Source organism: Cololabis saira, chromosome 11 (genome assembly GCF_033807715.1).
Source record: "Cololabis saira isolate AMF1-May2022 chromosome 11, fColSai1.1, whole genome shotgun sequence".
Lineage (NCBI taxonomy): Eukaryota > Metazoa > Chordata > Actinopteri > Beloniformes > Belonidae > Cololabis > Cololabis saira.
Genome location: NC_084597.1, coordinates 5,830,642 through 6,088,987, shown reverse-complemented (window position 1 = coordinate 6,088,987; position 258,346 = coordinate 5,830,642). Strand labels below are relative to the sequence as shown.

At 39.1% G+C, this 258,346-nt stretch overlaps 2 protein-coding genes across 2 annotated transcripts in view; both read left to right on the top strand.

The window, feature by feature from the left end:
* ak1 (adenylate kinase 1) overlaps positions 1-18,431 on the top strand; it is a 20,626-nt gene extending 2,195 nt beyond the window's left edge. The window contains 8 exon segments of the mRNA XM_061733247.1: positions 9,313-9,350; positions 10,883-10,918; positions 14,487-14,500; positions 14,502-14,652; positions 15,498-15,634; positions 16,998-17,084; positions 17,086-17,190; positions 18,347-18,431. Of these exon segments, the coding sequence (XP_061589231.1) occupies positions 9,344-9,350; positions 10,883-10,918; positions 14,487-14,500; positions 14,502-14,652; positions 15,498-15,634; positions 16,998-17,084; positions 17,086-17,190; positions 18,347-18,415 (606 nt within the window). The 5' untranslated portion in view covers positions 9,313-9,343 and the 3' untranslated portion in view covers positions 18,416-18,431.
* Positions 18,432-72,773: 54,342 nt separating this feature from the next.
* eng (endoglin) lies at positions 72,774-190,423 on the top strand. Its single transcript, XM_061733575.1, has 14 exons — positions 72,774-72,876; positions 116,373-116,512; positions 134,067-134,186; positions 149,857-150,034; positions 157,935-158,100; positions 158,193-158,295; positions 160,553-160,760; positions 162,598-162,746; positions 170,939-171,169; positions 173,762-173,813; positions 188,695-188,706; positions 189,067-189,177; positions 189,273-189,320; positions 189,797-190,423. The coding sequence occupies exons 1-14, from the start codon at positions 72,819-72,821 to the stop codon at positions 189,916-189,918; spliced, it is 1,698 nt and encodes a 565-aa protein (XP_061589559.1). The 5' UTR covers positions 72,774-72,818; the 3' UTR covers positions 189,919-190,423.
* The last annotated feature ends 67,923 nt before the right edge of the window (positions 190,424-258,346 follow it).

Here is a 258,346-nt window from a genome sequence, read left to right as displayed (position 1 = left end):
TCCCCTGTTCTCCCTTAAAGGGACAGTACTTTCACGTAAATAACCATAGCAACCAAGTGATATATACAAATTAAATGCACTCATTTGCCTTTCACCCCAGTTACTTTCCAACGCGCTCAGATACAGTAGGGCTTCATTTCCATGAACAACATGATACGCCTTGACAGCTGCAGACGAGCCGGGTCTTTTTTTAGCAGGACAGCATGTTAAAAAACGGCAGTAAGACCCGGTGGGACATTGGAGACGGGTTAACGTTTCACTGCTTCGTTGGGGGCGGCATATTTCGTGTCAAGGGGTAGAATTACAAATTTACAAGCTCACACATGTGACTGTTTTGCATCTACTTTACATTCTACAATATATGTATTTTAGGAAGATATTCATCTCGAATTATATACGGGAGAAAGTCCAGTTAAAACCCCTACATTTGATTCAGACGAGGGCTGGGCGGTATGGACTAAAAAATTATCACGATAATTTCTGGCATTTATCCCGATAACGATAAAAAAAATGCAAAAAACGTCATCAACGGGAATCTATCTTTCTTTCTTTCTTTCTTTCTTTCTTCTTTCTTTCTTTCTTTCTTTCTTTCTTTCTTTCTTTTCTTTCTTTCTTTCTTTCTTCTTTCTTTCTTTTCTTTCTTTCTTTTCTTTCTTCTTTCTTTCTTTCTTTCTTTCTTTCTTTCTTTCTTTATTTCTTTCTTTCTTTCTTTATTTCTTTTCTTTCTTTCAGGCTCATTTCTTTCTTTCTTTCTTTCTTTCTTTCTTTCTTTCAGGCTCATTTCTTTCTTTCTTTCTTTTCTTTCTTTCTTTCAGGCTCATTTCTTTCTTTCTTTCTTTCTTTCTTTCTTTTCTTTCTTTCTTTCAGGCTCATTTCTTTCTTTCTTTCTTTCTTTCTTTCTTTCTTTCTTTCTTTCTTTCTTTCTTTCTTTCTTTCTTTCTTTTCTTTCTTTCTTTCTTTCTTTCTTTCTTTCTTTCTTTCTTTCTTTCTTTCTTTCTTTCTTTTCTTTCTTTCTTTCAGGCTCATTTCTTTCTTTCTTTCAGGCTCATTTCTTTCTTTCTTTTCCTTCAGGCTAATTTCTTTCTTTCTTTTTTTCTTTCTTTCTTTCTTTCTTTCTTTCTTTCTTTCTTCTTCAGGCTCATTTCTTTCTTTCTTTCTTTTCTTTCAGGCTAATTTCTTTCTTTCTTTCTTTCTTTCTTTCTTTCTTTCTTTCTTTCAGGCTCATATCTTTCTTTCTTTCTTTCTTTCTTTTCTTTCAGGCTCATTTCTTTCTTTCTTTATTTCAGGCTCATTTCCTTCCTTCCTTCCTTCCTTCCTTCCTTCCTTCCTTCCTTCCTTCCCGTACGTTGTGCGTGGATTTAACACAGAACCATAAATCATCTTTACACAAAAACGTCATCAACAGGAATGTATCGTTTTTACCGCGAGATGACAAATTCTTACTGTGGGGAATTCTTGACGGTTTATCGTGAACTAATTCAGACTCACTTAAAAAACATCTAAAAACCTAAATGAATAAAACAAAAGTTCTGCTGCAGGAATGTCACACCTAACTCTATGGGGCATTAACTTTAATTAACCAACAAAGAGCCATGTTAGGTTGCCGCGCTGCACATGTCGGACATGCCAAAGGCGCTGGGGGACCCTGCAGAAGCACCATAATAGGTCAGGGTGGGATTCCCAAAGAGGCTCTGTGCTGACTCAGATACCCGCCTCCAAGTGACATTTACAGCCACATCGGTGTTAATGTCTGCAGACATAAAACCGGACACCCAGGGCACGGCCCCACTGTGTCAGAGAGCGTGTTTCAAGTGAGAATCAGAGAACACGGTATCAGTATTTCTATGGTTACTTGAGTGAATTTGGACCCCCCACCCCATCCTCCCAAAAAATAAAATAAATCTTTGTTAAATGTAATATAAACAATTTCTATAAATATGGCCTGCGCTATAAAAACTAAGACCAAACACCAAAAGAGCAGAGGTGTCAAGTAACGAAGTACAAATACTTCGTTACCTTACTTAAGTAGAAATTTTGGTTATCTATACTTCACTGGAGTAATTATTTTTCAGACGACTTTTTACTTTTACTCCTTACATTTTCACGCAATTATCTGTACTTTTTACTCCTTACATTTTAAAAACAGCCTCGTTACTCTATTTCATTTGGGCCTTTAAAAAAAAACTATCCAGTTAAATTGCTCCATCCGGATTAGAGTGAATTTGGTTGTGGTTGTTTCAGATGTTCTTGTCCAGTTTTGTTCTTATATCCGTTCCCTCAGATTCCTGCAACTAAACTTGGATGTACATTCCAATAAAGGTTAGGATAAATGATAACATGCCTCTGAAGTTTGACTTTTTGCACCATTACAATACTTATAGACAACTAGTCATCATATCTCCTGCTCTCTGAAACACATGTTAATGCTCATTAGTACACATATATGCTTCTTTAATATATTTGCATTATACTAAGATGCATTCATTTTCAATGGCTTTTGTCCTTAATGGCTTTTTCCCCCCCTTACATTACTTTTACTTTTATACTTTAAGTAGTTTTGAAACCAGTACTTTTATACTTTTACTTGAGTAAAAAAATTGAGTTGATACTTCAACTTTTTCTGAGTATTAGGGCCAGGCAGGAGAAAAATAATTTTAGAGGAGGAAGATTTTTTTTTTTCATTATGCACTTCAAGAAAAAAGTCGAAATGTCCGAGAAAAAATTTGAAATGTTTAGAAAAGTTGAAATGTTGAGAAAAAAGTCGAAATGTTTAGAAAAGTCTAAATGTCGAGAAAAAAGTCTAAATGTCGAGAAAAAAGTCAAAATTTCGTGAATAAAGTCGAAATGTTGAGAAAAAAAGTAGAAATTTTGTGAATAAAGTCGAAATGTTGAGAAAAAAAGTCGAAATGTCGAAAAAAAAAAAGTCGAAATGTTGAGAAAAAAGGCGAAATTTCGACTTTTTTCTCGAAATTGTATTTCAACAATCTCCACATTACGTCTTTTTTCTCGAATTGCACAATAAAAAAAAATCCACTCTCAAATTGTTTTTCTCTTGCCTGGCCCTAATGCTCTTCCGTACTTTTGACACTTGGGCCCGGTTTCACAGACAAGGCTTATATCAAGCCAGGAGTAGGCCTAAATCAGACTAGTAAAAGCTAGGTCATTTAAGTGGCTTGCAATGAGCGTGGCTTATATTTGTCTTAGTTAGTCCCAGACTGTGGAGTCCTGGAGTAAGCTTAAATGAGAACGCCTCATTAGCCTAAGTGGGAGCACAGTCTGTTAGCCTAATGGTGTTCATAAAAACCTGGAACGGAATTGAGGACAGTTTTGCTGGAGGGAATTTTGACACCAAACATGGTTGAAGCTAAAAGAACACGCTCAAAGAACTATACTATGTATGAAAAAAAACTCTACTTAAACAAATTTGGGGAAATCATGCTGTTATTGAAAGTAAAGGGCATAGTGCTGCTGTTGAACATAATAAGAACAATGCTTGGGCTGCCATTTGCAGTGAATTCAATGCAAATGAAAATGTAACCACACTTTTGTATCCAAAAGTGTTCTTTTCCCAGAGGAAATTATTCTAACCCTGGTGGAAGAGCCAGTACACAGTGACTGTGCACCCTCCACATCTGGCATGGCATCCCAGAGAAAAGATGCTGCCACCACCTTCCAGCAGAGACCAAAAATGTCAATGCATGAAAAGTTAGCCTTAGAAGTTCATGAGCAGAAAATGAAATATCTGAAAGAAGAGCATGACATGAAAATGAGAATTCTACAGGTCGAATTGGATATGAAATTTAGAAGAGAGAGTTGACAAAGAAAGATGCATGAGATAGCTATGTAATGTAATGAAAATACACTTGACAAGAGTGTGAGTATTGTAGTCACCACAACCACCTAAATTTTAGGACAGCCTTGGTTGAGTTTCTCATTTAATTCTTCAGCACACTATTGCACTGCAATGTGAAAGCAGCTCTGAGTGCAAGTCCTCGTTGGACTGGCATGGGGCACATCTGAATCATTCTGGTCTTCCATTGGAGGGTTAGGACAGATATACTGCTTTAGGTAGTTGTGCAGCTTCAGGTAGTTGTGCAGAGCAGTTGTAGCAATGATCACCTTGCAGCATCTTCTTGACTCAAAACGAAGTCTAGTACATAAACACTGGAATTGATTTTTCCACACTCCAAACATACGCTCGACCATCCCTCTAGTGCGAATATGAGCTCTGTTGTATCTTTACTGCTCAGTTGTTGTGGGATGTGGCCAAGGTGTGAATAAATAGGAACACTGAGCATATCCACTGTCACCAATTAGTATTCCGCTATGTTGCCCTCTCTCAAACTGAGCACACAATGAAGAGTTGTGAAAAATCCTTGAGTCATGTGTTGCTCCCTTCAAACGGGGCAACAATGTTTGAAAACTCTAAATTGGGAGTGCATACAGCCTGAACATTGATGGAAAACCAGTTCTTACGGTTCCTGTACTCCTCAGCATCAGGAGTTGATGGACACTTGATTTCAACATGACATCCATCAATACAGCCAATCACTCCTGGGAAGTTCCCATATTCGTAGAATCGCGATTTATAGTTGGCTTGCTCAGCAGCATCAGGGAACTTAATGTACAGATTTCTCAGTTCACAAATGGCACTGCAGACATTCGTGAACTATTCTACACACTGTTGCTTCACTGACACCACACAAATCACCAGTTTCACGATGAAAGGTTCCAGATGCCAAGAATCTCAAAGTGATCAGAACTTGGAGAGAACTGGGTACAGGCCTTCCTCTTTGAGACATGGAGGAAAGTCTAGGCTCAAGCAAAGTAATTATCTCCAGTACATCTTCTTTGTACATACGAAAGCGGTCTCGGAAAGTTATTTCATCAAACTGATTCAATGGATTACTCCTATCCACAAGTATTTGTCTGGCTGGCCTCTGTAGCGAATATTGGTCTTCATTTAGATATTCCAAATACTCCATGCTCCCAAACCATCTGTGCTCCCTTTCACAAACAGTACTAAGCTGAAGTTAAACCTGCCTCTTTGCAGGATTAATATAAACTTCAACTTAGTCCTAGAGTAGCTCTAATCCACCCTCTTGCAAATTGGCTTTGTTTAATCCAGAACAGACTAAATCTATGACTATTTTAAGATATGTCTGTGCAAGTGACTTAAAGTTAAGCAGCTCAAACAGCTTTTTAGTCTGAGACTAGGCTTAAGCCTTGTCTGTGAAACCGGGCCTTGGTGTGTAAATAGAAAAAGGAAAAACTTTTCTTGAAGATATAATTGCACATTTACTTCATCTCGACTACGTGAGAACTTGCACTACAACACAAAATCTGCAAGTCCATGTCGAGTTTTTTATATAAACAGTTGAGTTGATACTTCAACTTCTACAGGAGTATTTTTAAACTCTAGTATCTATACTTCTACCTGAGTAATGAATGTGAATACTTTTGACACCTCTGCAAAAGAGGGTTATGCTGTAAGGGTGACACTAGCAGATAAAGGCTGATACTTGAACATCAGCCTCTTAATTAACCGCTGGAACCGCAGCTGCATAGTGTGAAGCTGAGTGAGAATTCATTTTCATTTTTTATACACGCATGAAATGACAGCAGCTAAATGTGCTAAACTTCAAGCGTTTGGCACGCACAACACGTTACATGGAAATATGTCTTTAGACGACACCAGTGACTCACACGTCCAGTCTGCTTCCTCATTCTTCCGCTTTTTCAAGTAAGATAAAAAGCAAGCGTAAACAGGAAACGTCCTCTCATTATTATTATTAAAACAAAATACCTTTTATAATACTAGCAAGAGAAAAAATGGTTTACGGGCGTGGAGACACACGGGCATGTCTGCTCAGGTTCATGTTCAGGCTACTTTATATTTACCCACTGGTAGGTTTGGCAACAAGCTGGGACTTGACTCAAATTTCAACGATGACAGATAACATTGTGCTGGTCGCTGTTGCCTTAGTGTGCTGGAAATAATAGCATAGCAACTGATAAAAGAAAAAAAACCATGATAAAAGGCTTTTCTAAGAAGAACGAGAACTTTTAGCAGCACGTACAAGAGTTTGACCTCCGGTTTTAACCCGTCTGCAAGTTGCTAACAGTAATTTAGACACAGTGGAGAGAGTGAACACACACACCCTTTCTAAGGTGGACACCTCCTCCTAAACTGTTTTTTCTAGTATAAGTTTGGATGGTTAGACACCAAAATTAACATTATTCGAATTATTCAGTGTATAACACCAAATAAAATGTCAGTTTTCAGATTTTAGTTTTTACTTTTTATTTTGGTTAAATACCTTTTGATAAATGTATTTATTGAATTTCATTTGAATCGTTTCTTTTTTTATGACATTAAGAAAAGTAATAAATTCACTTGATGGGGAAAAACACATTTGGACATTATCACTGATTTGTGTAAGGGACACAGGGGGACCTTGCTTGAAATTATGAATGAATTGGGTAAAATGTACACAACTTTAGAAGTAAACTATTGTATCTGAAGAAAAAAAAAAGCACTGTTTTATAATAACTCATGCATGAAAGGGATATGGTGTGATGAGGAATATCTGAAAGACAGGAATAAAAGAATGTCTTTCAGCTAACCAATCCAAAGATCATGTCACTAAAGAGTTATACATACTGTATATGACCTCCAACAAAACATGTTTGTATTTTTATTTTTGTATTCATATGTGAAGTGGATAGGGCTGGGCGATATGGACCAAAAGTCATATCTCGATATTTTCTAGCTGAATGTTGATACTTGATATATATCGATATTTTTTCTGTGCCATTAATTGGGGTTTCCCCCAAAGCATTATAGCATAGCATCTCTGTTAGCATCTCTGTTAGCATCTCTGTTAGCTTCATTTTTTCTGAGGCAAACCCTTAAAAAAAACAGTCAGTTTTAATACAAAGCCTCGTGCCAAATGGTCACACAGGTTCCTTTATTAACAGAGGTCTGCACAATATCAACATGTATAAAACAAATGAAATAAAAATAAACTGCCTGCATATATAGAATAAAAATGCTTCTTGAATAAAATAAAACAAATATCCCTTTCCTGCATAACAATTTAATTAAAATACACTGTGCAATTAATACAATGTAGACAGTAACAGGCAGACTTTTCCACTGAGGTTGACAGTTGTGCAAATAACAAAACATTTGTGCAAATCTCAAATAAAACATTCAAGTCAATTTGTCAAAAAATAAGCTATATCAAAATCATTAAAAAAAATTAAAAAAAATAATATTTTTTTTTTAAATCGATATAAACGATATTGTCTCATACCATATCGCGTTTGAAAATATATCGATATATATTAAAATCTCGATATATCGCCCAGCCCTAACCTAAACCGTTGTAACCTAACACCTAGTTTCAAAGGTTCAAGTTTTGTGAAACATCAGAATGTCAGTTTTAATAAAGATGAGCAAGATATGTACTGTGGCAAATAATAATAAATAAAAAAAAACAATGACAAAAAACTGCTCTCGGGTTCCCACTAATGATCACGGGCCATAAGTAGCTGCTGTCACACGCCTTGGACCAGCTCTGTATTCAGATCCTACAAACACTAAAAATGAAATGAAAAGAAAAGAAAAAGAGCTGAGAATCATTGAAACCAAAAAAGCGTAATAAAACAACTGCATGATCCTTATTGTCTTTGAATGAAACAGTCTTGTAAGGATGCTAAACTATTTTAATCATCCAAAGTTTGTTATATTTTGTCTTACTTATTTTTGTCTTCTTTATGTATTGTTTGTTTCCACGGAGTAAAAGCTAATGTCTCATATTTTTTTGCTACGGCTTCAGCCTAAACCTTTTCGGCAAAAGAAATGTTTTTTTTTTCTTTCCTTTTCATCTCGTTCTGCAAAAAGTGTGTACAAGCCGAAATAAAGATTCATAACATAACATAGCTTGTTCACCTTGAATACGTTATGAAGGCCCAATAAGAACTTTGGTGGAAGAAGAATTTATCTATTTAATTAAGCAGTGCAGCAACGTAAAAATATATTTTTTTAAATGTTGAAAAACATAATTTAAAAAAGAAGTATTTTGTTTTGGCTCCCTTGGATAATAGACAGGGTCAATTTTCACAAAATCAGAACCCCGAAGGCATTTTGCGAATATTTATAACATGACAACATTTCTAGGGGTATTAAGGGGTGCTGGATCCAAATCTGCTGTATATGAAGCTCAAAAATGTCCCAAAATTCCTCAAAATTGAGAAATCCAACATGGCCGCCAGGCTGAAATCTATTTTTCAGTATATCTTTTTGGCTAAACAAGGTACAAACATGAATTAAATGTACTTTTGTAAGTTTTCCTACATGGGCAATTCGATGCCATATTCAGAATTGAGATGTAATGTGAAGAAAACTGCTTAGATATTGCAAAAAAAAGTTGTTTTTTAAACTATGAATAATTACTCAGTTATTATTATTGTTATTAGGCTACCTTTTACTTACTTTGTATTTTGTTTTGAGGTCAAATGTACAAACAAATGGTACAAAAAGTTACAAACTTGAATTAAATGTTCACAGGTTTTCACACATGGGAGATTTAACATCCTGTCCTGATTTAGATCAAGTGTCAATAATCAGCACAAGTATAGAGAAAAAAGGTGGTCATTAGTGATAAAGAGGTTGTCATGTAGGAAAACTTACAAAAGTACATTTAATTCATGGTTTGTACCTTGTTTAGTCAAAACGATATACTGAAAAATAGATTTCAGCCCTGGCGGCCATGTTGGATTTCTCAATTTTGAGGCATTTTGGGACATTTTTGAGCTTCATATACAGCAGATTTGGATTCAGCACCCCTTAATACCCCTAAATGTTGTATATTGTAAATATTCACAAAATGCCTAAAGCACTTTAAATAAGCACATTTTCAGAAATTCTGCCTAGACTATAAGCCCCCTTTCAGGAAATAGCAGATGACTTTCAAAAGGGACTCATGGTTGCAAACTTTTCAAGTTACAAATATCAATATGTGCAAAAATACACGTGCATCATTAAAATCAGTAACAGATTTCAAAATTACCATTTTGCTGTAACTATACATATATAAATATGATATATATTCAGATGACCAACTTATAAAACCAACGTGAGGAAAAGTAGTTGTGGGGTGAAACTCCATCCATCCTCCATCTGTTCCCTTTTTCCCCCGTTCAGGGTCACGGCGTGTCCACAAACTCACTGTCAGTTACACATGACTTAAAACTGAGTGGCTTTTATTCACCGTGTCCTTTTCTGTGTCCTTTTCTGTCCTGCAGTTGAAGGAAAACCCTCCACAGACGAAACACAATGGCAGGTAATTAAAACATGAACTTCAGTCATTAATGTGTTATTATTGATGATTACTGAGGGGAAACGTGGTCATTTATAGTTTAATTACCGGGCTGCTAACTCTCAATTTAATTCCTACTCAACTCGGCAGGCCCTAGCCCTACATCCGCCTAAATGTCTGGAATCTAGAAGACCATTTTTGTTTAGGTTTAGAGGTGTCAAAGTCTGGAATAGTTCGGTACCAGATTGCAAACAATTGTAGGTCCCTATCCATTTTCAAAAGTCGCTCAAGAGAGCATTTAATTCAACAATGTAGTCAAGAAAACTCTTGCTTTTCCCACTGTTAATGTTCTTTTGCACTTCATATTCTGTGTTGCCACTTGTTCAGCATAATACTTATATTTTCATGATTATTTTTTTTATTTTTTTATTTTTTTTTCTTTTATTTTCATTCATGTTCTACATGCAATTTTTATGATATATTATTTATTTTATTTTTATGATTTTGTATCCTCATAACTATTTTGTTAAATGTTATTAGGTGGTGGCTCCTCATAAGCCTACTGGATTGCTCGCTCCTCCCTGCACAGTTTCTTTTAGCTGCACTTATTTGTGTAATGTTATTTTTTTTATGTTATGTGCTAAATAAAACTAAACTAAACTAAAACTAAGCTGCTGTGGTGAGAGTGAAACCAGGACAGACTTTTGATTTAACATGGACTCTGCTGCCCTCTTTTGGTATTTTTTGGAAAGTAAAAAGAAGGTCTCTGACTCTGATACATAACATTTCATTATAAAGAGGAAATATTTCAGTATGACACTATTTCACAAATTATATAATGCAATTACAGTGGATAATAGTTGGTTTGGTATTGAAAATACCATTTTTTTTTTTTACCATTTTTTAAAAGAAACTTAAAAACGTTACTTTTTAAGAAAGCCTATCCCTGATGTCCTGGTCTTTTAGAATGTCCTTGTGCTTTTTTGCTAATTTAGCTTTTTTATTTTATTTTATTTTTTTTATTTTTATTTTCTATTTTTTTTTTTCTAATCTTTATTGTAAGCGCTTTGAGACTTGTTCTTCAGGTGAAAATGCGCTCTATAAATACGATTTTTTATTATTATTATTATTATTACCATTGAAAATAGGCTATTTCTGTAAAAAATACTTTTTGTTTCTTACACATTGCTTTAGTTTTAGTAAGCCGTATTTTGCGAACCATTGGGCACACTGGATTAGTAAAAATTAAGGATTTTATAATGTGGAAAATACGGTATATAACTTTTCCTTAGTTCCCTCCTAAACCTCTTGACGCTTGACGATGATTTTTTGTATGGCAACAGTTGCCATGACAACTGTGTTTGAGTAATTGCACGAACGTAAACCAAAAATAAACCCAGTTGAAGGATCGGCTGGACCGGGTGACTCTCTGCAGCTAAATATGGAAAACACCCCCACGTTTAACTCTCAAGGTTTTTTTGTTACACAACTCTCTTCTTGCTGATGCAACGTCCACGTTGAGAAGGGATTTCTAATCGTTATTTTCCTCTTTTCAGACAAAATTAAAGACGCCAAAATCATCTTTGTTGTTGGTGAGTAAACCGAACCACTATTAATACATTCATTACTCAGGTAGAAGTATAGATACTAGAGTTTAAAAATACTCCTGTAGAAGTTGAAGTATCAACTCAAGTTTTTTACTCAAGTAAAAGTATAAAAGTACTGGTTTCAAAACTACTTAAAGCAGGGGTGTCAAATGTGCGAGAAGTTTCCAACGCAAAAAAACAAAATATTAATTTCCTTTTTTATATTTCTTCTACAAATCCATCGTTATTCCACAAAGAAGCAGTTTTTGACATTTTTGTTTGTTTTCTAGAATGCATTTGCCGATTTTATTTCTTTGTAGACGGTCGTTTATTTTCATTAACTGACTACTATTATATATTTCCGCAGGAAAAATATCACTGCTAAAAAAGATGATAGAAGATATTTATTAGGAGAATTTCAGTTTTGAATACGAGGACAGTGACAAAGTAAAACAGTTAAAAAAGAAGTGCTGACTTTTTCAGCACACTGGCGTAAATATCCGCGCCAATTTTTAAAAATAAATACACTTAATTTTACTGGAAAAATCTCTAAATCACAAAGAAACACTCTCGGATGTAATAAAAAAGATTTTGCTTTTAATTAAATTTCCTATAAAAAAGCGAAATATAGAAAAAACAAACTTGTTTCTGTTTATCTTTGTAAAATGGTAGGGGGCAACGGTGGCGCAGCTGGTAGCGCAGCGGTCTCACAGCAAGAAGGTCCTGGGTTCGATTCCTGCCGGGGGACACTGTGGGCGCTGAAGTGCGTGTTAGTTCCCCCATGACTTCAGTGCCCACACCCTGGGTGTTTCTGTGTGGAGTTTGCATGTTCTCCCCCGTGTTCCCTTGGGTAGCTCCCATTAGCTACCCTCACAAAAACATGCACACAGTCCTGGGCTACACATGCCCCCTCTGGCCAGCCGGGGCGCCAGATCGGGTGGGGAGGATCCGGCCGGAATAACGTGATCCGGTCCGGTCAGAGAAACCCCACCCTGTCTGGTGAAAAGAAGCGGCCGGCTCACTCCTCAGGTTAAGGAGGAGACCTGAGCTCAGTGCAGGAACTCCCGGGGTTGGTAGAGGATGGCAATGCACAGGATGTCACTTAGGTAGGAGCACTGGGTGGTAAAAATGGGAAAAAAAAACCGGGATAAAAATATTAAAAAAAAAAAAAAAAATCTTTGTAAAATGATATTAAAAGTATCTTACATAATTTGATAAAAACGGAGAAATTTCAAGAAAAGATCCTGAAGAAATATATTTTACATAATTAGAGTGTAAACAAAGTGCATATTTCCTTTAAAATTAACTAAACTGATATTGGATTAGATAACAATAGTAAAAAAAAAAATTCGCACTGTTTTTGTTATTTTGAGCCCACGAGAAAAAAAATTGGTCAAATCCGGCCCGCCAAGCAAAATGAGTTTGACACCCCTGACTTAAAGTATAAAAGTAAAAGTAATGTAAGAGGGAAAAAAAGCCATTGAAAATGAATGCATCTTAGTATAATGCAAATATATTAAAGGTGACCTATTATGGGCATTTAATGTATATTTTAAACAGGCCTTGAATGTCTTAAAAACAATCTAAAGCTTGTTTTTTCTACATAAATCATAAATCCAGCCTGTGGGCCCTGTCACTAGTTTTACCGCTTCTAACCTCTTTTTCTGCGCCTCATTTTTAGAGAAGGGGGGGGTATGATAATGAGGCTCTGTGCTGATTGGCTCCCTGAATGACGTGTAGCAGGGAGGAGAGCATAAACCTGCTCCGCCAGAGCAGCCCGAGCCTGTAAATTATCACTGAATTTTCACAAATGGAAACTTTATTGTTAAAAAAATAAAATATGAGTTGTATATAAATAACATTTATGCACTATTTAAGCCGGATCTACCCGGAGGATGCTGAACGCTGCCCCGGAGCAACGCCGGGCGCCCGGGGAGCAGCGATGCTTGAGCAGCGCGCATCACCGCGGCTTTAACGGGGGAATCTGACCGGTTCCAACCGGCCGGGACCGCAGGAACCGGCCTGGACTGGTAGCAGGGACTCCCGGGGACCGACCAGCGGAATTTCAGCCGGATCTGCCCGGCGGATTCTGCGCGACGGGCACCGCAACCGCACGGCGGGGCGCACAGATCGGCTCCGGAGCGCATCCGCGGCACATCTCCCGTTACCGGTGATCAAACCGACAGATTTGCCTGAAAATCTCGGGAGGGTGAAGCTGGTCCAGCCTGGGACAGATCCCCGAGGACCCCAGCTCCCAAACCACCCGGGAACCTGGATGATTCAACCCGGATCCGCTCTGGAAATCTGCTCCTGTCGTTACGTAACGACAGGAGCAGATTCTAATCGGCTCAAAAAAAAACCACGTGACACTGGGGGACTCTGTCCGGCGGGGGTCAGAGACCTTGCAGAAAATTCATGGTATTTTGTCTCCCCTGTGCTGGCAGGGTGAGGGGAGACCACTTTTTATATGTTAAAACAAGAAAAAACGTGTTTTTCATAATAGGTCCCCTTTTAAAGAAGCATATATGTGTACTATTGAGCATTAACATGTGTTTCAGAGAGCAGAAGATATGATAACTAGTTGCCTATAAGTATTGTAATGGTGCAAAAAGTCAAACTTCAGAGGCATGTTATCATTTATCCTAACCTTTATTGAATGTACATCCAAGTTTAGTTGCAGGAATCTGAGGGAACGGATGTATTTTTTATATATATATAATATATATTTTTTGCCTTTTTCTTTACCCACTATCGTTTAGTAATTTTTTTACATATTATTCTCAAATACATTCATACAATACTAGACAGGTTAATCATCTTCATCTTCCTTTTTATAAAACTAAACAGGGTCTTCTCTAGAGATTTTTAAAAGAAATTTATCATCTCATTTAATTAACGTTTAAAAAATGTCTTAAGTTTTCTTTGTTGATTTTTTTTTTCTTTGTTTGTTTTTGTTGATTTTTTTGTGTGTTGATGATTTGTAATTATGTAGTCTAACCTTCTTTGTTTTTTGTTTATAGTCTTCGTCTTGTTGTATTTTTGTTTTTGATTTTTTGTAATTACTGTTTTACTTCCTAAATTGAGGGGAGGTTTCGCTGCATAAGTCTGTTGGGCTTTTTTCACCTCTCCTGTCACATTTGTTTTACTATTTTGATTGCAAAGTGTTACTTTTTATTATGTGCAAACTAATAAAATAAAAATAAATAAAAAATAAATGTAAGAACAAAATTGGACAAGAACATCTGAAAACAACCCCAACCAAATTCACTCTATCCGGATGGAGCAATTTAACTGGATAGTTTTTATTAAAGGCCGAAATGAAATAGAGTAACGAGGCTGTTTTTAAAATGTAAGGAGTAAAAAGTACAGATAATTGCGTGAAAATGTAAGGAGTAAAAGTAAAAAGTCGTCTGAAAAATAATTACTCCAGTGAAGTATAGACAACCAAAATTTCTACTTAAGTAAGGTAACGAAGTATTTGTACTTTGTTACTTGACACCTCTGTTTGATCACTAATTCCCAATTCATTTTTTTATACAATTATGTTTATTTTTTCTCTCTTTTTTTTAATAAGGTGGTCCTGGTTCTGGGAAAAGGCACTCAGTGTGAGAAGATCGTTGCCAAGTATGGCTACACCCACCTGTCTTCAGGTGACCTGCTCCGTGCAGAGGTGTCGTCTGGCTCTGAGAGGGGCAAGACGCTGCAGGCCATCATGCAGAAGGGGAGAGCTCGTCCCGCTGGTGAGATTTAATGAAAAAAAAAGAACATTTGCAAGGATCAGGACCGTTTTTCATTCACACACCAAGGGGAAATTTAAAGTCAAGTACTCTCTTTTTGTGAGAGCTGCTGTATCACATCTTTCTGGCTCATTTATCTTTCTTTTTCAAAAAATTAAACCTAAAAAAACAAGGAAGGAAGGAAAGAGAAAAAAGAAAGAAAGAAAGAAATGAGCCTGAAAGAAAGAAAGACAGAAAGAAAGAAAGAAAGAAAGAAAGAAAGAAGAAAGAAAGAAAGAAAGAAAGAAAAGAAAGAAAGAAAGAAAGAAAGAAAGAAAGAAAGAAAGAAAGAAAGAAAGAAGAGAAAGAAAGAAAGAAAAGAAAGAAGAAAGAAAGAAAGAAAGAAAAGAAAGAAAGAGAAAGAAAGAAAGAAAGAAAGAAAGAAAGAAAGAAAGAAAGAAAGAAAGAAAGAAGAAAAGAAAGAAAGAAATTAGAATAGAGAAAGATATGAGCCTGAAAGGATGAATGAAGAGGAGGAAGGAAGGAGGAAGGAAGGAAAGAAGGAAGGAAGGACGGAAGGAGAGAGCAGGAGGAAGGAAGGAAGGAAGGAAGGAAGGAAGGAAGGAAGGAAGGAAGGAAGGAAGGAAGGAAGGAAGGAAGGAAGGAAGGAAGGAAGGAAGGAAGGAAGGAAGGAAGGAAGGAAGGAAGGAAGGAAGGAAAATCAGCCTCTTGTTCGTGATTGATCAGAAGAACATTTTAAGGATCAGGACTGTTTTTCATTCAGGGGGAAATTTAAAGTCAAGTCCTCTCTCTTTTTGTGAGAGCTGCTGTTTCACAGTGAATGCTGTTTCACAGTGAAGGCTGATCAGAACGTTTGGCTGCTTGCAGGGACACAGTCCTGGACATGATTAAGGATGCCATGATTGCCAAGGCTGGCGTCTCCAAGGGCTTCCTGATTGATGGCTACCCCCGCGAGGTGAAGCAAGGAGAGGAGTTTGAGAAGAAGGTGAGAGCCTCCATGACACGCTGGCGTACAATTCTTCCTTTTGCAGCACTGAAAGAGAAAAAGCTTAAATCAGGGGTGTCAGGCCGTGTCAGGGGCGGGCCGGATTCGACCAATTTTTTTCTCGGGGGCCGCACGCTCAAAATAACAAAAACGGTGCGAAAATTTTTTTTTCTAATTCTTTTTTTTTTACTTTTTGTTATCTAATCTAATATCAGTTTAGTTAATTTTAAAGGTAATATGCTCTTTGTTTACACTCTAATTATGTAAAATATGTTTTCCTAAGGATCTTTTCTTGAAATTTCTCGTTTTTTTTTTTCAAATTATGTAAGATACTTTTAATATCATTTTACAAAGATAAACAGAAACAAGTATGTTTTTTTTTATATTTCGCTTTTTTATAGGAAATTTAATTAAAAGCAAAATCTTTCTTATTACATCCGACAGTGTTTCTTGATTTAGAAATTTTTCCAGTACAATTAAGTGTATTTATTTATTTATATTTTTTTTACCTTGTCTGCACACATATTAATGATTGATACCATGACGGTAGAAACCAAAGGTATATATATGTGCATTATTACTATATTATATATATACGCATACATATGCGTACACATACATAAATATACACATACAAACCCAGTGATTTTTTTTTATTTTTCTTTTTTGGGGGGGGGGTGACGACATCCACTGGCAATCCAGAAAGCAGGAACACACGGAAACACATGTCAAGCACTGGAAATCTGCAACAAAAAACCACAAACAAAACACGAAACCGGCACGGAGCCAACCAAAACAATAACAGCAATCGACCTAAATCTTAAGATCTGATCGCAGTCTGAGCTAAGCTACCGCTACCGCTACCTAAACCCAAAAACTAGAGAGCCAGCATGCAGGTGAACAAGCCAGTGTGTATGTCTATGGGTCGGTGGGTGGATGTGCGTGCGTGCGTGCGTGCGTGCGTGCGTGCGTGCGTGCGTGCGTGCGTGCGTGCGTGCGTGCGTGCGTGCGTGCGTGCGTGTGTAATAAACCAAACAAAGCTCTACCTGAAGTGTATTTATAGTGGGGAGGGGGGGGGAGCAACCCCGCCACCCGCGAGACCAGAGGCCGACCAGGAAGAACCCGGAACCCAGGCCACCAGCAACCCCACAGAGGGGAGAAGTAGGAGGGAGGCAACCCACCGCCTGCTATGCTATGCTGCGATTCATGGCAATTATTTATGCCTTCCTTTTTAGTAAATTAACATTTTGTTTTGCGTTGGAAACTTCTCGCGGGCCGCATGAAAATCGACATTTGACATTTGACACCCCTGGCTTAAATGATCAAACTCCTTTTCCTTTTTCTTCCTTTTTTAAAATCTCAGATCGGAAAACCCTGCCTGCTGCTGTACGTGGATGCCAAAGGAGAGACGATGGTGAAGAGGCTGATGAAACGCGGAGAGACGAGCGGCCCGCGCTGACGATAACGAAGAGACCATCAAGAAGCGCCTGGACTTGTATTACAAAGCTACCGAGCCGGTCATCGCCTTCTACGAGGGCCGTGGCATCGTGAGGAAGGTGAGCGTGGCTGCTTTTGACAAATGAAACTACCAAGTAGGGATGGGCGGTATGGACTAAAAAATGTATCACGATAATTTCTGGCATTTATCCCGATAACGATAAAAAAAATACCAATTCAACTCCATCTTTTCAACTATAAATCTATCTCGCTCTCAGATCCGCCATGTTTGTTACACAAAAACGTATCAACGGGAATTTATCCTTTTTCTTTCTTTCTTTCTTTCTTTCTTTCTTTCTTTCTTTCTTTCTTTCTTTCTTTCTTTCTTTCTTTCTTTCTTTCTTTCTTTCTTTCTTTCTTTCTTTCTTTCTTTCTTTCTTTCTGGCTCATTTCCTTCCTTCTTTCCTTCCTTCCTCTTTTCTCCCTTCCTTCCACCTTTCCTTGTTTTCTCCCTTCCTTCCTTCCTTCCTTCCTTCCTTCCTTCCTTCCTTCCTTCCTTCCTTCCTTCCTTCCTTCCTTCCTTCCTTCCTTCCTTCCTTCCTTCCTTCCTTCCTTCCTTCCATCCTTCTTTTCTCCTTTCCTTCTTTTCTCCTTCCCTTCCTCTTTCCTTCCTTCCTTCCTTCTTTACTTGTTTTCTCCCTTCCTTCCTTCCTTCCTTCCTTCTTTTTTCCCTTCCTTCCTTCCATCCTTCTTTTCTCCTTTCCTTCTTTTCTCCTTCCCTTCCTCTTTTCTCCCTTCCTTCCTCCTTTCCTTGTTTTCTCCCTTCCTTCTCCCCTTTCCTTCTTTCCTTCCTTCCTTCCTTCCTTCCTTCCTTCCTTCCTTCCTTCCTTCCTTCCTTCCTTCCTTCCTTCCTTCTTTTTTCCCTTCCTTCCTCCTTTCCTTGTTCTCTTCCTTCCTTCCTTCCTTCCTTCCTTCCTTCCTTCCTTCCTTCCTTCCTTCCTTCCTTCCTTCCTTCCTTCCTTCCTTCCTTCCTTCCTTCCTTCCTTCCTTCCTTCCTTCCTTCCTTCCTTCCGTTGTGCGTGGATTTAACACAGAACCATAAATCAGTTTTACACAAAAACGTCATCAACAGGAATTTATCGTTTTTACCGTGAGATACAAATTCTTATCGTGAGGAATTTTTTTGTCGGTTTATCGTGAACGGTAAAATATCGCCCATTCCTACCAAGATGTGTTTTAAATCCACCGCCCACTGCCATATTCTCTCTCCCACAGGTGGATTCTGAGCTCCCAGTGGACGACGTCTTCGCCCAAGTCGCCAAGGCCATCGACGCTCTCCACTAAAACAACGTTACATACATCTGTGTCTGGCTGGTGTTTTTATTTTTGGAAGTTCAACGTGGACATTTTTAAAGGACTAAAAGTTACTAACAAGAGAGAGAATGAATCTACCTGATGCCCCGGTTAAAAAAAGGAGGACAGTTTAAGATGAAAGTCTGATTGAAATGCAGTATAAGAATAAAATCACAAATATTAAATATTTATTTATACATATATATATATATATATATATATATATATATATATATATATATATATATATATATATATACATATATATATATACACACACCTATACATATATATAATTTATTCTATGTATATAGGCTAAATTTGTAGCATAAAAGCCCTCCTTTAATCCTGCTGAAAATGTTTGTGGATGTTTCTTTAGCTCAAAGGTGTGAGCTAAATAAACTGTGTAAAACTAAAAAAAAAAAGAGAGAAAAAACTAAAAGGCTTGTGATTTTTTCAAAGAGTTCATATAACCAACATTTCCACTCATGGACAGGGTCAATTTTCACAAAATCAGAACCCCGAAGGCATTTTGTGAATATTTATAACTGACAACATTTCTAGGGGTATTAAGGGGTGCTGGATCCAAATCTGCTGGATATGAAGCTCAAAAATGTCCCAAAATTCCTCAAAATTGAGAAATCCAACATGGCCGCCACTGCCAGGCTGAAATCTATTTTTCAGTATATCTTTTTGACTAAACAACGTACAAACATGAATTAAATGTACTTTTGTAAGTTTTCCTACATGGGCAATTCAATGCCATATTCAGAATTGAGATGTAATGTGAAGAAACTGCTTAGATATTGCAAAAAAAGTTGTTTTTAACTATGAATAATTACTCAGTTATTATTATTGTTATTAGGCTACTTTTACTTACTTTGTATTTTGTTTTGAGGTCAAATGTACAAACAAATGTACAAAAAGTTACGAACTTGAATTAAATGTTCACAGGTTTTCACACATGGGAATTTAACATCCTGTCCTGATTTAGATCAAGTGTCAATAATCAGCACAAGTATAGAGAAAAAGGTGGTCATTAGTGATAAAGAGGTTGTCATGTAGGAAAACTTACAAAAGTACATTTAATTCATGTTTGTACCTTGTTTAGTCAAAAAGATATACTGAAAAATAGATTTCAGCCTGGCGGCCATGTTGGATTTCTCAATTTTGAGGCATTTGGGACATTTTTGAGCTTCATATACAGCAGATTTGGATTCAGCACCCCTTAATACCCCTAGAAATGTTGTATATTGTAAATATTCACAAAATGCCTTCAGCACTTTAAATAAGCAGTCTACATTGCAGCCTCTCTTTGCCCCGTTTAGTTTTTGATCTAAAACATGATGGGGGGAGTGACGTCATATTTTCACCTTTGTATTTGGTGAAGGTGATGTGATATTGGAGGGACGGGCGATCCATCGCTGCGTCTACTTTTAGAACATGACATTAGGAGAAAGCAAAAGAAGGACAAAGGAGCAGTTTCTTCTTGGGTGGAAATGGGAAAGACAATAAAGCAAAGAAAGGAGGCTCTACCAAGAGAGGCTGAATAAGAACTGCTGCAGATCAATAACATGGATTGGTATGACTCAACACTGTTGAATCAACAGTATCAAGAGGTTATTGGAATATTGAAGATAAATCCACCAAACCTGACCTCAGAACAGCAACGAGGCGTCATCAAAACTGCAGCGGTGGATGCGTGACGTCATCGGTGGATAAATGACATCAGCCTCTTGTTCGTGATTGATCACAAGTGCAGAAGTGTGCAGAGATTACTGCTTTCTTTGTGTTAGATTAGCCCAGGGGTCGGCAACCCAAAATGTTTTAGAGCCATATTGGACCAAAAACACAAAAAACAAATATGTCTGGAGCCGCAAAAAATGAAAAGTGCTGTATGTTTCTATATTAGTTATAACTGGGTCCTTGGCTGCAAATGTAGTACACTAATGTCTTTCCACATGACTCTTTTTGTTACGCGAATTTATGGAAGATTGTTAGGGCCAGGCAGGAGAAAAATAAAAATAATATTTTAGATGAGGAAGATTTTTTTTTTCATTATGCACTTCGAGGAAAAAGTCAAAATGTCGAGAAAAAAGTCAAAATTTCGAGAAAAAAGTCAAAATGTCAAGATTAATGTTGAAATACAATCTTGATAAGAAAATCAAAAGTTCGAGAAAAAAGTGGAAATGTCGAGAAAAAAGTCAAAATGTCGAGAAAAAAGTCAAAATTTCAATAAAGAAGTCGAAATGTTGAGATTAAAAAGGAACGGAAAAAGGAAGAAAAAAAGGAAAAAAAGAAGAAAAAAAAGAAAAAAGAAGAAAAAAAGGAAAAAAGGAAAAAAAAGGTCAAACATTTGTGAAAAAGCTCCAGGAGCCACTAGGGCGGCGCTAAAGAGCCGCATGCGGCTCTAGAGCCGCGGGTTGCCGACCCCTGGATTAGCCAAATCATCCATAAAGTGGACATTACATTAAATATGTTCTTAATTTATAAAAAAAAAACACTTATTAATCCCAGAAGGGAAATTTACAGAAGAGTATTAGGGCCAGGCAGGAGAAAAACAAAAATAATATTTTAGAGGAGGAAGATTTTTTTTTCATTATGTACTTCGAGAAAAAAGTTGAAATGTTGACAAAAAAGGGGAAATTTTGACTTTATTCTTGAAATTGTATTTCAACATTAATCTTGACATTTCGACTCGAATAAAAAAAATCTTCCCCTCTCAAATATTTTTCTCCTGCATGCCCCTAAAGCCTGAATTATGGTTCTGTGTCAATTCGACGCCGTGCACACGCCGTCACCGTGACGCCGTCGTGAACCCTTCGGACTTCTCCGTCTCTCCATTTCGTCGCGGTGCAGTACCCCCCATGACCGCTAGGTCGCAATCTTTTCCTGAATGGTTTATCCGACTTTTCACTTTTCACTTTTCACAGTGAATCAAAGCGATAAGGACAACTCCATCCATCCATCCATTATCTATACCCGCTTTATCCTTTGCGGGGTCACGGGGGTCTGCTGGAGCCTATCCCAGCTATTTTCAGGCGAGAGGCAGGTGTTACACCCTGGACAGGTCGCCAGTCCATCGCAGGGCCTATAAGGGCAACTATTGTGCAAAAAACCAAAACAAAAAAAAATCACACATACACGAAGAAAAGAGCACTGAAAGTCCACGACTGCTTAGAACCGGAAACCGGAAATGCGTTGCTACCAAGCAAACCAATCACAGCCCTCTCCGTCTGCGTTTGGTCTGCGTCGCCTCGATGCGTAGTTACAATTTGTGGGAGGTGCACGTCAGCGATGGCGTGGGTTGCGCGACACGGCGCAACCTACGGCGTAGGCAAGGCGTCGATTTGACGCAGAACCATAATTCAGCCTTAATACTCTTCCGTAGAAATTAATTTAATTAATTACAAAAAATTATTCTTATAATTAGCCTAGTGGCTCCTACAGCTTTTTCAAAAATGTTTGACTTTTTTTTCCTCTTTTTCTCTTTTTTTCTTATTTTTTCTTTTTTTTCTTCTTTTTTCCTTTTTTTCTCCTTTTTTCTTCCTTTTTCCTTTTCTTTTTAATCTCGATATTTCAACTTTTTTCTCGAAATTTTGACTTTTTTCTCGACATTTCGACCTTTTTCTCAACATTTCGACTTTTTTCTCGACATTTCAACTTTTTTCTCAACATTTTGACTATTTTCTCGAGATTGTACTTCAACATTAATCTCGACATTTCGACCTTTTTCTCTAAATTTTGACTTTTTTCTCGACATTTCGACCTTTTTCTCTAAATTTTGACTTTTTTCTCAACATTTCGACCTTTTCTCGACATTTTGACTTTTTTTTTGAGAGGTGCACGTCAGCGACGGCATGGGTTGCGTGACACGGCGCAACCTACGGCATAGGAACGGCGTCGATTTGACGTAGAACCATAATTCAGCCTTAATACTCTTCCGTAGAAATTAATTTAATTAATTAGAAAAAATTATTCTTATAATCATTGAAAAACTTTACAGACATGAGCGAAAAAAAAATACCAACAAAAAAAGTAAAGTACAACCAAGGCTTTTCACATCAGTTTGTCAGTCTGAATAGCTGGGAATTCATACGTCCCACAGAGGTGTTTCTTTTTTCCTTTGGTTAGGACCTTCACAACTTTGCAGAGCTTTTATATGCAAACAAAAAAGAGCGTTTTGAATCCACTGAAGGTGAGGGACAAACTCAAAATTGCACAGTACAGCATGAGCTCTTTGATACGCCTGCACATCTCCAGCTTCTTCCACCAATGTGCCCTTGAACACAGACATCAGCCCCGGTGGACAACGTGGGGAAAAGTGCTTATGCCAATCAAAACTTTACAAGAACTTACTGTACATGCATCTGTGCCTATATTTGAGGCACAAACATATTCCAGTAACAGAGGTGTTTAAAAAACAATATATATTATGTAAAGCAAAAAGAATATTAAACATGTATGCTGAGTGATTCATGTTGGTAATACATTTAGCAGTAAAATGTTATGTACTTTATGTACTGTATAGCATTTTAAAACAGCCTTTCTGTGTGTCAAAGGGCTTTATACCAAGTAATAGATAAAAAGGAGAATCAAAAACAACAATAAAATACTAAAGAATGCGTGTAACTATTTTAACATCAATTCCTTTTTTTTTTTTTTTTTTTACCTTGTCTGCACACTATGCTACTATACTACTATACACATTAATGGTTAATACCCTGCTGGTAAAAACCTAAGACATATATATGTGCATTGTTGCTATATTTAATATATATACATATATATATATATGCATACACAAGGGGGGGCGACACCCGCGGGGGCCCGACAACGGAGGGCCCCAGACCCAGGCATCCCATTCATCCATCCGATTCCTATAATAATAATAATAATAATAATAATAACCATCTTTGTATAGTAATAATATTAATAAATTATAAAATTTTGCTGTCCTACCAATGGAGGCCCAAATCCTCCATGGCAGGACCCTTTCATACCGCATGCTCACCGACAACGACGCACATTCACACACCAGGAGGAGGGGGAGCGGAGGCTGAAGCCAGGAGGCAGGGCCAGCAGAGCCGGCCCTGGAAAGGCGCCCACGCTCCCCCGCCGGCCATCCAAGTCGACGGGGGCCAGCCCTCCGAGCCAGGCCAGGGCCCCACCGTACCCCTCCATGGGCGCCCCCGGCGTCGACGGAGCCCCCAGGCGGAGGGGGGAGTGGCCCAACATCCCTCCATTCATACTGACGACATAAGACATAGACACCTGAGAATGACTCCACCCCGCCGCCGCGCCCGCCCTGGCCACCCCCGGCCAGGGGACACCCCAAAGGCCCCGGAGTCCCCGCAGACACAGGGGCCTCCACCCAGCGATGGCGGACCAAGGCAGCGATGCCCCCCCCAGCTCAGACAGCCACCCCCCACCCAGGCAGAGCCGAGCCCTCCGAGTGGGACCCCCACATCCACAGCCCACCCCCCCCGGAATGGACCGGAGATGCCCGGGCCACAGCCCCCCACCCGGGCCCCCCCTGGTTTTGGTTTTGGTCTTGGTCTTGGTCTTGATACACTCTGGCCTTGGTCTTGGTCTTGGGCAGGGGTCGGCAACCCGTGGCTCTAGAGCCACATGCGGCTCTTTAGCGCCGCCCTAGTGGCTCCTAGAGCTTTTTCAAAAATGTTTGACCTTTTTTTTCCTTTTTTTCTCTTTTTTTTCTTCTTTTTTCTTTTTTTTCTTCTCTTTTTTCCTTTTTTCCTTTTTTTCTCCTTTTTTCTTCCTTTTTCCTTTCCTTTTTAATCTCGACATTTAGACTTTTTTCTCAAAATTTTGACTTTTTTCTCGACATTTTGACTTTCTTCTCGACATTTCGCCTTTTGCCATTTGCCTTCATTCTAAGGCTTATACAAGACTTTTCATTTTTTGCGGCTCCAGACATATTTGTTTTTTGTGTTTTTGGTCCAATATGGCTCTTTCAACATTTTGGGTTGCCGACCCCTGGTCTTGGTCTTGTTCTTGATCCTCTCTGGTCTTGGTAGTGTCTTGGTCTCGGTTCAGGTGGTCTTCACTACAAGTCTAATGTACTTTATTCATATATCATTTTAAAACAGCCTTTTGGTGTGTCAAAGTGCTTTACACCAAGTAATAGATAAAAAGGAGGATAAAAAACAACAATAAAATACCAAAAAATGCGTGTAACTATTTTAACACCCTTTCCAATCACATGCAAGTTATTTTTGTACATTAACTGCACACAGACTGACTGTTCTTAATCCAAAACACACACAAGAACACACACACACACACACACACACACACACACACACACACACACACACACACACACACACACACACACACACACACACACACACACACACACACACACACACAACAAGGGAAATGCTTTTCTGCTCATAAATCACGGTGAAGACGCTGGAGCATGCAGACACAACAGGATGCAGGACAACCTGCAGCAGCCGTAGTTCAAGAATGTTTTTACATTATTTTTTTTTAGTCCTTTGAGGCCTTGATGACCAAGCGGCCTTCCTCTACCTCTCACCTTCCTCTTGTTTCTCCAGCACAAACGCTTGTGTTTCCAGGTGGCCGAACAAACGTTGCAGCAGGTATCCGGACAACTCTCCAAGGATAGCTGTGATCATGACTCTGCTCGGTCGGGACAAGGAAGGGGAAAAGGCCTCCGAGAGGGGGGACAGGATGTGTCCATCGGAAAGTCAATTAAGCAAAGGCGTCTCTAAGCACTTTCAGAGAGTCATTGAGGATGCTGCTTGAATGCTAGGAATGCTGCTCTGACTTAATAAAGGTATGAAACAAAGGGGATATGCGGAGGCTGCGGTGAAATTCATCACGTACAGCACTGGAAAAAAAACAAAGCAGCCGTCTGTGGATCTGGAGTGCAACAGGGAACTATTATCCCTTGTTTGTCACTGTGTGTGTGTGTGTGGATTTACCTGCAGCCCTGCAGCTCAGGAATGTAAGCCCACTACGAAATAAGTCTGAGCACTACTAGATAAACCCCCTAAGTCAAAAACATTTTAGCAATCCAGACATTTAATCACCTTATAGCCGCAGCATGTAGGATTTGTTAAGGGTTATCTGATTTATATCTTGCTCAAAACTAATGGAAAATAATTTTCCACTGCCACCAGACGGCTTACTACCAGGATACAACTTTGAGGATGTTCTAAATATCATATCTATGCATTTTGTACGGTGGCCGAGACCCGCCATTGCGGAAAATTAAAGAAACGCTGCACATAAAAAGAAACGCTGCTGCAAATAAAATAAACGCTTTGCAAATAAAATAAACGCTGAAAATAAAAACAAACGCTGCTGAAAAAAAAGAAACGCTGCAAATATAAATAAACGCAGCTGTAAATTAAAAAAAAAAACGACGCAAATAAAATAGCCCAACCTGATCTCACAAAAATCCGTGAAATGCCCACAACCTCTCACCACTATTTTCCGTGGTACCAACACGGAAAGTGGTATAATTCCGTGTGGGCACCACGGATATTGTACCATGCAAAGTCAAGGGGATCCGTGGTCGTGATATATACACGGATTATGACATTATTATTATTTATATATTATTCTTTGTTAAAGTGGCTAAATTATGCATTTTTGTCGCGCAAGGTACTGTTTGTTACTGTTAGTTTGTAAAAGCACGTTTTTAACGCTGTTTTAGCAGTGTTTTATTGAGGTTTTAATGGGAGCACCACGGATATAGTACTATGCAAAGTCAATGGGAGGCGTGGTCGTGATATATACACGGATTATTACATTATTATTATGCATATATTATTATTTTTTATAATGGCTAAGTTATACGTTTTTGATGCGCAAGGTACTGTTTGTTACTGTCAGTTTGTAAAAGCATGTTTTTAACGCTGTTTTAGCAGTGTTTTATTGAGGTTTTAATGGGAGCACCGCGGATATAGTACTATGCAAAGTCAATGGGATCCGTGGTCGTGATATATACACGGATTATGACATTATTATTATTATTTACATATTATTCTTTGTTATAGTGGCTGAATTTTGAGTTTTTGTCGCACAAGGTACTGTTTTTCACTGTCAGTTTGTAAAAGCATGTTTTTAACGCTGTTTTAAACTTAAACTTAAACTTTATTTATTTATATAGCACTTTTCATGCAACTGGAGTGCAACACAAAGTGCTTTACAAAGATACATAAAAAAACAATCTCCCTTGACCCACCCAGTGTTTTATTGAGGTTTTCAGACTCCTAGCTAAAAGCGTTAGTGAACTATGCAAAAGAAGACACAAAATAGGCCCCATTCCATTAGTCAGAATTCTCTGAGACCTATACGTTTCTACACCCTCCTAACCAGCCAGGACATTTTGGAGGAAACACTGTTGCAGAAGTCATAGAAGTCAGACGTTAGTTTGGTGCAGATCGGACCTGTACTTTTCGATGGGCGGGGCTTTGAAACTTCACCTTTTCCAACATTCGAACGGACGCCGTTGCCACAACATTTGACCAAACCAAGTAAAACTTGACCTGTGGCCACCATATGGGGCCTTCATTGAGCTTGCCAAGTCTCAACTCAGTGAACCCTCTGCAACGCCAACTAGCTCTGTGGAAGTCATACAGCCACGGGACCAAAAAACACACAAAAAAGGCCCAAAAAAGTCACCCCACACGGTGACCTTTGGCACTTCCGAAGGTCGCACGGGTCTGGACCTTAGCACAGTGGATGAGAGTCACCTCCTGATACAGAGTCTAGAATTTCAGCCTCCTAGCTCAAAGCGTTAGTGAACTATGCAAAAAAAGACACGAAATAGGCTTTGCAGGGCCGAAACGCAAAACACGCGGTGACCTTTGACACTTCAGAAGGTCACACAGATCTGAAACTTGGCACAGTGGATGAGAGTCACCTCCTGATACAGAGTATAGAATCTCAGCCTCCTAGCTCAAAGCGTTAGTGAACTGTGCAAAAAAAGACACAAAATAGGCCCCATACCATTAGTCAGGAGGCTCTCAGACCTATAAGTTTCTACACCCTGAGGATTAATAACTTGTCATAATCGAAGGAGAACTAATTAAAACGGATGTCCTTAACATGAACCTATTGTATTTTTGAATTATGAAGGACACTTTTGTGTTTTTGTGTTTAGAAATGTTAAAGATATTAAAAGAAAACCATAACACAATGAGGAAAATACTGTGGCGAACAAGTCGTGCCCAGAGCGTGTCTCGAACCACAGTCTCCCAGACCACAGTCAACTGCACTAACAAGTCGGCCAAATGCTGATGTGTTGCCCAGGCGGGCAAGGCCTTATCTATCTGTGGTCGTTACACTATGTTCCAAAACGTATTGTTTTTAATGGACAAGATCCTGCATTTTACGTTGAATTCTATTGTTCAGGTTTTAAAATTCTAGCTAAATACATAATAAAGGGAGGTGAGGTGTGAGCTTCATAACAAAACTTCTGTGCCTACTGAGCATTAATAACATGGGGTTAGCCATAGAAAAGGGCGATAATGAGGTGTGAGCTCCATAGCAAGCATTAATAACATGGGGTTAGCCATAGAAAGGGGCGATAACAGCCTCCTGCGCCTACTAGTAGGTAGAGTAGGGCCCTACTGGCCCATATCTATGGGATGATTGTTATTGTTTTGTCCTTTATTCAATGGTATGACAGCAGTCAAATCGGGTGACGGATCCCATTGACTTTGCATAGTACTATATCGGTGGTGCTCCCATTAAAACCTCAATAAAACACTGCTAAAACAGCGTTAAAAACGTGCTTTTACAAACGGACAGTAAAAAACAGTACCTTGCGCGACAAAAACGCATATTTTAGCCACTATAACAAATAATAATATATAAATAATAATAATGTCATAATCCGTGTATATATCACGACCACGGATCCCCTTGACTTTGCATGGTACAATATCCGTGGTGCCCACACGGAATTATACCACTTTCCGTGTTGGTACCACGGAAAATAGTGGTGAGAGGTCGTGGGCATTTCACGGATTTTTGTGAGATCAGGTTGAAATAGCCACAACGAAAGTGAATTACCGGGGACCATTTTTGCTGATGCACCGGTGTTTTTATGTGAGAGGAGAAGAAGAAGACGAAGAGGACGTAAGCGAAAAGGAAGAAATAAGAAGAGCTAGGAATAAGAAGAACAACGAACGAGAAAATAAGTGAAAAGGTTAGTGTTCAACGTCGCTATGTGTAATTTTTAATAAGCGACACCGGTGCATCAGCAAAAATAGTAATTCACTTCCGTTGTGGCTTTTTTATTTCCGTCGTTTTTTTATTTTATTTGCAGCTGGGTTTCTTTATTTTTGCAGCATTTATTTTATTTGCAGCAGCGTTTCTTTTTGTTTGCAGTGTTTATTTTATTTGCTAAGCGTTTATTTAATTTGCAGCAGTGTTTTTTTCTGTTTGCAGCGTTACTTTTATTTTCAGCAATGGTGGGTCTCGGCCACCGTAATTTTGAGCTTTAATATGTCATTTACTTGCACATTTTACACCATTTAATGAATGTTGCAAAAAGCAAAGCATATTGTGGGTATTATACAAGGCATTGTGGAGCAGACTTTGCTTTAAGAGGATGATGCAGCCGTTCAAGGCAACAAGTGATACGATTAGCCATTTATATATGTTATACTGTTTATATACTAAAAGGAAATGGATGGGAACAGGGCTGAAAAATGGACCCGATGTGTTAGTAAGAAGCTGCAGCTCCTTGAGCAGCCACTTGAAGGAAACTCCAAACACTCATTCATTTTCCACTGTGCTTCATCCTAGTCGGTCCGTTGGCTGTGCATCTGTGTGTGGGGAAGGTTGAGTGGTATTTACCCGATGGATGTGCCGAGTGTCCTTGGGCTCCCACTCAGATCCATTCTTTGCACATTATTTCTGACTGCAAAGACCTGAAATGCTCCAGTTTCCAAATAATGATTGACGTCACGCTGTTAGCTAAAGCCATCCTTCATGCACATCCGCTGGTTTTTTGCATAAGGATAGAAGGTGTAAAAGTTCATAGAGCTTTTTCAAAAATGTTTGACCTTTTTTAGGGCCCGAGCACCTTCAGTGCGAAGGCCCTATTGTATCTGTAGGAATTCTTCGCGTTATTAGGGCCCGAGCACCTTCAGTGCGAAGGCCCTATTGTATCTGTAGGAATTCTTCGCGTTATTATTAGGGCCCGAGCACTTGCAGTGCGAAGGCCCTATTGTAATTGCAGGAATTCTTCTTCTTCTTCTTCTTCTTCTTCTTATTGTTCTGACAAAAGGAAGGCCTTTTTGCCCCCCTAAACGTGCCCAAAAAGTCACCAAATTTTGCATGCAAGCCAGGTCTGGCGAAAAATTTGATATTTAATGGTTTGCATTAATGGGCGTGGCAAAATGGCTCAACAGCGCCCCCTTGAAAACTTTGTGCCTCAAGCCCCACAATGCGGTTTGTCGTACATGCACGAAAATCGGTACACACCTGTATCAGTACACAACTTAAAGAAAAGTCTCTGGGCGTCATGTCGAGAAACCGAACAGGAAGTCGGCCATTTTGAATTAATCGCGTCATTTTGGCGAAATTTATGCCTTCCTTCGGCAGTTAATACGGCCCGAACCGTAACGTGCACCCAGGTGTGTTATACATCAAAATGTGCGTCTCCATCCTGCGACTACGCGCATTACTTTTCTCTTTCAAAAGCGCTACCGTGGCGACGCTAGACGCCAAAAAGTGCGCCCACCCTTCATCTGATCGGTTCAGATAGAAAAAACTTTGCGCCTCAAGCCCCACAATACGGTTTGACGTACATGAACAAAAATTGGTACACACCTGTATCATGTCGCAACTTAAAGAAAAGTCTCTTGGCGCCATGGCCGAAACCGAACAGGAAGTCGGCCATTTTGAACATTCTGAATTAATCGCGTAATTTTGGAGCAATATATGCCATTCCTTCGAGAATTAATACGGCCCGAACCGTATCGTGAACCCAGATGTGTTATACATCAAAATGTGCGTCTCCATCCTGCGACTACATGCATTACTTTTCTCTTTCAAAAGTGTTACCGTGGCGACGCTAGACGCCAAAAGGCGCGGCCCCCCTTCATCTGATTGGTCCATTTTTGATAGTTCCCCAAAAGTCACCAAATTTTGCATGCAAGGCAGGCCTGGCGATAAATTTGATATTTCATGGTTTGCATTAATGTGCGTGGCAAAGTGGCTCAACAGCGCCCCCCGGAAAACTTTGTGCCTCAAGCCCCACAATACGGTTTGACGTACATGCACGAAAATCGCTACACACATGTATCATGGCACAACTAAAAGAAAAGTCTCTTGGAGCCATGGCCGAAACCGAACAGGAAGTCGGCCATTTTGAAATCTGATTGGTCCATATTTGATAGTTCTCCAAAAGTCACCAAATTTTGCATGCAAGACAGACTTGGCGATAAATTTGATATTTCATGGTTTGCATTAATGGGCGTGGCCTAACGGCTCAACAGCGCCCCCTAGAATACTTTTTTCTGCCATAACTTTTGAATGGTTTGACATAGGAAGTTGTGGGTGGTGTCATGGGACTCTGTAATGAGTCCTTAAGCTTCGTTGGCCTTAATTAGCCCCGCCCCTTCTTCTGATTGGTTGTCCCGATTTTCTGCTATAACTTTTTAATGGTTTGACATAGGACGTCGTGGGTGGTGTCATCAGATTCTTTATGGAGTCCTTGACCTTCATTGGCCTGAATTAGCCCCGCCCCTCCTTCTGATTGGTTGTCCCGATTTTCTGCTATAACTTTTGAATGGTTTGACATAGAGAGTCGTGGGTGGTGTCATCAGACTCTGTATGGAGTCCTTGACCTTCATTGGCCTGAATTTGCCCTGCCCCTTCTTCTGATTGGTTGTTCCTTTTTTCTGCTATAACTTTTGAATGGTTTGACATAGAGAGTCGTGGGTGGTGTCATTTCTGATATGCTTATGGGGGGCGGTGGACGTGAGTGCGAGGGCCCGTTCATCGCTGCTTGCAGCTTTAATTATTATTATTTTTCTGACGAAAGGAAGGCCTTTTTGCCCCCCTAAACATGCCCAAAAAGTCACCAAATTTTGCACGCAAGTCAGGCCTGGCGAAAAATTTGATATTTTATGGTTCGCATTAATAGGCGTGGCAAAATGGCTCAACAGCGCCCCCTTGAAAACTTTGTGCCTCAAGCCCCACGATACGGTTTGACGTACATGCACAAAATTCGGTACACACCTGTATCATGGCGCAACTTAAAGAAAAGTCTCTTGGTGCCGTGGCCGAAACCGAACAGGAAGTCTGCCATTTTGAATTAATCGTGTCATTTTGGCGAAATTTATGCCATTCCTTCGGCAGTTAATACGGCCCGAACCGTAACGTGCCCCCAAGTGTGTTATACATCAAAATGTGCGTCTCCATCCTCCGACACCACGCATTACTTTTCTCTTTCAAAAGCGTTACCGTGACGACGCTAGACACCAAAAAGCGCGCCCACCCTTCATCTGATTGGTTCTGACAGAAAAAACTTTGCGCCTCAAGCCCCATAATACGGTTTGACGTACATGAACGAAAATCGGTACACACCTGTATCATGTCGCAACTAAAAGAAAAGTCTCTTGGCGCCATGGCCGAAACCGAACAGGAAGTCGGCCATTTTGAACAATCTGAATTAATTGCGTAATTTTGGAGCAATATATGCCATTCCTTCGAGAATTAATACGGCCCGAACCGTAACGTGCACCCAGATGTGTTATACATCAAAATGTGTGTCTTCATCCTGCGACTACACGCATTACTTTTCTCTTTCAAAAGTGTTACCGTGGCGACGCTAGACGCCATAAGGCGCGCCCCCCTTCATCTGATTGGTCCATATTTGATAGTTCCCCAAAAGTCACCAAATTTGGCACGCAAGCCAGGCCTGGCGATAAATTTGATATTTCATGGTTTGCATTAATGGGCGTGGCAAAACGGCTCAACAGCGCCCCCCGGAAAACTTTGTGCCTCAAGCCCAACAATACAGTTCGACGTACATGCACGAAAATCGCTACACATCTGTATCATGTCACAACTTAAAGAAAAGTCTCTTGGAGCCATGGCCGAAACCGAACAGGAAGTCGGCCATTTTGAAATCTGATTGGTCCATATTTGATAGTTCTCCAAAAGTCACCAAATTTTGCATGCAAGACAGACTTGGCGATAAATTTGATATTTCATGGTTTGCATTAATGGGCGTTGCCTAACGGCTCAACAGCGCCCCCTAGAATACTTTTATCTGCCATAACTTTTGAATGGTTTGACATAGGAAGTTGTGGGTGGTGTCATGGGACTCTGTAATGAGTCCTTAAGCTTCGTTGGCCTTAATTAGCCCCGCCCCTTCTTCTGATTGGTTGTCCCGATTTTCTGCTGTAACTTTGGAATGGTTTGACATAGAGAGTCGTGGGTGGTGTCATCAGATTATTTATGGAGCCCTTGGCCTTCATTGGCCTGAATTAGCCCCGCCTCTTCTTCTGATTGGTTGTCCCTTTTTTCTGCTATAACTTTTGAATGGTTTGACATAGGAAGTCGTGGGTGGTGTCATTTCTGATATGCTTATGGGGGGCGGTGGCCGTGAGTGCGAGGGCCCGTTCATTGCTGCTTGCAGCTTTAATTATTATTATTATTAGGGCCCGAGCACTTGCAGTGCGAAGGCCCTATTGTATTTGCAGGAATTTTTATTAATATTATTATTATTTTTCTTCTGACAAAGTGATGGCCTTTTTGCCCCCCTTAACATGCCTAAAAAGTCACCAAATTTTGCACCTAAGTCAGGCCTGGCGAAAAATTTGATATTTAAAGGTTTGCATTAATGGGCGTGGCAAAATGGCTCAACAGCGCCCCCTTGAAAACTTTGTGCCTCAAGCCCCACGATACGGTTTGACGTACATGCACGAAAATCGGTACACACCTGTATCATGGGACAACTTAAACAAAAGTCTCTTGGGGTCATGCCCGAAACCGAACAGGATGTCGGCCATTTTGAATTAGTCGTGTCATTTTGGCGAAATTTATGCCATTCCTTCGAAAGTTAATTCAGCCCGAACCGTAATGTGCCCCCAAGTGTGTTATACATCAAAATGTGCGTCTCCCTCCTGCGACCACACGCATTACTTTTCTCTTTCAAAAGCGTTACCGTGGCGACGCTAGACGCCAAAAAGCGCGCCCACCCTTCATCTCGTTGCTTCAGACAGAAAAAACTTTGCACCTCAAGCCCCATAATACGGTTTGACGTACCTGAACGAAAATCGGTACACTCCTGTATCATGTCACAACTAAAAGAAAAGTCTCTTGGCGCCATGGCCGAAACCGAACAGGAAGTTGGCCATTTTGAACATTCTGAATTAATCGCGTAATTTTGGAGCAATATATGCCATTCCTTCGAGAATTAATTCAGCCCGAACCGTATCGTGAACCCAGAAGTGTTATACATCAAAATGTGCGACTCCATCCTGCGACTACACGCATTACTTTTCTCTTTGAAAAGTGTTACCGTGGCGACGCTAGACGCCAACAAGCGCACCCCCCCTTCATCTGATTGGTCCATATTTGATAGTTCCCCAAAAGGCACCAAATTTGGCATGCAAGCCAGGCCTGGCGATAAATTTGATATTTCATGGTTTGCATTAATGGGCGTGGCAAAATGGCTCAACAGCGCCCCCCGGAAAACTTTGTGCCTCAAGCCCCACAATACGGTTTGACGTACATGCACGAAAATCGCTACACACCTGTATCATGGCACAACTTAAAGAAAAGTCTCTTGGAGCCATGGCCGAAACCGAACAGGATGTCGGCCATTTTGAATAAATTGTGTCATTTTGGCGAAATTTATGCCATTCCTTCGGCAGTTAATTCAGCCCGAACCGTAACGTGCACCCAGGTGTGTTATACATCAAAATGTGCGTCTACATCCTGCGACTACACGCATTACTTTTCTCTTTCAAAAGTGTTACCGTGGCGACGCTAGACGCCAAAAGGCGCGCCCCCCCTCATGTGATTGGTCCATATTTGATAGTTCTCCAAAAGTCACCAAATTTTGCATGCAAGCCAGGCCTGGTGATAAATTTGATATTTCATGGTTTGCATTAATGGGCGTGGCCTAACGGCTCAACAGCGCCCCCTAGAATACTTTTATCTGCCATAACTTTTGAATGGTTTGACATAGGAAGTCGTGGTTGGTGTCATGGGACTCTGTAATGAGTCCTTAAGCTTCGTTGGCCTTAATTAGCCCCGCCCCTTCTTCTGATTGGTTGTCCCGATTTTCTGCTATAACTTTGGAATGGTTTGACATAGAGAGTCGTGGGTGGTGTCATCAGATTCTTTATGGAGTCCTTGACCTTCATTGGCCTGAATTAGCCCCGCCCCTTCTTCTGATTTGGTTGTCCCTTTTTTCTGCTATAACTTTTGAATGGTTTGAAATAGGAAGTCGTGACTGGTGTCATTTCTGATATGCTTATGGGGGCGGTGGCCGTGAGTGCGAGGGCCCGTTCATCGCTGCTTGCAGCTTTAATTATTAGGGCCCGAGCACCTTCAGTGCGAAGGCCCTATTGTATCTGTAGGAATTCTTCGCGTTATTATTAGGGCCCGAGCACCTTCAGTGCGAAGGCCCTATTGTATCTGTAGGAATTATTTGTATTTTTTTTATTATTATTATTAGGGCCCGAGCACTTGCAGTGCGAAGGCCCTATTGTATTTGCAGGAATTTTTATTATTATTATTATTATTAGGGCCCGAGCACCTTCAGTGCGAAGGCCCTATTGTATTTGCAGGAATTTTTATTATTATTATTAGGGCCCGAGCACTTGCAGTGCGAAGGCCCTATTGTATTTGCAGGAATTTTTATTATTATTATTATTATTATTATTATTATTTTCCTGACAAAGTGAAGGCCTTTTTGCCCCCCTTAACATGCCCAAAAAGTCACCAAATTTTGCACCCTAGTCAGGCCTGGCGAAAAATTTGATATTTAATGGTTTCCATTAATGGGCGTGGCAAATTGGCTCAACAGCGCCCCCTTGAAAACTTTGTGCCTCAAGCCCCACGATACGGTTTGACGTACATGCACGAAAATCGGTACACACCTGTATCATGGCGCAACTGAAAGAAAAGTCTCTTGGCGTCATGCCCGAAACCGAACAGGAAGTCAGCCATTTTGAATTAGTCGTGTCATTTTGGCGAAATTTATGCCATTCCTTCGAAAGTTAATTCAGCCCGAACCGTAACATGCCCCCAAGTGTGTTATACATCAAAATGTGCGTCTCCATCCTGCGACAACACGCATTACTTTTCTCTTTCAAAAGCGTTACCGTGGCGGCGCTAGACGCCAAAAAGCGCGCCCACCCTTCATCTGATTGGTTCAACAGAAAAAACTTTGTGCCTCAAGCCCCATAATACGGTTTGACGTACATGAACGAAAATCGGTACACACCTGTATCATGTCGCAACTAAAAGAAAAGTCTCTTGGCGCCATGGCCGAAACCGAACAGGAAGTCGGCCATTTTGAACATTCTGAATTAATTGCGTAATTTTGGAGCAATATATGCCATTCCTTCGAGAGTTAATTCAGCCCGAACCGTATCGTGAACCCAGATGTGTTATACATCAAAATGTGCGTCTCCATCCTGCGACTACACGCATTACTTTTCTCTTTCGAAAGTGTTACCGTGGCGATGCTAGACGCCAACAAGCGCACCCCCCCTTCATCTGATTGGTCCATATTTGATAGTTCCCCAAAAGGCACCAAATTTGGCATGCAAGCCAGGCCTGGCGATAAATTTGATATTTCATGGTTTGCATTAATGGGCGTGGCAAAATGGCTCAACAGCGCCCCCCGGAAAACTTTGTGCCTCAAGCCCCACAATACGGTTTGACGTACATGCACGAAAAACGGTACACACCTGTATCATGTCGCAACTTAAAGAAAAGTCTCTTGGAGCCATGGCCGAAACCGAACAGGAAGTCAGCCATTTTGAATTAATTGTGTAATTTTGGCACAATTTATGCCATTCCTTCGGCAGTTAATTCAGCCCGAACCGTAACGTGCACCCAGGTGTGTTATACACCAAAATGTGCGTCTCCATCGTGCGACACCACGCATTACTTTTCTCTTTCAAAAGTGTTACCGTGGCGATGCTAGACGCGAAAAAGCGCACCCACCCTTCATCTGATTGGTCCATATTTGATAGTTCTCCAAAAGTCACCAAAATTTGCATGCAAGCCAGGCCTGGCGATAAATGTGATATTTCATGGTTTGCATTAATGGGCGTGGCCTAACGGCTCAACAGCGCCCCCTAGAATACTTTTCTCTGCCATAACTTTTGAATGGTTTGACATAGAGAGTCGTGGGTGGTGTCATGGGACTCTGTAATGAGTCCTTAAGCTTCGTTGGCCTTAATTAGCCCCGCCCCTTCTTCTGATTGGTTGTCCCGATTTTCTGCTATAACTTTTGAATGGTTTGACATAGAGAGTCGTGGGTGGTGTCATCAGATTCTTTATGGAGTCCTTGAACTTCATTGGCCTGAATTAGCCCCGCCCCTTCTTCTGATTGGTTGTCCTTTTTTTATAATAAAATTGCCGCGAGCCGCCAGTCGCTCTCGCGCTGACTCCCGCTTCCTTATTCAAACGTCTGCCGGCCCCGCCCCCTGACCAATCAGTGGCGAGTAGGGTGATGGCGGCCCCGCCCCCGACCAATCAGTGGCGAGTAGGGTGATGACGGCCCCGCCCCCCGACCAATCAGTGGCGAGTAGGGTGATGACGGCCCCGCCCCCCGACCAATCAGCTCCCTGTAATGTGGTGACTTCAGAAATATTCCCGGCTCAGCCCGGTTACAACCTTGGCAGAATGGTTACAGAAAAAGTAATAATTTAAATAGTAGGGTTTTACTAATATTTATAACTTACAAATATTTAAAAAATTAGGAAAAAAAAGTTCCAGACATTTTATCGCTATGTTGGTCTGTCCTAAGCCAGTAGGTCAGATGAAAGGAATAGCTGAGACTTAGCTCAGCCACATTATTGCGGTCTTTGCTGCCAGAGGTCGAGAGTTCAAGCCTGGCTTGAAATGCCAAAATTTTTGTCAGCAATTTTTGTGTTTTTTTTACATCAAAATGTTCGTCTCTGTCCTGTGACGACGCACATTACTTTTCTCTTTCCCCTTCTTCTGATTGGTTGTCCCGATTTTCTGCCATAACTTTTGAATTTGAGTGGAGTTTGCGCGCGCAGCTCCCGCGGGGGGAGGGGCTGATGTTCAGCGCGGCCGCCATCTTGGTCGAGGCGCCGCATTGACTGCCTGAGAACGTCGGGCGTTGCCGCCATCTTGGATCGGTATCGCTTTAACTCTAAAGCGTTCACTTCTATTGTGGAAGGAGGTGTCTGCATAAGTAAAATAACTATAACTCACTTGATTTTCAACCGATTTTCACGCGGTTTGCTTTGTTACAAACGGCAGACATGTAGCTATGATACAGGATGCTTGATGTACGTTAAATATGCAAGCTTTCATGCTAAAATACGTTCTGCAGGTAGTCACACTTCAGGTATACACACACACACACACATATATATATATATATATATATATATATATATATATATATATATATATACACACACACACACACACACACACACACACACACAATATACACAATACAAAATACAGTATAGCATATTAATGAATGTATTAATATATTTGAATAACAGACATAACAAGCTTAAAAACAAAAAACATAACGGATGACAGCATACAATTGTCATAATGGAGAAAAAAAAGAAACATTTGGAAGGAGTGTGTGTGTGAGGAATTGTATATTAGTGTTATAAATTGAAATTATATAATAATGCAATCGCTATGATATATAATTTTACAATATAATACAGTCAAAAATATATGAAATGAAGCAACATACAATGCAATAATACAATATGCTATATTACTGGGTACGCTAATATGAAATAACAACATGTAATATAATATGGTATAATAGATTAATATAATATCATACATTCTGGACCATGAGATACAGCTGTACTGTATGATCGTCGTTCATTTGAGTGATCTGATTTTTTTTTTCATGGTTTGCATTAATGGGCGTGTCCTCACGGCTCAACAGCGCCCCCTAGAATACTTTTTTCTGCCATAACTTTTGAAAGGTTTGACATAGAGAGTCGTGGGTGGTGTCATGGGACTCGGCATTGAGTCCTTGACCATAATTGGTGACAATTAGCCCAGTCCCTTTTTCTGATTGGTTGTCCCTATTTTCTGCTATAACTTTTAAAAGTTTTGACATAGAGAGTCGTGGGTGGTGTCATGGGACTCTGTAATGAGTCCTTGATCTTCTTTGCCCTGAATTAGCCCCGCCCCTTCTTCTGACTGGTCGTCCCTTTTTTCTGCTATAACTTTTGAATGGTTTGACATAGGAAGTCGTGGGTGGTGTCATTTCTGATATGCTTATGGGGGGCGGTTGACGTGAGTGCGAGGGCCCGTTCATCGCTGCTTGCAGCTTTAATTATTATTATTATTATTATTTTCCTGACAAAGTGAAGGCCTTTTTGCCCCCCTTAACATGCCCAAAAAGTCACCAAATTTTGCACCCTAGTCAGGCCTGGCGAAAAATTTGATATTTAAAGGTTTGCATTAATGGGCGTGGCAAAATGGCTCAACAGCGCCCCCTTGAAAACTTTGTGCCTCAAGCCCCACGATACGGTTTGACGTACATGCACGAAAATCGGTACACACCTGTATCATGGGACAACTTAAAGAAAAGTCTCTTGGGGTCATGCCCGAAACCGAACAGGATGTCGGCCATTTTGAATCAGTTGTGTCATTTTGGCGAAATTTATGCCATTCCTTCGAAAGTTAATTCAGCCCGAACCGTAACGTGCCCCCAAGTGTGTTATACATCAAAATGTGCGTCTCCATCCTCCGACCCCACGCATTACTTTTCTCTTTCGAAAGTGTTACCGTGGCGACGCTAGACGCCAAAAAGCGTGCCCACCCTTCATCTGGTTGGTTCAGACAGAAAAAACTTTGCGCCTCAAGCCCCATAATACGCTTTGACGTACATGAACGAAAATCGGTACACACCTGTATCATGTCACAACTTAAAGAAAAGTCTCTTGGCGCCATGGCCAAAACCGAACAGGAAGTCAGCCATTTTGAACATTCTGCATTAATCGTGTAATTTTGGAGCAATATATGCCATTCCTTCGAGAATTAATTCAGCCCGAACCGTATCGTGAACCCAGATGTGTTATACATCAAAATGTGCGTCTCCATCCTGCGACTACACGCATTACTTTTCTCTTTCCAAAGTGTTACCGTGGCGACGCTAGACGCCAACAAGCGCACCCCCCCTTCATCTGATTGGTCCATATTTGATAGTTCCCCAAAAGGCACCAAATTTGGCATGCAAGCCAGGCCTGGTGATAAATTTGATATTTCATGGTTTGCATTAATGGGCGTGGCAAAATGGCTCAACAGCGCCCCCCGGAAAACTTTGTGCCTCAAGCCCCACAATACGGTTTGACGTACATGCACGAAAATCGCTACACACCTGTATCATGGCACAACTTAAAGAAAAGTCTCTTGGAGCCATGGCCAAAACCGAACAGGATGTCGGCCATTTTGAATAAATTGTGTCATTTTGGCGAAATTTATGCCATTCCTTCGAGAGTTAATTCAGCCCGAACCGTATCGTGCACCCAGGTGTGTTATACATCAAAATGTGCGTCTACATCCTGCGACACCACGCATTACTTTTCTCTTTCAAAAGTGTTACCGTGGCGACGCTAGACGCCAAAAGGCGCGCCCCCCCTTCATGTGATTGGTCCATATTTGATAGTTCTCCAAAAGTCACCAAATTTTGCATGCAAGCCAGGCCTGGTGATAAATTTTATATTTCATGGTTTGCATTAATGGGCGTGGCCTAACGGCTCAACAGCGCCACCTTGAATACTTTTCTCTGCCATAACTTTTGAATGGTTTGACATAGAGAGTCGTGGGTGGTGTCATCAGATTCTGTATGGAGTCCTTGACCTTCACTGGCCTGAATTAGCCCCGCCCCTTCTTCTGATTGGTTGTCCCTTTTTTCTGCTATAAACTTTGAATGGTTTGACATAGGAAGTCGTAGGTGGTGTCAAGGGACTCTGCAATGAGTCCTTGAGCTTCTTTGGCCTGAATTAGCCCCGCCCCTTCTTCTGATTGGTTGTCCCTTTTTTATAATAAAATCGCCACGAGCCGCCAGTCGCTCTCGCGCTGACTCCCGCTTCCTGATTCAAACGTCTGCCGGCCCCGCCCCCCGACCAATCGGTGGCGAGTAGGGTGATGACGGCCCCGCCCCCCGACCAATCGGTGGCGAGTAGGGTGATGACGGCCCCGCCCCCCGACCAATCAGTGGAGTCATTCTATAATTAGGGGTACATTTCATATCAACCAAAAGTGACAAAATCACTTTTCTTTTTTGATAAATAATCTAGTTGTTTCCATAATATACCCCCTAAATGTGCTAAATTCATTAATTGCCAAGCTTAAACTCTAATTACATATTAAATATTTTAATGAAAATAAACATTGGACTCATTATTTTGTCAACCGTGTTACGGACAAATGTCGTGTCATATACAACAAGAACTAGGTACTACACATTTGATAATACAGTTGTTTGAAAGGTTTTGAGTCTGTTCACCAGGGGTTTTAAGGTTGCCTGTCTAACTGATTTAAAAATATGAATTTTGAGCTTCATAATGGACATTCTATGGGATGTTATCAAGAGGGATTCATATTTTTTTCAAAATAAATGCATATTACACTGAATTTAGAGTTATTCACCAATCTTATGTAATACCTCCCTCTCTACAGATATCCCCCATCTTTTTTGTTACAGTTTAGTCAATATTTAAAAGATATATGACACAAAAACCATTCATAACACAGTTGACAGGCAAAAATTACTATGTAATTAGGCAACTCCTATGTAATTACTATGTAATGTCTGTGTTATAACAATAGTTCATGAATGTTTTTTTATCAACAACACTCAATATAAACATAAAAAATTACAATAAACTGCCAACATTGTCAACCGTGTTAATCCCCTGTCAACTGTGTTACAGTTGGGTAACACAGGTGGGTAACACAGTTGACAGGTAACACAGTTGACATTTCGGCCATTTTAGGGCCTTGTGCTAACTGCAGACCTTGGACCTGTCACTACATGGCCTTGATCAACTCATGTTTTTATACAGTTTCTCTGTATTTTTGTAAAAATAACATGTAAAGCAAGTTCACAAGAACATGTTGATAACACAGTTGACGATCAATTAACCCACTCTATGTGCACACAATAATATTGATGAAATATTGAAGAGGAGGAGTAGAAATTTACCACACTGTCTTCAAATCTCCCTCCCTGAAGGAAGGGACATCATATAATTTTGGACATGTGACTTTGGAGCAAACCATTGCTGATTAATAGGGGTTTTTTCAATGGGTAACACAGTTGACAGAGATTTCTCGGACACACACAAAGTGGATGATTTAATGTACATGCATGAACCAAATAGTTTTTAAAACACCTTTCTCATATTTTGATGATTATTTTGAACAAATAATTATGGAAATTAAATACAAAAAAATTTATTTTAGTGTTAATCTGAAGAGCCAAACCTGATATTTAGCAAATCGGACAGCACAAAAACAACAAAATCCAGTATGGAATAAGCATTTTTTTTTAAATAAATGATGGAATCTGTTGACATTTTTGTATTAAATGAAAGAGAAATGTGCCCTGATATAAAGTTGATCATTGCTTTAAGTGAATATTTAGTAAAATTGATAAATACAGCCCATGGACATGACATGTACCCCTAATTATAGAATGACTCAGTGGCGAGTAGGGTGATGACGGCCCCGCCCCCCGACCAATCAGCTCCCTGTAATGTGGTGACGTCAGAAATATTCCCAGCTCAGCCCGGTTACAACTTTGGCAGAATGGTTACAGAAAAAGTAATAATTAAAATAGTAGGGTTTTACTAATATTTATAACTTACAAATATTTAAAAAAATTAGAAAAAACAGCTCCAGACTTACATTACTAAATATCGATATGTTGGTCTCTCCTAAGTCAGTAGGTCAAATAGAAATGAGAAGCTGAGTCTTAGCTCAGCCAGAGCGTTCCCGTCTTTGGAGTCAGAGATCAGAGTTCGATTCCCGCAGTATCCAGACTTTTTTGTCAGCTATTTTTTTTTTTCTACATCAATATGTGCGTCCCTGTCCTGCAACGACGCACATTACTTTTCTCATTTAAAAGCGTTACTGCGGCAACGCTAGACACCAAAAAGTGCGCCCACCCTTCATCTGATTGGTTCAGAGGGAAAAAACTTTGAGCCTCAAGCCCCATAATACGGTTTGACGTACATGAATGAAAATCGGTACACACCTGTATCATGTCGCAACTTAAAGAAAAGTCTCTTGGCGCCATGGCCGAAATTGAACAGGAAGTCGGCCATTTTGAATTAATTGTGTAATTTTGCCGCAATTAATGCCATTCCTTCGGCAATTAATACGGCCCGAACCGTAACGTGCATCCAGGTGACTTATACCTCAAAATGTGCGTCTCCATCTTGCGACTACGCGCATTACTTTTCTCTTTCAAAAGTGTTACCGTGGCGATGCTAGACGCCAAAAAGCGTGCCCCCTTAATCTGATTGGTCCATATTTGATAGTTCTCCAAAAGTCACCAAATTTTGCATGCAAGCCAGGCCTGGTGATAAATTTGATATTTCATGGTTTGCATTAATGGGCGTGGCAAAATGGCTCAACAGCACCCCCCGGAAAACTTTTCTCTGCCATAACTTTTGAATGGTTTGACATAAAGAGTCATGGGTGGTGTCATGGGACTCGGTATTGAGTCCTTGACCATAATTGGTGAAAATTAGCCCCGCCCCTTCTTTTGATTGGTTGTCCCTATTTCCTGCTATAACTTTTGAATGGTTTGACATGGAGAGTCGTGGGTGGTGTCATCAGACTCTGTATGGAGTCCTTGACCTTCATTGGCCTGAATTAGCCCCGCCCCTTCTTCTGATTGGTTGTCCCTTTTTTCTGCTATAACTTTTCAATGGTTTGACATAGGAAGTCGTGGGTGGTGTCATTTCTGATACTTATGGGGGGCGGTGGTCGTGAGTGCGAGGGCCCGTTCATCGCTGCTTGCAGCTTTAATTATTATTATTATTTTCCTGACAAAGTGAAGGCCTTTTTGCCCCCCTTAACATGCCCAAAAAGTCACCAAATTTTGCACCCTAGTCAGGCCTGGCGAAAAATTTGATATTTAATGGTTTCCATTAATGGGCGTGGCAAAATGGCTCAACAGCGCCCCCTTGAAAACTTTGTGCCTCAAGCCCCACGATACGGTTTGACGTACATGCACGAAAATCGGTACACACCTGTATCATGGCGCAACTGAAAGAAAAGTCTCTTGGCGTCATGCCCGAAACCGAACAGGAAGTAGGCCATTTTGAATTAGTCGTGTCATTTTGGCGAAATTTATGCCATTCCTTCGAAAGTTAATTCAGCCCGAACCGTAACGTGCCCCCAAGTGTGTTATACATCAAAATGTGCGTTTCCATCCTGCGACAACACGCATTACTTTTCTCTTTCAAAAGCGTTACCGTGGCGACGCTAGACGCCAAAAAGCGCGCCCACCCTTCATCTGATTGGTTCGACAGAAAAAACTTTGTGCCTCAAGCCCCATAATACGGTTTGACGTACATGAACGAAAATCGGTACACTCCTGTATTATGTCGCAACTAAAAGAAAAGTCTCTTGGCGCCATGGCCGAAACCGAACAGGAAGTCGGCCATTTTGAACATTCTGAATTAATTGCGTAATTTTGGAGCAATATATGCCATTCTTCGAGAGTTAATTCAGCCCGAACCGTATCGTGAACCCAGATGTGTTATACATCAAAATGTGCGTCTCCATCCTGCGACTACACGCATTACTTTTCTCTTTCGAAAGTGTTACCGTGGCGACGCTAGACGCCAACAAGCGCACCCCCCATTCATCTGATTGGTCCATATTTGATAGTTCCCCAAAAGGCACCAAATTTGGCACGCAAGCCAGGCCTGGAGATAAATTTGATATTTCATGGTTTGCATTAATGGGCGTGGCAAAATGGCTCAACAGCGCCCCCCGGAAAACTTTGTGCCTCAAGCCCCACAATACGGTTTGACGTACATGCACGAAAATCGCTACACACCTGTATCATGGCACAACTTAAAGAAAAGTCTCTTGGAGCCATGGCCAAAACCGAACAGGATGTCGGCCATTTTGAATAAATTGTGTCATTTTGGCGAAATTTATGCCATTCCTTCGAGAGTTAATTCAGCCCGAACCGTATCGTGCACCCAGGTGTGTTATACATCAAAATGTGCGTCTACATCCTGCGACACCACGCATTACTTTTCTCTTTCAAAAGTGTTACCGTGGCGACGCTAGACGCCAAAAGGCGCGCCCCCCCTTCATGTGATTGGTCCATATTTGATAGTTCTCCAAAAGTCACCAAATTTTGCATGCAAGCCAGGCCTGGTGATAAATTTTATATTTCATGGTTTGCATTAATGGGCGTGGCCTAACGGCTCAACAGCGCCACCTTGAATACTTTTCTCTGCCATAACTTTTGAATGGTTTGACATAGAGAGTCGTGGGTGGTGTCATCAGATTCTGTATGGAGTCCTTGACCTTCATTGGCCTGAATTAGCCCCGCCCCTTCTTCTGATTGGTTGTCCCTTTTTTCTGCTATAAACTTTGAATGGTTTGACATAGGAAGTCGTAGGTGGTGTCAAGGGACTCTGCAATGAGTCCTTGAGCTTCTTTGGCCTGAATTAGGCCCGCCCCTTCTTCTGATTGGTTGTCCCTTTTTTATAATAAAATCGCCACGAGCCGCCAGTCGCTCTCGCGCTGACTCCCGCTTCCTGATTCAAACGTCTGCCGGCCCCGCCCCCCGACCAATCGATGGCGAGTAGGGTGATGACGGCCCCGCCTCCCGACCAATCAGTGGCGCGGAGGGTGATGACGGCCCCGCCCCCCGACCAATCGGTGGCGAGTAGGGTGATGACGGCCCCGCCCCCCGACCAATCAGCTCCCTGTAATGTGGTGACGTCAGAAATATTCCCAGCTCAGCCCGGTTACAACCTTGGCAGAATGGTTACAGAAAAAGTAATAATTAAAATAGTAGGGTTTTACTAATATTTATAACTTACAAATATTTAAAAAAATTAGAAAAAACAGCTCCAGACTTACATTACTAAATATCGATATGTTGGTCTCTCCTAAGTGAGTAGGTCAAATAGAAATGAGAAGCTGAGTCTTAGCTCAGCCAGAGCGTTCCCGTCTTTGGAGTCAGAGATCAGAGTTCGATTCCCGCAGTATCCAGACTTTTTGGTCAGCAATTTTTTTTTTCTACATCAATATGTGCGTCCCTGTCCTGCAACGACGCACATTACTTTTCTCATTTAAAAGCGTTACCGCGGCAACGCTAGACAACAAAAAGTGCGCCCACCCTTCATCTGATTGGTTCAGAGGGAAAAAACATTGAGCCTCAAGCCCCATAATACGGTTTGACGTACATGAACGAAAATCGGTACACACCTGTATCATGTCGCAACTTAAAGAAAAGTCTCTTGGCGCCATGGCCGAAATTGAACAGGAAGTCGGCCATTTTGAATTAATTGTGTAATTTTGGCGCAATTAATGCCATTCCTTCGGCAATTAATATGGCCCGAACCGTAACGTGCATCCAGGTGACTTATACCTCAAAATGTGCGTCTCCATCTTGCGACTACGCGCATTACTTTTCTCTTTCAAAAGTGTTATTGTGGCGATGCTAGACGCCAAAAAGCGTGCCCCCTTAATCTGATTGGTCCATATTTGATAGTTCTCCAAAAGTCACCAAATTTTGCATGCAAGCCAGGCCTGGTGATAAATTTGATATTTCATGGTTTGCATTAATGGGCGTGGCCTAATGGCTCAACAGCGCCCCCTAGAATACTTTTCTCTGCCATAAATTTTGAATGGTTTGACATAAAGAGTCATGGGTGGTGTCATGGGACTCAGTATTGAGTCCTTGACCATAATTGGTGAAAATTAGCCCCGCCCCTTCTTTTGATTGGTTGTCCCTATTTCCTGCTATAACTTTTGAATGGTTTGACATGGAGAGTCGTGGGTGGTGTCATCAGACTCTGTATGGAGTCCTTGACCTTCATTGGCCTGAATTAGCCCCGCCCCTTCTTGTGATTGGTTGTCCCTTTTTTCTGCTAGAACTTTTGAATGGTTTGACATAGGAAGTCGTGGGTGGTGTCATTTCTGATATGCTTATGGGGGGCGGTGGCCGTGAGTGCGAGGGCCCGTTCATCGCTGCTTGCAGCTTTAATTATTCTTATTATTTTTCTGACGAAAGGAGGGCCTTTTTGCCCCCCTAAACGTGCCCAAAAAGTCACCAAATTTTGCACCCAAGCCAGGCCTGGCGAAAAATTTGATATTTAATGGTTTGCATTAATGGGCGTGGCAAAATGGCTCAACAGCGCCCCCCGGAAAACTTTGTGCCTCAAGCCCCACGATACGGTTTGACGTACATGCACGAAAATCGCTACACACCTGTATCATGGCACAACTTCAAGAAAAGTCTCTTGGAGCCATGGCCGAAACCGAACAGGAAGTCGGCCATTTTGAATTAATTGTGTAATTTTGGCGCAATTTATGCCATTCCTTTGGCAATTAATACGGCCCGAACCGTAATGTGCACCCAGGTGTGTTACACATCAAAATGTGCGTCTCCATCCTGCGACACCACGCCTTACTTTTCTCTTTCAAAAGTGTTACCACGGCGACGCTAGACGCCAAAAGGCGCGCCCCCCCTTCATCTGATTGGTCCATATTTGATAGTTCTCCAAAAGTAATCAAATTTTGCATGCAAGTCAGACTTGGCGATACATTTGATATTTCATGGTTTGCATTAATGGGCGTGGCCTAACGGCTCAACAGCGCCCCCTAGAATACTTTTATCTGCCATAACTTTTGAATGGTTTGACATAGGAAGTTGTGGGTGGTGTCATGGGACTCAGTAATGAGTCCTTAAGCTTCGTTGGCCTTAATTAGCCCCGCCCCTTCTTCTGATTGGTTGTCCCTTTTTTCTGCTATAACTTTTTAATGGTTTGACTCCCGCTTCCTGATTCAAACGTCTGCCGGCCCCGCCCCCCGACCAATCAGTGGCGAGTAGGGTGATGACGGCCCGCCCCCCGACACATCAGTGGCGAGTAGGGTGATGACGGCCCCGCCCCCCGACCAATCAGCTGCCTGTAATGTGGTGACGTTAGAAATAGTCCCGTGCTCAGCCCGGTTAGAACCGCGGTAGAATGGTTACAGAAAAAGTAATAATAAAATAGTAGTGTTTTACTAATATTTATATCTTACAAACATTTAAAAAATTAGGAAAAAAAAGTTCCAGAGATTATATCGCTGTCTTGGTCTGTCCTAAGCCAGTAAGTCAAAATGAGGTATCAGCTGAGATATAGCTCAACCAGATCATTGCGGTCTTTGGTGCCGGTGGTTGGGAGTTCGAGCCTGGCAGGATGCTGATATTTTTGTAAGCAAATTTTGTGTTTTTTTTACATCAAGATGTGCGTCTCTTTCCTGCGACGACGCACATTACTTTTCTCTTTCAAAAGTGTTACCGTGGCGACGCTAGACGTGAAAAAGCGCTCGTCCCCTTCATCTGATTGGTCCATATTTGATAGTTCTCCAAAAGTAATCAAATTTTGCATGCAAGTCAGACTTGGCGATACATTTGATATTTCATGGTTTGCATTAATGGGCGTGGCCTAACGGCTCAACAGCGCCCCCTAGAATACTTTTATCTGCCATAACTTTTGAATGGTTTGACATAGGAAGTTGTGGGTGGTGTCATGGGACTCAGTAATGAGTCCTTAAGCTTCGTTGGCCTTAATTAGCCCCGCCCCTTCTTCTGATTGGTTGTCCCTTTTTTCTGCTATAACTTTTTAATGGTTTGACTCCCGCTTCCTGATTCAAACGTCTGCCGGCCCCGCCCCCCGACCAATCAGTGGCGAGTAGGGTGATGACGGCCCCGCCCCCCGACCAATCAGTGGCGAGTAGGGTGATGACGGCCCCGCCCCCCGACCAATCAGTGGCGAGTAGGGTGATGACGGCCCCGCCCCCCGACCAATCAGCTGTTGTAATGTGGTGACGTTAGAAATAGTCCCGTGCTCAGCCCGGTTAGAACCGCGGTAGAATGGTTACAGAAAAAGTAATAATAAAATAGTAGTGTTTTACTAATATTTATACCTTACAAATATTTAAAAAATTAGGAATAAAAAGTCCAGACATTATATCGCTATCTTGGTCTCTCCTAAGGCAGTAAGTCAATGTGTGGTATCAGCTGAGATATAGCTCAACCAGATCATTGCGATCTTTGGTGCCGGTGGTTGGGAGTTCGAGCCTGGCAGGATGCCGATATATTTGTAAGCAAATTTTGTGTTTTTTTTACATCAAGATGTGCGTCTCTTTCCTGCGACAACGCACATTACTTTTCTCTTTCAAAAGTGTTACCGTGGCGACGCTAGACGTGAAAAAGCGCTCGTCCCCTTCATCTGATTGGTCCATATTTGATAGTTCTCCAAAAGTCACCAAATTTTGCATGCAAGCCAGGCCTGGTGATACATTTGATATTTAATGGTTTGCATTAATGGGCGTGGCCTAACGGCTCAACAGCGCCCCCTAGAATACTTTTCTCTGCCATAACTTTTGAATGGTTTGACATAGGAAGTTGTGGGTGGTGTCATGGGACTCTGTAATGAGTCCTTGACCTTCATTGGCCTGAATTAGCCCCGCCCCTTCCTCTGATTGGTTGTTCCTTTTTTCTGCTATAACTTTTGAATGGGTTGACATAGAGAGTCGTGGGTGGTGTCATTTCTGATATGCTTATGGGGGGCGGTGGACGTGAGCGCGAGGGCCCGTTCATCGCTGCTTGCAGCTTTAATTATTATTATTTTTCTGACGAAAGGAAGGCCTTTTTGCCCCCCTAAACATGCCCAAAAAGTCACCAAATTTTGCACGCAAGTCAGGCCTGGCGAAAAATTTGATATTTTATGGTTCGCATTAATAGGCGTGGCAAAATGGCTCAACAGCGCCCCCTTGAAAACTTTGTGCCTCAAGCCCCACGATACGGTTTGACGTACATGCACAAAATTCGGTACACACCTGTATCATGGCGCAACTTAAAGAAAAGTCTCTTGGTGCCGTGGCCGAAACCGAACAGGAAGTCTGCCATTTTGAATTAATCGTGTCATTTTGGCGAAATTTATGCCATTCCTTCGGCAGTTAATACGGCCCGAACCGTAACGTGCCCCCAAGTGTGTTATACATCAAAATGTGCGTCTCCATCCTCCGACACCACGCATTACTTTTCTCTTTCAAAAGCGTTACCGTGACGACGCTAGACACCAAAAAGCGCGCCCACCCTTCATCTGATTGGTTCTGACAGAAAAAACTTTGCGCCTCAAGCCCCATAATACGGTTTGACGTACATGAACGAAAATCGGTACACACCTGTATCATGTCGCAACTAAAAGAAAAGTCTCTTGGCGCCATGGCCGAAACCGAACAGGAAGTCGGCCATTTTGAACAATCTGAATTAATTGCGTAATTTTGGAGCAATATATGCCATTCCTTCGAGAATTAATACGGCCCGAACCGTAACGTGCACCCAGATGTGTTATACATCAAAATGTGTGTCTTCATCCTGCGACTACACGCATTACTTTTCTCTTTCAAAAGTGTTACCGTGGCGACGCTAGACGCCATAAGGCGCGCCCCCCTTCATCTGATTGGTCCATATTTGATAGTTCCCCAAAAGTCACCAAATTTGGCACGCAAGCCAGGCCTGGCGATAAATTTGATATTTCATGGTTTGCATTAATGGGCGTGGCAAAACGGCTCAACAGCGCCCCCCGGAAAACTTTGTGCCTCAAGCCCAACAATACAGTTCGACGTACATGCACGAAAATCGCTACACATCTGTATCATGTCACAACTTAAAGAAAAGTCTCTTGGAGCCATGGCCGAAACCGAACAGGAAGTCGGCCATTTTGAAATCTGATTGGTCCATATTTGATAGTTCTCCAAAAGTCACCAAATTTTGCATGCAAGACAGACTTGGCGATAAATTTGATATTTCATGGTTTGCATTAATGGGCGTTGCCTAACGGCTCAACAGCGCCCCCTAGAATACTTTTATCTGCCATAACTTTTGAATGGTTTGACATAGGAAGTTGTGGGTGGTGTCATGGGACTCTGTAATGAGTCCTTAAGCTTCGTTGGCCTTAATTAGCCCCGCCCCTTCTTCTGATTGGTTGTCCCGATTTTCTGCTATAACTTTGGAATGGTTTGACATAGAGAGTCGTGGGTGGTGTCATCAGATTATTTATGGAGCCCTTGGCCTTCATTGGCCTGAATTAGCCCCGCCTCTTCTTCTGATTGGTTGTCCCTTTTTTCTGCTATAACTTTTGAATGGTTTGACATAGGAAGTCGTGGGTGGTGTCATTTCTGATATGCTTATGGGGGGCGGTGGCCGTGAGTGCGAGGGCCCGTTCATTGCTGCTTGCAGCTTTAATTATTATTATTATTTTTCTGACGAAAGGAGGGCCTGTTTGCCCCCCTAAACGTGCCCAAAAAGTCACCAAATTTTGCATGCAAGGCAGGCCTGGCGAAAAATTTGATATTTAATGGTTTGCATTAATGGGCGTGGCAAAATGGCTCAACAGCGCCCCCTTGAAAACTTTGTGCCTCAAGCCCCACGATACGGTTTGACGTACATGCACGAAAATCGCTACACACCTGTATCATGGCACAACTTCAAGAAAAGTCTCTTGGAGCCATGCCCGAAACCGAACAGGAAGTCGGCCATTTTGAATTAATTGTGTAATTTTGGCGCAATTTATGCCCTTCCTTCGGCAGTTAATACGGCCCGAACCGTAACGTGCCCCCAAGTGTGTTATACATCAAAATGTGCGACTCCATCCTCCGACACCACGCATTACTTTTCTCTTTCAAAAGCGTTACCGTGGCGACGCTAGACGACAAAAAGCGCGCCCACCCTTCATCTGATTGGTTCAGACCGAAAAAACTTTGCGCCTCAAGCCCCATAATACGCTTTGACGTACATGAACGAAAATCGGTACACACCTGTATCATGTCGCAACTTAAAGAAAAGTCTCTTGGCGCCATGGCCGAAACCGAACAGGAAGTCGGCCATTTTGAACATTCTGAATTAATCGCGTAATTTTGGAGCAATATATGCCATTCCTTCGAGAATTAATACGGCCCGAACCGTATCGTGCACCCAGATGTGTTATACATCAAAATGTGCGTCTCCATCCTGCGACTACACGCATTACTTTTCTCTTTCAAAAGTGTTACCGTGGCGACGCTAGACGCCAACAAGCGCACCCCCCCTTCATCTGATTGGTCCATATTTGATAGTTCCCCAAAAGGCACCAAATTTGGCATGCAAGCCAGGCCTGGCGGTAAATTTGATATTTTATGGTTTACATTAATGGGCGTGGCAAAATGGCTCAACAGCGCCCCCCGGAAAACTTTGTGCCTCAAGCCCCACGATACGGTTTGACGTAAATGCACGAAAATCGCTACACACCTGTATCATGGCACAACTTCAAGAAAAGTCTCTTGGAGCCATGGCCGAAACCGAACAGGAAGTCGGCCATTTTGAATTAATTGTGTAATTTTGGCGCAATTTATGCCATTCCTTCGGCAATTAATACGGCCCGAACCGTAATGTGCACCCAGGTGTGTTATACATCAAAATGTGCGTCTCCATCCTGGGACTACACGCATTACTTTTCTCTTTCAAAAGTGTTACCGTGGCGACGCTAGACGCCAAAAGGCGCGCCCCCCCTTCATCTGATTGGTCCATATTTGATAGTTCTCCAAAAGTAATCAAATTTTGCATGCAAGTCAGACTTGGCGATACATTTGATATTTCATGGTTTGCATTAATGGGCGTGGCCTAACGGCTCAACAGCGCCCCCTAGAATACTTTTATCTGCCATAACTTTTGAATGGTTTGACATAGGAAGTTGTGGGTGGTGTCATGGGACTCAGTAATGAGTCCTTAAGCTTCGTTGGCCTTAATTAGCCCCGCCCCTTCTTCTGATTGGTTGTCCCTTTTTTCTGCTATAACTTTTTAATGGTTTTGGTTCCCGCTTCCTGATTCAAACGTCTGCCGGCCCCGCCCCCCGACCAATCAGTGGCGAGTAAGGTGATGACGGCCCCGCCCCCCGACCAATCAGCGAGTAGGGTGATGACGGCCCCGCCCCCCGACCAATCAGTGGCGAGTAGGGTGATGACGGCCCCGCCCCCCGACCAATCAGCTGTTGTAATGTGGTGACGTTAGAAATAGTCCCGTGCTCAGCCCGCTTAGAACCGCGGTAGAATGGTTACAGAAAAAGTAATAATAAAATAGTAGTGTTTTACTAATATTTATACCTTACAAATATTTAAAAAATTAGGAAAAAAAAGTTCCAGACATTATATCGCTATCTTGGTCTAGCCTAAGCCAGTAAGTCAATATGAGGTATTAGCAGAGATATAGCTCAACCAGATCATTGCGATCTTTGGTGCCGGTGGTTGGGAGTTCGAGCCTGGCAGGATGCTGAAATTTTGTGTTTTTTTTACATCAAGATGTGCGTCTCTTTCCTGCGACGACGCACATTACTTTTCTCTTTCAAAAGTGTTACCGTGGCGACGCTAGACGTGAAAAAGCGCTCGTCCCCTTCATCTGATTGGTCCATATTTGATAGTTCTCCAAAAGTCACCAAATTTTGCATGCAAGCCAGGCCTGGTGATACATTTGATATTTAATGGTTTGCATTAATGGGCGTGGCCTAACGGCTCAACAGCGCCCCCTAGAATACTTTTCTCTGCCATAACTTTTGAATGGTTTGACATAGGAAGTTGTGGGTGGTGTCATTAGACTCTGTATGGAGTCCTTGACCTTCATTGGCCTGAATTAGCCCCGCCCCTTCCTCTGATTGGTTGTTCCTTTTTTCTGCTATAACTTTTGAATGGGTTGACATAGAGAGTCGTGGGTGGTGTCATTTCTGATATGCTTATGGGGGGCGGTGGACGTGAGTGCGAGGGCCCGTTCATCGCTGCTTGCAGCTTTAATTTTCCTTTTTTTCTTCTCTTTTTTTCTTCTTTTTTCTTTTTTTTAGGGCCCGAGCACCTTCAGTGCGAAGGCCCTATTGTATCAGTAGGAATTTTTAGGGCCCGAGCACTTGCAGTGCGAAGGCCCTATTGTATTTGCAGGAATTTTTATTATTATTTTCCTGACAAAAGGAAGGCCTTTTTGCCCCCCTAAACGTGCCCAAAAAGTCACCAAATTTTGCACCCAAGTCAGGCCTGGCGAAAAATTTGATATTTAATGGTTTGCATTAATGGGCGTGGCAAAATGGCTCAACAGCGCCCCCATGAAAACTTTGTGCCTCAAGCCCCACGATACGGTTTGACGTACATGCACGAAAATCGGTACACACCTGTATCATGGCCCAACTTAAAGAAAAGTCTCTTGGAGCCATGGCCGAAACCGAACAGGATGTCGGCCATTTTGAATTAATCGTGTCATTTTGGCGAAATTTATGCCATTCCTTCGGCAGTTAATTCAGCCCGAACCGTAACGTGCACCCAGGTGTGTTATACATCAAAATGTGCATCTCCATCCTGCGACTACACGCATTACTTTTGTCTTTCAGAAGTGTTACCGTGGCGACGCTAGACGCCAAAAAGCGTGCCCACCCTTCATCTGATTGGTTCAGACAGAAAAAACTTTGCGCCTCAAGCCCCATAATACGCTTTGACGTACATGAACGGAAATCTGTACACACCTGTATCATGTCGCAACTAAAAGAAAAGTCTCTTGGCGCCATGGCCGAAACCGAACAGGAAGTCGGCCATTTTGAACATTCTGAATTAATCGCGTAATTTTGGAGCAATATCTGCCATTCCTTCGAGAGTTAATTCAGCCCGAACCGTATCGTGAACCCAGATGTGTTATACATCAAAATATGCGTCTCTATCCTGCGACTACACGCATTACTTTTCTCTTTCAAAAGTGTTACCGTGGCGACGCTAGACGCCAACAAGCGCACCCCCCCTTCATCTGATTGGTCCATATTTGATAGTTCCCCAAAAGGCACCAAATTTGGCATGCAAGCCAGGCCTGGCGATAAATTTGATATTTCATGGTTTGCATTAATGGGCGTGGCAAAATGGCTCAACAGCGCCACCCGGAAAACTTTGTGCCTCAAGCCCCACAATATGGTTTGACGTACATGCACGAAAATCGCTACACACCTGTATCATGGCACAACTTAAAGAAAAGTCTCTTGGAGCCATGGCCGAAACCGAACAGGATGTCGGCCATTTTGAATAAATTGTGTCATTTTGGCGAAATTTATGCCATTCCTTCGGCAGTTAATTCAGCCCGAACCGTAACGTGCACCCAGGTGTGTTATACATCAAAATGTGCGTCTACATCCTGCGACACCACGCATTACTTTTCTCTTTCAGAAGTGTTACCGTGGCGACGCTAGACGCCAAAAGGCGCGCCCGCCCTTCATGTGATTGGTCCATATTTGATAGTTCTCCAAAAGTCACCAAATTTTGCACGCAAGCCAGACTTGGCGATAAATTTGATATTTCATGGTTTGCATTAATGGGCGTGGCCTAACGGCTCAACAGCGCCCCCTAGAATACTTTTATCTGCCATAACTTTTGAATGGTTTGACATAGGAAGTTGTGGGTGGTGTCATGGGACTCTGTAATGAGTCCTTAAGCTTCGTTGGCCTTAATTAGCCCCGCTCCTTCTTCTGATTGGTTGTCCCGATTTTCTGCTATAACTTTGGAATGGTTTGACATAGAGAGTCGTGGGTGGTCTCATCAGATTCTTTATGGAGTCCTTGACCTTCATTGGCCTGAATTAGCCCCGCCCCTTCTTCTGATTGGTTGTCCCTTTTTTCTGCTATAACTTTTTAATGGTTTGACATAGGAAGTTGTGGGTGGTGTCATGGGACTCTGTAATGAGTCCTTAAGCTTCGTTGGCCTTAATTAGCCCCGCCCCTTCTTCTGATTGGTTGTCCCGATTTTCTGCTATAACTTTGGAATGGTTTGACATAGAGAGTCGTGGGTGGTGTCATCAGATTCTTTATGGAGTCCTTGACCTTCATTGGCCTGAATTAGCCCCGCCCCTTCTTCTGATTGGTTGTCCCTTTTTTCTGCTATAACTTTTGAATGGTTTGACATAGGAAGTCGTGGGTGGTGTCATTTCTGATATGCTTATGGGGGGCGGTGGCCGTGAGTGCGAGGGCCCGTTCATCGCTGCTTGCAGCTTTAATTTTTCTTTTTTCTTCTGACGAAATGAGGGACTTTTTGCCACCCTAAACGTGCCCAAAAAGTCACCAAATTTTGCATGCAAGTCAGGCTTGGCGAAAAATTTGATATTTAATGGTTTACATTAATGGGCGTGGCAAAATGGCTCAACAGCGCCCCCCGGAAAACTTTGTGCCTCAAGCCCCACAATACGGTTTGACGTACATGCACGAAAATCGCTACTCACCTGTATCATGGCACAACTTAAAGAAAAGTCTCTTGGCGACATGGCCGAAACCGAACAGGAAGTCAGTCATTTTGAATTAATCGTGTCACTTTGGCGCAATTTATGCCATTCCTTCGGCAGTTAATACGGCCCAAACCGTAACGTGCCCCCAAGTGTGTTATACATCAAAATGTGCGTCTCCAATCCTGCGACAACACGCATTACTTTTCTCTTTCAAAAGCGTTACCGTGGCGACGCTAGACGCCAAAAAGCGCGCCCACCCTTCATCTGGTTGGTTCAGACAGAAAAAACTTTGCGCCTCAAGCCCCAGAATACGGTGTGACGTACGTGAACGAAAATCGGTACACACCTGTATCATGTCGCAACTTAAAGAAAAGCTCTTGGCACCATGGCCGAAACCGAACAGGAAGTCGGCCATTTTGAACATTCTGAATTAATTGCGTAATTTTGGAGCAATATGAGCCATTCCTTCGAGAATTAATACGGCCCGAACTGTAACGTGCACCCAGGTGTGTTATACATCAAAACGTGCGTCTCTATCCTGCGACTACGCGCATTACTTTTCTCTTTCAAAAGTGTTACCGTGGCGACGCTAGACGCCAAAAAGCGCACCCCCCCTTCCTCTGATTGGTCCATATTTGATAGTTCCCTAAAAGTCACCAAATTTTGCATGCAAGGCAGGCCTGGTGATAAATTTGATATTTCATGGTTTGCATTAATGGGCGTGGCCTTACGGCTCAACAGCGCCCCCCGGAAAACTTTGTGCCTCAAGCCCCACAATACGGTTTGACGTACATGCACGAAAATCGGTACACACCTGCATCATGTTGCAACTTAAAGAAAAGTCTCTTGGCACCATGGCCAAAACCGAACAGGAAGTCAGCCATTTTGAATTAATTGTGTAATTTTGGCGCAATTTATGCCATTCCTTCGGCAATTAATATGGCCCAACCATAACGTGGCCCCAAGTGTGTTATACATCAAAATGTGCGTCTTCATCTTGCAACTATGCGCATTACTTTTCTCTTTCAAAAGTGTTACCGTGGCGACGCTAGACGCCAAAAAGCGCGCCCCCCTTCATCTGATTGGTCCATATTTGATAGTTCTCCAAAAGTCACCAAATTGTGCACCAAGCCAGGCCTGGCGATACATTTGATATTTCATGGTTTACATTAATGGGCGTGGCCTAACGGCTTAACAGCGCCCCCTAGAATACTTTTCTGTGCCATAACTTTTGAATAGTTTGACATAAAGAGTCGTGGGTGGTGTCATGGGACTTGGTATTGAGTCCTTGACCATAATTGGTGAAAATTAGCCCCGCCCCTTCTTCTGATTGGTTGTCCCGATTTTCTGCTATAACTTTTGAATGTTTTGACATAGAGAGTCGTGGGTGGTGTCATCAGATTCTGTATGGAGTCGTTGACCTTCATTGGCCTGAATTAGCCCCGCCCCTTCTTCTGATTGGTTGTCCCTTTTTTCTGCTATAACTTTTGAATGGTTTGACATAGGAAGTCGTAAGTGTCATTTCTGATATTCTTATGGGGGGCGGTGGCTGTGAGTGCGAGGGCCCGTTCATCGCTGCTTGCAGCTTTAATTCTTCTTTTTTTCCCTTTTTTTCTCCTTTTTCCTTTCCTTTTTAATCTCGACATTTAGACTTTTTTCTCGAAATTTTGACTTTTTCTCGACATTCCAACTTTTTTCTCTAAATTGTATTTCAACATTAATCTCAAATTTCTACTTTTTTTTTTCGACATTTCCACTTTTTTCTCGAAGTGCATAATGAAAAAAAAATCTTTCTCCTCTAAAATATTATTTTTATTTTTCTCCTGCCTGGCCCTAATATTCTCCCATACTTTCAAGCTGTATGTAAATAAAAAATAAAAATAAAAAAAAGAAACCACACACATTCATACGCTCAGTTAATCAAATATTCTGTTATCCGGTGAAACCCATCCACTAAAAGCTCACATACATTTTGCAGATGAGGCATATGTCACTTTTGGCATCCCCCTCTTTGCCGGCCGGAGGACACCTCTCCAGTCCTTTCTGCCACCAACCCTCTGCCCCCCCGCCAGCAGGACTACTTTTTCAATAACAGGAAACAATCGTCCACCGTCTTTAATCACAGGTTGACGTGGGTTCCCGCGCGGTGCCACTCGGTCTCTGTGCTGCCAGCAGCACCGCTGCAGACTGTGACGGAGGAGACAGAGAGAGAGAATAAAGGCTGTGCCGGCTTCCTCATTTGCTTATCGCCCTCCGAGGGCGGGGGGTTCGGGGGATATGACTGTTGGCCTCGCGCTGCTAATATCACAGAATGATTCACAATGAGCAGAAGCCTATCATCATTACCGAGCCATTTAATGTACTTCTCCAATTCTCTAAGGGAGTTACATGACAAAGTCCTCATTAAAGGAAAAAACCCAAACTCATTTGCAGATTCATGTCTTGGTTTGTATGGATTTCAGTTTTTTTTTTTTGCTACAAGTGATGTTAGGTTTTGCTTAAGTAAGTTGTTGCAGTTAATTTGAGCCATAAAAAGACTCTCGTCGGCTCAGGCCCCGCGGACTCTCCTCGGAGACTGAGGTCACATTTGCCTCCAGTAAGAAATCATTGACTGGTCAGGTGGTTTATAAATTAAAAAAAAAAAAAAGGATTAGAAATATAGTTTCCAGTCAGTCATAACTTATGGGACAAACTTTGACTTGTCCCTTATCTGCTTTCTTAGTCTTGCATAAAGAGGGTTTGAGTTCTTGTTTACAGAGCTCCACCGCGGGCCCCCAAGGGCCGTGATCAGATTGTGTATCCACACGCCAATTTCTCCAGTCAAAACTGTGTCAGATTAAGCACATGCAACCGGACATTCCTTGCTGAAAGGGTCAATTTTCTTTGTGCTAATTGATGAACTGATGTCAGACATGAACTGTGCTGAGGCATTATTGCAGGCTATTGTCATGTAGAGCCAGTACATTCTGTGTTTAGATTGCATGTGGCATACAATTGTCAAATTGGTTTAATTCACCGTACGAATTGTTACAGATTACTTTTGTAATACTGTATTTGACTCGGTCTTTGTACATTTTGACCGTGTAGAAACGTAATTCTTGCCATTGTAAGAATGAGATGTACCTGCCGCCCTTACTTTTTAACAACTTGTGCATTTTATTATTTTACCTCTTTATTTACTGTTTAATTGTGTCGTGCCACTTTTAATGTTGATGTAAAGCACTTTGAATTACCTTGTGTTGAATTGTGCTATATCAGGGGTCGGCAACCCAAAATGTTGAGAGAGCCGTTTTGGACCAAAAACACAAAAAACAAATATGTCTGGAGCCGCAAAAAATGAAAAGTCTTGTATCAGCCTTAGAATGAATGCAAATGGCGAAAGTAGAAATGTCGAGAAAAAAGACCAAGACCAAAACCGACCGAGACCGAGTCATGGGTCTCGATCTCGGTCTCGGTCTTAGTTTTGGTCTTGGTCTTGGTCTTGGTCTCGGTTTCGGTCTTGGTCTTGGTCTTTGTGTAGCAGTAGGTCAGCGGAGAGACCAATCAGAGGAACAGGAACGCTGATTAACAGCAGGTGTGACGCAGGGTGTCACTCTCTATATGTCCTTTGTGTGAGTTGGCTGTTCTTGACTCTCTGCCCCGTGGTAAGGAACATTTAGGGGTTTTTAGCATTGTTTGATTTTATGTCAAGTAGTTTTAGGCCCCGTTTACACATAGCCGGGTATTTACAAAAACGGATATTTCCCCCTCTACGTTTTGAAAAATTCCATCGTTTACACAAGATCGTTTTCAAACTCTCTTCGTTTACACGAATCTGCATAAATAAGCTGTTAACGTCATGCCAGCCAATCAGAATGCTGGAAAAAACATCAACAAATGACACATGTAACTTCCAGTTAAGGCTGATTTATGTTTCCGCGTTACACCAACGCAGAGCCTACGGCGTAGGGTACGCGGCGACGCACAGCGTACGGCGCGCATCGCCGCGTACCCTACGCCGTAGACTCTGCCTCGATTTAACGCGGGACCATAATTCAGGCTTTACTTCCAAGACGGAACGAGAGTCTTTCGTTTGGAGTGACAGAGAAGTGGAGTTACTTTTAAGGGTGACTTTAGAATATAAAACAGGTAAAATACAAGAAAATATTGACGGTGGCCAAACTAATTGTAAACACAGGTCGCACAAATGATGCTGGTGACGTTTCTGTTGCATAATGTGACGTTCTGAGCCTAAATATCCGTTTTCCTCTGTTTAGACGCAAACGTGAAAACTGAGTTTAGGTTGGTCTCTGTCTGCTCGTTCAAGTTATTTACTCATATCTGGAAAATAAAGGTAGAGCATCTTCCTGAATCACAATTTTAAGTACAGGAAAGGAGATCCTTTATGATATATTTAAACAAAAGAAACACACTGATAGTAATTAGCTTGAAGTGAACTATGACTGTTTATAAAGTAAATAAAGATTTACCAGGAAAATAATTGGATGGTGGAGCTTGTTTTCTCTCTCCTCCCGACTAACTGAGCTGAGTTTACTTTTATTTCAGTCGGTTGTCACCGTTGGGACCTGAAAAACACCACACCAGCGGAACCAAAACATAGGAAGAGGTTAACAGAAAAACAGGCATATTTTCTCCATGCTGTAGTCGCTGAGAATTCTCTTGAAGCATTGTTGAAGTGTGTCTGTTTATCTTTTCTTCAGTTTTTTTGTGTTTTTTTTAACTCTGCCAATAGGCTTTGTGTGTTGAGTTGATTCAGTGGGAGGACGACAGCTCAGAGTCTGTTCCAGTAGGAAAGGATGTTTTGTCTACTCATGCAGTTCTGTCTTTGAAGTGGTGTGGTAGTTAAAGTAAAAACGCCGTTCCATGAACACCTTTAAAGGGAAAGTTCGGTTTTTTACAACCTGGACCTTATTTCTGGCATTTTTTATGGTTGTATACTCACCCAGAAAAGTTTGGTGTCATTTGGAGTCCTTCGGAAGATATTAGGAGTTTTTTGCGAGCCGCTTCTCCATATAACGGTAGTGAACGGGGCACAGCGGGACACAGACGATGCAGCGTCTAAATAACACATGATTGCCGCGAAACTCTTCATTTCTTTTATGAATCACTAGATCTGCTTCCAGGACCTGTTGTAACATTGTGGCGCTGTCTGTGTAATAAATAAAATAAATAAATCAGTTTGTAAACAAGACCTCTGAACTCATGACGTCATCTCTGTGCGCGCACTCTGTCCTCCGTTCAGTGAGCTCTTCAGCCGTTTACTCTGGCTCAAAACGGTAAGGACGTCCATCATATTCAAAGTCGTCGTCCACAACCTCAGAATTTGACAAATATTCAGACATGTTTCAAATAACTAACAGTAAACTAACAGTAAACTAACAGTAGCGAACTCCAGCTGTACACAGAGCTGTGTCCGGGATGCGCGCACAGAGATGACGTCATGAGTTCAGAGGTCTTGTTTACAAACTGATTTATTTGTTACACACACAGCCCCGGATGAAGACAACAGGTCCTGGAAGCAGATCTAGTGATTCATAAAATAAATGAACGAGTTTCGCGGCAATCATGTGTTATTTAGACGCTGCATCGTCTGTGTCCCGCTGTGCCCCGTTCACTACCGTTATATGGAGAAGCGGCTCGCACAAAATTCCTAATATCTTCCAAAGGACTCCAAACACCTCTTGGTGAGTATACAACCATTAAAAAATGCCAGAAATAAGGTCCAGGTTGTAAAAAAACGAACTTTCCCTTTAACTTCATTTTTAATATTCTCTTCATCACGAGGGAACACAGGAAGGAAGGAAGGAAGGAAGGAAGGAAGGAAGGAAGGAAGGAAGGAAGGAAGGAAGGAAGGAAGGAAGGAAGGAAGGAAGGAAGGAAGGAAGGAAGGAAGGAAGGAAGGAAGGAAGGAAGGGAGAAAAGAAGGATGGAAGGAAGGAATGAAGGAAGGAAGGAAAGAAGGAAGGGAGAAAGGAAGGAAGGAATGAAGGAAGGGAGAAAACAAGGAAGGAAGGAAGGAAGGAAGGAAGGAAGGAATGAAGGAAGAAAAGAAGGATGGAAGGAAGGAATGAAGGAAGGGAGAAAAGAGGAAGGAAGGAAGGAAGAATGAAAAGAAGGAAAGAAAGAGGGAAGGAATGGAGAAAGGAAGGAAGGAAGGAAGGAAGGAAGGAAGGAAGGAAGGAAGGAAGGAAGGAAGGAAGGAAGGAAGGAAGGAAGGAAGGAAGGAAGGAAGGAAGGAAGGAAGAAAAGAAGGATGGAAGGAAGGAAGGATGAAAAGAAAGAAGGGAGAAAAGAAGGAAAGAAGGAAGGAAGGGAGAAAAGAAGGAAGGAAGGAAAGGAGAAAACAAGGAAGGAAGGAAGGAAGGAAGGGAGGAAGGAAGGAAGGAAGGAAGGAAGGAAGGAAGGAAGGAAGGAAGGAAGGAAGGAAGGAAGGAAGGAAGGAAGGAAGGAAGGAAGGAAGGAAGGAAGGAAGGAAGGAAGGGAAGAAAAAAAACTATCCAGTTAAATTGCTCCATCCGGATAGAGTGAATTTGGTTGTGGTTGTTTCAGATGTTCTTGTCCAGTTTTGTTCTTACATCCGTTCCCTCAGATTCCTGCAACTAAACTTGGATGTACATTCCAATAAAGATTAGGATAAATGATAACATGAACATGAAGTTTGACTTTTTGCACCATTACAATACTTATAGGCAATTAGTCATCATATCTCCTGCTCTCTGAAACACATGTTAATGCTCAATAGTACACATATATGCTTCTTTAATATATTTGCATTATACTAATATACATTCATTTTCAATGGCTTTTGTCCTTAATGGCTTTTTTCCCCCTAACATTACTTTTACTTTTATACTTTAAGTAGTTTTGAAACCAGTACTTTTATACTTTTACTTGAGTAAAAAACTTGAGTTGATACTTCAACTTCTACAGGAGTATTTTTAAACTCTAGTATCTTTACTTCTACCTGAGTAATGAATGTGCATACTTTTGACACCTCTGAAATTAGGTAAGAGTTGATAAAGACCAAAACGTGCATGACGTTAACTGGCTGATTGAATATGAAGTAACATTTTTAATGAAGTTTGTTACATATCTGTTGACATTTACTGTCATTTTTAACAGCATGAAAGCATAAAGTCCATTAATTAATGCCGTTGACAAGATGTGTAAGCACAATTACTATGGCATTTTTATTCAGTTCAGCTAAATACTGCTTAATTAATTAATCCCCAAAGGGAAATTCATGTGATGTGTATGTTATCTGTGCTCTGTGGTGCCAGTTCACTCAACAAACTTCATTTTAGTACACTTTATAGAGAAAACATGTCAAATTCAAGCCAAATTTAACACTAACTCAGTCTTAATCCATCCGGTTAAATCACCCCTACCCACTTCAGTCCAATTACAATCCATCTTAAAGCTGTTTCAGTATGATCTATACAATGTCCATTCATAAAAATAGTCAAGCAAAAAAAAGTCAAGGAATTGTTTTAAATCTTTTTTATTTTATTTTTTTTATTTATTTTTTTTCCCTTGTCTGCACACATATTAATGATTGATACCATGACGGTAGAAACCAAAGGTATATATATGCGCATTATCACTATATTTAATATATATACATATATATACGCATACATTTGCGTACACATACATAAGTATACACATACAAACCCAGTGATTTTTTTTTTTTTTGGGGGGGTGGGGGGTGCTGACGACATCCACTGACACGGAGACACAGGTCAAGCACTGGAAATCTGCAACAAAAAACCACAAACAAAACACGAAACCGACACAGAGCTGACCAAAACATGAACAGCAATCGACCCAAATCTTGAGATCTGATCGCAGTCTGAGCTAAGCTACCGCTACCGCTACCTAAACCCAAAAACTAGACAGCCAGCATGCAGGTGAACAAGCCAGTGTGTATGTCTATGTGTGTGTGTGTGTGTATGTATATGATCATGCGTGTGTGTGTGTGTGTGTGTGTGTGTGTGTGTGTGTGTGTGTGTGTGTGTGTGTGTGTGTGTGTGTGTGTGTGTGTGTGTGTGTGTGTGTGTGTGTGTGTGTGTGTGTGTGTGTAATAAACCAAACAAAGCTCCACCTGAAGTGTATCTATAGTGGGGGAGGGGGGGGAGCAACCCCGCCACCCGCGAGACCAGAGGCCGACACGGAAGAACCCGGAACCCAGGCCACCAGCAACCCCACAGAGGGGAGAAGTAGGAGGGAGGCAACCCACCGCCTGCGAGGCCCCCCCCCCCCCGGCGGCGGCCGAGGGGGCCCGCGGGCGGGGCCCCCACGGCGCGGGAAGAAGCAGCCAGAGATCCCGCGGCGGCGGACCGCGACCCAGGCAATCCCCGGCCACCCGGTCCGGGCCGGACACGCGGCCAGGAGGCCCTCACCCTTCAGGCCAACGACCTCCACTCGGCAGGGGGCCAGCCTGCCCGGAGAGACAGAGCCGCCCCGGCCGCCGACGCGTGCAGGTGCACCCGCCCCCACGAAAGTGGCCCTCCAAGACCAGAGGGGCGCCCCGCCGCAGAGGCAGCGGGGGGGACCGGAGACGGGCCCGGAGAGAGGGAACCCCCCAACAGGGCGACACCCGCGCAGGCCCGACAACGGAGGGCCCCAGACCCAGGCATCCCATTCATTCATTGTTTTAAATCTTCACTTTGATTTAGTTCGTATCCTTCCAGCCATGCAGCCATTTACTTTTACCTTTTTTCCACCGGTACAGAACATACCAGACCAATCGCAGCAGGTTTTGTGACTATAGCCTCGAATGTTTCATCTCTTAAAAAATCTGAGTCAAATCTACAGAAACTAGACAAACTCTTTGTCCTGAAGAGGATAGATAGTTAAGTTAAATTAAATATCTGTCACCAGAAAGAAATGTACTCTTTATCTTTCAGTTTGTATCCACATAAGTTAAAAGATCCACTTCAAAAATCACACTCGTCCTCCTTTCATTTTAATTTTTTTTTGTCCATCTTCATCCTCTGAGAAATTTACCAGCATGTACTTTTTCTCGTCTTTTTCCAGATTCCCGACCCCCGCACAGTTAAATCCATGACAATGTGGAGCTGTCAGTAGAAAATGTATCTGTATCTGAGAATAGCACCTGCAAAACTTGCTAACACATTTTTCGCTAATGGACTTGCTAATATCTTTTAATTATGCCTCAATTTCCGAAGTATAAACTATAAATATTCCAGCGACCTTTAACTGATAATAGGTGTGTAATTTTTCTGTAATAGCACAGTAATGACAGTGAAAATGCTTCCCCGAGGGATAGAAAAACTCACTTCTGAATTTCAAAATGACACACTGGTCTAGGGACAACGCCTGTACATCAGAGTTGCAGCTTTGCAGAGCAGCTAAGATGGCAAAAAATCCTCAAAATGTAAAAATAGGAGGAAATAAGTAAATGATGACATCAACTCAGGGCTGCATGGACTTCCTTTGAAGACCTGCCTGGATGAATTGTGCATAGACAAGAAGACTACAGGAAGCAAAATTAATGCATGGATTACACTCATTTAGATGACTCAATTTTTGGCAAACAAACAAAATTTTTGGCAAACATAAATGTTGGCTTGCTGACACATTTTTTTATATGGATAAAAAAAAAAGTAGCAAGATGCTGATGCATTTATTGTCACTACTGGTGTAAAATATTAAAGGGGACCTATTATGAAAAACAGGTTTTCTCTTGCTTTAACATATATAAAGTGGTCTCCCCTCAGCCTGCCAACTCAGAGAAGGAGGAAAGCAACCAAATTCTGGGACGGGAGCCTGAAATGGCACTGCCAGTCTCACCCACGGGCACCACTCTCCTCCCACCACCACGCGCCACACGCGGCTAACCGGACTGTAAGAATGATTTATGTTTATGTTCATGTTCTTCTTCTTCTTCTTCTCTGTTTTATTGGCGAATCGCAACCAGGCAAGATAGTGACAATTAATGCAAGCGGGATGTCAGCAGGGTGGACATATTTCAAAATAAGGGACGACGACAAAAGCAAGACAGACTGCGGGCTGTCGGCGCGGCTAACCGGCTAACGCTGGCTACAGCCACAGAGCAGCAGCTCCGCTGCTGCTGCTCAGCCAGGCTGCAGACTGGGGTGGGGCGACTCAACATCTCCCCCTAGCGGCGCTAACCGCTACTACAACAACAATGAAGTATCAGTGTGTGGTATTGGAGAATTTTTGCGAGTACGAGTATATGAGAGCAGTATTGGCCCCGATACCGATACCAGTATCGGTATCGGGGCATCCCTACTTTGAACAATTTGACGTAGAAGGGGACGAGCCACAAAAGAAGCACATCTCCTTGAAATGCCAATAGCTCTACCCATTTTTGATACAATATAATTCATGTGGTGAGACCAGGATAGAGTCTTATCCAACATCACTCCAAGTAGTTTAACACTTTGTACTTGTTGAATTGTAGAATTACATAATTTTAAATCAAGCTCCGGGTTGCTAGATAATCTGTGCCTCGTTCCATCACAATACTCTTTGTCTTTGAGATGTGAAGGACAAGTTTGTTACATACTATCCAGTCATGAACAACCTGTAGTCAGTTATGGCAGGTTGGCCAGATGTGGCCCAGAGGTGGGTAGAGTAGCCAAAAATTGTACCGGTACTCAAGTAAAAGTACTGTTACTTTAAAATAATATGACTCAAGTAGAAGTAAAAAGTAGTCATCCAAATAATTACTTGAGTAAAAGTAAAAAAGTAAAGTAAACTTGGTGAAAAAACTACTCAAGTACTGAGTAACTGTTGAGTAACGTCTGATTTATTTTTTTAACACAACAATTCAAACAGATAAAAGTACAAAATAATCATCTTCAGGCAAATTAAATCAATAAAATAATTAAATAATTAAAATTAATACAAAAATAGCTTAAATTAACATAAGTTTAAAGTAAATTCAAGTACTTTAATAAATGATAAAATAAATAAAATAACAGAATAAAACAAACAAAAAACAAAATTTCAAGCCTTTGTACTTTTCTTTTTTAACCAGAACTAGAACAAACATGAACTCATAGAAACTCTGTGTGTGTTTGAGTCTGTGTAAATGTGACAAAACATGCAAAAACAAACATTTTTCCCAAAGAATCACCCAGTGATGTCATGAGATTGACGCGTACGCGGATAAAAGGGATAAAAGAAAAGTAACAGCTCAACGTAGCCTAATGTAGCGGAGTAAGAGGAACAGTTTCTTCTTCACAAATCTACTCAAGTAAAAGTAAAAAGTATAGTGATTCAAAACTACTCCTAAAAGTACAACATTTCCCAAAACTTACTCAAGTAAATGAAACAGAGTAAATGTAACTCGTTACTCCCCTCCTCTGGTTGGACCGTACATGTGCATAGTTTGTGCTGAACAGGCCAGATGTGGTCCACCCTCACATGGGTTAAAGTAAGTGTTCAGAAGAGTTCAGACAGCCACACTCACTCTTAGTCAACACCTTCATTCAAGGCTAAATGTGGACTGACTGAAGAAAAAGTGAAGATTTTTATTCTCTGAAATAAAAACTCCTGTTTTGCACATTTTTTTGATTTTGATTTGATTTGATTTTTATTTTGCACATGTAAAAGAGAAAATTAAAAGAGAAGATAAGAAAACAAAACAAAGCAAACACAAAAAAAAAAAAAAATTTAAAAATTTCATACTTTAACAATTGATATCTTAATTTACATAAGCAAAAAGGAGTAGGAAGAAGTGTAAACGTATTTAATCCTATCTCCATTCACTAATCATTTATTAACAAGTATTTATACTCACACACTTACCTATACTTACATACACATAGTTGAGTATTTCTATATATTTGTACACACATGCCCATATAAATATTTATGATAATATACTTATTTACATCATACTATCTCTATATTAACTCCATCTGCTCTATATCTATATACATATCTACATATATATACATACACATACACATATAATGAACATGAAAACTATTCCACGAAAACAAACAAATATTTATTATTATTATTATTATTATTATTATTATTATTAATAATAATAATAATAATAATAATAATAATAATAATAATAATAATAATAATAATTATTATTATTATTGTACATAATAATAATAATAATAATAATAATAATAATAATAATAATTATTATTATTATTATTTTTATTATTATTATTACTGTACACAATAATAATAATAGTAATAATATTATTATTATTATTATTATTATTATTATTATTATTATTATTATTATTATTATTATTATTATTATTATTATTATCACCATTCTGCAAGATTTTAACATTAACGTGAAATGGATGAGACTTTTCTCTGCTCAGCTGCATGGGGGGACAGAACTTGAGTCGACATTTTTTTTTTACGGATTGACTGTGCTGTGTCAGGAGCAGGAATTAAAAAAGAAAAGGAAAAAAAAGAGAAGTGTATCCTGTGGGAGGGGTACAAAAAGTGGACGTGCGCCGCCCAGGCGGCACAAACATTTGGAAAGTCCACGCACAATCAGCAGCTGAATGCAGCCACATCCTCGCCCGTGGATTATACAGCGCAGCTCCCACACTCAACACCACCGACCTAAAAAGTAAGTTTGGATTCTGATTTCCTTTTCTGTTTGTGTTTTTCCTCGGGAGATGCGCGGTTTCCTTGAACTGAAAGCGCAGTTTTCATTAACTCTCAACCGGTCCGCTTTTATGTAGAGTTCAATAAGTTTAACCCAGGTCAAATCATGGCCGATTATGCGTCGATATTGCCAAATACTGGACTTTTTTTTTTTTTTTTTTGCAAACAAATAAGTATTGACTAAAAGGTCGGTTATGTATTCATGGCTCACTTATTCTCCTCATCACCACTTGGCAAGAAAAAAAATGAGATTTTCAACAGTCCCACTCCCATCAAACCAGGGGCGAAAATCCCGTTTCATAGTTGGGGGGGACAATAAACAGTAACATTTTAGAGAATAAATCCAGGGGGGGGCAAGGAATAAAAGTTTTAGCCTTCCTTTAATACAGCATTTTGACATTTTCATCTCTATCTCGCAAACAGGCAGAAGACCTTTCTTAGAGTAATACAAAACAATGGTATTAGCTGGAAGGTGGCAATAATACAGCACATCTGACATAATACACTGCAAAAACCAAAAATCTTAACAAGAATATTTGTCTTATTTCTAGTTAAAATGTCTCATTTTTAGTTAAAAAAAATCTCATTACACTTAAAACAAGACTCATCACTGGAAAAAAACAACCATTTTCACCTGTTTCAAGTAGATTTTAACTTAAAATAAGTAGAAAAATCTGCCAGTGGAACAAGATTGTTTTATTTATAAGATAAATCTTGTTCCACTGGCAGATTTTTCTACTTATTTCAAGTGAAAATTTACTTAAAACAGGTGAAAATTGTCAAATAACAAGTTATTTTTCTGGTGATGACTCTTGTTTTAAGTGTAATGAGATTTTTTTGACTAAAAATGAGACATTTTAACTAGAAATAAGACAAATATTCCTGGTAAGATTTTGAGTTTTTGCAGTGAGCGAGACTGCATTTGAAAAAGTTCCAATTTTTTGTAATGAGATTTTACTGTTTTTTATTTCGGTTTCGGCCACAAATTTTCATTTTGGTGCATCACTACTAAATATTTACTGCATTGTTCCAAAATTATTAATTCTGTCTCAAATTATTCTAGGGGGGGACAGCTTTACTAATGGGGGGGACTTGTCCCCCCTGTCCCCCCCGGGATTTTCGCCCCTGCACCAAACTATGCCTTTTAAATCTTATTTCTTGAGGTCCTGCTTGTATTTAAATGGTTCCAATGGAAACTGAAAGACATTTTGCTTCACAATGTAATGCATAAAAAAAGGGAAAAAACAAGAAAAAACGAGACTAACTGTTTTCCTTTGGAATTTGATAAACAGTTTACACTGGCTCTTCCTTTGCCCCCTATATGAATTATATAACTAGAGCAGTCTGCCGCTTATCTGATCCAGCATTGTGGTATTATTTAAAGAAAGGGATGCAGTGGTGCTTCCCGAGCGGTCCAGCAGAAGTCCAGTGACCACCAGATAACCTCTGGGTTCAGACCCCGATTGTGCATCAGGAAGAGGATCAGAAATATGGCAGGATCGCCTCGCGACTCACTTCCTGTTGGGACAGAAATGACCAAAAACCTGCACCGTTGAATGGAAAGGAGATATTTTATTTTATTTATTTATTTTTTTTCTTCCAAAGGAGATAAATCCTACGACGGATTATTAGGGCCAAACTAAGAAAAAGAAAAATGGAAATTACGAAAATAAAGTCATAATAATATGAGAATAAAGTCGTACAATTACGAGAATAAAGTCGTAATATTTTGAGAATAAAGTCGTAATATTTTGAGAATAAAGTCGTAATATTTTGAGAATAAAGTCGTAATATTTTGAGAATAAAGTCGTAATATTTTGAGAATAAAGTCGTAATGTTATTATAAATATATAAATATAACTCCACAAGATCCTCAATATTCAACATTTTAACACAGGGAGAAGATGCTCTTCCTGTTAGAGTTCTCGTAAATTAACACTTTATTCTTGTAATATTACGACTTTATTCTCGTAATATTACGACTTTATTCTCGTAAAGTTACGACTTTATTCTCGTAATATAACGACTTTATTCTCATAATATTACGACTTTATTCTATTTCGACTTTATTCTCGCAACATTACGACTTTATTCTCATAATATTACGACTTTATTCTCATAATATTACGACTTTATTCTCGTAATGTTACGACTTTATTCTCGTAATGTTACGACTTTATTCTCGTAATATTACGACTTTATTCTCGTAATATTACGACTTTATTCTCATAATATTACGACTTTATTCTATTTCGACTTTATTCTCGCAACATTACGACTTTATTCTCATTATATTATGACTTTATTCTCGTAATTTCACTTTTTTTTTTTTGTCTTAGTATGGCCCTAATACTCGGTCGTAAAATCCAGTTTCATTGTTAATATGAATAATCTGCTATAGCTAATCGGCATTAGAGAGTATATTTGTGTTACAACCTTTTTTTTTTTTTTTTTTTTTTTTTAATTTTTAAATTCTCTTTTTATTTAGAACAGCAGTATTCCATCTTACACATTTATACATTCAATCTTTAAACTTAAATTATTCTGTCCCTACTGTCCTCCAGGCATTTTTATGCACAGTTTTTGGAAACACTAACAGAAAGATAAAAAAAAACAAAAAAAAAACAGGGAGTGCACCCATGTTTACAGTCATTACATCACATAAAAAAATAGTTCACATGAAATCAGATGTGATTGGTTTCACATACTCAGTCCATTTGGACCAGATCTTATAAAAGTTTTATTTCTCAACCTTGAGGGAGGAAGAGATCTTCTCCATAACATAGATCTCGTAGATCAGGGATATTCAACTGGCGGCCCGCGGGCCACTTGCAGCCCGCCAGGAGCTTTTATGTGGCCCCTGGTCATATTTAAAAAAAGGGGGGGAAGTAGTTAGTGTTGTCCCGATTGATCGGCCGCCCGATCGATTGTTTTGCTGATATAATGCACAGATGAGTCATAAATAAAGGAGCTTATGGTTAATATTTTGGTTGCTTATTTATAACATCAAACTGGCTACTATGGACTGAAATGCTTAATATAATATTTAAATAAGGAAATCTTGGTGGAAAGTGGTGCTTTGTCATTATGGCGTGTTTTATTAAAAGTAGGTCAATATCAACTTCATTAAGTTTGCACAATACATGGTTTCAAAATGAACTTGCATTTAAAATAATATTTCTTTATCTGAATATTATATTTAACATTCACAATGACTAAATCTGGAAACAATTAATACATAATGAATATATAAACTAGACAGATATATTCTCCTGCTCATTCCTGTGCACAAATTTATTATATATACATAAATCTTCGTCTTTGAATGCAAAATACATTTTGAAACCCCCAAATTTTCCGCCTGCGCGTTTTGTGCGCACACGCAGTGTGGCCCCCTCCATACAGTCCTTTTGCAGATGTGGCCCCCTGAATAATCTAGTTGAAGACCCCTGTCGTAGATGATCCCAATCCAGTCGTTGATAGTGGGGGGTTCTACTTTTAACCATTTCCTTGTAACACATTTCTTACTGACTGCCAACAGTATAATCAGCAGTTTTTTGTCTTTTACATTCCACGTTTCGAACATTATGTCTCCCAAAAATAACGTTTCACAATTCAATGGCATGTTCACATTAAATATATTTTCCACATCAATCTGTATCTCCTTCCAAAAAGGTCTTATAGCTGCACTCCCAAAAAATATGGAAGTGGTTTTAGACTTTAGACCCACATAGTCTCCAACAGGCATCCCCGATATCTGCCCGATATCTTTGTGCTACAACCTTTTCATGACACAATTGGTTTGAGATATATGGAAACAAAACAAATCCTTATCAGCTGTCATTTCCTCACCGGTTCTTCTGACCAACTTTTAAAGAGTGGATTTCATCTGCTTCTCTCTCGCTGCTGCAGAGATTGCTGTTCTCCTGCCACACGAGGACACTTCACCTGCTGCCCGAGCATCTTCATCCCGGCTCGTACCGGAACCGACATTCAGAGATGGAGGGTCACATGACGCTCTTCTCCGTGCTTCTCTACATCACCGTTGCAGCCTCAGGTAAGTCCAGCAGATTATACTCATTTTTTGTTTTTCTTTTAGCTTTTTTTTTTATCTGAAGTTACAGACTTTTCTGCTTATAGTCTATGCAGAATTTCTGAAAATGTGCTTATTTAAAGTGTGAATATTTACAATATACAACATTTCTAGGGGTATTAAGGGGTGCTGGATCCAAATCTGCTGTATATGAAGCTCAAAAATGTCCCAAAATGCCTCAAAATTGAGAAATCCAACATGGCCGCCAGGCTGAAATCTATTTTTCAGTATATCTTTTTGACTAAACAAGGTACAAACATGAATTAAATGTACTTTTGTAAGTTTTCCTACATGACAACCTCTTTATCACTAATGACCACCTTTTTCTCTAGACTTGTGCTAATTATTGACACTTGATCTAAATCAGGACAGGATGTTAAATTCCCATGTGTGAAAACCTGTGAACATTTAATTCAAGTTCGTAACTTTTTGTACATTTGTTTGTACATTTGACCTCAAAACAAAATACAAAGTAAGTAAAAGTACCTAATAACAATAATAATAACTGAGTAATTATTCATAGTTAAAAACAACTTTTTTTGCAATATCTAAGCAGTTTCTTCACATTACATCTCAATTCTGAATATGGCATCGAATTGCCCATGTAGGAAAACTTACAAAAATACATTTAATTCATGTTTGTACCTTGTTTAGTCAAAAAGATGAAAAATAGATTTCAGCCTGGCAGTGCAACATGCATCCATGTTGGATTTCTCAATTTCGAGGAATTTTGGGACATTTTTGAGCTTCATATACAGCAGCAGTGGCGATTTTGGTCTGTAAATTTTGGTGGGGCCATGCTGGAAAATCTTATGCAATCAGTATCAAGTGAGAGAAGGGACCACAGCACCTTTGACCACAAAATTGAAGCTGAATAATGCCATCATCACACAAACAGTGCCAATCTAACGACATATATTATCATATCAATAGCGCTACCAAATGGGCACTGTTCAAGAGCTCATATCAAATACTTAAGATCGAAACAGCAACGTGACAACAATAAAAACACAATGCACAAGCACGACCGTGCACGAGCATGGCGTGTACGGCGCACATGCAATACACAGCAATTAATAAAGCCACCACAGAGAGTATACCACAGCCAAACAGCCATTTCAGCACCACAAACAGCTCCATCAGCGTCGGGGAGCCCACGTGAGGTTGTGTCCCCCCACACCCACACCCACACATGTATCACCAGTTGCGCATTACACAAAGTCCACTATAATTCAAAGAATATAAGTACATGGTCAGTTCCACTATAAAAATCTGTTAGACTCACCGGAACTCACAAGGAAAGCAGTAGAGCGCCTTTTTTGACGAGCTCCCGGTTAACCAGAGTTTCCTTTGAACCATTCCTTATTAAATGTCCTCGTTTTGTCTTTTCCGGCTTGACAAATGGTTAAATCATCCGGTCGATGTGGTCCCAAACGTTTTATTTCCAACTTCTGCTCAATTGATAAAGTGCTAAATCGCACACTCACCAAATAATCAACTTCATTCAAATAGAAAGAATGAAACGTCACCTATCAATCAAAGTACGTAGCCGGCGTAAGGCGCGCGTCGCCGCGTAACCTACGGCGTAGGTTACGTAACCCTCGGCGTAGGCTCTGCGTTGGTGTAACGCAGAACCATAAATCAGCCTTTATTCTGGCGCGGTTTGAAAAAGACAAGCGGGTGATTATGTACATTCACTGAGTGAATATTATGAAAGTAAAATATATATTTCTCGCTAGAAATAGTTTTTTTTTTATTCAGTCCGCAAATGACGGCGAAAAGCATTCTGGGAAATTCTGGGAACAGCCAATCACAGAGTGAGCTGTTTGACCGCCGTCTGCTTCAATTCAGAGCAGCCAATGAGAGGCGCTCTGGGGCCCTGAGCTCGCGGCCCCACTGTCCAAGCTAGTGTGTGCGCTGTACACGCGCACGCGCGCGCAGCAGTTCACCAGTAACAACATTACAGGCAGAGGGGCCAGCTCCGCTGAGCCCCACCGAGCGGAAACAGAGGAGGCTGGATCAGGCAGGGCGAACTATTTACACACAGTTACACTACAAAAAGTGTCAGCAGATCAAATTAAGTTGCATCAAATGAAAACTGCGGACATTTCATTGGAGACAAATTTATTATGAACTTATGTTTAATGACACATAATCTTCCCCTGCGCAGCTGCGCACTCTGGTGGGGCCGTGCCCCACCGGCCCCTAATGCAAAGACGCCACTGTACAGCAGATTTGGATCCAGCACCCCTTAATACCCCTAGAAATGTTGTCAGTTATAAATATTTGCAAAATGCCATCGGGTTCTGATTTTGTGAAAATTGACCCTGTCTATTAAGCCTTGCTTTTATTGAAAGACAGCAGGTTTCAGGGCCTGTATATTTAGAAGATTTCCTACCTCGGGGGGATAGTTCTGTCAAACCGCAGTCGGAGCCAGATAAGGATCTTTCCCTGTCTTGAGCTCTGACGTCATTTCACATTATCTAGGAATGAAAGAGCACGTTACGCTCTAGTGGGTTTCTCTTTTGTCTGCAGAGAGAAGTTATGCACATATATCCCTGCAGAAAGTGAAATATTGTTCCACTGGAGTTGAAAGATGAGGATGATATCACACAAAAAGACTCTTGAACCCACCTGGGAAGCATTTGTGTATTTATATTTTGAGCCCTAATAGTTAAAGTAGTGCTGGGCGGTATAGCGGTTCATACCGAATACCGAGTGTTTATTTTTCTTATGATATGAATTTTTCATATACCGAAATACCGGTGAGTATGTACAGTAGCGTACACAACGTTGGGAACGCCGCATGGCGCTACGTTCTGCCCACGCGGCGGAACGTAGCGCCGCTGGACACTGTTTGTGAGGGGACTGTTTAGCAGTAGTGATGCACCGATTGTTCGGTAACCGAAATTGTTCGGCCGAAAATGGCAAAAAAAACACTTTCGGTGTTTGTTGGAATAAGTGGGGAAAAAAACCGAACAATTAATAACGGCGTTGTAATATAAGGAAATAAACTGGCCGCTCCCGTACCGGTTGCACCACAAACATAAATCATTAGCCAACCAAAAAGTAACCACATAAGAATTTTACCAACATTCACCAGGAGGTGGAACCAAAACAACATAATGCTGGAAATTAAAACATGTTCAGTTTTTTATGTTCAATAAATATTTTCTACCTTGTAATTTTGTAAAAGATCAGTCAGACAACACTTAAAGTCTTTAAGTGTTGTCTGACTGATTCTCTCACTTCATTAGAATCAGAAGTGCCGGCCATGCAAACCTGTATTTATACTAGTTTGGACATTAATGTTTTTCTACAATATTTCCTCCTCATCACAGTAAAATAGGCCATTCTAAGCCAATTTACTGCAGCAATTCCTTTCCAAATCATTAGAAAATGTGGTTAACACCCAGTTGTGCATGAAAAAAAAAAATACCGTGATATACCGTGAAACCGATATAATTTTGAAAAATACTGTGATATAAATTTTTGGTCATACCGCCCAGCACTAAGTTAAAGGATCTTTTCTTTAAATTGGGGGCACACGACACAAGAAAACATGTGGATGCTGATAGATTTTTATGTCATCCCGTGTGGCCACTGCAGACGGCCGGTCGCCCGTAACAAATTAAAACCTGTAATCCCTACAAGGTGGTAAACGGATCAGAACCTGTCGCCGTCCCCTCAAGCCGTAATCCAGCTGCATGCTCTTAACGGTGCTCTGCAGTGCTGCTGCTGGGCGTTTGTGCTTCTCCTCCCTAAAATACATTGATGAAAAGTACGTGAACGATTATATTTCTTAGAAAAAACACAAAGTTTCATGTCAGAAGTGCATTAGGCAAAAAAAATAAAAAATGTCACAAATAAATTATTCAGTGTTTTCAACTCTGTCAGTGTTACATTTGACACTTTTAGGCAAACTGCATTTGGTTAGACTAATTCTGTGCATGTTTAAAGTTTAAAAATAAGCACTTTTTCTGTGACAAGTGCTCTTAAAAGTTAACTTCTGAATGTGAGGCACAATTTCTCTCAATCTGCAAATGTTATAAGTAGAAACAGAATTCACCCTGCTGCTATTTAATGCAGTTTTTGCCATTAAGCTTTAATTTATCAACCTCTGCTCGGAGGCGAAGCAAACACTTTAGTTAAAATAACATTTCTACACCCTCCAAGTCTACAAATATACGACAGAAAATAAATAATACACTTTTCAATAAGGGAAAATGGCCCTGCCAAGCATATGTTAAGATTATGTGCAACAATAAGAAACTAAAGAACAAGCCCATTACTGATTCAGGCTTCAGAACTGACCTGCTGTATGACCAATCACAATAAGTACTAAGCATCCTCTCATCAGGAGGGGTATTTTGGCCAACTGGCGGACCACGGACTGTCTGCTAGTGGAGTCTTTAAGAAGCTCTTTAGCTTAACTTTAAATGTTGTATAATGATTATCAGTAGGCCTGTGTTGAAAAAATTGATTTTCCAATTCTAAATCGATTCTCATAATAATTCCTAAAAATCGATTTGTATGTCTAAATATCGATTTTTTTTTTCATCATTACATTACAACTTTTTTCTATTTTTTAGTTTATGCCCAGAAAATTATGCCCCTGTCTCTTTAAAAGTGCAATAACCACTAATACTTCACGTATTTTTGGAAATATTTGTAAATATTTTGTAAATATTATCCGTTTATTTGGTGTTTAATACTTTTTTTTTCTCTCTTGTACATACTCTTTTTCTACTACTTTTTATATTGCTCTTTTTTATTATTTAACTATTTATGGTTATTTCTATTTTACATTTTTTGTATAAAGCATGTGTGTGTTTTGGCCGCTGCACGACTGAATTTCTCCTCTGGGAGATCAATAAAGTCTATTCTATTCTAAAAAGGAATGTTTTGTTGGACACGAGAATAACTGGTGCCATGTTTTTGCCTTTAAATATGTTTAAAGGTATAAAAACATTAAAGTTTTCAGTTATAATTGCATAAATTGTCTATATTTCATTACTTTATATACTGTCTTGGGGTTACATTTGCATAAAATGCTAAAAACCAAATTCTCAAAAATAAAAAAACTAAATAGACCGAAAATGGGAAAAATTAAAACGGAATGTGGGAAAAAAATATAAGCGATTTCATGCGTTTGCTGCCCTGGATCTGTTTGATAATTCTGACCCACACGATGTTTCTGAAAGCAGTTCTATCAGCATTCTGGGAGCTGATTGGTCCTTACAGCATCATTAGCTGCAATACTTGCTGTTTAATCTCAATATAATACTAGTATTTGCCATGTTGTGCCATGTTTTTTGCCTTTAAATATGTTTAAAGGTATAAAGGTTTTCAGTTATAATTGCATAAATTGTCCATATTTCATTATCATCATTTCTTTATATACTGTCTTGGGATTAAATTAGCATAAAATGCTAAAAACTGCCAATACTTACTGTTGAATCTCAATATAATACTAGTATTAATGTATTAAAGTATTAAATGTTGCAGAACTACAGTCATATAATTCATGCAACAGCTCAAAAAACTGTTTTAATAACACTAACCCAAATTGATATCAGGATCGAATCAAATCGTGATAATGGATTCTGAATCTTAAGAATCGGAATCGAATCGATTCTTGACATTTGAATGGATGCCCAGCCCTAATTATCAGTATTTGTTTTCATTTCTCTCTCCTGCAGCAGCTTGAGCAGAAAGCCCAGAGGGAGCTGTGTTACTGCTCTCTGCAGCTTCTCTGACCCCGTGCACTCAATATTTCAAGCATTATTTAAAACATCGCCGCGACATGCACGACTTCCTGTGTCTCGCATATTGTGTATTCGTCATTTTTTATATTTGTCCAATATTGTCATATGAATTAGTCATATTCTCTGACATTGTCTCCTGGGCTTTGGACTGCATTTCTGTTGAACAAATCAGGCACAAACATGAGGTGTGACACAGACTCCGGCACACAGAACGCTCCAACGAGACGGCGGATTCCCAGACTGGTGCTGAATATAGAGATGTGAGGAAGAAGAAAAAAGAGAAAGAGAAGTGTCAGAAGCATGTTTTTTGAGCTCTGTTTATTTGATGGGATGCTGGTCAGCTTCCAGCGGCTCCTGGAGCAGATATGATGGGAAATCAACTCAGGAGAAGAAGTAAACACAGAAAAGGTGAAAGTAAATCAAAAATAGCCTGCAGCCCACCACAAATCCCATGACATGCTCGGCCAGAAACCGGTGCTATATTGCGTTGTGCTTGAGCCGAGTGGCACTTTAGCTTTATTTAATCTTTTTGTTTGACCGCCCGGTCAGATTCTTCTCATGAGATTTCTGCAATCTCCCAATAATAGTAAAGCACATATATAGTCTAATAGTCTAAAGCACAGTTGAACAGGCCTTTTTGGTTTTGCTTTAGCAGGTTGGCTGAACTGCACTGTTGCACAATTAAAATGTGGAAATTATAATCAAATATTATAATATCGACCGACCTGGTTAAATAAAGGCAAAATAAAAAAAAATAAAAAATCTCTTGTGCACAGGTGACTATGAACTCACAGTAATTTTTAAGATCTCCCAAGCTGTTAACGGACATAATATGTTACTAGGGCTGGGCGATATGGACCAAAAGTCATATCTCGATATTTTCTAGCTAAATGGTGATACTCGATATATATCGATATTTTTTCTGTGCCATAATTGGGGTTTCCCCCAAAGCATTATAGCATAGCATCTCTGTTAGCATCTCTGTTAGCATATCTGTTAGCATCTCTGTTAGCTTCATTTTTTTCTGAGGCAAACCCTTAAAAAAACAGTCAGTTTTAATACAAAGCCTCGTGCCAAATGTCACACAGGTTCCTTTATTAACAGAGGTCTGCACAATATCGAAATGTATAAAACAAATGAAATAAAAATAAACTGCCTGCATATATAGAATAAAAATGGTTCTTGAATAAAATAAAACAAATATCTTTCCTGCATAACAATTACATTAAAATACACTGTGCAATTAATACAATGTAGACAGTAACAGGCAGACTTTTCCACTGAGGTTGACAGTTGTGCAAATAACAAAACATTTGTGCAAATCTCAAATAAAACATTCAAGTCAATTTGTCACAAAATAAGCTATATCAAAATAATTTTTTTTTTTATTTTTTTTTTAATAATTGATATAAAGGATATTGTCTCGTACCATATCGCGTTTGAAAATATATCGATATATATTAAAATCTCGATATATCGCCCAGTCCGATCTCTTGTGCAGGGTGACTATGAACTCACAGTAATATTTAAGATCTCCCAAGCGGTTAACGGACATATGTTACTAGGGCTGGGCGATTTTGGACAAAAATAAAATCCCGATTTTTTTTTCTTTCTCTGAAAACCCGATTTCCGATTTCGATTTCGATTTCGATTTTTTTGGTAAAACTACAAAAGACAATGGAATAAATAGTTTCAAATATTTTATCTTTATTTTTAAAGAAAAATAGCAAACAAATTTCCCTATTGGGAATGAATGAGCTGTTATAACATGATTTTACACATATAGACATGTAGCTGAGTAGCTGTGCGGGCAGATAGTGCAGATTTCATTTCATGTCATTTATTTATTTAGCACAAATCTTTTTTACAAACAGTGCATGGAGGGAACGAAGCCCAAAGGGCTTGTACAGAGTTCCACTCCCATCAACAACTGTGATGAAGTAATAAAGATAATGTACAACAAATTTAAAAAAATTATAAATAGAGAACATGGATACAATGTCTGGATTACATTAACGATTAAAGAAGGTTAAGACAGAATAAGATGTTTTTTTAATAACTTTCTGAAGGAGGTAAAAGTTAACGTTGACTTCAGCGACACATTCAAGTCATTCCAGAGTTTTGGATCTAAATGTTAATATTAAATTGATGACCAGATGTTCGACAGAAGGGTAAATCAAGATCGCCACTGTGTCTAGTTGGATATGAATTAAAATCAGATGAAAAAGTAAAAAAACTGCTGGAAAGTGACAGAAAGATGTTGTTTTCTATTGATAAACTTATGCACAAACAAGCATGAGTGAAAAACATTAAGTTTATGAATGGAGAATGACATTCATTAGACTGACCTTCCACATCCACAGAACTGTCAAAGGAGACCACTAAACTTACTATAAATTAACATTGAAGTTACACTCATATGTGTATTATCAAGCAATTATTTCAATATTCCTTTGACCACATTATCTTTTAATGGCCGTACTTATGAAGTAACCGATCATACTGATCGCATCGCCCACTGATCACTTATGCACTTTTCCCGTGTTTAAACATCACGAAATCCCACTTAAGCAGGTAATAAACACTATTTATTACCTATTGCAGCACACATAATGTATTAAATCAGTCAGACCCAATGATTAATTAATGTAAATAGCAGTTGCTTGGTTTGAAAAAGATCTAAGGAGTTATCGTAAAACTGTGTTGCATTAAAACAGTTTAACATTAAAAGTGGACATACTTCTGGACATTGACCCCTGAATCAAATAAAACACGTGTCGCTGCAGGTCTTAAGTTAGTGTCGATGGTTTTTCTTGTAAATAATTATTAGTAACATATTATGTCCGTTAAGAGCTTGGGAGATCTTAAACATTACTGTGAGTTCATAGTCACCTGTGCACAAGAGATATTATAATATTTTATTATAATTTCCACATTTTAATTGTGCAACAGTGAAGTTCAGCCAACTTGCTAAAGCAAAACCAAAAAGGCCTGTTCAACTGCGCTTTAGACTTTATTGGGAGATTGCAGAAATCTCATGAGAAGAATCTGACCGATATGTGAAACCTTTAACAATATATATATATATATATATATATATATATATATATATATATATATATATTGCTAAACAATGAGCTAGGACAATAAGAACGTGGTGTAAAAGGCCTAAATGGCTGAAACTCACTTTGTGTGTGTTTTGGGGTGGGGAGGATTTGAAAAATCATTGAATAATCCCCCTGCGGTTTCAAATTTTTCCTTCAAATGCTGATCTCTGGTCGTAACGAATGCCCCACACGTACTGAAGACGGTGCAGATCAGAGCTTGATGCCTCACGTTCCCGGGGCTTATCAATGGACTGATGCACTGTTGCATTGTTCTAATAATATTACCCATTTTCAGTACTCGAGTTGTAAAAAACAATCAGGGGGGATGGTGGATTTTATCATATGGAGACAGATAATTTGTGCTGATTACAATTAATATAATATATTACAAATAATAGCAGTGACCAAAACACCTGCAGAAATACTGCAGGAATGACATAGCAGCAGTTAAATGCAGCCTTCTGTAAGCTTTAAATATCCACTGGGCTTACATCAAATACATCAAAACACAACAATAAAAAACACTTTTCTGAACTTATCAATATGACTCTGTCCTTCACAGGATAAGTAACATGGATCACTGCAAAAACTCACAATCTTAACAAGAATATTTGTCTTATTTCTAGTTAAAATGTCTCATTTTAGTAAAAAAAATCTCATTGCACTTAAAACAAGACTCATCACTGGAAAAAACTACAATTTTCACCTGTTTCAAGTAGATTTTCACTTGAAATAAGTCGAAATGTCGAGAAAAAAAAGTTGAAATGTTGAGAAAAAAGTCGAAATGTCGAGATTAAAAAAGAAAGGAAAAGGGAAGAAAAAAAGAAAAAAAGAGAAAAATCAGAAAAATAACACCAGAAAAATAACTTATTTGACCATTTTCACCTGTTTCAAGTAGATTTTCACTTGAAATAAGTAGAAAAATCTGCCAGTGGAACAAGATTTTTTTGCTTGTAATGAGAAGATAAATCTTTTCCCACTGGCAGATTTTCCTACTTATTTCAAGTGAAAATTTACTTGAAACAGGTATGTTACAACCAAAAACGTAATAATGGCCAATAACGTAATAACTGCCAATAACGTAATAATTTTGGCCATTTCAAATGTAATTAGGCCAATAGTGTAATAATGTGCCAATAATGTAATAAAACTTTTGAGCCAATAACGTAATAACTTTTTGCCGATAATGTAATAAGGCATTACATTATTGGCTGGTTATTACGTTATTGGCCTGGTATTAAAAAATTATTACAAAATTATTACATTATCGGCAAAAAGTGATTACATTATTGACTCAAAAGTTTTATTACATTATTGGCAGTTATTACGTTATTGGCCGTTATTACGTTTTTGGTTGTAACAAGGTGAAAATTGTCAAATAAGTTATTTTTCTGGTGTTATTTTTCTGGTGATGACTCTAAATGTTGAAATAGCAGTAAAACCACATTCATTGATGAAATGACATAAGGGATGGAAAGGGGGGATGGCAGTTTTACAGGGGGGATGATTTGGACCGTTTTTATTTCAGGGGGGGATGCCATCCCCCCTCAACTCCAGTACTGCCCATTTTGCTGCAGCAGAGGCAGAGTCTTAAATGAAACTGTTCAATTTATAGATCTTATACTGGATGTGCTTCACTGATTGGCTCACACGTATTTCTGGGTAAATCGCAGTAAGGCAGCGAGACCAGACTTCTCTCATTTCAGTGCTGGCTGAAAAGGCAAAAGGACCACAATGCAATTAGAAAAACACGGATACATTTAATTGTGAGGTAATTTCTTTATTAGTTCTACTAAATCCATCCCAGACTACACATTTCAAAGCCAGAAATGTCACCCTTTTTTCACGGTTGGCCATGATTGTTAAGTCTTTGTGTCTGAATCACTCGGGCCTCTCCTGCTTGTTTGCGGTTCATCTATATTCTCGGAGCAGACCTCTGCCGGGCTGCAGCAAAACAAACACCAGGCAGGTCTTAGTTTCACCACGCAGCCTCCCCGGGAGGTTAATTGTGGTAAAAAGGTTTCGGGTTTGTTGTGAACATCTTACACGATCCAGCCTTCTGGTTCATCTCTGGGCATCTGTGGTGGAAATTATCCGATTCCCTTTCTGTCTTACTAGAGCATCATTTTGTTAAGGGGATTTACTAAGAATAAGTTTATATGCTTTCATTGCAGAAAAAAAAATATTAAAAATACTATTTTCCCCATACTAAATATTGCTGCAGTGCTTTTATTACATACTGAGCCAGATGTTTTTACATCCTCCACCTAGGGCTGGGCGATATGGACCAAAAGTCGTATCTCGATATTTTCTAGCTGAATGGCGATACTCGATATATATCGATATTTTTTCTGTGCCATAATTGGGGTTTCCCCCAAAGCATTATAGCATAGCATCTCTGTTAGCTTCATTTTTTTCTGAAAAAACTGCCTGCATATATAGAATAAAAATGCTTCTTGAATAAAATAAAACAAATATCCCTTTCCTGCATAACAATTAAATTAAAATACACTGTACAATTAATACAATGTAGACAGTAAAAGGCAGACTTTTCCACTGAGGTTGACAGTTGTGCAAATAACAAAACATTTGTGCAAATCTCAAATGAAACATTCAAGTCAATTTGTCACAATATAAGCTACATCAAAATCATAAAAAAAAAAATAAATAAATAAAAAATAATATTTTTTTTTTAAATCGATATAAACGATATTGTCTCGTACCATATCGCGTTTGAAAATATATCGATATATATTAAAATCTCGATATATCGCCCAGCCCTACCTCCACCCCTCCAAAGGTCCAGTAAAATCAGACTGATGTGCCGTTTCTGACCAGTGGACGGCGTTTGTTTCTTCCTTTGAAGTGTGTTAAAGCGACCAGGGAGATATGATGCATCTGCGCCGGTCTTAAGCCACGTTTACACATAGCCGGGTATTTATATAAACGGATATTTCCCCCTCTACGTTTTGAAAAATATCTTCGTTTACACGAACCGCATAAATATGCTGTTAAGGTGCTATGAGCAGCCAAACCTGCAGGGGGCAGTGTAACGAGAAGCGTAAAGTCATGCTAGCCAATCAGAATCCTGGAAAAAAACGTCAACAAATGACACGTGTGAAGCCTGAATAATATGGTTCCGCGTTAAATCGACGGCGTAGCCTACGTACGGTGCGCTTCGCCGCGTACCCTACGCCGTAGCTCTGCGTTGATGTAACGCAGAACCATAAATCAGCCTTGACTGCAGTTACTTCCAAGATGAACCAGAGTCTTTCGTATGGAGTGACAGAGAAGTGGAGTTACTTTTAAGTGTGACTTTAGAATATAAAACAGGTAAAATACAAGAAAATATTGACGGTGGCCAAACAAATTGTAAACACAGGTCGCACACATGACGCTGGTGACGTTTCTGTTGCATAATGTGACGTTCTGAAGCCTAAATCAACGTTTTCCTCTGTTTAGACGCAAACGTGAAAACGGAGTTTTTGAAAATCTCCACTTTGGCCGGAGTTTTCAGAAATGATCGTTTTTGGTGACTTTGAGCTCCGTTTTCGTGTAAACGAACGGCCAAAACGCATGAAAATGCATCTCTTAGCACATGCATTGAATCAGGAAAGGCTCATTGTAAATTAAAAGAAAACAAACAAACCCCCCCCGCCCCACTGATAAATTGGAAATAATTTTAAAAAGAAGGGCTAGACCAGGGGTTCCCAAACTTTTTTTGCCAGGCCCCCCTTTTGTACATAACAGAATTTTCGAGCCCCCCCCCGACCCCAACACAGACACATCTTTTGCATTCAAATGCGACTGCAATTTATTTCATATTTTGAACATATGTGCGAAAAAACTGTCCATCTCTGTAAAAATAGATTTTCAACCTGACCAGCTCCCAGAGATTGAAACAATAACAATACAAACAGGAGCCAAAATCTGAACATTTGCTCTACAAAAATTACACCTTTAATTCCCACATGTTTTCAGTGATGTGAGTGGGCTTGCTTCATGTGTGCAACACATTTCTTTTTTTTTCCTTGTTACTGTACAATACAGTATGCATAACTTTCAACATATTTTTTTCCAAAAATAACCAGCTCCCTGAGGAAAAAAACCCAGCAGCAACAGCTCAACAAATAATCAAAATTTCAACAATTGCTCTGCAAAAATGTCAGCTTTAATCTCCACACCTTTTCAGTGAGGGAGGTGGGCTTGCTTCATGTTACAGATCCCCCCTATTTCCTGTCTCTCTCTCACTGCACATATGTATTGAAGGCAAAATCTTAAAGAAATAAAAAATCAAAAAACATTTCTTTTGAAAACTACCTTCCAACCTCGCCGCGCCCCCCCTGCAATAGCGCCGTGCCCCCCCTAGGGGGCGCGCCCCCCAGTTTGGGAACCACTGGGCTAGACCTAAATGTGTTTCTGGCCACAAGCAGACAGTGCTGTCACTGACTGACTCCGTGAACATAAACCTACGGTTCAGTTCACTCTGGTTGCTTGAAGGGATTGGACACGCTGAAGTCGTCACCCGTCACATGAGCGGAGGGTGATGGAAAGGTTTTGCTGTATTCAGTTACTAACGAGTGGGTGGTTGCTGGAACACTTCACTATTGCTGCTGCGCTTTCTGGACTAAACACTCAGTAACAACAGACATGACAGAAACCTAGGGCTGGGCCATATATCCAGATTGTTTCAGGCTTAGACACACACACACTTTGAGAATATGGTGATGGTCAAAGGCAAAAATGGGCCGAAAAAAGAAAACGGCAAATATGATCCAATTTTGGGCCAACCATTCCTCGCTCTTTGGATATAAGTTGATAGAAAATAGATCTCATGTAAAAATTTTAGCTGTAGTAAACTGAATATTCATAGCAGTCATCTTTTGAAGCTCTGGAGTTCAGTTAGTTTAACATAGTTTTATGATGAATGTATGACGTGTTATTTGAATTTATAGGTTTTGCTTGTAGAGAGTCTTCACTATCTGTGTCCTAATTTTAAGTGCTTGTGTGGTTTTTGCTTGTGTGGTTTTTGCTTGTGCAAGCTCTATCTGCATCCAGGAATTCACCATGGCACTTCATCAAAGGAATTCACAGATGTTTTAACTTCATTTACTGGATTCTCAGCAGATTTCCTTCTTTGGAAATCTAAAAGTAATTCCAGATGTTGATGCAAGTTTCTACTTCTCCAGCACTGATGGTGTAAAGCAGGTGTTAATGACTCCCCTTTTCAAGATCCCAGCAGGCTATCTGTGTGGCTGATACTCGATTTAAATGTGTGCAGACTTTGCCCTCTCGTGAAACTGGTCTACACGCCTCCTGTTCACAAGCATTTCCACCAAACCAACTGCAACAGGCCGGGGGCAGGTTTTATACGACCCACTAGCCCTTGGATCAACAAGTTTGCACTAAAAAATCAACAAATCAGCAAGTTTGCACTGCATTTCAACAAATCAGTGAGTTTACACTACAAATCAGAAATTTTGGACTAAAAATCAACAAATCAGCGAATTTGCACTACAAATCAGCAAGTTTGCACTACAAATCAGCAAGTGTGCACTACAAATCTGGTGAATTTACAGTACAAATCAGCAAGTTTGGACTAAAAATCAACAAATCAGCGAGTTTGCACTACAAATCAGCGAGTTTGGACTAAAAATCAGTGAGTTTGCACTACAAATCAACAAATCAGTAAGTTTGGACTAAAAATCAACAAATCAGCGAGTTTGCACTACAAATCAGCGAGTTTGGACTAAAAATCAGCAAGTTTGCACTACAAATCAGCAAGTTTGAACTAAAAATCAGCAAGTTTGAACTAAAAATCAACAAATCAGCAAGTTTGCACTGCAAATCAGCAAGTTTGCACTACAAATCAGCAAATTTGCGCTACATATCAGCAAGTTTGCACTACAAATCAGCAAGTTTGCACTACAAATCAGCGAGTTTGCACTACAAATCAGCAAGTTTGGACTAAAAATCAACAAATGAGTGTGTTTGCACTACAAATCTGCGAGTTTGCACTACAAATCTGCGAGTTTGCACTACAAATCAGCGAGTTTGCACTACAAATCAGCGAGTTTGCATCACAAATCAGCGAGTTTGCACTACAAATCAGCAAGTTTGGACTAAAAATCAGCAAGTTTGCACAACAAATAAGCGAGTTTGCACTACAAATCAGCAAGTTTGGACTAAAAATCAACAAATGAGTGTGTTTGCACTACAAATCAGCGAGTTTGCACTACAAATCAGCAAGTTTGCACTACAAATCAGGGAGTTTGCACTACAAATCAGCAAGTTTGCACTAAAAATTAACAAATCAGCAAGTTTGCACTAAAAATTAACAAATCAGCGAGTTTGCACTACAAATCAGCGAGTTTGCACTACAAATCAGTGAGTTTGCACTACAAATCAGCAAGTTTGCACTAAAAATTAACAAATCAGCGAGTTTGGACTACAAATCAGCGAGTTTGGACTACAATAAAACCTAATATTCTCTCAGGTGTAAGTCGCTTGACAGTAGTAGTAGTATCAATAGACAATGTCCTGTATGGCTGGTTCACCCGAGTTATTTGAATTTTAATTTATCGTAAATGAAGTTGAAGACGGACTTCCATCCTCTTTTTAATCAAAAAGCTGTTTTTCCAAATCTGCATTCACTGCAACGCTCCTGCAGCCTCGACTAGACCACTGAAATCCAGTGTTCGTCATTTAATTATCCAACGATAATAAGAGCATCATCCAGGTTCTTGCAGTGTACTGTGATGTCAGTGTGAACGCGTGTATGTCCTCAAAATATTAAATATGACGGCAGAAGGGCACGACGTGGAGCTGCGCCAGCAGCTTATTAAAGCACCAGCTGATTATTACACACGAGGCAGTTGTATGCTAACTCCTCAGATCATTTTCAGATTAACTTTCTCAGACAGGGCACAATAACCAGGACTGGAGTTGAGGGGGGATGAGGGGGATGGCATCTCCCCTGAAATAAAAACGGTCCAAATCATCCCCCCTGTAAAACTGCCATCCCCCCTTTCCATCCCTTATGTCATTTCATCAATGAATGTGGTTTTACTGCTATTTCAACATTTAGAGTCATCACCAGAAAAATAACACCAGAAAAATAACTTATTTGACCATTTTCAACTGTTTTAAGTAAATTTTCACTTGAAATAAGTAGAAATATCTGCCAGTGGGACAAGATTTATCTTCTTATTACAAGCAAAAAAATCTTGTTCCACTGACAGATTTTTCTACTTATTTCAAGTGAAAATCTACTTGAAACAGGTGAAAATTGTTGTTTTTTTTTCCAGTGATGAGTCTTGTTTTAAGTGTAATGAGAATTTTTTTACTAAAATGAGACATTAGACAAATATTCCTGTTAAGATTTTGAGTTTTTGCAGTGTAGCAATATTTACTTTCAATTTGATCAGCTACACTGCAAAAACTAAAAATTTCACCAGGAATATTTGTTTTATTTCTAGTTAAAATGTCTCATTTTTAGTCAAAAAATGTCATTACACTTAAAACAAGAGTCATTACCAGAAAAATAACTAATTTAACCTGTTTTAAGTCAATTTTCACTTGAAATAAGTAGGAAAATCTGCCAGTGGGACAAGATGTATCTTCTTATTACAAGCAAATACATTTTTCTACTTATTTCAAGTGAAAATCTACTAGAAACAGGTGAAAATTGTTGTTTTTTTCCAGTGATGAGTCTTGTTTTAAGTGTAATGAGATTTTTTTTTACTAAAATGAGACATTTTAACTAGAAATAAGACAAATATTCTTGTTAAGATTTTGAGTTTTTGCAGTGATCCATTTTACTTATCCTGTGAAGGACAGAGTCATATTGATAAGTTCAGAAAAGTGTTTTTTATTGTTGTGTTTTGATGTATTTGATGTAAGCCCAGTGGATATTTAAAGCTTACAGAAGGCTGCATTTAACTGCTGCTATGTCATTCCTGCAGTATTTCTGCAGCTGTTTTGGTCACTGCTATTATTTGTAATATATTATATTATTTGTAATCTGCACAAATTATCTGTCCCCATATGATAAAATCCACCATCCCCCCTGATTTATTTTAACAACTCCAGTACTGACAATAACCACTATCATATAAGCTGGCTGGGCCAGTTGGACACGTTAACAATTATCTTTGCGTCTGACTGAAGTCTTTGTGATTTTTATCCACTATGTGTGCGGCATTTCCTGGCAGGGAAACAGTGTTGGATTTGCCCCCTGCTGCAGCAGCCGGCCCACTGGGACTCAGGCTGCATGATGTTAACGCCAGACCTCCTGCTGCACTTTAGCCAACCCCCAAGTCTCCCGCCACGGTCTGAGGGAAAAGTACAAAAGTGATTAGTGAGCGGCTGGAAAAGGAGGAGGAGGGAGCGCCGTCTGAAAAAAATGGGATGTTAAAGAGGGACGCGGAGCTAGACAGACAGAGAGAAACACAAACAGAGATAACGGGATTCTTAAAGGCCAATTCATGGAGACGGTGAGGGAGTGGGAGGTGAAATCTGTGACTGTCAAAGAGCTGATAAAGTGTTCAGAGGAAAGATCTGGAGAGAAGAAGAAAGAAAGAAAGAAAGAAAGAAAGAAAGAAAGAAAGAAAGAAAGAAAGAAAAATTTGCCAGAAAGAAAGAAATGAGCAAGAAAGAAAGAAAGAAAGAAAGAAATGAGCCTGAAAGAAAGAAAGAAAGAAAGAAAAATTAGCCTGAAAGAAAGAAAGAAAGAAAGAAAGAAAGAAAGAAAGAAATGAGCCTGAAAGAAAGAAAGAAAGAAAGAAAGAAAGAAAGAAAGAAAGAAAGAAAGAAAGAAATGAGCCTGAAAGAAAGAAAGAAAGAAAGAAAGAAAGAAAGAAAGAAAGAAATGAGCCTGAAAGAAAGAAAGAAAGAAAGAAATGAGCCAGAAAGAAAGAAAGAAAGAAAGAAAGAAAGAAAGAAAGAAAGAAATGAGCCTGAAAGAAAGAAAGAAAGAAAGAAAGAAAGAAAGAAAGAAAGAAAGAAAGAAAGAAAGAAATGAGCCTGAAAGAAAGAAAGAAAGAAAGAAAGAAAGAAAGAAAGAAAGAAAGAAATGAGCCTGAAAGAAAGAAAGAAAGAAAGAAATGAGCCAGAAAGAAAGAAAGAAAGAAAGAAATGAGCCTGAAAGAAAGAAAGAAAGAAAGAAAGAAAGAAATGAGCCTGAAAGAAAGAAAGAAAGAAAGAAAGAAAGAAAGAAAGAAAGAAAGAAAGAAAAAAATTTGCCAGAAAGAAAGAAATGAGCAAGAAAGAAAGAAAGAAAGAAAGAAAGAAAGAAAGAAAGAAAGAAATGAGCCTGAAAGAAAGAAAGAAAGAAATGAGCCTGAAAGAAAGAAAGAAAGAGAGAAAGAAAGAAAGAAAGAAAGAAAGAAAAATTAGCCTGAAAGAAAGAAAGAAAGAAAGAAAGAAATGAGCCTGAAAGAAAGAAAGAAAGAAAGAAAGAAAGAAATGAGCCTGAAAGAAAGAAAGAAAGAAAGAAAGAAAGAAAGAAAGAAAGAAATGAGCCTGAAAGAAAGAAAGAAAGAAATGAGCCTGAAAGAAAGAAAGAAAGAAAGAAAGAAAGAAAGAAAGAAAGAAATGAGCCTGAAAGAAAGAAAGAAAGAAATGAGCCAGAAAGAAAGAAAGAAAGAAAGAAATGAGCCTGAAAGAAAGAAAGAAAGAAAGAAAGAAAGAAAGAAAGAAAGAAATGAGCCTGAAAGAAAGAAAGAAAGAAAGAAAGAAAAATTTGCCAGAAAGAAAGAAATGAGCAAGAAAGAAAGAAAGAAAGAAAGAAAGAAATGAGCCTGAAAGAAAGAAAGAAAGAAATAAAGAAAGAAATGAGCCTGAAAGAAAGAAAGAAAGAGAGAAAGAAAGAAAGAAAGAAAGAAAGAAAGAAAAATTAGCCTGAAAGAAAGAAAGAAAGAAAGAAAGAAAGAAAGAAAGAAAGAAAGAAAGAAATGAGCCTGAAAGAAAGAAAGAAAGAAAGAAATGAGCCAGAAAGAAAGAAAGAAAGAAAGAAATGAGCCTGAAAGAAAGAAAGAAAGAAAGAAAGAAAGAAAGAAATGAGCCTGAAAGAAAGAAAGAAAGAAAGAAAGAAAGAAAGAAAAATTTGCCAGAAAGAAAGAAATGAGCAAGAAAGAAAGAAAGAAAGAAAGAAAGAAAGAAATGAGCCTGAAAGAAAGAAAGAAAGAAATAAAGAAAGAAATGAGCCTGAAAGAAAGAAAGAAAGAGAGAAAGAAAGAAAGAAAGAAAGAAAGAAAAATTAGCCTGAAAGAAAGAAAGAAAGAAAGAAAGAAAGAAAGAAAGAAAAATTAGCCTGAAAGAAAGAAAGAAAGAAAGAAAGAAAGAAAGAAAGAAAGAAAGAAAGAAATTAGCCTGAAAGAAAGAAAGAAAGAAAGAAAGAAATGCCAGTTCATGGAGACAGTGAGGGAGTGGGAGGTCAAATCTGTCAAAAAGCTGATAAAGTTGTTCAGAGGAAAGATCTGGGAGAGAAGAAGAAGTAAATAGATTGGGCTAAGAAAGAAGTATGAGAAACATATCAAAAAAAGAAGTATGAGAAACAGATGAAAGGCTGCGAGACGTGAGGGCTGAGTGAAACTACAGAGCAGAAAATGAAAAAATCGAATGGCAATTAGTTACAAAAAGAGGAATTAGTGAGCTGTCAGGGAAAGCTTCTGAGAGAAATATCAGAACAAGAGGAGTGAGAAAAAGAGATGAGTGAGGTTTCACAGAAGTCATGCTGTCGTAGATAAACAAAGTCATGTTAAAAATGGCTTTGAGAGTGAAAACAGAGCACTTCCCCTGCTGTACTCGAGTGAGCCGGCTCGGCCTGCCGGCTCGGCCTGCAGTCAGACTGGGTGGCAGGAGACGCGACCACTTGTCGCTGCTCGTACCGATTTCAATCTCCTACAATGTTATGCCCCTCCCAAATAACAATCCATTTGTGACTGCCGTGCTTTTCCTCTGTTTGAATACTGAAAGCTTCACAACGCCGTGTTCCTCTGTCGCCGCTGTTTTCTTCCACCATGTTTGTCGCAGGGTCATCAAGATAGTTCAAGGACACAGTTTCATAAAATAATCATATTGGTGTCTAAGTAAAAGTAAATTCGCTGTTTACCAAACTTTTTTTTTTTTACCAGTGTATTGTATAAATACTATTTGTTGTGTTTTTAGGGCCCGAGCACGTACAGTGCAAAGGCCCTATTGTATCTGAAGGAATTTTTCTTTATTCTTTTTCTTTTTCTTTTTCTTCTGACGAAAGGAGGGCCTTTTTTCCCCCTAAACGTGCCCTAAAAGTCACCAAATTTTGCACGCAAGCCAGGCCTGACGAAAAATTTGATATTTAATGGTTTGCATTAATGGGTGTGGCTTAATGGCTCAACAGCGCCCCCTAGAAACTTTGTGCCTCAAGCCCCACAATACGGTTTGACATACATGCACGAAAAATCGGTACACACCTGTATCATGTCATAACTTAAAGAAAAGTCTCTTGGCGCCATGGCCGAAACCCAACAGGAAGTCGGCCATTTTGAACTAATTGTGTAATTTTGGCGCAATTTATGCCATTCCTTCGGCAGTTAATACGGCCCGAACTGTAACGTGCACCCAGGTGTGTTATACATCAAAATGTGCGTCTCGATCCTGCGACAATGCCCATTACTTTTCTCAGTGAAAAGCGTTACCGTGGCGACGTTAGACGCCAAAAAGCGCGCCCCCCCCTCCCTTCATCTGATTGGTCCATATTTGATAGTTCCTACTTTCTGCTATAACTTTTAAATAGTTTGACATAAAGACTCGTGGGTGGTGTCATCGGACTCAGTTTTGAGTCCTTGAACATAATTGGTGCAAATTAGCCCCGCCCCTTTATCTGATTGGTCGATATCTGATAGTTTTCTGCAATATTTTTTGAATGGTTTGACATAAAGAGTCCTTGATCTTTATGGGTGAAAATTGCACGTGTAAGGGCCCGTTCATCGCTGCTTGCAGCTTTAATTTCTCTTTATTTCTTTGTAAATGGAACTTTTTTCAGACTTCAGACTTTTATTGTCATTGTACGAGGCATACAACGAAATAAAAGCAGCACGGAGTGGTGTTTTCCTTCAAAAATGTAAGTAAAAAAAGTAGAATAAGTATAAAATAAAATTGTACAAAATAAAATAGAATAGACTCTGTATCACAGTATATATAGAAAATGTGCAACGGTGCAGCAGTGCAAACACATGACTTCAACACATGACTTTTTTCCTTAATGTCAAGATTTTGATGACCAAAGGACCCATTTCCTTTACTTTCCTTTGACACAGATCAAATTTGAATAAAAAAATCCACATTTTTGTCGTTATAAAAACATGCAATTCAGTTCTATCAAGGATGTTTTCCCTTCCAAACATAAGCTTTGCTTTACGAGGTGACATAAAGGGCGACTTCTCCATTCAGGCAGATGAAACAGGTCATTACCTTCCTGCTCTTCAAGTATCTGATACGAGGAGAGACAGAAATGCAGAAATCAGGACTTCTAAAATGGCATCTTTCCACCCACTGGGTAATGCAATAAATAGTTATGGCTATGGTCTTTACACTTCCTGGTCATCACATTCTCCGAGCCGTAAGAAAAGTTCGACCGATCCGTCAGTCACTCTCAGAGTTTAGGTTTCAGTATTTTTAGTATTTGTCAGTATTTTTATTACAACTTCTTGGTTAGCTTTAGGAAAATATCATAATTTTACAATTAACTATGATGAAAGAGAACCAGTTTTGCAATTTAAAGCAATTTAAAACTGTTAAAGCAGCACAATGTAACTTTTCCACCTTAATATCATATTTCATCATCATCATTGTGATGGTACATCAACTTCCAACAGGTTTAATGAACCTCTGTCATGGTCTGAGGGGTCTGTATCGCCTTCACTGGCACTATGTAACTTTGAGGAGCATGGTAGGAACCCTGCCACACTAAAAAACGACACATTTTTACGGCTTTGACTGCTTTAAGGCATACGTCACTTCCCCCTCCTTCCCGATTCGTAGTCAAGACGAAAATGGGCGGGGCTTGGAGCGAGAGCTCCGCAGAAGCTGGTAACCCGTTGCGGCTGCAGCAGCTCCACATAACAGACGTGGGGAAAAGATCCTAATGGTTTAACTTTTCACCGGTTTCCTGCTCGGAGGCAGAACCACGGAGACCAAGTATCTGATATAACAAAGTAAAAGAGTAAAAGAGTCGTCGGCTCGGTTGGATCGCGGCTGTAACGACCAAACATAACCTTCCTCAGTAAACAAACAAACACGCACACAGACGGGCGTCGGATCAAAACACGGGTTTTATTCCCCACTTCTCCAGCTAAACGCTATTGCTCACACCTCGGAGCCTCTTCAGCATAATATACCAGTCAAAAAAAAAGAAAAGAAAAGTAAAAGTAATACAAAACATGTACTGTATGTTGTACTATTATACTAATGTATTGAAACACATGGCGAGTCAAACATTTACCAAAGCAGCTGCCAAACACTCCTAAACAAGGTAGTAAGACGGTGGTTGTGCAGAACTGCGGCAGTAAATCCTTCTAAAGAGTGGAGCTCCGACGAGGAGCTCCATTCTTCAGTAGGGATTTCATATGGATCCAGACCGTTAATAATCATTATTTTCTCCATATACCGCTCCCTGGCTTCCTTGTTTAAGGTATCCCGGTAAATTCCAGTTCCTTTACAGCAGTTTAACATCTTTTTTTTTGCGTTCCGTCTGTTCACTTGGTGAAACAGAAAAGCGTCCCGTCTTCTCTCAAAACAAATGCACACGACGGGACAGGAGATTTCCGGCAGTACGCGCTGGTGCTCATGGGAAATGTAGTGTTCTTTCTGGTAAAGCACTACCGCTTTTGTCCAAAAGATGCCGCCAAACTCAACAAAAGCTGAAAGTTACGTTGTGCTGCTTTAAGTTAAGGACAATCCTCAGAAGTCACAATTTAAATCCCTTATTTTGCAAGAGTTTCCTTCCTATGTGCTTCCAGAGCCTCCAGGGTGTATGGGCTTCACACTTTGATGCTTCAAGCTTTTTCCAGAGCTGCCACTGACAGACGTACAGCTATCTCCTCTGTTGGTGCTGCTGCGTGTCGCACAATGGCCGTGCTGTTAGATCGAGTGCTGGGCGGGTAGTTTTCCTGTTGACTCAGGTACCACAATAGTTGATCGGCGTTGAGAGAGCTGAAGTCTTTTTCTCTGATGTCTGCCTGTGTGTGTTTTAATGTCTTAGGACGCAGTCCTGACTGTATTTGTCCAGGGGCCAGAGCCCAAAATTTCACTGGTCAGCACCACTCAAGATGACCAAACTTACTTATGATTTTTGAAAAGATCCATGTCTATAGATGATATTCTGGTATAATAACCTTCCTGAGTAACAGCTGGATCATAGTTATCAGCTCATGAAGTTACCAGCCCCTTCAGAAAATGACATTTTAGAAGCTGCTGCATATCCTGGTTTAGACTCATGTTACAAGATATCTGTCAATGTGTCACTATATTGTCTTTGGTATCATTTTAAACGGGACCTTTTAAGCATTCATTCAAGCTAAGATGTGAACCTTTATGACCAACATAGAGGTCACTGCAGCCCTTTAAACTAGAAACAACACACATTTTTACACCATTTTCGCCTAAATGATATACTATCTTTTAGCCCTGTGTCATCTAGGAACAACAGAGACACAAAATAAAAAACTGGAATACTCACAGGACCATAAGGATTCAGGAAATGTATAATATACCCCTACTATATTGTTGTTACCGGTCATTGTGAGCCTTAAACTAGAAGAGCATCATTAGGCTCCTATGAAACTATAACAGCCACTAATGTCACAAACTGGTCTTTATCTGCAAATACACAACATTTTAGATTTAGATTAGAACACAAAATACAAAAAAAAAAAAAAATACAAAAACGTCAGGACCATAAGGATTCAGGAAATGTATAATATACCCAATTTAGAATCATCAATTAACCTGAAGGGGCTGGTAACTTCATGAGCTGATAACTATGATCCAGCTGCCACTCATGAAGGTTTTCATACCAAAATATCATCTATAGACATGGATCTTTTCAAAAATCATAAGTAAGTTTGGCCCATGGACTATATAGAGAGTTTTAATTTGGTCATATTTCTGAGAAATGTCAAAAAGTAGCATATATAAATCAAAGCAAACGCCTCGACAGCTCATACCCTCAAACCCACAACATATCAAAAAAAAGGCCGACTCTGGACGCTCATCTTTCCCCGCTAGATGCCGCGGGGAATAAAGTTATGTGCATTAAAGAACTCTTGCATTAATTAAACAGTAAAAATTAGATCTTAAACTCAAATATGTCCCATAGATCTTTCTATGAGAAGACTCAAAACTTCTTAGAGGAAAAAGAAAATCAGTTTGTGGAGCTGTAGATTGTACACTCACTTTCTTTAATTATGTTTTGAAAATTTCAGAGCCTTCATTACTATGCTTGCCGTCATGTTGGAAAGCATTAATATTTACAGGGAGGAAAAAAAAAAGAAATCAGTTATGAAAAACAAGCTAATATCTGCTGGGAACTACATGAAGAATACGCAGTGAAGACGCCACATCAATCTGGAGTGATTGGGAGCAGCCACTGTGCAATGAATCTCATGCCTCAGTCTGCTTTGGCTGCACACAGTTAGCATGAAACCGGCTAAATTAGTGCATCCAATTAACTCTGCGATGATGGATTGTGCTTTGCTGGTGATCTTTCACTATACTGGGGGGGAGTGTAACCATATGCAGAAGACGGTATATCCAGTAAATGATTGTTTTTATTAGGCCTGTGTTGAAAAAAATCGATTTTCCGATTCCTAAAAATCGATTCGTATGTCTGAAGATCGATTCTTTTTCATCATTACATTACAACTTTTGGTATTTTTTAGTTTCTGCCTAAAAAAAACGTTTTGCTGGACACAAGAGTAACTGGTGCCATGTTTTTGCCTTTAAATATGTTTAAAGGTATGAAAACATTAAAGTTTTCAGTTATAATTGCATAAATTGTCCATATTTCATTACTTATACTGTCTTGGGATTAAATTAGCATAACATGCTAAAAACTGCCAATACTTGCTGTTGAATCTCAATATAATACTAGTATTAATATGTTGCATAAGTACAGTCATATAATTCATGCAAAAGCTCAAAAAACAGTTTTATTAACAGTAACCCAAATCAATATCGGATCGATTCAAATCGTAATAATCGATTCTGAATCTTAAGAATCTGAATCGAATCGATTCTTTTTTTTTTAACAATATTTTATTGAAATTCAACAAGCATATCAAAACTTATGTCAAATTTACAAACTTTTTCCACATATATATATACATATATATCCCCTAAAACAATCACACAAACAGTAAAAAATAAAAAAATAGAAAAATAAAAAAATGAAAAAATAAAAAAAAATAAAGAATAAACCAGACATCAAACTAATAAAGTACTGTAAAATTAAAATTAAAAAGGCAGGATCGTACATTCACATCGCCAGTGTATGTTTTGTTTTGTTATTCAGAGTTTTCCATTTCGTTGGTCAAGAAAGACATAAATGAGTCCCAAGTTGCCATGTTTTTGCCTTTAAATATGTTTAAAGGTATAAAAACATTAAAGTTTTCAGTTATAATTGCATAAATTGTCCATATTTCATTACTTTATATACTGTCTTGGGATTAAATTAGCATAAAATGCTAAAAACAGCCAATACTTGCTGTTGAATCTCAATATAATACTAGTATTAATATTTTGCATAACTACAGTCATATAATTCATGCAACAGCTAGAAAAACAGTTTTAATAACACTAACCCAAATCAATATCGGATTGAATCAAATCGTGATAATCGATTCTGAATCTTAAGAATTGGAATCAAATCGTGATAATCGATTCTGAATCTTAAGAATTGGAATCAAATCGATTCTTGACATTTGAATCGATCCCCAGCCTTAGTTTTTTATAAATATATGTATATAACAGATCCACTGAGAGAATCTGTAAAAATGTACATGGATGGAAATAATTGTGTGACTGCAGTTGAAATAATCACAGTGGAGGCATTTATGATAATTTGGAGCAATAATTTGGAAAAGGCTAAACGCTGGTAGCAGACAAGGCATAAAGTGAGGCAGGGGAGCCATGCAGCTGTTGGAGTTGATGTTGCGCTCGCCTCCGACAACGATGAGAAGACGGACGAATGGCTCCCAGAGGTGTAAACAGAGCGAGTGTGAAGACAGGCTGTCTCCAGATCAGCTATCACATCCTCAGTTCCTCTCCAGCAGACGGTGGAAGCAGGACTTGGCGCGCAGACGCAAGTTTAAGCTATTAAACTGACAAGTCTAATCAGCATTTTTTTTCTTTTCTTTTCTTTTTTTGTAATTTATTATAGAAATTTCAGGACAAAGAAGACAGAGGTGAGATGGTCAGGAAGCCGGTGTGTTGTATGGAGTGTGTAATGTGTAGAATGCAGGGGTGAGAGGCCAGGGGACAGTGCAGGCCCCTGCAGAGCACTGATAAGAGCTTGTTTACCTTCCTGTGGATGGTCAGGCCTCAAACTACAGTCGCGGAAACGCTGGGACAATAGGTGTGTGTGTGTGTGGAGTCAGGAGAGAAACTTGAGCCAGCCTTGAAGCTCCCCTTTCCCTCTTTGACTGAACTCCACTAAGGCTGCTGACCCTCCCTCCCCTTTCCCCGTGACTCCGTCGCCCGACCCTGGACACAAACAGTTTACCGTCTCCCGAGGGACCAGGGGAGACGGTTGGTCTTCACGTTGTTTGCCGTTAGGGTTTCCCCTCCTTTTTTTTTTCCTTTTTGCTTTTCCCTCGCTTTCTATTTTTTTTTTCTTTTTATGAACTATGAAATGCAGCTATGCCATCCCGCTGCAGATCCTGCAACTCGTCATTTTCAGAATAAATTCTTAATGAAATTAATAATAATACATTTAATTTATGGCATTTACATTTAGGGCAGCACGGTGGCTTAGTGGTTAGCACTGTTGCCTCACAGCAAGAAGGTCCCCGGTTCGACTCCCAGGCCCGGCAGGGGTCTTTCTGTGTGGAGTTTGCATGTTCTCCCCGTGCTTGCGTGGGTTTTTTCCGGGTACTCCGGCTTCCTCCCACAGTCCAAAAACATGTATGTATGTGTTAGGTTAATTGATGATTCTAAATTGCCCGTAGGTGTGAGCGTGAGTGTGATTGTGAGCATGGTTTGTGTGTCTATATGTGGCCCTGTGATGGATTGGTGACCTGTCCAGGGTGTAACCCCTGCCTCTCACCTAAAATGAGCTGGGATAGGCTCCAGCAGACCCCCGTGACCCCGCAAGGGATAAAGCGGGTAAGATAATGAATGAATGAATGAACATTTAATTTATAATGCACTTTCCATTCCGAGAATCTCAAAGTGCTACAAAAAAAAAAAATCATTGATCATAGCTAGTGTAGGATTTGCTAAAAAGGTGGGTTTTAAAGGTATTGTGACATGAAAAACACATTTTTCTTGATTTTTTGTGTTTTGTTGGGTGTCTTGACATCAATTACACCCAAAAAACAACGAACTTTTAACATTCAGTGTATTGTGTGCTTTCTGGGATTTTCCGCATAACTGTGCAAAAACGGCTCATCTGGTTTGGTGGCGGGTCGTTACGTAACGGCCCGCTAAATCACCGCCCCTCCACCCAGCTCCCTGCCTCCTCTCCTCTCCAGTGCACCATAAAGGCTGATTTATGGTTCCGCGTTACACCGACGCAGAGCCTACGGCGTAGGGTTATGCGGCGACGCGCACCGTACGCTGAACCCTACGGCGTAGGCTCTGCGTCGATTTAACGCGGAACCATAAATCAGGCTTAACACGGAGCTGTTTAGAGCGTCTTTTGTTCTCTCCCGGAGGAAAACTGCTAAGAAGACCCGCGGCCACTGACTGGACTTAAGATAAGGTGACACTGCTGCTTACATGGCTTTATTTTTATGATTGTTTGCTGTGGTTCGCCCTCCTGCTTTTCCGTGCATGCTTCGCCTGTCGCTCCCGGCTCTCTCCGACGCCGCTGTGAGCGTATGGCTGGGTTGGAGGAGGTTTGGAGGAGGAGCGGGGCAATGATTGACATGAAAGGGGGAAAAGGAAGCGTTTTTCACGGCGCAAAAAAACACTGTCATAAAAAGCCAGGAATAGAGAACTGGAGTGAAGTTTTTCTTGTTACACTCTTTTAGACACATTTGAGGGATGTTGGCCAAGACTTTTAATAGTGTTAAAAGCATGTTAAAAATGATGTCACAATACCTTTAAGCCCTCTCTTAAAAGAGTCAATTGTCTGTGGTTCTCTCAGGTGGGCGGGGAGGGCGTTCCACAGTTTAGGGGCAACGGAGCAGAAGGCCCGGTCTCCCATTGTGACCAGTTTAGTCTTGGTGGGTTTGAGGAGGGTGTTCTTGTTTGTTGAACGGGTGCGGGTGGGGGGCTGAGGAAGGATCAGCTCCTTGAGGTAAGGGGGAGCGTTGCCGTGGATGCATTAGTAGGTAAGAAGGGAGATTTTGTATTCAGTCCGGGAGGAGATGGGGAGCCAGTGCAGTGAGTGGAGGATGGGAGTGATGTGGTCATATTTGCGCTCTCTCATCAAGATCCTAGCAGCTGTTCTGGATGTATTGGAGGTTTTTAAGGCTCTTGCTTGGGATCCCGATGAGAAGTGCATTGCAGTAATCGAGCCTGGAGGAGATGAAGGCGTGGACCAGTTTTTTGGCATCTTTCGGGGACAGGATGGGGCGGAGTTTGGCTATGTTTTTGAGGTGGAAGAAGGATGTTTGACGGAGGTGATTAATGTGGGCCTCATAGTTGAGGTGGGGGTCCATTCTGACACCCAGGTTGGTGATGACGGTTGACAGTGGGATATCCTGGCCAGAAAAGGTGATGCAGGTGAAGGGGGATGACTTAATCTGGTGTGGGGTGCCGGTTTTGCCGCTGTTAAGTTGTAGAAAGTTTTGTTTCATCCCCGCCTTGATCTCCTCCAGGCAGATGGTGAGTGTGGATGAAGATGACTCTGCAGCAGATGGGTCCAGTTTTATGTATAGCTGTGTGTCATCAGCATAGCAGTGGAAAGCCAAACCGTGTTTGCTGATGACACTGCCGAGGGGAAGCATGTACAGGGTGAAGAGGGTGGGGCCGAGTACAGATCCCTGAGGGACACCACAGGTGACGGGCTGGGTCCGGGATTTAACGCCTCCCAAGGAGATGCACTCGGTCCTTTCGGCCAGATAGGATCTGAACCAGTCCAGGGCGGTATTGCGGAGTCCAATGGTGGAGTCCAATGGTCTTGGAAAGTGGTCGATTCCCTTTTCAACTGTGACATACAGCTGATTATTTGCTTTACCCAAAGTGAAAAGCAAATAATCTAACTAGTTATTGACATGCAAGTAAATCTAAACTGAATTTTGGTTAAGCTTTGATGGAAACTTTCAAATCTGGGATTTGAGCAAACTGTTTTAGATCCTTGGATCCTTAGAGCCTCGGTACCAAAAAATATATCAGACATACTTTTGTTTGATAAAAGTTCACAATTAATACAATCTTAAAAATATGAGAAAAAAATCATATCAAACGATGTAAAAATATGGAAAATCTTTTAAAAAGGCGATTAATAGACTGCTTTGTTCCATGAACTGGCATGTAAACTTGCTTTCGTCAATGAAAATTATGACTAAATATCGTCATCAACGAACCTTTGTCACCTGAGTAAAATAAGCTGCAACGAAAATGCTGGTCATGTGAAGATAATTAAATATATAATGCAATATTGTAGAGGAATAAAAATCAGACTAATATGTAGATTAAAACATAAAAACGTCTAAAATGTGTCTTCATTTTCGTTGACTAAAACCAGCTGGGAGAAGAAGAAAAGACCATCTTTGTATCCACTTTCCTACATAGACGTGGAAAAGAAAACCCAATGTGTCGCCAAAAAGAAAAAATATAAAAATAAATATCTTGTAATCTCAAATTAGAGTCTTCTGTTTCTGGAATGAATGTATTCTTGAGTCTATAAGGTGACAATAACATAATAATAAGACCTTGTTTGAATTGTAAAATGGGTTTGGTTAAATACAATCTTTGACTAAAACTAGACTAAAATGGTCCTGGACAATTCTGACTAAAATAAGACTAAAATGCTCAGACTTTTAGTCGACTGAAACTTGACACGACTAAAAGGAGAATGAACGCGACTAAAACTAATAAAAACTAAAATGATAGCTCGACCCAAAGACCAGACTAAAACTAAAATTGAAACAGGCTGACAGAAACAACAGTAGTGATTACATGTTTCCAGTATTTCAAGCCTAGGATGTTGGATGATGCTAACTGGGTTGTTTGAATTCAGCTGAGTCTTAATTCAAGATGCTGACACCTCAGAGAAGGGTTAAAAGAGGAAGCTCGATGAAACGTGAGCTGCACTTCTATAAGGAGGTACTTCTGCTTTTCTAAGCAGTTATGCACGGTCAGGTGTCACGGCGCAGAACATCTGCACCGTAGTACGCTGCATCATAAATTAGTATGTTGTGGAAATTGCAGAAAATCGCGGAGACAATTTCCCATCCGAATCCACATGCATATACACGCACGCACGCACACACACACACACACATACACACACATAGCTAAACAGACATATACAAACACAGACACACACACACACATAGACAGATACACCGGCTCGTTCACCTGCATGCTTGCTCTGTAGTTTTTGGGGTTAGTTAATCGCGGTAGCCTAGCTGAGATTGTGATTGGATCTTGAGACTTGGGAGGGTTGCTGCTCGTGTTTTGGCCGGTTCCGTGTCAGTTTCGTGTCTGTTCTGTTTTCTTTTTTTGGGGGGTTTTTGTTGCAGATTTCCAGTGCTCGACGTGCGCCTCCATGTGTTCTTGCTTCCTGGTTTAGCAGCGGATGTCACCACCCCCCCCCCAAAAAAAACAAAAAAAACAGGGTTTGTATGTGTATATATAGTAGGGGTGTAACAATATATCGTGCCAGGAAAATTCGCGATATAGTTTGTCACCTCCACAACACATTGTGGCGTTTTTGTATCGCGATATTGGATTATTAATATTAATCTATTGTGTTGACTAGTAACGCGCATCCGACCACGCGTGACGACCGCGCCTCGACCCGCTGACCAAAATCTGACTCCGCTCAGAAGAAACTAGTACCGTTTTGCGGTCCCGATCACGGGACTCTTGGGGGGTTTTGAGCTCTGAACTTTTAAGGCTGGTGTAGAGTTAATCCTTACCTTATTAAATTAAACCTTTTTCGAGTCGTGAGTAGGATAAACACGGGGACATCTTGTGTATATATATATTAAATATATTAACAATGCACATATATATGCCTTAGGTTTTTACCAGCATGATATTAACCATTAATATGTGTGCAGACAAGTTAAAAACCTTGTCTGCACACATATTAATGATTGATACCATGCCGGTAAAAACCAAAGGCATATATGTATATTCATGTTCTGGGTATGGGTCTCTGTAAAGCGTCTAGAGACAACTCTGTTGTATTAGACGCTATATAAATAAAATTGAATTGAATTGAATTGAATGTATATGTGTGTGTACATGTCTTTGTGGCTGTGTGTGTGTGTATGTATATGTTTGTGTGTGTGTGTGTGTGTGTGTGTGTGTGTGTGTGTGTGTGTGTGTGTGTGTGTGTGTGTGTGTGTGTGTGTGTGTGTGTGTGTGTGTGTGTGTGTGTGTGTGTGTGTGTGGCTAAATGTGTCTGTGTGTGTGTATGCACATGTGTGGCTATGTGTGTGTATGTGTGCATGCATGAATGTATGAATATGTATATATGTGTATGTGTGCGTGAGTGTGTATATGTCTATGTGGCTATGTGTATGTGAATACCATTTTTTTATGCCGGTACGGCTGAGGATTTTAGCAGGATCTCTGTCGTATGATTGAAACTATCCAGATGAATGAATGTACAGATATACTTCAGTTGAAATCTGAATATCCACATGAAGGATGAATATCAGCATATTCAAGTATGCAATGACCGATTAAACTAATCCAATGAGCTCAATCCACAGAAAGTCCGATCAAGATGGCAAATTAGGTTAGACAGGGGTGTAACGTCAAGCCTTGATGGTCAAACCATCATTTTTCAGAGTTGAATGGATGGTAAGCTGTTTAAAATTACGATTCCCTCTTAAATTGTATGTTCCCTCTCTAACCAAGAACATTATATGGATGTTGGTATTAACAATTTATTCCAGACTTTAAACATAATCTGACCCGTTTTAATTTGAACTAAGTCCCAGAGTTTTAAAATACCCGATTTTAAAAACAAATCGATTTGTATGAGCAAGGTACCCAGCATGATGAACCATCCTTATGACTCTTTTTTGTAAAGTGCTTTTATATGTATACCCCCATGCTACCGCCATCTGATTTTCAGAATGGTCAGGTCTCAGTTTTGGTACTAGATTGAATATAAATCCAGTGTCCAGTCATGTGATGTATCATTCATGAGGCTTGAAGTGTTGTGGGATGGGGATGGTTTTTTCTCAACAAGCATACGAAGTCAAAACTATGGCGGAAAAAAAAATCCATCAGCAGCAGTGGAGGGAAATGATAGACACTGGTGAAATGCCTCCTGTGACGTTAATGACACATATTTATCCTGTCTCAATCAAAGTTCACACTTCAGTGGGGTCCCATAAATTTGACACATGCCGGACAGTTTCTAACGTGTGATACTTCAAAAGGCGGTTGTGTTTAAATCAAAGTTGATACGAGACACCGTCAGCTATGAATGTCAACTATCAAGTCAGTAAAATGTAATGGTCTCCTGCTGTTACCACTGTCGGCCTTTCTGAGTGTGAAATGGAGAAATAAAAGTTTGTTTCTTTGATAATGGATCCATCAGGCAGAAAGCGTTACCTCTGGCTCAGGGGTCGGCAACCCAAAATGTTGAAAGAGCCGTATTTGACCAAAAACACTAAAAACAAATATGTCTGGAGCCGCAAAAAATGAAAAGTCTTGTATCAGCCTTAGAATGAAGACAAACACATGCTGCATGTTTCTATATTAGTTATAACTGGGGGAAGATTTTTTTTTTTTCCTTATGCACTTCGAAAAAAAAGTCGAAATGTTGAGAAAAAAGTCAAAATGTCGAGGAAATAGTAAAGATTTCGTGAAAAATGTTGAAATGTTGAGAAAAAAGTTGAAATGTCGAGGAAATAGTAAAAATTTTGGGAGAAAAGTTGAAATGTTGAGAAAAACAACATTCAGAAACACATAACTTTTCAACAAGACATGCTGCTAGAGGTTGCTTTACCTTACTAAAATCTAACACATCTGATGGCACAGTGATAGACTACGGAAGAGTATTAGGGCCAGGCAGGAGAAAAATAAAAATAATATTTTAGAGGAGGAAGATTTTTTTTTTTCATTATGCACTGTGAGAAAAAAGTCGAAATGTCGAGAAAAAAGTCGAAATGTCGAGAAAAAAGTTGAAATGTTAAGAAAAAAGTCGAAATGCTGAGAATAATGTTGAAGTACAATTTCAAGAAAAAAGTCAAAATTTTGAGAAAAAAGTCGAAATGTCGAGAAAAAAGTCGAAATGTTGAGGAAAAAGTCGAAATGCTGAGAATAATGTTGAAGTACAATTTCAAGAAAAAAGTCAAAATTTCGAGAGAAAAAAACGAAATATTGAGAAAAAAGGCGAAATGTTGAGGAAAAAAGTCGAAAAGTCGAGATTAATCTTGAAGTACAATCTCGAGAAAAAAGTCGAAATGTCGAGATTAAAAAGGAAAGGAAAAAGAAAAAAAAAAAAATAAATAATGGAAAAGAAGAAAGAAAGGAAAAAAAGGTCAAACATTTTTGAAAAAGCTCCAGGAGCCACTAGGGCGGCGCTAAAGAACCGCGGGTTGCCGACCTCTGCTCTAGCTACTTGACCGTAACTAAGGGTTCCTCAGGGATCAGTCCCAGGACTTCTCCAGTTCATTTACTAAATGATCAGAGTTGATCAAAACATAACAACATTTAAACTCCACTTCTTCCCTGATTATATGCTGAAATACTGCTCCATGTCCTTTTCTTGCTGGGCTCTCCATCAGCTTTTCTGTGTGGATTTTAATTGTTCATGTGAGTGTGTTCGAGCAGAACCCTCAGTTTACAGTACACTTATTCAGTTTCAGTTTCTTTTTTACTGTATTTTTTTATTTTTCATACTTATTTCATAATTTATCTTTATCATTTATTTAGTCTGAATTCATGTTGTCCTACTTTGAGCTGCTGTAGCACCGGAATTTCCCGTCTGGGGATCTATAAAGGACTGTCTTATCTTATTATACTGTAAGTTACTATTACTATAAGTTTTAATATAACTATAAATATTTAATAATATTTAATACTATTAAATTAAATATTATTCTAATAATTAATCTAACTGGATGGATTTGTTCTTTGGGTGTACATCCTGCTTTATTTTTTTATTATCACTATTACTATTATCAGTACTATTACTACTATTATATTGTATCTGTAGGAATTTTTTCTCGTTTTTGTTTTTCTCGTTCTCGTTTTTCTTCAGACGACATGAGGGCCTTTTTTCCCCCTAAACGTGCCCCAAAAGTCACCAAATTTTGCACGCAAGCCAGGCCTGGCGAAAATTTTTATATTTAATGGTTTATATTAATGGGCGTGGCCTAATGGCTCAACAGCGCCCCCTAGAAAACTTTGTGCCCCAAGCCCCACAATACGGTTTGACGTACATGCACGAAAATCGGTACACACCTGTATCATGTCGCAACTTAAAGAAAAGTCTCTTGGCGCCATGGCCGAAACCGAACAGGAAGTCGGCCATTTTGAATTAATTGTGTAATTTTGGCGCAATTTATGCCATTTCTTCGGCCGTTTCTTCGCCCGAACTGTAACGTGCACCCAGGTGTGTTATACATCAAAATGTGCGTCTCGATCCTGCGACAACGTTCATTATCTGATAGTTCCTACTTTCTGCCATAACTTTTGAATGGTTTGATATAGAAAGTCGTGGGTGGTGTCATAATAAGACTGCAATTGCACACTATTCCTTTATACAATATTAGCATAACACACATTTTTTTTTAATATATTTTACTATGTTTATAGTACATTTATTCAGTTTACAGTACACTTTTTCAGTTTTCACTTTTTTACTGTATTTTTTCTTATTTTTTATTTTTCATACTTAATTTATCTCTATTGTTTATTTAGTCTAAGTTCATGTATCTGACTTTGAGCTGCTGTAACAACCGGATTTCCCCTCTGGGGATCAATAAAGGACTATCTTCTCTTATCTTATCTTATCTTATGACTTTGGATAGTTTAGTATAAAATTCTGATTTCCTTAGATGCTAAAAAGAGACTTCCTGCCACCACTTGTATTGCTGTATTTAGTGATGGTAAATTGTCATCATGCCAAGTCAGCGCTCTAACTAGACTAATTCAAGCAAACATTAGGAAACTGGAGGCATACATTATTCGTCTTGTTGTAAATATGATCATTGATCACTGTCGCCGCACTCGGCCTGTGATGGATGTGGTGACTTATATTCACATTCATGATTTATTGTTAATTTTTATGGTATTTACACATATATTCTTGGACTATGTGCATTTCTGCTGACTTGAGCTGCTGCACACTTCGGGGTTTCCTTCCTTTGGTTGAATAAAGGTGAAAAAATAAGTAAAAGTTCCCAAGATAAGCATTTTTGTACAGTTCTTTGCTTCATTTGTTGTCTTTTTTCTTTTCTCTGTTCATCCAAAGAGAGTTTTATAATTATAACGGGCTTTGCTTTAGGTTTTGCTGCCGTTAGCACATTAATTACAAAAATAGAAACATATCTCTTTAAGTATTCATTGCAGCATAATACATTTTCATCTCCGCTTTTTGTTCTTTTGCTCAAACGTCTGAGTGGCGGTGTAGTTTGTTTCAGTTTTAATCCTCATAAAAAAAAAGCTCTGCTGGCAGGGTGGTGGTAGCAATCTTAATACTTTGTGAACAGGGAAAAATTATGGATTTTAGCGGGAGAATTTTGATTATGTTTAATAATAAATCAGCCCAAAGTTAGATTCAACAACCAGCACTGGCTAAAGTGCACTCTTCATAATTACGTGCATTCGTCCTGGACAGTGAAACTTCACTTAAAACCTTCATGATAGCTTTTTGAATGAACCGCTATATCCAGTGTGGATATAAGCCTCTTTCAATAGGGTGTTCTTGGTCAGACTGAGACCCGGGCTTTTGTTTGATGTGCATTTTTTTTGTCTCCTTACTATTTGGGATCAGTAGGACCTAATTTTTGTTGAAATTAAATTTTTGCTTTCTATGTGCTGCTGAACTATGTAAAATCCAATGGCCTCACATGAGGAAAATGGGTTTATTTTTTCTCTATTTCCCTTTCTTGGTCCTGCCCTGCATCCTTGCACATCCTGGTCAGGTTCTAATAATAAAAATATGATACATTTTATTTGCAATATACTCAGCATTTTGAATGAAGTAAAGTGCTAGTACAGAGTAAAAACATGGGTATTAGGTTATATCTCTATATAATTTATATTTATATATAATTTTCAATTGTTTTCTTTCCTATTACAAGGAAATAAAAACTTGCTCCACTGGCAGTTTATTCTACTTATTTCTAGTGAAAATGTGCTTTAAACAAATGGAAATCTAAAAACAAGTATTTTAATTGTAATGAGACTTATTTTGACTAGAAATTTGACATCTGGGCAAGAAATAAAGACAAATGTTTTTGGAAAGAATGTACGTGTTTGCAGTGAAGATAGACCTGATGTCCTCAAACGAGTACTTCATTTGTTTGCAGACGTTGTAGCTTGCTAATATTACTCAAATATATCAAAAACGCATGCCATGTGAAGCTGCAGACGTTATTGTGCATAAATATACTAGTTACAATCATAAAATTAGGTTAGGATTTTTACCATGTCCATATTTCTTTCGGGAGCTGCCATAGAAGACTTTCATTGAGATCCAGCCATCTTGTTTTTTTCCCAAATGAGTGTAATTTCATTATGAGACCACTAGATGGTGCAGGCGGGGGTCCCGGATGAGGACAATGGGTCAATGTTCGTACAAATGAAGTATCATGGCGCAGAACAGCAGAAATGTAATGTCCTCATATGAGAACGCAGGGTCTCAGGAGGCTATAAAATATGGATTTTAACTCTATGATAACATTTCACATATATCACACCCTGAGAACCAGACTGGTCTCCACTTTGGGAAACCATCCTACGCTACTTTATGAGACATATCCGTCCATCTCAGCTATTAGACTGACAACGTATGGCAAAATAAAATGCAACATGTTCAACCACTACTGTGTAATGTGTCCAAAGCAATGCTAACTTAATCGGATTAAGTTATTATATTGAAGAGGAAAAGATAGCTGGTCAGACAAATGTAAATAGATCAAACACGTTTCTATTTTAGTTTGTCTTGTGTCAATATCGCTACCGGATAACATTCAGAAATGATTCATCGAAAACAAAATATGACGTCTGAAAATGAATTAAAGCAACCGTCTCCGGTTATTCCTGACCCTTAAGATCCAAATGGAAATTTCTGACATCCATAAACGCCTCTTCTCATGAAATGGGAAACGGAGGGGACTGATATCAGTAGATAAAAAGGACAAGGGATGGAATGACTCTCCTATACCTCATTTAGCAGCTAACTGCTTAGTGAGGCCATTGGCATTTCCAGGGTCAAGGGGGTTAAAATGAATGTTCTTGATATTGCACGGTTACTCATAAAAAGGGAGACTGGTGACACACAGGCACGCACATTCTTACGCAGTCGCTGTGATTTATACCCAGACCTCTGGGGCGACAGTCATGGGCCGTTGGCTCTGTCACAGCAGAACAAGAGAGAAATAGCTTAATGGAGGTGGATATTGAGCAACAGACATTAACACGGAGGCCAAAATAACAGGAAGTCAGCCTTGACCTCTGTGGGGTGGGGCGGGGGTGGGATTGATGCTTCTCCATCTAGATTTACAAGAATCCATAGTTCCTCAAATAACACAAACCCTCTTAGTTGTGGGAAATAAGTCTTTATTTACAAATTAAGACGCGTTCCTCCCCTAAAAGACTGACAAAGATGTTATGGGACACGTAGGGGAGATGCATCACTTTGAACATCCACATTAGCAGCAGAGACTGGAGAAAGAGGCTCTTATGTAACACGTCTCGGCTCCCTTTATTGTGCTTTTCATTGCATTCATCACTTTCTATCTCATGTTATCTGTATCTCCGTCCACTCTGCACTGCTGGAAGTGGCTGAACGTGGTCCTTTCATTAGTGCTGCCTCTAAATCAGGGGCATCCGGTTAGTCCGGTTAGTGCTCCAGTATTCGGGGAGCTCTTATTAAAGGTATTGTGACATCATTTTTAACATGCTTTTAACACTACTAAAAGTCTTGGCCAACATCCCTCAAATGTGTCTAAAAGAGTGTAACAAGAAAAACTTCACTCTAGTACTCCATTCCTGGCTTTTTATGACGGTGTTTTTTTGCGCCGTGAAAAACGGGTCCTTTTCCCCCTTTCCTGTCAATCATTGCGCCGCTCCTCCTCCAAACCTCCTCCTCCTCCTCCTGCTACACGCTTCTGCCGGCGTCTCCACACACACGCGCGCACACCGAACCACAAGCCCAGACAGGGCAACTACAGCCCGGGGATGAAGTCCGTGGGACCAGAGGACTCGACTGGAAGTCGAGTCCTCTGGTCGCGGTCACGGACTTCTAACAGCGGCGTCGGAGAGTTAAGCCGGGAGCGACAGGCGAAGCATGCACGGAAAAGCAGCAGGGCAAAGTAGTCCACCGAAAACAATCATAAAAATAAAGGCATGTAAATAAAGTGTCCCCTTATCTTAAGTCCAGTCAGTGGCCGCTGGTCTTCTTAGCAGTTGTCCTCCGTACCGGTGATGAGAACAGAAGAGGCTCTAAACAGCTCCGTGTTAAGCCTGATTTATGGTTCCGCGTTAAATCGACGCAGATCCTACGCCGTAGGGTTCAGCGTACGGTGCGCGTCGCCGCGTAACCCTACGCCGTAGGCTCTGCGTCAGTGTAACGCGGAACCATAAATCAGCCTTTATGGTGCGCTGGAGAGGAGAGGAGGCAGGGAGCTGGGTGGAGGGGGCGGTGATTTAGCGGGCCGTGACGTCACGGCCCGCCACCAAACCAGATGCGCCGTTTTTGCACAGTTATGCGGAAAATCCCAGAAAGCACACAATACACTGAATGTTAAAAGTTAGTTGTTTTTTGGGTGTAATTGATGTCAAGACACCCAACAAAACACAAAAAATCAAGAAAAATGTGTTTTTCATGTCACAATACCTTTAACCCCTTCCTCTGCTTCCCAGTAGGAATGGGCGATATTTTACGGTTCACGATAAACCGTCCAAAAAATTCCCCAAGTTAAGAATTTTTCATCTCACGGTAAAAACGATAAATTCCCCTTGATGACGTTTTTGTGTAAAGCTGATTTATGGTTCTGCGTTAAATCCACGCACAACGTACGTGAAGGAAGGAAGGAAGGAAGGAAGGAAGGAAGGAAGGAAGGAAGGAAGGAAGGAAGGAAGGAAGGAAGGAAGGAAGGAAGGAAGGAAGGAAGGAAGGAAGGAAGGAAGGAAGGAAGGAGAGCGAGAAAGAAAGAAAGAGCAAGAGAAAGAAAGAGAAAGAAAGAAAGAAAGAGAGCGAAAGAAAGCAAGAAAGAAAGAAAGAGAGAGAGAGCGAGAAAGAAAGAAAGAAAGATTTATAGTTACAAAGGTGGAGTTGAACTTGTATTTTTTTTTTTAATTGTCATTTTTATCGTCATCGGGATAAATGCCAGAAATTACCCTGATACATGTTTTAGTCCATCCCTACTTCCCTCCTTCCCAGCACTTCTCCCATCTTTGAGGTTTTGTCCATCTGGGTAAACAGAACAAAGCCTCATAAAAGCCAGTGGAGCGGGAGGCCGTGCCAGTATTTTCCTGCTAATTTAGCCGTTTCCGTCACTCTATCACACTCCACCGCCAGCTGCTTTTAGGGTGATTTAGGCCTGCGTTTACGCGTATATATTCATCTTATGCCCAATGTGCTTATTTGATGCTGATGTGTTTGACAGTTTAGACTAAGTCGGAGCCCATTTCCGTGACTCATTTCATTTCCATCCAGAGAGTAAGTGAAGGTGGAACTGGGATGTAAGGAATAAGTCACCACCACTGCGGCTGCTAATAACTATAAAGCCACAAAACTCCCTTAATGCTCAAGTCTGACTCCTTTAGCTCGGCACAAAGAGAGGGAAGGGCCAGGAATACAGATGCAAAGATGGCTGGTGCCTGGAAATGAGCCATTTGAAGCCTAACATGCTGTGACTGATGACCGGCATATCGGGTTCTCAGAAATCCAATTGTTTTTGGTCAAGCAAACATATCATGCGCATCGTTACAGTCACACGCACACAGACATGTTTTACTGAAGGATCTGTTATATGTTATAAGTGTTATATGCATAAATATCAGGTAGTTTAGCCTTGTACTCTATGAGATTGAAAATGACTTAATAATTCAACAGTTACGATTATCAAATTGAGAATGACCATAAATACAGTTACTAAATGTTTTTGTGTGAGCCACAGATCCTGAGTCTGTACAAGTGTGTGGGTGTGGAGTCAGACTGGATATATTAGATGAAATGAATAATTTAATTACCTAAAATATTTTGCACCGTGACGGATTGGTGAATCTCCAGAGGATCTCCAGACGATGGGGGGATGGATGAAAATACTTTTGCAACACCTATGTCAAGTTAGTTGGTGATTCCTATTGGCCATAGGAGTGAGGGTGTTGGCTAGTTTGTCCATATGTGGCCCTGCGATGTTGTGGCGACCTATTCAGGATGTATAAGGGGGGATGAGGGGGTACAGATGAAGCATGGATGGACACTTTCCATCACTTCAGTCTACAACGGTTAAAGGTTGAGGACAGAATCAATGCTGCGCTTCTGTTTTCAATATGGAAGGCCAGGGAGAGGAGTCTTGACGGACAAATCTCTCCCCCGCCTGCCCGGGCCGTAACCCTGCCCCTCTCTCTCCCACGCTGCAGGATCCGGTGTTGTGCATTCAGAGATGACTACTAATGTTAATTAGTGTAAAGAAAACACAAAGTACTGGTACTCAGTACCTTAAAGAAAAGCACTTATCAAATTATAAAACATCATTACCATCGATGTATTAGCCACTTTAGAGCCAAGACCTGGCCCGGCAGCGTATGTTGTACGCTTTCAAACTGGAACGGAAAATTGCAAACGGTCCATCTTTACCTACGGACAGTGATCTCAGAATAAGCTTGACAAAAAAAAAACAGCTGTTCTTTTTACAACTCCAATATTTTTCTTTGAGAAAAGAGAAATGTGAAAGTTTGCCCTAATATAGGGCTGGGTGATATGGACCAAAAGTCATATCTGGATATTTTCTAGCTGAATGGCGATACTCGATATATATCGATATTTTTTCTGTGCCATAATTGAGGTTTCCCCCAAAGTATTATAGCATAGCGTCTCTGTTAGCCCTTAGCATCTCTGTTAGCATCTCTGTTAGTGTCTCTGTTAGCATCTCTGTTAGCTTCATTTTTTTCTGAGGCAAACTCTTAAAAAAACAGTTTTAATACAAAGCCTCGTGCCAAATGTCACACAGGTTCCTTTATTAACAGAGGTCTGCACAATATCTAAATGTATAAAACAAATGAAATAAAAATAAACTGCCTGCATATATAGAATAAAAATGCTTCTTGAATAAAATAAAACAAATATCCCTTTCCTGCATAACAATTAAATTAAAATACACTGTGCAATTAATACAATGTAGACAGTAACAGGCAGACTTTTCCACTGAGGTTGACAGTTGTGCAAATAACAAAACATTTGTGCAAATCTCAAATAAAACATTCAAGTCAATTTGTTACAAAATAAGCTATATCAAAATCATAAAGAAATAAAAAAATAAAATAAAAATCGATATAAACGATATTGTCTCGTACCATATTGCGTTTGAAAATATATCGATATATATTAAAATCTTGATATATATCGCCCAGCCCTACCCTAATATATATTTGGTCCCTGGCAATTTCATCCTGTAGTTGGAGCTTGAGTTGAAGTTGGAGTAGGATTTAAAGCGCATGCTCACACTCGCTTTAATCTCACACAATAGAACGCACACACACGCACATTTCAGCCAGGTCAAACGCCAGGCATTTATAACCAACCTCACCCATGACCGCGCAGCCGGGGCTTGATTAATCCAGTCTCCCGGGACATGGATGCCCAGGTTAAACAGCAGCCTCTGCAGAGAAGCAGAGAGCCGGCTTGATGGATGACTGCAGTTCAGCGTCCTGACACGTCTGATAAACGTGGAGCGGGGGATCTGTTTTTAAACAATGTGGTCCTGCACACACATTTAACATCTGTACTCTGAAACCAGGGGAAAGCCTTCACAATGATTAATGCCAAATTTAGCTCTCTGCAGACAAGAGATCTGTAATATTGCGAGGTTTATCTATCAGTTATTCGAAGGCTTTTCCAGTTCTCGCCCGTATAGGTTTTCATTCACCGTTTGTGTCAAAAGATGACAGGATTATTACAGATGGACTCAGAATCCTCCAATACTTGACTTCTGATGTATTAGGTTTCTTCTGCATTTATGTTGAATAGGGCTGGGGATCGATTCAAATGTCAAGAATCGATTCGATTCCGATTCTTAAGATTCAGAATCGATTATCAAGATTTGATTCGATCCGATTCGATTCCAATATTGATTTGGGTTAGTGTTATTAAAACTGTTTTTTTGAGCTGTTGCATGAATTATATGACTGTAGTTATGCAAAATATTACTACTAGTATTATATTGAGATTAAACATCAAGTATTGCAGCTAATGATGCTGTAAGGACCAATCAGCTCCCAGAATGCTGATAGAACTGCTTTCAGAAACATCATGTGGGTCAGAATTATCAAACGGATGAAATTGGTTTTATTTTTTCCCACATACCGTTTTTATTTGTTCCATTTTCGGTCTATTTTGGTTTTTAATTTTTGAGCATTTGTTTTTTTAGCATTTTTTGCAAATGTAACCCCAAGACAGTATATAAAGTAATGAAATATAGACAATTTATGCAATTATAACCTAACACTTTAATGTTTTCATACCTTTAAACATATTTAAAGGCAAAAACATGGCACCAGTTAAAACATTCCTTTTTTGGGGATAAACAAAAAAATAACCAAAAGTTGTAATGTAATGATGAAAAAAAAACCCCATAAATAAATAAATAAATAAAAAAAATAAAAATAAAAAAAAATCGATTTTTAGACATATGAATCGATTTTTAGGAATTAATATGAGAATCAATATAGAATTTGAAAATCGATTTTTTTCAACACAGACCTAATGTTGAAAACAACAAAATTAGTCAGTGGAAAGTGATTGAAGTGTTGAAAGTGTTTAACCATTTGCACTTCTGATCTGTTTCAGCCTCAAGCCAGACATGCAGCCCCAAGGATGTTGCAGACAGCGCCTCCATGTATGTGAGTGAGATGTCAAGCGGCTGTTGGACCAGTTTTGTCCGACAGGACAACGTGGAGGTCCACATCCTGAACCTGGACTTCAGCAAGGTGAGCATGATGAGGCTGTGCAGATGTGGAGCTGAGGGGTTGATACTTAATAGCAGGGCTGCAAAGATTTTTAGACGCAATCGATTACGTCGATCAAGAAAATCATAACATAAAAGTCTTCGCTCAGAATTGACTGCTTATTTGCTATTGCAATAACAGACAGGAAATGCAGGGGGCAGTATCACTTCCATTGTCTACGATGGCTACGGATGGTCCCAGTTTCATATTTACGTATTCACACATGTTTCTCACGTGATACCGCTCAGCCCACAGCAGCAGGGAGCCCAAACACTATATTTAGATATTTAGAAATAATACTATTAGTAAATATGAAACAGAATTATAAACCTAAGTATCATTATTAGGGCCCGAGCACTTGTGCGAAGGCCCTATTGTATCTGTAGGAATTCTTCGTATTATTTTTTTTTTGTATTATTTTTCTGACGAAAGGAGGGCCTTTTTGCCCCCCTAAACGTGCCCAAAAACTCACCAAATTTTACATGCAAGCCAGGCCTGGCGAAAAATTTGATATTTCATGGTTTGCATAAATAGGCGTGGCCTAACGGCTCAACAGCGCCCCCTAGAAAACTTTTCTCTGCCATAACTTTTGAATGGTTTGACATAGGGAGTCGTGGGTGGTGTCATGGGACTCGGTTTTGAGTCCTTGACCATAATTGGTGAAAATTAGCCCCGCCCCTTCTTCTGATTGTTTGTCCCTTTTTTCTGCTATAACATATATGGTTTGACATAGGAAGTCGTGGGTGGTGTCATTTCTGATATGCTTATGGGGGGCGGTGGCCGTGAGTGCGAGGGCCCGTTCATCGCTGCTTGCAGCTTTAATTATTATTGCTGTTGCTGTTACTGTTATAATTATCATTATTACTATTATATCTATATCTCTTTTTTTTCTTTTTCTTTTTTTATCTTATTATCTTATTAATGTAGAAGTAGGACAAAATAAGCTCAGGCTTTCAGTTGACCCATATTATTATTATTATAATTATTGTTTTGTTTAATGTATGACACATGTAAACAATATTGCCTGGTTTTTATTCCTCTACAATATTGCATTATATACTTAATTATCGTTATCGTCACATGACCAGCATTTTCGTCTCGTCTTGTTTTCCTCAGGTGATTAAGGTTCGTTGACGACAATATTTAGTCATAATTTTTGTTGACGAAAACAACTTTACATGTAACAAAAGTAACAGAAGTAAAACATAAATAAAGTGACAGATGGTCTTCCAACATTTTACCAGTCTGAGTGATGCTGGTATCAATCGAGGGCCTGCGATGTGTTTCTACCTGTATCTTCCACTAGGGCTGAGCGATTTTGGACAAAAATAAAATCCTGATTTTTTTCTCTGAAAACCCGATTTTCGATTTCGATTTTTTTGGTAAAACTACAAAAGACAATGGAATAAATTGTTTCAAATATTTTATCTTTATTTTTAAAGAAAAATAGCAAACAAATGTCCCTATTGGGAATGAAGTGCAATTGAAAGATACTGTAAATCCTCCTTGAGTTTAGTAAAGTGACAACATTTACAATTTTCTTGACCAAACAAAGATGACTAGACGAGCTCTGTCTGTAATGCAGCCAGCTGCAAAAAAGGAAAATCCATTTTCCTATTTTCCTTTTTTTAACATCATCTTGATTAATAAATCCGATTTAGATTTAAAATCGATTAATCGCACAGCCCTATCTTCCACGGTCCATGCAGCCTGTGCGAACCGTGATTTCATAGCACTGGAGAGAATGACATCCCAGTCATTTCACACATCAACAATGATAAAAGTACTGATAAAACTCAAGAGCGTTAACGACGAAGGAGAAAATGAGACTCAACAAAAGTCCATCTTGACTTTACCTCCGGGTCTATGAGGGGACGGACTGAGCTAGAAATGACAAAAATGTCCTTTGTGGTGCTGTAAGTCCAAATTGCTATTATATGATATAGGCACATTATTGTACAGTATGCTCATTAATCATACTTTTTAGCTGACTGGACAGTGTGAAAAGTCCATTCATGCTGAAAAGAACGAAGCAGCTCACACATGTTCACCTTGGTTTTCACCTCTCTGTTAATGAATTGTGTCTTTATTGTTCCAGGGGCAGAAAAAATGACATATACCCCTGTCCAAATTATTCTGACCTTTCTGAAAAGCTTTCTGTATAAACAGGCAGAGAACATTAAATGTGATCAATAATGACAGTGTGGCAATCATGACAACAAAATTAAATGGTATTTAAAACAGGCAGATTTCTTTTTTTTGCCAAACAACAGCAGTTCTGTTCATACAAATACTAAAAGGTAAAAAACTTTGGGCCAAATCCACAAAGAACAGATTGCGCCCGAAAATAGCGCTGTGAATTGCGCCGCATTTGCGCCCGCAATTTGCCCCGCTTTAAGGTCCTATTCACAAAAGATTTTGCTCTAATGATATGCCGGCGCAAACACGCCCATAAAGTTTTGCAGCTGGGACCAATTGTCCCTTGTCTGAAACACACACATTCCAGATGTATATGTTTATATGGTGGAATTGTTTGTAATAAAGCAGCCCCTTACTGTATGGATAAATCCTGAGCTCCGTCCTGTTATTTTTATTTTTAAATCCGAGATAAGTCCACAACCCCACTTGATCTGACTGTCTACAGTCATGTCTGACTGTAGATTTCACCCTTAAAGGGATTGTGACATGAAAAACACATTTTTCTTGATTTTTTGTGTTTTGTTGGGTGTCTTGACATCAATTACACCCAAAAAACAACAAACTTTTAACATTCAGTGTATTGTGTGCTTTCTGGGATTTTCCGCATAACTATGCAAAAACGGCGCATCTGGTTTGGTGGCAGAATGTGACGTCAAGGCCCGCTAAATCACCGCCCCCTCCACCCAGCTCCCTGCCTCCTCTCCTCTCCAGTGCACCATAAAGGCTGATTTATGGTTCCGCGTTACACCGACGCAGAGCCTACGGCGTAGGGTTACGCGGCGACGCGCACCGTACGCTGAACCCTACGGCGTAGGCTCTGCGTCGATTTAACGCGGAACCATAAATCAGGCTTAACACGGAGCTGTTTAGAGCCTCTTTTGTTCTAATCACCGGAGGAAAACTGCTAAGAAGACCCGCGGCCACTGACTGGACTTAAGATAAGGGGACACTACTGCTTGCATGCCTTTATTTTTATGATTGTTTGCTGTGGTTCGCCCTGCTGCTTTTCCGTGCATGCTTCGCCTGTCGCTCCCGGCTTAACTCTCCGACGCCGCTGTGAGCGTATGGCTGGAGGAGGAGGAGGTTTGGAGGAGGAGCGGAGCAATGATTGACAGGAAAGGGGGAAAAGGAAGCGTTTTTCACGGCGCAAAAAAACACTGTCATAAAAAGCCAGGAATGGAGTACTAGAGTGAAGTTTTTCTTGTTACACTCTTTTAGACACATTTGAGGGATGTTGGCCAAGACTTTTAATAGTGTTAAAAGCATGTTAAAAATGATGTCACAATACCTTTAATATCATTCAGTATCACACAGGCTTGAATGATATTGAAGAGAGAGAGAAACAGAGACAGATGGGGAGTGAGGAGTGAGTTTGCGCGCAGTTAATACACCCTTTCGAAAAGACGGTATTTGCTCCACTATTATTGCGTGTGGCAAATAGCGCTGGCCTTTGTGAATTAGACGGTTTTGTCAATGAGGCTTATTTGCATAGAAAGGGGGCAATTTTGCGCCGAATGTATGAATATTACCTAATTTACATGCATGCAAATGGCACAGGCGCACCATGACACTATTTGCTTGGCAGCGCAGTTTGTGGTGCAATTCGCCCTTTGCGGGTGCTTTGTGAATTAGACGCTCTCTTTTTGTCTCATTTGCACCGGTTTAGCGGCCGCAAAAGCCGCGCAATCCTTTTGTGGATTTGGCCCTTACTTGGCTCCTCTGCCACCATACAGGTGCACCACTCCTCTTCCACACTCTCCCTCTCATAAATGGCTTTCTTGAAATGATTTTTTAGCTCAAACACATCAGTATGAATCTACATATCTTCAAAGCGATAGGAGGACCTTGATAGTCTGAAATGAAAGGGCCTCTTAAATGTCTTTAAGACACTCCCCCTGCTCATAGCACTCGCAGATCATTAGAGCAATGTTGAGCAAAGCTGCAGATGCAGGATTTTATCAGACACACATATTTGAAAACTCAGAACTGGATTTGCAGAGTTAAACCTTTTTTTTATGTATATCACCTGTAGGCCTGTGTTGAAAAAATCGATTTCCCAATTCTAAATCGATTCTCATATTAATTCCTAAAAATCCATTCATACGTCTAAAGATCAATTTTTTTCCTTCATCATTACATTACAACTTTTGGTTATTTTTTTGTTTATCCCCAAAAAAGTAATGTTTTGTTGGACACGCGAATAACTGGTGCCATGTTTTTGCCTTTAAATAGGTTTAAAGGTATGAAAACATTAAAGTGTTAGGTTATAATTGCATAAATTGTCTATATTTCATTACTTTATATACTGTCTTGGGGTTACATTTGCAAAAAATGCTAAAAAACTGCATCATTAGCTGACAATACTTCCTGTTGAATCTCAATATAATACTAGTAGTGATATTTTGCATAACTACAGTCATGTAATTCATGCAACAGCTCAAAAAACAGTTTTATTAACACTAACCCAAATCAATATCGGAATCGAATCGAATCGGGTCGAATCAAATCTTGATAATCGATTCTGAATCTTAAGAATCGGAATCGAATCAATTCTTGAATCGATCCCCAGCCCTAATCACCTGAAAAATGCCACTTTTATCTCTCATGCAGAACGTTTTTTGAGCTGTTGCATGAATTATATGACTGTAGTTATGCAAAATATTACTATTCTTCTTTACTACTTTACTATTTTTTCCCACATTCCGTTTTTATTTGTTCCATTTTCGGTCTATTTTGGTTTTTAATTTTTGAGCATTTGGCTTTTAGCATTTTTTGCAAATGTAACCCCAAGACAGTATATAAAGTAATGAAATATAGACAATTTATGCAATTATAACCTAACACTTTAATGTTTTCATACCTTTAAACATATTTAAAGGCAAAAACATGGCACCAGTTATTCTCGTGTCCAACAAAACATAACTTTTTTGGGGATAAACAAAAAAATAACCAAAAGTTGTAATGTAATGATGAAAAAAAAAAAAAACATAAATAAATGAAAGGAAAAAAAAAATTTCAAAAAAATTTCAAAAATCGATCTTTAGACGTATGAATCGATTTTCAACACAGGCCTAGTATCTTGGGTTTATACCATCTACGATGAAAAAAGTGAAAAAATAAATAAATACTGTTATAATAATACCTTTTGTTGTAACTTATATGATGTGACTTTATGTAATTTATTACAATAGTCTAGTTTCTGGCGACCCATTGTTCAGCTGTATACTAAAGTTTCTGTCACAACCATCAGGTTTTTAAGTAGAGAATCATCATTTTTGTCCCAGTATTCATTATTATTACTGCAGAAAAGCTAATTCCTATATCCTATAAAGCTAATTAACTATTCCTCTAGGGATATTGACAGGAGAACAGGAAAATATTCATCATATATATATTTCCACAAGACGTTAATAAAAAGATGGATTGGTTGTCACGACTGAGCAGAAGTTGAGCTGAGCTTTATTAAGTTAGTCATCGTTATTAGTCAAACCTGTTCAGTTAAAGGTCTATGACCATTACAGATGAAAAGTTGAGAAATGAAAGTCATTAACGCATTAAACATTCACCAGAAATGACAGAGTGAACATTTCTCAAACACTTCCCCAAATGTGTCTGTTTTTAAAGAATCCCTTTTTCAGTCAACGCACACACTTTGTGTTTTGGGTCATTGTGTTGTTTCAGGAATGACACTGAACACTTAAGGAAACTTTTTAATCTATGTGCTGTTATTGCTTCGCTAAAAGCCATTTTTCATTGTCCAACATTGTCGGTCAGCTCGCATTATTCATTTCTTTATCAGCATGCGCTCGACGCTCGCCTCTTCTGTTTGGATTTTATATTTTACCTCCATACATTTTATAAACTTTTTTTTTTGTATTGATTATATCCTTTATTTTTCACCCTATTGATTTATACTCCTTATTTTGGTGGAAATGAATAGGGCAGCAGCAGATATTTTTAGTCTGGCTGTGACACCAGATGTTGGAGCTCTCACATCCATCTGCTTTTCTTTCCTTTTTTTATTTTTAGGGCCCGAGCACTTACAGTGTGAAGGCCCTATTGTATCTGTAGGAATGTTTCTTTATTCTTTCTTTTTCTTATGACGAAATGAGGGCCTTTTTTCGCCCCTAAACGTGCCCCAAAAGTCACCAAATTTTGACGCAAGCCAGGCCTGGCGAAAAATTTGATATTTAATGGTTTGCATTAATGGGCGTGGCAAAATGGCTCAACAGCGCCCCCTTGAAAACTTTGTGCCTCAAGCCCCACAATACGGTTTGACATACATGCATGAACATCGGTAAACACCTGTATCATGTCACAACTTAAAGAAAAGTCTCTTGGCGCCATGGCCGAAACCGAACAGGAAGTCGGCCATTTTGAATTAATTGTGTAATTTTGGCGCAATTTATGCCATTCCTTCGGCAATTAATACGGCCCGAACCGTAACGTGCACCCAGGTGTGTTATACATCAAAATGTGCGTCTCCATCCTGCGACGACACGCATTACTTTTCTCAGTCAAAAGCGTTACCGTGGCGACGATAGATGCCAAAAAGTGCGACCACCCTTCATCTGATTGGTCCATATTTGATAGTTCCTATTTTCTGCCATAACTTTTGAATGGTTTGACATAGAGATTCATGGGGGGTGTCATCGGACTCAGTTTTGAGTCCTTGAACATAATTGGTGCAAATTAGCCCCGTCCCTTCTTCTGATTGGTTGATATCTGATAGTTTTCTGCAATATTTTTTGAATGGTTTGACATAAAGAGTCCTTGATCTTTATAGGTGAAAATTGCACGCGCGAGGGCCAGTTCATCGCTGCTTGCAGCTTTAATTATTTTTATTTTTGGTTTTTCTGTCTGGTCTAGCTAAACTCATTAAATGTGATAATTGAGTTTTTCCTGCCTTACTGGTGTCGGGGTATGGATGGGGGTGAATTTCTCAACATATTTCTGCTTGTAAGAATGCCAGTGTTGTGCAAACACATCATTGCCTCTGACACTCTTTACTGGCATTAAAGTTGCTGAACTCTTTTGCCAAGTACCCCCCCCCATTTAATGGACTGTAAATTTGTGGAAAATGCAGTTTCATGATGAGTATTTGGAAAATAATATGTACTCAGATATTTAATGAGCTCAGAAAAAGTAAAACCACAGTCATTGTTTTGTTCCGTGGGGGGATTTACAGTTTTTATTGCAAAGACTTAAGTTTGTAAGTTTGGGGTTCAATAGCGCCAGAGTTGTCAAGTAACAAACTACAAATACTTCGTTACCTTACTTAAGTAGAAATTTTGGTTAATTATACTTCACTGGAGTAATTATTTTTCAGACGACTTTTTACTTTTTACTCCTTACATTTTAAAAACAGCCTCGTTACTCTATTTCATTTCGGCCTTTAAATAAAAACTATCCAGTTAAATTGCTCCATCCGGATAGAGTGAATTTGGTTGTGGTTGTTTCAGATGTTCTTGTCCAGTTTTGTTCTTACATCCGTTCCCTCAGATTCCTGCAACTAAACTTGGATGTACATTCCAATAAAGGTTAGGATAAATGATAACATGAACATGAAGTTTGACTTTTTGCACCATTACAATACTTATAGGCAACTAGTCATCATATCTGCTGCTCTCTGAAACACATGTTAATGCTCAATAGTACACGTATGGGTCAATGACGTGATGCCTATATTTTCTGAAAAACAGATTTCTTTTTCAATTCAAAAAAGGTTTAAATGGATAAGAAAATACCATATATATGACCGACCTATCCCACATATGGACTCACTTGAATTTTACAAAAAATACTAGTTATTTGGGATTTTGTTGTTGTTTTAAGCGTCATAATGTCATGTGGTGCGACCGTCCGACCAGGACTCTTGATTTGAAAACTATTTTTGAAATCATTCTAAATGTATTTAAATCAATCTTCTGCCCTATCTGGCATGATTTCTGAAGTGTCTTGTAGTGTGTAAGATTTATACACATTTATATTTATATTTCCATCATAATATACAAGCAAAGTTTGACTGATGATGTCAATTTTATGAAATATCATGTGGCGCGACCATTAAAAAAAACAACCATTTTTGTATAATACTGAAAACTTGTCAAAAAAATATGTCAAGATGATGTTAAGGAAATTAATTTATTTTAATATGAATCATGGTTGCACCACATGACCTTTTTTAAGGCTAGTGCCAATTCATCTTGACAAAAAACTCAAAAAATTGACCGGTTGAAAATCCTTATTCGTCATTGACCCATATATGGTTCTTTAATATATTTGCATTATACTAAGATACATTCATTTTCAATGGCTTTTGTCCTTAATGGCTTTTTTCCCCTTACATTACTTTTACTTTTATACTTTAAGTAGTTTTGAAACCAGTACTTTTATACTTTTACTTGAGTAAAAAACTTGAGTTGATACTTCAACTTCTACAGGAGTATTTTTAAACTCTAGTATCTATACTTCTACCTGAGTAATGAATGTGAATAGTTTTGAAACGCTCACATTATGAGTTTGGCTTTGTGGAATCTGTGCAATGCGATGGACTTGGTCCAGACAGAGCTCAGAGTCAGCACATCATTTATTGTGCACATGGAAGTGACTATTTTATCATATCAGACAGTACAGGAACAAGAAAGCAGGCGGGTGTATCTATTCCTTGGAAAGAAAACATTTTGAATACAGGGGAAGGGGAAGGGGGGCAATCTTTAAAAGCCAGGAGAGAGCTTTGCTTTTCCTTCCACCTTCCTTTGTCCTTTAAAGTTTCATATCACCTTCTTCCTCATCCCTTAATATTCATACTGATTTACAGCCTCCTGGGGACGTTTGACTCTCACAGTTTGACCACAGAGAGAGTTATGGCAGGAGCATCAAGGGGCTTGCACAGGCCAGGAGGATGCTGGTGCATTGATGTTACACACTGGCCGGTTATGGTCTGGATCCTGGCACGAGGCCGAGACTAGACCAACGGAGCCAAGACAACTTAAGGGAGAGAGAGCCAAAAGAATAACTGGAAACTGCATCAGCAGAGGCCCCTAGAAAAATGATTCAGAGAGAGAGAGACAGAGAGAGAGAGGGAGAGAGAGAGAGGGGAAAAAAAGACTGAAAAGGAAAACAATTGTATCTTGAAAGCGCTGGAACAAAAGTAGCAAAAGGTGAGTGATCAGGGTCAGAGTTGAAAAAGAAAAGAATGAAAGTCGCAGAAACAATGAGGCTCGTTAGGAAGGATTATTTAAGGAAAACAGCACCTACTGTAGTGTCAGGCACAATGAACTCAGCAGGAAATGCCTTTCATTCATTTGCTGTAAGCAAAATGCATCATTCATTTATTTATTTTTTCCAATATCTTTTTATTTCACAAAAGAAAGGCAATCACAAACATCCTAAATGACTGTAGGTCTTACAATTTTCTTTTGTGCACACAAGCCAAATCTCGCCTACAACCCCACCCCCCCCCCCCGCTGGGGGGGCCCCTCGCGCGTGAGCGTAGCGAGCTCGTGCGAAATTTTTTGGGTTTTTCAGGTCGGATCGGGTGTCTATATGCGCAATTTTAACTCTCCAATTAGCAAAATACTGGATACCTTCCCCTGCCTCATCATCATCTCTTGCCTCGACGCGGGGCCCCACGGCTGCTTGAGACCCGGTCGGATCGGTGATTTTTGTAACAAATTTATCAAACGAGCCTTTCAGAGAGGCATTAAACTCTTACATTTTCTTTAGTTTTTTTTCTTTTTTCATCCCCTGATGGAAATTTCCTGAATCTGTCTCGTTCTCTCGACATTGTGTGACAGTTTGTTCCAACTCCACCGTCTGGATCAGAGCACCTTGTGTCTGCGCTTGGTCTGATCAGTTGTGTTGAACAACAGACACGCGCATCATTGCACATATATTTATTGATATGCAAAGACTAGTACACATTTAGGTCTGTAATGGAACGTGACTGTTGATATTTATAAGGGAAAAAAGGAAAAAAAAAACGAAAAAAATATTTTTTGAAAAAAAAAACAAAAAAAAAACAAAACAAAAAAAAAAACGGCCCATAGCGGCGGCCCTGCCTACAGATTAGGGCTGGGGATCGATTCAAATATCAAGAATCGATTCGATTCCGATTCTTAAGATTCAGAATCGATTATCACGATCCGATTAGATCCGATATTGATTTGGGTTAGTGTTATTAAAACTGTTTTTTGAGCTGTTGCATGAATTATATGACTGTAGTTATGCAACATATTACTACTAGTATTATATTGAGATTCAACAGCAAGTATTGGCAGCTAATGATGCTGTAAGGACCAATCAGCTCCCAGAATGCTGATAGAACTGCTTTCAGAAACATCATGTGGGTCAGAATTATCAAACAGATCCAGGGAGGAAACAGAGACGGATGAAATCGCTTTTATTTTTTCCTCATTTATGAGAATTTGGTTTTTAACATTTATGCAAATGTAACCCCAAGACAGTATAATAAAGCAAAGAAATATAGACAATGTATGCAATTATTACTGAAAACTTTAATGTTTTCATACCTTTAAACATATTTAAAGGCAAAAACATGGCACCAGTTATTCTCGTGTCCAACAAAATATTCCTTTTTTGGTTATAAACAAAAAAGTACCAAAAGTTGTAATGTAATGATGAAAAAAAAAAAATAATAATATATATATTTTTTTTAAATCGATCTTTAGACATGAATCGATTTTTAGGAATTAATATGAGAATCGATTTAAAATCGGAGAATCGATTTTTTCAACACAGGCCTACTACAGATACATAAGATACGTAAAGTAAATGACAGCAATAAAACAGCAATCAGCGTACAATGAAGTTTATAATGAATGAAGCTCTAAGCCAGAAAATAATGGGAACCAAAAGTCTTGAAAAAGATGCCACAGTTATATTTTTCCAATGTTAGCTTTTCTAATGGTAGAAATGCTGTGGTTTGGTCGATGAAAGTCTTAAAAGATGGAGGGGAATCATTCTTCCAAAATAAAAGTATACATTTTTTTGCAAAGTAAGTTATCAAAATGAATATCCTGCATTTTTTGTTATGTAGTTGTAAATTATATGTGTCATTTAATAAATGTAAACTACTGCTTAAATCAAATGTTTTGTCCAGGATTAGTTGTGTTAGGGAATGAATTGAAAATGCATCATTTTTTAGGTAAAAAACCTTAGAGGTTTTTCTTAGCGGATGCTGAGTTACTTCAGCATCATGATTTAATAACAATTCCGTCCTTCTCTTCTGTCTGTCTTTGGGGCGATCTTTCTCCTTTTTTTTTTTTGTAATATAATAAATATTCTGCACGGAAGACGAAAAAGCAGGCGTCTTATCAAAATGGATTGCCCAGGGCTCTCTTTGCCGCATTCACACACTATCGTACACATTATATATGTATAGATATGTGGAAAATATATACATTTCTATGTAATATTTATTGGTCTTCTCCTCCAGTGCCCCTAGGTAACATGCATAATGCTGAAGTAATCTGCCCAACCATCAAAACCCTCCAATCCTTATTTTTCATTTCATTTTACACCCTTCTCTTTTCCCTTGTTGCCTTAATTCATTTTTGGTTTTCACATAATTTCAAAAGGCTGAATGTTCTCGGGTCCATCTTTCCATCAAAGAGCCAAAATACGAGTGTGGTATAACGATGACGGACAGAGAAGAGAGTACTTGAATATGTAACAGATTCATGCATCGACCCCTTTGGATCCATGTAACAAGTTATTTTTGATCAAATAGGAAAATAGAGGAAACAGTGAACCCGTGTCACTTTTACAGGTGACTCAGACCTCATCCATTCAGGGATGAGCATCAACATCTTCTCAGCTCGGGTTTCTGTGACCTAGGGCTGGGCGATATGGACCAAAAGTCATATCTGGATATTTTCTAGCTGAATGGCGATACTCGATATATATCGATATTTTTTTCTGTGCCATAATTGGGGTTTCCCCCAAAGCATTATAGCATAGCATCTCTGTTAGCATCTCTGTTAGCTTCATTTTTTTCTGAGGCAAACCCTTAAAAAAACAGTCAGTTTTAATACAAAGCCTCGTGCCAAATGTCACACGGGTTCCTTTATTAACAGAGATCTGCACAATATCAAAATGTATAAAACAGATGAAATAAAAATTAGGGCTGTGCGATTAATCGATTTTAAATCTAAATCGGATTTATTAATCAAAATCGATGTTAAAAAAGGAAAATCGGAAAATCGATTTTCCTTTTTTGCAGCTGGCTGCATAACAGACAGAGCTCGTCTAGTCATCTTTGTTTGGTCAAGAAAATTGTAAATGTTGTCACTTTACTAAACTCAAGGAGGATTTACAGTATCTTTCAATTGCACTTCATTCCCAATAGGGAAATGTGTTTGCTATTTTTCTTTAAAAATAAAGATAAAATATTTGAAACAATTTATTCCATTGTGTTTTGTAGTTTTACCAAAAAAATCAAAATCGAATTCGAAAATCGGGTTTTCAGAGAAAAAAATCGGGATTTTATTTTTGTCCAAAATCGCACAGCCCTAATAAAAATAAACTGCCTGCATATATAGAATAAAAATGCTTCTTGAGTAAAATAAAACAAATATCCCTTTCCTGCATAACAATTAAATTAAAATACACTGTGCAATTAATACAATGTAGACAGTAACAGGCAGACTTTTCGTTTTTTGTTGTGCAAATAACAAAAAATGTGTGCAAATCTCAAATAAAACATTCAAGTCAATTTGTCACAAAATAAGCTATATCAAAATCATTAAAAAAAAAAATGTAAAAAATAAATAAATAAATCGATATAAACGATATTGTCTCGTACCATATCACGTTTGAAAATATATCGATAAATATTAAAATCTCGATATATCGCCCAGCCCTAGGTATAACGATGACGGACAGAGAAGAGTACTTGAATATGTAACAGATTCGTGCGTCGACCCCTTTGGATCCATGTAACAAGTTATTTTTGATCAAATAGGAAAACAGAGTAAACAGTGACTTTTACAGGTGACTCAGACCTCATCCATTCAGGGATGAGCATCAACATCTTCTCAGCTCGGGTTTCTGTGACCCTTTTAAAGTAATTCCTTTGAAAGGAGAGACTGAACATTTCTGCATGTGTGAGGTGCAGTCATTACGCCAGACCCACTGTGCAAAAGACACTTAGTCTGCATCTCCCTTTGTGTGTCATAACACATCCCTCCGTCTGGTGCACTTGCAAACATCTCTTTCTCATCTGATCTTTTTTCTTTTCTTTTTTTGGTATGCAAGCAATTTGTCTGAGGTCTCCTTAGACCTAATTTGTTCGTACATGCCTGACAATCTCCATAGCTCAGCCTTGAGCTTTTAACAGTTGTCTTGGATTCCAATTTGGCGATATCAAATGAGACTAGTGGAGGAATTTGATGTTACGAACTCACACTCTTTCCCCCAGTTCGCTCATTGTTTTCTTTTTTTGTCTTTTTTTAGCAGGATCTGGAACTATCTTGTATCCAAATAAAACAGAATACAGCAGTTGGTTTTAAAAGCAATCACATATGGATGATAGCAGAAGAGTATATCTCCATCCACCCATCCGGTCTTGGATGGAGGGATTAATGGTGTTGGATGGATGGATGGATGGATGGATTGATGGATGGATGGATGAATGGTGTTGGATGGATGGATGGATGGATGATGGATGGATGGATGATGGATGGATGGATGATGGATGGATGATGGACGGATGGATGATGGATGGATGAATGGATGGATGGATGGATGATGGATGGATGGATGATGGATGGATGATGGACGGATGGATGATGGATGGATGAATGGATGGATGGATGGATGGATGGATGGATGTAGAACATTTCGTGTCGTTTTGGTCAATGAAAATTAAGTCGCATTTTAACAGTTTTTATTTTGTAATCTACATTTCAGTCTAGTTTTTATTCCTCTACGATATTGCATTACATATTTAATTATCGTTATCGTCACATGACCAGCATTTTCCTCAGGTGACAAAGGTTCGTTGACGATATTTAGTCATAATCTTCATTGACGAAAGAAACTTTACTGGTGACCTCCACCTCATGAGTTCAACTATGAATTCTCTCCACAAAGGTTATGAACAGGAACATTGAAAAAGGACAAGCTTTGCAGAAATGGTGTATTTTACTGTTGGTAATGCAAACTAAGCTCAAACTCAAGTTGCACAGGGACCAAATGACCCTTATCAAGCTGCTTGATACCCAGTTTTCACAAAGCACCTATCAGAGGGCAAGTATTACCCTATAATGTAATAATTTCCTGAAAATGTAATAACGCCTGAAAATGTAATAAAATTTGCACTTAACTCAATCGAAAATGTAATAAAACCCAATAATGTAATAACTTCACCAATACTGTAATAAAATATCCTGACTGATATTGTAATAACATTTTTACCGATAATGTAATATCTTATTACATTATTGGGAATTTATTACATGGTACTCAAAGTCTGCAATTTAACCCAATAGTCCTGGTGTTTCAATGTTTCGATGCTTAAAACACAAAATGTAGAACTCTGGACTGAAAATGAACATATATATTACATTATTTGTCAAGTATTACATTATCAGTTTTGGAAAAAAAGTAAAAAAGTGTAATAAATTCCCAATAATGTAATAAGGTATTACATTATCGGTAAAAATGTTATTATCAGTCAGGATATTTTATTACATTATTGGTGAAGTTATTACATTATTGAATTTTATTACATTTTTGAATGAGTTAAGTGCCAATTTTATTACATTTTCAGGCGTTATTACATTTTCAGGAAATTATTACATTATAGGGTGCTACAGGGCACAATCATCTGGCCACAAAAACACATAATGACATACGGTATTAAAACTTCCAAGCACCCTGCAGTTTCTTTCCAAGAGTAGAGAGTCTATTATGAAAGTTAATTTCCCCTCAAAAGCCTTATACTGGTGAAATATTAGTTTTTGTTTCAAGCTTTTGTTCCTGACTCCTACAATTGAAGTAATAGCAAATTCACAACTCTTTACATTTTAGTTTTTTAACAAATCAAATAAGTAAAAGTAATTAGAATTGGTTTTTAATGCTAAGTTATATTTGAAATAAACATCTTTAACTCAGTAGTTGCAGCTTCCCCTCAGGGCCAGAGTGATTACGGCTGACTGTGATCTGATGCTCTTAAATGTAGTTGATGAGATCATAGAGATCTTATATAATGTGTGAAATTATGTGAAAGGGTTTAGAACTCTGCACAGTATCGTAGGACTAACTACGTGTGGCACACTGGATTTAAATATCGAAACCAACATATTATACTTTTTAGTGTTTTCCTCACCTTTTTCTGTGTTATAAGTGTTACAACTATGAATTTGGTTTGATTGATTGATTTGATTTGAAGATTTTATTTCAAACATGCATGTTAAAAAAAGAGTACAAAAAAGTAAAAAAACAGAATACAAATATATATATATATATATATATATATATATATATATATATATATATATATATATATATATATATATATATATATATATATATATATATATTTAATGGAGATATAGATATATAAATACTGTACGTATAATATAGCTCATATCTATATCCATAATATACATCTATATATCTACATATATTAATAAATGTACATATCTACATGTTTATTTACATCTGTATTTTGAATAGAATGTTTCTCTGTATCTTTTTTAAATTGTGATATGTTTTGACTTTGTTTAGCTCCATGCTCAGGCTGTTCCACAGTTTCACTCTGCAGGTCGACATACAGAATTATCTCACAGGTGACCAGAGGCTTAAAAAAAGCGAGGCTTATATCTGGAGTGTATATAAATTTGCAAAGTCGTGCAGACGCCAGGTTATGAGAGATTTGCAAGATTAGCTCACTCTGTTTAATGTGAGGTGGAGCAGAATTTCAACATGCACCGTCAGCAGCCACCTATGGCACCATCTGCTTGTTTTTCCCAAAGTGTCACTACTTGTAATTGTAGATCTTTGTCTCATTTGAATCATTATGGCCTTTTGGAGTCACGGTGTGTGCAGAGCAACCTTTTAGGCAACGAAGGTTAAAATAAAATCGCTGGAAATTTTAACTTTTTTCTCCTTTTTTCTCTCTTTTCTTCCACCTTTTTTCTCCTTTTTTCTTTTTTTTCTCCTTTTTTGATCTTTTTTTTAATCTTTTTTTCGCCTTTTTTGCCCTTTTTCTCTTTTGTTCTCCTTTTTTTCACCTTTTTTTTCTCTTTTTTTCTCTTATTCTCCTTTTTCTCTTTTTTTCTCCCCTTTTTCTCTTTTTTTCTCCTTTTCTTTCCTCTTTTTTTCTCTTTTTCTCCTTTTTTTTCCTCTTTTTCTCTTTTTTTCACTTTTTTCTCTTTCATTCTCTTTTTTTCTCTTTTTTTTCACCTTTTTTGCCTTTTTTTTCTCTTTCATTCTCCTTTTTTCTCTTTTATACACCTCTTATTTTTTTCTCTTTTCTTCTGCCTTTTTTCTTCTTTTTTCTCTTTTTTCCTTTTTTGCTCTTTTTTTCTCCTTTTTTTGCAATTTTTTCTCTTTTATACACCTTTTATTTTTTTTCTCTTTTCTTCTGCCTTTTTTCTTCTTTTTTCTCCTTTTTTGCTCTTTTTTTCGCCTTTTTTTGCAATTTTTTTCTCTTTTATTCTCCTTTTTTTCTCTTTTTTTCGCCTTTTTTTCGCCTTTTTTCTCTCCTTTTTTTCTATTGTTTTTCTCTTTTCTTCGCCTTTTTGCCTTTTTTCTCTTTATTCCCCTTTTTTCTATTATTTTCGCCTTTTTTTATCTTTTTTTCACCTTTTTTTGGCCTTTTTTCTCTTTTTTAATTTGGCAATTTAAAATAAAGGTTTGTTTGCATACTCTACCCTATTGTGCTAATTCAAAAAAAAAAAAACTTTCAACACCAATTACATAAATTGCAGGTCCTTGCTATAATTAGCATCTTCCCCTTGCACTTCAGAGGTGTTATAATTGGGCAAAGCTGCAACAGCTCATTAATGTCAATGCAGCGGCCGTCTCCTCTATATATGTGCCAATTTAAAACTTAAAATTAGGACGGTTCAGTCTGTATGTGTTGACATGTATTGAAAGAAAAAAAAATATTTCCCCATCTGTCTCTGGCTTTTGCAGTAGGAGAGAACGGAAATTAGACTCAACGTATTTTTTAATTCACACTGTTGACTTGAAGTGTATTAATTTGTTCTTTTTGCATTCTGTATTATTTAATAGTTTTCTTTTCTTTAATGTAATCCTATAGTTGAATTTAGTTTTTTTGTCTTTTTTTTCTTCCCACTTTTAGGAGAGGATCATGTTCACGTTGGAGTTGACCAATGCAAAGCCGATGAACCTCATCCTCACATCTTCATCTTCAGGGGATCACTATGGTCTGTTCAACATCAACAAGGATGTCCACATTTACGTGAGTAGTGTCTTTGTTTCTCTGCTCTGGACTAATATGACAACAGCTCCTTCTTGAAGGGTTTCCGTCTTACTTGCGTGTCAGTTTTGTGATTTAACTTCATTCCCTGAGGTTATTCCTTAAGCTTTTAGTTTAGTTTTTATTTTTCTTTAGTTTAGTTTAGTTTATTGGTCCTTTCAATTTCCACAACATGAATAACCCAAAGTACAGGTGTAAATCATCAGTGTAATACAAAAAAGAAATACATTTTTTGGTATATATATATATATATATATATATATATATATATATATATATATATATATATATATATATATATATTTGTATCTCGCGGTAAAAACGATAAATTCCCGTTGGTGACGGGAAAGAAAGAAAGAAAGAAAGAAAGAAAGAAATGAGCCTAGAAAGAAAGAAAGAAAGAAAGAAAGAAAGAAAGAAAAAAGAAATGAGCCTGAAAGAAAGAAAGAAAGAAAGAAAGAAAGAAAGAAAGAAAGAAAGAAAGAAAGAAAGAAAGAAAGAAAGAAAGAAAGAAAGAAAGAAAGAAAGACAGGAAGGAAGGAAATGAGCCTGAAAGAAAGAAAGAAAGAAAGAAAGAAAGAAAGAAAGAAAGAAATGAGCCTAGAAAGAAAGAAAGAAAGAAATGAGCCTAAAAAAAGAAAGAAAGAAATGAGCCAAGAAAGAAAGAAAGAAAGAAAGAAAGAAAGAAAGAAAGAAAGAAAGAAAGAAAGAAAGAAAGAAAGAAAGAAAGAAAGAAATGAGCCAAGAAAGAAAGAAAGAAAGGAAGAAAGAAAGAAAGATACATTCCCATTGATGGCGTTTTTGTATTGGTATTTTTTTTTATCATTATTGGGATAAATGCCAGAAATTTTGTGATACATTTTTTAGTCCATACCGCCCATTCCTAGCTTTTATAAACTAGTGCAATGTCATTAATAAATCCTACCTACACATATACATACATACACACACACACACACGCATACTGTGTATATATATATATATATATATATATATATATATATATATATATATATATATATATACACACACATACACATATATACATACATACATACATACATACATACATACATACATACATACATACATACATACATACATACATACATACATACATACATACATACATACATACATACATACATACATACATACATACATACATACATACATACATACATACATACATACATACATACATACACATGTCCATAGGTACATGCCTATGTGTATTATACCTTTGTTTTATATGTATTAGTCATTTTGTATTTTTAGGAGCTTTTTAATTGTAATAACGTGCTACACATTTTCATTTCTGTAACTAAGCTGTTCCACAGATTAACTCCTGTCAACAGCCTGGCTTTTGTTGTTACAGTAGCTTTTAAACCCTTTTGCAACTAATAATGATACATTATGAAGTTATGTGGACACAAGCAGAAGCAGTTTTTTGTCAAATGTAGTTTTCAGAGTTTCCTCCAGAGCTCCTGTGTTGAACCAGCTGTTGTTACAGTCACACAGTCACAGCTGCACGGCTCTCCGGTCTCTCCGGGCTCTCCGGTTCTCTCTGGTTCTCTCCGGTCTCTCCGGGCTCTCCGGTTCTCTCCGGTTCTCTCCGGTTCTCTCCGGGCTCTCCGGGCTCTCCGGGCTCTCCGGGCTCTCCGGGCTCTCCGGCCTCTCTCCGGGCCTGCTGGCAGAGACACAACCGTGTTGACTTTCTCTGGATATTCCCTAATGGCTTCTCTGTGAGAAGCAGTTTTTATTTAAGTGTTTTTTACCGTTCACACTATAAAAGCAGTAAGAGATGCTTCAGAGTGGCCAATAACGAGGCCGACTGATGATGTCGGCCGTAAAATTAATGTTCCAATAAAGTGGAGATTGTGACTTTAATGCACTGCTCACAGATCATACCGGAGGTGTGAAGTGAATCTTGGGAATCAGCTGTTCGTTCAGATGACACCGTTTCAATAACACCACCAAGTCTAATAACTGTTAAAAAGAAAATCACAAATTAAAGTTGATAACTTAAAAAGAAAAAGACCAACATGTCCTCCAAGTAAATAACATAAATTACAAATATTTTAAATGTCAGGTTTTCATTATTTTGCCTTCATTAACCATCGCAGTGGGTTCTAAATGAATCAGAAATAGAGCAAAGCGTATACTTTTAACTTAATGAATTAGTTTACATCGGTCTTTGTCTTTGTTTAAGGCAGGGGTGTCAAATGTGCGAGAAGTTTCCAACGCAAAAAAACAAAATGTTAATTTACTAAAAAGGAAGGCATAAATAATTGCCATGAATCGCAGCATATCCGATAATATATTTCTTCTACAAATCCATCGTTATTCCACAAAAAGAGCACTTTTCGACATTTTTCTAGAATGCATTTGCCGATTTTATTTCTTTGTAGACGGTCGTTTATTTTCATTAACTGACTACTATTATATATTTTCGCGGGAAAAATATCACTGCTAAAAAAGATGATGGAAGATATTTATTCGGAGAATTTCAGTTTTGAATACGAGGATAGTGACAAAGTAAAACAGTTAAAAAAGAAGTGCTGACTTTTTCGGCACACTGGCGTAAATATCCGCTATAAAAAAGCGAAATATAAAAAAAACATACTTGTTTCTGTTTATCTTTGTAAAATTATATTAAAAGTATCTTAAATAATTTGAAAAAAATGAGAAATTTCAAGAAAAGATCCTGAAGAAATATACACGAATCCAGCAAAACCCGGAAGTCGAGCGGCCGCCATTACTGCGGTGGCGGCTCCGCTCCTCCGCTCCAGCCCATAGACATAATACGTATATAGATCCATGCTCCGCTCCCATGGATCTATTACTCCGCTCCCTGCCAGGCTCTCTTAATGTATTTGTATCATCGGAAAACTCCTGTCCCGGTCACGTGCATTTGTTTTGATAGTGAATGAAGACGGGACGGACTTTCAAACTACTTTTCTGTTTCACCAAGTGAACAGACGGAACGCAAAAAAAAGATGTCAAACTGCTGGAAAGGAACTGGAATTTACCGGGATACCTTAAACAAGGAAGCCAGGGAGCGGTATATGGAGAAAATAATGATTATTAACGGTCTGGATCTATATGAAAAAATCACTACTAAAGAATGGAGCTCCGATGAGGATTTACTGCAGCAGTTCTGCACAACCCACGTCTTACTACCTTGTTTAGTGTTTTGCAGCTGCTTTGGTAAATGTTTGACTCGCCATGTGTTTCAATAAATTTGTATAATAGTACAACATACAGTACATGTTTTGTATCACTCTTACTTCTCTTTTCTTTTTTTTTACCGCTATATTATGCTGAAGAGGCTCCGAGGCGTGAGCAATATTTTTCATTTCCTCGTGAGATTATTTTTTTCTTCTGCAGCTACAAATAGAGTTGATATTTTTTCCTCAACAAACTAGTTTTATCTGAAGATTGGGGTTATGTATGTATGTATTCTGTATCATCCGGAGCTGAGATAGTTCTGCCCTTCAATTAGAGACCTGTAATTGCGTGTGCTATATTACAGTGTTTAATCATACACTCCCTTATCTCCCTATTCCTCTATTCTTTCCTGCTTATCGCTCAAACAAATCATTATTTATGAATTAACATCAGCATTAATTTAAGATACCTTCATTATTTATGGAAGGCCACTGTCTAACATCATCAATCCAGCTATAATGATGCTGTAGAGCGTCAATGGCGCAAGATGGCGGCACACACAAACCGGTCGCCGGATTCGTGTATATTTTACATAATTAGAGTCTAAACAAAGTGCATATTTCCTTTAAAATTAACTAAACTGATATTGGATTAGATAACAATAGTAAAAAAAAAAATGTCGCACCGTTTTTGTTATTTTGAGCGTGCGGCCCGCGAGAATAAAATTGGTCAAATCCGGCCCGCCCAGCAAAATGAGTTTGACACCCCTGATTTAAGGACTAGGGGCTCAAATTGCTAAATGCCAATATTGTTTTTATGAACTACCTTAATTAAAGAGGAAAGCTCACCTCTTTACTGTTTTATTTTAAATCCCCTGCGGTTGTTATGCAAAGACAAAATGACACAAACTGTCCAACGACTTCTGGACTCCACTGTAGGGGTTTCTAATCTTCTTGTCCTCTCAAAGCCCCCTGTTCATTTTACTCATGCGATGCATCATTTTAAAATCGAAATTTCTCACGTTTAACAAAGGAAACTAACCATCTGTTGATAAGGACACTTCTTTGTGGACATTAAACTAAGACGTGCAACTTTTGAGTGGAAGAATCTAAGTGAATGTCTTATCGCCTCTGCAGTTCTTTACAAAACAGCTCGAATCTGACCGTTGCCTGTCAAGCCGTTATCTTTTAATGAGGTGCAGTCCTCATCTGGTCTTTGTCTTTATGTGTTTAACAAAGCTCTGACGTGCTTGAAAATTGATAATCGGTTTTGTAAATAATCTGCGTTGAGATAGAGCTCAAACGTGAAATAAAAAAAAACACATGATGACATATAATCACGGCCAGCCAATCAGCGCGATGACACATTTGCAGGCAATGCCAACAATTACTGATACGCTGACAGCAGTGTGGCACTACATCCTGTGTCATGTCCTGTTGAGAGCCTGGACAACATTGCTTGCGACTGCAGGATGTTTTTGTGGGATGAGCCGTATCGCTGGGGGATAATAGTGTTGTGCTGCAGATTGCAGTGGAAGGGAATCGACATCTGTTCAGCATCTGCAGAAGTACGTCAGCGGCTTGACAGCTTGGCTCGGTGTCACGTCTTTCGCCGGCCTCCTTACTGCTGACTTAAAGCAACACAAAGGAGTTTTTCACATTAACCCTATCATTGGGGGTGTATCATGTTTCATACATGAAATAGTTTTATATTATTAAAAAAAAAAGGTAAAATGAAAATAAATAAACAAAATTATCCCGTGTATTTATAAGGCAAGGGAAGTTTATTTGTATAGCACAGGGCTCGGCAACCCGCGGCTCTAGAGTTCTTTAGCGCCGCCCTAGTGGCTCCTGGAGCTTTTTCAAAAATGTTTGACTTTTTTTTTTCTTTTTTCCTTTTTTCTTCTTTTTTTCCTTTTTTTCCTCTTTTTTTCTTCCTTTTTCCTTTCTTTTTTAATCTTGACATTTTGACTCTTTTCTCGAAATTTTGACTTTTTTCTCGACATTTCGACTTTTTTTTCGAGATTGTACTTCAACATTAATCTCAACATTTCGCTTTTTTTAACAAAATTTTTCCTATTTTTTTTTTCTTCTTTTTTTTTCCTTTTTTCTTCTTTTTTCCTTTTTTTCCTCTTTTTTTTTAATCTCAACATTTTGACTTTTTTTTCTCAACATTTCGACTTTTTTCTTGAAATTTTGACTTTTTTCTCAACATTTCAGTTTTTTTCTCAAGATTGTACTTTAACATTAATCTTGACATTTCGACTTTTTTCTCGACATTTCGACTTTTTTCTCGATATTTAGACTTTTCTCGAAGTGCATAATGAAAAAAAAAATCTCCCCCCAGTTATAACTAATATAGAAACATGCAGCATGTGTTGTCTTCATTCTAAGGCTTATACAAGACTTTTCATGTTTTGCGGCTCCAGACATGTTTGTTTTTTGTTTTTGGTCCAATATGGCTCTTTTAACATTTTGGGTTGCCGACCCCTGGTATAGCACAATTCAACACAAGGTAATTCAAAGTGCTTTACATCAACATTAAAAGCGGCAAGACACAATTAAACATTAAATAACAAATAAAATGAAATAAAATGATAAGAAAAGAGGTAAAATAATAAAAGTAGTAGAGTGCAGCAGGTACACATCTCATTCTTACAATGGCAAGAATTACGTTTCCATACGGTCAAAACGTACAAAGACCGGCTCAAATACAGTATTACAAAAGTAATCTGTAACAATTCATACAGTGAATTAAACCAGTTTGACAATTCTATGCCACAATGCCTGTTTCCAGGTCTTATTTCACACAACTGAGGAGAATTACGTTTCTATAGGGTCAAAATGTACAAAGACCGGGTCAATGGCAACAATCCAAAAAATATTATTACTATTTTAATTTCAATACACAAAAACATTTATAATAAAAAAAATAAATTTAAATGACTTTTTGTGCATGCTTTTATTTCAGCCTCTAAAGGGTTAGAAATTTCAGATTACATTTCATTTGAATGAATATTTGATTATTTTTAATCAAATATTTGATAATATATTCTATATTTTTCATTGCTGCTGGCTTTAGCAGGTGGAGTCTCCTCCAGGTTGCTACTGTAAGCAGGACAACAGGTTTCATTGAGCTGCTACAGCTCCAAGTAGAGCAGTAAAGTTTGTTATCTGGCCGGTCCAACTGGTCTCCCTCTCTGACAGCTGCAGTTGAAAACCTGCTTGGTGCCGGCTTTGCTGGTCCTGCTTCCTGGCTTCGGCCTCCGCTCCCCCTCTTGCCCCCCCTACACGATTCATACGCACATAGGCGAAAGGCGGGGGGTCCGGGTCGTGGGGGGCACCGTCCCGCGGGGCCTGGCACTCCCCGCCTCACGGTTTTAACAGCAAAATAGACACTGCACATTCAACACTTAATAAATACATTTGACAAGGACACGTAGTTCGGGAGGGGGGGGGGTCTGTGTCAATCGATACTTGGCCCTCCCTCCTCCCTGTTTTTATGGCATTAATCACATGCACTCAACACAAGGGGCGGGAGGGGGTCCCACATCACCCGCGTTCCCTCACCGGCCTGGGCCTGGGACGGGTGGGTCGGGTTGCCCGGGCCTGGCGGGGCCCGCCGTGCAGCCTGGGGTGCCTTCTGGCGGTGCTGGATCCCCCCGGGGAGGGGGAAACGGTGCGTGATTGTATGTCTGTGTCGGTGAGAATGCGGTATGGAAGGGTCCTGCCATGGAGGATTTGAGCCTCCATTGGCAGGACATCAAAAACTTAATAATTTATCAATATTATATTATACAAAGATGGTTATTATTATTATTATTAGTATTATTATTAGTATTATTATTATTATTATGTATAGTATATTATATTATTATTAGTATAGGTATCGGATAGGTGAATGGATGAATGAATGGGATGCCTGGGTCTGGGGCCCTCCGTTATCGGGCCTGCGCGGGTGTCGCCTTGTTGGGGGGTTCCCTCTCTCCGGGCCCGTCTCCGGTCCCCCCCGCTGCCTCTACGGCGGGGCGCCCCTCTGGTCTTGGAGGGCCACTTTCGTGGGGGACGGGTGCGCCTGCCCGCGTCGGCGGCCGGGGCGGCTCTGTCTCTCCGGGCAGGCTGGCCCCCTGCCGGGTGGGGGTCGTTGGCCTGAAGGGTGAGGGCCTCCTGGCCGCGTGTCCGGCCCGGACCGGGTGGCCGGGGATTGCCTGGGTCGCGGTCCGCCGCCGCGGGATCCCTGGCTGCTTCTTTCCGCGCCGTGGGGGCCCCGCCCGCGGGCCCCCTCGGCCGCCGCCGGGTGGGGGGGGGGCCTCGCAGGCGGTGGGTTGCCTCCCTCCTACTTCTCCCCTCTGTGGGGTTGCCGGTGGCCTGGGTTCCGGGCTCTTCCTTGTCGGCCTCTGGTCTCGCGGGTGGCGGGGTTGCTCCCCCCCCCTCCCCCACTATAGATACACTTCAGGTGGAGCTTTGTTTGGTTTATTACACACACACACACACACACACACACACACACACACACACACACACACACACACACACACACACACACACACACACACACACACACACACACACACAGTCATTTAGTCACACGCATACACACACACACACACACACACACACACACACACACACACACACACACACACACACACACACACACACACACATGCATGATCATATACATACACACACACACACATAGACATACACACTGGCTTGTTCACCTGCATGCTGGCTCTCTAGTTTTTGGGGTTAGGTAGCGGTAGCGGTAGCTTAGCTCAGACTGCGATCAGATCTCAAGATTTAGGTCGATTGCTGTTCGTGTTTTGGATGGCTCCGTGCCGGTTTCGTGCTTTGTTTGTGGTTTTTTTGTTGCAGATTTCCAGTGCTTGACGTGTGTCTCCGTGTGTTCCTGCTTCCTGGATTGGCAGTGGATGTTGTCACCCCCCACCCCCACCCCCCCCCCCCCCCCCCCCCAAAAAAAAAAAAAAAAACACTGGGTTTGTATGTGTATATTTATGTATGTGTACGCATATGTGTGCGTATATATATGTATATATTACATATAGTAATAATGCACATATATACACTTTTGGTTTCTACCGTCATGGTATCAATCAATAATATGTGTGCAGACAAGGTAAAAAAAAAAAAAAAAAAGAAAACCTGCTTGGTGTTTAGCTTTTCAACAGTGTCTTCAGCTTGATTTTCACTTGGCTAGCTGTTTTGGGGAGGTCACCTTGACATGCAAACAGACTGATTGTGGAATTTGCAGCCATGCTAACACTCTTGCAGTGGCAGGCGGTGCATTTCCCACTTATGCCTTCAGTGATGTCTAACTTAGTCAATAAATACCGTCAGCAGCACACAGCAGACATCCACGTAGGCAGGTGGAAGCAGCAACAGGATGACCGGGGTTCGGGGGGAGGGCCGGGAACGCAGGCCAGAACAAAGCTCCCGAGGCTCCGGCCTGCAAACATGCACAAAAGAGAAAAAAGGGGGGCCGGCACAAGAAACTACAGGAACGATAGACAAAAATGATAGCTATGAGATATTTATAATAAATAAAAATGGTAATGGAGAAGAGAGGAAGGGAAAAGGAGAGGAGAAGAAGGGTGAGAGGCACCGCCCAGCGGATCATGTCGGTGCCCCCCTGCAGCATAAGCCTATAGCAGCATATCTACCATGAAGCTATGTTTGAGACTAACTATTATAGTATTGTTCTATAGCTGCAACTATGACTACTGACTCTAACACACTAGAGTTTACACTCCCTAGAGATTTACCAACACCAGCTAGAGGTTTACTAAACACTAACTATAGGCTTTACTAAACAGAAAGGTTTTAAGTTTAGTTTTAAAGGTGGAGGTGGTGTCAGCCTCCTTAACCCAGATTGGAAGTTGGTTCCATAGTAATGGTGCCTGATAGCAGAACGCCCGCCCTCCAAATCTACATTTAGATACTCTAGGAACTACGAGTAAACCTGCACTCTGGGAGCGGAGAGCTCTGCCAGGAACATAAGGCACTATCAGGTCTTGTAAATACTGCGGAGCTAAGCCGTTTTGGGCTTTATATGCAAGTAATGAAATTTTAAATTGGATTCTGAATATTGTCAAAACTTAAAAATAAAAGGCTCTTTAAAATTATCTTTCCAAGGAGTTTTATTAAATGAGTCTACAAAATATTATACAAGTAGTGCTGGGCGGTATACCGGTTCATACCGAATACCGGTGTTTATTTTTCTTATGATAGGAATTTTTCATATACCGTAATACCGGTGAGTATGTACAGTAGCGTACACAACGTTGAGAACGCCGCACGGCGGAACATAGCACTGCTGGACACTGTTTGTGAGGGGACTGTTTAGCAGTAGTGATGCACCGATTGTTCGGTAACCGAAATTGTTCGGCCGAAAATGACAAAAAAACACTTTCGGTGTTCGGTGCAATAAGTGAGAAAAAAAACGAACAATTAATAACGGCGTTGTAATATAAGGAAATAGACTGGCCGCTCCCGTAACAAACATAAATCGTTGGCCAACCAAAAAGTAACCACATAAGAATTTTACCTAACATTCACCAGGAGGTGGAACCAAAACAACATAATGCTGGGAAAATAAAAAATGTTCAGTTTTTTATGTTCAATAAATATATTTCTACCTTGTAATTTTGTAAAAGATTTTTTTCTTTGAAAAGCATGCCTAAATCAAATTTATTTGATTTATGCAATGGTGAAAAAATTGGCAAAATAAAGGAAAAACTGCGAAGAACCATGTTCGGTATTGTTCGGTATTCGGCCAGTGTTGCATTGTTTACAGCGGACATATGTGGGTGAAGATGGCTGAAAACGAAAGTCCCACAACTGTTCTAGAACATGACACAGGGGAACTTGCAAACCTGTATTTATACTAGTGTGGACATTAATGTTTTTCTACAATATTTCCTCATGACGGTAAAATAGGCCATTTTAAGCCAATTTACTGCAGCAATTCCTTTCCAAATCATTGGAAAATGTGGTTAACACCCAGTTGTGCATGAAAAAAAAAATACCGTGATATATCGTGAAACCGATATAATTTTGAAAAATACTGTGATATAAATTTTTGGTCATACCGCCCAGCACTATATACAAGCTTTAACAAGATTGTTCAATAAATCTAAAAATTGCGGTTTAATATCAGAAAGACACTAACGAGACGGCCAAACTTTGGCGACAGCGACACAATAAACAACGTTTTCATGTCAAAACGTGACGTATCACAGCTTTCTGCGACCTGCTGCTTTGAGTACAACCACAGCTTTAGGTTATTTACATATACTGCAGAAGGGCGAGATTGTTTTGTTCTATTTTCATTATATTTGTCAATTTAGTTCATTATTATGGATTTGATATGAACAAAATAAATTATAAAAACATATTAAAATGTGAAAAAAATGAATACAATTTTTGCACTCACCAAAACGGCTGTTATCTGCATCGCACTGCCGTGGCTCAAACTAGTAAGTATCGATATCCAATCACAGGACGCGTAAATGTCACGTCCAACGTGAGGCCAGCTTGATGGCCTTACTGACACAACTCGTGCTCTGATTGGCTATCGCAGCTGTCAATCAACTGTATTTACCCGTTACAGCTCACAGACGCCTGAAGGCAGATTTTATACAGCCTGGCAACATAAGATAGCTGAATTCTTTTTTTGCATAGATATCTTTATTGAGGGCATTAAAAAAAAGAAAAAAAAATAAGATTTACAATAACAATATAATTATCAATATTTCCCCCCCTTTTTTTTAACTTTTCATAACATTAATTAAACCAAAATAAATAAATAATAAGAGAAAAAAAATAAGAAAAATAGAAAAATAAATAAAAAAGGGAATAAATAAATAAATAAATAAATACAAATAAAGATAAAGATAGCTGAATTCTGATTGGAGGAAAACTTTAACCTAAAAACAACAGCACTGGAAGGAGCATGAAAGAATATGAATATTTGTAGATATTTAGGGAAAGATAAATAAAAAATGTAATTAACCTTTATCGTCATTATGATCATTGCTCTGTTACTACGAGGTGGAACAGGGATGGATCAGCACAATTGAACGTTATCCATGAAAACAGTTGCATGGATCACAACAAAGTGGAAAAAAGGTGCAAAAGTGGCGGATCAAACTGGCTGTGTGAATGGAGCTTAAGAGACCGACGGGGCCAAATAAAAAACAAGAAACAAGAATAAATCTTAGACCAGGCGTCGGCAACCCGCCGCTCTAGAGCCGCATGCGGCTCTTTAGCGCCGCCCTGGTGGCTCCTGGAGCTTTTTCAAAAATGTTTGACCTTTTTTTTCCCTGTTTTTCTTCTTTTTTTTCCTTTATTCCTTCTTTTTTTTTCTTTTTTTCTTCTTTTTTTCCTTTTTTTCTCTTTTTTCTTCCTTTTTCCTTTCCTTTTTAATCTCGACATTTCGACTTTTTTCTCAACATTTCGCCTTTTTTCACAAAATTTTGACTATTTCCTCGACATTTCGACTTTTTTCTCAACATTTCACTTTTTTTCCCTTTTTTCGTTCTTTTTTTTCCTTTATTCCTTCTTTTTTTTTCCTTTTTTCTCTCTTTTTTTTCTTCCTTTTTCCTTTCCTTTTTGATCTTGACATTTCAACTTTTTTCTCGACATTTCGACTATTTCCTCGACATTTCGACTTTTTTCTCAACATTTCACCTTTCACCATTTGCCTTCATTCTAAGGCTGATACAAGACTTTTCATTTTTTGCGGCTCCAGACATATTTGTTTTTTATGTTTTTGGTCCAATATGGCTCTTTCAACATTTTGGGTTGCCGACCCCTGATCTAGACGGTGTCGTAAAAGTGACCTAACCTGTGGAGGATTCTCCGAGCTAAAAGTTGCTTCCTTTGTAGATTATTAATTATTATTTTATCATTTTAGATTAATGTTTTCCTGAGTAGGTAGTGGTTCATGAAAGAAAATAAAGACATGAAGGAGAAATATCCGTAATCCTGAGCAGACAGACCTGCTCTTTTCTCTCCGTAGTAACGAACACAAACTGATTTATTGATACTGATCTGAATTAATTCCTGCTGTAATTATAAAAGGTACCATTTTATTAGTCTTTTTTCTCCCGTATTCTTAGGTCTTCCCCGTCTGCCTGCTCCTACCACGACTGTCTTTCCTGCTTCTATGTTTATAGTTTGCCTGCGCACTATTTTTGATCGCGTGTCAATCAAATATTTATGAGGAAACGCCGATGATTCCCCGAGGGTTGCTCGGCTTTCACCATTTGTTCTGCTTTGTGACGCAAAGACATGCAATGGAAATTCGCATAGTACAGGCCCGGGGAGGGATTGTTGTTATTCAGACGACACTCACACTTCATTATCACTAACAGGATGATTTACAGGCATCACAGATCACATTGGAATGTTTGTTTCTTGTTATTCATTTTCACCTCATTTTGGTGAAGTGCTGCAAGATGTTAAGATATAAAGAGCAGAAGATGAATGGCTGCCAATGATGGAGACACTGATGAGTCAAAGGAGGCTGTGCAATTGTTGATAGTCTGTTTTGAAGCTTAACATTTTTTAAGTCAAACAAAGCAAAAAATAATTTTAGAACAATTACATTTGCGCTAATTTTTTTGTGTAAAACAAGATCTTTTTTTATACTTTTCCAATTCAATCCAATCCAATTTTATTTGTTAAGCACGTTTAAAACAACCACAGCTGACCAAAGTGCTGTACAGAATAAATTACAAGATAAAACAGTTTTTTTTTGATAAAACTATTTTTTTATTTTTATTTTTTTTGTATTTGCTTTACATCAACATTAAAAGCGGCAAGACACAATTAAACATTAAAGGAGCTTGAGGCCGGATTGTGGCAAGATTTATGAAAAAAATCCGTATACATTTTAAGTTTTCTAGTAATAATGTCAGATGAAGCGTTCCAAACCCAAAAGAATGATTCCTCTAGTGTATCTCTGCTGCTTTATCTATTAATGTGTTGTTATGTATTGGTGTTTTTTTGTTAAAATATCATATGCATGCACCATGTTGTTTTTTCAGAAAAAGGAAAAAATAAATAAAAATTTGATCACAAAAAAAAAGATAAAACAGCTCCAGACATAAAATGTTAAATAAAATAAATAAAATAAGTTAAAAGACATAAAATAAAAGGTAACAGTCGTACCATCGATCAATAAAATAGGATAAAATAAAAGATAAAAGAATACAATAAAGAATAAAAGTCTAAAATAAGTTAGTAAAGTCTTTAAAAGTAAAGACTTTTGATTAATGATGTCGTAAGGCAAGTTTATTTATATAGCACAATTCAACACAAGGTAATTCAAAGTGCTTTACATCAACATTAAAAGCGGCAAGACACAATTAAACATTAAATAACAAATAAAATGAATGAAAATGATAAGAAAAGAGGTAAAATAATAAAAGTAGTAGAGTACAGCAGGTACATCTCATTGTTACAATGGCAAGAATTCCATTTCTATACAGTCAAAACGTACAAAGGCCGGGTCTTTGTAGGATAAAATAAAAGATAAAAGAATAAAATGAAGAATAAAAGTATAAAATAAGTCAGTAAAGTATTTAAAAGTAAAGACTTTTGATTAATGATGCCGTTGCACCTGTAAAGAATTTCCTCTTTCAGCATAAATTAGCTGCTCTTAAGTATCCCTAGGATGTTTACGATATTCTCTTCCCAAAGAAGATAAAAATAAATCAGCCTTGATGAAAATTCATCAGAAGGTTGGAGCCCAAAACAAAGCTGGAGCACTTATTTCCTTTATTTCCGCTATTCTTTTTTTGTTGATCACATTTTTTTTGCATTTGTCCAAGTGTGCAAAAGCCCGACTGGAGACAGTCCCCAAACTCGATGGCTCACGCCTCGCCCCCACGCCTTTCCCGGCCCTCTTATTCATGCAGGCCCCCGAACGTAAACTCCATTATTTCCCATTGGCCCAGACGAGGAAACAGCAGTGTCTAGTCGATGGGATGGATGTATATATTTATACCTTGTATGGAGCCAGATTCCAGCCGACTGCGGTGACGCACAAAGCTAAAAAAGGTCCCATTTCCTGGCCCCAACTCAGGAAGCGAAGGAAAGACCTTGGCTCCAACCGGGTTGTGCAACAAGGCTCGTGGACACTTAACCATAATAAACATTTCTTCTTAACAGAGAATAGATGGAGAGTTGGGTGGAGGGGAAGAAAAAAAACAGTAGTAAAGGAGAATGAGAGGGATGGACAAACACAAGAAAACACACACACACACACACACACACACACACACACACACACACACACACACACACACACACACACACACACACACGCTACAAGGCTGACTCACCTCTGTGTTTTTAGCAGTAACCAACAACAATCAGGCCTGAAATATATGGGCTCAAATTAATGCCATAAGTATTTTGTATCTGTATATAAACTTTGTACTTGTAGAAATATTTTGTGCGTGTGAAAAAAAATAGTTGTACTTGCAAAAAATATTTGTACTTGCAAAAAAATATTTGTACTTCTAGATACAAAGCTACAAACTTTTTTTCAAAAGCTACAAACTTTATTAAAATTAAATATATTATATTTGGTGCCTAACTGTTTCCCAAGTATATTAGTGCGTGTGTGAATGAATAAATGAGACGTAAAACGTAAATTTCTTTGTAGAAAGGTGCTTTATGAACATAAGTCCATTTACTTGTATTAGTTTACAGCCCAGTCTTGAACATCCAATATGGCGGCGACGTCAGTAGGCGATGCAATGTGCTGATTGGCTCTCCAGAAACGCTTTGAAACCCGTGCCAAAGATCGCTGATTGGCTCTTAGTATTGGCACGTCAAAACACTGCCAAAACTCGTAGTTGTAAAAAAAGTTTGTAGCTTTTGTAAAAAAAAGTTTGTAGCTTTTGTAAAAAAGTTTGTAGCTTTGTAAAAAAAAGTTTGTAGCTTTTGTAAAAAAAAGTTTGTAGCTTTTGTAAAAAAGTTTGTAGCTGTATCTACAGGTACAAATATTTTTTGCAAGTACAAATATTTTTTTCACACGCACAAAATATTTCTACAAGTACAAAGTTTATTTACAGATAAAAAATGCTTATGGCATTAATTTGAGCCCATAGAAAAAAACTTCACGAGAACCCAAACTAGTTTAGCCATGAAGAAACATGTTCATGCTTTTTTGAAGGAGTTATTGTCCTGTAGTCTATTGTACAGAGGAAAAAAGAAGAAGAAAACAGATCTAGTAAAATACTATGTATAATCGAGCCAAACAGCTCTCAGTATATTACCATAAGTTTTTGTAACAAAAATCTTGTAACCTTTTCTTCAAATTCCCTACCAAGAAAAATACAAAACATTATAAGGCGATAACTATACGTTTTTTTCCCTCAATTTATATATTTTTGTTTATATATTTCTGATTCTTGAACTAACTGGGTGGTGTTGTGTTTTTGCAGGTAAACAGTACATCCAGAATTACAATTTATTGTAATCAACTTAAGGAGAATATCCACGAGGAAACCATCCCCACTCAGACCGAGGAGCTGGTAAAGTGGGCAGAACAGAGGTTTGAGGGTGTGACTTCATTCACCACTGTTCGGGATCCAAAAAACATCTCAACAATAGCCACACAAGGTGAGACTTTTTTAACCTGGCTTGTCTAACGATTAGGCCTGTGTTGAAAAAATTGATTTCCCAATTCTAAATCGATTCTCATATTAATTCCTAAAAATCGATTCATATGTCTAAATTTTTTTTTTTATTTTTATTTTTTATTTATTTTTTTATTTTTTAAATTATTTATGTTTTTTTTTTCATCATTACGTTACAACTTTTGGTTATTTTTTTGTTTATCCCCAAAAAAGGAATGTTTTGTTGGACACGAGAATAACTGGTGCCATGTTTTTGCCTCTAAATATGTTTATGAAAAATAGGTATGAAAACATTAAAGCTTTCAGTTATACAGTAATTGCATAAATTGTCTATATTTCATTACTTTATATACTGTCTTGGGGTTACATTTGCAAAACATGCTAAAAACCAAATGCTCAAAAATTAAAAACCAAAATAGACCAAAAATGGAACAAATAAAAACCGTCTGTTTCCTCCCTGGATCTGTTTGGTAATTCTGACCCACATGATGTTTCTGTTTCAGTTCTATCAGCATTCTGGGATGTGATTGGTCCTTACAGCATCATTAGCTGCAATACTTGCTGTTTAATCTCAATATAATACTAGTAGTAATATTTTGCATAACTACAGTCATATAATTCATGCAACAGCTCAAAAAACAGTTTTAATAACACTAACCCAAATCAATATCGGAATCGAATCGAATCAAATCTTGATAATCGATTCTGAATCTTAAGAATCGGAATCGAATCGATACTTGACATTTGAATCGATCCCCAGCCCTACTAACGATTCACTCATGTTTTCGGCTGCATTTATGGACAGAAGGGCAGAAGTCCTGGTAAAAACAAGGGAAAATGTCATCTAAGATGTCATTTCTAATGAAAGACAGGGTCATAGAATACTAAAATACTTCAAAACAGGGCTGTAAAGGACTTTTTCTCTGCCTTAAAGTGTTTGACACGGTGCTTTTATCTCTGTATCTGCATCTCTGTTTAGTCTGAACAAGTCTAGTTGCTAAAGAGAACAAAGTAACTGCAGGAGTCGCAGCATCCCGCTCACCTCTTACATGTGCTGATCCAGGATGGATGCTGTGCTGTTTCCAGGGCTCTCTACATCACATTTATCCTCACTAACTTTCTCTTTCCTGAAATTTGCTCTTTGTGATTTAGCATGAAAACGTTGAATTTTCATGAACAGAAATTCTGTTACTGAATTTCAGTCATGAAATCTTTGAGTTCCAGTATTTTATGTGCATTTGTCAAGACTACAAGATGGATTATTTTTTTTATTTGAATTAAAAACATTACAGACTAGTGAAAGATACTGGAGAACTTGACGTTTGTAGCATCAGGCGTTTTCCACTTTCTTGTTATTTTTTACCTTAGTGGCAAAACATGATCTTTTGGTATTGAACTTGTGATGCAGTTACCAAGTGGAAATATATTACATTTCTCAGTAATACACAGAGGTGGGTAGAGTAGCCAAAAATTGTACTCAAGTAAAAGTACTGTTACTTCAGAATAATATGACTCAAGTAGAAGTAAAAAGTAGTCATATAAATAATTACTTGAGTAAAAGTAAAAAAGTACTTGGTGAAAAAACTACTCAAGTACTGAGTAACTGTTGAGTAATGTCTGATTTATTTTTTTAACACAACCATTCAAACAGACACAAGTACAAAATAATCATCTTCAGGCAAATTAAATCAATAAAATAATAAAGTAATTAAAATTAATAAAACATTTAAAATAGCTTAAATTAAAATAATCTTCAAGTAAATTCAAGTACTCTAATAAATAATAAAATAAATAAAATAATAACAGAATGAAAAAATAAATTAAGCACAAGTAGCACAAAACTTCAAGCCTTTGTACTTTTCTTTTTTAACCAGCAGAACTAGAACAAACATGAACTCATAGAAACTCTGTGTGTGTTTGAGTCTGTGTAAATGTGACAAAACATGCAAAAACAAACATTTTCCCCAAAGAATCATCCAGTGATGTCATGAGATTGACGCGTACGCGGATAAAAGGGATAAAAGAAAAGTAACAGCTCAACGTAGCCTAATGTAGCGGAGTAAGAGTAACAGTTTCTTCTTCACAAATCTACTCAAGTAAAAGTACAAAGTATAGTGATTCAAAACTACTCCTAAAAGTACAACATTTCCCAAAACTTACTCAAGTAAATGTAACGGAGTAAATGTAACTCGTTACTACCACCTCTCTGTAATATATACGATTTACCAGTATCAATATCAATCAGATGTGATGGCTAATTCCAATCACCAGCCAATCGGTTGGTGAATCTCACAGATTTCTACATACTGTATTTATCCTCTGGGCTGTATTTCTTTCCATTTATTTATTGTATTATTGGTGTTACTTGCTGATATTTGGAGATAGGAGACTAGGAATTATGATCCAACTGTGGAGCGCCTGTAGCTTGTAGTCATGCCATGTCAGCAATGTATCCAGATATCATGATCCAGTGACTCAGCAAAATCCATCTTGGGGCAAATTTTCTGTAGCGACACCTCATGGCCTGAAAATGATTACTATTAGAGTAGTGCTGGGCGGTATACCGGTTCATACCGAATACCGGTGTTTATTTTTCTTATGATATGAATTTTTCATTTACCGTAATACCGGTGAGTATGTACAGTAGCGTACACAACTTTGGGAGCGCCGCACGGCGCTACGTTCCGCCGCGCGGCGCTACGTTCCGCCGCTGGACACTGTTTGTGAGGGGACTGTGTAGCAGTAGTGATGCACCGATTGTTCGGTAACCGAAATTGTTCGGCCGAAAATGGAGAAAAAAAAACACTTTCGGTGTTCGGTGGAATAAGTGAGAAAAAAAACGAACAATTAATAACGGCGTTGTAATATAAGGAAATAGACTGGCCGCTCCCGTAACTGTTGCACCACAAACATAAATCGTTGGCCAACCAAAAAGTAACCACATAAGAATTTTACCTAACATTCACCAGGAGGTGGAACCAAAACAACATAATGCTGGAAATTAAAACATGTTCAGTTTTTTATGTTCAATAAATATTTTCTACCTTGTAATTTTGTAAAAGATTTTTTTCTTTGAAAAGCATGCCTAAATCAAATTTATTTGATTTATGCATCCTCCTCATGACAGTAAAATAGGCCATTCTAATAAGCCAATTTACTGCAGCAATTCCTTTCCAAATCATTAGAAAATGTGGTTAACACCCAGTTGTGCATGAAAAAAAAATATACCGTGATATACCGTGAAACCGATATAAATTTGAAAAATACCATGATATAAATTTTTGGTCATACCGCCCAGCACTATATTAGAGTTTATAAAGTTGTTTTCATCTACTCTGTGCTTTTTTTTCTTCTTCTTCTTCTCATTTCGACCACCTGCAGCTTTACATTCCTGTTCCCGGTACATTTTAGAGAGCGCAGGCCTCCCTGTATCCAAAAACAGCCCTAAAGAGCAGAGGGAAGATATGTGTTTTAGTGCAGAGTGAACTTTCCCTTCACCGAGATATCGGAGCATATGACTGAATATTTGGAGAGCAACGCCATGCACAATTGACCACTGATGCCGAAGAAGGAGGCGCAAAGACATTATGATACAAATTGAACATTCATGGATGACTAAAGGGCGGACATTAAGGATAATATGAGATGCTCTTGCCATCAGGGATGGCAGGGGGTTGCACAATTATTTCCCAGCAAAACCTCCAAGGGGGTAGTCTGAGCCAAAGAAGAGCCTTAACAGGCACTAAGAGAAATAAACACTCGACTAAACACTTGCTTTTATGTCCGTTTTTGTCAACGTTTTGAAGAATTTAAGTTTTTATTGTTCATTTGATTTCTCTCCCATCTTCAGGTAGGGCTGGGGAGCCGTTGCATGAATTATATAGTTCTGCAAAATATTACTACTAGTATTATATTGAGATTAAACAGCAAGTATTGCAGCTAATGATGCTGTAAGGACCAATCAGCTCCCAGAATGAGATAGAACTGCTTTCAGAAACATCATGGGTCAGAATTACCAAACAGATCCAGGGAGAAAACAGAGGACGTGTGAAATCGCTTTTATTTTTTAACACATTTGGTTTTAATTTCTTCCATTTTTGGTCTATTTCGGTTTTTAAATTTTGAGAATTAGGTTTTTAGCATTTAATGCAAATGTAACCCCGATACAGTATATAAAGTAATGAAATATAGACAATTTATGCAATTATAACTGAAAACCTTAAAGCGACACTACGTAACATTTCCGCCTTAATATCATATTTCCAGAGTCATTGTGATGGAACATCAACTTCCAACAGGTTTAATGAACCTCTGTCATGGTCTGAGGGGTCTGTATCACCTTCACTGGCACTATGTAACTTTGAGGAGCATGGTAGGAACCCTGCCACACTAAAAAACTACAAATCGTTACGACTTTGACTGCTTTACGGCATACGTCACTTCCCCCTCCTTCCCGATTCGCAGTCGAGACGAAAATGGGCGGGGCTTGGAGCGCAGAGCTCAGGAGAAGCTGTTGCTACGTTGTGGCTGCAGCAGCTCCACATAACAGACGTGGGGAAAAGATCCTAATGGTTTAACTTTTCAACGGTTTCCTGCTCGGAGGCAGAACCACGGAGACCAAGTATCTGATATAACAAAGTAAAAGAGTGAAAGAGTCGTCGGCTCGCTTTGGATCGCGGCTGTAACGACCAAACACACAGTAAAGCCTGATTTATGGTTCTGCGTTAAATCGACGCAGACCTACGGCGTACGGTGCGTGTCACCGCGTACCCTACGCCGTAGGCTCTGCGTCGATTTAACGCAGAGCCATAAACAGCCTTAAACCACAAACACTCACACAGACGGGTCGGATCAAAACACGGGTTTTATTCCCCACTTCTCCAGCTAAACGCAGTTACTGTCCAGCTCTCTGCGGTGTGATTAACCCCAATCTTCAGATAAAACTAGTTTGTTGAGGAAAAAATATTAACTCTTATTTGTAGCTGCAGAGGAAAAAAATAATCTCACGAGGAAAACTAAAATAATCACGCCTCAGAGCCTCTTCAGCATAAATATAGCAGTCAAAAAAAAGAAAAGAGAAGAGTGATACAAAACATGTACTGTATGTTGTACTATGATACAAATTTATTGAAACACATGGCTCTTCAGTAGGGATTAATTATTATTATAATTAATAATAATTATAATTAATAATAATTAATAATCATTATTTTCTCCATATACCGCTCCCTGGCTTCCTTGTTTAAGGTATCCCGGTAAATTCCAGTTCCTTTCCAGCAGTTTAACATCTTTTTTTTGCGTTCTTTCTGTTCACTTGGTGAAACAGAAAAGCGTCCCGTCTTATCTCATCAAAACAAATGCAGCGACGGGACAGGAGTTTTCCGGTAGTACGCGCTGGTGCTCATGGGAAACGTAGTGTTCTTTCTGGTAAAATACTACCGCTTTTGTCCAGAAGATGCCGCCAAACTCAGAAAAGCTGAAAGTTACGTTGTGCTGCTTTAATGTTTTCATACCTTTAAACTAGGGCTGGGCGATTTTGGACAAAAATAAAATCCCGACTTTTTTCTCTGAAAACCCGATTTTCGATTTCGATTTTTTTGGTAAAACTACAAAAGACAATGGAATAAATTGTAAAAATGGTTTTATTAACAGTAACCCAAATCAATATCGGATCAAATCGGATCGAATCAAATCTTGATAATCGATTCTGAATCTTAAGAATCGGAATCAAATCGATTCTTGATATTTGAACCGATCCCCAGCCCTAGTTAGGGCTGGGCGATTTCGGACAAAAATAAAATCCCAATTTCTTTCTCTGAAAACCCGATTTTCGATTTCGATTTTTTTGGTAAAACTACAAAAGACAATGGAATAAATTGTTTCAAATATTTTATCTTTATTTTTAAAGAAAAATAGCACACAAATGTCCCTATCGGGAATGAAGTGCAATTGAAAGATACTGTAAATCCTCCTTGAGTTTAGTAAAGTGACAACATTTACAATTTTCTTGACCAAACAAAGATGACTAGACGAGCTCTGTCTGTAATGCAGCCAGCTGCAAAAAAGGAAAATCCATTTTCCGATTTCCCTTTTTTTAACATCGATTGTGATTAATAAATCCGATTTAGATTTAAAATCGATGAATCGCACAGCCCTACTTTAAACATATTTCAAGGCAAAAACATGGCACCAGTTATTCTTGTGTCCAACAGAACATTCCTTTTTTGGGCATATACAAAACAATACCAAAATTTGTAATGTAATGATGACAAAAAATAATCGATCTTTAGACATACGAATCAATTTTTAGGAATTAATATGAGAATCGATTTAGAATCAATTTAAAATCCATTTTTTTTCAACACAGGCCTATCTTCAGGTCTGTGGGTGACAGATTAAAATGAACAACCCCCTCCGTCTTAAGCCTATGTTGCTTTTCCCCTCATTTAAATGTCTTGCTGAAATTATGCGGTCAGATGGATTTTTGTGTACATACACGAGGAACTCCTGCAGAAAAAAGCCACAACGTCTCTGCAGGAGCTCAATTTGGTCCAAGCACTCCCACTCTAGACGCTGGCCCTGAGATAAGCCATTTCATTTCTCAATATGTCTCCTCTGCTTTGGTGTGGAGGGGTGATGCCGTTATGTGAGGTTCATTTGGGAAAAACTGTATCTGCCCACATCTCATCACAGTGTTTTGAAATAAAAATGCAGGTGAGCGCGGTGTCTCCTTGGACTAATCTTCCAGCATCGTCCAGAGCAGGAAGGATACAGTATTAATGTCTCTGCCAAAGCAATTCAATAGTCTGCAAAGTGTTACTTTGTGAAGCTCCTGATAAACGGCGATAGACTCTTCATGTAATCACTTGCCAAGATATATATATATATATATATATATTTTTTTTTTTTGGACAGCGCCTGTCTCTTTCCTACAACGGAGTATTAGGGCCAAACAAAAAAACAAAAAAAGGAAATTACGAGAATAAAGTCGTAAAATTACGAGAATAAAGTCGTAAAATTACGAGAATAAAGTCATAATATATTATAAATATATAAATATAACTTCACAAGATGCTCAATATTCCTCATTTTAACACAGGGAGAAGAAGCTCTTCCTGTTAGAGTTCTCATAAATTATATTCTCATAATTTTACGACTTTATTCTCGCAACATTACGACTTTATTCTCGTAATGTTACGACTTTATTCTCATAATTTTACGACTTTGTTCTCGTAATGTTACGACTTTATTCTCATAATATTACGACTTTATTCTCGTAATGTTACGACTTTATTCTCGCAACATTACGACTTTATTCTCGTAATGTTACGACTTTATTCTCATAATTTTACGACTTTGTTCTCGTAATATTACGACTTTATTCTCGTAATTTTACGACTTTATTCTCGTAATATTACGACTTTATTCTCGTAATTTTACGACTTTATTCTCATTATATTATGACTTTATTCTCGTAATTTACAATTTTTTTTGTCTTAGTTTGGCCCTAATACTCCGTCGTACTTTCCAAACGGTTTTCAGTAAAGAATCCCTCATGCTTTCTGTAACACACCCTTCGGAGAACCTTTTGGCACCTTTGCCACAACCGAGACATAAAAACGCTATTGTGAGCGCTCCAGGTTTTTTGAACCGTTGGCTCCTTTCATAACAAGCTGTTATGCAAGTGGAAGCCTGTGTGTGTGTGTGTGTGTGTGTGTGTGTGTGTGTGTGTGTGTGTGTGTGTGTGTGTGTGTGTGTGTGTGTGTGTGTGTGTGTGTGTGTGTGTGTGTGTGTGTGTGTGTGTGTCAGTTATGGTAACTGTGAGGACACAGTTTTTTTGTTCCTCTAATAATTAAGGAAAATGAATGTTTGTGGCTTTACAGGAACGACAGATGGCCCCCGTAAGTGCCTACTTGAAAACGAAGATTCATCAAAGAAGCACTTTATGCAGATTGATGCAAATTGGTTCCGATCCTGCATCCCTCTGCAGCAGAGGACCGGTGAGGAAGAGCTGCACGTCATAAACATCCCGGAGGATTCCATGATCCGGTAAGACTCGCTGTCTAGTTTCTCCTGTTTATATATTGCTTTTATTTGTTGGCAAAAGATGATGTTTTACTACTCTCCTCTTCACATGACAGGAACGTTTCCCTGCGCGTGGATACGCTGAAGACCAGTGTGTTTCTGCGAGGCCCTCAGGGCACAACATGGACCATCCTCAACCCCCTACACACCAAATTTGGTGTAAGTTATTAACAGGATTGATAAGATGTAGGGCTGGGTGATATATCGAGATTTTAATATATATCGATATATTTTTCAAACGTGATATGGTACGAGACAATATCGATTATATCGATTATTTAAAAAAATTTTTTTTTTTTTTTTTTTTTTTTACGATTTTGATATACATGGATTAAAGTTCTCCGTACTGGGTACGGATTTCCGTCCTGGGGATTTTTTTGGGATATTTTTTTATGAGATCAGCGCAAATCCGACAAAAAATATGAACACCGGGGTGTCTGTAGCGCCGCGGTGACTTGTCGAACGGCGCCCACTGCAGTCAATCAGCTGTTGGCTGTGCACACACAGTAAAGTTCTCCTCTGGTTTTAGATGCACGTAACCTGACACCTAATAACTCAGCCTAGGCTGAGTTATGGTTCTGCGTCAAAACGACGCCGTGCCTACGGCGTGTGGTTGGCTCTTTTCTACGTTTATGTGTGATTTTTTTTTATTTTGTTTTTTTGCACAATAGTTGTCCTTATCTCTTTGATTCACTGTGACTGGAAAAAGTCGGATAAACCATTCAGAAAAAGATCGCTAAATAGCGGTCGCGGGGGGTACTGCACCAGGGTTTCCGTTGTCCGGTAATTGCCGGACTTTGTCCGGTAAAATATGCCGGTATTTTATAATCTCTCCGGTCAAAATGTCCGGTGAAAATACTCACTGGGGCTGCGGGACTAGGGACTAGAGTCCCCGGGAGTACCGCGGAGGGACACGCCGAGCCCCGGTGCCGGGAGGAGCGCAGCTGCGCCGACATCCACGTGTGCGTTGATTTATGGTTCCGCGTCGCACCGACGCAGAGCTTACGGCGTAGGGTTCGCGGCGACGCGCACCCTACGCCAGACCCTACGGCGTAGGCTCTGCGTTGGTTTGACGCAGAACCATAATTCCAGCTTAAAAGTAAACAACATGCGCCCAAGTACCCGTGCATGACAGGCAGACACACACGGGGAGAAGAGACAATTTCTTTAATTTTTATTTTTTTTTTTAAAACTTTATCCTTATGAACGCAATTGTTATATACGGTAGTCCAACTTTCCTTATTTTAATCAGAACACTTTCTTTTTTCCTCTTCGGCGTGGAGTAGTGGGCTTGGAGCGGCAGCCATCGGTTAGTTTTTTCTTTTTAGATCCGAGGCTTTGCGTAGATGGTGGCTTCCGCAACTTTCAGGCGCTTTTTCTGCGCAAGCAAGCTTTATAGATGAGGCCCCAGGACTGTTACGGCAGTACCGCGCAGTAGTAGGCTACTCGGTGCCGGGAGCCGGGAGGAAGCGGAGCTGCGGCGCCGACATCCACGTGTGCGTTGATTTATGGTTCCGCGTCGCACCGACGCAGAGCCTACGGCGTAGAGTAAGCGTCGCTGCGTACCTTACGCCGTAGGTTACGCGCAAGCTTCTGCAATATTTATTTATTTTTTGAAGTTAACTCACAGGAATGGATTATAAATTAACGTTTTCAATTGCAACGGAAAGAAAGAAGGATATGATTACAACACGTATGGTCTACCTTGTAATCCAAACTTGCAACCTATCCTTCCCCCTGATGGTTGAAATGACTAAATTTAAACCACCGGGGGGGGGGGGTCTGAAAAGGCTTTCCGTCCTGGGATTTTTTTTTGCTTTAATCCCTGGATATAGCTTATTTTGGGACAAATTGACTTGAATGTTTAATTTGAGATTTGCACAAATGTTGTGTTATTTGCACAACTGTCAACCTCAGTGGAAAAGTCTGCCTGTTACTGTCTACATTGTATTAATTGCACAGGGTACTTTAATTTAATTGTTATGCAGGAAAGGGATATTTGTTTTATTTTATTCAAGAAGCATTTTTATTCTATATATGCAGGCAGTTTATTTTTATTTCATTTGTTTTATAAATTTTGATATTGTGCAGACCTCTGTTAATAAAGGAACCTGTGTGACATTTGGCACGAGGCTTTGTATTAAAACTGACTGTTTTTTTAAGGGTTTGCCTCAGAAAAAAATGAAGCTAATAGAGATGCTAACAGAGATGCTATGCTATAATGCTTTGGGAGAAACCCCAATTATGGCACAGAAAAAATATCGATATATATCGAGTATCGCCATTCAGCTAGAAAATATCGAGATATGACTTTTGGTCCATATCGCCCAGCCCTAATAAGATGTCACTATTGTGCAATACAGTTGCATGGCACGTGTATATCGACTGATTTTGAACCTCTCTTATGTCTTTACAGTCTAACAATGACATCCTGCTGCCCACCCCAGCTTTCACATCGAGTATTCCCCCGTCGTATACGGGGAAACTGAGCGGTGACAAGGCGGTTGAGGTGCAGAGGATGGCTTTGCTTCATTTCAATACAAGCAACTTCACCAGCTATACTGAAGTTAAAGCGTCCAGCTCTGCTATTTTCCTGATTCTTGGAAAAGAACTCAGCTTTTCAGGTGTGACGACGAGCAAGACAAAGTATTTCTAGTAGATCAAAAGCGCCAATATTACTATTGCTACAATATTACTATTGCTACAATATCACTATTGCTACAATAATACTATTGCTACAATATTACAATATTACTATTGCTACAATATCACTATTGCTACAATATTACTATTGCTACAAAATTACAATATTGCTATTGCTACAATATTACTATATTACTATTGCTACAAAATTACAATATTACTATATTACTACAATACTATTGCTACAATGTTACAACATTAATATTGCTACAATATTACTATATTTATATTGCTACAATATTACAATATTACTATTGCTACAATATTACAATATTAATATTGCTACAATATTACTATATTTATATTGCTACAATATTACAATATAACTATTGCTACAATATTACATCATTAAAATATTACTATTGCTACAATATTACAACATTTCTATTGCTACAATATTACAATATTACTATTGCTACAATATTACTATTGCTACAATACTACAATATTACTATTGCTACAATATTACAGTATTAATATTGCTACAATATTACTATTGCTACAATATTACAATATTTATTTTGCTACAATATTACAATATTACTGATACAATATTACTATTGTTACACTATTACTATTGTTACAATATTACAATATTACTATTGCTACAATATTAAAATATTACTATTGCTACAATATTACAATATTACTATTGCTACAATATTACTACAATATTACTATTGCTACAATATTACAATATTTATTTTGCTACAATATTACAATATTACTGATACAATATTACTATTGCTACAATATTACAATATTACTATTGCTACAATATTACAATATTACTACAATACTACTGCTACAATATTAAAACATTACAATATTACTATTGCTACAATATTACAATATTAATGCTACAATATTACTATTGCTACAATATTACAATATTACTATTGTTACAATATTACAATATTACTATTGCTACAATATTACAACATTACTATTGCTACAATATTACTATTGCTACAATATTACTATTGCTACAATATTACTATTGCTACAATATTACAATATTACTATTGCTACAATATTACTATTGCTACAATATTAAAATATTACTATTGCTACAATATTACAATATTACTATTGCTACAATATTACAATATTACTATTGCTACAATATTACTATTGCTACAATATTACAATATTACTGTTGCTACAATATTAAAATATTACTATTGCTACAATATTACAATATTACTATTGCTACAATATTACTATTGCAACAATATTACAATATTGCTACAATATTACAATATTGCTACAATACTATTGCTACATTATTACAACATTACAATATTACTACAATATTTCTATTGCTGCAATATTACAATATTACTATTGCTACAATATTACAATATTACTATTGCTACAATATTACTATTGCTACAATATTACAATATTACTATTGCTACAATATTACAATATTACTATTGCTACAATATTACAATATTAATGCTACAACATTACTATTGCTACAATATTACAATATTAATATTGCTGCAATATTACAATATTACTACAATACTATTGCTACAATATTACAACATTACAATATTATTACAATATTTCTATTGCTGCAATATTACAATATTACTATTGTTACACTATTACTATTGTTACAATATTAAAATATTACTATTGCTACAATATTACAATATTACTAAGCTACTATCCAGACAGCAAATGTGTGTTGAGATATCATCAGAAGTGACGTTAAGGAGGAGCATTATTCTTTGTTTTGCGTTTCAGGAGTCACACATTCAGAGCCGGTCATTCCCATGACAACTAACCCCCCTCAGCAGATGCCTCTGCTGATGCAGCTGTATACCTCCCCAGACTACCGTTTGCCCCTTGACCCCAACACCAAAGTGCAGAGTGACAGGAGGATATACGCGGAGGTAAGAAAGAACACTTTACCTATCCAGTTTGCTTTTAATTCTCATTTAAACCGAAAGCCCTATTTACTATTCAGTGTAATGCGAGTCCCATTAAAGGGGTTGTATCGTAAATAATTGTACTTGAGAGCCAGGTTGGAAATAAAACCCCCACCCACCCACCAAATGTGGATTATTATTTTTGATTTATATTAACCCAGCAATTTTGACATTCAGAGAAATATACTGAATCCTGTTGGCCTCACGTTACACAGTGGGTTACCACGGCAACACATTGTTGCCCCAGAACATCTCTTGTGCTGTAATCGAAAAGGAGATAAGACCAAGCCATCAGTTTATTTCTACTTCTGCACGTTGGATTGTACAACACTAAAATTACTTTAGTTTGCTCTTATTAGGGCCCGAGCACTTGTATCTGTAGGAATTGTTTGGTTTTTTTTCCTCGTTTTTATTTTTCTGATGAAATGAGGGCCTTTTTGCCCCCTAAACGTGCCCCAAAAGTCACCAAATTTTTCACACGAGCCAGGCCTGGTGAAAATTTTGATATTTAATGGTTTGCATTAATGGGCGTGGCCTAACGGCTCAACAGCGCCCCCTAGAAAACTTGGTGCCCCAAGCCCCACAATACGGTTTGACGTACATGCACGAAAATCGGTACACCTGTATCATGTCGCAACTTAAAGAAAAGTCTCTTGGCGCCATGGCCGAAACCAAACAAGAAGTCGGCCATTTTGAATTAATTGTGTAATTTTGCCGCAATTTATGCCATTTCTTCGGCCGTTAATGCGGCCCGAACCGTAACGAGCACCCAGGTGTGTTATACATCAAAATGTGCGTCTACATCCTGCGACAATGTGCATTACTTTTCTCAGTCAAAAGCGTTACCGTGGCGACGCTAGACGTCAAAAAGCGTGCCCACCCTTCATCTGATTGGTCCATATTTGATAGTTCCTATTTTCTGCCATAACTTTTGAATGGTTTCACATAGAGAGTCATGGGTGGTGTCATCGGACTCGGTTTTGACTCCTTCACCTTAATTGGTGTAAATTATCCCCGCCCCTTCTTCCCGATTGGTCGATATTTGATAGATCCTATTTTCTGCCATAACTTTTGAATGGTATGACATACTGTACATACTTTTTCCAAGAAACATTGGGTTTTCTTTTCTAAACCAGAGGAAACTACTTAAAACATGGAGATTAAGGATCTTTGTTGGATCATTTTGTCTGGTTTTGGTCAACGAAAATGAAGACCCATTTAAGCAGAGTTTTTATTTTGTAATCCACATTTTAGTCTCGTTTTTTTTCCTCTATATTGCATTACATATTTAATTATCGTTATCATCACATGACCAGCATTGTCGTTGCATCTCGTTTTCCTCAGGTGATAAAGGTTTGTTGACGACCATATTTAGTCATAATTTTCATTGACGAAAGCAACTTTAGTGGCGAGTGGAACAAAAAAGGCTAATTTCCAACCCTGTTTGAGAATATTCATGTGTCTGAAGTTACGACCTTCTCAGAATGTTGTTTGGGTTTAAGTCCGAAAATATGTCACCTACTTAGCGGTTCAGATTTGTCTCTCGTATCTAGACATACATGCTGGATAGGGCTGCAACGATTCTTCGATGTTGTCAACAAAAATCGATAATCAAAATTGTCGACAATGAATTCCATTGTCGACAATTGTCGACAGACGTGTTTTTCCAACGGAGTGAGGCGTCTCACTTCAATACAATCTCTGCCGAGAGTCGTGCATGCGCGCTAGCGTCTCTGCCGAGCGGTAGCGGGTAAACAATAATGACGGCGGCCCGTCCTGTAGCAGCTGCGCGTAACAAAACTTCTAAAGTTTTGGAGCCTTTTAGCCTCGATACGGTAAATAAAAAGATGACTTGCAAGGTTTGAAAAGCCGACCTTGCTTATCACGGGAGCACGTTGGTAATGCACAAGCATTTGAAGAGAAAGCACGTCAGGTCTGGGTGACGAGTTTCAACAAATGATACAGTTCAACCCAGAGCACGTCCATTTACCCACTTGATACAGAAAAAATATGAGACGTTTTATTTTATTTTTTATATAACACATTTGCCTGTCCTTAAAAAATGAAAAATAATGGATAGATGTTTATTTATTCATGGATTTATGTCTGACTGATCAGTGTGCCTGTCCTTGGTTTTAAATAGGACATTTTATTAACTTTTTGTATGAACAGCGGCAAAGTTGAATAAAATATCTACAGGACTGTTTCAGAAAATTAGAATATTGTGTTCTTTATTTCTTTATTTTCTGTAATGCAATTAAAACAACAAAAATGTCGTACATTCTGGATTCATTACAAATCAACTGAAATATTGCAAGCCTTTTATTATTTTAATATTGCTGATTATGGCTTACAGTTTAAGATTAAGATTCCCAGAATATTCTAATTTTTTGAGATAGGATATTTGAGTTTTCTTATGCTGTAAACCATGATCAGCAATATTAAAATAATAAAAGGCTTGCAATATTTCAGTTGATTTGTAATGAATCCAGAATGTATGACATTTTTGCATTACAGAAAATAAAGGACTTTATCACAATATTTATATAATTATATAATTTTTTATATAATTTATATAATTCCTGTATTTTTCATTGAAGTAGCCATCTTTCTCGTGTTTATTATCATTTGCCACATAATTAAAGCCACATACTAAATTTAAGAAAAAATTACTAATTATCCGATTAGTCGACTAATCGTTTCAATAGTTGGTGACTAGTCGACTATTAAAATAGTCGTTAGTTGCAGCCCTTATGCTGGAGACGCTGGGGATCGAACCACCGATCTCCAATAAGGGCTCGTCAAGCATCACATCTGAGAAACTGTGCCAAATTAAAGTTTTAAGCATCAAACTATGCCGTCAACCCAACGCTCCTTCCTCAGCTACTATCCTAATCCACTTGGAGGTTTGATGGAGCAATTACAACGGACAGATTTAAACTCTTTCCATGTTATTTATGTCGGGAGTAATGAGCCACATTCTACAGAGCAGATCTTTCTCAGGACCCCCGCATTCCCAAACACCAACATTTTTTACTAAACGGACAGCGTTACACAACAAATCCTGGGCTTTAGAATAAACTTCCTGTGAGTTAAAAAGAGATAAAATCAGCTCTGTCTGACAATTGAATATACTCAATTACAGAGTTTAAATACCTCTGATCTCAGAGTTGATCTTTTTCAGTTAAACATACACATACTTACTATACACTTAAGCTGAATGGAAAAGTTAAGTGATTTTTTCTTTAATTCAATCTTTACTTGTGTTAAAGTGCTTGGAAACTTTGAAGATGCAGCTCTTGTATTTATTTTTTTTTAATACGTCGCTAGGGCTGGGGATCGATTCAAATGTCAAGAATCGATTCAATTCCGATTCTTAAGATTCAGAATCGATGATCAAGATTTGATTCGATTCGATTCGATTCCGATATTGATTTGGGTTAGTGTTAATAAAACAGTTTTTTCAGCTGTTGCATGAATTATATGACTGTAGTTATGCAAAATATTACTACAAGTATTATATTGATATTTAACAGCAAGTATTGCAGCTAATGATGCTGTAAGGACCAATCAGCTCCCAGAATGCTGATAGAACTGCTTTCAGAAACATCATGTGGGTCAGAATTACCAAACAGATCCAGGGAGGAAACAGAGACGGATGAAATCGGTTTTATTTTTTCCCACATTCGGTTTTTATTTGTTCCATTTTTGGTCTATTTTGGTTTTTAATTTTTGAGCATTTGGTTTTTAGCATTTTTTGCAAATGTAACCCCAAGACAGTATATAAAGTAATGAAATATAGACAATTTATGCAATTATAACCTAACACTTTAATGTTTTCATACCTTTAAACATATTTGGGAACATATTGGGAAATCGATTTTTTCAACACAGGCCTATACGTCGCATCACAGTAATTGATGGCAAATTCAGCAAAGCTGCATATAAATTACCCCAGAAAACTCATGATGTTACAGCTCCCATGCTTAAAATATTGTGCATTACCTTTCTTACAGCAAACACAAAACTCAGTACATCACTTTTTTGATGTGAAAATAAGTAATAACTACATAAAAGTTGTTTTTCTAGAGCAGATCAACGCAGATTTGAACCTCCAGAGCAGCTGGCAACATGCTGTGCTGCAAGCCATTAGCGCTCCATAATAAAGCAGGAATAAAATGTTGTTACAGATGCACAAGCAAAGTGTACATGTCGGTACATCAATGAGACATCTGCAACACAGCTGAGTCGATACATCACAATGAGAAAAAGCACAATATACTGCTGGAAAGTTGGGCCCCAAAGAAAATAGTAGAGATGGAGAAACACGGGCTAATGGAAATCCTCGGTGGGGATTGGTGTCATTATTGAAGATGTGCTGATTGTGTCTGAAGCATATACTTCACCGGCTTTGTTGATTCTTTGTGGGAGGCTTTTATCTGTTGGTCTTGGACGGCCTGAAAGCATGCAGGATCAAAGCTTGTGTGGTGTCCTCTTTTTTGTTACGGAGTTCGAGATTTTTTCACTCAGAATACTTGGATGATGATGGACATTAAAGCAGCACTATGTAACTTTTCCACCTTAATATCATATTTCCAGAGTCATTGTGATGGTCCATCAACTTCCAACAGGTTTAATGAACCTCTGTCATGGTCTGAGGGGTCTGTATCGCCTTCACTGGCACTATGTAACTTTGAGGAGCATGGTAGGAACCCTGCCACACTAAAAAAACTACACATTTATACGGCTTTGACTGATTTACGGCATACGTCACTTCCCCCTCCTTCCTGATTCGCAGTTGAGACGAAAATGGGCGGGGCATGGAGCGTAGAGCTCCGCAGAAGCTGGTAAAGCGATCTTTTCCCCATGTCTGTTGTGTGGAGCTGCTGCAGCAACAACACAGCAACGGGTCAAGGCTGATTTATGGTTCCGCGTTAAATCGACGCAGACCCTATGGCGTACGGTGCGCGTCGCCGCGTACCCCACGCCGTAGGCTCTGCGTTGGTGTAACGCAGAACCATAAATCAGCCTTGACCCGTTGCTGTTGTGGCTGCAGCCGCTCCACACAACAGACATGGGGAAAAGATCACTAATGGTTTAACTTTTCACCGCTTTCCTGCTTGGAGGCAGAACCACGGAGGCCGAGGCCTGATATAACAGAGTAAAAGAGTGAAAGAGTCGTCGGCTCGCTTGGATCGCGGTCCGACCAAACATAACTTTCCTCAGTAAACAAACTAACACTCACACAGACCGGGTCGGATCAAAACACGGGTTTTATTCCCCACTTCGCCAGCTAAACGCAGTTGCTGGCCAGCTCTATGCGGTGCAATTAACCCCCATCTTCAGATAAAACTAGTTTGTTGAGGAAAAAATATTAACTCTATTTGTAGCTGCAGAGGAAAAAAATAATCTCACGAGGAAAACAAAAATATTGCTCACGCCTCGGAGCCTCTTCAGCATAATATAGCAGTCAAAAAAAAAGAAAAGAGAAGTAAGAGGGATACAAAACATGTACTGTATGTTGTACTATTATACTAATTTATTGAAACACATGGCGAGTCAAACATTTACCAAAGCAGCTGCCAAACACTCCTAAACAAGGTAGTAAAACGTGGGTTGTGCAGAACTGCGGCAGTAAATCCTTCTAAAGAGTGGCGCTCCGACCAGGAGCTCCATTCTTCAGTAGTGATTTCATATGGATCCAGACCGTTAATAATCATTATTTTCTCCATATACCGCTCCCTGGCTTCCTTGTTTAAGGTATCCCGGTAAATTCCAGTTCCTTTCCAGCAGTTTAACATCTTTTTTTTTGCGTTCCTTCTGTTCACTTGGTGAAACAGAAAAGTGTCCCGTCTCCTCTCATCAAAACAAATGCAGCGACGGGACAGGAGTTTTCCGGCAGTACGCGCTGGTGCTCATGGGAAACGTAGTGTTCTTTCTGGTAAAGCACTACCGCTTTTGTCCAAAAGATGCCGCCAAACTCAACAAAAGCTGAAAGTTACGTTGTGCTGCTTTAAGTGGCCTAGACAAAAAAACAAAACAACAAAACAATCAAACCTGTTGCTGACGTTTACAATTGATTCAATTAAAAAGAAAAAACCTGTCATGACTATATCTAATTCATAAAAAGCAGCGGATAAATTACATATGGATTTAATATGGAAAACAAGACAGTTTTACAAAAACCTCAATTGATTGAATGTTTATTGTTCATTGTTTATTGTTGGCTTTATTTCGACGACAACAAATCACCATCAAATTAAAAGCGTCAAAATATCAAAAAAAGCAAAACAATTTAACAGTCTCATCCAGAAATAAAGAACAGCAAAATAATGTGTTGGAGAGGGAACAGGGAACGCTTATTTAGTCCTGTTCCTTCCTCACAATAGCATATCATATGAGAATATAAAAATTAAACATTAAAGTAAAATAAGAAAATAAAGAAAAGACTAAATAATAACAAAAAAATGAATAAATACAACATAAACAATGAAGAAACAAAGATCAAGGCATAATGAAACTAGCCTCCTACAATATCCTAAACTCAAACATTTAATTTCCCAGTGACTTCTATGAAGATCCATGACCAGCCTTGAATGCAGGGAGTTACATTTGTACCTGTTGTAAAATGTCTGTTTTAAAAGTAAATACTAAGTGGCAATACCACTTATGACCAGCTGGGGGCAGCATATCCCAATACAGCTCATGTGACAGGAGCCCTCTAGTGGGAGAATGTGGTATTACTCAATATGTCGGCGTCTCTGATATTGGCCACGGTTACATGATGTTTTTTCATTCAGAATTAATTATTCCGAATTAAATAATTCAGAATTAAACTATTTTCCTTAGAGTTTACATGGAAATAGTTATTCCGAATTGAGGTTTTCATGGAAAACACGTTTGATCGGAAGTTACGTCTACCGGAAGAAAAACAAACTTAGCCGCTACAACTTTGAAAAGCTCACAGTTTTTATGTTTCCTGTTTCCATCTGTTCTTTTAATTATTTCCAGGTCCTCCAAGCTATTTATTAAATAAATGGTCTCTGCTCTTGACCAGCGTTTACTGCGTGCTGCCATTTTGAAACTTTGTTTGGAAAACAAGCCCAGCGCGGAATATAAGCGTCATGGAGACAGACGGGGGAGGGAACGAGCAGAAAGAAAGACCGGAATTAGGCCCCGTTTACACGGAGCAAAAACGGAGGCGTTTTCATGCGTTTTGGCTGTTCGTTTACACGAAAACGAAGCTCAAAGTCACCAAAAACCATCATTTCTGAAAACTCTGGCCAAAGTGGAGATTTTCAAAAACTCTGTTTTCCCGTTTGCTTGTAAACGGAGAGAAACTGAGATTTAGGCTTCAGAACGTCACATTATGAGACAGAAACGTCACCAGCGTCATGTGTGCGACCTGTGTTTACAATTTGTTTGGCCACCGTCAATATTTTCTTGTATTTGACCTGTTTTATATTCTAAAGTCACACTTAAAAGTAACTCCACTTCTCTGTCACTCCAAACGAAAGACTCTCGTTCCGTCTTGGAAGTAACTGGCACTCAAGGCTGATTTATGGTTCCACGTTACACCAACACAGAGCCTACGGCGTAGGGTACGCGGCGACACACACCGTACGTAGGCTACGCCGTCGATTTAATGCGGAACCATATTATTCAGGCTTCACACGTGTCATTTGTTGACGTTTTTTTCCAGGACTCTGATTGGCTAGCATGACTTTACACTTCTCGTTACACTGCCCCCTGTAGGTTTGGATGCGGGTTCGTGTAAACGAGGATATTTTTCAAAACGTAGAAGAGGAAATATCCGTTTTTGTAAATACCCGGCTATGTGTAAACGTGGCCTAAGTTTAATTTGGAATGGCCATTTTCATTCGGAATTAGGTGTTTACATAGTAATTTTTACTCATTTTAAATTTGATTTAATTTTAATTCTGAATTAAAGAGGAATTAAACTTTCCATGTAAACGCGCTCATAGATGGGCCTCAAAAAGCCTGGTGTTCAATGTATCAAAGTTTCTTTGCATCTTTTCCGTTAGATTTCGTCTTCAGCTTCCACACTTTTGCCGTCGACCGATGCCCATTTCACAGATTGTTTTGCTTTTCCTTTTCAATTAAAGTGTATTTTATTTGTTCTCCGTTTCCTGCAGATTTCTGGTCACGCTTTAGGGGACATTGTCCTGACTATCAAGGTGATCAGATGCTTTGTGAGCTCCAAGGGTTCCTGCCCCGTGGTTAAAGAGCTGCCCTTCATTCCCGAGGCCTGCCCCGGGAACTCCTGCTCCTACAGTTCCCGGCTCAGCTTCTCCCTGGACCAGCTGCAGGAACTCACCTCCACCTCCTGGGACCTGGAGTGCTTCGTCCAGCTCTGCCATAGTGAGGTAGGAACTCATCGAGATGCCCATTTACAAATAAAATCCAGTTCTGGGGCCTCATTTATAAAGCTTGCTTGCGCACAAAACAGGGCCTGAAAATGCGCAAGCCACCTTCTACGCAAAGTTGGGATTTAAAAAGAAAAAACTAACCGAAAAACCGGCGTATCCCTACGCCAACCCAGACCCTCCCGTAGGAACTTACTTAAAGGAGCATGAGGCAGGATTGAGGCAGGATTTATGAAAATAATCCGTATACGTTTTAAGTTTTCTAGTAATAATGTCAGATGAAGCGTTCCAAATCAAAAAGAATGAGCCCTCTAGTGTATCTCTCCTTTGCCTTGAACAGGTTGTGTGCTGCAATTCCGGTTTCGCTTTATTTATATACTATTTATACTTTTACTCTGACCACCAAATAATGTTGTTTTCCTGGCCTCCACCTCATCCACAAAATCTCGTTCCCAGTCTCCGTGAAATTTAGTGGCACGGTGGCTCGACACGTCTCATCATGCGTCTCATTCATCAACAGGCTGCAGGAAGCCGCTGCGCATGCTCAGCAGGCTCATTCATATGCAAATACTACTTTGCATTATCCAATAATGGTAAAAAGTGGGCGTGTAGAGGGCGGGATATGAGCCGAATTCAGCTGCGCAACTTTCCAGCTGGACTGTGTTTCTTTTGCGCCCGCCATTTTCGGCTTTTGGGTGTACGTGCACTTTTAGTGTGAATTCTACGCAGTCCATTTTAAATGAGGCCCCTGGTCTTTCAGCAGGAACCCTTATCTTATCTTATCTTATCTTATCTTATCTTATATAACTGACTCAGTAATTTTGGACTCACACGATTTTTGATATTTTTGCTCTAACTGAATCAACAATACATTCAAGTTACATTTATACAGTTAATCACTGCTTTTTTGCAGTACATTTACTCACAAATTGGAGAAATACTTTGTAAGCTTACAGTTGTAAAGTGTAAAACACCTATTTTCTTGGCCTTATGCTTGATTGAACAAAACATTACTACATTTTTGTTCATCATACTTTAAGTCTGTCATGTTCTTCCAGGATGCCCCCCCCCCCCCCCCCCTTTACCATAGAAACAGATCCTTTCATCATCCTCCCCTGCTGCTTTACATCCAGGTTTCTTTTTGTTGCCCGGCACCCCAGTGTGTTTCTTCCTTCTTTCATATTCTTTCATATTGTACCAGTCGACTGATTCGGCCAGTTTTTCTGCTCTCCTACCTCTGGTGACAGATTTGCTTTGTTTCATAGCCTAAAGATGATATATTTCACGCCATCGCCCGCATGTTTTCCTGCTCACAGCAAAGAAACATTTTTAATCCGATGCCAAAAATCCAGACTTTCCACTGAACTTTTGAGGAGACTTTGAAAAAGTCGCCCACACCTGTCCATGAAATAGCTGATGAGTTTTTAATCAGAATCAGAAAGAAGTTTATTGCTAAGTATATATATAAAATATTAAAGGGGACCTATTGTGGCATTTAATACCTGGTTTAAACAGGCCTTGAATGTCTTAAAAACAAGCTTTTGATTGTTTTTGCTATATAAATTTGAAATTCAGTCTCTGAGCCATGTCTTTATCTTCCCATTCTCTAACCTCATTATCTATATGGGATTCTGAGTGGGCGGGGCTATGATAATGAGGCTCTGTGCTGATTGGCTGCCTGAATGACGCGATACACCGCTACGAAAAAATGGCGGAAGCTCCGACCGGTGGAGTTACCGTATTTTCTGGACTATAAGCCGCTACTTTTTTCACAGGTTTTCAACCGTGCAGCTTATACAAAGGTGCAGCTATTCTGTGGATTTTTCTTCCACCGCTCGGGGCGCTCTAACCGGAATTAGAATCAAAACTAAGACAAAATAAATGCAAAGAAGAATACCCTTCTTCTTTAGCAGATAGAAGTAGGTAGAAGCAGATTTCAAACAGATAAATAGAAATAAATACCGGTTATTTTCTCTTGTTTCTGTCCCGTTTTAATCAGCAAAGTTGCTGCCGTGTTAAAAGACACTGTTAGGAAAGGATCTATTTAGGTACAAACATGTACATCATTTACAGTTCAAAATCCTTCTGTACATGTAGTAAATATCTAATCTAACAACATAAATATCTGTGGCTTGCATATCTTTTTTTTTTTAAATAGAGCGGATGCGGCTTGTATGCAGGTGCAGCTTATAGTCCAGAAAATACGGTAGTTGTGGGCATGGTTTCACACATCAGAGGCCAACCGATGTAAATCGCGCCGGTCGTTACGTAACGATGGGAGCAGAATCTTATTGGCTCGTAGATCCACATCACACTGGACGATCATCCGGGCGGCTGTACAGACACTGCAGAATTTGGTTGCTTTCCTCCTTCTCTGAGTTGGCAGGCTGAGGAGAGACCACTTTATATATGTTAAAGCAAGAAAAAACCTGTTTTTCAGAATAGGTCCCCTTTAAGTGAGATTAAATGAAGGAACTGACATTTCTGCACACATCTGAATACAAAAACCCTGAATTTGAATAACATTTATCTGGACCTCGTTGACCCCCGTGACTCTGCTCATTAGCTGTTTTTCCTTCACCTCTTCTTCAGAAATGTGGAGATGGAGGACGAGTGAGGAGGAACCTGGAGGTCACACAGCCGTGTCTGCAACAACCAAGTGAGTTCACTTTCAACTCCATATAAAACTAATTAAAATGACTTTTTTTCAGCAATGCTTTCCTTTTTTGAGAATAAGAAGCTTTCATTATGAAATGCATTAAAAAAAAAGAGTCTCTGAACTCTTGTCAAAAGAATAAAACTTTTAAACGACCTATTTAAACGGCCTTCAGGACCTAATTGCCCGTCTGGTGTTTGGTCAGAGTTGTTTTGTGCGATGATTTTCTTTCCTATTATTGCTTACAGCGCGCGGGCGGCTGTCATAGCAGTGAGCTGGTAATGTGCGGTGACGCCGGTAGGCCGTCGTAGGGCAGGGCTCGTCCTTTAGGAAGGCCTGCAGCCTGACCTTGTGGCCACAATCAGACGTAATGGCTCTCCGGGGAAGGTGGGGGGGCTGATCCTTTGTGTTTCCAAGAGGTCTGACCGTCCGACTGTCCAAACACCGGCACCGCTGGGCTTTGTGCTATTGTGACGGGTGCTCAGCATATTTTACTCCAAAAGGAAAGATGTGTTTTTGAAAAGAGACTCGTGTCTGACGTCATAATTAATATCTGGATTCACTGTCTGGGTAAAAAGATGATTTAAAACATGGATATTCATCTCCAGTGGTCTGTTTTTTCCTCCTTTTTTCCTTTTTCTGAAAAATAAGACCAGCTGATGTTTCAAAAATAGATCCATTACCATGTTAATTTGTCAGGTTTGTTTACAAGATTCAGTTCATTTGCTCATCAAGAGATTTAAAAAAGGTTACTATATATAAACAGGACAGTTTTTTTTCCTTTTTCTGATTTGATTTTATTTGAAGATTTTATTTCAAGCATGCATGTTAAAAAAGAGTACAAAGAAATTAAAAAACAGAATATAAAAAAAAATCTACATTCTTATATATGACAAGAGTTTCAATAAGCTTACTTATAAAACACCCATACCTACTTTAATAACTGTTCAATACTGATAGTGATATAATACTCAATTATATGTATATAAATATAGTCAAAATCAAAGCAAATCAAAGCAAACAAAAGAAAACAAAACAAACGCCCAGAATTTAATTGTGCTACTATGTATGTATGTACTAATTAAGGCTGGGTGATATGGACCAAAAGTCATATCTCGATATTTTCTAGCTGAATGGCGATACTCTATATATATATATCTATATTTTTCTGTGCCATAATTGGGGTTTCCCCCAAAGCATTATAGCATAGCATCTCTGTTAGCTTCATTTTTTCTGAGGCAAACCCTTAAAAAACAGTCAGTTTTAATACAAAGCCTCGTGCCAAATGTCACACAGGTTCCTTTATTAACAGAGGTCTGCACAATATCAACATGTATAAAACAAATGAAATAAAAATAAACTGCCTGCATATATAGAATAAAAATGCTTCTTGAATAAAATAAAACAAATATCCCTTTCCTGCATAACAATTAAATTAAAATACACAATTAATACAATGTAGACAGTAACAGGCAGACTTTTCCACTGAGGTTGACAGTTGTGCAAATAACAAAACATTTGTACAAATCTCAAATAAAACATTCAAGTCAATTTGTCACAAAATAAGTTATATCAAAATCATAAAAAAAAAACTTTTTTTTTTTAAATCGATATAAACGATATTGTCTCGTACCATATCGCGTTTGAAAATATATCGATATATATTAAAATCTTGATATATCGCCCAGCCCTATGCATAGTATTACATTATCATTACTTTACTATAATACTACAATATAATAGAGAACAATAGACAGCAATGGTATAACAATATACTTGAATAACTATATAAAAGTAGATATGCTGTATATACTGGTTCATATATTTACCTCCAATTATATACATACAAATTACTATAAATCTATATATCGACATATTTACATATAACTATAAATCAATATATATTAATAGAGATATAGATACACAAATACTGTACGTATAATACAACTCAATATATCCATATACATACCTACATACAACATATCTATATCCATAATATACATCTATATATCTTAGGGCTAGGCGATTTTGGACAAAAATAAAATCCCAATTTCTTTCTCTCAAAACCCAATTTTTGATTTCGATTTTTTTGGTAAAACTACAAAAGACAATGGAATAAATTGTTTCAAATATTTTATCTTTATTTTTAAAGAAAAATAGCAAACAAATTTCCCTATTGGGAATGAAGTGCAATTGAAAGATACTGTAAATCCTCCTTGAGTTTAGTAAAGTGACAACATTTACAATTTTTCTTGACCAAACAAAGATGACTAGACGAGCTCTGTCTGTAATGCAGCCAGCTGCAAAAAAGGAAAATCCATTTTCCGATTTTCCTTTTTTTAACATCGTCTTGATTAATAAATCCGATTTAGATTTAAAATCGATTAGAATCAGAATCAGAATCAGAATCAGAAAGGGGGTTTATTGCCAAGTTTGTTAACACACACAAGGAATTTGTTGTGGTGATGATTGGTGCAATACAGTAAAAATAAAAATATAAAAACAAACAAATATATGGAGATAAAATAAGAGATAGAATAAAATAAAAATGTATAAACAGAAATAAACAGAAATGTACAATATGAGGATTAAAAAGTGCCGGATATGAGTCTTAAGTCTTACGATTAATCGCACAGCCCTAATATAACATATCTATAGCCATAATATACATATATATATCTACATATATTAATACACATTTTGAAAAGAGACTTGTGTCTGACATCATAATTAATATCTCCATTCACTGTCTGGGTAAAAAGATGATTTAAAACTTGGATATTCATCTCCAGTGCCCAGTTTGTCCTCCTTTTTTTCCTTTTTCTGAAAAATAAGACCAGCTGATGTTTCAAAAATAGATCCATTACATGTTAATTTGTCAGCTTTGTTTACAAGATTCAGTTCATTTGCTCATCAAGAGATTAAAAAAAAAGGTTACTATATATAAACAGGACTTGTTTCTGGGCATGAGTGAGTGCTCCATTCAGAAATCCTTCCTGTTTGCTAGTTTTCCTGCAGAGGCCTGGTGTCTCCTCCCCTCCACCTGCACTGGAGCTTCTGCTTCCTGCTCCTGTTTATTCAGCTTTGCTGTCAAAGCCTCACTTATACAAACTAACAGAGCGACTGATTGGAGAAAACAGGTCTCTGGAGACGACGGCCTGCTCGGAGTCACTGTGATGTTTCTGTTTCTATTCAGGGTTAAGGAATGTCCCTCTGTTGGCCGGGGCTGCCGTCTGTCTGGGCTGCAGTTACCGCCAACGGCCGCTAGATGTCACTGTTTCAGCACTCAGTGCTCAGATTACAATTGTTTAATCAAACGTAGTAATGGCCATATGGGCTCAAATTAATGCCATAAGTATTTTGTATCTGTAAATAAACTTTGTACTTGTAGAAATATTTTGTGCGTGTGCAAAAAATATTTGTACTTGGAAAAAATATTTGTACTTGCAAAAATATTTGTACTACTCTAGAAGTACAAATATGTTTTGCAAGTGCAAATATTTTTTTGACATGCACAAAATATTTCTACAAGTACAAATATTTTTTTTCACACGCTAAAAATATTTTTTGCAAGTACAAATATTTTTTGCAAGTACAAATATTTTTTTGACATGCACAAAATATTTCTACAAGTACAAATATTTTTTGCACACGCACAAAATATTTCTACAAGTACAAATATTTTTTTTCACACGCTAAAAATATTTTTTGCAACTAAAAATATTTTTTGCAAGTAAAAATATTTTTTGCAAGTACAAATATTTTTTGCAAGTACAAATATTTTTTGCACACGCACAAAATATTTCTACAAGTACAAATATTTTTTTTCACACGCTCAAAATATTTTTTGCAAGTACAAATATTTTTTTGCAAGTACAAATATTTTTTGCACACGCACAAAACATTTCTACAAGTACAAAGTTTATTTACAGATACAAAATACTTATGGCATTAATTTGAGCCCATATGGCCAGAGGTGGAAAAAAGTACTGAAAAATTGTAATTGAGTAAAAGTATCTTTACTTTGTTTAAATCCTACTCAAAGTAAAAGCCCTGAAAAATATTGAATATAGCTAACTTGAATTTAAGTTTGTGCCTTGTGGACTATGCAATCATTATAATAATAATAATAATAATAATAATAATAATAATAATAATAATAATAATAATAATAATAATAATCAATTTTATTTATAGAGTGCTTTTAAAAGATCTCAAAGATGCTTATTATTCATATTGCGCTTTATGTTTAGGACCCCAGGAAGACTAGCCTGGCGTTTGTGCGTCGGCTAATGGGGATCCTTAATAAACATAAACATAAACATATGTTAACACTCAGTTATCAAAAATAAACACAATTTATTTATGTGTCAATTCAATGATTCAGTCATAAACCAAAATCCATTTTAAATTGAAAAATGTTGCTTCTTGTGTCAAAAATGTATATGCGATTAATTGTGATTAATTACAAAGCCTCTAATTAGTTAAATTCATTTTTTTAATCCCACCACTAATTTCTATGTTAAAGTCTCTGAATGTTGTGAAATCTAAAGTCCTTGTAAGGAACTGACATTGTAAAGTCAATGAATGACAAAAACTATTTATTAGAACAATTTAATTTACCATTACAATCGATTAACTGTAAAGTATTTTAACATACAATGCAAGACTACATTTTGCAGACATCACAGAGGCAAAGCTGTGTCTATAAATACAACAACAAACCTGTGCTATTACAGACGAGGCAAAGACAAGATAAGTCTTAAAACACCGCATTGCCAGAATGTCTTTCAATTACTGTGAGAAGAAACTGCAATATTGTAAAAGCATTACTGTCCAAACCTATTTGGAAAGTGTGGAACCAAAGAATAAAGGGTATTAACTGATGACGCTAAGCCGAAGAGACAAAGCGTGAAATATCTTAGTCTGCAAAAAAAAAGAGGTCAAAGTGCTGAGGAAAGATGGGATAATACGGAAAGGGCAAATTAAAAAATGTGCAGTGATTATTGGATTGTCTTTGAATTTAATTTCCGTGCAGACACGATGACTGCCAGACACTACAGTATATAATAAAAAAATAAAATAACAATGCTTCTTCAAACTGGGGATGTCAATGGATGATTTGCGGAAATTATTTGGTCCAAAGCTGGGGGCTCTGAGGAATTAAGATCTCCACTTTGTCGACAGAAGTGGGAGAAAATCCTGGAGTTTTAAGATAAGTAGAAAAAAAACACTAAATGTTTCTCAAAAGAAAGAAAGATTGGAAGAGATTTCCTGGTTTCAATTGAAGGAATTTGGAGGAATTTCAACTGTTAAAAGACAAAGAGTCTCAGATGAGCTCCAATCCCAGCTCTTCTCCTACTAAACATATAAATTAAACTGTTATTCAAGGTGAGATGCTCATTCCACTCCTCGATATTTATAGAAGCCAGAACATGGACGTATTGTTTGATTTAGAAGGAGTAACTTTTCTTGTTTCTGACTGCTGCCTGTGTTGAAAAGAGCGATTTTTCAGATTCTAAATCGATTCTCATATTAATTACTAAAAATCGATTTGTACGTCTAAAGATCAATTTTTTTTTTTCATTACTACATTTTCACAACTTTAATCCCAGTAGTCACATCATTTAATTCACACATGCGCTGTTGAGCTGTTGCAATTTCTTTCTTTTTTTGCACTTAGAATGGATATTTAAAGGAATATTTGAGTTGTTTATTTCTTAGTTATTTATTTCATACAAATAACTTTTGCTATTTTTTTTGTTTATGCCCAAACAAGGAATGTTTTGTTGGACGCCAGAATAACTGGTGCCATGTTTTTGCCTTTTAATATGTTTAACAGTATGAAAACAGTTAAAGTTTTCAGTTAGCATTGCTTTATATACTTTCTTGGGGTTAAATTTGCATAAAATGCTTAAAAAACATATTCTCAAAAATTAAAAACAGAGAAACAGAAAATGGAAAAAATAGAAACGGAATGTGTTAAAAAATAAAACCGTATTCTATACGTCCTCTATTTGCTGCCCTGGATCTGTTTGATAATTCTGACCCACGATGTTTCTGAAAGCAGTTCTATCAGCATTCTGGGAGCTGATTGGTCCTTACAGTATCATTAGCTGCAATACTTGCTGTTTAATCTCAATTACGGCTGTTCGATTAATCGATTTTAAATCGTAATCGCGATTATGTAATTAGAACGATGTTAAAACGTGAAACTCGTAGAATCGATTTTTCACTTTTTTTTTTCTTTTCTTTTTTTACCTTGTCTGCACACATATTAATGATTGATAACATATTAATGATTGATGGAAATACCTCTCAATACCTGCGACAAGTGCCCCATGGGAGAGGCTCTTTAGTGTAGGAGGGGGCGTTGTAACCATGGTGATAAACTAACATGCCACCGGGTAGACCGGCTCGTGTTCCTTGCAAAAAACTTGCAAATGTGAATAGCAAATGTAATGACTGAAATTACACACCTCTACCTCCTTCATGGGTTGCATTATTATTTAGCATGCAAACACCCAGTTTAGTTTAATTAGAAAATGTCTTGTTTTATTTAATTGGAAATATAACTTACTTTAGTTAGTTAGTTAGTTTAATTTAGTTACTAACTACTAACTAACTTACTGTATGTTTGCAAGTGCTGATTTGCTGATTATTTTTTTTCAGAGATAAAACTTTATATTTTATTATATTTTTTCAAACTTTTTTTCAACTTATTTTACAGAGTTTTGCACTTTATTCATTCATTTTTGGTTTAATAAGAGCAAAGTTTGCACTTAAAGCCCAATGGGGCAAATGTTCAATAAAAAAACAGCATATTTGAAATCATTTCTTTGCCTTTTGTCAATTCACAAAATAATCGTAATCTTAATCGAAAATCGGATTTTGAGAGAAAAAAAATCGAGATTTTATTTTTGGGCAAAATCGAACAGCCCTAATTCCAATATAATACTAGTATTAATATGTTGCACAACTACAGTCATATAATTCATGCAACAGCTCGAAAAACAGTTTTAATAACACTAACCCAAATCAATATCAAATCGAACCGAATCAAATCGTGATCATCGATTCTGAATCTTAAGAATTGGAATCGAATCGATTCTTGACATTTGAATCGATACCCAGCCGTGCCTGAAATGTGCTACTTTTACTCCACACTGCTCTCTAAACTGGTGTACAGACGTTCTTCAGTACTAGCATCATAAAGCAAACATGTTCCTGTCATGCTCGGTCAATAGATCACATCAATCCATCCTTAAGCTGATTTTTGTTGCTTGTTTTTGTTTTTTCAAACCTCTGGGAGTCATTTAGGAACATGTTGTCAAAAACAGCTGATGCACAGCGTCCTATTCAGCCCAACATGTGTACATTTGTACCTCGGATGCCGACGGCTCGGAGGAGGATGTGCCTCCTGGGAATTCCCTCCATAATGTACCCACATATATAATTGTGGAGAGCCAGCTCTTCCACAGGAACGCAGGCCTTAAAAGGAAATGACTGATACTTTATCTGATTATCTAAACGCTGCATATGTACAGTATGCATTTGTGTATGTCAGCTAGGGATGGGCGGTATGGACTAAAACATTTATCACGATAATTTCTGGCATTTATCCCGATGACAATAAAAGAAATACCAATTCAACTCCACCTTTGTAACTATAAATCTATCACCACATTCAAAACACTGCTCTAAAAGAATACTAAATACTACTAAACTACACCAATTAAATTGAATTAATAAAAACAATTAAATGAGTTACATCTGTACTGCAAAACTAATGACTCAGATCCTCCATGTTTGTTACACAAACACGTATCAATGGGAATTTATCCTTCTTTCTTTCTTTCTTTCTTTCTTTCTTTCTTTCTTTCTTTCTTTCTTTCTTTCTTTCTTTCTTTCTTTCTTTCTTTCTTTCTTTCTTTTTCTCTTTCTTTCTTTCTTTTTCTCTTTCTTTCTTTCTTTCTTTCTTTCTTTTTCTCTTTCTTTTTCTTTTTTTCTTTCGTTCTTTCTTTCTTTCTTTCTTTCTTTTTCTCTTTCTTTTTCTCTTTCTTTCTTTTTCTCTTTCTTTCTTTCTTTCTTTCTTTCTTTTTCTCTTTCTTTTTCTTTTTTTCTTTCGTTCTTTCTTTCTTTCTTTCTTTTTCTCTTTCTTTTTCTTTTTTTCTTTCGTTCTTTCTTTCTTTTTCTCTTTCTTTCTTTCTTTCTTTATTTTTCTCTTTCTTTTTCTTTTTTTCTTTCGTTCTTTCTTTCTTTCTTTCTTTTTCTCTTTCTTTCTTTTTCTCTTTCTTTCTTTCTTTCTTTCTCATGTCTTTCTTTCTTTCTTTCTTTCTCATATCTTTCTTTCTTTTTCTCTTTTTCTCTTTCTTTTTCTCTTTCTTTCTTTCTTTTTTTCTTTCTTTCTTTCTTTCTTTCTTTCTTTCTTTCTCATATCGTTCTTTCTTTCTTTCTTTCTTTCTCATATCTTTATTTCCTTCCTTCCTTCCTTCCTTCCTTCCTTCCTTCCTTCCTTCCTTCCTTCCTTCCTTCCTTCCTTCCTTCCTTCCTTCCTTCCTTCCTTCCTTCCTTCACGTACGTTGTGCGTGGATTTAACACAGAACCATAAATCAGTTTTACACAAAAACATCATCAACAGGAATTTATCATTTTTACCGTGAGATACAAATTCTTATCGTGGGGAATTTTTTTGGCGGTTTATCGTGAACGGTAAAATATCACCCATTCCTAATATCAGCCTGGATTTCATGGTTTCTTCTGGTGGCTGGTAAAGCTCCTCTCTGGAGTACTTCCCAGTTCTGGCAACATCCAACATCTACACGGGTTTAAAAGCTCAGGAACAGTGAACCGATGATGAGGAGAGAACTTTTACCATCATTTTACCCATTTTAAATAGAAATGAGGTCCACATGGAGTGCTCTAACACTTCACTGTTCAACTGAACAAGAAAGCCCCGTGACTTTCATGCAGTACTGGGAACAAGTATTAAACACTCGCCTGGCAAGGCCACTGCAGAGGTTTCCTTCATAATAGTCTGGCATAAAAATGGATTACCTTGATACAGGCATGATGTCAAAAACACTGAACATTGTCAATATATTATTGACCATGTTCCCCCACGGGCGGATATCACCTCTAATATCTCTGACATCTGCTATAAATGAACTCTGGATCAATGTTCACAATGTTAAAACTCTGAAATATTCTCCATTAGGAAGGAAGGAAGGAAGGAAGGAAGGAAGGAAGGAAGGAAGGAAGGAAGGAAGGAAGGAAGGAAGGAAGGAAGGAAGGAAGGAAGGAAGGAAGGAAGGAAGGAAGGGAGAAAAGAGGAAGGGAAGAAGGAATGAATGAAGGAAGGAAGGAAGGAAGGAAGGAAGGAAGGAAGGAAGGAAGGAAGGAAGGGAGAAAAGAGGAAGGGAAGAAGGAAGGAGAGAACAAGAGGAAGGAACGAAGGAATGAATGAATGAATGAAGGGAGGAAGGAAGGAAAGAGGAAGGAAGGAAGGAAGGAAAGAGGAAGGAAGGAAGGAAGGACAGAACAAGAGTAAGTAAGGAAGGAAGGAAGGAAAAAAGGAAGGAAGGAAGGAAGGAAGGAAGGAAGGAAGGAAGGAAGGAAGGAAGGAAGGAAGGAAGGAAGGAAGGAAGGAAGGAAGGAAGGAAGGAAGGAAGGAAGGAAGGAAGGGAGAAAAGAGGAAGGGAAGAAGGAAACTAATAGCATTTTTTTATTATAAAGCATCTAACTGACTCATTGTCAAACACTTTAAATTCACCAAAATACAAACGTAGTATTCCTCTGCCAGGCTACCAACACTTGAATCTTTTTTTCTTTTAAAAAACCTTTAAGCTGTCAAATAACCCCACCAAAGCAGTGATAATGTGTACATATGCTTTTACATCCATCAAAATCGGTGTGCAAACACATGCTTTTCCCGTCTGTTGTCCACTGTTTTCTCCCCTCCAGCACCCTGAGCATTTGAAAGAAAGCAATCATCACCTCTGCATTAGTTTCTCTCACCTGTCTCGGCTGCATTATACCGGGATTCTGGGGATACATTTCCCGCTGCCCCGGGGTGCATTAAATGGAGGACACAATGGACAGAATACACTTCTTTTCCTGCAAAATGTGCCACGTGTTTATTGAAACGGTGTTGCATGTGAGAACGGCAGCTGTGATGAGCAACTGCAAAGCCAAATATAGTGCACGCTTTGTCCACAGGGTTTTCTTCTTCTTCATAGATTGAATTAAAATAATGAAGGCTAACGAAAATGCAGCCACGTGGGACTCGATTAAAAAAATGAATTTAATTAAAGCAGCACAACGTAACTTTCAGCTTTTCTGAGTTTGGCGGCATCTTTTGGACAAAAGCGGTAGTGCTTTACCAGAAAGAACACTACGTTTCCCATGAGCACCAGCGCCTACTGCCGGAAAACTCCTGTCCCGTCGCTGCATTTGTTTTGAGAGAAGACGGGACGAACTTTTCTGTTTCACCAAGTGAACAGACGGAACGCAAAAAAAAATATGTTAAACTGCTGGAAAGGAACTGGAATTTACCGGGATACCTTAAACAAGGAAGCCAGGGAGTGGTATATGGAGAAAATAATGATTATTAACGGTCTGGATCCATATGAAATCCCTACTGAAGAATGGAGCTCCTCGTCGGAGCTCCACTCTTTAGAAGGATTTACTGCCGCAGTTCTGCACAACCCACGTCTCCGGCTACCTTGTTTAGGAGTGTTTGGCAGCTGCTTTGGTAAATGTTTGACTCGCCATGTGTTTCAATAAATTACAACATACAGTACATGTTTTGTATTACTCTTACTTCTCTTTTCTTTTTTGACTGCTATATTATGCCGAAGAGGCTCCGAGGCGTGAGCAATATTTTTGTTTTCCTCGTGAAATTATTTTTTTCCTCTGCAGCTACAAATAGAGTTAATATTTTTTCCCCAACAAACTAGTTTTATCTGAAGATTGGGGTTAATTGCACCACAGAGAGCTGGCCAGCAACTGCGTTTAGCTGGCGAAGTGGGGAATAAAACCCGTGTTTTGATCCGACCCGGTCTGTGTGAGTGTTTGTGGTTTACTGTGTGGAAGGTGTTTGGTCGTTACAGCCGCGATCCAAGCGAGCCGACGACTCTTTCACTCTTTTACTTTGTTATCTCAGATACTTGGCCTGCGTGGTTCTGCCTCCGAGCAGGAAAGCGGTGAAAAGTTAAACCATTAGGATCTTTTCCCCACGTCTGTTGTGTGGAGCTGCTGCAGCCACAACGCAGCAACGGGTTACCAGCTTCTGCAGAGCTGCGCTCCAAGCCCCGCCCATTTTCGTCTCGACTACGAATCGGGAAGGAGGGGGAAGTGACGTATGCCGTAAAGCAGTCAAAGCCGTAAAAAGTTGTAGTTTTTTAGTGTGGCAGGGTTCCTATCATGCTCCTCAAAGTTACATAGTGCCAGTGAAGGCGATACAGACCCCTCAGACCATGACAGAGGTTCATTAAACCTGTTGGAAGTTGATGTACCATCACAATGATGATGATGAAATATGATATTAAGGTGGAAAAGTTACATAGTGCTGCTTTAAAGTGACTTCTGAGAATGTGACAGCAGGATAGTGTTGGTGAAACAGCTCTGCTGGCGTCACGGAGGCGCTGAGATGGATTGTCTTTGATGGAGATGTCATTTGTTCAGTGACCTCTTGTCACTCACTGAATCTGCGGTCAGACTCTGTCCAGTTACTTTTCCAGTATTTATAATCATCTCTTGACATCATCTGTTTTGAAATGGCATCTCTTACTTTCTCTCTCTCTCTCCCTCTATTTTTTAATCTCATTACTTAGAATAATTTGCCCCTGAATGAAATGGAGTCTGTACAGTCGTGTGTAGCTGTCGAGGATTTCACACTTCCTTCTCTTCCTCCTACCCAGATAGTAGGGATGGGCGGTATGGACTAAAAAATGTATCACGATAATTTCTGGCATTTATCCCGATAATGATAAAAATGACGATGAAAAAAATACCAATTCAACTCCATCTTTTTAACTATAAATCTATCTCACTCTTAAGATCCGCCATGTTTGTTACACAAAAACCTCATCAACGGGAATTTATCTTTCTTTCTTTCTTTCTTTCTTTCTTTCTTTCTTTCTTTCTTTCTTTCTTTCTTTCTTTCTTTCTTTCTTTCTTTCTTTCTTTCTTGCTCATTTCTTTTCTTTCTTTCTTTCTTTCTTTCTTTCTTTCTTTCTGGCTCATTTCTTTTCTTTCTTTCTTTCTTTCTTTCTTTCTTTCTTTCTTGCTCATTTCTTTTCTTTCTTTCTTTCTTTCTTTCTTTCTTTCTTTCTGGCTCATTTCTTTTCTTTCTTTCTTTCTTTCTTTCTTTCTTTCTTTCTTTCTTTCTGGCTCATTTCTTTTCTTTCTTTCTTTCTTTCTTTCTTTCTTTCTTTCTTTCTTTCTTTCTTTCAGGCTCATTTCTTTTCTTTCTTTCTTTCTTTCTTTCTTTCTTTCTTTCTTTCTTTCAGACTCATTTCTTTTCTTTTTTTCTTTCTTTCTTTCTTTCTTTCTTTCTTTCTTTCTTTCTTTCTTTCTTTCTTTCTTTCTTTCTTTCTTTCTTTCTTTCTTTCAGGCTCATTTCTTTTCTTTCTTTCTTTCTTTCTGGCTCATTTCCTTCTTTCTTTCTTTCTTTCTTTCTTTCTTTCTTTCTTTCTTTCTTTCTTTCTTTCTTTCTTTCTTTCTTTCTTTCTTTCTTTCTTTCTTTCTTTCAGGCTCATTTCTTTTCTTTCTTTCTTTCTTTCTGGCTCATTTCCTTCTTTCTTTCTTTCTTTCTTTCTTTCTTTCTTTCTTTCTTTCTTTCTTTCTTTCTTTCTTTCAGGCTCATTTCTTTTCTTTCTTTCTTTCTTTCTTTCTGGCTCATTTCCTTCTTTCTTTCTTTCTTTCTTTCTTTCTTTCTTTCTTTCTTTCTTTCTTTCTTTCTTTCTTTCTTTCTTTCTTTCAGGCTCATTTCTTTCTTTCTTTCTTTCTGTAGTTGGATAAATATTCTCCTTCTATTCCTCAAGTGTAGCTTTCCTCTCCGTGGCGATAAAGGTCTTCTTTTTTAACTTCCACATATCATTTTTCCAGTATGGCATAAGGTTTGTTTGGGTATTCATTCGTGAGCACTTGATGCTGAAGGGAAAGGGTTTTATTCTTGTCTGGAGTTCATGTTCTCACCTTAATCTTTGGTATTTGGGAGGATTGGGAACAGTAACCTCACAAAATGTGAGCTGTCTGAAGGAAATAAAAGACATTCTTGTTCTGGATGAAATCCTTCTTCAGATTTAAAATAAATTACAGTGCAATAATCGTGAGGCACTGTGCCTGAACTGTTGACCAAAAATACTCTTCTTAACCAAAGTAACATTTATTCAAAAGCCAAAACATGATTGAGATAATTATATTGAGAAACATAACAAGTAGCACCAGGCGATTATTATTGATCTTGTTGAGCAGAAAACACTTGTGCTGTGGGTAAGAAACTCAGATAAAGCAAGAACTACCAGCTAAAGAAAAGGTTTAGTTTGGCCACAATATGAATTACTCATTTCTTTTTCTTCTTAAAGATTTTTTCAGGCGCTAGCAAGTTTTATTAAAAAGTGTAAAGTGGGTAGCTGGAGTGGAAGCTCGACCACTTGAGCACCTGAAACCTTGAATCCATTTAATGGAGATCTGGAACGTTTTCAACAAAATTGCGAGGCAGGGCGTCCGTGGACCCCTGAATGTCCTTCTGGTTATCTGATTGACAAAGAAATTACATTTCAGATTAGTTTTAAATGTATTTTCATGAGAAACCGGAGCTCTGCCGGTAGCTTTTTACGTTTTTTTCTCATATTTTATTGCAGGATTGTGATCCGCAGAGAACAAAAGGCTCAGTGCAGCTTGAACTTAGTGATGATCCATCATATGTTTTTCATTTGTCATTAAAATTGTTTATTTTATATATCTGATACAGAAATAAAAGCCTGAGAAAGAAATGCATGACTCACCTCTCTTAAAACTTTGCTTCTTTCAGGTTTGGATTCAGGTCCCTAAATAGCACAAAGTGTTATATGCCGTTGTATTTTGCTCCCATCACAATATCAAATTTCAAGATTTCTCATTTCAGCAGGTTTTCTTTTAATTAGGGGTGTAACGATACACTAATCTCACGATACGGTACGATACACGATATTGAGGTCACGATAACGATACAATATTATAGCAGTATTTTTTTAACAACCTTGAATGAGGAACATATGACTGGAAAAAATTGTCTTTTATTTGAAAGACACAAAATACAAAACAATGCTGCACGTTTGCCCTATTGTTACAGTTTGTAATGCTTTATAACTGTTTAAGTTTTAAAGAGAAAGCCAGGCCAACCATTTTCCACAAACTGAACTAAAACTAAATGTCAGGTTTGCATTATGATCTTCAGTTTCATACAAGTACAAATATTTAGCCACAAACTGAATAGTTTCTGTCATGTATGATTTGACTTTTTTTCTTTTCCAGAAATTTAACAACTAAAATTAAATAAATAAATAAAAGTAAATAAATACATACAATTTTACATCATAAAAAATATTGATTCATGCTCACCTTATAAGTGAGAGAGAGTAAGAGGAGATTTATTTATGTTAAGAAGGTTATTTTGGTAATTCAGGGTTCATTATTTTATAAATATATTCTTTATATTCTGATGTAAATCAGGGACTATAATGACACTAGTCAGTTTATCTGTAGTGATTAGTCTGTTTTAGATTGGGCGGAGTGATACGCCACAGTACGGCACTAGGTGCTGTGTTGATGTTCTAAAATCCTACACTGTTGAGGGACATTAAAGTACACTGGAACTCAGCAGATGTTTCCCCGTGTTTATCCTACTCACCACCCCAAAAAGGTTTAATTTAATAAGGTAAGGCTTAACTCTACACCAGCCTTACATCAGTAAAAGTTCAGAGCTCAAAACGGAACTAGTTTCTTCTGAGCGGAGGAAGATTTTGGTCCGCGGGTCGAGGCGCGGTCGTTTCTAGTCAAAACAATAGATTAATATTAATAACCAATATCGCGATACACTTTGTCACCTCCACGACACGTTTCGTGACGTTTTTGTATCGCAAAATTTCGTGGCACGATATATTGTTACACCCTTACTTTTTATATGTCAGAATATTTACTTTGCTATTGTTTAACTGACGCCTGCATACGTTGCTCTGTCATCTTTCTGTTTCAGCCTCACCGTGCTTCGACTTCGGCCTCTCCGGGGTCCTGGGCATCGCTTTCGGAGGATTCGTGATTGGAGTATTACTTATTGGAGCACTGTGGTTTATCAAAATTAAAACAGGTAAATGCGTGACCGAGGACACAGTTTTTTCTGCTCGAATATCGATCTGAGTTGATTAATGTGGGATTGAAATGGTTTTATTCTGTTTAACTCAGGGTATCCAACCAGACTGGACATGAGCTCGACTGCAGCCAGTCTTCCAGGTGAGGGACTTCACTTTTCTTCTATTTGTTTTTCTGTTTTTGGCCCCTCAGGTTCTTATTAGGGCTGGGCGGTATGGACTAAAAAATGTATCACGATCATTTCTGGCATTTATCCCGATAACGATAAAAATGACTATAAAACTGCAAAAAGGAATTTATCCTTTTTCTTTCTTTCTTTCTTTCTTTCTTTCTTTCTTTCTTTCTTTCTTTCTTTCTTTCTTTCTTTCTTTCTTTCTTTCTTTCTTTCTTTCTTTCTTGCTCATTTCTTTGTTTCTTTCTTTCTGGCTCATTTCTTTCTTTCTTTCTTTCATTCTGGCTCATTTCTTCCTTCCTTCCGTCATCAACGGGAATTTATCGTTTTTACCGCGAGATGACAAATTCTTACCGCGGAGAATTTTTTTGACGGTATATCGTGAACGGTAAAATATCACCCATTCCTAGTTCTTATTGGCTTGTATCTTTTTTTTTCCGTAAAGGATGTCCCTGCTCAAGAGCAAAGCGGCAGCCTGTTTCCACCAACCCGTCCCCCTCTGAGAACAGCAGCGCCAACGCGAGCATTGGAAGCACCCAGAGCACGCCGACGAGCAGCATGGCATGAGATAACAGCACTTTCTGCAGCGTCTCCTTCAAACTCATTCATCTGGGTCCTTTCTTTAGTTTTTTCTTTTGTTAATGCTCAAAAAGCATTTTCCCCCAATCCCCTGACCCCTTTAAATTCCTGTTTCAAAAAGCACAAGACATGATTTTTTGACGTACCGCATCTGAAATGGATGTGATCTGGGAGTTTGTAGCTGTGGATGTTGAGTGACCAAAGCTCTAGTCATTTAGTCTAGGCAGAATTTCTGAAAATGTGCTTATTTAAAGTGCTGAAGGCATTTTGTGAATATTTACAATATACAACATTTCTAGGGGTATTAAGGGGTGCTGAATCCAAATCTGCTGTATATGAAGCTCAAAAATGTCCCAAAATGCCTCAAAATTGAGAAATCCAACATGGCCGCCAGGCTGAAATCTATTTTTCAGTATATCTTTTTGACTAAACAAGGTACAAACATGAATTAAATGTACTTTTGTAAGTTTTCCTACATGACAACCTCTTTATCACTAATGACCACCCTTTTCTCTTTACTTGTGCTGATTATTGACAGGACAGGATGTTAAATTCCCATGTGTGAAAACCTGTGAACATTTAATTCAAGTTCGTAACTTTTTGTACATTTGTTTGTACATTTGACCTCAAAACAAAATACAAAGTAAATCGATTCTCATATTAATTCCTAAAAATCGATTCATATGTCTAAAGATCGATTTAAAAAAAAAAAAAAAAAAAGTTTTTTTTTCATCATTACATAAAAACTTTTGGTACTTTTTTGTTTGTGCCCAAAAAAGGAATATTTTGTTGGACACGAGAATAACTTGTGCCATGTTTCTGCCTTTAAATATGTTTAAAGGTATGAAAACATTAAAGTTTTCAGTTATAATTGCATAAATTGCCTATATTTTCTTTGCTTTAAATACTGTCAAAATACAAAGTAAGTAAAAGTAGCCTAATAATAATAATGAGTAATTATTTATAGTTAAAAACAACTCTTTTTTGCAATATCTAAGCAGTTTCTTCACATTACATCTCGATTTTGAATATGGCATCAAACTGCCCATGTAGAAAAACTTACAAAAGTACATTTAATTCATGTTTGTATCTTGTTTAGTCAAAAAGATGAAAAAATAGATTTCAGCCATGTTGGATTTCTCAATTTTGAGGAATTTTGGGAGATTTTTGAGCTTCATATACAGCAGATTTGGATCTAGCACCCCTTAATACCCCTAGAAATGTTGTCAGTTATAAATATTCGCAAAATGCCTTGGGGGTTCTGATTTTGTGAAAATTGACCCTGTCTATTAGCTTCTGATGCTCCACCTTTGCAGCCTCTCTGTGAAGTCAAACTCTCAGACAGGAAGTTAAAGAGGCCAAAATAAAAAAAAAATAAAAAAATCTGGCTCTCAGCAACAGGAAAAACAAACCATATCCCCCAAGAGCTAACAGGAAATTCACTGCATTCCTTTCAATGAATTGTGCCTGTGTGATGGCAGCACAATAACAGTTAAACAGGAGACAAACCGTCAAAAGACGGACCTTGAAACGCAGATGAAAAGCTGTTATGCCTACATCAGAATATGAAGGGGCCACTGGCTGTGTCAGTCCCAGAAAGTCATCGACAGTGTCATGGGGACTGAAAGATCTGAAATGTTTGGGTCTCAAATGAAATGCTCACCTCCAGGGGTATTTGTATTAATTGGAGTTAGGGCTGGGCGATATGGACCAAAAGTCATATCTGGATATTTTCTAGCTGAATGGCGATACTCGATATATATCGATATTTTTTCTGTGCCATAATTGGGGTTTCCCCCAAAGCATTATAGCATAGCATCTCTGTTAGCATCTCTGTTAGCATCTCTGTTAGCTTCCTTTTTTTCTGAGGCAAACCCTTAAAAAAACAGTCAGTTTTAATACAAAGCCTCGTGCCAAATGTCACACAGGTTCCTTTGTTAACAGAGGTCTGCACAATATCAAAATGTATAAAACAAATGAAATAAAAATAAACTGCCTGCATATATAGAATAAAAATGCTTCTTCAATAAAATAAAACAAATATCCCTTTCCTGCAAAACAATTAAATTAAAATACACTGCAATTAATACAATGTAGACAGTAACAGGCAGACTTTTCCACTGAGGTTGACAGTTGTGCAAATAACAAAACATTTGTGTCAATTTGTCAAAATATAAGCTATATCAAAATCATAAAAAAAAAATATATATATATTTTTTTTTTTAGAAATCGCTATAAACGATATTGTCTCGTACCATATCTCGTTTGAAAATATATGGATATATATTAAAATCTCGATATATCGCCCAGCCCTAATCGGAGTTCAAGGTTAATGGTTTACATCTACCTCTTATTACTGAGAAATCTAGAGATAAGTTGAAACTTAAGGCTAGATTTTTCTGGTGAATTGACTTTTCTTTTTTTTTTTCCTTATATTTCTTTACTTCTTTACCATCTATGGTTAACTTTAAAGTGGCCCTGTGGGTCATCTTTGACAACTTTATGGTGCCATTTCCCTGCAATCCAACGGGTGTTTTGCAGCCGCTGTATCCATTTTTGGCCCTAATAGTTAGAGGAATTATTAATATAGTGTTTTATTAATAACTTATCAAAACCAATCTAAAATATTAAGGAGGAAATTAAACATTGGCCGTAAAAGTACTTTATTGACATGGGCTCAGAATGCAGCCCATTTTTTAAAGTACAGTCCCACTTACTTTCTGAGATGTATGGCTGTATTCAGAGCTGAATAATGTGCCCATAATGACTCTCCAAATCACTGCGTATCAGTTTTCATACATCATACTTATATATAGACTTAAGCGTCATTCAAAGAGCTTTGTCCACAGGGAGGAGTTTCCCCAAAATAGTCCGCCCTCGAGGTCGAATTCCTGTATTTTTCCCTGGCTGCACAATATCCTTTCTCAGCAGAAACACTCATAAGCTCATCATCATTACCTTCCAATTTGCTGTAAACATTTTCACCGTGAGTTTAAATTTCCTGAAAAAAGACCTTTATATTTTGCATTTACGCCTTTTCAGGCTGGATTAGTCATCGCTCTTAAAGGGTTGCAGGTAGAGATTGTTATGCTCTACGTTTGCATGTATTCAAAGACTTTGTTCGTCTTTGTCATTTTCAGTTTATTTTCATTCAGGATGTAGTCTGTAATTCTCCATTCTTTTTACAATTAGATATTAGTGGGGAAGAATGTATTTTTCCTTGCTCAATGCTATACACAGAGGTGGGTAGAGGAGCCAAAAACTGTACTCAAGTAAAAGTACTGTTACTTCAGAATAATATGACTCAAGTAGAAGTAAAAAGTAGTCATCCAAATAATTACTTGAGTAAAAGTAAAAAAGTACTTGGTGAAAAAACTACTCAAGTACTGAGTAACTGTTGAGTAACGTCTGATTTATTTTTTTAACACAACCATTCAAACAGACAAAAGTATAAAATAATCATCTTCAGGCAAATTAAATCAATAAAATTAATTGAAATTAAATAAAAAATAGCTTAAATTAAAATAATCTTAAAGCAAATTCAAGTATTTTAATAAATAATAAAATAAATAAAATAATAACAGAATAAAAAAATAAATTAAGCACAAGTAGCACAAAATTTCCAGCCTTTGTACTTTTCTTTTTTAACCAGGCAGAACTAGAACAAACATGAACTCATAGAAACTCTGTGTGTGTTTGAGTCTGTGTAAATGTGACAAAACATGCAAAAACAAACATTTTTCCCAAAGAATCACCCAGTGATGTCATGAGATTGACGCGTACGTGGATAAAAGGGATAAAAGAAAAGTAACAGCTCAACGTAGCCTAATGTAGCGGAGTAAGAGGAACAGTTTCTTCTTCACAAATCTACTCAAGTAAAAGTAAAAAGTATAGTGATTCAAAACTACTCCTAAAAGTACAACATTTCCCAAAACTTACTCAAGTAAATGTAATGGAGTAAATGGAACTCGTTACTACCACCTGTGGATTTCATAGAAAGGTGAATAAGTTATCCCCTAATATGTCTGCCTTTATTAGGACGGAGACTATATTTATTTTAATCACTAAGAAAGCCTTTAAAGGCCTTCATTGTGAAAATAATTTAACTGAAACTGACTTTGATAATAGTGGCAAACTCGTTGGAAGCATCAGTGGGAATATATGCAAGCGCCTTCCCATTAAAACAATAAAACAAAGCCTGTCCACAAACCCAAATTCAATTTGTGACAAAAATAACGTCATAGTCTATTATTATTATTGTAAACAAACATGTAACCAATATAAACATGGAATCCATTAACAATCAGTTTGATTTTAATGTTGAAATTAAACTGCCTACTTAAATCAGCTCTGTGTACAGTTTATTCACTCAATACTAGTAACAGAAACAATGCTTTAAAGGCACTGTATGTAGTAATACCACTTCTGACCACATGGTGGCACTATATCCTAACAAAGTTCATGTTTCAGCCTATAGTGTAAAGAAGTGGTATTGCTATACAAAGTGACTTGAAGACCAAAAAGAATTTATATAATTGCACAAGAATGACATTTTTTAGAAGTCATCAATGTGCGTTTAAGTTAATTTCCATTTTTAACCAAAGATATTTAATCTCATTGAAAGTGTTATTTAGTTTTATACATTATTTTATACTTTTGATATCTTGCATCGTAACTTACATGATGCATGATTAACTTTAAGCCGGGTGACGACTGTGGAGTGATGGTTGATCCATAAAACTACTTTTTATTTCAGTGTAAGAATGTGTTTTTTTTGTTCACTGGTCTTTTTATATATATATATATATATATATATATATATATATATATATATATATATATATATATATTTGTTGCCACTAAGTAAAAAAATGAAAAAAAATAAAATAAAACGAAAAAAAGACAAAAAAAACATTATATCACATTCTGTGAGTTAACGTCAAAAATCACTTTGTACAACATGACAAGAATAAGCTGCAGAATGTTTTGTAGAATCTTTAAACATTCCTTTTCTAATGATTTTTTTAAAAGACATGACACTTATTTACTGATTTATATGTATATATATTCATATGAAAAATAGTTATTCACATTCTTATTTGGATTGTTAAACTAGCCTAATTTATTCACCTTCCCGTCTACCTGCATTTGTAAAATGTCTGCTCATGTTATGTGACATATGTAGCGTATTCCCCATCTATCTACATTTATGTTCATTTATGTATTTTTTTATTTCGGTGCCTGCCATATTTTATTTCTTGCATTTTGTCTAGACAGAAAAAAAAAGGGCCAGTACAAATTGCGACTTGAGTATTTGTGCAATATGATCAGAACTTGTATGTAAATGTCTATACAGTAGTCATTTTTTACCATTTTTCGTGTGTGTGTGTGTGTAAGTATTGTATGATAGTCCTACTTTGAATTATAACCTGATTTGTTCTTTAATGTATTTAGAGAACTGGGACAGTTTCTATGGAAGAGTATTAGGGCCATGCAGGAGAACAAATATTTGAGAGGGGAAGATTTTTTTTTATTGTGCACTTCGAGAAAAAAGTGGAAATGTCGAGAAAAAAGTCGAAATGTTGAGAAAAAAGTCGAAATGTCGAGAAAAAAGTCGAAATGTGGAGATTAATGTTGAAATACAATTTCGAGAAAAAAGTCGAAATGTCGAGAAAACATTTTTTCTGGTTTTTTCTGGTTTATTTTCGGGTTTATTTTCGGGTTGTTTCGGGTTTTTTCGGGTTTATTTTCGGGTTTTTTCGGGGTTATTTTCGGGTGTGTTTCGGGTTTATTTTCGGGTTTATTTTCGGGTTTTTTCGGGTTTATTTTCGGGTGTGTTTCGGGGTTTTTTTGGGTTTATCTTCGGGTTTTTTCGGGTTTATTTTCGGGTTTTTTCGGGTATATTTTTGGGTTTTTTCGGGTTTATTTTCGGGTTTATTTTCGGGTGTCGAAATGTCGAGAAAAAAGTCGAAATGTCGAGATGTATGTTGAAATACAATTTCAAGAATAAAGTCAAAATTTTGCCTTTTTTCTCAACATTTCAACTTTATTCACGAAATTTTGACTTTTTTCTCAACATTTCAACTTTTTTCTCGAAATTGTACTTCAACATTAATCTCGACATTTCAACTTTTTTCTCAAAGTGCATAATGAAAAAAAAATCTTCCTCCTCTAAAATATTATTTAAATTGTTCCCCTGCCTGGCCCTAATACTCTTCCGTACAGTTTCTAATCAAGGCACATGATTTGTTTTGCTTCTTTGCTTTTGTATCGCATCGTCTTGAATTGTGATTCCCTGCTGTCCTCACAGACAGTACGTGCCAAACCACTTGTCAAGTAGAGTACATTTGTTTTATTTTGTTTTATTTTGTTTTTTTTATCCCTCTTGAACCCCATGTAGTCCAAAAAAACACGGCATATCTATGCAAAAACTGACATCCTGACATTGTACTGTGCTCATTGTATTATCTACAGTGGGTGTGATGGGGGAAGTTCATTCTGCATTTTGAAGACAGGATGTCTCACCAAAGAGGTAGCATCCCAGACAAACTCTCATCACTCTTGTATGAGCCGTCACCCGCCCATTTTTTTTTTTTTTTCCCTTTCAATTAAATTCTGTATTCGTTTGCAGTTTTAGTCTTATGTCAGGCACCGTGTAGGCTGCCCCGTGTAAAAGCACCGACGAGCTGTGTGAACACCGGAATCAGACGGGCTGTCAGTTAATTCCCTGCAGTATAGGATGCAGCATTATTTTCTGTGCTAGAGTGGGCAGAACTCGTACCATTTAAAGTAGGATTCATTTGTGGAGACTGCATTGCACTGATACCATATTTCAGTTTTTTTTCCTTCGAGAAATCTGCTGTTTTCTTTCCTAAAGTCATCTTAATAAAGTGAATTTGACAGACAGTGTTTGTATTTTGTGTATTTATCTCTTACACCTTTATGGCACTGAAGTGGATCGTCTTATAGCATTTATGTATTGTTGTGTTTGATTTGATTTGAAGATTTTTATTTCGAACATGCATGATAAAAAAGAGAGCAAAAAAGTAAAAAAACAGAATACACGGATCCACCAACATGTTCCAAACGGAGTAGGATTGAAGTAAAAACTTATCCAGTCCTAGCCCTGAATCTGACATACATTCTTACATATAACAAGAGTTTCAATAAGCTTACTAATAAAACACCCATACCTTCTTTAATAACTGTTCAATACAGTGATATAATACTCAATTATATGTATATATAAATATAGTCAAAAACAAAACAAATCAAACAAAACAAAACAAACCCCCAGCATTTAGTTGTGCTACTATGTTTGTAATAATAGAAGTAATTATAATGCATATTATTACATTATCATTACTTTACTATAATACTACAATATAATAGAGAACAATAGACAGCAATGGTATAACAATATACCTGAATAACTAGATAAGAGTAGATATGATATCAAGGGCGTAGGTTTGCATAGGGACGGTAGGGACATAACACTACCAACTTTTCAGGAGGCTCAAATTGTCCCCACCAACTTTTAAGCAACCTTATTTGCATTATATAATGAGTTCAGATATATAGGTAGTTTAGATTGTCTTCCCAAATGTTGTAAGGATAGAATTGACCCTACCATTATTAAGTGAATTATTTTCATTATGTTCAGATTTACATTTACCCGTTTTCACTTGCTGAATTTGCCGGTCCATTTTTTTTCCCTCAAACGCACGTTTGATTGGCTGATGACTTGAGTTTGGCTGTGCTTGTGGACAAAAGCAGTAGTGTTTAACCTGAAGGAAGGTTCCATTTTTATTTATTTTTGTTTTTTCAGTTATATTTAATTAATTTATTTAGACAGACAATGTTGAGTGGTCTTAAGACAAATGTTTAAATGTTTTTTTGCATTCTGGATAGTTAAAAGATTATTAATAAGTACACTTAACACATTTATTGTGTATGTTAATATAATTTAAGTTATGTTCAAATATTGCAATTTAAATTGCTAATAAAATCCTGGAATATTCTGGAAGTTTTAAAAATGTTTCTTTAGTAGTTTTTGAAAACAAAGGTTTGAATGGAACCGTGTATCAGGTGAACCAATACACATGAAAGTTAGTATAAGTCAATACAGATTTATTTTGCATTGAAGCCTTTCCATTTAGCCTATCAATTAATTAGGTTCATATTCGTGACAAATGTAGCCCTGACCCCCGTTCACCCAATCTGTTTGGTCTTATTAATGTCCCGTCCCCAGCAAAAAGTACATGCAGGTTATGCTGTTATATCGTCCCTACCAATGTTGAGACCAAACCTACACCCTTGTATGCTATATATACTGGTTCATATATTTACCCCCAATTATATCCATAAATATTACTATAAATCTATATATCGAAATATCTACATATAACTATGAATCAATATATATTAATAGAGATATAGATATATAAATACTGTACGTATAATACAACTCAATATATCCTTATACATACCTACATATAACATATCTATATCCATAATATACATCTATATATCTACATATATTAATAAATGTACATATCTACATGTTTATTCGCATCTGTATTTTGAATAGAATGTTTCTTTATATCTCTTTTTTAAATTGTGATATGTTTCTACTTTGTTTTAGCTCCATGTTCAGGCTGTTCCACAGTTTCACTCCGTAGGTCGACATACAGAAACTCTTCAGTGTTTGTGCGTCTGTTGAGAACTTTAAAATTAAACTGACCCCTGAGGTTTTAGCCTCCCTCTCTTTCAAAGAAGATCCCCTGTATACGCCCATGTTTATGCCACAGATTTCTCAGGATAGGCATTACCGGTAATACACACTATTCATCATTTAAAATGGAGAAACAGTGAAGGATATGGTTTCTTTATGCTGTGTTTTCCTGAGGAGCTCGAAATAATTATTGTTCAACAAGCAGTACCTGGAGGAAGTAAAAAGAAAAAAAAAAAAGCCTATTTATTTCACTCCTCTTGTCTGACACAACTACTCTGGCAATTTCAATTGCTGTTGTTCAAGTGAGAGCCTTCTCGATCGACATTTCAGTCCTTGCTAGACTTTCACATCAACACGGCTGCAACACTGGCACTTTCTAACATCAGAAACAAGGCACACTTCAGTTATTCCTCGAACAGAGAGCAGCGGCGTGGCTTGACTAAAGCTTAATAAAAGAGAAGTCTCGCAATTTGCCACAGTCTGAACACGTTAAATCCCCACGGAGGGTCCACAGCGTGCAGCTTCGCCGCGTAGCATCCACTGCGGCAAACGAGATTAACACCTGGATCACAGGAATATCTGACTGCCTTTCAACTGAAAAGATGAAACTTATCACGGACTCCAGTATTTTCCTCCTGCATCTGGTTAAACCGTAAAAAGCAACTGATACGGAGAGAAATTCCCTGTCAGCTTTTGGACTGATGTGTTTGGGTCTGGGCAAGGGGAGGAGGGGGGGGGGGGGGGGGGGTCAGATCATTTCATACAGACTCACATGAAAAGAAGCTTTACCTGTTGCATAAAATGTGAAACTTTGATTCTGATTAGTTGTGAAGTAAAAAACAGCACATTTTAATATGAGCATGCCCTTCTGCCCATTCGTCCCCTTTTGCTGCTTTGGTTTGGGACTGTAGTGGTTTTGTTCGGGGTGGTTCTATATAGGGATGGGCGGTATGGACAAAAAATGCTGTTTTTCTGGCATTCATCCCGATAACGATAAAAATGACGATAAAAAAAATACCAATTCAACTCCACCTTTGTAACTAAACTGGAATGACTCAGATCCGCCATGTTTGTTACACAAAAACCTCATCAAAGAGAATTTTTCTTTCTTTCTTTCTTTCTTTCTTTCTTTCTTTCTTTCTTTCTTTCTTTCTTTCTTTCTTTCTTTCTTTCTTTCTTTCTTTCTTTCTTTCTTTCTTTCTTTCTTTCTTTCTTTCTTTCTTCCTTCCTTCCTTCCTTCCTTCCTTCCTTCCTTCCTTCACGTATGTTGTGCGTGGATTTAACACAGAACCATAAATCAGTTTTACACAAAAGCATCAATGGGATTTTATCGTTTTTACCGTGAGATACAAATTCTTACCGTGGGGATTTTTTTTGACGGTTTATCGTGAACGGTAAAATATCACCCATTCCTAGTTCTATGTCAGTTTAAGGTATTTATGGTTATACCAATAAGCGTCCAAATTTTCACCTTTTCTTCCGCTTCTTGGGATCTAGCGTTGCCACGGTAACGCTTTTGAGTAAGAAAAGTAATGCCCATCGAAGCACGATGGATCCACATGTGTTGATGTATGTTATGTGTGGCTGCACCACATTCCAGTTCAGGCTACGTTAACGGATATGTTTTTTTTTCACCATGGTAAAAAACCCCATCCGAATGAATGGGGCTTTTTGGCCAGGATTTTGACATCAAATTTCCTTAAATCACAGCTTCATGAGATTTGAATATGTTTTAGTCCGCAGCGAGGCGAGTTTTGAAACATTCGAATCATGTCCCTACGATAACCTGTTGCCTAGCAACAAGCATCCAAATTCAAATGGACATTTTATTTTTTTTTTTAATTGAAAGTTTAATATCTAAAAAACTGTAATAATTGGCATTATGAGGTTGAAAGATCTTTTGGTGCAAAGCAAACCGAGTCTGGGAACATTTGAATGAAGTCGCTACGATAAAGTGCGGCCGAGCAATAACCGTCCGAATTTTCACCTTTTTTCCGCTTCTTGGCATCTAGCGTTGCCACGGTAACACTTTTGACTGAGAAAAGTAATGCCCATCGAGGCACGAGGGAGAAGCATCCAACGATGTATGTCATGCATGGGTGAACGTTGCGGTTCGGGCAGCATTAACAGACAAAAAAAGCGTGCGGAATAATAAGAAAAGGGAAACCTCTTCTGTATACTAATATATCGCCTTCATTTTCATGTTTTTCCTCGTTTTTTCCAGGCGTGTTTTATTTTTGGGGAATTTTTTTTTTCCACATCAGAGCGGGGTCATGCTGTACACCCGCGGCTGCGCAGTGAGCCTTGTGCGACTTTAGCTTGTTAGCAAAATGATAGCACATTGCGCTTTGGGCCGTTTTGGACAATTGTATTATGGTCATGCCACTACTTGGCATGACCATAATAATGGATGGTTGGATGGTTGTTAGGAATGGGCGATATTTTACCGTTCACGATAAACCGTCAAAAAAATTCCTCACGGTAAGAATTTGTATCTCGCGGTAAAAACGATAAATTCCTGTTGATGATGTTTTTGTGTAAAACTGATTTATGGTTCTGTGTTAAATCCACGCACAACGTACGTGAAGGAAGGAAGGAAGGAATCTATTATCGTGATAAATGCCAGAAATTATCGTGATACATTTTTTAGTCCATACCGCCCATCCCTATGTGAGAGTGAAACTCATTTAGGAAAGAGGGTTACACGTATCCCTTAATCAGACCCGAGTGCCTGAGCCTACAGAAGGTTATCCTCTTTTTTTCGGAGTTGGATCCATTTGACTCATAACTGAACTGAAACACAATGAGTGTGAACATTCATAACATCATTCTCTAATGATGATATGAGTCATATATAGCCTTTATTGTTTGTGGGAAATTGTGAAAATAATGGTGTTTTTCTGACATACCCTTCCCAAGTCTTTTTTTTGCAAATTCATTATGTATTTTCAGGACTTGAGCCAATGCACACAATACATGTTTGCGAACAGCTCTCATCTCTCATGACCATGGAACCATCTGACCTTCCCCTGCACACGTTTTCCTTCTTTTTTGTGCTTTGTATCTGTGTGTATCTGTGTGTGTGTGTGTGTGTGTATCAGTGTGTGTGTGTGTGTGTGTGTGCCTGTTTTTGTGTCGGCTTGTCTCTATCTCAGAACAAATCTGTTCTTGTATGCACAACTATGCCCTGTGAAAAGTGTAATCTAGGCTATGCATTAAGCATATGATAATGGCCTCGGGGCAAAACCAGTTGTCAGAGCTCTTGTCTGTGAAATCAAGGTACGTGTGGGTAACAGAAAAAAGCGCTTTCTTGTCTCCTGACGGCATCAGCTTGTCTTTTTGTTCGTATGTAAATAAAGAAGTCCGTGTCAGTGTAGTGTTTGGATGTATGCTCAAAAAATATTATTTCTAGATAAAAGGAGGAGAAAAAAAAAACAAACAGTGCTGCCAACTACACTCACTAGTGATCTGCAGGGGCTCAAGTGCAGCAGAAACACTTTAGACACAAAACTATGTTTGTATGGATGTTTGTATGGAGTATTAGGGCCAGGCAGGAGAAAAATAAAAATAATATTTTAGAGGAGGAAGATTTTTTTTTTCATTATGCACTTGCATTATGCATTATGCACAGAAAAAACTGGAAATGTCGAGAAAAAAGTCAAAATGTTGAGAAAAAAGTCAAAATGCTGAGAAAAAAGTCAAAATGTTGAGAAAAAAGTCGAAATGTCGAGAATAATGTTGAAATACAATTTCGAGAAAAAAGTCGAAATGTTGAGAAAAAAGTTGTAATGTCGAGAATAATGTTGAAGTACAATTTCGAGAAAAAAGTCAAAATTGGCTTTACGATATTGATTTGAAACACATATCACACATATGTAGTTGCATAACTTCAGAAACGTACGCTTAACGTTACACTGCAAGGATGTAAGTTAGTTAGTTAGTTACGGCTGCTGCTGCATAAATAGCTGTCAGTCGCTCTACTAACTGGATAACACTTCCACTTTATTCACGAAATTTCGATTATTTCTCGAAGTGCACAATAAAAAAAATCTACCCCTCTCAAATATTTTTTCTCCTGCATGGCCCTAATACTCTTCAATATGTTTGTTCAGCTACAATGAATTTAATAAATAATGTGTTGAACATGATAATTACTTATGATCTCAGTTTTACCTGATGGCAAGAAATTCTAAATAAGGTCAGTCAGTAAGATGCAGGAAATCTTAACATCCTTCATATCACTCAAAGGCAGTTTTAATTGATTAAACTGGCATTAAGCAACACGTTTATGCAAGAATTTATGCATTTCAATAAAATAATTTAACTTTGAATATGTGTTTGTTTTCATAACATTATATTAGTGACCTGAGGCCAATTAGAAAGAATTACATCTTGAGCATCTGCCGTTTTTCTTTTTTCAGTTTAGAAAATATATACGCCGGCTACTGGAGGGCAAATACATACAAGAAAGAAATAAACACAAATATCTGTTATGGGGAGAATGGAAACAAAGGAGTGATGCTGCTTTTAAATATTTAATAATAATAATACAAATAATACAAAAGATAAATTGTAAAAACAGAAGATCCCTGCTATCAAGGCTGGCTTTCATTGACTAAGCCAGGGGTCTGCAACCCGCGGCTCTAGAGCCGCATGCAGCTCTTTAGCGCCGCCCTAGTGGCTCCTGGAGCTTTTTCAAAAAAATGTTTGACATTTCTTTTCCTTTTTTTCTTCTTTTTTTCTCTTTTTTTTCTCTTTTTTCCCTTTTTTTTCTTTTTTCTTTTTTTTCTTTTTTACGTTTTTTCTCTTTTTTTCTTCCTTTTTCCTTTCCTTTTTAATCTCAACATTTCGACTTTTTTCTCGAAATTTTGACTTTTTTCTCGACATTTTGACTTTTTTATCCAGATTGTACTTCAACATTAATCTCGACATTTCGACTTTTTTCTCGAAATCTTGACTTTTTCTCGACATTTCAACTTTTTTCTCAACATTTCGACTTTTTTCCACAAAATTTCCTCGACATTTCGACTTTTTTCACGACATTTCGATTTTTTTCTCAAGATTGTACTTCAACATTAATCTTGACATTTCGACTTTTTTCTCGAAATTTAAACTTTTTTCTCGACATTTCGACTTTTTTCTCGAAGTGCATAATGAAAAAAAAAACTCTTCCCCCATTGATAACTAATATAGAAACATGCAGCAGGTGTTGCCTTCATTCTAAGGCTTATACAAGACTTTTAATTTTTTTGCGGCTCCAGACATATTTGTTTTTAGTGTTTTTGGTCCAATATGGCTCTTTCAACATTTTGGGTTGCTGACCCCTGGACTAAGCAAACAGTTTCAGTCTGAAAGAGACTCTAACATGAGTTAGATATCAGCATTTATATTTAGCTTAATATTTTCAGTCATCGGCTATGCAGTGGATATAAAAAGCAAAGTGTTTATAAGTTCTTGTTTTAACAGTCTTACTTGACTGTGCCATGACATAGTTAAGCATAGACACGCAGAAGAAAAGTGCTACACTGCTGTGGCCGTAGGCTCCCTGGAGCTTTAAAAGTAGAAACATTTGCCAACTAGTGATGGAAACCACGATTTAATTCGACAAAGTGAATGAAACGGGGACGTACATGTGTATGAACGTTTAATAAGAGGGACAATGAGGTGCTTCAAAATGACAGACTGGTGTTTTCAATGACGTATATGAGCTGTCAGACACAATCACAGTTTTTATCACATTCTATGTTAATGTAGAAAGAGGTGGTTACTAGGGATGGGCGGTATGGACTAAAAAATGTATCACGATAATTTCTGGCATTTATCCCGCTAACGATAAAAATGACGATAAAAAAAATACCAATTCAACTCCACCTTCTTAACTATAAATCTATCTCACTCTCAGATCCGCCATGTCTGTTACACAAAAACGTTTTTTTTCTTTCTTTCTTTCTTTCTTTCTTTCTTTCTTTCTTTCTTTCTTTCTTTTCTGGCTCAATTCTTTCTTTCTTTCTTTCTTTCTTTCTTTCTTTCTTTCTTTCTTTCTTTCTTTCTTTCTTTCTTTCTTTCTTTCTTTCTTTCTTTCTTTCTTTTTTTTCTGGCTCAATTCTTTCTTTCTTTCTTTCTTTCTTCCTTTCTTTTTCCCCTTCCTTCCTTCCTTCCTCCTGCTCTCTCCTTCCTTCCTCCTTTCCTTGTTTTCTCCCTTCCTTCTCCCCTTTCCTTCCTTCCTTCCTTCCTTTTTCCCTTCCTTCTCCCCTTTCCTCCCTCCCTTCCTTCCTTCCTTCCTTCCTTTCTTTTTTCCCTCCTTCCTTCCTTTCTCCCTTCCTTCTCCCCTTTCCTTCCTTCCTTCCTTCCTTCCTTCCTTCCTTCCTTCCTTCCTTCCTTCCTTCCTTCCTTCCTTCCTTCCTTTCTTTTTTCCTTCCTTCCTTCCTTCCTTCCTTCCTTCCTTTCTTTTTTCCTTCCTTCCTTCCTTCCTTCCTTCCTTCCTTCCTTCCTTCCTTCCTTCCTTCCTTCCTTCCTTCCTTCCTTCCTTCCTTCCTTCCTTCCTTCCTTCCTTCCTTCCTTCCTTCCTTCCTTCCTTCCATAAATCAGCTTTACACAAAAACGTCATCAACAGGAATTTATCATTTTTACCGTGAGATACAAATTCTTATCGTGAGGAATTTTTTTGACGGTTTATCGTGAACGGTAAAATATCGCCCATTCCTAGTGGTTACATGGCCAAATAACAAACAAAGGAACATGAGTGGATAGAAAAAGGAACTTAAATCACTTATTAACAAAATTAAACCGAATGACTTTACAGAAGATCCTCTGGAGAAAATAGTTTGTCTCTGGGGAAGTGGGAAATGAAATAAGGAAGGCCAAAATATTTGACAAAGAAAAAAATAAGAGATGCAGTACAGAAAGAGGCAATCTTCGAGTCGCCTGGCAAGGAATTAAAATGATGGCCTGCACACATCAATTTGCTAATGAGGAACGACAACCCATTAGTGCTAAAGGGCTGAATGACTCAGATTTGCCAGATAGTTTTAATTTCTTTTTCTCTCACTTAGAATGAGACAATTTTGTCCTGGCTTAAAAGCCCACTTTCCCCAGAGAACAGTATCTGATGCCACTTCACAACTGTGCCGACCAGAACAGAATCTGTAGACCTGACTCCCACCACAGCACCTTAACTATTTATTAATCTGGGGTTTTTTCAAGTGTCCAAGTGTCCTTTCTTTACTACTTCAGTTATGTTTTTATTCTATTTTTCTATCCTATTTACGCCGGACTGCTATGACAACAACATTTCCCATTGGGGATGAATAAAGTAACTCTATTCTATACTATACTATTCTATTCTATACTATTCTGTTCTGTTCCAGTCTACTACTACTACTACTAATTGGAAACTAACATTCTCTGATGCATGTGTGTGTGTGTGTGTGTGTGTGTGTGTGTGTGTGTGTGTGTGTGTGTGTGTGTGTGTGTGTGTGTGTGTGTGTGTGTGTGTGTGTGTGTGTGTGTGTGTGTGTGTGTGTGTGTGTGTGTGTGTGTGTGTGTGTGTGTGTGTGTGTGGGGAACCACAAACAATGGACCATATCATGAGATGTAAATCTGCTCCACAATGTACTGGAGACGACCTGGCCGAACCCAACGCTGCTGCACTCGCCTGCGCCGCCCAGTGGAAGGACGGCCAGACACGAAGAACTACTACTAATACTGCTACTACTACTACTATTTAGCAGATGCTTTTATACAAAGCGACTTACATCTGAGTGAACAAACACACTGTAGCAGTGTGAGTGCCACGGAGGCCGGACCGACAGGATGGAGAGACACGGAGTTATTATGGGACACAGGTGCGCGTGTCCCATCAACCTCTCCACCCTACCACACACCCCCAACGCCAACCTCGCGCCGGGGTCCGTCCGGCCGAGCCTACTCCCCCCCCCCCCCGCCCCCTCGAAGCGGGAGAGGAAGCCCGGAACCCTCCGGGCCTTCCTGGTCGGGGGGTTGCCCTCGGCGCCGGGCTGACCAGCGGAACGGTCGGGGGGGTCGTCCCCGGCGTCGGCCCGACCGCTGCGGAAGCCACTCTCGGGGCCGGGCCCATGGGGGCCTCGGGCCACATGGTGCATCCAGGACCACCTCCTCCTCCGTGACGCGGACCCGCGCCAGCTGCTGGTCCGTCTCCAGGACCGCTTCCTTCACGGCGCAGCCCCGTTCTGGAGCTGGTGCGTCCAGGACCGCCTCCTCTGTCACGCAGCCCTGCGCGGGCTGCTGGTCCGCCCCCGTCTGCGCGGGACCCGCCGTCGCTGGCGGCTGCGCCTTCGCAGCCGCCTCCCCAGCCAACTCCGCCTCCGTCTCCGACTCCGTCCCAGGAGCCGTCGCCTGGAGGCCCGCAGCTTCTGCCTCCCGGCCTCCCAGCTGCGGCGCCGCCAGCTCCTCCCGCGCTGCTGCGGCGACCCTCCGGCGTGGCGCAGGGATAGGTCGCTCCGCGGGCATCAAAGCCGCCAGCACAGCGAGCTGATGCCCGCCCTGGTCCCGGCGCAGGGCGGCCAGGTCCGCCATGGCCTGGGCGAGCGCGTCCAGGGCCCGCTCCATGCCTCTCCTCCCATCGGGCCCCAGTGTAGCAGGGTGAGTGCCAAGGGGGCCCGACCGACAGGATGGAGAGACACGGAGTTTTGTGCAGACCCTTTTTATTAACTCAAATCACCCAGGACCCAGTGCACAAGCACCCCACGCCAGCAGCACCTCAGCCCCTTCACCGCCGCTCCTCCGAACCCGCTCTGCCTTATAAGTCAGGCAGGGTGGAGAGCGCGCCACTCAGGCGGATGGGACACAGGTGCACGTGTCCCATCAACCTCTCCACCCTGCCACACACACCATTTCTCCCGGGGAACAATTTTGGTTAAGGCCTTGCCTCTGGGCCCAAAGTGGTTCATCTTGGTGGCCATTGTGGGGGTTGAACCTGGATCCTCCAGACCCAAGTCTATTCTGTTCTATTCTATTCCAATCTATTCTATTCTATTCAATTTTACTCTTGTCTATTCTGTTCTATTCATTTCTATTCTATTCTAATTAATTATGTTCTATTCTATTCCAGCCTATTATATTCTATTCCAATCTATTCTACTCAATTCTGTTCTATTCTATTCCAGCCTATTCTATTATATTCTATTCTATTTTACTCTTGTCTATTCTGTTCTATTCATTTATAGTCTGCTCTATTCTATTCTATTCCAGTCTACTCTATTCTACTCTAATATATTCTATTCTATTCTATTCTATTCTATTCTATTCTATTCTATTCCAGCCTATATTCTATTCTATTCAATTCTGTTCTATTCTATTCTACTATATGAAGTCCTGAAGTCCTGTGCAGACCAGCTGTGCGGGATTGTTGGACACATGTTCAACCTAAGCCTGAGGCTGGGGAGGGTACCACCACTATGGAAGACATCCTGCGTGGTACCTGTGCCCAAGAACCCGCACCCCAAGGACCTCAGCAGCTTCAGGCCGGTGGCTCTGACATCCCACCTGATGAAGGCCCTGGAGCGGCTGCTCCTCCGACATCTCCCCCCATGGTGAGCCCATCGATGGACCCACTGCAGTTCGCATACCAACCTGGCATTCGGGTCGATGATGCCGTCATCTTCATGCTACCACCACCATCCAGCCGGCACTTCTGGGAGACAAGCTGGAGAATGCAGGGGTAGACAGTCATCTCAAATCCTGTATTCTGGACTACCTCACCAACCGTCCACAGTATGTGAGGACACGGGACCACACACCAGAAGCCTCAGGAAGGCAGTTATACTGTAAAGTGAATCCGATGACACTGTCCTCTTGTCTTGTCTCCAGGTTTCCAACTCAGATCACGGTAACGCCTGGCCTACTTTTCTTAAATGGTGAACAATAACGTCAGGGATCTAAACCAACAAGTTTGTTATTGACTAGACTGCATTATTCATGATGAGAGAGCTGAAATTGTCAACTTCTACAAGTACCGCGGCACTCTATTCGATTCTCAACTGAAAATCAGTATAAACACAGATTTGATTGTCAAATAATTATTTCTGTGTCTGTGTGATGCTGTTTTATGTAACTTTTACCATTAATTCGTTGGAGGTCTTTTAACTCTACATAGTGAAGGTGTGGTCTATGATTATTAAAATTCAGCAGAAGACCTGGGTCTCTTTGGGAAAAACAGGTGGCTGAAGAAGCACAGAACATGTTGAGTCAGCCGGATCACATTTTATCAGAGGAATTTTCTCTCGGGCGAACATAATGCGCCCCAGTGGAGAACTAACTGATATTCCAAGTCTTTTATTCCATCTGCTATTAGGCTGCTGAACACAGACGATAGGTGTTTTAATATGATTTTTTTAATGGGAGCTTCAGCATGTGCTGGGGCGGTTTGCGGCCGAGTGCGACGCGGCAGGGATGAGAATCAGCACCTCCAAGACCGAGGCCATGGTTCTCGACCGGAAAAGGGTGGCATGCCTTCTCCGGGTGGGTGGAGAAGTCCTGCCTCAGGTGGAGGAGTTCAAGTATCTCGGGATCTTGTTCACGAGTGAGGGAACGATGGAGCGGGAGATTGACAGACGGATCGGTGCAGCGTCCGCAGTTATGCAGTCGATGTACTGGACCGTCGTGGTGAAGAGGGAGCTGAGTCGAAAGGCGAAGCTCTCGATTTACCGGTCAATCTACGCCCCTACCCTCACCTATGGTCATGAACTTTGGGTAGTGACCGAAAGGACAAGATCGCGGATACAAGCGGCCGAGATGAGTTTCCTCCGCAGGGTGGCTGGACGCTCCCTTAGAGATGTGTTTCCTCCGCAGGGCGGCTGGACGCTCCCTTAGAGATGAGTTTCCTCTGCAGGGTGGCTGGACGCTCCCTTAGAGATGAGTTTCCTCTGCAGGGTGGCTGGACGCTCCCTTAGAGATGTGTTTCCTCCGCAGGGCGGCTGGACGCTCCCTTAGAGATGAGTTTCCTCCGCAGGGTGGCTGGACGCTCCCTTAGAGATAGGGTGAGGAGTTCGGTCAACCGGGAGGAGCTCGGAGTCGAGCCGCTGCTCCTTCACATTGAGAGGAGTCAGCTGAGGTGGCTTGGACATCTGTACCGGATCCTCCTGGACACCTCCCTAGGGAGTTGTTCCAGGTATGTCCCTCCTCCCTTAGAGATGAGTTTTCTCCGCAGGGTGGCTGGACGCTCCCTTAGAGATAGGGTTGGGCATCTGTATCGGATCCTCCTGGACGCCTCCCTAGGGAGGTGTTCCAGGCATGTCCCTCCGGGAGGAGACCCCGGGGAAGACCCAGCACAAGCCGCTTATCCGGGAACGGATAAGCGGCGGACGATGGATGGATGGATGGATGGATATATATATATATATATATATATATATATATATATATATATATATATATATATATATATATATATATATATATATATATATACACACATAAACAAGCGTCACATTTATTCACTTACGGTCTTACACCAGCTCGGTCTGCCGCCCTGTAACACTTTGACATCCTTTATTATTATAGAAGCACTATCAATGAATAAAATATTCCTTATAAATCAGTACAGATCAAAGCAGGGTGAAGGAGGAAATAAAATTAGGAAATAATTACAGCAACAATGATGAAGACAAGAAACAAAAATAAACAAAAAGCACAAGGACACCAAGGTACAATAAAATGAAAAGAGCAAGGACTGAGTTATGGATGAGTACAGTTTCTTGGCAACCCTATTCATATTATCAATCTTTTTCATAGATTGATAGTTGGTTCATAGTTGGTAAAAAAATATAAAAATATAGTAAAAGAGGGAGTATTTCCACTCCACTTACAAGTGTGAATATGATATTTACCCAAAATAATCACCAGGTTGATATCTGACGCTTATATGTATAGCCCCAACAAAAAAAAAAGTATACATAGAAATGAAATAAAATAATAAAGTCATAAATACTGAAAATATTATAAATATTCAAACAGTAAAAACAGCAGAGATAATACACTTGCGAGGGGGAGGGGGGGGGGGGGGGGTCCTCCAGAGTTCAGCAGTCTCACACCTTCAGGGAAGAAGCTGTTCCTAAGTCTGGAGGTCACGCTCTTGATGCTCATGTACAGCACTTTGGTCAGCAATATCTCTGTTTTAAATGTGCTTTATAAATACATCTCTCTCACTCTCTCACTCACTCACTTAGAACCCCGCAATCGCAAAAAGAATTTAAGCTGCAAGCAGCGATGAACGGGCCCTCACACCCTTGTGCACGTTCAGGCTGCAGTGGAAGCTTGTATGACTTGATGTAGATTCTTCAGGCCTGGACATTTAGCGGATGAAACCACCCACGACTCTTTATGTCAAACCATTCAAAAGTTATGGCAGAAAATAGGAACTATCAGATATCAACCAATCAGATGAAGGGGCGGGGTTCATTGCACCAATTATGTCCATGGACTCAAAACCGAGTCCGATGACACCACCCACGAGTCTTCATGTCGAACCATTCAAAAGTTATTGCAGAAAATCGGAACTATCACATATCGACCCATCAGAAGAAGGGGCGGGGCTAATTCATGCCAATGGAGGTCAAGGACTCAAAACCGAGTCAGATGACACCACCCACGACTTTCTATGTCAAAAAGTTATAAAAAAGTTATAAAAGTTATAAAAGTTATAAAAAGTTATTCAAAAGTTATAGCAGAAAACAGGGACTATCAAATATCGACCAATCAGAAGAAGGGGCGGGGCTAATTCAGGCCAATGGAGGTCAAGTACTCAATACTGAGTCCGGTGACACCACCCACATGTCTTTATCACAACCCGTTCAAAAGTTATGGCAGAGAATAGAAACTATCAAATACGGACCAATCAGATGAAGGGGGGGGCACGCTTTTTGGCGTCTATGGTCGTTACGGTTACGTGCACGTTACGGTTCAGGCCGCATTAACTGCCGAAGGAATGGCATAAACTTCGCCAAAATTACACGATTAATTCAAAATGGCCGTCTTCCTGTTCAGTTTCGGCCATGGCGCCAAGAGACTTTTCTTTAAGTTACGACATGATACAGGTGTGTACCGATTTTCGTGCATGTACGTCAAACCGTATTGTGGGGCTTGAGGCATGAAGTTTTCTTGGGGGGGCTGTTGAGCCATTAGGCCACGCCCATTAATGCAAACCATTAAATATCCCATTTTTCGCCAGGCCTGGCTTGCTTGCAAAATTTGGTGACATTTGGGGGCACGTTTAGGGGGAAAAAAAGGCCCTCATTTCGTGGGAAGAAGGAAAATAACGAGGAAAAAAAAATAAAAAATTCCTACAGATATAATAGGGCCTTTGCACTGTAAGTGCTCGGGCCCTAAATATATAATAAATAAAATAAATAATAAATAAAATAAATAATAAATATCACACACATAAATATCACACACACACACATATTTCTTTCACACACACATATATATATATATATATATATATATATATATATATATATATATATATATATATATATATATATATATATATATATATATATATATATATGCATTCTCAGTCTGTATTTTATTTTGAAATGTATTTTTATATATTTTTGCCTGCTGTCACTTTGAGGGGGACTTGGCTGTAGAGAGTTGAGACCAGAACGATGTGACTTTGAGGCCTAACCGTAACTTGGGAGGTCACATGGTTCTGGTGTAGAGCGGAGGTTGAAGGAGCTCCACACTCCACACAGAATATAGCTAGGTGCTCTTGGTCCCTTTGGGCATCATTGAACAGTCATAAGTAGTTTAAGTTACAATATGTAGGATGTAGTGACATCTAGAGGTGAGCTTTGCAACGTGCAAGTAATTTAAATAACCCGGTGGTAACCAATGAAAAACAGAGAAGCACCGATCAAGAGCCAGCGCCTGGATCGCCCCCCTCTGGGTTACTGAAGTAAGATAATATAACTTTATATTAAAAATAACTTATTTGACAATTTTCACCTGTTTCAAGTAAATTTTCATTTGAAATAACTAGTAAAACCTGCCAGTGGGACAAGATTTATCTTCTCATTACAAGCAAAAAAATCTTGTTCCACTGGTAGATTTTTCTACTTATTTTAAAGTGAAAATCTACTTGAAACAGGTGAAAATTGTTGTTTTTTCCAGTGATGAGTCTTGTTTTAAGTGTAATGAGATTTTTTTTTTAACTAAAATGAGACATTTTAACTAGAAATAAACAAATACTCTTGTTAAGATTTTGAGTTTTTGCAGTGATCCATGTTACTTATCCTGTGAAGGACAGAGTCATATTGATAAGTTCAGAAAACTGTTTTTTATTGTTGTGTTTTGATGTATTTGATGTAAGCCCAGTGGATATTTAAAGCTTACAGAAGGCTGCATTTAACTGCTGCTATGTCATTCCTGCAGTATTTCTGCAGGTGTTTTGTTCAGTGCTATTATTTGTAATATATTATATTATTTGTAATCAGCACAAATTATCTGTCCCCATATATATATAAAATGATGGAGCTGATGCGTGCAGGCATTATTGCTCACTCTAAAGAAACTAAACTTTCCCATTAAAATTTAATTGTACCCTTACTTTGGATGAGTGTTTCATGCAATAATTAACAAATTAAACAGTATGGTGAATCAGTTAAACATTGACCCAGTCACGAATACAACTCTACATTAAAGTACCTGCAGGAAAATGTGATGAATTCTGCTGGCAACAACCAGGAGTTGCAATGTTTCTTTGTTTGTTCTTTTTAATTTAATTTTTGCCTTAGAAACAAATATTGAATTGTTTAAAAAGTATATCAGGGAGACTTTGTTAGGAAATATTTCAGTCAATAAAGAAGTGTTGGAGAAATTTGTTTCTGCACTTCATCTATGCAGCGGAAAGAATGAGACACAAGACAGAGAGGGGTTAGATTCAACAATCTTATTACTTGTACAAGGAGTAGTCAGGCAGTTTAACATAAGTGTCAGCTTCCTCCTGACTACTGAAGTTAATACAGACGTAATCCATATATCCCACTGGGGGAGTTTTTACCTGCCATTGTTTATGTAATTATTGCTCGGGGGTTTATGTTCTGGGTCTCTGGAAAGATCCTAGAGACAACTTTTGTTGTATTAGACGCTATACAAATAAAATTGAATTTAATTAAATTGAATATATATATATATCAGGGCTGTACGCTTACTTTTTTGAATGGTAGCACTGGTGCTAGCAAGTTAAAAATTTTAGTAGCACAAATAAAAATTTACTAGCACACCCGGGTGGACAGTTAGTAGGGGTGTAACGATACACTAATCTCACGATACGGTACGATACACGATATTGAGGTCACGATAACGATACGATATTATAGCAGTATTTTTTTTAACAACCTTGAATGAGGAACATATGACTGGAAAAAATTGTCTTTTATTTGAAAGACACAATATACAAACAATGCTGTGCGTTTGCCCTATTGTTACAGTTTGTAATGCTTTATAACTGTTTAAGTTTTAAAGAGAAAGCCAGGCCAACTATTTTCCACAAACTGAACTAAAAGTAAATGTCAGGTTTGCATTATGATCTTCACTTTCATACAAGTACAAATATTTTGCCACAAACTGAATAGTTTCTCTCATGTATGATTTTACTTTTTTCTTTTTTTGGATGCGCGTTACTAGTCAACACAATAGATTAATATTAATAACCCAATATCGCGATACACTATGTCACCTCCACGACACGTATTGTGACGTTTTTGTATCACGAAATTTTGTGGCACGGTATATTGTTACACCCCTAATATATATATATATATATATATATATATATATATATATATATATATATATATATATATATATATATATATATATACTTCATAGTTACAAATCCATCATATTGAAAGCATTCAGCATTCAGTCTCACAGGTTTATCTGATTCAATCATGACTACTACTATGACAATCAATCGCAGTCTTGTAGTCACATTCGAAAGGGCAAAAGTGCCTCTTCCAACACTCTTCCAGTTTTGAAATGAATTTAAATTTTATTTCGAACATGAAACAGTAGTGAATACAAAACAAAAAAAATAATAATCAATAATTAAAGCTGCAAGCAGCGATGAACGGGTCCTCCACCCTTGTGCACGTTCAGGCTGCAGTGGAAGCTTGTATGACTTGATGTAGATTCTTCAGGCCTGGACATTTAGCTGATGAAACCACCCACTCTCTATGTCAAACCATTCAAAAGTTATGGCAGAAAATAGGGACTGTCAGATATCGACCAATCAGAAGAAGGGGCGGGGCTGATTTGCAACAATTATGTTCATGGACTCAATACCAAGTCAGATGACACCACCCACGACTCTCTATGTCAAACCATTCAAAAGTTATGGCAGAAAGTAGGAACTATCAAATATGGACCAACCAGATAAAGGGGGGGCACGCTTTTTGGTGTCTATCGTCGCCACAGTAACACTGAGAAAAGTAATGCACATCGTCGCAGGATCGAGACGCACATTTTGATGTATAACACACCTGGGTGCACGTTACGGTTCGGGCGAAGAAAAATGGCCGACTTCCTGTTCGGTTTCGGCCATGGTGGCAAGAGACTTTTCTTTAAGTTGTGACATGATACAGGTGTGTACCGGTTTTCGTGCATGTACGTCAAACCGTATTGTGGGGCTTGAGAAACAAAGTTTTCTAGGGGGCACTGTTGAGCCATTAGGCCACGCCCATTAATGCAAACCATTAAATATCAAATTCTTCGCCAGGCCTGGCTTGGTGCAAAATTTGGTTAATTTTGGGGCACGTTTAGGGGGACAAAAAGGCCCTCATTTCGTTGGAAGAAAAACGAGGAAAATAAAAACGAGGAAAACGAGGAAAATTAGGAAAACGAAAACGAGAACATCTCCTACGGATACAATAGGGCTTTCGCACTGTCAGTGCTCGGGCCCTAATTAAGGCTTGTGATGTTGATCGGTTCTTTCTGAATCCATATTGATTATCAGTGAGTAAGCTATGCTTCTCTATGAAATTGTTGAACCTGTTATTGAAACCCTTTTCCAGAATTTTTGAGAACCGTGGGAGAAGAGAAACAGGTCTATAATTTGTGAAAACGTGTTTGTCTCCAGTTTTGTACAGAAGAATAACTAGCTATTTTCATGTTTAATTCCATAGGTCAAAAGTTACTTCCAAGACTCATCTTGTCACAGTATTTTTCCACTTGTAATGCTGTGAGTATAATGATAGTTACAAACATTATAAAACATAGATAATTTACATACATTTTCATAACAAGAAGTAACATAGCAATGCAGTGTTGAGTAGGGCTGCAACAATTCGTCGACGTTGTTGACAAAAATCGATAATCAAAATTGTCGACAATGAATTCCATTGTCGACAATTGTCGCCAGACGTGTTTTTCCAACGGAGTGAGGCGTCTCACTTCAATACAATCTCTGCCGAGGTGTCGCGCAGCACGATAGCGTCTCTGCCGAGCGGTAGCGGGGAAACAGAAATGACGGCGTCCCGTCCTGTAGCAGCTGCATGTAACAAAACTTCTAAAGTTTTGGAGCCTTTTAGCCTCGATACGGTAAATAAAAAGATGACTTGCAAGGTTTGCAAAGCAGACCTTGCTTATCACGGGAGCACGTTGGTAATGCACAAGCATTTGAAGAGAAAGCACGTCAGGTCTGGGTGACGGGATTCAACAAATGATACACCAGTTCAACCCAGAGCACGTCCTGCCGTCCAGAACCGATTTCACCCACTTGATACAGAAAAAATATGAGACGTTTTATTTTATTTTTTATATAACACATTTGCCTGTTCTTAAAAAATGAAAAATAATGGACAGATGTTTATTTATTCGTGGATTTATGTCTGACTGATCACTGTGCCTGTCCTTGGTTTTAAATAGGACATTTTATTAACTTTTTGTATGAACAGCGGCAAAGTTGAATAAAATATCTACAGGACTGTCTCAGAAAATTAGAATATTGTGTTCTTTATTTCTTTATTTTCTGTAATGCAATTATAACAACAAAAGTGTCATACATTCTGGATTCATTACAAATCAACTGAAATATTGCAAGCCTTTTATTATTTTAATATTGCTGATTATGGTTTACAGCTTAAGATTAAGATTCCCAGAATATTCTAATTTTTTGAGATAGGATATTTGAGTTTTCTTAAGCTGTAAGCCATGATCAGCAATATTAAAATAATAAAAGGCTTGCAATATTTCAGTTGATTTGTAATGAATCCAGAATGTATGACATTTTTGCATTACAGAAAATAAAGGACTTTATCACAATATTTATATAATTTTCTGGGACAGTCCTGTATTTTTCATTGAAGTTCCATCTTTCTCGTGTTTATTATCATTTGCCACATAATTAAAGCGACATACTAAATTTAAGAAAAAATACTAATTATCCGATTAGTCGACTAATCGTTTCAATAGTCGGTGACTAGTCGACTATTAAAATAGTAGTTAGTTGCAGCCCTATTGTTGAGGCGATGCAAAGGCATGAATGTAAAGTCACGCACATACTGTACGTCATGGACAGCACACGTTTGAATTTCACATCATTGTGCTTCTGTGTTTAAATTCTCTTTCTATAATCAGGTTAACAAATCCGTGACTCACGCTGACACGAAGCCGATAAAGCCTCCGGGGCATGTTGAATTCAGGAAGCTTGGCCTGAGCGTAACTGAGGTTACCCGGTGTAAGCAGTCTCTCCTCAGACTCTTCACACCCCGAGGTGCTCGCGCTGCACACAAGGCTGTTTACACTCTTCAAGGCTGTGCACAGGCTGTGCTCCTTTCCTCACCTTCCTCCTCCCTCCAGTCAGACGTTCACTTCCTCACAAGCTACCCACACACTGGCCCACACCTCCCCGGCTATCCACAGCCCGGTCACGGGTAATCCTCCAACTTTTAGGCAGTGCAGTGCGCCTGAAGCAAATCCCTCTTCTTCAAAGTCCAGACACCTCTGCAGCTCATGTTTGTCTAAAACAGCTCAGACAAACACAAGAAGCTTTTGCTTTCCCTTTTATGTTTTTCTTCTTTTTTTTCCACCGCACAACCTCCTTTTCTGCATGCAAATAATCTATCGGATGTGTCGTTTAATAAGAAAAATATCTGTGCTCATGTTATAATTGCTCCAGTTACTGTATAACGCAACACTTTTTTGCTGACTGCATTTTCATTTTCACTCTAAACATAATAACTCGCAGCACCAGACTTACAGAATCAGCAAACAGCTTTTTACATTATGCGGAGTCAGTTTTTTTTCTTTTTTAACTTGTCATTTTTAGTTTCTTCCTGTTTATATATGCTTAAAAGAAAAAAAAAGAAAAAAAGAAGAAAAAAAAATCACTGGGTTTGTATGTGTATATGTATGTATGCGTATATATATGTATATATATTAAATATAGTAATATTGCACATATATATGCCTTTGGTTTCTACCGTCATGGTATCAATCATTAATATGTGTGCAGACAAGGTAAAAAAAAAAGAAAAAAGAAGAAAATAAATCCCAGGTTGTGGAGTTGATTTATTTGTTCACAGTTTAAAAAAAAGGAATTCACACACTCTTAATAAATCATGAATTCTTCATCATATGTTTTACTTCTGACATGTTTTCCCAATCAGAAAAACTAAAAATGATGCCACAATGTATTAGCTCAGAACTTTTTTCAAGTTATAAAGCTCATGTCCGTATCGACATATGTTTCAGGGCGGAGGTTGACAGAAATCTTAATGTGATGGAGAACAGACCCGACTGTATATTGATAGGATCAATACGATGGCCTGGACTGGAAATCACAACATCTTTTGCAACATGCTGAGATTTTTAACAAATATTTCTCCTCCAACATGTACAATGGGGTGCCATCGTCGTTTACATTAAAAAACAACTAACCAAGGGCCTCATTTAAAATGGAGTGCGTAGAATCCATACTAAAAGTGCACGTAAACCCAAAAGCCGAAAATGGCGGGCGCAAAAAAAATTCTGGATTTATAAAACCGCGTGCACGCACACTTGCATGCAATGTTCGCTTTATAAATCACAGTCCAGCTGGAAGGTTGCGCAGCTGAATCCACCTCATATCCCGCCCTCTACACGCCCACTTTCTACCATAAATGGTATGTCTTTGCATATGAATGAGCCTGCTGAGCATGCGCAGTGGCTTCCTGCAGCCTGTTTGTGCGTCAGGATGAATGAGATGTGTCCAGCCACCGTGCCACTAAATTTCACGGAGACTGCGATCTAGATGTTGTGGATGATGTGGAGGAGAGGAAAACGACATTATTTGGTGGTCACAGTAAAAGTAGAAAAAGTAAATAGTATAAAATAAAGCGAGTGAGTGGCAGCACGCCGTTGCTGCCCGTTAGTGCCACGACGCAATTTCCACTGGTGACAGGGGGGACATGTCCCCCCCCACTTTTCAAAATCATGTATTTGTCCCCCGGTGAAGGGTACACGGCGACGCGCGCCGTAGGCCGTACCCTACGGCGTAGGCTCTGCGTTGGTGTGACGCAGAAGCATAATTCAGGCTTAAAAGTAAACAACATGCACACATGAACCCGTGCATTACAGGCAGACAGACACACAAGGGGAGAGGAGACAATTTTTTTCATTTTTATTTTATTAAAAACTTTATCCTTATGAACGCAATTGTTATATAGTCCAACTTTCCTTATTTTATTCAGAACACTTTTTTTTCCTCTTTTGCGCCCCCCCCGCCCCCCCCTGCTCCGCTAATGGTCCTGACTGACACTGTGCTTCAAACACAGAGTGACACGATCAGCGCTATTATATTATAAGTCTGATATATGTTGTGATATGTGATGACATTATTAAGAGTATGACATGAATCTGGCTTCATTTCACCACCTCACCGCCTGCGTCGCCAGTTCCCCATATCTTAAGTAAGTTCCTACGGGAGGGTCGGGGTTGCCGTAGGGATACGCAGATTTTTTGGTTAGTTTTTTCTTTTTAGATCCGAGGCTTTGCGTAGAAGGTGGCTTGCACATCTTTCAGGCCCTTTTTGTGCGCAAGCAAGCTTTATAGATGAGGCCCCAGGTACGTGATCGAGGGCCAATTTTAGATGAAACCTGTAGTCTGTTTTTTTTTTTTTTTATGCCATAGGGAGCAGCTTGTTGCCTTGCTGGACAATCTTATTTTTATTTTGTTTGTGTTATATTATTGTAAGAAATACAAATAGTAATGGTTCCAATGATACAAACGACACCTTTTCCCTTGTAATGTATTTTCTTTAAAAGTTGAGAATTGGAAAAACACAGAAGGTGCAGAATATTTTCTCCTCATGCTGGTGATCCAGCTGAGGTGTAATTGGCCACAGCTAAGTGCTTCACAGGTAATGGGTTTTGTTTCTCTTCAGGTTTAGCTCCCTGCGTACTGCCACAACAGATTATACTTTTCTCATCCTGTTGCTTGCTCGTCTAATGCTGATCTATTAGAAAGCACTTTTCATGATTACCACATTCGCTGAAAATGGGCCGTTGCGGCGTGAGACTTGCAAAGAGTACAGCTGATGGCCTTCTACTCGGTATAAGTGGAGCTTCACATGAAAGTATTTAGACAGAAACGTAACAGGGTAGTTCATCTTGTTGACCGCGCACAGGTGCATTGTTGGATAGCAGTGGCTCAGATCCAGCCACGTAAGTCATGAACTAACACCAACACCGAGCAGTGCATGTAGTATCATTAAATAAAGGCAGGCAAACGCTCAGCTGGCAATAAAAAAACTAGTTACTTTGCAAAAAAAGAAGCTGCTGTGTATTAGTGAAACCACGAAGGAGATTCATTAGAACATGAAGTATTTGTGGAGGGAAACAATCTTAAAATGAGCTTGGAGATATGTCAACAGGAAGGTAAAAACACGGGTTGCATGTAGGGATGGGAATCGAGAACCGGTTCTTGTTCAGAACCGGTTCCCAGTGTTTCAATTCCTTGGAATCGTTTGGAAATTTTGCAAACGATTCCCTTTTCGATTCCAGTGGGAACGGACAACGTCATCACGCAGGTTGCATAAGCCAGCAGTCAATAGTAAACATGGCACCCAAGTGATCAAACACGCTCGGCCAAGCAGGGCCGCTGGACCAACTAGGACACTAGGCCTGTGTTGAAAAGATCTATTCTCCGATTTTAAATCGATTCTCATATTAATTCCTAAAAATCGATTCATATGTCTAAAGATGGATTTAAAAAAAAAAAAATGTTTTTTTTCATCATTACATTAAAACTTTTGGTACTTTTTTGTTTATGCCCAAAAAAGGAATATTTTGTTGGACACGAGAATAACTGGTGCCATGTTTTTGCCTTTAAATATGTTTAAAGGTATGAAAACATTAAAGTTTTCAGTTATAATTGCATAAATTGTCTATATTTCTTTGCTTTATATACTGTCTTGGGGTTACATTTGCATAAATGTTAAAAACCAAATTCTCATAAATGGGGAAAAAATAAAAGCGATTTCATCCGTCTCTGTTTCCTCCTGGATCTGTTTGGTAATTCTGACCCACGATGTTTCTGAAAGCAGTTCTATCAGCATTCTGGGAGCTGATTGGTCCTTACAGCATCATTAGCTGCAATACTTGCTGTTGAATCTCAATATAATACTAGTAGTAATATGTTGCATAACTAGACAGTCAAATAATTCATGCAACAGCTCAAAAAACAGTTTTAATAACACTAACCCAAATCAATATCGTATCGAATCGTATCGAATCGAATCGTGATAATCGATTCTGAATCTTAAGAATCGGAATCGAATCGATTCTTGACATTTGAATCGATCACCAGCCCTATGGGACACCCTAAAAAAGAGGAAAATCAGCTGGTGCGATATCTGGGAGATGGAGGGAGCCCGTCTAAGTTTTATCATCAGAGCCACTTACGACCTCCTACCCAGACCCCAGAACCTGAAACAGTGGTACGGAGAAGATCCTGCTTGCCACCTTTGTCAGACACCTGCACCTCTGAGTCACATTTTAACAGGATGCGCCATGAGCCTCTCCCAAGGCTGTTACACCTGGCGGCATAACCAAGTTCTCAGACAGCTGGCATCCATCTTAGAACAGAGATAGACATCACAAATTCTTCCCCACAAACATCGACTGGGCCGGTCCACTTTGCACCATTTCTTTTAACAAGCCATAACTCAGTTTCCTTGTTAACGGGAGAAATTCTAGTCCACTCAGCTCCGCTCGGCTATTTTCTTTTCTCTCTTCTTCTGCATCCCAGTCATCAAAATTGTTAAATTCACCAAATAGATCAAAAGAAATGACAAAGTCACTCATGTTGCCGTCCTGCGGTAGCCGGCTCTTCTTCTCTGAATCTCTGTTGCCGTGGTTACCACCTTGCAGTTGATCCAGCTCAATTATATTAAAGTTATCAGGCAATTTGACCGAACTTGTTTTCTAGGTGTAGGTTATCATTTATAACCTACACCTGCCAGCCAATCAGAATCGAGTATTCACACAGACCGTGGTATGAATATATATGACGCGTAGCAGGGGAGGACACAAAGCATCGCTTGTGTTGGTTTTTACAACCAACAACAGAACAATTTGCATGTCTAGCTCGAACAGACGCCGTCATGATACACTACGGGTGTAACGATACACGATATTGAGGTCACGATAACGATACGATATTATAGCAGTATTTTTTTAACAACCTTCAATGAGGAACATATGGCTGGAAAAAATGTTTTTTTATTTGAAAGACACAAAATACAAAACAATACTGTGCATTTGCCCTATTGTTACAGTTTGTTATGCTTTATAACTGTTTAAGTTTTAAAGAGAAAGCCAGGCCAACCATTTTCCACAAAATGAACTAAGAGTAAATGTCAGGTTTGCATTATGATCTTCAGTTTCAGACAAGTACAAATATTTTGCCACAAACTAAATAGTTTCTCTCATGTTTGATTTTACTTTGTTCTTTTCCAGAAATTTAACAACTAAAATTAAATAAATGAATAAAAGTAAATAAATACATACAATTTTACATCATAAAACAGATTGATTCATGCTCACCTTATACGTGTAAGAGGAGATTTATTTTTGTTAAGAAGGTTATTTTGGTAATTCAGGGTTCATTATTTTATAAATATATTCTTTATATTCTGATGTAAATCAGGGACTATAATGACACTAGTCAGTTTATCTGTAGTGATTAATCTGTTTCAGATTGGGCGGAGTGATACGCCACAGTACGGCACTAGGTGCTGTGTTGATGTTCTAAAATCCTACACTGTTGAGGGACATTAAAGTACACTGGAACTCAGCAGAAGTTTCCCCGTGTTTATCCTACTCACCACCCCAAAAAGGTTTAATTTAATAAGGTAAGGCTTAACTCTACACCAGACTTAAAGGTTCAGAGCTCAAAACCCTAAAAGTCCGTTATGGGGACTGCAAAACGGAACTAGTTTCTTCTGAGCGGAGGAAGATTTTGGTCCGCGGGTCGAGCCGCGGTCGGCACGCGTGCTCGGATGCGCGTGCACCGCTACAGAAGCTGTCGGAAGCTCCAGCCGGCGGAGTTGTTGTTGTTGTTCCGGCCAGAGTTAGTTGTGGGCGTGGTTTCACGCATAGCTCCCGTCATTACGTAACGACGGGAGCAGAATCTTATTGGCTCGTAGATCCACATCAGACTGGACGGCTCATCCGGGCGGCTGTACAGACACTGCAGAATTTGGTTGCTTTCCTCCTTCTCTGAGTTGGCAGGCTGAGGGGAGACCACTTTATATATATTAAAGCAAGAGAAAACCTGTTTTTCATAATAGGTCCCCTTTAACTTCCACCTCCTATGGGGTTTCTATGTGCTGCTTTAATCGAAAAAAACAAACAAAATGTGATGTGAAAATGTGTTCTTGCCTTTCAAGCAACTGGTAGAGCTCAATATCAGAACAAAGCTCTCTCTGGGTACACCTCTGCAGAAAGCTTTTTGGCTGCAGGGTTACATGTCCTCTCCAAAAAGCAGAGTTTATAATGTGCAAAAAACATATTCACTGTTTTTTTGCTCCCATTTTACACAGGACATGCTTTTCATGAGACTTTCAGATTGTACATGTTTCTCACAGAAAGTGTCGCTGGTGTTTCACAAAACAGCTTCACCTCAGCCTAAGTGCTGCTTTTGTCTTCATCTAACTTTCTCTCATTTCCACAGTGCATGGATATTAAAAGACCCTTCAGAGATTCAGCGAGATAAAAACGGCATAGAACAAAATACTAATATTACTCATTTTGCTTTGGTATCAAAACAAAATTAATTCTAAAAAAAGGCTAAAATAAAACCTTCACAACGGGGTTTGAGTTAAATATAGTAAGTAAAAGTAATTACATGCTGAACATTTGCTTGAGTAAGAAAGTGGTTGTAAATAGGAATGGGTGATATTTTACCGTTCATGATAAACCTTCAAAAAAATTTGTATCTCACGGTAAAAATGATAAATTCCTGTAGATGATGTTTTTGTGTAAAACTGATTTAAGGAAGGAAGGAAGGAAGGAAGGAAGGAAGGAAGGAAGGAAGGAAGGAAGGAAGGAAGGAAATGAACAAGAAAGAAAGATATGAGCCAGAAAGAAAGAAAGAAAGAAAGAAAGAAAGAAAGAAAGAAAGAAAGAAAGAAAGAAAGAAAGAAAGAAAGAAAGAAATGAGCCTGAAAGAAAGAAAGAAAGAAAGAAAGGAGCCCGAAAGAAAGAAAGAAAGAAAGAAAGAAAGAAAGAAAGAAAGAAAGAAAGAAGAAAGAAATGAGCCTGAAACAAAGAAAGAAAGGAAGAAAGAAAGAAAGAAAGAAAGAAAGAAAGAAAGAAAGAAAGAAGAAAGAAATGAGCCTGAAACAAAGAAAGAAAGAAAGAAAGAAACAAAGAAAGAAAGAAAGAAAGAAATGAGCCTGAAAGAAAGAAAGAAAGAAAGAAAGAAAGAAAGAAAGAAAGAAAGAAAGAAAGAAAGAAAGAAAGAAAGAAAGAAGAAAGAAATGAGCCTGAAACAAAGAAAGAAAGGAAGAAAGAAAGACAGAAAGAAAGAAAGAAAGAAAGAAAGAAAGAAAGAAGAAAGAAATGAGCCTGAAACAAAGAAAGAAAGAAAGAAAGAAACAAAGAAAGAAAGAAAGAAAGAAATGAGCCTGAAAGAAAGAAAGAAAGAAAGAAAGAAAGAAAGAAAGAAAGAAAGAAAGAAAGAAAGAAAGAAAGAAAGAAAGAAGAAAGAAATGAGCCTGAAACAAAGAAAGAAAGGAAGAAAGAAAGAAAGAAAGAAAGAAATGAGCCTAAAAGAAAGAAAGAAAGAAAGAAAGAAAGAAAGAAAGAAATAAAGAAATGAGCCTAAAAGAAAGAAAGAAAGAAAGAAAGAAGAAAGAAAGAAAGAAAGAAAGAAAGAAATGAGCCAGAAATGAGCCAGAAAGAAAGAAAGAAAGAAAGAAAGAAAGAAAGAAAGAAAGAAAGAAAGAAAGAAAGAAAGAAAGAAAGAAAGAAATAAAGAAATGAGCCTAAAAGAAAGAAAGAAAGAAAGAAAGAAGAAAGAAAGAAAGAAAGAAAGAAAGAAATGAGCCAGAAATGAGCCAGAAAGAAAGAAAGAAAGAAAGAAAGAAAGAAAGAAAGAAAGAAAGAAAGAAAGAAAGAAATAAAGAAATGAGCCTAAAAGAAAGAAAGAAAGAAGAAAGAAAGAAAGAAAGAAATGAGCCAGAAAGAAAGAAAGAAAGAAAGAAAGAAAGGAAGAAAGAAAGAAAGAAAGAAAGAAATGAGCCTAAAAGAAAGAAAGAAAGAAAGAAAGAAAGAAAGAAATAAAGAAATGAGCCTAAAAGAAAGAAAGAAAGAAAGAAAGAAGAAAGAAAGAAAGAAAGAAAGAAAGAAAGAAAGAAATGAGCCTGAAAGAAAGAAAGAAAGAAAGAAAGAAAGAAATGAGCCAGAAAGAAAGAGAGAAAGAAAGAAAGAAATGAGCCAGAAAGAAAGAAAGAAAGAAAGAAAGAAAGAAATAAAGAAATGAGCCTAAAAGAAAGAAAGAAAGAAAGAAAGAAAGAAAGAAATAAAGAAATGAGCCTAAAAGAAAGAAAGAAAGAAAGAAAGAAGAAAGAAAGAAAGAAAGAAAGAAAGAAAGAAATGAGCCAGAAAGAAAGAAAGAAAGAAAGAAAGAAAGAAAGAAAGAAAGAAAGAAAGAAAGAAAGAAAGAAAGAAAGAAAGAAAGAAAGAAAGAAATGAGCCAGAAAGAAAGAGAGAAAGAAATGAGCCAGAAAGAAAGAGAGAAAGAAAGATCAATTCCTGTTGATGACGTTTTTGTATTGGTATTTTTTTTATTGTTATCGGGATAAATGCCAGAAATGATCGTGATACTTTTTTAGTCCATCCCGCCCATCCCTAGTTGTAAAGCATATTCTCTCTCTGTATTTCTATGAAATGCAGTTACAACATCCAACTTAAATTAATCTCTCAGCCGGTCATGAATGATGAAAACTATTAACAAATGCATAAAATTAGGTTTCAAAATATCAAGAAAATGTTCCTGGCTTTGAGATACCGGGGGTGTGTCCTTTGTGGGCATCAAATCCCAGTTACCAGTCCAGCTCTAATGAGCCGTGGTAATGGGACCAACACAGCTGAGTCGCTGAATTTGCCTTTACAAAAACAAACTACAGTATAAAGATACAAAATCAAGAGTGTACACTTGCAGGCATTAAATATTTTGGCCACATTCCTGCTAAATTTTTCCAATTAATCGCGAGGAAGGCATGCCCTGCTGATTTAGTTGAGCTGCCACTCTGCTGAGACTGTTAGAAATAGTTAATATGGCACAGATGTGTCTTGGTGTTGGTACTCGACTCTACCATTTAACTGTTCTCCAAAATTAGTCTCAATCTGCTATGTTGCATACCGCTTTTAAAACAACTTCAGTTTTTGCATTTGCACCATTGGAGTGCACTTATCTAGTCTGCATGTTACCGCTGTCTAGTCTGATGATTTGGATCAGTGAGTTAATGTCTCAGTCCTGGCATTCAGCTTCATGTCATCAAAGTAGTGGAAACGGTTGATGATTCGCTTCAAAATTGATCTCCCCAGTCACTGTTGCCAGTTATGTGGCTGAGGTTATTTCTTCTTTTTTATTTTTCCGATTAAATGAGGGCCTTTTTTCCCCCTAAACGTGCCCCAAAAGTCACCAAATTTTGCACCAAGTCAGGCCTGGCGATAAATTTGATATTTAATGGTTTGCATTAATGGGCTTGGCCTAATGGCTCAACAGCGCCCCCTAGAAAACTTCGTGCCTCAAGCCCCAGGATACGGTTTAACGTACATGCACGAAAATCGGTACACACCTGTATCATGTCGCAACTTAAAGAAAAGTCTCTTGGCGCCATGGCCGAAACCGAACAGGAAGTCGGCTATTTTGAACATTTTGAATTATTCTTGTAATTTTGGCACAATTTATGCCATTTATTCGGCCGTTAATACGTCCCGAACCGTAATGTGCACCCAGGTGTGTTATACATTAAAATGCGCGTCTCAATCCTGCGACGATGCACATTACTTTTCTCAGTCAAAAGTGTTACCGTGGCGACGCTAGACGCCAAAAAGCGCCCCCCCCCCCCCCCCTCTTCATCTGATTGGTCCATATTTGATAGTTCCTACTTTTAAAAGTTTATTTCTGCCATAACTTTTGAATGGTTTGACATAAAGAGTCGTGGGTGGTGTCATCTGACTCGGTTTTGACTCCTTCACTTTAATTGGTGCAAATTAGCCCCGTCCCTTCCTCTGATTGTTCGATATGAGATAGTTCCTATTTTCTGCAATAACCTTCGAGTGGTTTGACATAAAGACTCGTGGGTGGTGTCATCAGACATGGTTTTGAGTCATTGACCATAATTGGTGCAAATTAGCCCCGCCCCTTCTTCTGATTGGTCGATATCTGATAGTTCCTACTTTCTGCCATAACTTTTGAATGGTTTGATATAGAGAGTTGTGGGTGGTTTCATCCGCTAAATGTCCAGGTCTGAAGAATCTACATCAAGTCATACAAGCTTCCACTGCAGCCTGAATGTGCACAAGGGTACGAGGGCCCGTTCATCGCTGCTTGCAGCTTTAATTATTATTATTATTAGAAGCATTCAAAAAACCACAGACACACAAACAACGCAAATAATGAAACTGGCCTTGACAAAAATTAAAATTCAAAAATACCTTATGTATTCTCTCAGGGAATTTAATTGTTACAGTATTCATGATTTAAGTCTCTTCAATATGGAAAAGTATTAGGGCCAGGCAGCATAAAAATAAAAATAATATTTAAGAGGAGGAAGATTTTTCTTTCATTATGCACTTCGAGAAAAAAGTCGAAATGTCGAGAAAAAAGTCAAAATGTCGAGATTAATGTTGAAGTACAATTTCGAGAAAAAAGTCGAAATGTTGAGAAAAAAGTCAAAATTTCGTGAATAAAGTTGAAATGTAGAGAAAAAAGGCGAAATTTAGATTTTATTCTTGAAATTGTATTTCAACATTAATTTCGACACTTTGACTTTTTTCTCGAAGTGCACAATAAAAAAAAAATCTTCCTCCTCTAAAATATTATTTTTATTTTTCTCCTGCCTGGCCCTAATACTCTTCTGTACTTCAAAGGTTCCTTGTTGAGGTTTATTATTTTATTTAGCGATTTGAGAAGAAAAATGATGAGACCTTCAACTGGAATTTTTAATGCAATCTCTGATTCCTGTGACTCTCAATGAGACTTCTGCATCTGTAGATGTTTCCAATATGATACAGTGTTCTTTTCTTTACATATGTTACTTTTGCATCCGTTAATATAGAGCTGATGCAACTTCCCAAAAATCTGCAGTTTTGTCTAATTTAGGTAAATCTAGGTGGTACACAGTAGGGATGGGCGGTATGGACTAAAAAATGTATCACGATAATTTCTGGCATTTATCCCGATAACGATAAAAATGACGATAAAAAAAATACCGATACAACTCCACCAAAACACTTCTCTAAAAGATACTAAATGCTACTAAAATACACCAATTAAGTTGAATTGGTAAAAAACAATTACATGAGTTACACCTGCTGAAAAACTGTAATGACTCAAGCTCTCTCTTTCTTTCTTTCTTTCTTTCTTGCTCATTTCTTTCTTTCTTTCTTTCTTGCTCATTTCTTTCTTTCTTTCTTTCTTGCTAATTTCTTTCTTTCTTTCTTTCTTTCTTTCTTTCTTTCTTTATTTCTGGCTCATGTCTTTCTTTCTTTCTTTCTTTCTTTCTTTCTTTCTTTCTTTCTTTCTTTCTTTCTTGCTCATTTCTTTCTTTCTTTCTTTCTTTCTTTCTTTCTTTCTGTCTTTCGCACTGCATGCTGGGAGTCTGAGGTGTGTGAGCGGCTGTAGAGCGTGCGGAGACACGGAGTGAGTGTTGGATGGTGAAATGGTGCTTTTTTGACTTTTTCAACTTTCCAGACTGTTCTTCACGAGTAGGTAAGGGGACTTTAATTCATCATTAGTGGATTCTGAAAGTAAAACGTGTACAGGATCGTGTTTTAGCGGGCATGGCGTCCCTCCCCGGAGAGGGTTCGCCGCCGTCCATCAGGCATGGTGTCAGGGTGGTGGCCGCTCCACACTACACCGTGGAGAGGGTTCTCCTGGCTGTGGGAGAACAGGTGGGTCATGAGAACATCACGTACGGCTCCAGGATGAATAAGGCCGTGTTGGCGTTTCTCCGTGAGGAGCGCCTGGTTCATGAGTTGGTCGGGAAGGGCGTTGTGCTGGATGATCTGTACGTGGCTGTGTCACCGCTGTTTGTTCCATCTGCACGGGTCACTGTGTCGGGCGTGCCCCCCTTCATCCCCAATGAACTACTGGAGAAAGAGCTGGTCCGCTTTGGGAAGTTCGCCAGCGGGTTTAAGACAGTTCGGCTCGGCTGTAAAGACGCCAAGCTGCAGCACGTCCAGTCTCTGCGGAGACAGGCGTTCATGTTTCTGAACGATCCTGCTCAGAACTTGGAGGTTTCCTTCAAAGTGAAACATGAAAATGGGTTTTATACTGTTTATGCGAGCTCGGGCAGTATGAAATGTTTTGAGTGCGGTGATGTCGGTCATAAACGCTCAGCATGCCCGCACAAGGAGCGGGCTGCTGCGGGCAGCGGTGCGGGTGAGCGGCAGCGGGCTGCGGGTGAAACCCAGGTTGCAGGTGAACCCCGGGCTGCAGGTGAGCAGCAACGGGCTGCAGGTGAACCCCAGGCTGCAGGTGAGCAGCAACGGGCTGCAGGTGAACCCCAGGCTGCAGGTGAGCAGCAACGGGTTGCAGATGAACCCCAGGCTGCAGGTAGCGCTGTCATCGAGCCCCCGCGGGCCGTGCAGCCTGAGGCTGGGACAGAGGGCGCCCCGCACTGTAGTGAGGTGCATGATGAGACCACGGTGCAGGACAGTTGTGAGGGGAAGGGCAGTCGGTCTGATGATGCAGAGAAGCATGCAGAGGTAGATGAAGGCAGTGAAGAGGCAGAAGAAAGACGGATTGACACTCAGGTAACAGAGGCTGGAAACCATAGTGGACAGGCTGATGAGACCAGCACTGTGAATGAGGAAGAGGAGATGTTGGAGGATGACTCCCTTTCACAGTTTTCAGACACATTGTCACAGGATGATCAGAATTTATATTCACTACAGGAGATCAATCTCTTCCTGGATGAAACGTATGGCAGACAGTCTGTTGAGTTAACAGACTTTTTCCCTGATGTCGATCGGTTCATAAACTCTGTTTTAAAACTAAAGAAAAAGGCCAGTGATGAACTGAGCAAACAAAAAATGTTTAGACTGAAAAAGTTATTGACAAAACTGAGGAAAGAAAAGCGGGGAAAGGCTCCTCTAAAAATGTAAAAAAAATGGGTGAAGCACACAGGGTGATTTTAATCTCTTGCAAGGGTCTCACTGTTCTGTTCTTCTTCCTCTCTCTTTTACTCATGGAGGGTCTTAAAATAGGAACTCTTAATGTGAATGGGGGGAGGGATAAGAATAAGCAGGCAGCGTTAGCTGAGCTTAGCAGAACTAAACAAATAGATGTTTTATTTTTACAGGAGACACATAGTACCTCAGATAACGAGGTAGACTGGGGGATGAGATGGAGAGGGCAGCTCTTCTTTAGTCACGGCACTAACATCAGTGCAGGTGTAGCAGTTTGGTTCTCACAACATCTGAACCTGACAAATGTTTCTGAGTGTGAAGTGGAGCAGGGCAGGGTTCAGGTAGTCCAAGCGACCATCAGGGACATACCCTTCGTATTCATTAACGTGTATGCTCACAACTCTGGTGCTGACCGCCTGAGACTGTTTCGTCGACTAAATGACAAACTGAAACAGTTTAATAGTAGATCTGTCATAGTGGTCGGAGGAGACTGGAACTGCACCACACATCCGTCAGTAGACAGGAACACAGCAGAGTCTCATCCAGCATCAGGTTCCTTTCTGAACAGTGTGGTGGCAGAAAACGACCTCACAGATGTCTGGAGGAAGTTTAATCCGTCAGTCAGACAGTATACGTGGGTGAAGGTGACCGAAGGGAGTGTAAAGGCTGCCAGATTGGACAGGATCTATATAAACCAAACGTATAACAACAGGCTAATTAAGTCCATAATATCACCAGTTGGTTTTTCAGATCATCACCTAGTGACATCAGACATCTCACTACTGACTCCCCGCCAGCGCTGCCCCTACTGGCATTTTAATGTAAGGTTAACTGAGGATGAGGCCTTCTGCCAGTCTTTCTCTGACTTCTGGAGTCGATGGAGGCTGGAAAAAGATTCTTTTAATAATTTGGCACAGTGGTGGGAGGTTGGGAAAGCACAGATCAGGTGTTTTTGTCAACAGTATGCGTCAAATGCAGGAGCTGTAGAGCGACACTCCATTGAAGACCTAGAAAAAGAGATCAGGTTACTGGAAGACGGAGTAATTAATGGGGCAGACGGCAATAACAGGACTCTAGAAGGCAGGAAGAACTCATTGGGTAGATTTTTGCATGAAAAGGCAAAGGGCGCTCTGATAAGAACTCGGATGACCACGATCAAAGAGATAGATGCTCCAACTCGGTTCTTCTTTAAATTAGAGAAGAAAGTTAGAGAGAACAACCAGATGATGCATCTTAGGCTTCCTGATGGGTCTGTAACAGCTGATCCAGCAGGAATGAGGAAGCTGGCCATAGATTTTTACACCAATCTTTTCAGTGCTGGTAGCTGTAATTCAGATTCCATGGCTAGGCTCCTAGAGGGACTACCCCAGCTGGATGAAGGGATGGCTGCCTCGCTGGAGAACACCATCACCTTCGACGAGGTGTCAGCAGCAGTCCAGCAGCTCAACTGTGGTCGGTCGTCTGGGATTGATGGTCTTCCATCGGAGTTCTATAAGCGTTTCTGGAGCCTCGTGGGGACGGACTTTGCTGAGGTTGTTCAGTACTGTCTGGACTCTGAAAATCTGCCTCTAAGCTGCACGAGAGCAGTCCTGACCCTGCTACCCAAGAAAGGAGATCTTGGCCTACTGAAGAACTGGAGGCCTGTTTCGCTACTGTGCACTGACTACAAGATCATAGCAAAATGCCTCTCCAACAGGCTGAAAGACTGCATGGACAGTATTGTGCACTTCAGCCAGACATACTGTATTCCTGGACGAACAATTAAAGACAACCTGTTCCTGCTGAGGGACATTATCGACCTTTCCAGGTTCCAGCAGCTGGATGTCGGTCTCTTTTCCATCGACCAAGAAAAGGCATTCGATAGAGTTGATCATTCTTATTTGTTTGAAACACTTAGAACTTTTGGGTTTGGGGAAAAATATGTGTCCTGGATCAAGCTTTTATACTCAGGAGCAACCGTACTGTTGAAGGTGGGTGGAGGACTCAGCAGACCTGTCCCTGTCCAGAGGGGTATTAGGCAGGGATGTTCCCTCTCTGGGATGCTCTACGCTCTGGCGATTGAACCTCTCCTGAGTCACCTTAGGCAGGACCTTGGGGGATTGACCTTTGCAGAAGATACCAACATTCCAGTTAGCCTATCGGCATATGCTGATGATGTCACTGTGCTGGTAACTGGACCAAACGACATCCAAGTCTTGAAAGAAAAATTGGCGCTGTATGAAGAGTCTTCTTCTGCAAAGGTCAACTGGTCTAAATGTGAGGGTTTACTGCTGGGAGAGTGGAACAACAAGGTGCAGCCAACTTTGCCAGCTGGGCTGCAGTGGAGCAAAGAGGGGATGAAGTGTCTGGGAGTTTTCCTGGGGAACGAGACTTTCCGGAATAGGAATTGGGAGGGTCTAATTGAGAAAATCAGTGCCCGATTGTCTCGATGGACTTGGGTCCAGCCCCTTCTGTCTTATAGGGGGAGGGTCTTGGTCGTCAACAACTTGGCTGCCTCGATGCTTTGGCACCGGTTTATGGTTGTGGAACCTCCAGGAGCATTGATCAAAGACATACAGCGCAGATTGGTGGACTTTTTCTGGGGAGGCTACCACTGGACCAGAGCTGCGGTGCTGTTTCTACCTGTGTCAGAGGGAGGCCAGGGATTGGTTGACCTGCGCAGTAGAATAACATCTTTTCGCCTTCAAACAGCCCAGCGGTTTCTTTATCATAAGCAGCAGCTCTGGACTGAGACTGCCTCTGTACTGCTACGCAGAGTGGAGAGCTTGAACTACGATAAACATCTGTTTCTCCTGGACTTTGCTGGCATGGATGTGTCACGGACCTCTGTCTTCTATCAGTCTGTCCTCCGTGCCTGGAAAACGGTCCTGAGACCTAAGAGAGACTGTGCTCAGGTGTATGGGAGTGTGGAAGAAGAACCATTATTCCATAACCCACTTGTACGGAGCAGGATACTTGGGTCTGCTAATCTACGGAGAGTCCTAACAACAGCAGGGATGACGAAGATAGCGGATCTGAGGGCAGCAGGAAAGTGGAAGACTGCGGCCAGGCTGAGTCATGAAACTGGCCTTCAGTCTCTGCGCCTGCTGGGAAAGCTGGTGGAAGAAGTGCGGGATGGTCTTCCTGGTCTTTTTCGGGAGGCGTTGGGGAGCAGTGCTGTGGAAGATCGAGCACTATTGTCGGCTGAGTTTCCACCACTGTCCATCAGCGCTGCAGTGGAGGTGCAGGAGGAGGAAGGTGGAACTCTACTGTCTTTTCATACCCCGGAACTGTCAGCCTTCTCTGAGGCGTCCAAGAAGAGTCTGTCTACAGTGACTGTGAAGGTTCTCAACAGAACATCTTTGGCTGGTGTCCGGGAGTCGAGGTGGTCTGGTGTGTTGGCGCCTGGGTCTTCTCCCAGAGGCAGCTGGAGGTCCCTGTACAAACCTCCCATAGAGAAACGCTGTGCGGATCTCCAGTGGAGGGTGGTGCACGGGGCCGTGGCCACAAACAGATATGTGGCACATGTAGATCCTAGAGCAGGGAGTCATTGTGTTTTCTGCCAGGGTGAGGAAACGTTGCAGCACCTTTGGCTCTCATGCCCCAGATTGGTTCCCCTCTTTGCTCTGCTGCGGCGATGGTTAGGTGGTTTGGGACAGGTTTTGGATGATAGGCTGTTTATCTTTGGTCCTAGGTACTCTGCAGCACACCGGAGGAACATCTGCCTTGTCAATTTTCTATTAGGCCAGGCCAAAATGGTTGTATGGCTCACAAGGAGGAACAAAACAAAAGAGACAGGATCTACAAATGTTGACTTAATGTTTAGAGGTTTGGTGGCTGCACGGATAAGGACAGAATTTATATATTTTAAAATGGTGTCCAATCTGCAGGAGTTTGTCTGTATTTGGGGTGCTGGAAGTGTACTGTGCAGTGTGGTGGATGAAGTTCTCACTCTCAGGTTTTAACACACACACACATACACACACACACACACACACACACACACACACACACACACACACACACACACACACACACACACACACACACACACACACACACACACACACACACACACACACATACAAACAAGGTATGTTTTTTAGGCTAATAGTTCTGTGTTTTTTTAAGATGTTGTATGTTTTGTAAGCAAAAATTGACCAATAAAGTGGTGTTTAAAGGTCAAAGGTCTTGCTAATTTTTTTCTTTCTTTCTTTCTTTCTTTCTTTATTTCTGGCTCATTTCTTTCTTTCTTTCTTTCTTGCTCATTTATTTCTTTCTTTCTTTCTTTCTTTCTTTCTTTCTTGCTCATTTCTTTCTTTCTTTTTCATTCTTTCTTTCTTTCTTGCTCATTTCTTTCTTTCTTTCTTTCTTTCTTTCTTTCTTGCTCATTTCTGTCTTTCTTTCTTTCTTTATTTCTGGCTCATTTCTTTCTTTCTTTCTTTCTTTCTTTCTTTCTTTCTTTCTTTCTTTCTTGCTCATATCTTTCTTTCCTTCCTTCCTTCCTTCCTTCCTTCCTTCCTTCCTTCCTTCCTTCCTTCCTTCCTTCCTTCCTTCCTTCCTTCCTTCCTTCCTTCATGTACGTTGTGCGTGGATTTAACACAGAACCATAAATCATCTTTACACAAAAACGACATCAAAGGAAATTTATCGTTTTTACCGCGAGACAAATTCTTACGTGGGAAATTTTTTTGACGGTTTATCGTGAACGGTAAAATATCACCCATTCCTAGTACACAGATTTGCTCTGTTTGATCTTGCAATCTCCAGATCCTGACCCTGATCCCTGACAGATAGATAGATAGATAGATAGATAGATAGATAGATAGATAGATAGATAGATAGATAGATAGATAGATAGATAGATAGATAGATAGATAGATAGATAGATAGATAGATAGATAGATAGATAGATAGATAGATAGATAGATAGATAGATAGATGTGATGAAGCTGTTGGTTTTTAATATTTCCATATTTTTGTGCTGCTGAAACAGCCCATAGCTTAAATTTGATTGATACATTTCCTCCGCGGAGGCGACGCAGCCCCTCAGCAGCAGAAATGTAAATGAGTGGAAAGGAAAACACAAATGTAAATTAGTGAAAGCAGTAAGTGTAGCTTTAGATAAACCCCCTGACTGGCTGCAGAGGCAAGCGTCTCCGTGCAGCGACTGCAGAGCGCGCTAACCCCTCGTAAACAAAGCGTCTGCTATTTAGTTTTAGTTGGCTTAATTAGAATGAATGAGGAGGGGGAGGTTTGCAAAGAGGACAATTTTTTGTTGGTGGAAGGAAAGCGGACTTGGCCCCGGTGGATGGAAAGCTGGACGGAGAGATAAAGTTGCTTGCGGGTGGCGCAGACCAATTGGACAAAGACAAACAGAGCCACCAGTCAAACACAAGCCGTAATGTGTTTAGCGGAATAACGTGTGTTAATGTCCATTCAAATCTAATTATTAAGATTATACTCCCTACTTCTTCTGTACGCTATACAAAAACAAGACTTGCAGTGTGTGTTTTATGTGAAAAGATCTGTTTGTGAGTGTTTTATTTTTTATTTGTAAAAAATACCTTGATTGTATGTCTTGGATAAGAGTACCACAGCATTGTTTGGGATACATTTCAACACCGGATTAGTGAAGATTTTTTATGAAATGAAGATGAACAATCACTTAAAGTTTTTTCAGGCCAAAAAGACAACAAAAAAATTACAAACCTGGAGAATCTGATTTTCAAGTATTTCTATGATATTTTCTTCATCCCGAGGACTGAAAGATAAAATAAAATAGAATAAAATATAAATATATATGATATATTAAAATATATAATATATTGTGGCAGGATGAGGCTCGACTCCAGAGGTTGGTAAAACAGGACTTTATTCCGAGACAACGGAATCCAACTGACCACAGAACTGACGGCTGACAACAGAAACTGAACATGCGTTGCTAAGTAACCATAAAATACCTGTGACCAAGTCCCCTTCCCTACAGTCCTGATGGGTGGGAGGTCCATAATTGTGTCCGCCACACAACAGGAGCATCACTGTGAGCAGGACGATGTGGGGAAAAAACAACAGTGTTGGGTGGTAAATTAGAAAGTCCTGTCTTGGAAGCAACGGCAGGAGGTCTCAGTGGAGGGCGTCCACGACGGGGGACCTGGGCCGGGACCACAGCTTCATCCGCTACAGTGTGTGCGGGTTTAAGCCTATCTAGTGCAACGTGCTCTTTGCGGCCTCCTAGGTCTCGCAAAAACACCTTAGGGCCTCTCTCGAGGACTCTAAAGGGGCCGTCGTATGGAGGCCGTAGAGGAGAGCGATGAGCATCATGCCGCACGAAGACAAACTGAGCCGACTTGAGCTCCGATGGAATGAATGTTCGCGGAAAACAGTGGTGAATGGGCCCGGGGTCAAAAAACTATTCGATGCGAAGGGACCGCTTGCTGGGTGAATTTGCGGAGCCGAGCTTTCAGGCAAACATTCTCCAGGCACACGAAGTGGCTGACCGAACACGAGCTCTGCGGGCGACGCATTTAAATCTTCCTTCGGGGCCGTGCGCAAACCGAGCATGACCCACGATAAGCGGTCCACCCAGTTACCATCCGAGAGCGCAGCACGCAGTGCTGCTTTGAGGGACCTGTGAAAACGTTCACAAAGGCCATTAGCTTGTGGGTGGTATGCAGTGGTACGGTGTACCTGCACTCCCAAAGCTTCTGCCAACGACGACCAAAGTTCTGAAATAAACTGGGGGCCTCTGTCAGACGTGATGTCAGACGGGACACCGAAACGTGAGACCCAGGCACCCAGGAAAGCACGCGCCACATCTTTTGACCCTGTAGAGGAAAGGGGCACTGCCTCGGGCCACCTGGTGGTACGGTCCACCATGGTGAGGAGGTGCGTGTAACCCTGCGATGGAGGAAGAGGGCCCACCAGGTCGATGTGGACATGGTCAAACCGCCTGGCTGGAATGGGGAACGGTTCCAGGGGCGCCTTTGTGTGCTGGTGAACTTTAGCCCGCTGGCATGCTACACATGCAGCTGCCCACTCCTTAACCTCCCTGCGGAGGCCGGGCCAGACGAACTTGGCCCCAACCAGTTTCACTGACGCCCGGATGCCAGGGTGTGAGAGGGAGTGTACGGAATCGAAAACCCGCCGGCGCCAGGAAACTGGGACCACCGGACGGGGCCGACCAGTGGAGATGTCGCAGAGAAGAGCTGGACCTCCGACCTCTACCGCCAAGTTCTCCAGTCTGAGACCGGTACCAGCAGACCTAAGAGTCGCGATGTCCTGGTCATCAGCCTGGTCAGCAGCCATAGCAGAAAAATCAACTCCCAGGTTTACAGGACACACCAGCGCGCGTGACAGGCAATCGGCCACAAGGTTTGTTTTACCCGCGACATGCCGAATGTCCGTGGTAAACTCTGAGGTGGACGCTAGATGGCGCTGCTGGCGAGCGGACCACGGCTCTGTCACCTTAGACATTGCAAATATCAACGGCTCATGGTCTACATATGCCGTGAATGAACGGCCTTCTAGAAAAAACGAAAATGACGGGTGGCAAGGTACAGCGCCAACAACTCACGGTCAAAAACACTATACTTTCGCTCACTGTCACGTAGTTTGCGGCTGAAAAATGCAAGAGGTTGCCAAACTCCTGCCACCCGCTGCTCTACGACTCCCCCTACTGCTATGTCCGAAGCGTTGGTTGTCAAAGAAATGGGGGCCGAAGGTGATGGGTGAGCTAAAAGTACTGCATTGGTCAGGGCAGACTTAGCATCCTCAAAGGCACTGATGCGGTCAGGTGTCCAGTCCACTGGGTCACAGCCTTTCTTTTTTTGCAAGGCTCCATAAAGCGGCTGCAGGAGGTGGGCGGCGCGAGGGAGGAAACGGTTATAAAAATTAATCATACCCAAAAACTCCTGCAGCGCCTTAACCGAGGCCGGGCGGGGAAACTCTGCCACCGCTTGAACCTTAGACGGCAGTGGAACTGCACCCTGAGCTGAAATCCGGTGCCCTAAAAAATCAATAACCGGCAGGCCGAACTGGCACTTAGACGGGTTGACAATAAGGCCGTGTTCATCTAGCCTCTGGAAGACCAGTTTGAGGTGTGCCAAATGCTCTTCTGTTGAGGAACTGGCCACCAAAATGTCATTGAGGTAAATGAACACGAACGTGAGGTCTCGCAACACAGAGTCCATCAGCCTCTGAAAGGTCTGCGCTGCCCCCTTCAGGCCAAAGGGCATGCACAGAAATTCAAATAGCCCAAACGGGGTAATTACAGCGGTCTTGGGCACATCCTCTGCTCTCATGGGAACCTGGTGGTAACCGCGTACTAAATCCACCTTAGAAAAGATGGTTGTCCCTGCTAAATGCGCGGAAAAATCCTGGATGTGCGGGACTGGATAACGGTCGTGCACTGTGACGTTGTTAAGACGGCAAAATTCCCCACACGGGTGCCACGAACCGTTTGCCTTGGGCACCATGTGGAGCGGTGAGGCCCAGGGGCTCTTGGAGTGTCTAACTATGCCTAAACGCTCCATAGAGGCAAACTCCTCTTTAGCCATGGCTAACTTCTGCGTGTAGGAGGCTCAGCTGGGAGCCGGAGTCCACCAGGAAACGTTTCCCTGACACAGAGTCTGCAATGAATAGCAGCTCTTGACCGCCGATCGCTGCTACCGAGAGCCGGTTTCCCGGCGGCTCGAACTGACAAGGAGGGACGCAGCGTCTCGCCTTGGCGCCGAAGCGTTGATGGAAGAAACACAGATCTGTCCCGCGTCGTCTCCGGGAATTCACTGCAGCCACCACCGTCTTCCGATATCGATCGCTGGGGGTTTGTTGCGACGTGGTGAACCAAACTCCAGGTAGCGAGGAGGACTCGATCCGCTTCCTCAGCCAAACCGCAGTAATCGGCCGTTGCAAGGCGCTGCGCCGGCAGTTGGCGCAGGAAAATATGTGGGGAAACCCAACGATGGAGATAGACCGAGGCCCATTGTAATAAACCTACTCAGATACAAGGACAGGGATGACATTCTGAAGCGTGCCAAAAATCTATGTGGAACAAAAATATTTATCATTGAGGACTATACAGAAGCCGTGAGAAGGAAAAGGAAAGAACTGATGCCGGAGTTAAGAGCAGCCAGAGCGAGGGGAGACATCGCATATCTGAGAAATGATAAACTGATCATACACCCACGCACCAGCACACCGAAGCAACTCAATCAACCATAAAAAAATTACTGGACTACGGACAATGGATATGTTAAACCACATTACACCTCATGGCACAGGACACAACACGGACTCATTCTTCTGAAGCACAACTTGTAATAAATATTGATGAACTGAGTCTAGATTCATTCAAATACGCAGCATACAAACAGCAGGACATTGGTAATGACATTGATCCAGAAAATAAGTTCTTTGTGAACATCAACAACAACTGCCACTACTATACGGACGAAAAATTCAACAGTACATTCACGACTGGTAACAAAATTTCAATCATTCACTTCAATGGTAGAAGCAGGTATGCCAACTTCCACAGCATACAAGACTATTTGAATCTCACAGCCATTCAACATAATATTAATCTCTGAAACCTGGATCAATGATGACAGAGGTATGAACTTTGAACTGAAAGGATATAAAACGTGTATGAACAGGAAAAACAAAAATGGTGGTGGCGTAGCCATATATGTAGACACAAACTATAGCTTTAAGGAGATTGAAAATATGTCAATGGTTGTAGACAATGTACAGGAGTGTATGACAATAAAAATAATTATAGCTAAAAAATATATAATCGTAATTTGTATATATAAACACCTGGATCAGATGTGGACATATTTAAAAACTGAATGGAGGAACACTTTGCCCTTAGAAATCAGAAAATCATGTTTATCGGAGGAGATATTAATATAGATTTATTGAACCCAAATAATCATAAGAAAACGGAAGAATATATTAACACTCTCTTTAGTAAGGTATATACCCCAAAATAACCAGACCTAGCCGAATCACAGTGCAATCAGCAACTTTAATAGACAATATATTCACCAACGTAATCGACAATAACATAGAAAGCAGACTTTTAGTAAACGACATAAGTGACCACCTTCCAGTTTTTATCATCTATAATAGCAGTATAAATTATAATGATGAAGGAACACTTTATAGAAGAGTGAGGACGGAGGAAGCCATGAATGTACTAAAAGATGAGTTATTACAACAGAAATGGGATCCAATATATAGTGAAAATGATACTAACAGAGCATATGATACATTTTTAAGTGTATTTAAAACACTGTATGATAAAAATTGTCCAATTAAACAGTATATAACTCAGAAATATAAAGATAATCAGTGGATGGCAAAAGGAATGCAGAATGCGTGCAAAAAGAAAAATACTTTATATAGAGAATTCATAAAGCATAGAAACAAAGAAACAGAAGATAAATATAAAAAGTATAAAAATAGATTAACTAATATCATGAGAATTTGTAAGAAAGATTATTATAATAACTTATCAGATAATAACAAGAATAATATTAAAGCTGCAAGCAGCGATGAACGGGCCCTTGCACCCTTGTGCACGTTCAGGCTGCAGTGGAAGCTTGTATGACTTGATGTAGATTCTTCAGACCTGGAGATTTAGTGGATGAAACCACCCACGACTCTCTATATCAAACCATTCAAAAGTTATAGCAGAAAATCGGAACTATCAGATATCGACCAATCAGAAGAAGGGACGGGGCTAATTTGCAACAATTAAGGTGAAGGAGTCAAAACCGAGTCTGATGACACCACCCACATGTCTTTATCACAACCCGTTCAAAAGTTATGGCAGAAAGTAGGAACTATCCTGATATTGACCAATCAGATGAAGGGGCGTGGCTAATTTGCACCAATTATGTTCAAGGACTCAAAACCGAGTCAGATGACACCACCCACGAGTCTCTATGTCAAACCTTTCAAAAGTTATGGCAGAAAGTAGGAACTATTGCATATGGACCAATCAGATGAAGGGGGGGCGCGCTTTTTGGTGTCTATTGTCGCCACGGTAACGGTTTTGACTGAGAAAATGAATGTGCGTCGTCGCAGGATGGAGACGCACATTTTGATGTATAACACACCTGGGTGCACGTTACGGTTCGGACCGTATTGACTGCCAAAGAAATGGCATAAACTGTGCCAAAATTACACGATTAATTAAAAATGGCCGACTTCCTGTTCAGTTTCAGCCATGGCGCCAGGAGACCTTTCTTTAAGTTGCGACATGATACAGGTGTGTACCGATTTTCGTGCATTTACGTCAAACCGTATTGTGGGGCTTGAGGCACAAAGATTCCTAGGGGGCGCTGTTGAGCATTTAGGCCACGTCCATTAATGCAAACCATGAAATATCAAATTTATCGCCAGGCCTGGCTTGCGTGCAAAATTTGGTGACTTTTGGGGAACTATCAAATATGGACCAATCACATGAAGGGGGGGGCACGCTTTTTGGCGTCTAGCGTCGCCATGGTAACGCTTTTGACTGAGAAAAGTAATGCACGTTGTCGCAGGATGGAGACGCACATTTTGACAACACACCTGGGTGCACATTACGGTTCGGGCCGTATTAACTGCCGAAGGAATGGCATAAATTGCGCCAAAATGACACGATTAATTCAAAATGGCCGACTTCCTGTTCAGTTTCGACCATGACCCCAAGAGACTTTTCTTTAAGTTGTGCCATGATACAGGTGTGTAGCGATTTTCGTGCATGTACGTCAAACCGTATTGTGGGGCTTGAGGCACAAAGTTTTCAAGGGGGCGCTGTTGAGCCATTTTGCCACGCCCATTAATGCAAACCATTAAATATCAAATTTTTGGCCAGGCCTGGCTTGCGTGCAAAATTTGGTGACATTTGGGGCACGTTTAGGGGGGCAAAAAGGCCCTCATTTCGTCGGAAGAAAGAAGAAAGAAAGAAAGAAAAAATCCTACAGATACAATAGGGCCTTCGCACTGTAAGTGCTCGGGCCCTAATAAGTAATAAATAATAAAAAAAATAGGTATTTTGAATATTCTTAATAGTATAATTAGAAATAAAAATAGACATATGAACTATCCACAATATTTTATAGAAAATGATACAATTAGAAACAATATGAATGAATTAGCTAATAGACTAAATGATTATTTTGTAAATATTGTACCTAAATTAGCTAATGAAATGCAAGAATCAGGAATATATAATGATAACTTAATAGATAGAAACTCAAACTCCATTTTTCTCAAACCTGTCGTAGAAAAAGAAATAATAGACATTGCAAACATCTGCAAAAACAAGAAATCCATGGATTATAACGACATAGATATGAAAACAGTAAAAAAAAGTCATTCTTGGGATTTCCAAACCGTTAACTCACATTTTTAACTTATCATTACAAACCGGTCAATTTCCCAATAGTATTAAAGTAGCCAAGGTCATTCCGCTGTTTTAAACTGGTGACAAACATCTCTTCACAAACTACAGGCCTGTATCCATTCTCCCACAGTTTTCAAAAATTCTTGAAAACATGTTTTGCAGTAGGTTAGACGATTTCATAGAAAAACATTCATTACTTTCAGACAATCAATATGGATTCCGGAACAACAGATCAACATTAGCATTAATGGAACTAATAGAAGAAATCACCAACGCCACAGACAAAAATAAATTTACGGTTGGGGTATTCATTGATTTAAAGAAAGCATTTGACACAATAAATCACGACATTTTAATTAAAAAACTAGATCAATATGGAATCAGAGGTATTGCATTAAAGTGGGTCAGCAGTTACCTAAACAACAGGAGGCAGCCAGTCTGGATGGTTGGACATTGTTTGCGGTGTACCACAAGGATCAGTACTAGGACCAAAACTATTTATCATATACATCATATGTAAAATAGCAAAATTACTCAAATCTAGGGCTGGGGATCGATTCATATGTCAAGAATCGATTCGATTCCGATTCTTAAGATTCAGAATCGATTATCACGATCCGATTCGAGCCGATTCGATTCGATCCGATTCGATCCGATATTGATTTGGGTTACTGTTAATAAAACTGTTTTTTCAGCTGTTGCATGAATTATATGACTGTGTAGTTATGCAACATATTACTACTAGTATTATATTGAGATTCAACAGCAAGTATTGCAGCTAATGATGCTGTAAGGACCAATCAGCTCCCAGAATGCTGATAGAACTGCTTTCAGAAACATCGTGGGTCAGAATTATCAAACAGATCCAGGGAGGAAACAGAGACGATGAAATCGGTTTTATTTTTTCCCCATTTATGAGAATTTGGTTTTTAACATTTATGCAAATGTAACCTCAAGACAGTATATAAAGTAATGAAATATAGACAATTTATGCAATTATAACTGAAAACTTTAATGTTTTCATACCTTTAAACATATTTAAAGGCAAAAACATGGCACCAGTTATTCTCGTGTCCAACAAAATATTCTTTTTTTGGGCATAAACAAAAAAGTACCAAAAGTTGTAATGTAATGATGGAAAAAAAAAAAAAAATTTAAATCGATCTTTAGACATATGAATCGATTTTTAGGAATTAATATGAGAATCGATTTAAAATCGGAGAATCGATCTTTTCAACACAGGCCTACTCAAATCTTTTATTTGCCGATGACACCAACTTTTTTGCATCAGGTGAGAATCTACAGCAGCTTTTGGAAATGGTCACATCTGAATTCAGTAAAATAAAACATTGGTTTGACAAAAATAAATGATCTTTAAATAAAAGCAAGACAAAATTCATGATTTTTGGTAATAGGAATATGGATAACAGGGCGTCTATACAGATAGATGGGGCTGACGTAGAAAGAGTACAGGAAATCTAGTTTTTAGGGGTGACAATAAATGACAAAATCTGCTGGAAATCTCACACAAAAATACATCTGTAGTAAAATAGCTAGAAGCATGTCAATAATGGCAAAAGCTAAACACTTCCTACATAGCAAATCACTCCTCACTCTGTACTGTTCAATTGTTTTACCTTATTTATATTACTGCATAGAGGTCTGGGGCAATACATATAAAAGTACTTTGGAACCAGTATTCATTCTCCAAAAAAGAGCTATCAGAATTATGCACAATGCCGGTTATCTCGAACACACCAATCCATTATTCATTAAATCTAAAATAATTAAATTGTTAGATATTGCAGAGTTAAGGACTGCACAAATAATATACAAAGCCAGAAATAACTCTTTACCCGGACAAATACAGCAAATGTTTCAGGAAATACAGGGGAGATATGAATTAAGGGAACCAATTAATTTTAAATTAAAGACATGTAGAACTACAAGCAAAAAATGTTGCATTTCAAACAGTGGAGTAAGGCTATGGAACAGTCTGAGTAAGGAGCTGAAACAATGAAACCATCTACAGGTTGAAAAGCAAATACAAAGAAATGATTTTTGCCAAATACAGGGAAGAGGAGACATAGTGATTGTTTGGGAATTCAGCATAATGTATGTATATTAAATGGTATATATAATAATTATTGTGTCTATATATATATATATATATATACATATATATATATATATATATATATATATATATATATATATATATATATAATATATATATATATATATATATATATATATCACTCATCACTCATCTTCTCCCGCTTCATCCGTTACCGGGTCGCGGGGGCAGCAGCCTCAGCAGGGATGCCCAGACTTCCCTCACCCCAGACTCTTCCTCCAGCTCTTCCTCCAGCTCTTCCTCCAGCTCTTCCGGGGGGAGTCCGAGGCGTTCCCAGGCCAGCCGAGAAACATAGTCTCTCCAGCGTGTCCTGGGTCTTCCCCGGGGTCTCCTCCCGGTGGGACATGCCTGGAACACCTCCCTAGGGAGGCGTCCAGGAGGATCCGGTACAGATGCCCAAGCCACCTCAGCTGACTCCTCTCAATTTGGAGGAGTAGCGGCTCGACTCCGAGCTCCTCCCGGGTGACCGAACTCCTCACCCTATCTCTAAGGGAGCGTCCAGCCACCCTGCGGAGGAAACTCATCTCGGCCGCTTGTATCCGCGATCTTGTCCTTTCGGTCACTACCCAAAGTTCATGACCATAGGTGAGGGTAGGGGCGTAGATTGACCGGTAAATCGAGAGCTTCGCCTTTCGACTCAGCTCCCTCTTTACCGCGACGGTCCAGTACATCGACCGCATTACTGCGGACGCTGCACCGATCCGTCTGTCAATCTCACGCTCCATTGTTCCCTCACTCGTGAACAAGATCCCGAGATACTTGAACTCCTCCACCTGAGGCAGGACTTCTCCACCCACCCGGAGAAGGAACGCCACCCTTTTCCGGTCGAGAACCATGGCCTCGGTCTTGGAGGTGCTGATTCTCATCCCTGCCGCGTCGCACTCGGCCGCAAACCGCCCCAGCACATGCTATATATATATATATATAGCATATATATATATATATATATATATATATATATATATATATATATATATATATATATATATATATATATATATATATATTCAGCATAATGTATGTATATAAAATGGTATATATAATAATTATTGTGTGTGTATATATATATATATATATATATATATATATATATATGTATATATATATATATTGTATAGGTATATTATTTATAAGTGCTCTGGTATATCATTTATTTATATAATTTAATTATAATGCTCAGGTATAATATTGCAATGAAGTGCTTTAATATTCTTATAATGTAATAACAGGTATATTTTTTGAGAAAGTAAAGTTTGCTGTTATATTTATTTATATTTATTTTTATTTTGTATTTAAGCAAAATTGCAAAAGAAACAAGGGGTAGGACCGTATACGTTTTTGACTTCCCTCTACTCCTTTTCGGGCATGAAGGTTTATTTCCCTTTGATTTGTTTAATGACTGTTTATTTGTATTCTTTGTATTCTTTTCTGAAGTAATTGCGTAATTTTTTTTCTTTTTATTTAATATGCTCGAAATAAAGATTTCAATTCAATTCAATTCAAAAACATCTTGTTGCGGCAGCAATATAAGGTGTCAAAATATACAAGATAGAAATCCATCAATTTCATGTGCACTTAGAGACATGACATATTGAGGGTGAGTGGTCGTGTCAACAGGAAGAAGGTGAAAATGACCAACATGTGGTGCAAAATAAGAAGGCTTGACCCTAATCAGGTACGTGTCACCTTGAATCTTGTCAATCACAGGACTTTAGCTGATGAAGTATCTATTTTTTGTAATGTAAAATGGATTAATGTGAAAATCTATTTGTTTAACCTTGTCAAGTCTATGAGATTTCTTCTTTTTTTTTCTCCATGTCCTCGAAAAGATACTATCTGTTGAAAGAAATCCACTGTGAAGGCTTTGGCTGTGGATTTCTGCTTTAAATCTGCAGCCAACATCAGCAGTCTCCGAACTGCAAGGTCATATGTGCTCTTTGTCTTTTCAAGGAAGACTGGAAGAAACAATCCTGATTAATATGTTGTTTTTTTTTAAATAAGCATATTTGTATTAGGAATGGGTGATATTTTACCGTTCACGATAAACCGTCAAAAAAATTCCCCACGGTAAGAATTTCATCTCGCGGTAAAAATGATAAATTCCCGTTTATGATGTTTTTGTGTAAAGATGATTTATCGTTCTGCGTTAAATCCACGCACAACGTACGTGAAGGAAGGAAGGAAGGAAGGAAGGAAGGAAGGAAGGAAGGAAGGAAGGAAGGAAGGAAGGAAGGAAGGAAGGGAGAAAACAAGGAAAGGAGGAAGGAAGGGAGAAAAGAGGAAGGGAAGAAGGAAGGAGAGAGCAGAAGGAAAGAAGGAAGGAAGGGAAAAAAAGAAGGAAGGAAGGAAGGAAGGAAGGAAGGAAGGAAGGAAGTAAACAAGGAAAGGAGGAAGGAAGGGAGAAAAGAGGAAGGGAAGAAGGAAGGAGAGAGCAGGAGGAAAGAAGGAAGGAAGGGAAAAAAGAAGGAAGGAAGGAAGGAAGGAAGGAAGGAAGGAAGGAAGGAAGGAAGGAAGGAAGGAAGGAAGGAAGGAAGGAAGTAAACAAGGAAAGGAGGAAGGAAGGGAGAAAACAAGGAAAGGAGGAAGGAAGGGAGAAAAGAGGAAGGGAAGAAGGAAGGAGAGAGCAGAAGGAAAGAAGGAAGGAAGGGAAAAAAAGAAGGAAGGAAGGAAGGAAGGAAGGAAGGAAGGAAGGAAGGAAGGAAGGAAGGAAGGAAGGAAGGAAGGAAGTAAACAAGGAAAGGAGGAAGGAAGGGAGAAAAGAGGAAGGGAAGAAGGAAGGAGAGCAGGAGGAAAGAAGGAGGGAAGGGAGAAAAGAAGGAAGAAAGAAAGAAAGAAAGAAAGAAAGAAAGAAAGAAAGAAAGAAAGAAAGAAAGAAAGAAAGAAAGAAAGAAAGAAAGAAAGAAAGAAAGAAAGAAAGAAACCAGAAATTGTCGTGAAACATTTTTTAGTCCATACCGCCCATCCCTAATTTGTATGTATGGAGAGAAAAAAGCAGATCACACAATGTGGCTGGAGAAGATGGCATGAATGAGGAGGAGGAGAAGCTGCTTGGTAAAGTTTAATTTGATTAAAAAAGATGGTCATGTTTGCCATGTTTCGTTTATGGCTTTGAGACCATATAATAATATTATAATATAATATATAATATAGCAAAAGAGAGTAGAAATGTCAAATCTGGTGGGATTTTAATTCGTGGGGACAAAACCTTTTATATATAAATTAATTTTTTTTGTTGTACATAAAAACATACGTAAAAAAAATTGATAAAAGTTTGATCAAAAGTACGTAGATGACTTAACGATGGTGATTAATGACAGCCGTTAGCTAGATACACAAACAACAATAACACGGGGGTTACACACTGATTTGTCCAAACATCAACAAGTCTCCCGTATTGACTTTGTGTCACCGACCACTTGGCCTTTTGTTTTGGTGGGGATGGCCTGTCACTGCGCTGGCAGCAGAAGGAGGGAAGATTTCTCAGAGGAAAGACAGCAAGAGAAAGGTCATCGTGAATAAAAGGCTTTTAATCCGAGTACCTTGTGACGTGTGCTTGGGGAATATCAAAGTCATCTCATTACGACTGAGGTGAGAGCAGGGCAGGCCTGATGTTTGCCCACTACCTTTTTCTGTGTTTGTGATGCCTAAATGCCCACTGTTGAAGGAGAGGGAAAAAGAGACATTGAGTGCCTTTACATGGGAAGTTTAATTCCTCTTTAATTCAGAATTAAAATGGAATCCGATTTAAAAAGAATTTGTCATCTTGCGGTAAAAACGATAAATTCTCGTTGGTTCTGCGTTAAATCCACGCACAACGTACGTGAAGGAAGGAAGGAAGGAAGGAAGGAAGGAAGGAAGGAAGGAAGGAAGGAAGGAAGGAAATGAGCCTGAATGAAAGAAAGAAAGAAAGAAAGAAAGAAAGAAAGAAAGAAAGAAAGAAAGAAAGAAAGAAAGAAAGAAAGAAATGAGCCTGCAAGAAAGAAAGAAAGAAAGAAAGAAATGAGTCCGAAAGAAAGAAAGAAATGAGCCTGCAAGAAAGAAAGAAAGAAAGAAAGAAAGAAAGAAAGAAAGAAAGAAAGAAAGAAAGAAAGAAAGAAAGAAAGAAAGAAAGAAAGAAAGAAAGAAAGAAAGAAAGAAAGAAATGAGCCCGAAAGAAAGAAAGAAATGAGCCTGCAAGAAAGAAAGAAAGAAAGAAAGAAAGAAATGAGCCTGCAAGAAAGAAAGAAAGAAAGAAATGAGCCTGCAAGAAAGAAAGAAAGAAAGAAAGAAAGAAAGAAAGAAAGAAAGAAAGAAAGAAATGAGCCTGCAAGAAAGAAAGAAAGAAAGAAAGAAAGAAAGAAAGAAAGAAAGAAAGAAAGAAAGAAAGAAAGAAAGAAAGAAAGAAAGAAATGAGCCTGCAAGAAAGAAAGAAAGAAAGAAAGAAAGAAAGAAAGAAATGAGTCCGAAAGAAAGAAAGAAATGAGCCTGCAAGAAAGAAAGAAAGAAAGAAAGAAAGAAAGAAATGAGCCTGCAAGAAAGAAAGAAAGAAAGAAATGAGCCTGCAAGAAAGAAAGAAAGAAAGAAAGAAAGAAAGAAAGAAAGAAATGAGCCTGCAAGAAAGAAAGAAAGAAAGAAAGAAAGAAAGAAAGAAAGAAAGAAAGAAAGAAAGAAAGAAAGAAAGAAAGAAAGAAAGAAAGAAAGAAAGAAAGAAAGAAAGAAAGAAAGAAGATAAATTCCCGTTGATGACGTTTTTGTATTGGTATTTTTTAAATTTTTATCGGGATAAATGCCAGAAATTATCGTGATAATTTTTTATTCCATACCGCCCATCCCTAGTAAACACTTAATTCCGAAGAAAGTGGCTGGTTTATTCCGATTTTAAATCCGAATAGAATAATTCTGCTTTAAATTAATTCCGGTCTTTCTTTCTGCTCGTTCCCTCGCCCGTCTGTCTCCATGACCTTATATTCCACGCTGGGCTTGTTTTCCAAACAAAGTTTCAAGATGGCAGCACGCAGTAAACACTGGTCAAGAGCAGAGACCATTTATTTAATAAATATCTTGGAGGACCTGGAAATAATTAAAAGAACAGATGGCAGGAAACATCAAAATTGTGAGCTTTTCAAAGTTGTAGCGGCTAAGTTTGTTTTTCTTCCGGTAGATGTAACTTCCGCCCCCCTATCCAATCAGAACCTTCCCAACCCCCAGACCTGTAGAGGAATTGGATAAAGCCGATCAAACATGTGTTCCATGTAAACCTCAATTCGGAATTACTATTTCCATGTAAACTCAAAGGAAAATAGTTTAATTCTGAATTATTTCAAATTATTTAAAAAACATAATGTAACTGTGTCCATATTGCTTTGGTTCATTGCTTTTCTGCCTATTACTATTTGTCGTGGTTTATATAGTCATGTGTTCTTGATAGAGCCTATCAAAAACCATAAAATATTGCTCTGTTTGATGCACAACACTTAGTGATGTTACCATTTTCAAACAAATGACACAAAGATACAGTATTTACTTTTTTTTTTCATACATAAAACGTGTGGTTCGCAATTTGCATCCGAGGTACTGATCCCATGATTTACTCTGGTTTAGGGCTGGGCGATATATCGAGATTTTAATATTTATCGATATATTTTCAAACGCAATATGGTACGAGACAATATCGTTTATATCGATTTAAAAACAAAAAACAAAAAAAAACATTTTTTATGATTTTGATATAGCTTATTTTGTGACAAATTGACTTGAATGTTTTATTTGAGATTTGCACAAATGTTTTGTTATTTGCACAACTGTCAACCTCAGTGGAAAAGTCTGCCTGTTACTGTCTACATTGTATTAATTGCACAGTGTATTTTAATTGAATTGTTATGCAGGAAAGGGATATTTGTTTTATTTTATTCAAGAAGCATTTTTATTCTATATATGCAGGCAGTTTATTTTTATTTCATTTGTTTTATACATTTTGATATTGTGCAGACCTCTGTTAATAAAGGAACCTGTGTGACATTTGGCACGAGGCTTTGTATTAAAACTGACTGTTTTTTTAAGGGTTTGCCTCAGAAAAAATGAAGCTAACAGAGATGCTATGCTATAATGCTTTGGGGGAAACCCCAATTATGTCACAGAAAAAATATCGATATATATCGAGTATCGCCATTCAGCTAAAAAATATCGAGATATGACTTTTGGTCCATATCGCCCAGCCCCACTCTGGTTATACAACGAAATAGGAGTATTTGTGTTGACTTGTTAGTGAAGATCGTAGCAAAACAATACATACACACCTGCTCAGTCACGTACATGCTCACCCCACAGTTTTGGGGGACAGATAATCGCAGTAGCCTAGTCCTGATTCACTTTGTAGAGACCTGGGGCCTCATGTACAAAAAGTGCGGCGCACAAAAAACGTGCGTACGCCACTTTCTACGCTCACGGTCGAATGTCACAAAGAATGATTTGAACGTAGAAAGTTGCGGTCTTTCACGCACACATCATGTCTGGCGTACGCACTTTTCTGAGGTTTTGTCCGCTGGCGACACTCACTGGTGATGCAGTGAAGTGCAGAATATGAGGAAACGTGACGTCAACAATAAGATCACGACCACGTGAAGGACACGACAGTCCCCACATCACCAGATAAGTTACACACGAGTGGAGCTGCAACAATCTCACAATCAACCACATGATCTGAACAAACAACTAAAGGCAGGAGCTCAACACTGGAACCAGCAAATCCTGATGGAGCTTTGTCTCCGTTAGAGGAACCTGCTGATGCATCAGATCACACGACCTGCTGGTCCAGGACCAAGACTGGACCAGGTGTCGGCAACCCAAAATGTTTTTAGAGCCATATTGGACCAAAAACACAAAAAATAAATATGTCTGGAGCCGCAAAAAAATGAAAGTCTTGTATCAGCCTTAGAATGAAGACAACACATGCTGCATGTTTCTATATTAGGTTATAACTTTGGGAAGATTGTGTTTTTCATTATGCACTTGGAGAAAAAAGTCGAAATGTCGAGGAAAAAGTTGAAATTTCGAGAAAAAAAGTCGAAATGTCGAGGAAATAGTCAAAATTTTGTGAAAAAAGTCGAAATGTTGATAAAGTCTAAATGTCAAGATTAATGGTGAAGTACAATCTATGAGAAAAAACTCAATGTCGAGAAAAAAGTCAAAAATTTCGAGAAAAAGTCGAAATGTTGAGAAAGGTCGAAATGTAGAGATTATTGTTGAAGTACAATCTCGAGAAAAAAGCAGAGAAAAAAGTCAAAATGTTAAGAAAAAGTCAAAATGTTGAGAAAAAGGTCAAAATGTTGAGAAGAAAAGAGAATAAAAGAAAAAAAGAAGAAAAGAAGAAAAAAAAGAAAAAAAGGTCAGACATTTTTGAAAAAGCTCCAGGAGCCACTAGGGCGGCGCTAAAGAGCCGCATGCGGCTCTAGAGCCGCGGGTTGCCGACCCCTGGACCAGACCATCATCTGGTTTAGTCTGACCTGCTGGTCCAGGACTAAGACGACTGGACCATCAGGTTTAGGTAGCAAGAGGATCTTCTGGATCTCTACTCTGAACTGGACCAGCTGCTTGTACGTTTTGACCGTCTAGAAACGTAATTCTTGCCATTGTAAGAATGAGATGAACCTGCTGGATCTACTGCCCTTACTTTTTAACAACTGTGCTTTTTATTATTTTACCTCTTTTCTTATCATTTTTATTTCATTTTATTTGTCATTTACTGTTTAATTGTGTCTTGCCGCTTTTAATGTTGACGTAAAGCACTTTGAATTGCTGTTGAATTGTGCTATATAATAGGGCTGGGTATCGATTCAAATGTCAAGAATCGATTCGATTCCAATTCTTAATATTCAGAATCGATTATCACGATTCGATTCGATTCGATATTGATTTGGCTTAGTGTTATTTAAAATAATTTTCCAATAATTATTGTGAAATAACTAAGAAATAAATAACTCAAGACAGGCCTTTCAATATCCATTTAAAGTGCAAAAAGAAAGAAATTGCAACAGTTCATGCAGTAAACAAATCATTTTAGCTTATCTAATTTATTCTGTCACCCACGCACACATATTGCCATGAAGCACCTGGCATTTTTTCAGAAGTGTCATCACAAACTATGAGGTGCCGTGAGGGACATAATTCTGTCGAGATTACTGTTCATAAAACACATATGAAATCCAAAAACCTTTTATACACACAGGTGAAATGCTCTTACACATACAACTGGAAATGTTTCATAAACACATATGAAATCCAACTCTTTTACACAGCTATACTGAAAACCTCTCACACTCACTTGTGAAATCTCTCATACACACAGGTGAATATGCTCTTATACATACAACTGGAAATGTATCCACTCACATATACAACTGAAATGTGCTCACAGATACTACTGAAACGCTTTTACCACATAACTAATGAAATCTACTCATATATACAGTTGAAAATGTTTCCTCTCACACACAGTGGTGAAATCCTCTCACAAACACTAGTGAACAATCTTCTCACAAAACACAACTGAAAATCTTCTCACAAACACAACTGAAAATCTTCTCACACACAGTGGTGAAATCTTCTCACAAACACAACTGAAAATCCTCTCACAGACACAACTGAAAATTTCAGTAGAAACAGACGTTATTTCAGTAGAAACGGAAGTGGGTTGTTTTAGCGCGATTTTTTTTTTTTTTTCCTGGCAGTTATTTTGACTGATTGATATAGCAATATCTTCTCAGCAGCATACAACAACTCTGACTGAAGAAAGAACTTTACTCAATAATATTAGCTTCAGCAGAGACTGCTGGATGAGCCTCACGTCACTTTTCCCATCACGGTGTTCTGTTTGAGTGCTACCCGTTGAGAAATGCTACTTTGTGGTTCTGCGCCATGATTGATTCACATGAGCCAACATTAAGGTCTAATAAAGTTCCTAAATGTCGGTTTCCATTATTTTTATATTAATTGCCCAGCCATAGTGCTTTTATTGTATTATTAATTTAAATGAATGTATATCTTTAATTTGTTTGTGCGAGTGCGAGTCCTGCAGTAGGGTGGGCACATTTTGAATGTATCCACTATGACAAAGTCTCACATTATAAGTGCCAGAAAAGTGGCTAACTACTCTGATTGGCATTTTGTTGTTGTTTGTGTTCGTTAACTTTTATTTATTATTGTTATTGTTATTATGTTATTAAATGTAATTTTCTGAACTTAGCACTCTTCTTTTGAAACGACAAATTGAGACAATTTGTTTGTTTGTGTGCCTTTACTTTTATTTCTTATTATTTTATACTTATTATCAATTCCAAAAATAGTGATCACAAAATTGATAAATTGGGGGGTGTAAGTATGCTGACATTCATCCTGCAGTGGCAGTGAGGTGATTAGTATCTTACCTGAATGCATTAAGTGACGGGGAGCATTATTTGATAGGATGCTACTGGACTATCAAATTATGCTACCATTAAATAGATTTAACATGGATGATATGGGATGTTGAGTATTTGATCCTTCAAAATACACTACCCATGACATGAATTGCATTACACTTTGTGAACATTATATGATAAATGGAAAAATAAAAAACTATGTTATCGCTTTATTTGATATTCATTCCGTTATTGGCCTTTATTTAACCAGGCAGGTCATTAAGAACACATTTTTATTTACAATGAAGGCCTGGCAAGAGACAAGGACCACTTGGGGAAAAGGGACGTGGGCTAGGGAGTAAAACAGTAAAATTGTAGCTATACAAAGGTAGAAAACCATTAGTAGCATTTTCTGATATGGTAGCAAAAATCGATAGACAGACGCTATCGGTTTATGCGGTGGTAGCATTTTTCGACGAAGCAGCAGAAATCGACAGAACAGCGGCAGCGGCAGCTTTCTGCCAGTATATATCCATGTGCGAAAGCACTTTTGGGTTTGATAACGTGGTGTGCATCCTCTCAAAACTGTAGTTGTTGCCGTTGCGGGATGCTATGATGCGGCTGCCGTGATGGGAAACGTGATGTGCGGCTCATCCAGCACACCTGCACTCAGTCACCGGGGGGGCGGGGCTGTAGCCCCGCAGTTGTAACACCTAACAGGGTCCTTATAGTCTCTGCTGAAGCTACTATATTATTCAGTAAAGCTGTTGCTTCAGTCAGAGTTGTTGTATGCTGCTGAGAAGATATTGCTATATCAATCAGTCAAAATAACTGCCAGAAAAAAAAAAAATCGCGCTAAAGCAACCCACTTCCGTTTGTACTGAAATGACGTCCGTTTCTACTGAAATGACTTCGCGTTTCTACACTGAAATTTTCAGTGTGTGTCTGTGAGAAGATTTCACCACTGGTGTGTGAGAAGATTTTCAGTTGTGTTTATGAACATTTCCAGTTGTATGTGTAAGAGCATTTCACCTGTGTGTATAAAAGGTTTTGGATTATCATATCGTGTTTATGAACACTAATTCAGAATTATGTCCCTCACGGCACCTCATAAACAAACTGTGTGTCCGACCTACTGGGATTAAAGTTCACCTGGCGAAAATGATGAAAGAAAAAAAAAAAAAAAAAAAAATTTGAGATCTTTAGACATAAGAATCGATTTTTTAGGAATTAATATGAGAATAGTTTTTGAATCGGAAAATCGATTTTTCTCAACACAGGTCTACGTATATAAATAAACTTGCCTTGCCTTACAGATTTCAAAGACTTGTGTGCAAATTGTCGTGTTTTCCCTCATTTCAGACTGTGCAGCAGATGCCACCCCTAAACACCCCCCATACCCCCTTATCCCTCTTATATGTTTAAAAAAAAAAAAGATTAAGAGATTAAGAAGATTAAAATGCATATGCTTTAGGTTTTACCAAAATTTGGTATTAACCATTAATATATATGCAGACAGAAGATCGTAGTAACACTTTAATTTGATGTCAGCGCTGTCGTCAGCTCAGCCAAGTATCTGTGCCTTTATTTTGGAATGTCTGACACTCCAGGAGATGTCTTGGCAGCGCATTAGTTTGAGGTAAATCCATGTTTTCTGTTGCCCCTAAGCATCCATCATATCACCCTTTTATAACTGTTCAACTTCCAGCTTACTTTTAAAGTTGTTTTTTTCCTGTGAACCTAACTCAAGGTTAAACTCACATAGAAAACACACACACAAAAAGAAAATGGTGCTGCCCACTGTGCACACAATTGTTCCTGCCCCATGTGAATAATGTTGAACTAGTAAAAAGTTGAACAACAACTGGATATAAGCCTTTTAATTGGATGTAAAACTTGTGAATGGCTCTGTCCAACAGGCCACAAACACACTTTAAAACTTAATAGTGGACATAAATATCAGGGAAAATGTTAACATTAAAGCCACTTCAAGGTTTCTGTGTCTGACTTTTTGTACCGACGACATGCATGAGGCGCCAGTCAAACCACTGTGATCAGTAGGAATGGGCGATATTTTACCGTTCTCACGATAAACCGTCAAAACAATTCCCCACGATAAGAATTTGTCATCTCACGGTAAAAATGATAAATTCCCGTTGATGATGTTTTTGTGTAAAACTGATTTATGGTTCTGCGTTAAATCCACGCACAACGTACGTGAAGGAAGGAAGGAAAGGAAGGAAACAAGGAAGGAAGGAAGGGAGAAAACAAGGAAGGAAGGAAGGAAGGAGGGAGAAAACAGAAGGAAGGAAGGAAGGAAGGAGAAAACAAGGAAGGAAGGAAGGAAGGAAGGAAGGAAGTAGGAAAGGAAGGAAGGAAGGAGGGAGAAAACAAGGACGGAAAGGAAGCGAAGGAAGGAAGGAAGGAAGGAAGGAAGGAAGGAAGGGAGAAAACAAGGACTGAGAGGAAGGGAAGGAAGGAAGGAAGGAAGGAAGGAAGGAAGGAAGAAGAAGGAAGGAAGGAAGGAAGGAAGGAAGGAAGGAAGGAAGGAAGGAGAGGAAACAAGGAAGGAAGGAAGGGAGAAAACAAGGAAGGAAGGAAGGAAGGAAGGAAGGAAGGAAGGAAGGAAGGAAGGAAGGAAGGAAGGGAGAAACAAGGAAGGAAGGAAGGAAGGAAGGAAGGAAGGAAGGAAGAAAACAAGGAAGGAAGGAAGGAAGGGAGAAAGGAAGGAAGGAAGGAAGGAAGGGAGAAAACAAGGAAGGAAGGAAGGAAGGAAGGAAGGAAGGAAGGAAGGAAGGAAGGAAGGAAGGAAGAAAACAAGGACGGAAGGAAGGAAGAGAAGGAAGGAAGGAAGGGAGGAAAACAAGGAAGGAAGGAAGGAAGGAAGGGAGAAAACAAGGAAGGAAGGAAGGAAAGGAAGGAAGGAAGGAAGGAAGGAAGGAAGGAAGGAAGGAAGGGAGAAAACGAAGGAAGGAAGAGGAGAAAACAAGGAAGGAAGGAAGGAAGGAAGGAAAGAAGGAAGGGAGGAAAACAAGGAAAGAAGGAAGGAAGGAAAGAAGGAAGGGAGAAAACAAGGAACAAGGAAGGAAGGAAGGAAGGAAGGAAGGAAGGAAGGAAGGAAGGAAGAGAGAAAACAAGGAAGGAAGGAAGAAAGGAAGGAAGGAAGGAAGGAAGGAAGGGAGAAGAAAAGGAAGGAAGGAAGGAAGGAAGGAAGGAAGGAAGGAAGGAAGGAACGAAGGAAGGAAGAAAACAAGGACGGAGGAAGAAAGGAAGGAAGGAAGGAAGGAAGGAAGGAAGGAAGGGAAGGGAGAAAACAAGGAAGGAAGGAAGGAAGGAAGGAAGGAAGGAAGGAAGGGAGAAAACAAGGAAGGAAGGAAGGAAGGAAGGAAGGAAGGAAGGAAGGAAGGAAGGAAGAAGGAAGGGAGAAAACAAGGAAAGAAGGAAGGAAGGAAGGAAGGGAGAAAACAAGGAAGGGAGAAAACAAGGAAGGAAGGAAGGAAGGAAGGAGCGAAGGAAGGAAGGAAGGAAGGAAGGAAGGAAGGAAGAGAGAAAACAAGGAAGGAAGGAAGAAGAGAAAACAAGGGAAGGAAGGAAGAGAGAAAACAAGGAAGGAAGGAAGGAAGGAAGGATGGAAGAAAACAAGAACGGAAGAAGGAAGGAAGGAAGGGAGAAACAAGGAAGGAAGGAAGGAAGGGAGAAAACAAGGAAGGAAGGAAGGAAGGAAGGGAGAAAACAAGGAAGGGAGAAAACAAGGAAGGAATGAAGGAAGGAAGGAAACAAGGAAAGAAGGAAGGAAGGGAGAAAACAAGGAAGGAAGGAAGAGAGAAAACAAGGAAGGAAGGAAGGAAGGGAGAAAACAAGGAAGGAAGGAAGGAAGAGAGAGAAAACAAGGAGAGGAAGGGAAGA

Coding starts and splice junctions, on each gene's coding strand:
- eng (XM_061733575.1), top strand. CDS start 72,819: ATGGAGGGTCACATGACGCTCTTCTCCGTGCTTCTCTACATCACCGTT. Junction 150,035..157,934: donor CTCAACAATAGCCACACAAG/GTGAGACTTTTT, acceptor GTGGCTTTACAG/GAACGACAGATGGCCCCCGT. Junction 189,321..189,796: donor GACTGCAGCCAGTCTTCCAG/GTGAGGGACTTC, acceptor TTTTCCGTAAAG/GATGTCCCTGCTCAAGAGCA.